The sequence below is a fragment of the Aulostomus chinensis genome, chromosome 15, assembly GCF_037954235.1.
Source record: "Aulostomus chinensis isolate RoL2024-O1b breed Wild chromosome 15, RoL_Achi_v1.0, whole genome shotgun sequence".
Taxonomy (NCBI): domain Eukaryota; kingdom Metazoa; phylum Chordata; class Actinopteri; order Syngnathiformes; family Aulostomidae; genus Aulostomus; species Aulostomus chinensis.
Genome location: NC_141334.1, coordinates 1,015,426 through 1,301,546, shown reverse-complemented (window position 1 = coordinate 1,301,546; position 286,121 = coordinate 1,015,426). Strand labels below are relative to the sequence as shown.

Sequence of the window (286,121 nt, the reverse complement as noted above, 5' to 3'; positions counted from 1 at the left end):
TTTATGGTATGTAGTTCTAACACTGCCCCCCCCAGCACCAAACTGTGTATTACCTGAAATAACTGCTCTTCTATTTTCCTGCCAGCCGTCATGTTCTTTTGGTCTGGTGCTCCAAGTGTTACGTAGGCCCTTTTTCCACTTTATCAGCGCCGCTTGCTTTCACACAGCTCAGGTGTCAAACGCTCTCATATTTAAACTGATATGGAAGCTTTGGCTGTTTCCCACAACCATTTAGATCTTTTCATATTTACAAGATGTAAATTCGTGGCTCGTGTTCATCTCCAGCAGTTGTAGCACAGACAACCAAACGTAACATCTCTTTTAGCATAAATTCAGGTACTGCTCTTTATGGAGGCCATGTTATGCTAATTTCCAAGTTCATACTTTTATTTCAGGTGTTTTCTGAACAACACATCCATTTTCCCATCTGACCACTGGTGCAGCTCCTCTGCTTGTTTGGTTCCTGCCTCTCAATCCTCACCGGAGAAAATCTGCATGCTTTGCTGGGACTTTCCAAGTCTTCATACAGTAGACAATGAGCTAGCTGGGGGCGCTACTCCATGTAGCACAGCAGCGCCTCCAGGAATAGCAGACTGGACTGCAAATGAGGCATATCAGGTAGTTTATGAGCGCTGCATCTGTAGGAGGGACTGAGTACATGAGACGTGGACTCTGTAACTTTGCCTTATGCACCCAAATCATACGACTCACTTAAAGAAATGGAAATTCACCCAAAGAGTAAATATGGCCTCTTTAAATAAGGTCTTTCTTTTAGTACAGGTGAAGCATGCTCTTAATCTGGTTCCTGCTGAAGTAGGGATGTGGCCAGCACTAAAAGGTTTTCCATTTTGCTCACTTGACTGCACTTTCCGCCCTGCTCCTTGAATCAGAAAAATGGGGTCATAGGACTGCGTACCGCCCCGTCATTCCCTTTTAATAAGACCTCTGCATTTGAGTCTGGAGGGCCGTGGTCATACTCATCATCTGTAACCAGCAACAGCAGAAACACCAAGGTCGTACCCTCTGTGCTCCTCTCCCAAACAGAACTGTGATACTAATCAATACAACTTTTGTGTGGTGTTTTGAGCTGCAGTTGGCTGGCCAGTCACCTGAAGTCCCAGCCAGCAGCTTGTAGAGGTCACGCTCGGTGTCGGGCCTCTTTTTTCCTGTGAGAGCGCCTTCTCCACTGGAAGCCTGTCCATCCCTGATGGAAGCCTCCGTGATCGCTGACGGGTTTTCAAAGCCACTCCTCTCCATTTACTTTTTGGTCCAGTATTTGCCTCCATCCACTGTTAAAAGTTTGTAATGAATGCTGCGGACCTCAGGTAGGTCGTGGAGCTCGTGCTAGCACAGACAAGCAACAGGCTACAACGAGCTGAGCAACTTCTTTGCAGCTTGGTGTCGACAGACAGACGCATCCAGTCTCGGAGCTGACAGGGTTTGTTTCCCACAGAGTTCATCCGTGGAAACTGTTTAGAAAAGGGAGGATTTATGGACTTGAGTCCCTAATCTGAATTTATTTAAATGAAACCTTTTATGGATCTTTTAACCACTCTCGTAGGTAAGCGCTGTGTTTATGAAGAGCGCCACAAGCCAAACCGAGCCGGGGATCAGTAGATGATTTGGGTTTCGGCTCTGAGGTTAACCCTTTAACCTACTCCTGCCACATTTCTTTATTTTCCTCGGCTTCCTGTTGATCTGCCCCCTCTTCTCCTTCCCTGTGAAATTCTTTCATCCTCATAAGCATTATCGCAGCAAGCTTTATACTGAGGATACCAATAACATTTTTCCCAGAGCAGGGCATTACACACTAATGTGCTCATTCTCCCTGGCCAAAATTACTTCACTCTCACTCTTGATAGACCCCTGAGTCCACAGAGAAATTATTTGACTGCTATTGTCAGAGGGAATTAGAGGAATGAAAAAGGCTTCTTTTTTATGTAGGGTAGAAAAAGGGGTGCTCAGTGCCTGACGGACACCAGCTGAATGAGTGTTATTTACAGCACAGCGAGCTGCTGCGCTAATGATGAGCGCAATAAAACAACAGAGGTACTGACGACGATCAGGAGGCGGCGGACGGCCACCTGCTACATTACAGCTGCTGGTCTGTGCGCCGCAGCACCCGTCTCCGGGGGAGTGGACTTTCTTCTGTTCCCGTCTTTGTTGGAACCCTTCTGAGTGCGTTCTCCGGTGCTGACGGCTTCAAGGACTCGGGATTGAAAGCCATTCCTCACCAGAGTGATGAAAAATGTGACGAATGTGGAAAAATGTGACGGATGCTTTCAGATCAAGCGGTTAGGCACTAGCCACTGGAGGGCTCCAGTAGGGCTCCTCCCAGTTCCCATTCACAGCACCAGGAGTGGTCCAGTGACATCAGCTGGCTGGCCGTCTGGTGTGAGCGTCACAGTTTTTCAAACATGGTGGTTACCAACAGCCTGTCCTCCAGCAATGTGAGGTCACACACCAGCACAGACCCACCTTGACATGTGTTTTCATCCAAGAAGTATAAATGGCAACCTAGGATGGCGTCCCCAGCACATGACAACAAGCTATCAGAACTTTCTAGTCAGTATTTAAGTGAATAGAACCTCAAATCTGAGGTGAGCCCTAGCAGCAAGCCACACCTCCTGCTCCTGGCTCGGCAGCTGAGGTCATCGCTGCCGTGGTTGTCCTGCAGCGCTCAGTGTTTCTCTGAACAAACGGATCCTTGCTACAAGCTCACTCACTGACTGCTGTGACCTGGAGTCATGACGTCAGTGGTAAGCAAAGGATTTCATTGGTCAACTCTGCAGCTCGTCAGGCAGAAATCGGTGGACGTGAATGAAGTTCGGATCTCATCTAACCTGAAATCAAGCTTCACCTCAACTACCAGAAAAAACTCCTCCGGCTCCATGTTGGGATTGTTGAGCTTTCATTCAAATTTATTGTTGGTTTTGAAAGAATTTTCAGGATGTATGTCAGTTTTTCAGTTGCTCAATCATAGATGGTTGATTCCTGGTGTCCTCCTTCCATACGCAGCTCATATCAAATGGTGTCAGTCTGGTTTGCTGTCTTCACTTGGGTTTCATTCATAATTGGAGCTCAGTCAGAATATTCCTGATTCCATGAAGCTTTTCTGATGCAATTCTTCCCAACACACGTGAATGGAAACATGGCTGGCAGTCACCTCTGGACCTGTTGCCGTCCGTCTCACCATCTCGGCGCTCACTGCGGGATCATCCCACCGGCTGTCCGCTGGAGTCTCCACAGCCCGTCTGGACATGAAGCCGATGCAGCGGCCGACTGAAGTGCAACAGGAAATTGAGTCAATGGAGCTTAAACATGTCCTCCCTCCATGTCGTGTACTGATGACCAGGAAACCAGATTTTTGAATTCTTGTAGCTTGATAAGCAATGAAATTAACTGAAGAATCGTTCTGTAGGTGTAGAGAAGCGTGGTGCGTCCTCGCCGCTGTCAATCACGCTCCTGCCGAGGATTCACGCTGAAATGCCTCACAAGGTTTTAATACATCTGAAAGATCATCAAATGTGGAGTCTCACTGAGGTTCGTGATCAGATCAGCTGCAGCTCACATCAAAACTTGGTTGCTTACGCTTGTCAAAGAACTTTGTTTTTGTGATCTGCTACCAGGCGTTTGGTAGTTGTCTCTTCCTGAGCCGAAACAACAAAACCCCATGGTGAGGGCTGCTAGTCGCCCCCTCTTATCCACCCACACGTCCCCCCACAGTGAGAGAGAACACAAGGATAAACACGGTAATGCAACACATGAGGAAAACAAAAAAAAACGACCACCATTAAATCCACATCAGGCCTCCATCCTTTTAGAGCCGCTCTTTTGATGACTTTGATGTCTGTGGCCCCCACATTACCAATCTCTGCTATAATTCAACAGCAAATCATTCCCAACGCCGCCTTGCTAATGGGAAGAAGGGATGTTGTGGCAGAGCCGTCAACACACACACACACACACGCACACACACACACACACACACACACACCACCTCCTGCTCCTCCTCCTCAGCACCACTGTGCTTCAACGGCTGTAAGGAGGTCATTTTAGCAGACACACAGGCCGACTGCTCTACCCAGCAGCGTCCAGCTGCAGCGACGCCCACGTGCTCCACGCTCGGTTCTCACACTGAAGCAAAAATGTCATGAAAAAAAATCAAGCGTGCTCACTGACGAGTGACAAATGAAATCATTCTCATATGACAAAATTACAGGAATTAAGTTTGACCAGAAATGGCCAGGAGATTCCAGGTCAACATCCTCCCAACGGAACCAGGGACTGAGACTGGAGAACCCGCAGTGGCTCCTCCCCTGATGATTCTTCATAGAAACCAGAGGCCTATGAAAACACTTGAAGTGACCATGTGAGAGTTTTGAACCCTGGGTCTGCTTCAGGAGCTCTGGATGTGTTTGGGCCTTTTCTCCAGAAATGCTCCGGCGCCGTGCACGATGCCTGATGCTGGTGGGGCGGTGTGTTCCGCCTGACCCGCGGCACAAACACAGCCGGTTCTGTTGAGCTTCTGTCATGCAAACATATCCAATAACGTCTGTGTTTCTCAAGCTGTGTACACACACCATCGATAGCCAATGAAAACGCAGGAGCCTGAGGATGGCGGCGCATGTAGCAACAGCTTCTCGCTGTCGGGCCTCCATGTTTGAGTACGAAGGTGTAAACCAGGGGTCCCCCAACTGTTTTCTGTGAGGGCCACATAACTTTCCCCTTCTCTGGTGGGGGTCAGTTTGTAACAGAAAAAGTGTTACAATCATGAGGTGCCTCAACGTCAAAATGTACTGTTGTCCAGAAAACCACACCACCTAATAACCCTCTCTGGATTCGGGTCTAGGGTTTTTTCTGGGGTTGCCAGATAGGAGCACAGACTGCAGGAGGGTGGACTAGGATGTCACGTTCTATGGGTGTAAGAAATAGAGACTCACTGACTGAGTTCACACCAAACGTGAATGTGAATTTTCGCATCGCTTTATTCACGAATATAAACACATTGATCCAGCGATCAAATGTTTCAAATTCACACCAATAAAGTGACGCGTTGCGTTTGGTGAACATTCGGGCTGCAACTAACGACTCTTTTAACAGTCGACTAGTCACCGACTATTGAAACGATTACTTGACTCATCGGATAATTATTAATTTTTTCTTAAATTTAGCATGAAGTTGATTTAATTATGTGGCAAAGGATAATAAACAAGAAAGATGGTTCAATGAAAAATACATCTTTTATTGAGTTCATTAATTTAAAACACGTTTGTCAGGCAGTCTCAAACGCCAGAGCTCTCTTTTATAGTGAAAACACTCTTCTAAAATGTCCAATGTGTCCTAAAAACCATCCTGCTTGAATGTCACTTGAGTCTCACCGAGGAGAGTCACACTGCGCTTCGTTCAGCTGCCCGACGGGCTTCTTTAAATGTTCCTGCATCACCGCCATGACACCAAGGTCTGCTTAGCAACCTTTGCTAGTAGTCTTTTTATTCGCCGTATCGCGGCTAAAATGCTCCCAAACTTTAGAAGTTTTGGTGCGCGTACTTGATGTTGACGCCGCCATTTCTGTATGTTACCGCTCAGAGACAGAGACGCTCTGCGCATGAGCGACTCTGGCAGAGATGATAATCAAGAGAGACGCCTCACTGTGTTGGAGAAACGCGCGTGGCGACAAGAGTCGACGATGGAATTCATTGTCTATTATTGATTTTTGTTGACAACGTCGACTAATCGTTGCAGCCCCAGTGAACACACCTTCATAGTTAATAATGAAAATAGTTCATAGCTCGTTATCAGTTTTTTATCAAATACAAATACGCATGGAAAAAAAATCTAAATGCGTTTCTGGTATTGTTCAGGGGGCCGGGCCAAATGTGGAGGCGGGCCGTATCCGGCCCACGGGCCGTAGTTTGGGGACCACTGGTGTAAACTCTTGTGCCCACAAGTGACTTCATGAGACTTTGCAGCCGTCACTCAGCTTGGCAGTAAAACTGAAGTGATGCCCACTTGTTAAATCTATCATTCATAAAAACACCTGCTGAGGCGCGTCGGGTGGTGGCGGCGCGTCAGGTGGTGGCGGCGCGTCTCTCGGTCTCCTCAGCACCTGGCTGGATGTGGAAGTTGTCTGGTGTCTCAAACACTTCAGAGATGATATTTTCGGATGTCAGCGCAGGTAAATATGACATTTTCAAAGAGGACACAAGGTGCTTAAAACAGGAAGTCGTCATCACCGCTGCTTGTGTCCTCCCTCTCCACCTGCCTCCTAACAGGAACTTCCTCCATATAATTACGTCATCACATTACCGCCCTCACGAGGCTCAGCGACAACATTCTTGTCCGTTTGCGGGGGGGGTCCTTCTGACGGAGCTTCCAACCTCTGTGTTTGAGCTGTGTAACTTAATGATGAAGTCTGCATGCTTCCTCCAGCCCTGCTTGACAGCCAGAACAAATGCCGGCGTGGCCAGCATCTCCTCTAATACATCTGATTCCCGACTATTGTGACCCTAAGTGATGGAGAGCACTGTGAGGCCGGCTGACACTAACAATGTTAACAGCAAAAGAATGCAGCCTGTGTTGCTGCGGCGCTCGCTGCCTGCTCTTACTTCACAGGGTAAGAAAACATAAACCATTAGGGTTTTCCTCTCACAGTGGAGTGAGACCCAGTGCCGGGGGTTCTAAGTTGTTTATAGGCAGCAGCTTACCCAATAACGGAGTTCTCCTCCTGCCTTTTCTTCCCCAGCGCTGCGTCTTCTTGCACACAAGCAGCATATTTAGTGACCCCGTTGCTCTCTGTTGACTCTCTGCTTTACATTTCTTCCCCATTAAGGCACAAGGGAGTTTTTCCACGAGTCACTCTGGGCTATTTTAAGTGGCATCCAGTAACTCTGAGAGATGCAAAGTGGCCCAGAATATCTCATTCAAGCTGCAAGCGCTCTTTGTTTGCTGAAATTGCACTTGAGTGGAAGTGAAATTGCTGGTTTAAAATGTGATGAAAAGAAAAAGTAATTCATCATTTCCAAAACAGATTTAGAAGCTTATGAATTATGAATGACTAAATCATTCCTGTCTGTTAGTCAGACATTCCAAACATGTATTTAGACGATACTTTATGTACTGAAAGCCTCCATATTTGAGGATTTTTTTGGCAAATTTAAGAATACACAGTTATTGAACTCCTCTTTCTGTTGACATTTTAGAGTAAAACCACCATCCACCGTATCAAATTGTGAGCACTCCAAGAACAATAATCATCAAAAGTTTCCACTCCAACGGACCCCCAATATTTTTGTTCCCCATAATTCATACTAGAACAGTATCAGGCATCCTTCATGCCTCCGTGGCGCTGATGGCCGTTGACGTGATGTCGCAGGAACACCAAGAGGGATTTTCCTCACATTCGGCTCAAATATGCACTGGGACTTGAGGGTGAACTGATCTCCTGCCTCTGAACCTTACCAGCCACTTACAAGGGTTTCAGTCTTCTTCAGTTATGAAAACTTGTGTGACATCAACAAACAGGTTTGATCCGGCGTTCAACTGCGTAGCAACTGCTCCTCGCCTCTTATCACAGCGTCACGGGTTCAGATTCGACAGAGACCGAAGTCTGAAGACAGAGAAACAGAAGAAACCTGGAATGGAAAATATGTTTCCCTTCCAGCCATTATTGGACTTCAAGATAAATGAGAAAATAAAGCAGGGAAACATTTAAAGAGAAAAACAAAAGTTTCTAATTCAATGAAGAGCACAGCAGCAGCATCCAGTAGAAACTGAATTTTGCTCCAAAAGAGTCGGTCATCATGTCGCACATCTGAGAAAACTCTTCAGAAACCTGCATGCGTGTGGAGTTTTTCCTCCTGTGTCACTAATGACTCTGTGCTGGAGTTTGCGGGCTGTTGTTGTGTTGATCTGATCCACACAACCGTGCAAATCTTCTCTCATCCCGTGGCCATGTGGCGTTCTTTAACTGGCCAGCTTCAGCAGCAATGATTTCTGTTAGCCGGCGTGTCCTGCAGCTTCCTGCAGCCCGTCGCCATTTGTTCCGGCCAGAAACGCTGATTCATAAGGCTCATCAGTAAAGCAGGCCCGGTGACTCAGCGTGAGGAAAACACATTCTGTCTGTCACATTTGAAATTCAATGAGCTCTTTGAAACATCGCACAATCTCCCCACAAAGGAAGCGTAGATGTGCGTTCAGACAGTTTGGGCAGTCTTGCTTTTAATTTTTCCACTGCCATGTTTTTAATGAGCTCTTGACACTGATGATCCCAAACATCTGCTGGTCCCGCAAAGTTCACGATGGGATGAAACCAATTAGACAGCACCACCCCTGAGCTGGAGTTTGTTTGGCTTGCCAGCATGTGGGAGCCTCATCAGCTGCAGCTTCGGCTGCCAGTCGAATTCCCAGCGGATCTTTTTCGCTCCGCCCTCGTCCGCGCATCGGCCTGTACACTGTTTGGAATGATCAAGGTTGTCTTTACACGCACGCTTGATAAATTAAAAACATACCGCACACCAGGAGTGTTTGGAAAGTGTTCCAGATCACCTGAAGGCCTTCGTTTGCATTTTAAAATTTGCTCCAGGCAGACTTCTTTGGGGCTAAAGAGCCTTCAACACATTTTAGTTGCTTTCTTCAAGTCTATGAAATACATGATTTTCTGAACGGTGCAGTCGCTAAGAACAACTTCCACCCTCCGGGAAGACTACTCTCCTAAAACACCTCTGTTCTCTCAGGGAGGACATAAAACAGACGGAAAACTTTCATGTGGCAGTTGTAGGATTCAGTACTTTCACTGTCTAAGGAGCAGCAGGGACATTCTGTCGGACCACAACGATTGTTGTGACGTCAGCTGAGCACGCTAGCCGGTTCACGCTAGCAGGACAACACATGGCTTCTGTCTGCAGCGTGAACAGCTGTAATCAGCATTCACTCTGGGGTCCAGAGATCCAGCACCAGACTCCAGTATTTATCGGCAGGCTCAGCACTGATCAGAACACGTAACGCAGGTGAACGTTTCAGGTTAGCGCCATACAGCGAGTGGCTCCACCACCCACAAATCCAACCCGTCTGCCCTCAAGGCAGCGCTCGATCCCTGGAGCAACACATGAAGTAGTCACCAGAGCAACAGGACCAGGCGGGTCTGTGGCCCCTCGTGAAGTCAACAGCAGACAGACAAGCTAGCTAACACACAGCTATACCTGCAGGAAGGTTAGCGGTAGCAACTACAGCAGTAAAATCCTGTCATGACTCATCGGAAAAAGGCCAAACATGACGGTTGACATCCTCTCCTCCATCGTCCTTGTCCTCACACATTCCCTCCTCACCTTCCTACCGCAACGCATTTCATTAAAGTGTAGTCTTGTCTTCCTCCTTATCAACAGACTTTATTTTTTCCCCAGACATTTTAATAACCTCAACAGGTTCTTCAGTTCATTCCATCACAATCAGAGCGGCGCGGGAGGTCTATAATCAAGCTGCACTGTCAGGCTTCATATCAGTGCCGTCCTCCCGCTTCAACAAGGAAAATGTCACTTTTAATATCTCCCCTGGTCGTTGTCAGGGCAGGGAGGCTAACGTGGCTAATGGAGGACAAAAGGGGATGCGAAGAGCACGAACGCCAAAATCGTTTGCGTGTTTTTGTGTGTTCGTACTTGTACACTTCCTCCTGTTTTTGTGTCATTTATTGTGTCATTATGTTTGAGTTTCTACATCAGTTTTTGTTGTTGCCGTGCCAAACTCCTCTCCTTAAATATAAAGCACAAGTTTGTTTGTCAAGGCAGCTGACTGCATAACAATGACAGCATGAGCAAAACGCCAGCACATGTTACTCATTATACTTTTAATCGCTTCTAACAACCGTGTACTCCGGCGCATCGCCACGGTTTCATGTCATGCTGTGTTGACATAAAAGAGTCTCAAACAACATCTCAGTCGAGCTCGGCGCGTGTGAAACTGAATTATGAATGGCAGTGTCATCCATGTGTGTTTAATGCACTGCCACCGAGCTAATGTATCAAAGCATCTGCAGTGCTCCTAAATCACACACACGCACGCACACACACACACAGCACGCGTGCACAGAGACGCACACTTGAGCTGGTGTGTCAGACAGTGATACCATCGCTTCTTTTATCTTCATGGCTTTTTTACTCATTTGTTTCCCCTCCCGTGTGTTTGTCATGTATTTGTCTTGTCATCCAGATGCTCCCACCACCACCCCTATACCCACCACAGCCACCACCACCACCACCACCACCATCACCATCTCCTACCACGAAGCCAATCAAGGTACAGTATCACCTGCACGCTCCTGCTTTGAGTTTGAGTCGGTTCAGACTTGCAAGTTGAAATAAATAATGATTGAAATGGGGCTTTGGTTGGTGTGTAGTCTCCAGCTATAGATCTGTATATATATATATATATATATATATATATATATATATATAGATAGATAGATGATAGATGGATAGATGATAGATAGATGATAGATAGATAGATGATGGATAGATGGATAGATAGATAGATGATAGATAGATGATAGATAGATAGATAGATAGATAGATAGATGGATAGATAGATAGATGATAGATAGATAGATAGATAGATAGATAGATAGATAGATGATAGATAGATGATAGATGGATAGATGATGGATAGATGGATAGATAGATAGATGATAGATAGATAGATGATAGATAGATGGATAGATAGATAGATAGATGGATAGATAGATAGATAGATGATAGATAGATAGATGGATGCATAGATAGATGGATAGATAGATACATAGATAGATGATAGATAGATAGATAGATAGATGATAGATAGATAGATGGATGCATAGATAGATGGATGCATAGATAGATAGATAGATGATAGATAGATAGATGATAGATAGATGGATAGATAGATAGATAGATGGATGCATAGATAGATGGATAGATAGATAGATGATAGATAGATAGATGGATGCATAGATAGATGGATGCATAGATAGATAGATAGATGATAGATAGATAGATATATAGATAGATAGATGATAGATAGATAGATAGATGATAGATAGATGGATAGATGATAGATAGATGGATAGATGATAGATAGATAGATGATAGATAGATAGATGATAGATAGATAGATAGATGATAGATAGATGGATAGATGATAGATAGATAGATGATAGATAGATGGATAGATAGATAGATAGATGATGGATAGAGAGATAGATAGATAGATGATAGATAGATCGATAGATAGATAGATGATAGATAGATAGATGATAGATAGATCGATAGATAGATAGATGATAGATAGATAGATCGATCGATGGATAGATAGATAGATAGATAGATAGATGGATAGATAGATAGATAGATAGATGGATAGATAGATGCATAGATAGATAGATAGATGCATGGATGGATAGATAGATGCATAGATAGATAGATAGATGATAGATAGATGATAGATGCATAGATAGATAGATAGATGCATACATAGATAGATAGATAGATGATAGATAGATGATAGATAGATAGATAGATAGATAGATGATAGATAGATAGATAGATAGATAGATAGATAGATAGATAGATAGATAGATAGATAGATAGATAGATAGATCGATCGATCGATGGATAGATAGATAGATAGATAGATAGATAGATAGATAGATGGATAGATAGATAGATAGATAGATGGATAGATAGATAGATAGATGCATAGATAGATGCATAGATAGATAGATAGATGGATAGATAGATGCATGGATGGATAGATAGATGCATAGATAGATAGATAGATGATAGATAGATGATAGATGCATAGATAGATAGATAGATGCATACATAGATAGATAGATAGATGCATAGATAGATGATAGATAGATAGATAGATAGATAGATGATAGATAGATAGATAGATAGATAGATAGATAGATAGATAGATAGATCGATGGATAGATAGATAGATAGATAGATGCATAGATAGATAGATAGATGATAGATAGATAGATAGATGCATGGATGGATTGATAGATGCATAGATAGATGGATAGATGATAGATAGATGATAGATAGATAGATAGATGCATAGATAGATGGATAGATGATAGATAGATGATAGATAGATGCATACATAGATAGATGATAGATAGATAGATGATAGATAGATGCATGGATGGATAGATAGATGATAGATAGATGCATAGATAGATAGATAGATAGATGCATAGATAGATAGATAGATAGATGCATAGATAGATAGATAGATAGATGCATAGATAGATAGATAGACAGATGTCAGGCCTCTGTTAGTTAGCATAGCATAGCACAGCATAGCACAGCAAATGGTCGAGAGTGGGAAGTGTTAGCAAGGCTGCTACAGCACGTATTTCAACACATGAGGTCACGATTTCTAGCAGGATGTCATTTCAGGATGGAGCTGAAAGTACCAGCTGCTGTGGCGAGTGTCTGAATATGTTCCTCACAGTACATTGATAACTCAACAGGAGCGGGTGTCATGTTCTGACGTGATTGACAGGAGGTATATCTGCACTGATGCTGTGTCACCGCTCTCGTGGTAGCGGCTCCAGAAACCTCTCATTCCTCCTCATTCTCACACTGCGCCAAAAACACAGAACACTGAGCGTGTTGTCACCTGTTACTCTGTCTTCCAATCACAGTTGAGTCGGGGCGGGGCACACGCTACTGAGACAAACTGTCATGTACGTCATGGTTCACTTCCGTCCATGCTGCCGCTCATCCGAGGCTCCTCCTCCTCCCCTGATCTTTGTATGAAGTTGCCAGGAAGTTAAAGAGCTCAGAATAAATCGGCTTTAAAGTATCAAGTATTTGTACTGCAGTACCTCACACCTCTCGCCTGACGCTACGCTCGTGTTGCGTGGTTGTCGGAGTAGCAGGTGACTTATCATGTGCTCTGTGTGGTTTCCACACCTCACAGATCTGGAGTCAGTTTTCCATGAGAGATAAAACATGAGAGTGTGTATCTGCAGCCACGGTGAGAGAAAATTTAAAAAAGCTAAAGCAAACAAATTGACCGCACGGCTAGAAATGATGCAGCCGGGGTAATTGATTCACTGTGATAATTGTTCTGTAACATTCATCCACACAAGAATTGCCTTTTATATGAAGCTCATCTCTCATTCATAAAGCCAATTATAGATCGCAATCCAGGTGGTTGTGGGTAGAGGTGTGGGTGAACAATCACCCAACACCAGCACTTGAAAATTGGGCCCTTTTGGAATAAGCAAATTTGATCTCGTTCTTTCAGAAATCAAACTGGAGGCTATTGTGGCTATCAATCTCTAAAGGCTGCAGATAGAAAATATCACTTTTTGCCTCAACTTCAAAATCAGCCTGAGCTGAATGCAATCAAAGCCTCCCTGACAGATCGCTCAATTGGAACAAATCTCACGAGGCTGGCAGGAATCACAGGCATTGTGCTTGATTATGCCATCTGATTGGATTAAAAGAAATACCTTCTACCCAGGCTGACTGACGGCTCCTGAGCCGCGGATCAGAGTGATTGATTCACCCCAGGATCTCTGCCGATCGGCAACATTACCACACTTATTTCTAATGTCCCTTCATGGGATAAGACACTAAGAGGGAGTCAGGCTACAGGTAAATATGATCTCTCCTCAAAAAAAAACCAACTCACACAAAATGTCCTTTTCGAAAGTTAAAAATCAGCCAGAGAAAGTTTCATCTCAAATACTGAAGATGGGGAAAGTTGACTGGATGAATTCTTCATTCCATAAAAGTAAAAAGCAAATAAACAGGTAAAAAAAAAGAAAGAAAAAGAAGATTCAGCGCAGGGCACAATAAAAATTCAACAATAAGCCTTTCCAGCAGCAAAGAAAGATTTTAAAGACGCCAAATAAATACTAGCTGTTCCTAACGAGCAGGCGGTCATACGTGTTCCCCCTCATTCATATGTTCTCCTTTCACGTTCCTTCATGGAGAGGCAAACATCCACTGGTCTCCTCCACATGCAGTCAGATGACACTTTTAATGTGAGAGGAGAAGGCATGCATGAGAGAAGCTCCGTCTCATACCCCCCCATACTCAGATCTAAACTAGCACTTCTCTGTGCTGAACACTCACCGTGTCCCACTTGTGCCTCTTTTTTATGGGTTCAACTCTTGAATATTCACTTTTTTCATTAAATGACTCGATGTTGTTGCAGCCTGTTGATGAACAAAATAGAGTTCATGAATACACAAATAAATACGAAACATAACCCAGTCTGAATCAGTAAACCGCGTGGCTCCTCGCGCCCGGGTGCTGATGTCACAGTAACACTGAGTGTGACCAGTGGCAGTCTTAGACACAAAATGATGAATCAGCTCATTTTCCCTCATTCGTCTGTTGGGTTTTGAATGTGATGTTCATGTTCTCAGCCCCCCGGCCGCTGCACAGCGCCTTGGTGCGTTCAGCCTGATTTTTGAGATATTTAGTGAGCGATGTGGAGCGTCACGACCTGCAGCATGCAGAGTGGCACAGTGGCACCCGCTCGCCGCCCGTTCACCCCAACCCTGGACCAGAGAGTGACCGGCTGGTGTCCTCCACATCAGAGCGCGTTCGCGAAGCCAACAGCTAGAACTCTGGCCCGGCGGTGCAGGTGCTGAGGGTGTGGGGGGGTGATGGCCATCCCCTGTGAGCAGGGCTTGGGTTGAGACGTGTGGTCCCCACCTGACAAAACAAACCCCGCGTCTGCACTGCCAATATTTCCAGGTTGAAACAAGCCACTTACAGTTTCTGCCAGATGTCCTCTCTTTGCTCCCGGCTACCAGGGGCATTCTATTATTGCTGTGTATATAGATTGAAGGCAGCGGGCTCATATGGCCCTAATACGTTCTGCCAGTTGATTTCATTTACTCACAGTGTGCCTCTCAGATCAGAGACTGCCAAATGAATCTATCAGAGTGGTATTGAGGGTTTTTTTCATCAATTTCCCATTAGAGGGACAGAATAGAGCACTTTAGAAAATCTATTAGAGCCTCAACACTTGGCTCTTTAAGTGCTTTGCAGGGTGTAGAATCATGGGGAAATGGCAAAATTGCTATTTTCAGATATCTGTCCTCTTGCCCCCGCAATTAGGATGCGTCCGTGATGTCCATCTACAGTTGCATACCTTTCTTTACCGTTCTCCACAGGAAACAGCTCTTGCTCATTCTGCAGTTTGCTCCCCTGTGTGTTTTGGCGCCTATATTCTGTTCTTTTTTTTCTTTTTTGGGGGGTTATTTTTGCCAGCGTGAAAGAAAAATATCCATGAGAAGCAACAGCTTGTGTTGTCTTCAGGATATGACCAATCCCAGACCTTTACTCAAACACCGGCTAACCCTGACCCTAACGGGCACAATTTCGACGGGTCACCAGTGGATCCTGATGCCTTGGCGGCGGCGGTGACATCATTGTCTCTGGAACACCTTCAGGGAATTTCTTCCAATGTGGCACAAACTTACGTTAGCAGATCAAAGCTGATCTCCATTCAAAGAACCCGCTTTTTCAAAGTTGTTTCATCTTGTGGACGAACGTGATAAATCGTCAAAGAGTTACTGCTCTACTTGAAGTACATGCCTTTGCAATGCAGTGCGGAGTACAGTCCTGCACCTGCCAGTGTCAGTGAATATTCATCATGACGTGTAGAGTACTCTAGTAGTAGAGTGTAGAGGACTCAGCTGTGATGGACTGTGAGTGTGCAGGCTTTAAATTGCCCCCCAGGAGAGAACTGGACAGACGTCTTTGTCTGGATTCATCGTTCATCCTCCCACCTCTTCTCCTCTCGTTACCTCACCTTTCTCTCCCTCATCAACACAATCTGACAAATCCTTCCCCTAATTTAATTCTCTGCTGAGTGAACAATGGCTCTTAATCCCTGAATGAAGAAAATAGATAATAAATATGCACCCGATGCAAATAAAACAATCAGGCGGCGGGTTGGAATTGCCTTTAATTAATGGAAGCCCATCAAGGGTGCTGGTGATTTAACCCTCGCCATCGACAGGACAACAAAACACACCGCAGAAACTAATATGCTCGGCATTTGTCAGGCTCTTAAATTACATAAACACCATCTGGTGGAGTGACTTGCCTCCACCCCCACCCCCCAGCCCCCCAGTAACTAATGTACGCTGTGTGCCAGATAATGTCTGCTATTGCTCCCACTTCCCTCAGTTCAAGTCCTCGTCCATTTTAAAATCGGAACCTTCCAGCTATAACTAATTTGATTAAGGTCTATTGCAATGGCATAACATACCAACGTGTGGCGTGAAGTCCCAAGAGTGCGTCGCTGATATTACAGCGCCGCGCCGCGTCATTGAAAACGCTTGTCTGGAGCCCAACACATCTTCTTAATGTGGAATGATATTGTCTTCTGGAGGTGTTTCTGCTTCCCACGGTGACCAGAAGGAGATGAGAGTCGTAAAGCGGGTCCAGGATGTAATCAGCTAGAAACACAATGTCGGGCCGTCGCCTCCAGCTAAGACGGCGCTCACTCGTTCCTCTCAGTTGCCTCACTCCCTCCTCACTGCAACTCTTGGGCTGCGCACGGGTCTTGAAGCACTTTAAGATGTGTTCAAACTAGACCTGTCAGTCGATTAAAATAATTAATCAGATTAATCGCATGGTTGTCCATAGTTAACTCACGATTAATCACATATTTTTTATCTGCTCTGAATCTACCTTTAACTGATATTTTTCATTTGTTTTAATTAACCATATCAATATGGGAGTAGGCAAATAGTTACTTTCTGCTAATGCAGCATGTTTATTAGTGTTGGAGCAACATACTGTCCAGGAGTACAAACAAAACAAAAGATCCATCCATCCCTCCATCATCCATCCCTCCCTCCATGTTCCCCCTCTTCTCCTGTTGAGGGTGGTGGGGGTGGAGCCTATCCCAGCAGCCTTCCCCCTGGACAGGTCACCAGTCCATGGCAGGGCCAACACATAGAGACAGACAACCATTGGCTCTCCCAGCCACGCCTACGGTCAATTTAGAGTCTGGATTAACCTGGTCCCTCTTGATGTCTTTGGACTGTGGAGGAAGCTGGAGTACCAGAGAGAACCCAGCAGGAACAGGGAGAACATGGAGACTCACCCAGAAAGACCCCGGCTGCCTCCGAATTGCCAAGTACCAACCTACGTCCTCCTGCTACGTCTAACCGCTACAGCCTACTCCTACAACCTAAACACGGCGGCACCATTCGGACACCCTAGAAGATTGGTGGTGAAGCACGACCTCTGCTGGCAGAGCACAGATACTGCAATCAGGTAGACAGCACCAACGAAAGCCCCCACCTGCTGGCCTGACTGTGGTACTGCACTCCAGTCTGAGCGCACCTTTCATTCATTCTCTCTTATTAAGCACATTGACGCACCTGTAAAGGTGTGTTCACATGCGTTGCGTTTGGTGTGAACGCACCTTTAGTCATCAACGACTATAAATGTTGGTGTTCCATCAGAATGGGAGACTGTCGGTGACGCAAACTTGGCTTGCAGGTCCACAAGTTTTTGGAGGACGAAGAAGAAGTCCGCGGTGCATTGTGGGCCATAGGTTGCTCCGTAGGATGCACCTGAACCGACCTACAATGTGGGCGTGTTTAGGCTGGAATTTAGGTAGCGAAGTAGGTTGCTACTCACGCCAGTTGTGGTTTGGGACAGCCTACGACCTGCTCTGAGACCTGCCATCAGACCTGCTTTGCTATTCGGACGCAGCCCCCGTGCTCCAGCTGGGGCTCCACCCACAACCTTCTTGCTGGAGGCCACAGTGCTGACCGCTGCTCCACCGGGCCGCCCCCAAAAAAAGATGCAAAGGGTATAAAAATTAATAAATTATAAACTCAAGCCCAACAAATATAATAGTAATAATTACTAGTACTAACTGAAGTACTTGAACTATTAAGCCATTAAAACAAAAGGATGACCCTGATGCACTGCATCAAACTGTGATGCACGAATAAATTAAATAAAAACAATTAACACTGACACCTATAGTTCAAACTGTGCCGTGCTTGAATCAAGTGCTTTCTCGTCCTGTCTGACTTTTTTATTACTTTGGTAATAATTTGCAGTCAAAGGCCGATGTCGATGAATGATAAATGTCGGGGTACAGTGACTCCCTCATAGCGTCCCACTGGATTTACTGTTTTCCACCAAAATTCAGCCGTTACGCGAGGAAAACTACTGTTCGAGAGAAATAGACACCAGCTCCTCCATCAGGAGCTCAGTGGGTGGCGCCACAAACTCTGGCAAATGTATGAAATCACTAAAACCAAGATGACTCAGAGCGAGAGGAAAAAAAACATCCAACAAAAAAGTAATCCAGCAGCCAGCGGGGACGCCCAGCAGCCTGTTGGCATTTTCAGTTCCTCGGGGTTCCACCTAATGCATTTCTGCCAATATAATTGTGATTGGCGTGCAGTTATCGCTGCGCGTTGAGCTGGATGTCATGTCACAGCCGGCCACCAAAGGGCTCATGGGACGCATGGTGACTCGTCATGAAGCTGATGTGGATGTCTGCGAGGACACAGCACATGCCTGGAGTGGCGAGATGGTGGATGAGGAGAAGGCTCTCAGAAATGGACGGCCAATCACTCAGCAGCAGACATATTGAACGGTCCCACGTGGCTGCCACCCGCCGGCTAATGAGTGCTCGCAGGCCGTGTTCTGTTGACGGACACTTATCAGCACCGGGACGTCATTTTACACTGTGATGTCAATAAAACACTATTTCTGTCTTGCCGTGGCGGCAGAGATGTAACAAAATGAGACCATCATCTTCTTAAAAAGCCTCCTCGGACAAATCCCACAAAGAAAATCCCCATTTCCTCTCAACAAATGGCTTCTGGCAATCTTCGTTCTTGTCTCCAGACTTTTGAAATGTCATCAGACCCAATTAATCTTTTCCATGTCAGTCAAACGTTGAATTAATTGTTTCACGTGTGTGTGTTCGCTTACTTAAAATTATGCCTAAGTTTTTGAAATTGGCTTCATTGTTTTGGAGGGTGGGCGAGACGGGCCAGTTGGTAATTAGAGCCTCCCTGGAGCGACAAATCAGCTTTGGCGTTTGCCTCCATTAGTGCCTGATGTAACACCGTCGTCCTCCCTCATCCAACGAATGCTCACGGATGAACATGCAGATGTTTTTATTGAAGCTTTTTAATGCTGAAAGTCCAACAAGCCGACATCAATAGCAGCCAGAAGGTAAATTGTTGTCTTGACTTAGTGTTGAAGTGCTTGTGTAGTTTTTAGCTGCTGTGCGGCTCAGTTGTAGCCCACAGAGACGAGACTTCAAACTAAGGGCCTGTCAAGTCGTCAAACAGCGTCTGAAACTGTCTTTTCTGCAGCGAGACCAAGTCGGGGGCCATGTCCAATTTTTGTAACATTTTGAAATGTGCGGTCTGACAATCACACCCAGTTTGTGCAGCAGCTGGTCAGGTGTCGGCAGGCTGGTTTCCACTTTCTTCACGTCCACCAGTGAGGTCATGTTGAGGAGGTCGGTGCTGCTTCTCTCCTTTTTCACCAGGAAGAAAACCAGAATTACAGCAACGGCATGTCAGGTGGTGATGAGTTCAGTGACCAATCAGTCCTACGCCAATTTTTAAAATTCTGTTTTGTCATTGAGGAATACATTTATTATCTGTCACTTTTCGAGAGGAGCAGAGACGCCTTCCCTCTCCCCCGCGAGCAGCGGCGCATCCACAGAGTCGTCTCAACACTGATGGCTGCGGCTGCTAAATTTTACTTGAGCTGCTGCCGTGCATGATGGGAAAGTTTTTCGAAGCTATGTTCCGACAGCTGCAGCATTATTTCCTCTCGGTCGTTTGTCTTTTCTCCAGCCCGGCAGCCTACAGCTCCTGATAAAAGTCCGCTTCATATCTCCTCGACCAGTAGCCGCCGTCCCCTCTGAGTGGAGCGTCCAGCATCAGCAGTGGAATTGTGACAAATGTGCGTGCGTGCGTGTGCGTGCGTGCGTGTGTGTGTGCGTGCGTGTGTGTGCTTATGTTTATCTCTGCACTGCCTTTGGTTGCCTTTGATTTCCCTTAAGCCTTGTGTCTTTTGTCATGTTCTGGTGTTCTTAATGCTTGCTTATGGGTGTCATTTGTTTTCTCCCCCTGTCCCCCCCCCCACCCCACCCCCTCCTCCCTGCCTCCTCCCCGTTTCTCCTTTATTTGCATGCTGTTTCTCCTGTTGCACACCTCCCTCCACAACTCCTTGTGTGCTCAGACACTGCGCCCAGCACTGAACCTGCAGCTCATGGTTGGTATCTCTATATTTCCTCTTGATGTCTTTTTATTTGACTTGTGTGTCCTGCATCTGCTGCATGCTGTTGATCATTGTGCTGGCAGCCTGTCAATCACTGAGTTCACTGATGATTCTCTCCATCCTACAACCTACCCAGTGACTGATTCTATTCTTATAACTGTGTCACAAAGGCGTTTATTCCACTCATACGCGCCCTGATGTCCTCGCTACATTTACATGCACACTCATCTCCCGCTATTATTCCAATAATTGCAATATTCCGATTTGAGGAAGGCCGTGTAACAGCATGTAGGAGCTCTGGAGACACGCCTGTTCGTGACTGGATCAAAAACATGTGCTAGCTTAGTCGCTGTAGTCTCTTTGACAAGCCCAGCTAGCCAGAATTTGTGCGGTCGCACATCAACAGAATATTAATTTTCCTGAGCCGTATGAGGAGCTCAGTCGGAATTTTGCCACTTTCAGAATAAGGACAAAAACCTGGAATAATAGTGGAGTATAGAGCGCATATAAACATGGTGGCTGAGAGTTTCCCTTCCCTGCTCTGGAACTGCACTTGTTAAATAGTTGCACTAACTAACCAATTACGGTTTTTCCCTGAAGGAGCCACGGAGGAATAAAATCCTCTTTGAGGCCCAGACTGATTATATCGCCAGCGTGAGATGATGTTTTCTGGAGGCAAAATTAGGCCTCATTTACTATTTTCATTAATTTGAATGAAGATGATGCACGTTGTTATTTTGTGTCTTATAATTTGTGAAAACAAATTCAGTTTATGGTCACAGGGTTCCTCCTGAGCCTCTGCTTAGTTTTGTTCGAAATCAAACCTGAGTTCACTCACCGGACACGTGGGTCGAATTGGGGGGATTGTGGGGGAAACGAGCGACGCCAGCCCTGAGATTGTGGTGTTCATGGAAGAATATGCATCATGTTAGGTGTCACAAAGGTAAGCAAGAAAAATGAATCTAATTATCACTAATCAGGAGACCAATAGTGACCCTCCACAGTGGCAAATGACCACTTTGGCTGTCAGACAAAGATCGATGGACTTGTAGTTTGCGTTTCTTCTGACTGACTGGGAGATTGTTGAGGGATGAGAACATCTCAGATGTCTGACGAAAGCAGAAGAGCGAGCGCACGTGACACTGGCGGCTCTGCTGAGATTCTAGAATATCGAGATTGTTGCATTTGTCCCTGAGTTGCAGGTTGAATCCTTTGCTCAGTGACAATGTTGCTCATCACTGATCTGAGAGGAAGTCCAGCACGCTCACAACCATATATGGGCTGATCTGCAGCATCACAGCGTTCAAATAAAATGCAGGAATAATTCAGTACAGTTGTTTCGACTCAGTTTTAGCTCAGAAGAAGAAGAGCTTCCAGGTTTAATATCAGCAGGTCACCATCGTCTTGTTTTAGCACATCAATAATGCAGGAAACGGAATTAAAAACTGGCTTCATGATAATGTGTTCATCTTGACAACTTCCATGTTGTGTGGACATGTTTCCTACTTTATGCACGGATTAATTTAATGTATGATGTAATCAACATAAGTTGGCATGTTTAATCTATCACGCTGATCCTGTTTGGGCGTGCGGCGGGCGGTTGAAGTGGCTGCTAACATGGCGTCGACGGCGTCTGTCAGACACACTTGCCTGCAGCCGTAATGAGGCTTCCTCCCTCTAAATGAGGTTGGCAGGCGGCTCATATTGGCCCGGCCACAGATGACTTCTCCTCTCTCTGGGAGATGTGTTTTTAACATTTATGTGTTTTGGAACATTTGTGCCAGATGTTTCGTCTCTATAAACTTGAGAAGTTTTGCCTCAATGATGCATCATGAGTGTGACATTTATGCTTGTATGTGACATTGTGGATTCACTCACTGCACAGAGAATATTTATGTTCCCGCCTCTTCAGAGCGGACGCGCAGGGGAAGCTGTGATAAATGTGATCGTCACATTTGAAATTAAAAAAGCACACACCATTTCCTGCTGTCACCACGTGGCGTTGCAACTAATCTGACCTTTAAAGGTACTGGACGCTCTCTTGGCCCAGGCTCCGCCCCTCCGCCCTGTTCGGTGAAAATCAAAACTGTAATTTTTTGTGTAATGCAGCTGACAAACGGCATCAAATATACGAGCCCCTTGGTGGCTGGACAAACTGACCAGGAAACCCATTAAAACACACGCAGAGAAAGAACTACAAATCTAAACAAGCGGTTGTCACGCTGAAGGCGTCCAGAAGCAGTTAAACCCAGTTTAAGTAAATCCTGCAAACATGCAATGAACAGATTTCCATTTGGGGTTGAAGAAGAAACAACTTTTAATAGGTTTTACTGTCTGCCGACCTATTTTCTGCTCCTGACAACTGGCCGAGCAGATCCACTCGCACCCGCCAGCCTCTCCTGTAGGTTGTCTGTGTGTTTCTGTGCGCTGAATAATTCAGGGAGCAGTACGTCTACTTGGACCGCTCACTTAGAGCTGCAAGAGCGCCTTATGAAATGAATGTAAATAATTAACAGTTTGTGTGTCAGCAGGGCAACCACCCAAAATCCTGACATGCCTCAGATGCTAATTAAAGCCTCGTTCCCTCGGCCGGCGTGTCACACCGAGTCAGAGACTGATCGAGAAGCATCGCTGCTGACCGCCTTGCTCCCCGTATCCTCACAAATTTTGTTGCCATGGTGATGCCCACTTGTCGTGATTAAAAGAAAGAGGGAGCTGACACACTACAGAGCTAGAAGGCTCTTCCCGAGATTGTCCATTTCCTTCTAAAATAGGCCAGGTAGAGGGGAAGAGGTGTGGAGGGCAGAATAGAACAAATTAAACATTCAGCAGAGAAGAGAGGAGGCCCAGAGATGAGCTGCCAGTGGTCTGCAGGAGTGGGTGTCGGACTGAGAGGAGCTGGAATAATCAGACAAAGGGATTGATTTTATTATGCCGGCGGATAATAAACACAACTGCACTTGGGACTCCGGGCATCTGTGGAGGTACAAAGACCTGCAGAATTAAAGGTGGAACAGTAGTTGCATAACAGTGGTAGTGAGCAGCTCTGACTGGAGCTGAGTGGAGTCGTGACGATCGACTCCAGCGAGCGAAACCTGCCCTGTTGCTAACAGAACCGACTAACAACCGACGGCTAAACGGTCCAAAAACGTGTCAAGGTCTTCATCAGCTGGAGTCCACGCCTCCTTTATCAGCCGTACGATCGACACGTTAAAAGAAGCTAAGATGACCCTGATGCTTCCCTCAGATGAGGACATTCCAAGTGTTCCCAGCAGCAAAAGTAGAGCATCAGGATATAAAGAAAGTAAACGTGATCCAAAGGTACACATAATAGGAAACACAAAACTAAAACTGTCCATAAACAAGGAAGTCCTAAAGCAGGGGTAGGGAGCCATGTGCCATGGAGAGGTTCTCCTTCCAACCCAACACTTGAACAGGTGATTCCACTGATTAACACACCTTCAGCCACAGAAGAGTGTTAATCAGTGGAATCACCTGTTCAAGTGTTGGGTTGGAAGGAGAACCTCTCCATGGCACATGGCTCCCTACCCCTGTCCTAAAGTATCAGTTACATCAACAAAACGCCTGACAGGTTGGTTGTTGTATGCAATGGGATATTTGACGTGAAACAACCGACCCAGACAGAGGAAAAGAGAAACTGGAGCTTCCAATATCAGGAGCTTTATTTTATGACCAACTGCTGTGTATTTTGTGTTTAAATGCAGCCCCTGTCGAGCTAGAAAGGAGACAAGAGCAGGTTATGGCTACTCAGGCAGGCGACTCAGAGGCCTTCGGTGTCTCCGGTTCAAATAAATCAGGAAATCGACCGGTGAATCATAACTCAAGTTAGACACGGTGAGGAAATGTCCTCTGACTGGACCTCAGTGAAGGAGAATTGGAGACGCGAGTCACAGCCAGCTGGTCCAGAGGCTGCAGACCGTGGTTCTCAAGCCTATGTATTATTTAGTTGTTAATTGGGCCGCGGTGACGTCATAGCTGGCCCCTGAGGCAGCAGTCAAACTGCAACTCTGAAACTTAGCGCATTAGCAGTTTCTCAAGAGCTCGTAAAAATGTTTCTGCAAGAATTGAAGAGGCCTGTTTTCGTCCCTTTTGATTGGATATTTGTGGCTGTGCACGGACGCCACTCATGCCAAGGTAAATCACCGGACTCGTTTCCATCAGAAGTGGTCCACAGCTTGAATGCAGCCTTTTCATGTTCAAGCAGCCTTCGCTCCATCCCCTCACTCATAATGAAAGGGCATGCAGGGGGAGATGTCAGCTGCTTTAGCTATCGGCTGCACTGACTAATTTCCTATTCGTAGAGGTGAGCGCATCTGGAAAGGACACACCTGTCAACAGGGCTGTCAGTGCGCGGCGGAAAGTCGTGGGATAATTGAGCCGCACTCAGAGATCTAATAGTGGAGCAGAACGCGCCAGCATAATGGCCAGTTTGCTCACAGCGGGACTGCGGCAGGTGGAGCACAGGACTTTTCCTTTTCATCCAAGGACCAAGCCGCCGCATTTAGATGTCATTAGAGAGACAAAGCATTCATTACATGACAAGCACACAATGTGGTCAATTAGCTCCAGGTATTGACACGCAGCCAATGTTCCTCAGACGCTTATTCCTGCGTGGGGCCGCCGACGCCGGACAACATCCACTGTCAGAGGAGAACTTTGATGCGTCATCCATCTGGAAGACACTTTGAACATTCAGAGTTGTTGCTGTCGTTGGAGGGCCCGACACTCACAACCCTCAGGACCGCACAGGCGATGCCCCCACAGCGTGACATCATCATCCGTGTTGCTGACAGCTGCTGCTTTGGTCCGGTGATGAATCGCGTTGGGAACTAAAGGTCTCCAGAAATGTAGCCTGCCGTATGTGATGCAGTCGTTTCCAGTAGAACCGATGTTTTCAGATTGAAGAACACTCGTGTTCCTGTTATGAATCCAGCTAAATTTTGGAGTTACGTTCCTCCATGAACGAGCCACCGGGAGACGAAACATAGAGCTCTCGCTGGCGGTTCCTTGTGCACTTTGTGTGTGTTTTTTAGAGTTGGACTTTTCAATGGAGTATTAGGTGCCCGTTATTGTGTGACATTAAGCGCCACAACTCTTTCATTGATAGATCTGCAGATTGTTTTTCATTTGATGGCTTCATAGTTCTCTCTATAGAACAGGGAGACGGGGCCAGGCGGTTCCTCTGATGTCATCCTGAAGCATGTTGCTCCGTCTGGCCAGCCGAGCTACAAACGCAGCTGATTCTCACTTTTGTAACAAAACTGCCGAGTTACGGTGCAAACTGGATCTGCTGCCGTGACTTCAGCAGGGTTCTGTTGTGCGTGCAAGGCGATGAGGCTCATGACGTTCCAGCGGGATGCTGACGATCCCTGGAACGTCATGAGCCTTCCTCTTAACCTGGTCACAGGGGCCGTGTGGTTGAAGCCTGTTGGAACAATTTCTTCTTTTTCTTTTTTTTTCTTAAATTTCATCAAAACATGCAGAGGACCTGAACAGACCGGTACTGATATTTCCGAAGAAAAGAAGCCGTTTCAGACGGAGAGAAGTCAGACGACCGTTTTGGAACGTACCATCAGTGCCTCGGTGGATTCCTCCATTTAAGATGAGGCGTGTTTGTGTGTGAAATCCTGCCTCTGGGGTTTCCTTCAAATGAGCCACATATGCCACATTAATTAGTTTCTGAGTACGGCAGGTGACAAACAGCCCCCCCCCCCTTCCGTCTGAAGCTTTGTCTGACTATCAGATGATGGACTCTCCTCGTAGACGGCGAGGTGTACATTCAGCAGCTCTCATCGCTCCCTACAGATGGAAGGTGATGTGGCTGCGTTCTTCTCACCAGAACATGGAGCTTCTGTTCTGAGGTGAATTTTAAAAGGTATTAATTCTATGTTAGGACTTTTATATAGTTCTGTTTTTACTACATAACATACTTGCCCTGTAAACCTTTATGGGTTTTTTTTCAATCGTTTCCATGTCATGTGACTTCGGGATTCAAAATCTCAACCAGCTGCTTCGACTGCAAACACCAGACGCGCCTCTGCTTTTCTGCCTCTTGTGTTTCCTCCAAATTCATTGTTCTCTCTTTCATCTACTGCAGAAATTCTGCGTTCTTTATGTTCTGTGGCTTTCCAGTCATGTGACGTCGGGACTCTAACTCACTGCCAGCTATTCATGCTGGAGTGGAAAAATAAGACACACTTGAAAAATGCTACACAAATACTGATGATTTGTCGGATTGTGTCACTGAGCGTTAGCGTTGGGTGAACATCCAAAAACACCATTTTGTTCAAAAAGATTCCAACAATCATGTTGGTGATCGCGGTTGGAATTTCCTTTTTCATGCTGAACTGTTTGCTCTTGGCCACAAGATGCACACAAATCAGTGCGACCATTTCACATCAAGCAAGACTGTCAATCATCCCCATCTGTTGCGCGTCGCTGCTACCTGCTGAAATGAGACACCTGCACCATCAGAGCTGCCTCGCGCCAACTGCTGCCGCATTCTCACAAGTGCTGCTCAACTCGGCGCCCGTCTGGTTTGATGTATGAATGATGAGAAGAATCGTTAAAAATAATAGTATGTCTCATTTTACAGTGTAACTTCATCGCTGAAGTAGTTTCTCCTGATTCTGAAGGCTAATCGTCTTTTGTGAGGAGAAGTCGGTGTGTAATGCTCCAATATCCTTTATTATCATGGAGCGTGTCTGTAGTCTAGGATGGCGTGGAGCAGGTGAATCAGGAACCTCATTTACACTTGAGATTATCACTAAAGCAGCATCTGTGTATCAGACACAGGCGGCAGTAAAGGCGCACAAATGCGCTGGAGTCAGAATGAGATCAGGGAAAGCGGAGCACATCTGGAGACATCATGTGACATCAGCCAGGTGGGAATCACATCTGTTCTGGCTGACCCGCTGTCATCAAAGGGAACAATCATTAACCCGACACGGTGAGACGTTAGCAGCTATCTCAAGCTGTCTGTCAGGAAGCTAACAGGGTTAGCCACGCGGCCTTTTTGTTGAAGTTGTTTTCTTGTCGTCTCGTGCAAAGACGGGATCAACCGTACGTTTAGTCTTTGTCCAAGTCGCCATCGTGGCTTAATTACTGCGGCAGCATTTTTATTCATTTTCTTACAATTCAGTCAGAAGAATCTGAGCTGGAATCACCAGGCTGCGTGATCTCAGTGGCTCACTCCTCGACCTCTGACCCCCACACTCAGGCTCACGCGCTGACGTTTCCTCCCTAGACTGCCGGGCTGATTTCAGGGGTGGACCTGGTGGGATGAACCGTGAAGTGTTCATGTAAACAGCGTGACTTTGACCGGAGCCTCTGCTACAGTCTGTTCGCTGCATGTATTTAAATGAAGCCATTGTCTCGGGCTTCTTTTCCAGGATTAGCCCCTCATTTCCTTGGCAGCGTTCCTTCACCCAGGGCTGCGTCTGCTGTGTACACAGATCTACGCAAAGCCCCTAATGTCATTTCACTGACACTTTTCTGTCTCATCACGCCAGAATACACACTCGCTGCGATGTCGTTTTTATCAATATGCCAAGAACTGGACTTGACTTTGGGCGTTTGTTTTCATCAGCGCCTTCCTTCTCTCTTTGACCTTGATGAGATTTTGTCTCTGGATCACTGAAACATGCAGCATGTACAGGAAATTAAGCCATAGTTGCAGCTCCATTAGGCCAGTTAATTGAACATTGTCCCGGTGTTCATAATCAGGGAAGAAGCAGTGTATTCACAGTAGTATGACGGCCTCGGGAACGCTAGCTGGTTGCAATCAGACCTTCTTCAGGTTCTCTTTTCCCTCCGTCACGTAACAACCCCATATGGGCCATTTGAAAACACCCAGCTTCTGCTGCAAGTTCAGACCGGCCACGGCGACGGCCGACCAGTGGCAGGCTTCTCAGTCTTGTTTGTTTTTAATTTCCCGTCTTTGTCTTTACTTCATTTACTCAAAGTCTCTCTTTAGCCGATTTGATATTTAGTTGGATGTATTTGCGGCACACAGCCGGACTGCTGAACTGACGCGGTGCTGACGGGAGCGTCACATTCAGCTCTTGCGGCAGTCCAGCGTGACGTTCTCGTTTGGTCACCGTGTCGATCACTGAAATAACACAATTTATTCAAGGTACAAGCTAGCTGCCAACAAACAGACAAAATTAGCCTCTTGCACCAGGCTAATTGGTGGATTAGCAGCGTGGAATATTCAATTATAGACATTAAGGTGAGATGGCATTAAGTTTGTCTCCTCATCCGTCCAGAAGTGGGTTGTTTCGGCTGTAGTTGCTGTGCACTGATGGACTTCCTGCTGGGAACACCGGGCCAGTTCTCATCCTGGAGGGGTTCAAACACACAACCCAGCTGGCTTTGACAGGTCCAGTTTTAGTCCAGCTGATGTGATGACAGGTGAAGTCCAGGTTTTTCAGACAAACATACAATAAATCTGCTGTTTCCGCCTTCAAGTGAATGTACTGGAACGTGAAGACTGCCAGTCACTTGTCTGACCTCAACTCACAGAGCTCAGGGTATCACCAGATGTTTGATGTTCGCTTAAAATAATAATAAAAAAAAAAATCATGAACACGCACAAACGAGCCGGGCGTCTTGTCACCTTTCACCACCTCAATCATAAATCCTGAGGAGTTTTTCCACCGCTGTTGAAATGACCGCAGCAGGATGTAGCTCAGTGATGGCGGGGTGGGAGGGGAGAGACAGAGAGTGTGTTTTGGGGTGGGGGTGATAATCACGCATGAGAGAGGAAAAGGTAGTCTAGTGGATGGAGAGAAGCTCCATTGGGTTTCTTTTTTTCCAAACACTGTCCCCATTAACAGGACTGATGTGCATCTCCGCAACGAGCCCCAAACTCATTTGGCCTTGGGAGCCATGGAGAGTCCTCGACGTGTTGGAATAAGTCACTCCTGAGACCACTAAAAGCCATTATTAGAAGGTGTTTATCGAGCTCGCCATGGCCTAGATACAGTGTAATATCCTGAGAACAGTTATAGCCCATAATTATATTACGTTTTGGATGAAGACTGGCCCTGATTAGATAAATGATGAATGGCTCCATTAGAGGAAAAAAAGGTGTGAGGTTCCTTAGCAGATCATGTACTCTTGGCTTTTTATTGAAGGATTTTGAACATTTGCTTTTCCTCCTATGAATACAATGTTTGGTACCAAAAATGGAATCATACAGACACACAGCAAATGTTAGTATTAAAGCTGGAAAGCCACAAAATAACCACGATATGAGTTTATATAATTTGTTGTTTTATCCAATGAATTCGAGAGGAAATATCATCTGGATGTTTAGAGCCCAGAAATCTGGTAATAAACAATAAATGTGCTTGCCAAGCATCTCCGTTCAGTCCAGTGTTTGCCTGGAGTTTGCTCCAAAATCCTCAGGCTTGTAAAACCAAGCTAACAGGCTACAAGTGAGCTAACAGGCTATCTCTGCAGCTCTCCATGTGGATATTCCACCATGAAGGCCTCTAAACCAGACAGAGCCAGCCTGTCACCTGGTTAGACCATTGATCTGCAGGAAGACCAGGAACACCATGAACAGGGAAAGTGTGCGATGTGTGCGCATGCACTGTGTCGTATTGAAAAAGGGCCAAGTTTTTGTGTCTCACTTGCACCCCCTCAACTTTATGGAAGTGGCCTCCTCTGGTTCCTCTGGTTGACACTAATTCCAGAGCGGTGCTTTCGCTATTTCTTGCGCAACCGAGCATTTCAAGCCCAGTGACCAGGCTGAGGTGAGCGACGAACGTCCCTGATGTCATTGTCAGAGTCCTAATGTTATGAAACTGTTTTTAAGGATTTGATCTTCTTCTTTATTTGACCTCGTAGCCGTTTTCTCTCCGTGTTTTAATAGCACTGTCTTTTCAAATGGAAACAGTTTCTGAGGATTTGAAGAAGACTCGTGTCCCGAGTCATTCTGTATGTAAGCAGTGTCACGCGCTACCTGAGCAGGCGAAGGTTTAACTGACATTTTTAAATAGGTTCAATGAATAGGTTCAATGGGACTTTAATTACATTCACTCTTTAACCGAGAGTGTTGTGGGCAATGGAAGTGGATCTTGACAAGGCAATGTGCTCTTATGACACCCACCCACGTCGAGCTGCTGAATGTCTGATTGCCCCTCTATCTGCAGGCACCATGGGCACGCCGGCAAAATCGCTAATGCTTAATTAGCAGATTAGAAGATCCAATTAGAAGATCTCCTCTCTCTCAAATCAAGCCTCTGTCAACATGTCCTATGAAAATGAGATACCCTGCCTTCCCACATTCAACGTTGGTTTCTCTTCTTGCCAAAATGACCACTTTTGATTGACTGTTGCAGGCTTTGTTTAGCCCCGTGGACACCTTTGTCTGAAGCTCATTCCAGATTAATCAAGTACATTTGAACAGGACACTGAGCTGTGAGTCTGCAGTGAGATAAGTCTGCCACGCACCACTTAGTCCAGTTTAGGGAATGTGAATGCAAGCCTGTCATCGGACGTTTATTTCAGAGACGACAAAAGAGCCCTCTGAGCTAGCTAGCTAGGAGCAGTCTGACTAGCTCGTCCCAGACAGGCTAGCTTGTCGCAGCTCTGGAAATCATAAGAAACTGCATGTCTGTTCTTATTATGTGATTATTTCGGCGAATTGTTTGAAAGTTAAGAACAATAACATAAACTAGCTTCCCTCACAGAGTGAGATTTCCCCTCGTTGCTTTGCAGGAATCTGGAGCCTCAATGACAACATGGCGCCGTGGCGGGGAGCAACAGTGAGGTTACCCTCTGATATCGTGGCCGAGAACTCTTCCAGATTTAAAGAACTGGTTAGAACCCTCACAACGGGATGATTTGTTGCATTGATCTGCAGTGCTTTATCGACCTGGTGTTGCCATTATTACCGACATTACAACAGCACAGTTATCCCTGGAGCGTCGTGTTTCCTCAGACGCTTCGCCGGCGGTTCGATCCTGAGCCGGCGGCGGTCAGTGGCTTTATTTTGCTGAACAACGGCAGCGTGTTCCTGGAAGAAGACTTGATGAGAGAACTGAACCAAATGTGCCATAAAACAGTTAGCGATGGAAAAGAGAGAGCTTAGACGAATGCGTGTTGATTGACAGTATGATTGGCGGGGGGGGGGCAGCGGTAGAACTTGAAGGAAACGATCCTTCAAGCTTCAGTCGCCATGCTAATGGCCACCTGGCTCTTTCACATAGAAATGGCAGCAGCCATTAATGGCAAAGCCTTGTGTCCTCTTTGCCTCTTCTTTTGCTCTTAACCCAGCTGGATGGAGGGATCTCTCCATCTTGAAGAGGAACGACATGCAAGAAAAAAGGAAATAACCAAATTGCCTTGAATATGCAGTCCTTTGATTGCTAAAACAATGACCCGTGCAATTTGACGTTTGACTCAGTGTGTGAGATAATAACACAAATGTACTGTATTTCATTTTGTGACAGTAATTGCTCATAAGTGATACTCGCTGATATGACAGGAAAATTGCTTTATGTGGTATCACTGAAGCTGAGTGCTTCCATGAAGTGACAGCGCATGCTTCGCAGCTGCCATCCCCACCGTGAAGTGGGTTTTTAAACAGCACTTTTTGGTGTGATTAAGGCAAATGTTTTTCCAAAACCTCTCAGGGTTGCGTTGAGATGACGTATAGGCGAGTTCACCTCATCCTGCTCCTCAAAGAGCTTCAGAGGAACAACGTCAGTAAAATCAGGAGACGGGAAAACATAATCAAGCATTCCGAGTGCGGACAGAAACAAGAATAAATGGAATATTTTGAAGTGAGACTGAAGAATTTGTCCTTAGACGTCAAACTGATCGACCAGTAAAGTTGAGAGCTCTCGGAGTCACCAGAGCTCCTGACGGAGTTACTGTTCCACAGTATTTGCTCTCATGTGTATATACATACATACACGCACGCACACACACACACACATATATATACTGTTTATATATACATATATACTATATATATACTATATACTATATATATACTATATATATACATATATACTGTATATATACTATATATACATATATACTGTATATATATAGTATATATATACTATATATATATATACACAGTGTATATGTATATATATTAAAAGTACATGACTTCTCAGTGAAGTACAGAGGGTCGTAAAATGAGTCGATGACATCATATCTATTAATTAGATGCCACCTGTAATAAAAAGGAGATTAGAGCTTCTGGATTAATTAAATTCAGTCTCAAGCTTTATTTCAAATCCAGCGCAGCAAATGAATGAAACGTTTGCTAGTTATTGCAGACGGAATGAACAAAGTGGGTCAGAGGAGTTTGGGAATCACTCCAGTGAGAGGAAGTTCACCTGTAACCCCCCGCGGATTAGCTTTGATATTCATATATTCATATTTTGATATTCTTGTTTGTGAAGCCCCAATCAGGTGTAGGACATTAAGAAAATGCCAAGCACCGGCCCAGTGGAGGCTTGATCTTGATATTTTGGCCAATCCGTGTTCTTGTTTTTGCCAGATGTGACCATATTTGGTGGTGACGGCGCAGAGCCATGGATGTGTGTCGTTACACTTCTGTCATGAATTCTGAGTCACCACAGTTTCCAGAAGAGCTGAAACTAGTGATCAAGACCGTAAACTCACCAGGAAGTTGTTTAGCAAGGTCATAAATCAGTAAAGTCAGACTTCTGTACTGTTGGATTTCCTCCTGGAACCAGTGGTGTTGCCCCCTGCTGGTGTTTGGAAGGAATGTGTCCATGTCTCTTATTGGTTTTCTTTGTGATGATATAAAATCTCCTGTCACTAACGTGGCACCTTGCTGCTGTAGATGTTGAGGTCAAATGTCTTTCCATTGGACTGACCACACACACACACACACACACACACACACACTCACGCATTCGGATGCGTCCTCACCCTCCCTCCCTCCCCAAAGCCCACATTAACATTGTAATGGGAGAGTGTGTTAAAGCACAGCTTTAGCGGCTGGCAGGAGCGATGGGATGTCAGAGGGATTGCTGCTCACTTTAATTGAATCTGCCCGGCACCAAGAAAGAAAATCTGAAGTCAGAATAACCTATTAGATCTATCAGGTGAGCGTTTTGTTGAGTTTGACAGGCAGCAATGCCCCCCCTCACCACCACCGCCCCACACACACACACACACACACATACACACACACACACACACACACACACACACACACCACCCCCACCCCGTCCCTGTGGGTTGGGTAACACAGGTGGGCGACAGCTGATATCATCCCTGATGTTTCTCTGTCTGTTTCCGTGATTCTTTAATAAATTGTGGCCTCAGATCTCTGGAGCGTGGGGGGGTCTGCTTGGAAGCTCCAGCTAATAGATGGTGGGGGTTGATGGTGGGGGCTGATGGTGGGGGTTGATGGTGGGGGCTGATGGTGGGGGCTGATGGTGGGGGCTGATGGTGGGGGCTGATGGTGGGGGCTGACGGCTGAGACTCGGCGGTTGTTGAGTGTCCTGATGACATCACTGTAAAGCCCTGGCGACCGATGTCAGGGAGTTACTTGCTCTGCACCTGCTGCTTTTAAGAAGTCTTTGGGCTTTCAATGTGTCATGTGACGGATGGGGGAGGGGCATAACGATCTCAAAAAGTGTTTTCATGGGTCGCAAAATAAGACATCAAGTGTTTGAATTTTTTCTCGAGAGAGAGATGGACACCCAGGGCTTGTGGGCCTTTAACACAGCAGGTGAAGTTCAAATGTGGTGGCAGGCTGCTGTCACGTTCCGTTATTAACTTCTGGGTCACATGGGAAACCTACCTGAACCAGGTGAGCCGCTCCGTATCTCTCAATCCGCCTCTCTCTCTCTCTCGCCGTCCTGTAGCGCCGTCTGCACCATTGATGAACAAATTAGCTTTTCCTTTGTGCCGTGAAAGACCAATCACGTCCACAAACGGACATTAACTTTGGGTTGTCATGGATCCCTACACTTGATCAATAACTTTCACATAGAATTAAAGACCAGCGCTTCGGCTGCTTGTCGTCTTTTTTGTTTCTTTTCCTTCTGCTGTGGATGAAAGCCGCCCCTCCTCCCTCAAAGGAGCACAGTAACTCGTTCATGCTTTTTGTGCACATTGTTGTGTAAAAGTGTCTTGTATAGATTTTGTCTGCAGTCTGCATTCAGCTGATGTGAGACGCGCGTCTCCATCCAGGAAGGTCAGAAACAGCGGGACTTCCTGTTGTCCCTCCCAGGTTAAACAGCCGTCTGGATCCGAGTGAGTGGTTGTCAACAACCCTCACAGCGGGAGACGGAAGTTTTGCTCTGGTATTTGGATTGGAATCTTCAGTTTGAACATTGGTAAAAATTAAAAAGCAAACCAAAACAGATTAATAAGTCAAATGAAAACACAAAATAAATTTCTGAGAGCAAGAATTTACACGTCAGAACCAAACGAGAGAGGCGCGGCATCATGACCCGGTTCACCGATTCACTGAGTAAACCAGGCGCTCCTGCTTCCTCCGACTTCAGTCCAACGGTGACCGGAGAGAAATAATGGCCAGTCTGTGTTTCTGCTCCTTTCAGACTCTCGAGCTGGGGAGGGAGCGCCCAGAACGGTGGACCACGCCGTCATCGGAGGAGTGGTCGCTGTGGTGGTCTTCGCCATGCTCTGTCTACTCATTGTCTTGGGACGCTACTTTGCAAGACACAAAGGTGAGAAATCCTCCATAACCAGGATTTCAGCTCTTACGCTTTTACCAGGCTGTCTGTCCACATGTGTTGGCCCTGCCATGGACTGGTGACCCGTCCAGGGGGAAGGCTGCTGGGATAGGCTCCACCCCCACCACCCTGAACAGGAGAAGAGGGAGAACATGGAGGGATGGAATTGTTTGTCGTATTTTCTTGACATGATTTAAGACAGTACCAGACGCAGAGCGTCCCTGTCTCCCTTTGTTTCTTTTGTAACTTGTTCTGTTGTTCTGGTGTTCCCGGTTACCAGTGGTGAGTAAAATGACATTCTTCCTGCAGTCTGATGAATATCAGGAAGTGTCTTGTATGCTGCCCTCATAACGGACATAATTATAATCTATAACGAATTTCACACTTTAAAGTTTCGCACACAGGATGAGAGGAAATTGGATACAGAACTTTAAATGAGGCAATTTAAAGGTGCAGAAACGTTTTCTTGTTATCTGCTGAGGGCGGACGCCTGTCAGCTCTCAGTTGCTGGAGACGAGGAGTCAGGATGCGATGCGTGTGTTGGCTCCCGGAAGGGGGGGGGGGGCTGTAGGTGGCTCAGGTTGGTGATTCCTCCGGTGGCCTGTCACCGTAAACCCCCACAACTCTCACCCTCTCGGCCCCTAAACTCTGGCTTTGCTTGTGTCACGACCGTCTGTCAGTAACGGCTTGTAGCCGACTATGAAGTTCAGCCCTCCCTCCCTCTGCCGACGCTCTCCATCTTTGGCACCACAGAGGAATTGAGGTCGCGGTTTTCCTAAACTAGCCCACTGCCTGCTCATTGATTCCTGATGATGGACGTCTTGAATGGCGTCACCCAGCTTCCCCCTCGGTCGCCAACCATGAAAACATTCAAACCAGTAGTTTGTCATTTGAATTTGTTTTCCAAACCGAATCTAAAGTTTTGTCTCGAGCCACAAACCCAGTGGCACCTGAGGGGTTTGACGCAAGCCTCCAAGGTTCATGACCATCCCGTCAGGTTCGCTCGTTACGAAAGTGGTCCTCATAGCAGGGACGGACCATAACATCTCCACGGCAACGGGACATGAATCCACCTGCCAGCATGAACGCCAACATTATGCTAACAAGATTCAGAGTAAATCAGGATGTTACTTGGTACACAGGACTTATCTGACACCCAGCAGCCAATCAGATGCGAGTATTAAACTTAAGCGACGCTAAGACTTGTTGACGCCCAGATACAGTTGACCTGCCGTCAGGTCACCGAGTCCTGTGAGACCAGAACATTCATGAAAGAACAAACTGTCATAAAACTCTGAAATGAGGACAATGAATGCCGAGGCTGCTGCGCTGAGAGGAATAAAGAGAGAGAGACGGACAAAATTGGATTCTACCTGAATGAATCGCCCGCCGTCGTTCTGGAGCTGCGGCGCCAGTGGCGGCCGCGTTTCTGTCGACTCAAGCAGCATTTGTGCTTTTATTTTTGAGGCAGGTCCCTTCCTCACACCATGTGGAGTATTGCCTTCATTATCAGCCTCTGCTTGGAAATTAGGTTTGAAGTGGCTCGCGAGTTCCTTTTTTTTTTCCTTCCCGGAACTTGACAAGGTTAATTTGAAGGTGTGAGGCGTGCTCTTCTCCACGCTCAAGATCATTTCAAAACCCTGATTTCTGTGTGCCAATCTTGAATGGAGAAGAGGGGAAATGATGTGTAATCTGAATATTGCAGTCGGCCGGTGGGTTTGTGTAAAAGGCCACATGGTGAAAGATTTACATAATTAGGTGCTGCGGGATGTAGGAGCACATTTTAATCTTTTGTGTCATCGAGGCAGCAGGCTATTATCCAGTCGGTGACACTATCCTTCATGGCCTCCTCCTCCTCCTCCTCCTCCGCAGGTACCTACTTCACTCATGAAGCCAAAGGAGCAGACGACGCAGCGGACGCAGATACAGCCATCATCAACGCAGAGGGTGGCCACACCAACTCAGACGAAAAGAAAGAGTACTACATCTAATCCAAACAGGCCCCTCACCCGAGTGTCCTCTTTGGGACATTGAGCTGTTTTTGGGGCCGGGGGAGAGCGGGAGGGGGGACAGAGGAGGTGACGATGGTTCGGGATCGCGTCTAGTGAGGAGAGATGGAGGCTTACAGAAAGGCCCGTTGTTTAGTCTAGTCTGCAGATGTAGGTGGAATGTTTTGTGTGTAAAAAAAACAAAAAATAAAACAAAAAAAGGACAAAAGTGTGTGTGGGGGTGGGGTTGGGGTGGGGGGTTGGTTCTCTAAGGAGGGGATGGGTTTGGGGGGTTGCCAGATGTTGCCAGAAATCACTGTAGAGAGCTTCACCATTCAGCACCTCCCTAACTCCTGGTACCAATTTGAGTTTCTTCAAACATTTGCAGAAAATTCTGTGCCTTGTTCAGATTTGTTTGGTTTTTTTTATCCCTCGGTCGGATTTCTGTTGATCCTCATTTGCATCACCTCGCCGTTCCCTCGCTCATCCGCCGCGCTCATCAGTGTGCTGGTGGCTTTCGTTTGAGGGTCAAATTATGAGAGCCCCCTTCTTCATTCCCCTAAACGTGTCTGCACTGAGGCGCAGCTGAGCTCCTCCCAGGATGCTGGATTCGTCTCGAGCCGTCACTCCCCTCTGTTCCAAAAAATGCATGGGACGCTTTACATATCACCTTACGAAGGTATCTGCCCCCCCGCCACCGCCGCCCTCCCACCTCAGCAACATGACAGTGAAAAAGAAAGCAGCAAAGAATAACATCCTCGTGTTTAATGGGCCGTTTCAGTTTTTAAAGGAGGACGCCAACCTGTGGGGAAGGTTTGTGTCCATCCTCCCTGGAATCAGGCAGGAAGGTACATGCCCTCCTCCGCTCTGGCTGGCTGCTCGTTAGCTTAGCACAATGAGTGGTAGCGGGTGGGAAGTGTTAGCACACCTCTGTCAAAAGTCACAAGGGTTACGCATCATAGAAACTAGGGAATAACAATTCAACAATCAGACATGTGGCCGGAGCGTTCCTGGCAAAACCAGCACCCGAGAAGACCCTTTGGCCAACAGAATATTTGTCGACTCCAAGAGTTGGAGGAGGGCTACTGGTCCATTACTGGTCAGACAGGGGAATGCTGAGCGCTGGTCTCAGCCCCCTGCAGCCGCACGGGGGGGGGGGGTCTCCATCGATGAGGCCAGACAGCAAAAGTTTACCCACAAGTTCTCGTTCTCCTTTAAACATTTGTCTGGCAGCTGGAACCTGCCGGTCCGTCAGTGGTTCTCGCTGTGCTGCCGCTCCATTCTTGTCATTTTCCTGCTCAGTTTTATTTTCCTTCGATTTGGTTGAATGGAGGCCCAGTTTCCTTCTTGGCTTTTATTAAGTTGCATCTGTCATAACTTCCATCTGCTGCTTTTTTTTCTTTCCAATGGGAAAATTGTTCTAAAGCAGTTGTTTTCTTCCGGTTCTCAGTCAACAGGCTGTTAGAAGATGTTTGGTGTTCATGTCAGCCTATAGATGTTGGTGTACTGTACATAACTGAAAACAGAAGCCGTCGTAACCAAACCTGACACACACGTAACGTTTGTAGAAATGCTTGCTGCACACGGCGAAGGTCGCCACTTACCACATTCACGCCAGCGACTCTGGAAATCAGGCCGACGGCGAACACCTGTATTATACACGAATCCTGCCTCGGAAACGGTTTTCCAGCTTGTTGGAGCTGCAGTGGAGAGCCTCTGTGGGTGGTGTCCTGGTTGTGGATGTTGTCCACCCGTGTTGGAGGACACACGTCTTCAACCCGCTCAGAGACGGGCCGCTCCTTTCACCGCCATCACTCCTCCATCCGTGTTTACCACGTACACGCTTGACTGCTGGTATTTTTTGCGTGTGTGTGAGTGCTCCGGCCCCTCGGCGTCTCAGCCCAGTTTTCCGTCTCACCTGCTGAAACCTATGTGAAGTCGGTGATGCGTCACTCATCCGGGGTTTGGCGTTGGTGCGCCGGCTTCCTCTGTGCAGCGGCGGTCCGTCGATGGCTTTGTTGTCCTGTTGTGTGCAGTTTGCTGAGTGAGTCTTCATGTCACGCTGATCCAATATTTAACACCACAATTTATGATCAATGCAATTTTTAATGAAACATTTTCCTGCAATTTATTAAATGGCAGCATTCGATGGAAAATAAACAAAATGGCGTCTTGCGTGGCGGCGTCACACTTCTCCTCCAAGTCCAGTGAAAATCAGCCCCCGAGTTCATAGCGTTGCAAAATTAATCAAATAATTGCAAGTATGTCAATCTGCAGTCGTCAAATAGCAGGAAGTGACAGTATTGTGAAAGTCAGTCGAGGATCCAAATACTACTTCACAACTGAGGTTGTGATACTGCAGAGACGTTCTGCTGACTCATCAAATTCTGCAGACTCAGCAAAATTTCTCAGTTTGACTCGTGAAAATCCCACCAACTGCATCTTTATGAGTTTTTGTCCCCTGAATATTAAAATGATGACGGAAAAATTAAAATTCTCTCCAATATCACAAATCATATCAGCCAATAACACAGCCGATAACCCAGCGTATCACGTGACCTGCTCGGGTCAGCGCAGCAGGAACGCGTCTCTTCCTGACCTGAGCAGTGATGAGTCTGTTATTAACTTTGTTATGAACTTTGTCATTGATCGCCGATATTCCGTGTGAAAGCAGACGAAGTTTAATTCACACATTTTATTGCAGAGCACAATCACAACTTCAGATGTTGCTTGTTTTTCTGTCAAAGCGTAAATCTCCCACGTGTCACTTCACTATAGATATGCAGTATTTCAGTGTGTGTATCGTGTGCACTGTTGTCACGTTTACTTTATTCATGTAGCACAATGTGCAACAGCAGCATGAGCCCCCCCCCCCCATAAGCTTTTTAACATGGGAACAAATCTAAAAAGCCCCTCCAGAGAAGATCGATAGAGAAAACTACAGTATGGAAAAGCGGGGTCATTGACGGATTGATAAAACACATAAAGATGGTCTTGGGACTCAGACGCTCTTCTAGGTGGAGAGATAAGATATTGGCCTCATGATCTCCTGCCACACACACACACACACACACACACACACACACACACACAGGGAGGGGTGACAAAGGAAGAGAGGCAAAGGTGTTGTTCACACAGGAGAGAGACAGGAAGTGAGGCTCAATCTTCTGGAAGATGAAGATCAAGATCTAAAACATTATTGAATGGCGCTGACAGCCAGGCGAGGGGAAGGGTTGGGGGGGTCGTGGGGGGGGGGGGCAGTGGATGATAGTCCAGCACAGAAAAGTCTGATAGAAACCAGAGAACAAGATAGTGAGGAGGGAGAGAGAGAGATGCCCGTGTGCTGGGGGGAAAGCAGTGTTGGAGGGATGAAGTTGGCAGACATGTTGGAATCTTCCAGGACAGAAATCAGTCGCGTCATCGACGCTCTGAGCCTCCGATCCGGGGCAGAGCCACAAAGTCCAGCAGCTAGATAATTCAAAGCAGAACCTCCAAACAGCGCTGGAGGTCCAGCTGAATCCTTGACATGTCAACTGCAGCAGAGTTTTGAGCTCCAAGCGTCTCGTCTGGGTCTGACAGCGCGTCCTCACGCGTCCATCAACACGGCTCATTCCTGAATAGGCCAGAGGTCTTAGAAACACTCAGCAGGTCAGAGGTCAAGAAGGCTGTTTGTGTAGTTGTTATTGGCATGGCACATTTTATTCTCTGTGTGTTTTTGTGTCCAAACATTTTAACTTGTTATTTTCATGATAAAAATTGATCATTTTTACAGGAAACGCAATTTTGAAAACACCTTCTTTTTTCCTCCAGTGGTCAAAAAACAACAACACTGCAACAAAAAAACTGATTTGCCACTGGAAGCAACAGCTGCATTTCGAGAGAAGCCACAGTCGTCGCAGAGAGCAAAACACAGCAGATACAGAATTTTCTGCGTTTAAAACCTCTAATTTGGATTTGAGTCTTTGGCTGGTTCTTAATGGTGGACAGTTTAAATCGTTTAGATATGTTTCTCCATCAGAAATATCGATGAGACTCCGTACTCCCATCCAACCATGAATCCCTGAACCCTCGTTTGAGATCGAATGAATTCTTTGGGACGCGCCGGTGTCGCTCGCTGTGTGGACAAATCCAAGATCCAGAACTTTACTGAGATGTTAAGTCGTTAATTTGTAAATGTGCAGCTTAGATTGCAACGCATTAATAATGTGATAGCTTTAATATATCATAGTCATGCATGAATACAACGTTCAGTCTTCCCACTGTTGAAATGGTGGGTTTGGTGATTGTGGAGTTCACCGCTCGATGACGGGCCGGAGCTGCGGGCTTTTGCTCAGCCGTCACTTCGTTCACGAGGCTGCAGGAGGACAAAGATCCAACTCACTCTGAGAGTTTCTTCTTCCGTTGAGAGTTCAGTTCGAGGGTCTGCACTCACGAAGGAATCACCACCCAGTTAACACTGTATGCTGATGACACTGTTTTGTGTTTGTTAGGGGGCCGGGTGGGGGTGGGCAGGGGTTCTGATTAGGTTTAGATGTTTTATGGTTCTGGTGTCTGATGATGAAAACAAACCAAGATTAGCTAAGTTGTTCTTGTTGCTTTCTGAACCACCGAGCGGATGTCACCTCACCTGTTCGACTGAGATTGTGTGACTTGTATGTGACAGTGAGCTCGACTTCGCTTGAGTGACATGGCAGCTTCCATTTGATCAGACTTCAACGTATATGTACTTGCCAATAAAGGAATAGAACTGAATATTGTCTTCTCCCTGAAGGTCAATGAATTATTATTTTGTTGGTGATTTTTGTTGGGGGTTTTTGTTGTTGTTGTTGTTTTGTTTTGTTTTTGTTTTTTTACTGGAACAAAATTGTGAGTTGTAACTCTCCCAAAGTCCAAAAATGACTAAAAACTTGAAACGAAAAAGGTATCAAATATAATTCCAGTTGGTTCAAATTTCAGAGGAAGGAGAGGAATCATCAGTCAACAGCAGGATGTGTGTCTTATGTTGTCTTCATGCCAGTGAACACCACCCTGACTGTGGTCCAGCATTGTCACTGTTTTTGGTTCGTTTCTGGAGTCTAACGCCCGGTCTCAGGTTCATGCATTGCTGACCGACGTGACTGCTTCTCAGGTAGAATGCAACGTTTCGGCCCCACCTTTAAATAACATGAACGCAAGTACAATGCATCCCCATCCGATCAAGTGCAACACATTATTTTGAACCCAAGAGGCAAAATGGAGATATTTTGCATATATGTTGTACATGTTTATTGTGTTTTTCTTAATATCTGGTGCACTGTAAAAGATGTGTTGAGTACTGCTTTGTGTTGACATAGGTCATAAAGTGTACAAGGATCAGAAACTTGTTGTGGCTGTACTGCTGTCACTTTCAACGCACCGCCGCCTTTGGAAGCTTGATTGATTCCCAAAAAAGTTTTGTTTCACCAGTCATTGTTTTTAGATCGATTCTTTTTGTCTCTCTGCTGTTCTTGGGAAATGTTAATGTGTATCAATGGAGAAAAGGAGATCCACATTCCCATACACATTTTGTATTGGTTCATAAATAGACATTTTTACAAAAACAATAAAGAGTTCTTGTCTTAATAAAAAAGAAGAGATATCAATGTCCAAAATAAACAGTGTCGGAATGGTTTTGTTTTTTTTGGTTAGTTTGTTCATGAGCAGACGGTAGCGCAGCACTGACAGCATCGCTCTGACTTCCTGTTAATTGTCAGTGTTTAATCCCTGTTGAAGTCCAACAGTTGCAGACCCAGAGAGAAATATTCCCGTTTGAATCATAAAGAATTGTTTTTTTTCACACACAAATCCCTCCCAACCGTCAGGGGTGAACATTGCTGAGGCAGTAAATACAGACGCTCATGAACGCCGTCACTGTCTTTGGAGGAATGGACATTTCGCTTTAATAGGCTGAAGAATTTTATCTCTCCACACGCAACCTTTTGTTTTCCCATTCAATTCCAATCCTCAATTAATGCTTCAGGATTTACATACTTATTGTTTGCCTCTCAGGTTACGTGAGTGTAACCATCAGGTGAGTCACATCAACTTCCTGGACTATTCATTATCGCCGTGGTGGTTTGGGGGGGGGGGGGGGGGGGGTTGTCCGACTCAGTGAAGGGAAGGAATTCATTGGCGGTGACGAACAGCTGTCATTTCATCGTCATAGGCGACCGCTGAAGGGAAACGTTCTCTTTTGCATTGCAGCATAAATTAGGAGAGCAGCGGTGCCACAGAAGGCTCCTGTGGACAGATTTGCTCTTACCACACACAGGCAGACTGCTCTCAGCCCTCAGTGTAGTCTTGCAGGCAGGAAGCCAAGCCTGGTGGGTGTTTGTCATTTGTGGCTCTCGACATGTATCGTTTGGTCTTTGTGAGCCTGGATGATTGACAGTTACAGGAGGGAGGAGTTGCTCCTCAGAAGCTTTGCTCCCTGTCTGTAAGACCTAATTGAGGGCGAAACAATCCCGTGTGCATAGGAAGACTTGATGAATGAGGCCTGGTATCTGATCTAGCACCACCAACAGGTCTTTGTTGGAACTACAGGCCATGTGCTGGTTGGTGTAGTCCTGCCTCAGCAGACCCTGGGCCTGGATCAGCCTCTCACCTTCACCCAACGGCCAGTCCGCCATGTTGCCTCAGGACCAGACTGACCTCTGGGGATAGAATCAGCCCAGGAGGACCTGCACAGCGGCCTTGGAGTGACCTCTGACCTTCTGAACACAAGTGAATATCACCGCCTCTTTTCTGTGTTCACTAATATTTGCACCTGATTGGACGTCTGAACTGAACAGGTCTTGTTTGGCTTCTCCTCCTCAGGTCGCTGCTCGACCCGCCGTCACCTCCCTGGCGTCGTGGCGTCATGGCCGAGGCAGCAGTCGCCGCCTCTGATAATGAGAGTAGAACAGTGTTGGCAGTCGGGCTGCGACCCAGAACCGTAATGATTTTCCTTCCTTCTTGATTTGGGGCAGAGTTGCTCTTCAACATCATGTTCACCACCTCTGCTCAATAATCGTTAGACTCCCTCCTCCTGCAGCAGTGAGGCGGCGGCTAATTAGCCAGTAGTCAGGACTTGACGAACTATCTGAGGCTTGAAATATTCAAAATACACCGAGCCCAAAAATCCATCTGTCCCACCCCTCCTGGATGTGGGCCCTGTGCTGTGAAGCGTCTTGACCTCGTTCACGTGTTCACACGCGTTCATTAACCGATGGAAACGAGGGCGTCAGCTTGAGTCGGCGCTCTCCCGCCTCAGGAGGCGCCGATGTGAGGGAGCGACGATCAAAATAGTAATAATAGTCAGAAGCTGTTTGCACTGCACCTTCCTGTCAAAAATTGCAGTTCAAAGTGATCAAAACAAAGAGAAACAGAAACAGAATGTTAAAATAAAACATCGAAAACAGAAATTCATGTCTCATAACCCAACCGTCTGCTCCGTGTTCACCTCGCAGCTCAGACATCAGCAGAACAACGCAAACCCAACATCCAATCTGGCTTTTTTTAAAAGTTTGTTTCAATGTTTTAAAAGCGTTGTTTCCTGTTCGTCCTCGTCCACGTTCCTCGACGCCATGCTGACTTCCTCTGGTTCGGAGAGACTGAGACGTGCAGGCGGGCGCGGAGCAGCGATGAAACGAGGCAGCAGGGTTCTGAAGTTCTCCCCCTCCAGTGTTCGCTCAGCCGCCAGCAGCCTCAGCTCGTCGTCTGTGAAAACCGACGTGGGTCTGATTCTCGCGATTGAACTTTGCTAAAATCACGGAGCATAAAATCATGAAAAGTCGAGGTGTTGCGAGCTTTTTTGCATGTCTGGCGTGAGCACTGGCCCAGATATCGTGAAATCTTTATCTAATGCATAAAACAGCATGGACACGCCGAGTGAAATAAGTGCTAATTAATAGCAAATATAGGTTAACATCCCTGAGGAACGCCATCAAGCTGAGTAAAAACCACTTTCCTATTCTGAAAATCAATCAGTGCTTCCCAGCCTGATGAGTGCAGTGAACCTTCTTAACTGATATCTTAAATAAATGGAGGTATTGATTACAGCAGAGCAGCCAGAGCCCATGTGAGCTGAGCTTTCCGTCGCAGGGAAAATACATTTTCAAATTGCTCAAATGTAACGTTCACTTCCAGGCTCCACACCTGTAATATTCAGTATTCAGTTGATGTTTGGAGTGGAGGAAGATATTATCTTTTTAATTACATTTTCACCTCAGGCTCTTCTCATTGCACAAGTGCTGTACATAATGAGCCAACATCTTAAATAAGTAAAGGTGATACTGCTATTGATTAGAAAGAGAGACCTGAGGCGAGCTATCAGTCATAGAAAATGAACTTCTGAGTTCATGTTTAATGTGCACGCCAGTTGGGCTCATAACTCAATATCCTCAATAACTTTCATAGATAGGAATCTGTTCAATACGCAGTAACTGACCCCATTACAGCTAATGGCTGCACTTAAAGCTGCAGTAGCCTCACCCGCCGCACGCGTTTGTTTACAGGTGAAAGGTCGCGACGCACACTTGTCATCGTCTTGGGTTTAGACCTGCAAGCGGGAAAGTTGGAAGCTGACAGGATTCTGACATGAACAACACATTAATATCCATTACATGCACACGGACTAATTATTATTTGAACACCATGCGTGTTGGCAGTCATGTATGATTCCCAGATTAGGTCTTTAGCAGTCACCCAGAGGCCATTAGAGGCCGTGACGAGGCTGTGCAAAGCAAACCTTCACAGGCCGATATGATCTGAGCAGCTCAGCCAGGAGTGATTATGAATGATTTATTGATTGTGAGATTGTGAGGAGCAGACTGGAACAGCAACCCTCCAGGCCACTCAGCAAATGAGGTCACCTATAAGGACATGTGACACTGAAGATGCTTGTCGTCAGTCCGCAATCAGCCCCGGCCCCTGAGAGTGTCATTAGCATGTGGCTAATTAGGGATTATCTCTGTGTGGTGGGTCAACAGTGGGTCAAGAGAAGTGACATCACACATACTCTCATGGGTTTATACACGTAATTTCTTTTTGATTTTGCCCACGAACTCCCCTCTGATCAACTATGTTTTCAGCAGAAAGAAGCTGTTTTTTTGTATGAAATGACTGATTAAGCTTTTAAGTTCCGCACAATTATTAGCGCTTAATCCAAACGTCTAGCGGCAGGCGGTCAGGTAGCGTTTGTAGTTTCACTACGCCGTGACACCAGGAGTTTCTAGCGAGACGTTGAGACGTTTGCATCCGTGTTTCTGGCTACAAAACCGGGTCTCCTAAGGGCAACATCAGACCTTCCCGTCATCGCTACGTGATCTTTCCCAAAGTCAGCGAACTGCTGTTTTGACCGTGTCCCCTTCACGCCTGCGGCTTCATCACATTTGTGTGGTCACCTGTCAGTGTGACTATGAGGTATCTCGTCCCGGAGACTGAGAAGACGCGAGCAGCGAGGAGTTTGCTTCTTCTTCTTCCGTGGAGGCCTTCTGGAAGGGGGAAGAGTCAAGTCAGCCGCTCTGGTTAAGAGGGCGTATTTGTGGCTCTTGAGGTTGGACACGCGTGTGATGTCAGGATCAGACCTGGAGCATCTCAGCCTCAGGTCAAACGCAACCTGGACTCCAAGAGAGAGTTTAGCACGCTGGAGGGCTCGCGGCTCGGGCACGGGAGGACGCCCTCTGACCTTCGCCGCAGTTAACGGGTCATACACATTAGCACAAACTCCCACACAACAGTAACTCTTCCTCTGAGGGAGGAAAATCCACTGCATTCTGGTAGTTGGAGGCTTTCTTCTTTTTCAGTAGGAGGGTGCACTTGAGGGCCTCCCTCTCTCTGTCTGTCTGTCTGTCTGTCTCTCTTTGTCTCTTTCTCTCTCTCTGTCTCTCTCTCTCTCTCTGAAATAGTTTTATGAAATCTTTCCAGTGGTGACAAACTACTATGATACCTCATTTATATTAAAAGGCTGGATGTAACTTGTTAGACCTGTAAAAGATTAATGACTGCCCTGATTGTGAACCTCATGTGATGCAGACGTCTGATTCATTATATTTTGTAATAACTGAAGCAATGATTTCCCTTCACCTAAAGCGCGTCAGCGTTCATCTCCACTCGTCTGCTGTTGCTCTTCCTCCCGCAGGCTGCAGACGCCTTCGATGCAGTTTTATCATCTTTCTCTTCCATCCTGTCAATAAAACCTTGATTGTGTGTTAATTTTTTTAAAACAACGCTAAAGAAGTGCAGACAAACTGTGCGATGCACTCGTGCAGTCATGCGAGTCCGGAGTCCCGGAGCAGACTTAGTCTTCTTAGTCTTAGACTTGGTGGTTTTAGTCTCAGTCTTAGACTTGGTGGTTTTAGTCTCAGTCTTAGTAGTCGAAACGGGTTTCCACTAGTTTTGAGTTAGACCTCGTTGTCACACATTAATTGATTCATGGGAAGATGTCATGCTGTTCCCTCTCCGGCCCTCCAGGCTCTGCAGGTGCGACCGGTTTATTCTCATCTCGCTGCATTTAAATTTTAAAGTCTGAACATATCGAGTAACCAAATATGGAAGAACCCGATACCGAGCAAATCATTCTGTCTTTCTTCCAACTGTTTCACTGAAAAAACAACAGAGACGATGATTTGGACTTTCTTTTTTTCTTCCACAATGTTATCTGGGAGAAATGCAAATTGGCTCCACTTCCCCCACTCTCCTTCTGCGCCGACTCCAGACCAGCTCTGAAACCGGTGTTAGAGCGCCTTCCTGTGGCCGGGAAGCGCACCACACCTCAGAGGCAGCAGCTTCACACACAACAAACTGTATTTAAAGGGACACGGTGACAAAAATATATAATAAAAGTGGTGAGAGACGGATTGAGGGAGTGCTGGAGTGAACGACTGAGCCTCGAGTTTCCTCTTTCAGACAAATGTTTCTCTGACAAAAGAAGGATATTGATGATGGCGCGTATTCAACACTGAATGTTTCTTTGTGTTTATTCTTTCCCAGATTGATTGATGGCTTTAACCAATCAACAACCAAAAAAAGCAGAACCTGCTGAGATAATTACCCACCCAGCAAAGGTGTGTAATTTGAGTTGAACATCATTAATTGGTGTCACTGAATGCAAAGATTTCCATTAGCTTGTGTGTAATTACCCACCCTGAAAGATCTCGCCACTTTTATTGACGTTTAGCACAATACATGAGAACCCTGAATATCAACCTGATAGCTCTTATTAGCCATGTCCTCTAAACCAAGGTGAATTAATCAAAGCAGACTTGATTTATACACCCCGCCCCTTCCTCTCCTCTTCCGCCTCGCTCGCCCTCTCTTTCTTGCGCTCTCTCTCACTGCTGGGGATTCATTTGTCTTGCTGATTAATGATGAGAACCATATCCTCCACAACACCAGTGAATTAAAAGAGATTGGGGACAGAGAGAAAGAACATCAAGGTCCATTCATCCCAATCAAATTTCACAGCAGCCACAATTCATCCTCTGCTTTATTTGTATTGTCTTCTCAGTGAACACAAAGGCAGCGAGTCATTCACTTCCTGCTGCACGGCGCCTGCTGGCAGTCTGGGGGCTGCAGCTGGCAACTTTCCAGCCTTCAGCGTGCAACCGCTGCTTCGCTGCTATGAAAGCAACATGTCTGTTTCAGCTGCTAATTACTCAGCAGCTGCGGCTCCGGTGGCTCCGCCGGACGCTGTTGCTTTGTGTTTAGACGCAATTTTAGAGAGACGCTGCAAAAAAAACCAAGACCCTTCAGCGTGCAGCAAGCAAGCCCCCCCCCCCCCCCCCCCACACACACACACACACACACACACAGTGTTGCTGTGTTGGAAAAACAGAACGATAGAGATTTACATTCAAATGTTCATGGACAACATGAGACACGACCACATGGGAGAGAAGGAGGCGTGTCCTCTGTTTCCACTGCAGTTTTGTCTGATACTCTTTTGTAGTCAGCAGTTTCTGGAACCAGGAAACTTCTAAAGTGGGAAAACTGTCGCTGAGTCTCTATGTGACAAAACCTCAGCAAGTTCAGCAAACTGCTGCTACAACGACCGCTTCTCCTCTCCACGACTTCATTGCTTTGACTCTCATCACATTTTTGGGTTGCCTGATTCATATTTTAGCCTGCCACTCAATTGAGGCCCTGCTTTTTTCAATTGTGCCGACAGCGTTTGGCCTACGACGTCCCGAGCGACGTCCGAGGGAAACGGAGAGAGAATCTGATGAATGTTTTAAACTCGCCTGCAGTTTCAGTCTATCTTGCAGAGCCTTCAGTCACTGAAGGTCATCTGGGATCAGAAGCCGACAGGTGACGCGGCGCATCAGGTGGGTAGTGAGGTTGTAACCCGCTGATCATTAATCTGAGTAGAGAACCGCAGTAATTAGGAAACCCAGTGTGTGAAAAGTATAAAATCAGCAGCAAACAAACTCAGAGAGCCTCACAGAAAACATCCATCCACAAGAAGAAGCTGAATATCGGATGGTTGGGCTCCAGCAGCACGAGCAGCAGCTGGATGAGGAGTCGTCGTGAAGCGGATTGTGACTGGCTGGTGTAGCGGTGGGAAAACCGTTCTGACGTGGAAACGATGTTTATGGATCCTGGAGCCGGCAAACACAACGGTTGAACCGAACAGAACCAGAGGAAAAAACGCTGATTGAACTGTTGATTCAGGCAAATCGTTTTTCTTCCTCCGTGCTGGTGAGCGATGCCAACCTCTGCAGCTCCTGAGGTTCACAGATTAAATCTACAGTCACAGAGGAAGAGGAGGAGCAGAGAGAGACGGCGCACAGCGAATCAAACCCTCCCCTCATGAAGGCTCTTCTATGTACTCACAGAGGCATGGCTGCGGGTTCCACACTTGCCAGATTCCTCGTGTTTATAAGAGATGCAGTCTGGAACACCGTGTGACATCATCCAGCTGTCATGCTTCCCGCCCCCAGCGTGACATCAAAGGAGCATGGCTGCCGTGTGATTGTGGTCTATCAGGTGTTAACGGAGGTCTCAGCTGGAGTCAAGCGGCACCTCGGTGCCACGGATCCACTCACCGATCAGTGCTTGATGTCAACACCAGCACAAGATGGCCGAGTCTGCATCCGAGGCATCTTGACTCTGTCTTCCTGCAGCGGAAGGAACTCCAGCGAGAACCTGCACCTATGATTTATTCATAGATGAGTTTAATATCGAGGAAGTCCCGGTGCTGCAGACGGATTTGAAGCAACGAGGAAACTGAATATGTGCCACATTTCCCTCCATCAAAAAACTCCAGCTTTTTAAAATCAATATTTGGATGTTTCCTTCATTCCGGCTCATAATGCGCTTCTCATTTGCATCTCATTCCCCGAGCCGCGTTTTCCAGCTCTAAGGCAGTAAGCAGCCCTTGAACTCAGCAGCTCCTGCTTTTACAGGACGGCGTGTTTGTGGGGAAACACTGTCCTTGTAACTTTCAGCCACTTTCCTTTAATGCCATCCATTTTGTCCTCCTCTTGCTACTCTTGCACGCCAACCCTTTCATTTCTCCAATGTTGATTTCACCTCTTCCACCCTCCTTTTCGTTTCAGTGAAAGCAATGTGTGAGATGTCAAGAAGGAATAAAGAAACATCTTCTATTAACAGCCGCAACTGAGAGGGCAGCCTTCACAGTCGCGGCCCGAGGAAGTTATTTTTAGTGTGAAGGGCATTTCAGCGGAACCTCCTGTTAACCCGAGCCATCGACAGCAGCCAACAGCAGATCCTCCTCTCGCTCAGAGAGACTGCAGTCGGCCTGCTCTGATGTTGTCACATGAATCTCTGTTTAATCAACTTCAACTATCAAAAAAGCTTTGTCATGATCAAAAATCAGAAATTGACTGAAATTACATTTCAGTTCCAACCATGGGAACCAAAGGGTCCATTTCTGTCTCTTCACTTCTTCTAGATAGTATTTTCTTTTTCTCTTCACCCCAAAACTTCATCTCCAGCAAACCAAAACAAACGTATTTTAGCATTAGGATGATAACACCACAACTCGTCAACTGAGACTCCGCCTCCTTGAACGAACCAATAATGGCGTTCCAGCTCCCAGATACGTGACCGCGCTCACAGCTCCAATCACACAGACGGATTATTCAAAGAATTTTACCAAATACTGTCAGAAACATAACCTGGAACCAGGTTTCACAGATCCACCGGAGCTCCATCTCTCTTCCAACCGCCGCCTGCATCGCCCCCCCACCCTCCCTTTCTTATCCCATCCAGTCTACCATCCAGTCCCCCATCAAGCTGGCTTGCTCTCCCTGCCTCCCCTCCCATGAACCAGTCTGCCATCCAGTCCCCCATCAAGCTGGCTTGCTCTCCCTGCCTCCCCTCCCATGAACCAGTCTACCATCCAGTCCCCCATCAAGCTGGCTTGCTCTCCCTGCCTCCCCTCCCATGAACCAGTCTACCATCCAGTCCCCCATCAAGCTGGCTTGCTCTCCCTGCCTCCCCTCCCATGAACCAGTCTACCATCCAGTCCCCCATCAAGCTGGCTTGCTCTCCCTGCCTCCCCTCCCATGAACCAGTCTACCATCCAGTCCCCCATCAAGCTGGCTTGCTCTCCCTGCCTCCCCTCCCATGAACCAGTCTACCATCCAGTCCCCCATCAAGCTGGCTTGCTCTCCCTGCCTCCCCTCCCATGAACCAGTCTACCATCCAGTCCCCCATCAAGCTGGCTTGCTCTCCCTGCCTCCCCTTCCAGAAGCTTCCTTCTTCAACTGTTATTAACATTTCCATGTTTCCTCCATTCTGTGTTATAAACTGTTTTCTTCTCTGTACCAACATCTCCTGCACGTCTGTCCCTCCTGGTGAGGGATCCTCCTCCCCTCCTCACCCTGAGGTTTCTCCCATTTTTCCCTGTTAAAGGTTTTCTATGGAGTTTCTCCTCAGTCGATGTGAGGCTCTGAGGGCAGAGGATGTTGTTATGATGCCATGAAGCCTGGAGACAAACTGGTGGGGAAAACGGGCTACAAAGAAAACTGCCTCGCCTTAGTTGATAGACTAGAGAGAGACCAGGCCGACCTGCCTCCACACCCCCGAGAGTCCAAGCCGGCCCTGAGTCACTCGCCTCACACTGGGTCGGCTCGCCGCCGAGACAGAAGTAAATGTGTTGCTTCTACAGTGGGGGTGTCCTGTACTGCACTGATCTCATTACATTCACCGAAAACATCAGAGCCCCAGGCAGAGGTGAGCGGAGATAAAGTTGCTACCAGCTGACCAGAAGCCCGCCAACTGAGTGGCTGGAGGCAGATAAGGGTCTGGCCGCAGCGGGGCGACAGCTCGAGCCCCGGCAAGCAGCAGTAAGCAGAGGAAGCCATTAAAGTAGAATAAAGCAGATCTGAGCCAATTGTTGCTTGGCTTCGTTCCATTGTGCCATTGTAGGAATGCAGCTTTATCTTGTCTTCATGGCCTGCTGACTTCCTGCCAATTTGTCCTTTCTCCTCACTCCCACCAATCAATGCTCGCGTGGACGGTGGACGGTGCGTTTCTTTATGATGAGGAGCACAGACCTCACCAGCGGTGGAGGAGGAGGAGACATCTTGATACAAGTAAACCGGTTCACTCCGGGTTGGAAACCCCTGGCCTGGTGAGACATCCTCTGTTCGGCCCCTCTGTGTGCGCACTCGTCACCTGCTGATGTCACTCCTCTCACTCTCCCGGTGTTATTTTGTGCTTCATCTTTTTTTCCTCTCTCCATGTTTCCTTCATCACAAGTGGGAGGATCACCCCCCACCCCACCCCGACCAGCGCAGCACCGCAACTCAAACCCCCATCCAGCCTCCCACCCCCAGACACAGGAATCAAACCAGCGGCCTCCTGTGTTGGCAGCCCCTGACACCACACAAGAGTTAGCCCGTTGCCTGAGCTAGAATAGTTTTAACCTTTGTGACCTCTGACCTCTAGATTCCTCTATGGCGGGTGCGAGGGAGGGATTCCCATGAAGGTCTTTACATGCGTGTCTATTTTATTCATCCTCCTGCTGAGCTGCTAGGATCACACTAACAGCTCCCACACCCTCTGGGTCAGAGGTCAGAGGTTCTCCTGCTCCTACAACCCATAACAGAGATTAGAGGCGAGCTGGTGATGCAGGCTGGTAGCTGGACCGCAAAACTTGGTGTAATCATGCCTACGGCACACTTGGTCATGTGACTCAGATCAGAATACCACACGTCTTCATCTGATGATGCCTCACTCTGTCTTTAACCTTAGTAGTTGGTTGTTGCCGTCCATGTTTGTTTGTGGCGCCGTCAGACTTGCTGCTGAGACTGTGTCCCACATCTCAGACATTTCTTCACCATCAAGCGAATCATAGCTGCAACTACACAAATGAAATATCTGAAACAGCCTTGACCTCCCAGGAGCCACGGCGTCAAGGCTAATTCCTCTTCCTGTCTCCCGAACGTCCATCAACAATGAGATTTTACTCCACGTAGCCGCAGCGACAGAACGCCAGTTCATCACAACGGCAGCGTTGTAGCAGCTGAGTCGCTCATCATCAGGTGTTTGGTGTCTGCATCAAACTACAGCCGCAAACACCAATGATGTCACTGCACTCAGAGTTCGGCACTACAACAGCAGGGTGTCAGGGTTGGCGTCCCTCAACACACGGACACACGCAACCATACGCCACCGCCTGCAGCGTGTGCTATTTTGCCAAATGCAGCTTTGCAGATAATAAGATGGCGAGCAGACATGTTGTCAATATTTTTGCCCTGGCTCAGAGCGCGCCCGCCGCCCGCTTACTGCTCGATGTGTTAACTGATTTTTTTTCCTTTTTGAATCCACAGGAGCTCTGCCCTGGTTTGCCGATTGCAGGAGGGCAAGTAGAGGCAAGTCCAGGGGGACGAGAGAGGGCCTCACTAATGCGAAGCAGTTCATTAAAATCAGACACAAAGCATCTATCAGGGGGAGGATGCTGCTAATCAGAGCCGGTGCTTCGTCCAGCGGCATGTAGACGGTGCACTTCTCAAGTGTGATCTTGTCTGGGGAGCCGCGGCGCTGGTTGATGCTAAGGAGGCCATGCAGATGATTTGTTCTCCTCAAGGATGCTCTTGGTCTGCCATCTGATTAACATACACGGCATTATTCATGTCATGAATATACAAGTGGGCACAGAACAAATAAATACTGACATGCATCCAGGAGCTGATAAATATCAAATGGAGCACACATGGCTTCAGATTTTACCATTTCATAATTAGAGCATTCACGCTGCGAGGTCTCGTCTCAGGTTACAGAGCAGCCATCCGACCAAAACATCTCCACAACAGCACACTTCAGTCAGGTGTTGTGAGTACTGGTTCTGGTTCTGGTTCAGTCATTGGAAGGCTGAGGTGTGAATGTGACGATGATCCTGATTCGGGATCATTGAGTTTATTGGAGCGGCAGCCAAGCTGGCCTGATGTTGCTAGAACCCTGAATGCAGAACTTTCTGTTCTGGGTCATTTATGAGTAGGAAAACTAGTAAAATACCCCTGAAAGTACTGCATCGCTTCACAGTATGCAGTTCACATCTTTATCCAAGGACACATTCTACATGATGTAATATTCTGTCCCTTTAGTCTCACTTGGAGGTGTCTGGAGCCCACCTGGGGAGGCTGCTGGCTCCTGACCCCAGAGACCTGCCTGGGTGCTGAGACCAGCAGCCACCAACTGCTAGTTAGCTTAGCACAATGACTGGTAGTGGATGGGAAGTGTTAGCATGAATATAGGTTGAGGTGTTGGTGTGTCGCTCTTCCTCTGGAGGTGCTGCATGGTATCACTCCGCCAGGTCGGCCAGGAAAGTTCAATCTATGTGTCTCATTTTCAAATGACAGTTCTCATCATTTTAAACTCTTATTTCAGAATGAATATCATGAAGAATTCTTCTTATAGAGTAACTTAAACATTTCCCATTCGATAAGCTAGTTGGCAGGTATAAGTTCATTGTTTGTGTTGCCTAGCAACAGTCATTTCTGGTTGCGGTGCTACTTGTTTTAGCGTTGCAATATCATCCATCAAATGGAGAAATAGGACGCCATCCATCCATCCATCCATCCATCCATCATCCCTCCATCCATCATCCCTCCATCCATCCCTCCATCCCTCCATGTTCCTCCTCTTCTCCTGTTCAGGGTGGTGGGGGTGGAGCCTATCCCAGCAGCCTTCCCCCTGGACAGGTCACCAGTCCATGGCAGGGCCAACACATAGAGACAGACAACCATTGGCTCTCCCAGCCACGCCTACGGTCAATTTAGAGTCTGGATTAACCTGGTCCCTCTTGATGTCTTTGGACTGTGGAGGAAGCTGGAGTACCAGAGAGAACCCAGCAGGAACAGGGAGAACATGGAGACTCACACAGAAAGACCCCGTGCTGCAGCCGGGGCTCCACCCACAACCTTCTTGCTGGGGGGCCACCGTGAGGACCACTGCTGCACCGGGCTGCTGAAATCAAACTCTATCATCATTTTTACTGTTAACAAATAAATGAGATTTCTAGAACTGTCGTATAAACACAAGCTCCCTCCAGAGGGACAGCTGTTGGACTGCGCATCAGCACGGCTGTGATTGATTATCTGTGATTATCTGCGATTATCTGAGCCGCAGCCGTGATACTGGAGCTCCGTCTCAGCGCCCACGGCACGTCCAGAGGAGTGAAGGGTATCTGCCTTCTTCTCTGGGTCCTTGGAGGATTCAAAAATAAGTTGCTGTTTTCCTTTAATGCTGTTATTTTTTCTGATCTTAGATCTTTTTAATCATCGCTTGAGATTCTTCCATTTTTATTCACGGTTGACTCACGTATCCACACGCTGGCAGCTGACAAGTGGCGCTCCAGTTGGTGCTGATCAAATGAAATTCCTGCATATCAACTCCGAGCGAACGTTCATTAGACGCCATCCCTTCGTGTACATTCAGCCCAGGTTTCTGCGAATGTAATTAGCTTTGCAGGTATGAGGTCACAAACCAAACACCAGGTCAAACAGAACTCTGAAAATCTGTACCACCTCTGATCCATGAGCACCGGTCAAGTTCCTGACTCCTGGACGTGTCACACACGAGGACTTTATTGCTGGCTGGAAAGTTCACCTCAGGAAACAACAGTGGCGGGAAGTTTTGAAGAGAAGTTTTTTAGCAGGTCTTCAACCGCCTCTTGACCACGGGGTGTTGCTGCAGCACAGCGACAAGCACCAGTTCACGAGACAACCTGGAAAATGAAACCACAACAAATCCAAGAACGTCACATCCCAACATGGCGGAAAATGCTGGAAGTCAAAGTGGAGGCGCGTTTTGACCCCGAATCATCAGACGCCTGCGCCTGAGGCTGACCAGTCCACTGAGGTCCAGAGGTTCCGTGTCCAGGGTTCCCTCGAGTGGAATCCTCCAGTGACACAGAGCTTGTACGTGAACACACACGCTCACAACGCAGCAACACAACATTGTGAACACGAGCACGTGGTTTCTTCTCCCCTTTTCATGAAGAGAACACCGGGGGGTTCCACATTCTTGTGGGACAAATCGAAACAAACCCCAATTTTCTGCCGGAGGACTGGGATGGCCTGCTTCAGCCCTCGTAAGGACCCTCACATTCTGTGTTGCCTGGTTCACAAAAGCAGTGACATCAAATTTGCTGGCACATTCCAGCTTCCTCAGCCTGCCCACTCCGGATGCTGCGGTCCATAATGACAGGCGTCAGATGATGTGACATGTTCGTTATGTGTTGCACTTCACTCCCAAATTATCCGCAGTGGGAAGAAAAGACTCCATTCTGGACCTCGAGGGGAGAAAATGTACCCTTTGATATTTGCTGTAATGAGAGAAGTGGAGTCAGCGTTTCATTGAGGCGAAAACAGGTCCAAAGCAGAGGAGTGTGAAAACAAGATTCTAGGACAGCAGAAAAGTTTCATCCCAAACCTGCTCCAACTCCAGAGGAAGGAAGGTAAAACTCGCCCGCTCTTGTGTGCGCATCATAGAGGTTATTAGCCCAAAGTCTGGGGTTGTTGCCTTTGAATCATTAAGTTAAGGGTGAGTGTTTGAAGCTCCTTGATATAATGATCATTGGCAACTCTAAGAGTTCAAAGTAAATTGGCAAGGGTAGAAAAGGCTTTTCTGCCACTGAACAAAATAGAGAAATCAGCCAGCTATGTTTAATAGAATATTCATCAGTGCTCAACCAGTCTTTCAAATGGGTTATCTAAGATAATGGCTGCACGGGTTCATTACCTCCTTGTCAAATTAAATTTCTCTTTCTCCTCTGGGCAGATTGGATAGTGATTAGACATCTAATCAAAAGAAGCCTCCAACTTTCCCTGGGTAAAACTGTGAAAGGGCCACAATGACAGCGGAATTATTATTCCGTGGATCTTTTGTTGTTGGCTGAACTGTTCTCGTGGCGAGTGGACATTGATGTGGTAGCTCACTGGCCGTCTTTGTGCGACTTGTGTACCTCCCTGAATAAGTGTCTTTTGTGAGATTGGAGATGATTCACTTGGTCGTTAATGAAAGTAAATCTGCGCGACGGAGGCTCACACCTCCTCTCAGCTGGACTGACGCAAGCCTGAGTGGAAAATGGCTGCAGTTTGTGGCTGAAACTACAAAACCAGGAGCAGAAAACATTTATCGATGAGCAAAAACTGTATTTTGCCTTTCAAGTACTCATTGATGGGAGCCTTGAGCTCATACAGACAAATCACAAAGTTTCCCCCCACATTTATACTTTGTCACCCCAGAACGTAGAAGGAACCAGCCACGTATATTTAGCTTGACGCTAATGGAGACTGACAGCTCACGGCAGCTAAACTGTCCAGAAAGGTCAGTTCACGATCTCACCAGGTCGTCTGTAAAATCCAGGTCTGCTTAATCCAGACGGGTGACTTTGATTGGAGATGAAAACCAGCCAACTATTACACTTGAATCTAGCCTTTAGCTTGGCACAGTGCATGGTAGTGGGTGGGAAGTGCTAGCACACCTCTGTCAGGCGTCATTCTTCTTTCAGGTGTATTTATTTTGTTGAAAATATATCTTTTTAAAGAGCAGCAGAAACTAATGAAAAACTAATTAGAAAAATAACAGTAAGGAAAGTTTTTCATTACCTGTCAAGTTCAAATTCGAGCAAAAAGAAAAGCCGCCTTGTTTTTGGCCAAATTGTGGCCTTCAGTGACAAAGAACAAAGCCATGTGCTAAAACGCGGGATCCAAGTCCCTCCAAAAAGCATTTTTACCACTGTGTGAGGAAGAATTACATCAGGCTGTGCCTCTCAGGATGTGCAGCATCTACAAAAAGACAGCTTCAAAGAGATGGAGGTGCCACCTGTGTGATGAGGAGGGAACTTTAATCATCAAAGTGCAGCGGGTGGAGCATGTTGTGTCCAGAAGGCAATTTGCATTTAATATGTTAGTTGTTTGATACGAAAGCTGGGGATATTTTTAGCGGCCAAATCTCAAACCTGCAAGAGTTGACGAGCCTCGGCCGTTTTACTCGATACTGGACAACCTTGAGATCTTCTGGTGCCGTCCATGACTTCAGCTCTCATTCATAAAATGTGGAAATCATCAAAATGCTCAGTTTGTTTTTAAAAACAAGGACAGGTCACGTGACACGGAGGGCTCGACGGCAAATTCCCGTTCAAATATTGATTTTAAAAAGAGTAAAATATCCCATTTGTCCGGTTCAGTTTGAATGTCTGGTTGTGATTTGGAGCAGCATCTGAAAGTGTCGTATCAGCAGTAGATTAATATTTCTAATAGTTTTACTTGGTGGACTCAGAGTACAAATACACTGAGGACCGATGAATTCGTGACAGGCAAGGAAATATTTAAGGTTTTCCATAATCTCTCTCTTCACTTTCATGTCGTGATTAACTTTCTTGCGACAGTTCTCTGTCGGTTCTCCAGAACGTTCTTTGCTGGACCAACTTGTCAGATGTCCATGGTCTTCCTCCTTGTTCCGTATCAAACATGTTTAGTTCTTCACAGCACTTTTCTGAGTACCTTCCATCCGGTCTGATTAGGGAACCGGGATCTTTCCTGCCTCGTTGAGTTTCTTGCAATCCTGGCTGCGTTCCCACATCTCAGTCATGGCCTGGATGAGAACATTGTTTTCTAGTACCAATTGTACTGACAGCAGTTGTACACTCAGCCTTCACTGTGTCTACCTGAGCGATAAAATGTGTCCCAGACAACAGGAATTTTGATTTTTTGAAGCTTTTGATTTGACAGTTTTTGTTGACGCGGTCCGAAGGGTTTTAATTGCAGGCCTTTCTTTTTTTTTGCAAGCTATAAAATCCTCCTTCCTGTCAGCTGCAGAAATATTTCAGTAAATATAAAATCAAATATTTCTTCTTTTAAAAATATTCAGATTTTTGTTTTTGTTTTGTTTTTTACAATAGAAGTGAACTGAGAAATGCAACAATTCCATTTTAGAATTTTCATCTCTTTGACCCACGTTAACGTCAATGTCATGACGCAAATCTGCGAATTCGCTGACTGAGTCAGACGACGTTGGACTCGCTGAGCGTTTCTTCCTCTGCACCAGAGAGAGCACCAGAGCTGGCGGGTTTGGTGAGCGTACGGACGTCCGAGCTGGTGGCACATTTCAGGGTTATTTAGCGTCCTGAGGCCTGCTGGCGCTGCTGTCAGCGCGTAGCTGCAATGGCTGCCACAGCTCGTCCCAGATAGCATCGCTACATGCCAGCGAGCCAGCTAGCATGGTCACCCAGCTTTGTCCCAGTTCACAGCCACAGCAGCTCTGGTAGGATCAGATTGTAGTTTTTATCCAGATAAAAGACTACAAATTAAAGGTTTTAACTCCAACTGTCTTGGCCATTTTATTGTGGTAGTTAAGGATTGAGGGTCAAGGGTCACTGTTACCTCACCTGTGTGTCATCTCGTTTCCATTTTCCTTAAGGACTCTTTGAAATGCCCTGAAGGAATATTTAACCACGAATCAATGAAACTACTGAAAAGCTGTGCAACAAAAATGTTCTTAAGGTGAAATGTAAGGAAATAAAAAAGTATAATCCGTCGTCTCCAAAGGGCAGCACGATGCAGAGCAACATGAACTCTCACACTTTGAATCTCTTCTGTCTTTGCTTGTGTGGTTCGGATCATCGTGACATCAGCAGCGATAAACTCCCAGATTCATGTCTTTCCTGTCGAGTTACTCTAGGTGTTCGACTATTGTTTGATATGGTCTGAAAAACATAGAATAAAACACGTACAAGCTAACGCTCTGCTGACCTCCATCCTACAGAAATAAACAATGAGCTTCCCCGCTGAGAGAAGGTGCTTCTGGGAAAATGTGAATAAATTATAACCCCAGCTGGCAAGGGCTCCCTGCACTGAACCAGGACGCAATTGTTGAAAGTAAATAGATGCTCAAAACCTTTTAACTTGAGGGGCTTCGAGCTGATTGAGGCCTCTTGTGGCAATTTAAGAGCGGTGGTGGAGCAAAGGGGTTCATTTCACATCTTCAGGGGTCTCTGGTAGGAATATAAACATGATAATGAAAATTGATCAGACAGAAAATTGGCGAAGGCTTCAACCTGAGAGAATAGAAGGGAGAGAGTGGATTAAGGAAAAGACGAGGACGGGGGAAAAAGAGCTATTCTCCAAATATTAACGGTAATATTAACACGGTCCCGTCACACGGACAGGCACGACCGCCCTGCTGGTGTGAGAAGTGCAGTGGACCACCAGGACATCCACAGCAAAGACAGAAAGACAAACACACGTGCAAGTTTGAGATGAACAAACGTTGGTCACAGTTTGTCCAGCAGCTTGGAGTCTGGTTCCAAGAGTGAGGCTTGGTCACGCGTGTTTGGAAGAACATCATTAGTCATTCATCTGCACTGTCCTGCTGCTGCAGAACCACACGCACATGTTCTGTTCACGCAATTAAAAACACAATTAATCTATCTTGTTCTCATGTGAGTGATCAGAGTTGTGGTGGCAGGTCGGGGGTCAGGCCGCCGTCGTGTGGAGGGGACCTTCTTCTCTTCTACCACATTCATACAGGAACAAACGCTGCAGCCACAGAAGCAAACCCCCGCAGCAGAGTTGACACACTCTTAATTAGACGGTTGTGTAAGCCTGCTCAGTCAAGGAAAGGAGCAAAGTGCCCTGAACCTTATAGAGGATAAAAGACAGAAAGGTGTGTGTTTGACGATGGTCATAATCTTTACAATCTATAATCTCATATAATAAGAATATTCCTGAAGCCTCATACATGAGCTTGTAATATTACAACTCTGACTCACTAATCCCCTCTGCTGCCTGCACAGTAATATTCCTACAGTGCGATGATCAACTGTTACACTGCCTCGTCAAGCTGAGGCTCCTTGTTTGTGCTTGGAGCTCTGGCGACACCATGTGGCGGGAGGTGGTAGCAGAGTGGAATATACAAATATATCTGTATATCTACATACATAGATAGATGGAATATTCAGGCAACAATTGAAAATGTGAAGAACATGCGCACACACACACACACACACGTAGTTCTGTTTCTAGTTATGAATTTTTAACTAAATTTCAGTTCCCAGTTCTCTTATTTATGATTTTTTTCACTTTGTTTCCTCTCTTTTATTATTAGATTTTGTTTGTTCTTGGTTTACTTGATTGTTGAGATGGAGTTCAGTTCGTGCAGATCACACCTGAACCGACTTTTTTTTTTTCTTGGTCAAATAAAACAAGGATTATGATAAACAGATGAAGCCGAGAGGAAGAGTTGCCGTCTCTGATGACGCTGATGGTGACGTCAGGGATGGAGTGACACGCTAGTGTTCCCTCCTCCGTCCCTTTTGATTGATTAAAAAGCAGAAAACTTGAAAAGTTTTGAGATTTTGAAGGGAATTTGGTGCCAAGCCTCCTCCCAGATGAGCACGAGGCGCGTCCGTGGTTGTTCAGTCAACACGTTTGTTTACCTGTCAAACGTCATTTATTGTTTTTTGTTTGTTTGTTTTCTGCCACAAAGTCTACTTTTAATATCTTGGGCGGTGTTTTGGTCTCCAGTTGTAGCGGCACCTCCAGCACCATGACCAGATCCGCCAGCTGACCAATCAGAAATCACAACAAACCTGCTGTCATGAGAAGCTACGCGCCCATTGGACGCGTCTTTTATGACGTGAAGAGCAACTCTAAGCTGATTGGTCGCTCGACTGTGTTTTAGTTTGGAGCACCGCCTTCCTCCGTCGTTGTGGACCGCAGCTAGCAGGTACAGTGTGATCCAGAAGTACTTCTACTGCATTTATCTGAGTAGTGTTACTGCTTCCCTCGTTGTTTGTGCTACTGAACCTCATTAGTATCGTAATCATGAGCGTGTTTGTCTCCTCGAAGCTGATTAAATACCGTTAAAAATATAATTTAGCATGAGAGCAATGCGAGGTTTACGCTTCACGCGTGTTAGTGGACGATATTCAGAAATCAATAAAGTTATTAAGGTTGAAAAAAACTACATAAAATGCAACGTAACAAGGAAAATAATCCCCAGCCAGTGTCCTTATCGGTGAACGGCTCAGCGCCCTGCTGCGGCCGCAGGCTCCAGACTTTTATCAATCAGGATTTACTGATTCGTTTTTTTTTTTTAATGATATCACGTGAAGGGATTCTTTGATAGCTGGTAATTGTAGTTCCCATGATGTCATGTCACTAGGTGGTCACATGTAGGGAAACAGGAAGTTCTGCCGAGTCTGTCTCAGTCCAGCAAAGTAAAGAACATCGTAATAATAACAATAATGGTTCTTGATAATTGTGATTATCGCGTCCCAAAGGTTTCATCCAGGAGCCGACAGGAAGTGGCGAGTTATCTCACTGTACCATGTTCTTCTTCTGGCCCCGGCAGACGCAGCCATGGATCTGGTGCTGAACGTCGCCAACCACTACGTCCTCACGCCGTATGTGTACCCGGCGTGGTGGCCCGAGGAGGCGGCGCTGAGGCAGATCATCAGCCTGCTGGTGCTGACGAACCTGGGGGCGGCCGTCCTTTACCTGGGCCTGGGAGCCATCAGCTACGTCTTCATCTTTGACCACAATCTAATGAAACACCCGCATTTCCTAGAGGTAATGGTTTAGGCTGAAACTGGAAAGTAGGCGGACCACTCAGATGTGGTCAGAGCTCCTTCTGAACTTGGTGACACTGAGAGTTTACCGTGGCGAGGAGGCGGCCATTTAAACTGATTTGTTATATTTAACACTAATTTGTCTTTTTTTTCCCGCTAAGAACCAGGTTCAACGGGAGATCAGGTACGCCATGACCTCACTGCCGTGGATCAGCATCCCCACCGTGGCTTTATTCTTCGCCGAAGTCCGAGGATACAGTAAACTGTACGACAGCGTCCACGAATCTGCGCTGGGTGCGTTGACGAACATCCTCACAGTCGGTGTCTAGTTTGCTTGTGTATTTGTCGTCAGGTGGGACACACAGAGTGGTTGGTGGTGACCAGCGTGTGCTTGCAGGTTGGCCCGGGCTCCTCCTGAGTATGGTGTCCTTCTTGTTCTTCACCGACATGTGTATCTACTGGATTCATCGCTTCTTACACCACAGGCTCATCTACAAGGTGAGAAGGCAACTGGCTTGGCTCCGGCTCCTAAATCTGAATTTTTGAATGTTCAGAAATCCATCCAGGATCTGGAAAGTTCTGCGCTCTCCCTCTGAAGGAGACCATTAAATCTGAACCCTGTGACTGGTCTGTGGTTACAGAAAAAAAGAGTGTGGTAGCTTGCTAGCACCGATGTGCTAAGGTTAGCAGTACCCGCTAGCAAGAGTTCAAATGGCATTGATTGACAGGAAATGACATCTGTGTGTCTTGCTGGCGTGAAGATTTAGGCTCAGTCGCTTTCCTGTGCTTTTGATCCTCAGTGTGTCAGTCGCCATGTTTCTGTAACCTCAAGTGTTTCTCACACATTATGAGTTCTGACTCAAATTCCTGATGAACCACCGTAGTGACATCATGATTGACCTCTGAACCCTCTCACCGTAGCTGTTCCACAAACCGCACCATTTGTGGAAGATCCCCACGCCCTTCGCCAGCCACGCTTTTCACCCGGTGGACGGCTTCATGCAGGGACTCCCCTACCACATCTACCCCTTCCTCTTCCCCCTCCACAAAGTTCTCTACTTGGCCCTCTACATTTTCGTCAACATCTGGACCATCTCCATCCACGATGGCGACTACCGCGTCCCCGGCATCATGACGGGGGTCATCAACTGCTCAGCTCACCACACCGACCACCACCTCTTCTTTGACTACAACTACGGCCAATACTTCACTCTGTGGGACCGCCTGGGGGGCTCCTACAAGCACCCGTCAGCTCTCATGGGGAAGGGACCTCACGATGTGATCCGGAAACTTCAAGCAGAGGGGAAGTTGGGAGACGACGGAGTGAAGGTTGGAGGGCAAGTGAACGGACACTCATGCAAGGAGGAGTAAGCGTAGCTCACCAGCTCCTGCTGATGAATCAGTAAAACAGCAAATGTGCTCACCTGTTGAGAGGAATTCTGGCTCCTGGAAAGAAGCCGTTGGAGGCTTAAAATGATGGAGGATCTTACCTGGCGGTGCGATCACTTTGGGATCACTAATTTCTGACCAATTCTCAAAGAGAAGGAGTTGTTAGCGCTTGCTAACTGATAACAATCAAAAGGCGTGGAGCTCCATGTCAAGATCCTTCCTGCCAGTTAACGTATCTCATACCTGGACTTCAGTTTCAGAGGATGAATGAAACCTGTCTTTAACCATTAAGAGCCCCCCCCGCCCCCCCCAGCCTTCATACTGGACACGCCCACATTTGATCGGTGGGATTGACGCTGTCATTACGAAGACATTGCTGATACTTTGCTCACGAGAACATTCCTTGCCACTGTAATCCAGAAGAACGCTGGAGTTTCCCAAAATTTCACCATAAATTGTTGACAGCTCGTCTCGCCGCCTGGTTGAAGTGATTGATCATCGTGAGCGTGAGAATGAAACCAGATGAGGGCGTTTTTGTAGATGTTAACATGAATAAACACTTGTTTGGTTCTGTATTCTCCAGAACAAGGTTGTACCTTTTTATTGCCGAGTCTTCTTCAAGCCACAGTCGACAGCTTTAAGAAGTGTGTGTTGACTTCAGGCAGCAGATGAACACGAGATTCAAGTTCCTCTTCAATATTTTTCACTGTTTGAGGAAGATAATCTGAGATTTTGAGAATAAAGTTGCTGTTATAAATAGTAATTTAGGGGATACCTCATTGTTGTATGTAGAAAAATCATAGTTTTATCAGAAAAAATATTTGCAAGAAAAAGTGATATTTCAGGAAAAAGTGCTGATTTTATTAACCAGGGAAATTGTAGTATTCTAAGGATAAAACTGTAATATTGCAAGAACAACAGTAATGAAGGAAAAAATCCGAATATTACTGAGAGACGAAGCCTTCCTTTCAAAGCTGTACTACTTCGTTCTTGTAATACTACGACATTATTCAAGTAAAAGAGGACTGGATTTAGATTTTTAAAAGCTCTGCTTTTCCTCCTTGGTGTGGCCTCCGACCTGCCGGCCTCAACAACTGGCAGCTTCTGATGCTTCACGTGTAAAATTACACCCAAGGAAAAAACAGAGGAACTAAAAGAGCAGCAGTCGAGGATACAAAGGTGGAGGGAGCGGGGGGGGGGGGGGGGGCTACTGGCTCAGTCTACACAGGCTTGTTTGGTGTGGTGCTGGCTGGCGGTGGACTAGACGGGCCCGGGTCCTGGTTGTCAGCAGAACAAGAGCGGCATCCAGAGGAAGGATCTCATGGCCGCCCCCGCCGCCAGGCCCGCCAGCAGGCCCAGCACCAAGTGCTCGGCTACGTCATCAAAAGGGTCCCTCTGAACAACCACCTGGTGGGTGCCTGAGGGGAGAAGAGCGACACACCTGACTGGTGCTCCCTGGATGCCCTGAGCCCCTGAGGATGGAGGCCCACACCCGAGTCCCACTCTCGGACCTTGACCCCGGATTAGTTCAGTCTCATAAATGTCCCCAGTGGCCCCAATTTCTCCTTCAAATGTGAAACTGTCCTCAGATTTATCCTGGTTTTCATCGGCTCTTGAGCCGTTTTGCTCGGTTTAGCATCATATTTTCTGAAAGTTTGGCTACGATTTGCGATTTTCTAGAACAGAAACTCCCAATCGCCTCTTGAGGTACAAAGTGTTATTACGGGACAGATGGAGGCTATCTGGTTAGCATGCTAGCTTCAGTAGACGCCTGCAGTTTGATTAATGGCCGAATGTGATACATCAAAATCATTGCTTCAAAGAAACGTACTTTAATACACTAAATATACTGATAGTAGCTGTCTCAGAGGAGTCCCTTTGTTTCAGTTCATCTTACATAATGTAGTTAACACTCCCAGTAAAGTTATGCTTGACGTTTTCATATCTGCCTGCGTTTTCACGTCAAAAGTTCAAAGTTTTTTAGTTTCAAAATAAAATTTTAAAATAAAAATACAGAATCCACCTCTGAAATGGACAAGTTATGAATAATAATAATAATAATAATAATAATAATAATAATAATAATAGATCCATTGTCCTCCGCTTATTCCTACACATTAAGGGTCGCGGGGGTGGAGCCTATCCCAGCGTCTACGGGCGAGAGGCAGCCTTCTCCCTGGACAGGTCGCCAGTCCATGGCAGGGCCAACACATAAAGACAGACAACCATTGGCTCTCCCAGCCACGCCTACGGTCAATTTAGAGTCTGGATTAACCTGGTCCCTCTTGATGTCTTTGGACTGTGGAGGAAGCTGGAGTACCAGAGAGAACCCAGCAGGAACAGTGAGAACATGGAGACTCACCCAGAAAGACCCCGTGCTCCAGCTTCCTCCCACAGTCAAGTGAGAGAAGAAGTGTCGGGTTGTTTGCAGCATCACTATGGTAACAGGCTGTACCTGGTCCTGCTCCAGGTGTGATGTAGACGGTATGGTAGCTGTTGAGGGGGACCGCCTGATAGGAGTCATCGTAGGGGTCATAGGTGAACACCTGCAGGAGGCGGAGACACAACCGTGAGCACCAGCGTGGGAGTGAGAGCGAGCAGGCGGCTCAGAGAAGCTCAGTCACTCACCGGGTTTCTTCTGGTCTCCAGCAGAGTCAGTTTCCAGGCTCTGCAAATCACGTGACAGGGAAAGAGTTGTTAGTGGGTGGGGCGGACCAGAGTGAAGAGGAAGAGGAATACCTACATTGACTCGTCCTCACTGTTGGCACACAAGTTGAGCGTTGAACCGTCGTGGAGCTGGACCACGACCAGGTTCTCCCTGGGGTTGCTCTCTGGTGGAGTCACACCTGCAGTCACAGGGAAGCAGTGTTTTTGGTGGTTTTTACCGGAATAATAAACGGAAAGGCTTCAGACAAAGAGAAAATTCCCCAGGCTTCATGTTTAGCGCCGTTAGCTTGAAGGACAAAGCCTGAGTCTCACATTTACCCCACATATTGAACGATGTGATGGTCATACCAGCTGTAGTATGACTGACTCTACCTGCACACTCCAGGCCGGACCGGACATCGATGCAGGTCCTCTTCAGGCAGGTGCGGTGCTCCAGCTCTCTCCTGCTGTCGCTCTTGTAGAAGCAGAGACTTCCGTCTATCCAGAGGTCGCACCAGTTTAACTTCCAGCGTCTCAGGACAGAAGCTGCAGGAGACACAAGCTGCTGGTCAGCGTTCTGTCTCCGTGACCATGAGAGCGGATCAACAGCCGTAACTGTGTGAGAACCTGAACTTCCAGTTCTCCCATTAAGACGAGCTACTGGGAAATGAAAGGTAGCCTGGTTCCAGCCGCTCAGTCTCAAGCTTCAGGTCTCTAGAAAGTCACTCAAGGCCCGGAAAGACTCGTCCAGAGTGTGTGACCTGGCTGGAACTCAGCCAATCAGTGTCCAAGTCGACCAATGGCAGCAAAGTTAATGGATAGAGCTGATGCTGCTGTTGATGCTGGCTCGACAACCACGCCGCCATTGTGTCCTCGGAGCGTTTCCTCAAGGGGGAGATGCTTCAGTGCCCCCCCCCCAACCAGAGTTTAATATGAAATAAATATCAAAAAACTCCGAGAGGTTTGAATTCTCACGGTTGTTTCTCCACCTGTGAAGGAGGACGTGACTCTGCTCACCTCTGTCCTCACACAAGGAACTACAGCAGCTGGAGTGTTGCTTCTGAGGCAACCAGGTTTGTGGTTGATGTGGTGAGTTGAGGAGATGAGAAGCTGCATTTTTAATCAACGCACACACACACACACACACACACACACACACACACTCCTAAATGTTTCTCTGCTGTTGTGAGTGTTGCTAGAATGATGTTTTACAGGAGCGCGACCTCCCAGTAAGCCACTTACCGACACAGCCAGGGACAATTAATGAGATTATTAGAGACAAAGGTCAGAGTTTCATAACCGCTTCAGTCTTCGGGTTCTAGAAAACCATCACTGGGTCCTCCAGGACCAGGACGATGGAGACGTAGTCAAAACCGTTCCATTTGGATCTTATGAAAGTAGAGGAATCCTGTACACAGACATCCTGAAGGCAGAGAAAGAGAAACGCGTGGTCCAAACGTCGACTTCGCGTGGAAAAGAAGTCCCTATTCTTTGTCATGATCAAGTTATTTCTGCTGCCTCAGGAATGGAGCATAAAAGCTGAATATCATTTTCTACATTGGTTTGCGTTGCATGAAATCTGTATTTTCATGTCAGAGAAAAGCAGAGTCTTTGGTTTGAGTCTGAGTAACTGGCTGTGTTTCCGATGTATTGTTCCTGCTGTTGCACAGTGAGTCGCGACCACCTCAGAGTTGTGTGAGCAAGTTTAAAGCAAAGCCAGAGACAACAGACGCGCCTCAGCAGCTGAGTTTTCATTCAGCCACGAAGGGTTAATTCATTAGTCACCAAAATGTTGCCTCTGTGTTTAGGAATTCCAGTGATGGCGTCTGAGAATAACTCCCCCCCGCACTCACTCTGCCTCCACAGCCAGCCGGACCTCAGGAGCGCCATCCTTCTCCGCTCTCCTTCAATTTGAATCCAGCTGAGAGAAAATCAGAGCTTCAGACGCAGCAGCTTCTTTGACCTGCTCTCCTTCTTGTTTCTGCCCCTCACAGTGAAGAGGTGCTGGATTATTCTGGCACTGGCCTGGTCTGAGGCTGACTCACCAGATAATTCTGGATTAGAGGAGCTCCGCCCCTGTATCCCGTTCTTCTCTCTGGACTCTCTTCACCCTGATCGACAAACACTGTGTCATCCCATAATTATTTATATGATTGAATCCTCTCATTTCCTGTTAGTGTACTAAACACTTTTGATCGTTAGCGAGGCAAACTAATATGCTTTAACAAACTAATGCAAACACTTAAGTAACAGCAGGGGATTAACCTGGACGCCACAGTTCCCAGGTCAGTTATGAGTCCTCCGGGATGCTTGCGGCTGTGACGCACTGATGACATCATCTTCCAGAGGGGTCGCGTTTGCTTGGTTTTGTCTTTTAGTTGTTCTTCAGCACAGCAGTACATGGAAAAACAGAAAATCCTGCTTTCAGCAGAGGAGTCATGCTTTGACACACACACACACACACACACACACACACTCACACACGAGGAGACAGACAGTGGTGCTGACCACGACTGCCATCTGGTGGCAGTAACTGATAAAAGTAAACTGTTGAGGAAAATGTGAAGACAAATGGATGCAAACATGACAGTTGGAGAAGCTGTTGAGTTCCACGTGGAGCTCGAGATTGGTTCTAATAATCTGTTGGAGGCAGAACAGAACCCGTGATGGATGTCGAAGATGGCGTTTACAAATGTGGTCGAAGAGACACATCGGAACCCTGACGAAGTGACCGTGTTTCTAGTCGTGTTTTTTGTGGTCGTGGTTCATTTTTGGTCCTGTTTTTTTGGCCCCTCCTGCACATTTCCTCCACATCGGTGTTTACTTCCAAATCTCTGTCCACGTATTTTTCTTCTTCTTTCATGAAATAATAACGAGATTATCCTTTAAAGACGATAATCTCGTTATTATCGTCAGGATGATTTAATCCCTGGACACTTTTTTTCTCTCTTCCTGGAGAGTCGTTCCTGAAGGCTGCAGGCTTCCGTATGTGCTGCACTATTTACATTCAAAAGTGAGCGCTGCTGATGTTTGAGAGCATTTTGAGAGGAGACGTTTAAAGAACGTCACTTCCGCTGAGGTGGGCGTCGCTTATGCTGTCATTTACTAGCCGAAGAATAACAAAAACAAACGGAGCAGCGAGCAGGTTCCGGGACGGTGAGTTCTAATGTCACTTTTTCAGCAGGACAACACGGAGTGTGCTGTTATTTCATCATGTGACGTCAGCAGCGTGGGTCCAGCGTCTTATCACCTTTAGGAAGGTAAAGTTAGCCAGCGCCGCGCGACCCCGCTACTAACGTCACACTTGTTACGGTGTGATAGGAAAATAACAGCTTGGGGTGAACGTCACGTTCACGTCGTCCCCTGCTCGTCGTCCGGACGCGTAACCGTGGTCATTCGTCCGCCCGCCGCACGACCAGGCCTCGGTCCCTCAGCCCCCCGAGCCTGCTCGCTCCTGGCTGGAGGAATGTGTGGCAGAACCCCGTTGAAGAACCAGTTAGTTTAGCGATTCCTTGAGTCTCATACGCGCATCTAAGAGCGGCAGTACGACTGCTGGAGGGTTTTCAACTCCGCTTGAATCGCCCTTGAATTCGGCATCAAAACATGAGAGTTATCAGGACGCCATTTGTTTTCTCTGTATAAAAGTGTTTGTGGCACCTCTCTAGTCAGACCGCGGAGGGCAGTAGAGAGCAGTTTTACATTGAGGGATAAACTTTTTAATAAAACTGGCGAGGTGCAATTTTAGATTTTTTTCCCTATGAAAACGCCATTTTGTTAGAAACATTAGCTCTAACAGGTCACGTGGTAAAGGTTTGTAAAGGACGTAAATGGATGAATAGGTGTTCAGGTCTGCAGGATGTTCATCTGGCTGTTGTCAGCCCAGCTGTCACTACCACTCTTTTGTCACCTTTGTAATGGAGCTGCTTGTCACCTGGAGGAAGGACATACACACCTCCTTCGTAGTTTTCTTCTGTTTAAGCACCATCAGCGCAAAAAAAAAAGTTCTCTCTTAAAAGTTACACAAGCAGCCGAAACAACAAAAACTGATCTCTTTGTCAACACGTACTTTAAATATTTTAAAGCAATACTTCACCTAAAAAGTGTATTTTGCCTCTCAAGTATACACGGAGGGGAGTCTTAAAGGAACACGCCAACTTTTGGGGAAAGACACTCATTGCCCGTCCTGTTTCGAGCCAGACGAGCAAACGGAGACCCAGACCTCCACCAGACTGCTGGCTGCTAGTTAGCTTAGCTGCTATAAACACTAGTGGTGGTGCGCAGGAGCCCACATGTCAACAGTCCATCACACTTTAATCAGAAGTGCCGATTGCACATAAAAATGCTTCGATGGAAACACAACTCTTGACGCGACGCACTGAGATCTGCTGCCTGACGCCTCAACTCCCTTCCGTTGGTCTGCAAAGAAGATTTGGATCTTGTGTTTGCTAAACTGTCGTCACACTGCATGGCCACAGAACCACACCAACCACGAACCAGCCACCGGTGCTCATCAGTTATTTATGAGCCCTGCGGTCGCTGGCTTATTTCTACTGAACAAAGCTGTTCATCAGATCCATTTAGGAGGCAATACCTTTTGCACCGCCACCTGCTGGTCACTTTGGTTCACAACGATGCTGATATGTTTTGTTGTGGCGATAAACAATGATTTCTTTTCTCATTAAATGCTTTTGAGCCATTTCTCTAGATTTGGGTCACGACGTGTCATCAAGGTAAAATGGCGGTTCCTGAGGCGAGGCCAGGAGAGCCGTGCAATTAATGACTCGAGCAGAAGTAAAAGTGTCAAGTTGAAACTGCTCAGGAGGGAGAAACCTCACGAAATGATGATGACATCAATCTGAATCTTCTTCAACTTGTTTTTTTGGGAGGGTCTCATCAAAGTTCTCATCAACATTTTTCTCTCAGCAGGAGTGGAAACATGTGATCTGACGTGTGGTTGAAAACAGACTTTCCTTTGGTCTCTGCTACATCAGAGGTAAGAATCAGAGGATCTGTGACATGAGAAACCGTCTCAGACAGAAACATCAGACAGAGTCCGGAGGCAGCGCTCACTCGTTTTGGCTGCTGAGGTGGGCTCGTTCAAGATGATCGGACTCCGCTTGTCTGAAACTGATAGGACTGATCGGGCTGGAGAGTCTGGGAGTCCAGGTCACCGGGGTGTTGTGTGAGGACTGACGAGGTTACATATCCTGATATCAATGACGTTACTGCACTGCTTCAAAAACCGTCTTTGTATACTCACTGAACAAGCATTCAATCAGCAGCTGCAGTTTTCAGTCTGGCTTGGCCTCATAGCAGCAGTTGCCTTGTGTGCTGATCATAAACAACTCGGGGCTTGATTTTCTCATCCAAAACGTGTATTTTGCTTTTCAAGTACTCACAAACAGGTGTTTCGTTCATGGGTATCCCTCCTGCGGTTCGTCTTTGTGACTCTGGGATGCAGAGCCTTGTGTAGTTAGTTGGCTCTTTAATGCACGAGGCAAGAAACCTCTCAAGACACGTCTTTGGGAGGAATCCTTGGGAGGAGTATCGCTGTCAGAGTCACTCACAAATATGAATATTATATAAATATAGTGTTTGCAGTCTGTAGTAGCTGATGTGAGGAAGCGTGGAGCTCATCTGTGGGGGTGTTGAAGTCCTGTCCGTGGTGGGCCCAGCTTCACGCCATGGCGTCAGCAGTACACCTGCTCTCGCCTCTCACATTTCCTTCCCCGTCTGGTTACTGTCTGATGTTGACGGCTTATTTTTAGACCTTTTCTACTGAGGGCAGACTGAAGAAAAGTAAAAGGTTCACCCTGGTTGACAGCCGTCATTTTGGGTTTGCCCGGAGCCGCCGCGTCACATCCTCCGCATTCGGACGCGTACCGGCTTCTTTGGTGTTTTTTCTCTGAACCTGTTTTCTATCCAGCTGTTTGTTCAGCTGTCAGAGGCTCCAGCAGGCTTTGAATGTTCACCTGTGCTTGCCTTGTTCATTTAAATTGTCAATGAGTAAACAGCAGCAAGCTAAAAAGCTAAGATTAAAACTGATAGTTGTTTGCATCTTTTGTCTCCTTCTTTGATGCCTGCGGTGGGCCAGCACGATGGACTCGTCCTCTGATAAAGACGAGGTGCGCACCTTCTTCCATGTTCTCAGCGAGAAGTACAACCCTGAGAATTTCCCTTATGGCCAAGGTGTGGGAGTCGTGGTTCTGCCCACTCCGCCTGGATCCCCAGCTAAAGGTGAGCATGGAAGTCAGGACCACACAGTCCAGATTCAAAGATGTGATTAAGTGAATTGATCTTTACTGGATTTTCTGACCCTGACAAAATCCAAGAGGGGAGTCTTTGAAATTCAGAACTAACTTTGAAGCACTGCTTTCCTGTTAGGAGACCGCCTGTTCTTGCCCAGCACGCTGGTTCTGAATTACTGTGAAATCAATAAAGCGGGTTGCCAGTCAGACATTGCAGCGTCCTGCTCCCATGTGATAGAGCTGGACCTGTCCTACAACCAGCTGAACGACTGGCGAGAGGTGAGAGAGGTCTACATAGACTCGATGCTGACCAGTCCCATCTCAAAGGGAGGAGTTTTATGTTTATTTACCAGCAGAACCATTAACTACTTTTTGTTTATTGGGTTTGCCAGATCTGCACCATTGTTTCAAACATCCCCCATCTGGAGATCCTCAATCTGAGTACGAACCCTCTGATGGGCATGAAGCTGGAGCCCTGCATGGCGGAGGTTTTCTCCAGAATCCGACGGCTCGTGCTCATTAATACACAAGTCAGCTGGGACACCGTGAACACTCTCACTCGAAACACGCCAGAGTAAGTGACGAAAGGTGGCGAGGAGGTTTGCGCCTGCCCACCATGGTGGTGTTTAACCACATACAAGCAGCTACAGTCCGTTCTGTTAATTTGGTTCCACTGTGTTTCTAAAACTTTCCCATCACCCAGGTTGGGCGAGCTATTCCTGTGCCTGAACGACTTCAACACTGTGTCAGAGTCCCCGACCTCCTGCCCGTCGCTGCGCCTGCTGCACATTACAGATAACCGTCTGCAGGAATGGGCAGAAGTCAGGAAGTTTGGGCTAATGTACCCCAGTCTTAGCACTCTGGTTCTGGCTAATAACTGTGTGGACTGTGTCGGCGACACTCAAGAAACACTGCAGCACCTCTTCCCCAACCTGCGCAGTATCAACCTCAACAACTCAGGTCTGAGAGGAGTCATTAAAGGCTGTCCACATTTCCATGTGTCTTTGTTCAGTATGCAGTGTAGGATGCAAGCAAATATTCTCTGAGGCCCAAAATTGGTTGCTCTTCCTCTGAGAATCTTGCTACAACACATGGAGTTCTGCAAGGATCTGTTCTTGGACTTCTGTTGTTGAACCTTTACTTTCTGCCGTCACCTGATATCATCGAAACTTTCACGTTCTCCTCTCACTCATGTGAAGATGACGAACAGAAGACTGCGGAGCACTTTCGAGTTCAACCTTCTTCCGTCTTTTTCACAGATTCTCTGGGTTGCGTGCTGATTGAACGCCTGTGTTTTCATTGTTGTTGATGCTCGTGTTGTTTTTACTCTGGTTTCTTCATATTTCACCCTTGATGTTTTTTGCTCTGTTGTCTGTGTAACATCAAGTTACTGTGTGCATGAATGTGTGCTATTCATAGGATTTTGCCTTGTCTAAAACTCTGATGTCCTGTTATTCAGGGCTTAGTAAGTGGGAGGACATCGAAAGGCTGAATTTCTTTCCCAAGCTGCAAGAACTGAAAGCGATGGGGATTCCTCTCCTGCAGCCTTACACCACCCACGAGAGGCGCAGCCTACTTTTAGCTCAGTGAGTCTGGATGTACGCATGTAAAATCTGAATTGACATCCCTTTCTTGTTGTCATTTCTCAATGAATATGGATGGTGTTTAACTGCTGGTCTGCCTGCAGGCTGCCATCGGTTGTGGTGCTGAATGGGAGTAACGTGTCTGCTGGAGAGAGAGAGGACGCTGAGAGGTTCTTCATCAGGTACTACCAGGACTGGCCGGAGCAGGACCTTCCTGAGAGGTACTGAAATATACATGCACACACACATTTCTCATTTACCACCTAGTTTTACTCTCTTGGATATTATTGCTATTAGAATGAGCAGAGTGTGTCAGAGTAGCTGGCACAGAGCTCAGTTTAGAGCACTTACAACCAGCACTGAGCTGCTCATGAAGGAGAATCTCCTCTGAAATGGAATCTGCTCCAAATGGAAATGAGAATTATTAAAAACATCAATTAGCGTGTGGTGTTTGTAATCTGCAGACCAAAGCTCCAGGTCAGATGTGGGACCAAAGCATCTCAAGAGACAGCAGTGATTCAGCATAAATAGAATCAGTGCCCCAAATTAATTTTCTGCTAACATTCTGACACGGTGAACCATTTCTTCCCCCCCGGTAGTGTTGTTGATGTTCCCAGTCATGCTTACGATGCAGCTAATGCTAATGTAACCCGTGTTGTATAAACACTGCCGTGTGGGAGGGGGCCACGCTGGCAAGGAGGCTAAAACCTATGAGTGCTAGCATGAGGCGCTCGCGAGGTTTTACTGCACACCGGCTCAGAAGCTGCATTTATGAAGCCCCAGCACGTGCCTCCACCTGTCAGACTGAAACAACAACAACCTGCTCTTTGTCGTGGGTTCATTTCCAGTATGTCATATTCCCTGGAAGGCCGTTCTAAGGGACTGATGCTAGGCCAGATTTGCCCAAAGTCTTTATCGACTGCTTTCCACTTAACCCCAGCAGAATGTTTGGGAGGGATTTTTGAAGGAAGGTGTCCCTGACTGGGGGAAACTAACCTTTGGGAGACAATGCCACCAGTCTCTCGCTGCTCAATGAGTCCTTTGTGCTGGGAATTCTCTGATTGGAAAACTGATACAAAAGGTAGCACATTGATTTGTTTTCTGATGTCACTGGAGCTGACTCAGCACTCTTGGCAAATTTCTATTTTGCAGGTGAAGCTCCAAGGTGTACTTGGTTGATATTCAGCCTGTATCATGAGCACCATCACGCCCAGCCTTGCTAACCCCAGAGATCGGAGCCAGCTGGGGGGGGTCACAGCCTCTCAGGTGAACGAATCTCACCTGGCCTGACTCTGAGTAACAATAAACAGCCCCAAACCATAAATCAGGCCGATAAGAGTCTGGTATCCCTTTACATTTTTAAGCTTTCATTTGGTCGGTGAAAGATGTGCTGACAACTGTGGAGTCGGTTAGGTGTTCAGCAGTGCTGAGTGCTGTTGGTCACAGTAACAAAGAGACGTGTGGCTGTAGCGGAGAGATTATCTAAGATTCACATGTCAACCAGAACAGCTGCGCTGAATTAGCCGATTCTAACCAGGCTTCTGTTGCCTGTTCTGTGTTTGGTTTTCCTTCGCTCTGTCTGAGTGCGACGGAGTTCAAATACCATTTAGAACACAGCTGCACGTACTTGACTTCCCTACAATAAATCTGCTTACAAATATGACAGAATGTGACGATCACCTACTTTCTTGTCTGAAACATTCTTTTGTGGTGTGTTTGAGGAGGTGCTCTCCAGCCGCCGATACGAGGGCTTAACTCCGGTTCAGACGACTGCGAGGGGAGATGTTCGATGATTCTCGATAATGTGACGTGGTCGTTGAAGTTTCCGTCCATTGCTGTTCAACCATTATTGAAGAATGTTGGCCTTTTATCACCTGCTTTCGCTCTATTATGCAAAGCTTACCACCTTAAATGAAGCCTTTTAGCGAAATGGGCTCTCTTAGAATGGCACTTTGTACACTGTGGGCTTAGAAGAGAATTCTCAGGGGAGGCCACAAGTTCTGGCCAGCAACTCCGGGCCAGGGGATTGGCTTTGTGGGGTTTCGGGCTGGGTAGGTAAATTGCTTTGATTGGCCCAGCTGTTACAGTACCTTTGAAAGGACGGCTTTCCTCCTGGATTTTATTTAATCGTTCCTGGGTCCTTATCTTGAGCACACATTCCCCCGAGGTACCTGAGGGCTTTCTCACGGAAAGCAAGAGGCAGAGAATTCTGTTTCTCTGCTTCTTAACCACATACCAGGTGCATTTACAGGCACCTGCTGTCCTTTGCAAAATTAGTTCAATTAAAAAAAACCAACTTGAGTGGAACTTCAAGGAAAAGTTACATTTGTCCAAATAATTTTGACTAAGTTGGAGAACTTTCATGTCAAACAAAGGTGATGTTGATGGTGTGTTGTTGTTGTTGTTGGGATGCTTAGAGTTGACGGACATGTATTTTATTTCTCTACCAGAAAAGCTGAAGAATGTGTGGTTCCAAAATGAAGCTCATGTGGAGCCGGATAAATGCAGCTCTGAATTTCACTTTGATGCTGTGACATTAACTTAAAAGGACAAATCTCATGAAACCTTTTGTGCAGAAGAGTACAAAAGCAATTGCTGTTCCACATTATTCAAGCCTGTTTGAGTTAAATTGATGATAATTGAATTATCATCTAAAAATAGGAGTGATGCGGTCCAGGAGTGTAAACACTCATGACGTGAACTTGTTTTTTATTCAGCAACAGAGGATGTCTCGCTCCCGCTCTTTTTTCCCACCTCAGAAGAACCAGGCTCTCCAAGGAACCGCCATGACGACCAGAGCTTAGACGCTCTGCTCGGCTGCAGACACCGCGCTGAGTCAGCTTTGTTCCATTTGTTCCTGTTAGTTATTTACCAGTGACTGTTGTCAGCCACACTGTACGAAGGTGTAAGACTACAGCTGGCAAAGGGCAGCCCTCCCTCTCTCTCTCTCATACACACACACACACACACACACACATTTAGGCTGAACACTAATATAATAATTATAATATAATAATGGTAATTTAACGTTTTCCAAGGAAGTGTCATGTGAACGACCAGACTTTCAGGCTTGCGGCGTCACCTGGTTTCAAACTCACGAGCCATCGCATATCCGACTGCTGCAGTCACCAGTGGGCTGAGCAGCGGTGGATTACGGTACGAGGCCTCTGGTGGTTCTGGTGTAGCGCGTTTGAACCATGGACCGAGACTCTGCGACATGTTTTCAGCAGTTTGTCTTTCAGTCCTGGGTGTTGGGTTCAGAGGTTCAGTCTGAGGTTCTGGTTTCATGGATTCGCTGCTGAGAACTTCACCTCATACACACACTGGGTATGAGGATCTGGATCCAGACTGCCGATTCCTGGAGTCTCAGCTCCCCACCCTCTTACCTCATCTGTTGCTAAGATTAGCAGCAGCAGTGACCTCACAGCGTTGTGACACAAAAATATTACAAGACCAACCCCTGAGAGCATTTCCTGCTTTGGTCGTATTCTTTGATTCCACAAGACTTTGGCAGGTTGGCAGTGAACGTTTGCTTGCACTCACTGCAGGAAAAATCCCACACACTTTTCGTGATTAACTGTAAAGCAGCAAATAGCGAATCTCCTCAGTGGCCCGACCTGAGCTGTGCTTTTTCACAGGTACCACATCCTCGTATCCAAGTATGGGCAACTGGCGCCACTGGCCGAGGTGGACCTTCGCCCCCGCTGCACTATGGTGAACGTTCGCTGGGGCGAGAGGGTGGAAGCAGTCAGCCTTCGCCTGGAACAGACGGTGGGTGACCTGAAGAAACTCCTAAAAGAGCTTCTGCAGTTGCCCACCAATGGGATCAGGCTCTTCTACATCAACCAGGAAATGTGTTCAGTTCTGGGACCTGAGGAGCTGAAGTGCGGCTGCCGGGCCCTCCATTCCTACAGCATTCGAGACGGAGATGAGATACTGGTAGTGCTCAAGGTCAAAAGCCGCTGCAGCTCCTCAGATCTTTGAGTCAGTTTTTTAAAATGATGGGACTTAAGGAATCGACACGTACGGGACACTCGACCTGTGGGCCATGACCTGCAAGGAAAGGGATCAGGTTAGGTGCAATGCCAAATGTGCAGTAGGAAGAGGCGGAGAACCGAGGTGTGACAACTGGCTTTAGGGACATGCAATGTCACGTCTGGCATGGAGAGGCACCTGGGGGGGCAACAGCTACTACATAGAGTTTGTACTAATACGCGGGTCGACCCATTGCCCACAGGGGGAGCGGTTTGGGGTTTTTCACAAAAATACAGCGAGTGCAGGCAGATCAAAAAAATCAGAAAAGCACCTGCACAATTCAAATCTAAAAAAGAAACAATTTGTAACAATTTTTCTGTTCATTAAGGTTCTTCCTGCACTTGTGGGCGGGGCCAAAGAGCGCCGTGCTTGACAGCTCGCAGGATCAGCTGCACAGAGAGCGATCAAAGTCGTCCTGCAGATTGTAATTCCCAGTTCCCAGTTACACCTACAAAATGTAATGCAGTATAATTCACATGTAACTGGCAAACTGTGGGCGGGGGGAGCCGGGGGGAGCCGGGGGGAGCCGGGGGGAGCCGGGGGGAGCCGGGGGCGCGGTGTCCAGACATGTACAGCCTTTGTTCTAGTGGCAAAAAAGGGAATCAATCGTGAGTCCTCTTATATTTACAGGTGCTTCTGGAGATGCCACTGGTTCCTGACATTTGGATTATTTTAATGAACAAAGTCCATACATAAATGTGAAGCACACATTTGGCGATTTGCAGGGTGGATTTGGGCGATTAATTAAGACATATTTTTCCAAATGGGGAGGTTTGGCTCATCACGGGTCGAGCTGGTGCAAATTTAATAAAAAAAAACATGACCCTCGCATCACGAACAGTTCGGTTCGCCTCCAGACACAGCAATGGGTCTGCAACCAAACTCCACAAGAAGGGAAGAACTTCTTCTTCCTCTTCTTCAGTTGGGGTCCCTACCGGCAGGTCCCAGTGCCCCGGCTTCCTGAGTCCCAGGCTGAGGTGTCACCAGGTGATTCTGCTGTGTTTCTGGACAACTTCAATCCACATGTTGGGATTGATGGTGACAACTTATCTTTGACTCTCCAAAAGAGAGGAGCAGAGCTGCCAGCTGATCACCACTTGTTGGTGATGGGACCAGGTGGTGGAGAAATCTGCCTGGTGACCCTGCACAGGTAGAACAAGCAGGAATGGGGATCGAACACTGGAGGCCTCTTTTTTGCACATAGAAAACTGATCAGGCGTCTCCTGGAACTGCAGACTTGTACTGGAGGGGTAGAGGAGCAGAGACTCTGCTGGTTGCTGGGGCTCAAATCCAGGTTTGGCAGGTCCGACTGGTACGAGGCCCCAGGATAGACCCAGGACATGCTGGAAGGATCATATAGCTCCTGGGAACGCCTCAGGGTCCCCCGGTGCATCGCTGGGGGGACGTCTGGATAAAATCTCGGCCTGCTGCCACCAAGACCTGGTCCTGGATAAGCTGCAGAAACCGGATGGGTTGGTCACCGGAGACTAAGCTTTGACTCGAGGCTTATCCTTCAGATAAAAAGGTGTGATGTTTCACTGCCTTGAATGTCGAGGTGTCTGCCATACTGAACAAAGGTATACAGTCGTGTATTAGTACATGGGGGTTCCAGCGTCAGAGGTAGTGGATCTTACTTTTATCCATCACACATCATTGTGAGTGACGTTGCTGCTCGAGCTGAGACCAGTTTATGTCTAATTCATTCACATTTTGATGCAAATCCATCAACTTCAAATAGTTAAAAACATAAAGCACCTGCTGGTGGTGCCGGTGACGGACGCATCGGACCTGTTGGATCTTTGAAGAATCCTGTCGTTGATTGGTGTTTATTTCAGTCATGAGAACTCCTCAATCAAGTGGAAGACGAGAATGACTTTTCTGCAGACACCTTTGCTGTGTGAAAACCACCGTAAAACAACCTGCTCCATAAAAACCAGCAGAATGGAAAAATAATAAGCTCCGTTATGTGGCAGGGACTGCCGCGAGCCAGCTGCTTATTGGTGTGTCAGCAGTGCGTAAATGTGACTGGTGCAGGTGAACTAAATGAATTTACATGATCATGACAAGCTCAGAGAGGTTCTATCCACCTGATTTAACCACAGAAGGTTTGGCTGAATGGTCCCCTGAAGGAACACGAGTCTTGTGAAATATCCTGGGTTAACCCTTGAGCTAAAATTACAAGGCTGCTGCCCAGTCGAGAGGACCCTGGCAGAAAGCCGAGACGAGCCTGAGGTGAGTTCGGGTCTCGGGCAGAGAAAAGGGGCGTTGATGCTCGAGTTACTGCGGTCCTCTAGCCGTCCAGCCGGACATGGAGCAGCTCTGTCCCCCTGCAGTCGAAGAAAACCTGAAGCCCAGTCTGGGTGGTAACTGCACACCAGCTGCTGTGTCACGGACACTTCCGCTGCATTTAGGTGAGAATGGGTTCACTCAACATCCTCTGTGCCCCTCACCCACCCGTCCACCTCAGTCTACTCTTTACATCTGCCTCTCAAACCTGACACTTCCAGTGTCTGCGGTTTCACAGGTCGCGGGGTTGGGAACTTCCCCATTACCCTTAAATTGACTGTTGGGAAGAACTTTGTGCAGGGTGTCTGTCTCCTCTGGCCTGACAGCTGCCGCTAAAGGAAGCTACGCTGGGTCCTGTGGTTCACGCTCACCGCCTCCACTCAGGAGTCGATGTGATCGGTGCTGTGTTTGTTTGCCTGTTAGCTGCATTATGAAAAAAAAAAGCTCCTGGGCTTGGAAGTGGGGTGGGGCTTCTGCCACTCTTCTTCTTCCGGCACTTTCACAGGCACAGACATAAACAGTGATGTGAGGTCATGGTTTTTTTGAGTCTTTAGCCAGGTGAGTCTGTGACAGATTCACCCCCCGCTCCTCTCAGGCTCCGCCCTCTCATGGTCACCTCTCCTTTCAAAAAGCTCTGATGGAACTCAAAAGTTTTACAAAGGGAGTCCAGAAAGGCTGAGGTCACACTTGTTGCCGTGACCTCTTACGTGCAGTCAGTGTTGGCTTTGTGGAAATCACAAAGGGAAGAGTTACAACCTCTGAACCAACCACCCGCGGATATGCAACTTGGAAACTTCACGCAGTAAGAAACGTGTCTGAAGTCAGGAAATCTTAACTGGGGGCTCCATGGACAGACAGCTAGCCACAAATGTGGGCTTGCTCTATGCACTCACCAGAAGCTGGATCATACGGTTCCGTGTAGTTATGCACAAAAGCCAACACACCTTGGATGGTTCTTTTCCCGCGAGTCTGTATTGCAACTGTACTCAAAATGGTGCTTAAAGGCAAATGTGATTTATTCAGAAGATTTTTGTTTTCCTATCAGCGAGGTCATAAATGTCTTCAAGACACTGGAGGGGTGTGAGACTCGCATGCGAAGGAGTCTCTGTGTTTGTTGGGTGAAGTTTATGTGTCGTTATTTATACTGGTCGCTGGGGGGTGGGGGTGGGGGGGTCAGCATGGGCTGACTCAGTGAGCTCATCAGTGATTTGGCTGAATTCAATTTTTCACCCAACGTTGCTACGTTTCATGACCACACAGCCATTTATGTTGTTGCTAGGTGACTTGTCAGTGTTGCCAAAAATGAAGCCCTCCATGGAGAATGTGGCTCTGAGTCTGGAACCTCAGTGTTGAGACCTTCAGAGACAGAAAACCCTTCACACCTGAGGTCCTGTGCACACCTGCTCTTCACATCCATCCTGAGTGTGCACGCATCCTGAGATCCGGTCACTGAACCACATTCGGAGGCGGTCTGGACCTCGTGTGGCCAGATTGTTTCAGCAGTGTGAACACATTTGCGTCCTGGGCCGCACAGAAGAACCGCCCCCTCTGCCAGGTCTTTGTTACCACAAATACCACGGCGATGGCGTGGTGTCCTCTGCTCAACCTCACTTTTTTGTCAGATGTATCCATCAGTAAATACTGCTTTCAAACACACGCTAGGTTTACTGTGGTTTTTGGTTGTGAAACGTATGAAGGTGTGTTGAGGTTCCGTTGCAGCAGCCCTCTGGCGGGTGGAGCAGATACGGAGACCTCTGGGGAATTCCTCCTGTCCGGGGCCGCTGGTGGTGCATGAATGTGTGAGGGGATCCTTACCTGGGGGGTTGTGGGGCGGGTGTGAATCAGGTGTTGGTTTTCTTTCTCCAAATGTGTGTTGATGCGTCATTTCAGGGAAACGGTGTCATTCATTGATATTTGTAATTTTGACCGTTTGAAGCATCATCCAGCTATCTGTGCCCCCCCACACTTGCCCTCCATCAAACCAAATATTATTTACAGATGTAAAAGTCTAATATAACATAATAGTTTCCTTGCGCTGTTTGAGAAGATGTTTAAATTGTATCACGTAAGCTTTCTGTAGTATCCTGGAATTTCTCAGTGGTAAAGTCTTGTTTTCCATTCCCACTCTTTGACTGTACAATGGTGCTTATTTTAATGAAATAAACTGCAGTTGTTCCACCTGACTGCACTGCTGCGTCTTTGTTGGACGAGGACGAGGTGACGGACCCCCGTGCTACGGACCGCCAACGCGGTCCGCCATGCTGCAAAGAGTTCTTCCCATATGTGCCAGGCAGTGTTGTGTTTCTGGGGCATCCCCTGCACCCCCCCCCCCCCCTCTCTAATCCTATATGGATGTCTATGCCACCCAGCACCACCATCACCAGGAGGGACCCCCCTGTCAGGGACTGGGAACTCAGATCACAAAGGTGCTCTTTCTCTTCTTCTTTTCTTGTAATTGCCGTATAAACTAGCGGCTCCTGCACGCTGGTGTTGCTAGCAGCTCAAGGACCTCCAGGCGTCTTCAAGGTGGTCCTCAGCAAAACCAATGATCGTTTCATTCCTCGTCTGAAGGCCTGTGAAAGCGTTTGATTCTGATCAGAATCCCTGATGTGACCTTGAATGTGGGATGTTGATCATTAACAGCATCGTTTGTTTTGCCTGTTTGAAACATTTTGCTCCTGTTGTGTTTTGTTGTTGTTGGTGTCCTCGTCATCTCCTCTCAGCCACTCACTAATTTAATGTTAATTTCCAGGTAAATTCTCGTCGAGGAACTCGCGCCTCATGTTTTTAAAGAAGATCGTTTGCCGGGGGAAAGGAGGATTAGATAACTGGCGACTAAATTATCATAAAATTGGCGCAATTAACTACAAGAGCACAACAATATATCTGTTATTATTCATTAATTGATGTGGTTTGTCAAATTCTTTGTGAGTCAATGCTGGTTTAAAGACTAAATATGTTCTAGATGTCTCCCAATATTAGAAGAAGCCATCACTGGAGGCACTGAGCTGCTCAAGCTCCATCCCATCTCTGCTCAGGAACGGGGAAACCTACTCCTCTTCTTTTTCTTCTTCTTCTTCTTCACCTCATTATCATTGTAATTATTATTATTATCACTATTATTATCGTTATAATCGTCACTGAGATACACTCGCAATGCCGTTTCACTGGACTTTGGATTATCTGCAGTTTCTGATGCGACCCCTGATCCGTCTTTCTAAGGAGGTCCAGCCGGCGTTGTTGAGCTCGGTCGCTGATGTGAAGGTGCACAGACGGACGGGGCTGCGTCATCCTGCCGGCACCTCGCCCCTGGTTGCATAAACAAGGCCCGGCTGTATCCTGATCTGCCTCATTGCATTATGAAGTGTGGTTAAGGGCAGGAGGGGTGAACAGGGCCTTTTGTGCTCTGAGGTGAAAGAGTCATTGGGTTAAGGAGGCTTGGGTTACTGGAGGGAGGTTCGCCATTGTGAATGGGCAGGAAGGAGAGGAGGGCAGGTCTGAGCCAACCGCCGGGCGCAGGGGTTGAATTAGAGTGGCCCGCTCCACGGATTGGGTGACTCAAGAACAGAGCACCCCAGGTATCCAGTCCAGGACCTTTTTGTGAAGGTCAAGCTTGATGGATTCTCCAGAACTTGGGATGCTGGACACTTTGGGTTCCCACACGGTGGCCTTATGCTGCATAGGAAGCGATGTCATTTCTGTCTTCAGAGAGCAGCTTTAGCGACTGCATCATGAAGCATCAAAAAACTCTTGAGACATTTTGACCTCATCAAGTTGCAAACATTTGCGTCTTCAGAGGAGCCTGTGTGTGGCCAGCTGACAAGTCAAAATGAAGTTGCTTCTGTTTCCACCGGCTCACTGAAGCTGCTGCGTCACGATCGTCGATTCTCTCCGTCCCTCTTTGTGCGACGCTGTCTTTCACAGGTTGCTTAAGAATATGTGCCCCATTTCCACAGAAGCCTTGGGCCGTATAAAGAAGGTTCCACAGAGAGCCTCGCTGGTGCTTAATGGAAGCCCGGGGCCTGCCCTCAGTCCTGGAGCCTTTCACACATCTTGACCCCCCCCTCTCCAGTTACTTCTACTGTCCTCCTACAACAAAGCCCCAACTGACTGCCCTCGCCTTCCCAGACCCTATCAGCGTGGATCCACCTGAGATTTCCCCTCGCTATCTTTCCAGCATCTATGGAAATGACTTCTCTTGTATAACCTTGTAAATGAGGCTGTTCCTAATTAAAAAAAAGGCGGCACAGAGTTTCCAAAGTGACTCATGTTAATGCGGTAACTCTACCTACCGGCCGGCTTGAAAAGCAGGGTTTCACACTGTGTGTTTGTTTCTGCTTTTTGTGCATCCCTACCCCAGAGTGAGGGTGTGCTAGTTTTTGGTGGGTTTTCGCTGAGGTCACCGCAGATACAGCAAGCGGAGCCTAACTCACCTGCTCGGCAGAGAGATGATGAATCAAGGGGGAACTAAACTGGAAGGGCACTCACGTGTGGCCATTTGTGGTTATTTGGACAGCAAATATTTCAATAACGGCCAAAGTGAAGAGTAAACGTTGAGTAAGACACGTTCAATCTTATCGTTCCCCCTGCAGCTCAGATTCTAGACTTCTCAGCATCACACACATCTCTGACCTCCCCCATTCCCTCACTCCTTCTCTTCCTCAGGTTCCAGTGCCGTCCCTCCCCCTCAGCTTCCTCCACCTCACCCCTTCACCTGATCTCAGATTAAGTTGAACACTATCCTGGTAAAGTTTGCGTGGGCTTTATCAGACAGCGCAGCTCCACCAGGGGCTTTTCAGTCTCATTAAAAATCCCACACTGATGCAAAGGGCTTGGACTGCAGTTTGGAATTGGGTAACTCTTCTACTTTGACATCCCTCCTCTTCACCTCTTTCCTCCCTCCTCCTCCTCCACCAGCACCACCAGTCTGTGGATGCTCCTCTGCTGGATGGGACTCTCCTGTGTCAGGTGCTTGATGTCTAGCTTTTGAAGGCAGGTGAGTTCATCCTTTCCTCCTCAGCGCCGTGAATCTTTTAATGGCACAACTTTTGATCAAAGTGAACCTCCCTGTTTTGATTCAAGTCAAATGATGATTATGAATCCCCATGGCAACATCGGATTTGATTTGTTTGTGGTTAAAAGTCGTAATGTCACTGGAGGTCCATGTATGACACCTTAACACAAGTTTGTGCTTTGATTGATTTTCATTTGATTTATTTTAAAAAAATGGGGGAGATTTGTACAAATGTCCAGTATTTGACCCAAACAACAACAAAAGTAGTTTGCTTTTTTGTTGTGTTTTGTGAAACAGAAATGTGTTCTTTCTCCCCTTCATTAATTTAGGAAATTTAAGGGTCTTTGAACCCCCTGATCTCATACGTCAGGTCTTGAGAAAATAGAAACTGTTGGTAAAATTGTTTTAGCACAGCTCAAATCAGACTTCAGCCTCCGTCTGAGTACTGATGGGACTCACTGTTGCATGCAAAATCCTCTGCCACTTGTGCTTCAGTGAGAGAGCACGTGAACAGAGGTAATTGGTCGGATAAGATGAGAGGAAATCTTTCACTGGCGTTGGATGATGAGAGGTCGATGACAACGGCAGAGGCGTCTCTCAGCAGTGCCCACTCACCCCGGCACACCTGAGGGGAATTTGAAATACTGTGATATCAGAGATTTGAGATTAAGATCTCACCTGGCACCTCGCACCACTCAGGTAGAACACACTTACACGTGAACAGGATGTCTCTATGAATGATTAGCTTTGGAACATTAACCTCTAAAAAAAGACCACAAAAAGGTGCCTGGATTTCTCCAACTGGAAGTCCTGTCTTGATGATGTTGGGTGACATCACCAGCCTCATATCAGCTCTCTCTCTCTCCCTCTCTTGCTCTCAGTGCTGATTTGAACAAATACCTCTTCACTGGATGTTGGGTCTCTCTAGATGAAGCTGTTTTTGTCCAGCAACATTAAATTGTTGTTGTGATTTTGAACTTTAAAAAAGTACGTTTTTTAAAAAGTTTCACTTCAAACTTTTTCTGAGCTTTCAGTGGCGCAGCGGTCATGAGATGATGTCATATCCTTCAGGTACTTGTCACAGTAACGTATAATTAAACAACGTGTTTTACAGTGCTAACGTCTGTTTTTTGTGAAGCAGCCATAATCTGTAGTTTTAGTAATTAAATTGTAATTAGCGCTGCTGGTAGCGATGAACCGGCATCATTTTCCAACCACTCTGCAGCTCCACTCGCCTCACTTTTGATTTGTCAACTTTTGGTTGGTTCTGGTCCGAAGCGCTGACCACAGACCGACTCTCCCTGCTCAGCCAATGACAAGCAAACATGCAGAATTCTGAAGTTGTCAGTGATGAATTCAGTCAACGTGTGGTCAGAACCTCGTTCTAATCCTGCTCTAACATGGCGACTATAAAATCTGTCAACCTGGCTCAACGCTCTTCTTTGCCAGTGGGATGTTTGCCAAGCCAGGCACTGAACAGCCCCAAAGAGCCACTCCAATGACCCCGGCAATTCAAGCCACTCACTTAAAGCCATTAGCGTCCCAGTGTTTACGCTCCTCTCCCTTCAGCCAACAAGGCATGGATCGCTCCCAAACAGGAGTGGTAATGAGGTCTTCAGCAGACTTGCGGCTTGAGACTCAGCGCAGTTGGAGTGGAGTGGGCCGGCCTGGTCAACTGTAGGGAACCGAGGCACAGAGAGGCCCAATGGTGGCTGCTCTCCTGGGACGGCAAGGCTAATGTGATCCTGACACATTGTTCAGGCATGCATAATGGAGCCCTTTCAGGGGTCCTCGGGGGAGACCTGGGAGCCCAATCTTAAAGAAGTAACGTGACGTTGGGTTGATGGTGCTCCCTCCTCTCCGCTTTTGTGTAATTTATGGGAAGTTGTCCTATGACTCATGCCTGCCTACATTTCCGTTAGCTTGAAGGAAGACAGATAAAGTTACAATCATTCAATACGGTCTCTCTCCCTGTGCTTTTTAGAATGGCGAGGCCGGGCTGTCGAGTCATTCTGCTTTACCTCTTCAGCACCTTTGCACACACTGGAGGTATGAGACACACAGGTACACCCTGATACCCAGAACATGCCAGTAATAAACCTCCACAACCGTTCTGTCCTCTGTTAACAGGCTCTTAAACATTATCCTTCGTTTAGGTAGTACTCAGGACATCCTGTATCCTTATGGACCAGCCCACAGGGATCTGGAGACCCCCAAAATGGATGATGGGAGTTCTCCTGAAATTACTTTGCTTATCCCCTTCATTTTCTTCAATATCCCCTACCGCACCATCTATGTAAGCCTCTTCAATTCTTATTTCAACATGGACACGTGGACCCACCCTGCTGTGTGATTCTAAATCTCAACCTCTCTCTTCTCAGGTCAACAACAACGGTGTGATTTCCTTCAACGTTCAGGTTAGCCAGTTCACACCAGAGGCTTTCCCCCTCAGTGACAGTAGATCATTTATTGCCCCACTTTGGGCAGATGTCCACAACGGTATCCGGGGGGATGTGTACTACAGAGAGTCCACCGAACCAGAAATACTGGACAGAGCAACGCAGGATGTTCGGAAGTATTTTAAAAACCTCCCCAACTTCACGGCTACCTGGACCTTCATTGCGACATGGCACCAAGTCACCTTCTATGGAGGAAGCCAGACGACGCCGGTAAAGCCCAAACACTGCTGAAGCGCTTGATTACATATTCCCAGGAAACTGCATTAAAGTTATAAAACTAAATATTAATAGAGCTCTCTACCTTTTGACCTGCTAATAACTGAAGCCTTGATTGGTGGCGACTGATTGGGTATAATGGAATACAATCTTGACTCTCAAAATATCAGACTTCTTTCTGTGGCTTGAGAATTTATCACTGTCAATAAGAGCTGCTGTTCAATTTTTTTTTAAAGAACAATAACAATATGATTTTTTTTAATCTGTTTGTCTACAGCTGAGACATTTATTGGATGAATTCTTCATTACTTTGTTTGTTATATTTTATGTTTGTCTGTTTCTTTCTTTGTAAAACCATTTCAATCTTCTTGCTTGCTTGAAAGGTGAACACATTCCAAACTGTACTGATCTCCGATGGCGAGGCGTCCTTCAGTATGTACAACTATGGAGAAATATTATGGAGCACAGGTACAGCTAGTGGTGGCGATCCTCTGACAGGACTGGGCGGGACTACAGCTCAGGTACCCCCGTAATGGCACAACACCATTCTTGAACAGCAAATGCATGAAAAGCATTTCACCTCCCACCTTCCCACTTTTCAGTCAGGTTTTAATGGTGGAGACATCGGCCACTTCTTCAACTTGCCGGGATCCCGGTCAAATGATGTGGTGAACATTGAGCAGACAACCAATGTAAATATTCCTGGGCGCTGGTTCTTCCGTGTAGACACTGAACTTATAGATCCTGCTAATGGCTGCAGCTACAATGGCAAGTTCAAACGCCTCATAACAGAAAATGTTCACAAATGCACATGATTATATATATATATATAAAAAAAACACTTTAATCCACCAATAAAATGGAATGAAATGAATGAAATCCCAGTTTGCTAAACTGTGCTTGCAATAACTTGTCTGTCCTTCATCTTCCTCAGGGCGTTATTACAGACGAGGGGAAATCTTCTGGCTGTCAGACCAGTGTTCACATCGATGCCGCTGCCTTGACATCGACAATGAGGTGCAGTGCCAAGAGGCTCCATGCGGCCAGTTAGAGACCTGTGAGCAGCAGGAGGGGGCCTTTTATTGCCAGCCCACCCGCACCAGTACTTGTGTGGTTTTTGGCGACCCTCATTACCACACCTTCGATGGCTTCCTCTATCACTTCCAGGGAACTTGCTCTTACCTGCTGGCTCGGCCCTGCTGGGAGGTGGCAGGTCTGCCCTTCTTTAGTGTAGAGGCCAAAAATGAGAACCGTGGGGTTGCCTCTGTTTCCTGGCTTAGGGATGTAACGGTGGAGGTGTACGGTCACCGGGTCATGCTACCCAAAGGCAATCTGGGAGCAGTCCTGGTAAGAATCTGAACCTGTTTGTATTGTCTTTTTGATTTTAGGAGAGGGTTCAGGTTGCATGGCTGAAATAACACTTTGCATGTGAAGTCTTTCTTTGACCACATTGGATGGAAGCTGAATCTTGACAGGCTACAAGTAATGGGCTTACCAAATGAGACGCAGCCGATCCCCTGTGCTTTGAGGAGATACGGGTTGGCTTGGTTCACCGTTGATTAAATCATCAGTGGCAGCTCCTGAAGTTATTAGCATAGATGCTGCTATAGCATCAATTAGATCAGAGTAGAAGACTTTTGCCTTTGAAGGAAGAGCAAAGACGGTTTTCTTCCATGGAAAAGCTGTTTTAGCTCTTTCATCAGCTGGCTTCAGCTTGTATTTGTGTATAATAATCAGATTGTTGACGTTTGCACATGCCATAAGGTCATCTATTCACCTGCAGAGTATTTCTGGAAAGTTCCTGCATCTTCCCAACAGTTTATATCAAGAACCTCCTAGATAATCCTGTGTTACAAACCATCTGCTGTGTCAGGTTGAATTAGGCCTGCCTCTTGGCTGCATCTGGTTTTCTCATACTATCCTAACACAAACTGACAATCTAGGATGCATGTTTTCAGAATTCATGGTACATCATGAACTATTTCTATCGTCATCCATTCTTCTGTTTCCCCTCCAGGTGGATGGCTTGCTGAAGACTTTACCGGTCCACCTTAAACATGGTGCAATCAGAGGGTACCAATCTGGGGTTGCTATCGCATTAGAAACAGACTTTGGACTCTTGGTGACCTATGATGGCCAACATTATGCCTCAATCTCCCTACCTAGCTCCTACTTCAACAACACCTGTGGCCTTTGTGGTAATTACAATGATGATCCAGCTGATGACCCTGTTCTTCCCGATGGCACCCTTGCAGAAAGCGTGGTGGAGTTAGGGGGCAGCTGGCGAGCAGAGGACCCCGACTGGAGATGTACAGACGGCTGCAGCCAGAACTGCAGTGTGTGTGACCCTCTGACAGAGGCCTTTTACTTTCGCTCAGATTACTGTGGGCTCATCAACAAAACCGATGGACCTTTTAGAGACTGCAGAGCTGTGGTAGACCCTACAGCCTTTGTGTACAGCTGTGTGTATGACATGTGTAGCAACAGGGATAATATTACCACACTCTGCCAGGCTATCCAGGCCTATGCTCTGGCCTGTCAGGCCCTCGGTGTCACAATACGACCCTGGAGATCTCGCACCTTTTGTGGTGAGTTTATTTGATTCAGTTGACGTGGGTCTTGCAGCATTCAATCGTGTTTTCACATGAGCTGATCTCCTCTCTCATATTTGCATTCAGCTTTGACTTGTCCAGAGTTCAGCTATTACCAAGTGTGCACCAGTGCCTGTCCAGCCTCCTGCTCGGACCTCACCGCTCCCCTGTACTGTGCTCATCCTTGCACTGAAGGCTGTCAGTGCGACCAAGGCTACGTTCTCAGTGGCAGCCGTTGCGTACAGCGTGATGATTGTGGCTGTGAGCATAATGGACTTTACTACCCACTTAATGACACTTTTTGGGTTGGACCGAGTGGTGAGGAAGGTGAATGTGCCCTCCGCTGCACCTGTGGCGCTGCAGGGGAAATTTCCTGCTTCAACGAGTCCTGTAAGGAGGGTGAAGTGTGTGGAGCGGAGGTGGGCTTGTTGGGTTGCTACCCTCGGAGGGAGGGAGTGTGTTCAATCACCCAGAACTCTGTGACCTCCTCGTTTGACAGCACCTTCCTGCTGTTCCCAGATGACAGCTCCTACTACCTGCTGAAGCTTTGTGGTCCTGTGCCAGTTAATGGTTCAATGGTGGAGGTGAAAATAGGCAGACGGCTGGTGAACAAAGGCCCAGCCTGGAAAAGACCTGTGGTAGTTACAGTGGCTAACGTGGAGGCTCAGATGGGAGGGATGGATTTTGATATAGTGAAGGTTTGTACGAGATAAGTGAGAGCAAAATGCATTGTAAAGTTTAAGATGCTGAATACTTGATAGTGGCACTCTTTTGTGTTACAGGTGAATGGTGAACCAGTGGCACTTCCATATGTACACCCGCAGGAGACAATGATGATCTACAGAGCTCCAGCTAACGCCACTGTGGTGGAGTCCCGCGGTCTGCTTCGTGTCCACTACACGCGCCAGGGATTCCTCAACATCTCCCTCTCCACCATCTTCTACAATGTCACTTGTGGGCTTTGTGGTGTCTTCAATAGCAATGCCACGGACGACCTTCGCCTCCCAAATGGACGCCTGGCAGAAACCACGGAACAGTTCACAGAGGGATGGCAGTCCATTGCAGATGACCTCACCTGTAACGGTGATTGTGATGACTTGTACCGAATGTGCACGGACTTGCGTGTCTACCAGAGTCCATGGATGTGTGGTAACATCAATGATCCGGGAAATAGTTCCTTCCTGGCATGTCATGCTGTGGTCAACCCATCACCCTTCTTCAGGAACTGCTTGTATAACATGTGTGTAAAGGAAGGGAACCGGTCCGCACTGTGCTCGTCACTGCACGCCTACGCCACCGCCTGTCAGGATGCTCAAGTTGGCCTCGCGTCCTGGAGGAGTGCCACCAACTGCCGTAAGTGTACAGCTGTGCTCAGCCTGAAGATATCTTCTTTTCAAGTTGTTTTGTCAATTTCATCTCCATCTTTCTGTTGATGGGACGTGCAGTTTTTAAGTCCATCCACTCTTGGCCCATTCCGATGAGATCTGTGTTGGGTCTGAAGGGACCTGCTCCCAGTGCAGTCCTATAATAGACACTATTGTACAAGTCGGTATGAGGAAAAGTTAACTTCTTGAAGCACCCTTTGAACCGTCAGCCATTCTGCTGGTGCCACCAGACTTTTTAATAATCCTTTTCTTAGTTTTATAACACAGCCCTTGTCATTAACCCTGTGTGCTGCCTGTGGTCATTGATAGCAGCCAACATTGGAGGGCTCTGTTTCAACATTGATAACTTTCTCACTACCTCAGTTGATTTTAACTGCAACAAAATGACCGCAGCTGCTGTCAGGGTGCAAGCTGAACCTATTTTAAGGCCACCAATGGTGCAGTAGAGGTGGTTATTGATACCAGGAAAGCAGCCTTGCTGATGGATGGATGTTTTTCTGTATCTGTCTTCTGCCTCAGCTCTTCCCTGTCCTGAGAACAGCCATTTTGACGAGTGCACTAGCGCCTGCCCTCTGACCTGCTCCAACTTGTATGAACCAGAAGAGCCGTGTCCTCTGCCATGCCAGGAGGGTTGTCGGTGTGAAGATGGCTATGCGCTGCGGGACGGCCTGTGTGTGGCACGCAGTGATTGTGGATGTATGAGCCATGGCCGCCAGCTGGCCACAAATCAGACTTTCTGGACTGACTGGGAGTGCCAGGAGCGCTGCTATTGCAATGGCTCTGACAACAGCGTGTACTGTCAGCTCGCGCCCTGCCACCCTGAGGAGTACTGCCAGGAGAATGACGGCCTGTACTTCTGCCAGCCACGCACTGAGGCCCTGTGTGTAACTGCTGGTTATGGACATTTTCTGCCATTTGGTGGTGTTCCATTTGAGTTGCAGAGCTCTTGTAGTCTTAATATGGCCACAACTGACTGTGAAAGAGAGAGCAGAGACCATGCAACCCTCAATGGGACCCTTCCTCTGTTTAAATTGTCAGCTCGTAATGAAGAGAGGGACACAGGCCAGGCCATTTGGGTGAGGGGCTTTGTTCTGGAGGTGTACGAGTACGAGATTGAGGTTTCTCGGAGCTACAAAAACACTGTCACGGTGAGTGAATCAGCAGGGGCGACAGTAAATGAAACAAGTGTGGTTTAGTTTATAGGCTTATTTGTCAGAGACCATTCGAACAAACATAAAACAATTACATGACAAATGCTACAGCAGCAATACAACATTTAAGACCATTAACATAGTTATACGCAGTATATCATACAAACCATAGCCAAGAGCCACAGTTAAACATGGTCTGAATATTTTCATCTTCAATTAATATCATGATTATTTTCACACCTAATTGTTGAAATGTCTGGTCTTAAAAATGCCATGAAAATTGGAAATTTAAAACATGTTTATCACAATTTCCCAGAGCCCAAAGTGACGTTGTCAAATGGCTTCTTAACAGCCCAAAAGAATCATTATTTTCTGCAATAAATGAGCATAAAAGCAGCAAATCATGATATTTAAGAGTCTGAATGCAGTAAATGTTTGAGGAGACTGAAAAGATCAATTATCAGAATAGCCGGCAATTAATTCTCTATATATCATTATATATATATCGCAATATATATTTTCGTGGCTCATATGAGGAATTTTATACCTTTAAACAAATTTTTTGCTGGTGCTGAGAAGGTCAAAGTTGTTGTTTTTGAGAGAAGATTTCATTTCTATCAAGCCGATAGAATAACAGGGCCGAGAATGAATTCCTCTTTGATTGGCTTAAGATGGATCTGATTTCAATAGGCATCTTTTATCAGGCTTGATTCGGCTCAGACAAAACCTGACCCTGAGTGGCATTTGGATGGGGTTCAGAAACGGGCTGAAAGATCTGAGGAGGAACAGAAATTACACACACTCAGACGCATGACATGATGGGACACACACTTTGGTTGACCAGGTGTCTTGCTTGATGAGAGACGGCTCTGTGTTTTCATCTCTGGTCTTGCATTCTGCATTTTTATTGGCTTGAGTTTTCAAAAGTCACTACAGGACAAAACTGTTCTTAAATCTGCCTTTTATCCAATGTTGGTGTGCTGTGAAGAGAACAATCTCTTTTTAGCTTCGAGCCAAATATGCATGGCCGGCTCTTTCTGCAGTCTGGAGTCACATCGAAGTGTTGGAGGAGCTCAGGAAAGACAAAATACACTTTTTTCTTGTTTAGTCTAATGTTGGAATACTGACGTCCATGTAAACATTGAACATATGTCTTCTCTCCTCAATTACACTAAATGAGCACTAATGTCATCCAGTCATCACCTGGGTTGTCACAGACCTTGAAAACATTTAGACACTGGATACGGTAAGAATCTGTGTGTTGGATGAACGAGGACTAAAACGACCCTCGCGTCTTCATCCAGGTGAACAAGGAGCGTTTGTTCCTCCCTCTGAAGCTCGGTCCTGGAAAGATCAACATCTTCACCCTGGGCATGCAGCTCATCCTGGAGACAGACTTTGGTCTGAAGGTGGCCTTTGACTGGAACACTCTCCTCCTGCTGACCTTACCACGTGACCTCTACAACACATCCTGCGGCCTCTGCCAGGGCATGACCTCTTCCCTGGCCGCCCTCACCACCACTGACTGGGGCATGGCCTGGGCCGAGAGGGATGCCTTCTGCCAGGTGGGTTGCGGAGACTCCTGTCCACGCTGCGGCCTGGGAGAGAAGAGCGTGCTGAACGACGACTCTCACATGGTGGCTGATGACGATGAGGCGAGCAACATCAACGCGGGCATACGTTTCCACATCGGAGATGGACTGTATGTCTTTGTAGAGCCTGAGGCTGTGAGGCTGTGTGGGCTGATCGTGGATCGCGGAGGTGTGTTTGCACGCTGCCACAGCAAGGTGGCGCCAGCTTTCTTCTATCAAAGCTGCCTGCAGGACACCTGTTTGGACCAGGGAGCTCAGGACACCATCTGTAACTGGCTGCAGGTCTACGCCAGCACCTGTCAGACCCAGGGAGTGCCTCTCACTGGGTGGAGGAGTGAAACACCGTGTGGTGAGTATGAGTCGGTTCATCTTCACTCACCTCGTTCAGTGGCGTTATAGACTCACTCAAAGACTCAGGACAGCCGCCCAGGCCATGCTGCTAAAGGTGGTTGGAAACAATCAGAGTTGGACAAACCCTGCGCTGCAGCAACTGTCGAACGTCTTAGGGGCCTCATTTCAAAGGGGGGAGGGAACACGTTGCAGTTGTTAATGTTTGTTGTGTTTGCAGCGAAACATTTATCACACATGTTTTGTTAGGTTGGAGGTTTTCAGCTGGCTGGGCTACCGTCTTCAGTTCCCTCCATTGCACCATTTCACAACAGAGGCATTGACTTGACTGTGTATTGAAAGTCATCACTTCTACACAAACAGTTTGGTACTGGTACCACCTCTCGTGCTGGCTCAACGGCGGCATGTTTGACTCCACCCCAGTTCCTTCCCACAAAGACAGTGAGGTGTAAAAGCGCAGTAACTGTCGCACTTGCAAGGCGGCTCCCTCCAGCTGCCTTGTGAACACTCAGTCAATATTGATTAAAGCAAATTACAGTTCCCAGGATGTTGAACTTTCATAGAAAACCCACAGAAGCTCTAAAAAGTAGCTCTAGAAAAAACTGTTCACAACTTTTTACCTCAGGAGAATTAAATCCTTATTAACAGCGGCGAATTGTGTCAGTACAATCCATAGCTAATATCTTTACCAACCTGCCTGCCCCCAGTCCAGAGTTGTCCACCTAACAGCCATTACTCCAGTTGCGTGTCGGTCTGCCCGCCCCAGTGCGCCCCCGCCCGTGGCCAGAGGGACTGCAGCCAGGACTGCGTGGAGAGCTGCCAGTGCGACCAGGGCTACGTACTCAACGGCAAGAGCTGCATTCTGCCTCAGAACTGTGGCTGCTACACTGATGGCAAGTACTATGAGGTCAGTCCGAAATCAGCATTACAAGAAATGAATTCACTGAAGCCAAAGCTGACTCTCTACAGCAGGTTCTCAATGGCCACTGCTGTCATTTAAATTACCGTCTGATTTGAGCTAAACAATGAACCCCACACAAACAGAACACCGTGAACCAGGGGGGTCGTAGTCTGTTCTTTGGTGTGTGGCTGGAAGCGTCTTGCATGGATAGAAGTAGCAGTTTTGGCAGAGTTTCAACAGTATTATATAATATTTTGACAGAAATCTCTGTTTCAGCCCAAACAGTTGTTTTGGAACAGCGACTGTACCAAACGCTGCCAGTGCATTGGACGGAACCTGATCCAGTGCGACCCAAGGCGCTGTAAGACAGATGAAGAGTGCACCCTACGGTACGGGGTGAGGGGTTGCTTTGCACGGCGCTTCCAGCACTGCGTGGCGTCCGGTGGTGGCGTATTCAGGACCTTTGATGGGGCATCACTGCGGCTGCCAGCTTCCTGCTCCTTCGTTTTGTCCACGAACTGCCACAAGCTGCCAGACCTCTCCTTCCAGCTGATCGCTAACTTTGACAAATGGAGTACGCCCAACCTCACCACCATCTCTCACGTCTACCTCTACATCAACGAGGAGAATATTCTCATCTCTGGCAGCACCGTCAAGGTGATCAAACCTACTCCGACCTGTACCGTACCACGGACTGTACAGCATAGTCCACCTAGGTTGAGTTAGAGAGCCCAGTCCCGTTCTGACGACCAGACCAAGGCCATCCACACCAAGGCAGACCTGCAGAAACCTCAGTGATGACTACAGAATTGCGCAAGGGTGTTTTATTGCCTCTGAAGATTTAATTCATCCAAACGCTGCATACATCTCCCTTTGATATAGTAGTATAGTAGAGTGCTGCGAGGACGACATAGCTTTGTAGGCTGAACCAGAAGTTAGAACTGCCGCTGGATCCCTGGATCCCTGGAACAAAAGCCAACATGATTTTTAAATTGGACTTTCAACATTTCAACATATTTTGAATTCACCTCAAGAAAAATCCGCTTCATGGCAAACAAAAGTTGATGAAATTCATTTGATTTGGATCTGGTCCCGATTTGACTATGATGGTTTTTGAACAATAAGTGCAAGTTTTAGAAGTACAAAGCTCATGTTTGCCTCTGAGCAAACTGCACTGCGGATACAACTTTAACGTCACGGCAACTAAGCTTCACGAGTGTTTTGTTTTTGGTGAGATGATGTCTGGAGGGTCATGTGGCCACTTGTAAGCAACCATATAACACTCATGAATTATGCTGCTGTGAATCTCAGTCCTTATTACAGGCATTTTAATTGTAAACTTATTTGCGGGTTTGCAAGGTGACTACCTACTACTACTATGATGTGAAGCAAAATCATTAAAAACTAACTTTGAGATGAGGGGCATGAATATTTAACAAAGCTAACTTATTTCTGGGTTTAGGGCTCAGTCCTGCCATGTCATCAACGACTTCTTTATCAAACTCCATCAAAAAAGAGAAAGGAACTCATTGATCCAGTTTAAAACTTCATTTTCTTTCCAAAATACTTGCAATCGTTTTTCCAGGCTAATTTACCAATTACCTGGGCACTAACGGGTAGAGGCCCTCCACTCCTGGCTTTGAACTGTATCATTCCACTGAAATTGCTCTCTCAAGGTAGTGAATGACCTGCACATTGCCTCTAACTGTGGCGCGCAATGACTCCTAAATCCTGCTCAGTCTCCCTGCCATTGACCACAATCATCCTCCAAATGCTTTGAGAAGAAGCAATTATTGTTGGCATCAGTCATAAAGTGGAGAGGTTTCAGGTTATATTGACCTGAACAGCGAGGAAAAACAGCATCATCTCAGGTAGTTCAAATCAGGTGGCACCAAGATCTACGGTCCTGCTCCAGGTGATCCAGCTGGCTAATGTTCTAGCTCCAGCAGAGCGATTCTGTTGTTGAAGCTCAGCTCAAAAACAAGGTTGTTTGGGTTCATTGTGATGCAGGTGTGCTCTGAGCGCTGTCCAGTTTCATGAATGTCTCTTCTTATCTTGCATGGCTGACGATCACCGTCTCTTCACAGGTGAACGGTACACCAGTATCAGTGCCGTTCGTAACCGGGCTGATGACGCGTCTGTCCACATCCGAGGGTTTCATCGTCATCGACACGCCCCAGGACATCCAGGTTCGATACAACCGCTTCAACACCCTGAGCATCACCATGGGTCAGCGGCTACAGCACAAGGTGTGTGGCCTTTGTGGTAATTTCAACGGAGACCCCAGTGACGACTACATAACCTCCAGAGGCAAGCCGGCCGTCAGCGCCCTGGAGCTGGCCCAGAGCTGGAAGACCAACGGTATGCAGAACAGGTGGGTTGAGCTTGGTACTGACATTCTCTCACCATGCGGCACTTTGAAAACAGTAATTTCATCTGACAGTGGGATGTTTACTCTTGCGCAGTTGTGATGAGACCCAGTATGTGGCTCTGGCCCAGTCCTGTGACAACACGGCAGTGTTGGCACTTCAGGGTGAAGACACGTGTCAGAAGCTGACCCAGCTGAAGGGGTTCTTCCAGCCCTGTCACGGTCTGCTGGACCCCGGGCCTTTTTACCAGTCCTGCTACCTGGATGGCTGCTATAATCACCGCAAGGCTCAGGTCTGTGGTTCTCTGGCCGCCTACGCTGAGGCCTGCCGCTCCATGGGCACCCTCACCACCAAGTGGATCACCCAAGAGAACTGCTGTAAGGGCACCGTGCAGCACCACCCATGTGGCATGTACCAGCGTTACGAACGCAACCCTAAGCTTAGTTTGACCTCATCAAAGATTCTGCCTTCCTCTGCTTACTCCACACCACACAGGGGGTGAAGCCTTGTGTGTGACAGCTAACCTTGTGTGTGGACATGTCTTTAGCAGAATGGATCTACGACCCTTGTGCCGGAGAGATCTGCACCAACTTCACCTGTGAGCTGGAGAACGGAGGCGACCTGTGCGGCTGCCCGGAGTTACCCACCAACGCAGGGAGTGAGTGGCTCGTCTAGCACTGAGGAGACACGTAGGGATGTCAAGAGCTCGTGTGATAGTGATGCTGCTAACTTCTGTTAATGATTCTTGGGAGCTCGGCCGCTGGGTCATCATGTTCTGCCTGGCAACTAAGTTAGAAGTACAATTTCACAGCTTTTTCTTCTTTGTTTCCATGATGAAAATTTATTGGCGTGGTGTATCTTGATCTTGTCCTTTAAAAATACGACATTTAGATACAACTGTTGCCTGATTGTATCATCTCAGCGGCTAACGTTAATAGCCTGTCACTGGAGGAAGAATCCATTGAACCTTCAGCCCAGTCGGACAGGAGGCAGTGCCCTCCGGTGGAGTCAAGTTTAATGGCAGCTCACACACATCGAAGTCAGAAGAACAGACATTCTTCAACATAATGCTGCCTTCGACCGACTCATGGGGGACATTTTGTTTTGTCGTAAAGGAAGGAAGGATTGATTGATTATACTATACTTATAATTCCCATAATGCTTTGTTTTAAATCAAAAAGCTGAAAATTGCAAATTACAAATGAGTTGTTTATGTAAAACGAATCAAATTCAAGCATGTCTTCAAATAGTTGATTAGCAGTTAAATATCCTGTTGAACAGGATCAACCATGTTGATGCAAACTCTCGTTGCTGTGTGTCAGGTGATGATGACGTCCTCCAGGCGGAGGTGACCTGTAAGCACGCTCAGATGCAGGTTTCCATCTCCAAGTGTAAACTCTTCCAGCTGGGCTTTGAGCGCGAGGACGTCAGGATCAACGACGAGCACTGTGCCGGCATCGAGGGCGAGGACTTCATCTCCTTCCACATCAACAACACCAAGGGACACTGCGGCTCCATCGTACAGGTCCGGCCTGCTGATTCCAGTCGCTCTTGTCTCCCTTGCACAAAGATGTTTTCCCGTCTGCCATTTCTTCTTTGTGACAGCAGTAAGAGCCAGCCACATGTTGGCGTTTGAGCTAGTTAGCCACCAACAAGGACGCTACCGGGAGAGTTCTAATGGCTCTTATCTCCAATCAGGGTGTTTGTGGGTCACTGTTCATCCGTCTGGATGAAGCTGACCTGGATTATACCAGACGATGTCTGTATAATCCAGTCCAACAGTTCTGCTGTAGTTAGCCATCAGTCCCCATTAGCTTCAAGCTACCTACTGTATACGTGGCCGGCTCTTTCTGCACTCTGGAGTCACAAAGAAGGGATGTTTGTGAGCCGGAGACATCTGTTTGAAAGGACTTGAAATTCACACTTTTTGGGTGAAGTATCTGTTTGACGATGAAGATTCTCCCTGAATTTCCCAGATATAGAAATATAAACATTGAAAGTAAATGTATCGTCTTGGCTCCTTTGTCTCCTGGTGGGGAATCCATCGAATGTCTCTCCAACAGTCTAACGGGACACACATTATGTACAAGAACACCGTATGGATCGAGAGTGTCAACAACACTGGAAACATCATCACCAGAGACAAAACCATCAACGTGGAGTTCTCCTGCGCCTACGAGCTGGACCTGAAGATTTCGCTGGAGACGGTCCTCAAACCAATGCTCAGGTCACACAACGTTCTTTAGTGACCCTCGGATATTACAGCTAGACACAAACAATCATCATCCTGCTTTCCCTCCGCTGTAGTGTGATCAACCTCACGCTTCCGACCCAGGAGGGGAACTTCATCACCAAGATGGCTCTGTATAAGAACTCCTCGTACCGCCATCCGTACCGGGAGGGGGAGGTGGTGCTCAGCACGCGGGACATTCTCTTTGTCGGCGTCTTTGTGGAGGGGGCAGATGAGAACCAGCTCATCCTCATCGTGAACATGTGCTGGGCCACGCCGTCCCGCTACAGCAGCGACCGACTCCGCTACATCATCATCGAGAGAGGGTAGGCCAGCGGACTCTCGGTCAAACGTGTACATACGGTGTTCTGCAGTGTCTTGTGAATCCTGTACTCGCACTGTTGTGTTTCTCAACAATTCCAATCCAGAGAGATACCTGTTAAACATGTTACGTTTGGAGTAGGAATAGGAAGTGAAGGTGGCGGCAGGTGGTGAGCCACGTGCGCAGCAGTCCTCACCAGGACGCCTTCCAAAAAACACGCACTGTCCCTTTAATGACTTGCTCTGCGTAGGTGTCCCAACATTAAGGACAACACCATCGGCATGGCCGAGAACGGCGTGTCGCTCACCTGTCGCTTTCACGTCACCGTCTTCAAGTTCATCGGGGACTACGATGAAGTCCACCTCCATTGTGACGTTTCGCTGTGCGACTCAGAGATGAACGCCTGTAAAGTGGTGAGGTCATCGACTTCAGTCGCTGTAAATCAAAGCAGTGATGAGACTCGTCCCCTGGACTCATGCCTGCGTTCTGTCTGTCCAGAACTGTCCACACAAGAGGAGGATGTACGCAGAGGAGAGTCGGCAGAAGGAGCACATTCTGTCCGTGGGGCCCATTCGAAGACGAGGTAAACATCACGACCCCCCCCCCCCCCCCCCCCCACCACCACCACCATTAACTCCTTGCACCAGACAGCCTTACATGGAGCACCTCAGAAATACTGATGAAGCTCTCATCACTTCCAAACAAATTTTAGCATTAAAAGAAGCTTGATAAGTTTGCTCTTAACTAAATGAAGAAGAAGTCGATCGCTTGACAATTGAATGGAAAGAAGAAGAGCGGCTACGGAGAGAATCGTGAGTAAAGAATGAGCTCATCAGTAAAAAGGTTCTAAACTGATTCACAAGAACAACATGACAGCCTGAATAAGCCGGTCCTCAGCGGGGAACCGCCAGCCTCAGTAAAGCCTCGCCACGATCTTCCCTCAGAGTCCGACTGGTGCGAGGAGGGAAACGGCGGCTGTGAGCAGATCTGCACCAGTCTGGGAACTGGTCCCATCTGCAGCTGCGTGACTGGGATGCTGCAACGAGACGGGAAAACCTGCCGGAGTAAGAACACACGCACGCACACACACACACACACACACACACACACACACACACACGGTATATTTATCAGCAGTGACTCTGTGTCATGTGGAGGAACTGTGGACTCAGAGTTTCAGAGTCGAGCCACGTTCCTCCAGGTGAGTCTGGTCCAGGTCATGTTGGCTTGATCAAATCATGAACTTGCATGAAATTTAAAAAAATATTAAAAATCATGTCAAGTATTCACATTTTCAAAAGTGCTCAAAAATCATGTCGCAATTGACTCACCAGATTCAACACGAAGTGTGGTTTTTTTTTCAAAAGTTCTTCAATTTCTTTATTCAATAAAGATTTGTTATGAAGAGTTAAGATCAAGCAAATGAACGTCTTTGACCTGACAGTCAAACTACAACGTTCACAGTTTGGGTTCTCGTTTTTAAATCAAAGTCAATGATAATTAAAAAGAAAAGGAAACCGCAGAACTCTTTTTACTGTGCGAGCTGGTCAATCTGGCAGGAACACGGACGTCAGTCCAGCATAGGAGGTTAAAACGCTGCTCAAAAATAGAAAGGAACACTTTGAAAACTCATCAGATTTCAATGGGGAGAAAAAAATCATGCTGCACGTCTACACTGGTGCGGACTGGTAATGTGTAGGGGACAATAGGACGCCGCATCGTGCTGAAAATGAAAATTATCCGCCTACAGAGGAAAAATCAAATTGAAACAATGATGCGTCAGTTTCACCCATTTTGCTGACATTTCATTGCATTGGGGGTTCGGCCCCCGTGTGCTCGCATGCATGCCTGCCAACATGGGGTCCTGCTCCTAATGAGACGCGGATGGTGACCTGGGGTGTCTCCTCCCTGAGGGTCTTAAGCTCTTGAGGCAGTGCTGGGAGACACAGCAGCCCCTCTGGCAATGGCACACACTGATGTGCCATCCTGGGGGGGCTGGACTGCCCGTGCAGCCTCCGTAGGATCCAGGCGTCGCCTCCTGCTCCCACCAGTGACCCCCGCCAAATGAATGACAATCAGTCCGAAAAGAAGTGGAGAGAAAAAAAAACGTCTGTGGCCTCTACCTGTAAAACCGTTCCTGTTTGGGGGGCCAAAGCAGCTGAAACTGATCAACAACCGATCAGCGCCCCCGGGTGTGACTGGCTCGATGCTGCGCTCCCATCAAAAGCCTTCCTTTCATTATTTTGGGCAGTGTGTTTGACACAAAACCAACGGAACACCAGCTGACTTCCACCACGTCGACCGTGTTTGTTCAACGCAGCAAACCTGCATCTCATGTTGTTCCTTCTCTTCTCAGCTGTGAGCTCCAGTGGTCGTTTGGTTCCTCTGCTGAGCGTCTGTGCCGGGTTCTCCACGCTCCTGCTCCTCCTCTCCTAACACACACAGACACACACACACACACACACACACACACACACACACACACACACACACACACACACACTCACACACACACAGAAAATACTTGATGACATCATCACCATTCATTAACCGGTGGATTAACTGGTCAAAAACGTCTTGACAGATGAAACTGCACCTCCACTATTTGGACTCCAGACATTATTGATGAGGCTCAAAGATCAATAAACCGGCAAACCTGTGAATCAGTTTGATTACGTAGCAACGATTCTCCTTATTGGCTGTTCACATCCTGGTCCTGTCCTTCTTATCAACTAAATGTTGGTTTGCTGTTGGGAGAAAAATGGATGCTGTTTGTCTCTTTGCCACTAGATGGCGCCAGAGAGACAATCCAGCATAACCACGTTTGATGGCGGAGCCAAATCTCTTCCCGTATTGAGAGCTGAACTGATCAAGGGCCCCTGTTATGCTACCACAGTCAGAATGACAACAATAAGAAGGAGGATAAATGTTATCTGTGTCGTGGTTTTCAAAGCAGAGTCCCAGGATGCTTCAGAATAAAGGACAAAATACATTAAAACACCAAAGACCAAGTGTAGACGGACTCAAAGTTACAAACAAATTTGAAAAACTAAACACACCAGAGTTGACATGTAAGAAGAATTTAGCACAAATATGATTTAAGCTACTGAACAAAAAAACTTTTGCTATACTGATTTAATAGAAGGCTGCGATTCAAACAACCTTTCTTCCACTTGCAGGTGGATCCAGAGGTTCTGATAGCAGATTTCTGTCCCCTTTAGGTCCCATCCTAGAAGTTCTAGTGCAGACAAAATGGAGCCTTGATCCTAAAACACTTCCAACAGGAAACAGCGTGAGGAGATAAAAGCTGTTCTCCGCATCTCTAGAATTTCAGATCAGTCTTATTTTTTCTCTTTCTAAGGAGATAAAACACCGTTGAGCAAACTTGGTGACAGAAACTGCTGTCCAACAAGCCGCGAAGACTCTGATGTCACGTGACACCAGTCGGAGAGTTTGATGAGATGTTGCGATGACTGCGACTTGTCACCGGAAAGCTTCAAGTTTCACTTCATGCAAATCATTTGTAGATCAGTCACAGGCGTAGGATCAAGGCCTCCTTCAGAAAGGAGCTCAGAGTCACACACGTGCTTCCATGGAGACGTTTCATCTGCGTCAGGCGCACCTTTGTTGGGCCTTCAAATGTCAGGCGAGGTCAGGGCGTGGAAGTCCGACTCTCTGGGGAGGAACTACAGGATGATTTGCACGTTGAGACGTGGCTGAGATCCAAGCACAGCGTGACCTAGAACATCTCCAGGCGGAACCTTTCATCTGCTTGTCCGCCTTTCATGGCGTTTAACTCCGATCAGACTCCATCTTGGTCCTGTTCACGTGATCCACAGAGGACTTGATTATCAGCCATGATCTCATAACCATCCAAGATCGACTCGTATCTTCCCAGCAATGCCATCTGTACTACACTACCCACAATCCTGTGGTTAGTCTGCTTTGGTTTAGCGCCAAAAACAAAATGTTTTGGTTTGGGAACGTCTGCGGCTGCGGTCTGAACACACACCTTTCTGCTCCTCGCTGTGACAAAGGGGGGGTCTTGCATGTTGGTATTGGACGAAGAACAAACTCTTGAACTTGGGCGTGGAGGTGGAGTTTATGAACGAAGTATTAATGTGTGAGGAGAACCTCGTTCGTTTATGTTGAACTGGATTTGAGTCCTAGTTTAGCGGCTGTGAGATCTCCAACCAGTCGTGCCATTAAAATACTGGATACCAGTCACTCCCGTCAGCGGTAGCGCTTCCACACCAGTGCAGTTGATTCCAACACTCCTGACATGAACACTGACCGTTATCTCAGAGCGGCGCCGACCGCCAGGTTAATTAACCTCCGACTGTGACTGCACCTCCCACGTCAACCTTCAGGGTTCCTGCTGAAGTCAGTTTTGGCGTTTTCTGGCCTTTGATGTACAAATGTACAGTCCTGGTCGTTTGGGTGGTTTTGTTTTCTAAAATATCTGTTTTTTATGTATTAAAACCTGTTGGATGCTTCGAGGGCAGCAGAGCCTGAACTTTAATAAATAAAGAAGTTCTCAAAGTCGTTGTGAGTCACGTTTATTTGAGGCGACGCCATGATCAGGCCCAGCCAGAGCCACCTTCCTTTCTTGCGTGTTGGCTTGTGTTAGGCGCAGCACGTATTTGTACGAACTCTGACGTGGGTAACAAATTTGGGCCTGTTGTTTGAGCAACGGACGGGAAGTCTCCTTTGCTGTCTCCCAGCAACGCAGTTCAAGTGAATTAATCCGCCTCCCTGCTGCCACACCTCGCTGTGTTACAGTTACAAATGACAGGAAATGATGAGTGAGTGGGCTGTGCCTTGGGTTGGCGTGTACAGGTACACCAGTGACATATGACTGCGTGTTCCACGACACAGCAGCAAACAGGACACATGTCAAATCTACCGCAGCCTCACGTGTTCAAGGTTTGCTGTTGTCACGTTGGTCACGTCTGAACTTTTTTTTTTTTTTTTAAATCTTCAGAAATTATTTTAATATGTTTTCATTTAAAAATCCAACACAAACATCAGGAATTGATGTCATCAACTGCAATTAGCAGAAATTAAAACTTTGGAAACAAATCCAACTCATCAATCCCAAAACTCCAGGTCCTCCACCGAGAGCAGCGAGCAAATGGGTTTTGACAAACGAGACAATTGAATCTAATTTCAGGTATCGGTGTGATATAAACAGTTGTTTAGTTCAATTTCACGGTGAGAATAAATATTATTTACAAGATGAAGGAATCTCTGAGCTACAAGGGAACTTCGGGCTGCTTGGGGTTAAAATCGTGCATCTTTTTGGAACCGTTAGGGTGAGGAGGATCCTAGAATCCTAGGCGGAACGCTCGCAGGCTGCTGTGGAACCCATCAGACTTTGTTGCCGTTCCAACTTGCTGGGTTGTTGCTGTTTTTTTTGTTCAGTAGAATTTAAAAGCTACGTTTGTGTTTCTTCATGGTCAAAATGTCGTTCCGGCCCCTCCTGTGGCCCCTCCCCCTCACTGACAATGAATCACTTCCTTGTGAACTTTCCTCCCTCTCAAGTCATGACAGGTGTGTGAACTTTTACTGACAATCACGCGGTGGTTATTTTTAACTCTGTGACATCAGGGCTGGAGGTTTCTATGATTTTCACTGGTGCAAAGAGGTCGTCCAGAGACGGAACGAAAAAACTCTGAGGAGAAGACGAGCAGAGGCGCAGCAGCTGAGCACGAAGGCTACGCCTCCTTAATTCATTTGCATGTGAACCTCACTGAACGACACAATGGTGGACAGAATGACAACATGTTCAAACTCAAGCAAATCTGCCCCTTGTGCTTTTTTTAAACCTGTTATGTATTTATGGTTACATAATATTGTAGGTGTGTGTGTGTGTGTGTGTGTGTGCCCCAGACTTAAGTAAATGTTTGGTCAGCTTTCACACGTCCTATCACAACCTTTATAGTAACAAGTTTATTTTGATCTTTATCTATTTGTTCTGCCAATTGACCGACTGGAAAGAAGCCAGCAGGCGATAAGCAGGTGAGTCTGTGCTCTGCTCCTCTGGGCTGCAGGCAGCCCGCCGTGCCCCCCACCACCAGCCAACTCACCTTCAGCCCAGGACTCAAGAACCCACACTGATAAGGCGTCTGTTCCGCCCCTGCTGAGAGTGCATGGAAGCCAGACTCTGCTTCTGTATATGTTTCAGCTCAGAGGGGGCGGGCCTACATTTTTCAGTCAGTTAATCCAAGATTCAAGCCGCTTGAATTGTCCCTGCAGGTCGGTTCAGTTTCAGTTCAGCAGTCACACACACGACCACAGGAGACCAGAGCAAAGCAGCGGACACACAGGACCGTGCCGCACCACCGCAGCCACCAGAATTCAGTAGATGAATACATCATAAATAGATAAATGTTTGGCTCCACCGTCAGCAGCATCAGAGGCCTGGTGGCTGAAGCAGCTGCTGGGGATGTTTCAGTGTACGAAGCAAACTGAACTGAAGCGAAGACCCTAAAATCCCAATTCAAACCCATCTGGTTGTGTGCCGAGAATCTCAAGCTAACGTTAGCCTATGAAGGAACCCAACCAGGGTCACATGACTTCAAGGTCACCACCACTGAGCTTTAGGCTTCTTGTGTTCCCCCTGATGACCTTTAATGACCTTTAATGACCTCTGTAGGCTCCTCTAGACTCTTGTTAGCAACCCAGGTTTTTAATACTCCACCACTCCAACATCCACCAGTCTGGTGTTACTGGTGGATCTGATGTAGAACTGAACCTCCACCATCCACCAGTCTGGTGTTTACTGGTGGATCTGATGTAGACCTGAACCTCCGACATCCACCGGTCTGGTGTTTACTGGTGGATCTGATGTAGAACTGAACCTCCACCATCCACCAGTCTGGTGTTACTGGTGGATCTGATGTAGAACTGAACCTCCACCATTCACCAGTCTGGTGTTTACTGGGGGATCTGATGTAGACCTGAACCTCCACCATCCAGCGGTCTGGTGTTTACTTGTGGATCTGATGTAGAACTGAACCTCCACCATCCACCGGTCTGGTGTTTACTGGTGGATCTGATGTAGAACTGAACCTCCACCATCCACCAGTCTGGTGTTACTGGTGGATCTGATGTAGAACTGAACCTCCACCATCCACCAGTCTGGTGTTACTAGTGGGGAACTGAACCAGCTTGTGTTGAGCAGAGACATTATTTGACACATTTAGCCAAAACAACAAACACTGACCTTGAAACTGGGAGGTCAGAGGCTCAACCAGTCTACTTTATCTCCAGGTTCCAGGCGTCGCTCCTGTGCTGCTCCATCCAACACAGCAGGAGCAGCCGAGGGGCAAGAACATGCATGAGTGTGAAAACAGCAGGCAGACGAGCCTGGCAGGAACACCCAGGAAACAGGTAAATGTTTCTGTAAAATGTCCATCGTGAAGGAGTTTCTGTAGATGATGGTATCTTTAATTAAACCCCATAATTATCAGCCGCGTGCTCAGGAAATGAGGGACTCACTGTCACATTCCAGCGTGTCACTGCCGGTTCAACAGGATCGACATTCCATCGCATTCCAGGCTGAACACACCTGGAGAACCCGTTCAGTAGCGCCACGTGAGGGTTCATACTTCCTTCAGTCTTGCACCTTCCATCTCTGTTTATTATTTCAGGCATTCATATTTAATGCAGCAGCTAATTAATCTGCAGACATGATGTTTAAAATGGGCCTTCTTATCAACTGTTTAGTCTTTATTCAGACTCTCTGCTGATGATGTTTCCCTTCTGCTTGCAAAGAGGATGAGATTCCACAGCCAGACTCCAGATCAGCAAGCAGCATTTGCTACTCCAGACGCAGGAAGAGAGTCTACACGTGCAAGTCTTCTGCGTCACGCCCCAAACCTGGAACCTCATCAAGGAACTCCTTGAGGCTTGGACACATCCAAGCGCGCAAATTAGATCGAGTAAACAAAGAAAAACACACCGACATTTGAATTTTATTGTTCTAATTACATTTGATTTTAGAAGTACAACCCTTCATAGTTTAAAACTACACAACATTTCAGATCAGAGGAACACGCCATCTTATGAACACACATGTTCACCATCATCCTAGACATGCAGAAAGAGACCTCTGGCCTCATGACCCCTGGCCTCATGACCCCTGGCCTCATGTCCCCTGGCCTCATGAAACTTTTCATTTATTGCGGTCCAAGTGCAGCTCTACATGTGTGGATCACTGGTGTAAACTACAGACCCACACATAAAACAATCCTCTATGCTCACTCTGCCCCCCCCCCCCCCCCCCCACACACACACACACAAAGTTTGAGGTCCCAATATCCTCAAACCGACACCTTCGTCAGAGCGAGGTCGATCCCTTCCTTCACGCACGACGACATCACCGAACTCCTCCACCCTCAGGTGTAGCTGGCGACCTGGGCATGCGGAATACCTCCAGCAGTGCTCACGCTTAAGTGGTACTTCTCACAAAAATGTATTTTGCCTTTCAAGCACTCGCAAATGGGTTTCTAAAAAAAATCTTTTTACTCCTGCGTACTTTGATTCTACCCTGCAAACAGGCCCCAGTGGGGCCCAAGCAGGCTTTTTGCAGGCACTGTTGGCTAGGGCCAGCCCAGACCAAACCCTAACAGGTCCAGTGCAGGTTTGCCCACATGGAACCCAAAGGTCTTGGCTCTCTGTGGGCTACCTGAAACCAGCCCACCATACTGCTTTGCCCACAGAAAGCCCATGCTGGCCCAGTGCGGGCTTGCCCACATGGGGCCCAAAGGACTTTTGCACCTGTGGGCCCACGCTTATTTTTTGTTGGCAGCCCATGTCTTTTCCCTCACTTTTTTTGGAGGGAATTTCAGAAAAGGCGCAGGGAAAAGACATCGGCTGGGCTCCTGATTTTCTGGTAATATTCATAGATTTATTGTCATTAATTTTATTAGTTCAATAGGGTGAGTGGGTCACTGGAAATTCCAAGACATTTCTCAGTTATATTCTCTCTAAACCATGAATTTTAACTTTTAAATTTGAACTGTTTTTCGCAGGATGTTAGCTAAGTTGGTACTGCAAGCTAGCTTTCCTTTCTCTGTAGCTACAAGCTATCAAACATTGCACCTCTTGTGTGCTACAGTGAGCAAGGAGCAGGTTGGTTCAAATGAGAGCCCTGGCTGTGCTAGCTGGGTATGCTAGCTGGGTATGCTAGCTGGATATGCTAGCTGGGTATGCTAGCTGGGTATGCTAGCAGCTGTGCTGCCACTCATTTGTTACATTATGTTGATGTAATATTGGAATATTTAGAATGTGTGTGAAAAAGGTTTTTATAATATCTGATGTTCTCAAGTTCTGTCCCTCAAAATTGTGAACAATTCCTTTTTTCAATGTAGCCTGATCGTAATTTTGTATCCACTTAGTCCAGTTTTTCCCAGTTCCTCCATTATATCTAGAGTCCCAGTTTCATGCCTCCTCAACATGAGCCGTCAGCTGTGTGTGGTGCGTTATGTAAGTCTGGACTTTGTGCTGAGGTTTTAATGTTGGGTCACGACCAAACAATGGAGGGCTGATGGTTTACAAGGCTGCTATTGAGCGCCTTATCAGGCCTGGAGCTCTCTTCTGTGCCGTGTTGTAAGTCCGGGCCACGATCCAAAGATCAAACTCAAGGTCAGGAAGTCTCAGCATCCTGAGGTTTTGGGAAGCGATATGAAGCTGATGAGGGCTTTGATATTCTGTCTTTTTCAATGTTCGTTGTGTGTCTGTTCACTTTGGGTTCGTAGACCAACACACAAATGTGTCATTGCTGCAAATGAACGTGAATGAAGTCATTGGATGCCATGAATGAATGAAGCATCACTTCCATGTCAACCCATCTAACTTTGACTTGTCTGTTTCTGGTGGGATGATGATTGTGTTCATGTTCAGCCACTTGTTGGCAGCTGCTATGTTTAATATTTTACTCTCAGGCCCACAGTCTGCAACTGTTACAGACCCACATAACCAGACAGGACAGCCTGGCCAACTTCTCTTCTGATTTCTTCTTCTGCCAGTTTATTTCAGCAGCTCACAGCTGCAGGAAATAGCTGATCTAGTTTCATCCGAATCCCCAATGAAGCCTTAGAGATAAATAACATTTCCTACAGCACCTGAAGGCAGCACCGGCTCTCTCCGGGTGGGAGGGGACGTTCTCAGCACGCAGTGAAAAGTCCGACACACGCGTCCTCGCCACGGCGTCCGGGCTGTAGTGAGGAGGCTGCGGGACCGAGAGAATTGTCTTCACCCTCCACCGTCCTCATCTCCACTCTCAGCCGTCCTCCTCGGGGATTAGTCTGTCCCGACCTCTCCATCGCTGCCATGCCCTCTCTGCGACACTCCTACACGGTGACGGTAGCAGAGGAACCGGCAGCTTTGCCTGCAGACAAATCGGACCTGCGGCGCAAGGGTCCGGCTCTGTCCCGGTCCGTGCTGGTGTCCACGTTCATGGGGCTGATCATCAATCACGCCAAGGTAGGCTCGGCCTCACTGGCCCTGGTTCTGACACGGTTTTAAAGTTCTTATACAGATTTTAAACTAGAATCTGATGTATTATTTCCATTTGTTAAATGGCATTTTTGGTTGCATTTTAATGTCACCAGCTGGACAGAAACTAACCGTTTTTATTTGACTCGAGTGCTCTTTTGATCTTAAACATGGAAAAATGTCTCATGACAACGACACGACCATGGAAACAAGAGCAGGAAGGTGTGGGTAGTTGTGGTCAACACTGAGATCATGACACGAGGTCTGCAGGATTTGGTGAAAACTCACATTGTCATTGTGATAAATGGAATCAGCACAAAAACGACTGTTGCAGACAAAGTTACAGTGGCTTTAAACACAGAGAAAACCCACATTTGTAAACCAAAGTGATTCACTAAACCGTATCTTCACTATAAAAAATAGAAATAACAAGAAATCATTTACCAAATTCATTCAGGAATTAAAGCCATTCATGCAACATGTGCTCTACGCAGTAAGGGCTTGTATTTTTGTGGTGATACGATGCACAGCCACCAGCCGCCGACACCGCAGCCTTTAAGAGAGAGTGAAAATGGATCCTTGCTGGAAACCAAAAGTGGTGCTTCAACAGCTGAGTTGAGACGGAAGCAAATGAGTCACTCGTTAAAGGAGGAAAGTAAAATCAAACTTCTCCCTGATTCACTTTTCTACATCAGATTCAAGTTCTGTGAACAGAAGGGTCAAATGTGACCTCTGGGGTTAAGGCCAGGTGAGACCTGTGAGGTCACACGGGCAGGAACTGGAGGCAGGAGGGTTAAACCGCAGCGACAATTCAAGTGTGACAGGAGTTGCGTAACACGAGGGAGTGCTGCTGACAAGGAATGTGTCCCTCATCTTCTGCACAGGACATTTAGTTAATGTGGAGGGACGCCTGCAGCCTGCGCAGTCCGAGGTCACGGGGACACGTGGAGTCCCTGTGAATACCCTCGGGATCAGGATCTCCATATCCAAGTGTAAAAACTACAACTTTAACTTTTCTGCAGACGTTTAGGTTCCTTAGATGACGACGATGATTGACAGGCTTTTGTCTAACAGCCGTTTAAAGGCGCTACATGTAAAAATGCCAGCAAGTTTTGTGCCTCTTACTCCAAACCACTAGGGGGCAGCAACACCCGCGAGTTTGGTGTTCACCCTGATCATACATGTGGACACTTCTGTTGCTTTTGAAGATGGGATTTCAGTGTAATTATTAAGTGAAGGCCAGTTTGTATCAACGGATGTTCACATGTAGCTTTGCAAGGTTAGCCGCAGGCTAACTTCCATCCTCAGACCCTTGGCAGGCTGACGTCAACAGCACAAACGTGTACAGCGTCTCAACGAGGCCGACGTGTGGGTAGAATGTGGGCGTGTCTTCAGTCATCAGTCAGGTTAGCTTGTAAACAGGACCAATAATAAAAGCTTATATAAGAAACTCATGCAAACACCTTTTCAAAACAAAAGTTGTGAGCATTCATGTAAATGTAGCCGCTGAGTCACTGTTGCTCTAGTGCACGTTTACGCTGTGTGATGTCAGGGGCGTGTGAGCCACAGCCTTGATTGATGACATCATTGATGCACTCAGAGAAATAGAGGTCAGGTCAACCTTGAGTGGAGGAGCGTCAGTTAGTAGCTGCGTGTCGCCTGTGTCCTCGGAAAAGGCTGCAATGTTCTCCGTCCTCGGTTCCATCAGAACAACACTCATGTAAAATAAATCAGATCCACTTGTGAGGTGTTGCAGTGGTGGCGCCTGTCCCAGCCCTGCTGTCAGGTAGGCGAGATTTGTTTGTACTATTTCCAAGGGAGTGGCGAGCTGGCGCCTCGTGTGCTGGCGTGTTCCTCGCTCAGTCACATGTTACCGCAGCTGTGACCAGGCATGCATGGCTGGTCGAGAACATCATGATCTCTGGCTCGTCCTGCCCTGCTGAAGTCAGGCCAACAGGTTCCTGTTGAGAGCACAGCCATTACCTGAACGCATCACTTCCTCTGGTTTTTGGAACCGGCAGCTTAAATCACCTGCAGGGCGTGGTCATTACTCACAGCAGCGGCGCAGCAGGCCGGCGCCGCGACCATATGGTCACCTTCAAACACTGCAGAGAGGAAACGAAGATACAGGAAGTGGAGCAATGAATGACATTTTAGCTGCCAGGCTCACGGCTTTCCATCCTCCACTGAGCTGCGGGAACGCTCTTCCACACGCTAAATAACTGCTAACAAAAGGTCACGGTCACGGAGCACGTTAGCACAACGACATCGACGCACCAGCGCAGACATCAGCTGCTTCAGACAACGTCTCCGGACCGCGCAGAAAAAAAACCAGGATCAGTAATTCTCAATAACACGACGAAAACAAAAGAGAACAATAATTAAACATAATTAAAAAAAAACTAATTTTAGAATTCCTAGAAACAGATGATGATTTTAAATAGGAAACTAATAATTCTGCATTATACAGTAGAAATACTCCCAAATGGTGGAATGACAATCATCAATCAATAATTTACATGAAGTTGTTTGTGTGTACAAACACGCCCTCAGTGTGTTGCCACGGTGATGTCCCTCCCAGGCAGAGCTCCTCGGAGGTCAGCAGCCGTTGATCAATAACCGTGATGACGTCATCCTGGTCGTTATGTAACGCCGTAACTGTTCCCTTGTTCAGGAAGAGCTGCTGGCCCAGAGGTCAATAGGTCATCAATAGGTCACCTGTTAACCTCGTCATCGCTGCACCAAAGAGACAATAAGACACCGTTCAGAAAGCAATCACCAATCCCTCAACACCCCAGCGGTGGGAGTTTCTGTCCTCAGGGCTCAACTAAAGGGCAACAGATCAACTTGAGTTGAGTCGTGGCTTTGTTTGTCGCTCCTGGACGCCGTCGTCTGTCCAGGAGCGACAAATGGAGTCACTGAGAATTGATGGATTGATCGATAATGAAAATATTCATTAGTTGAAACCCTGAACCTGAAGTTTGAGGATTTTTAAGAGGGTATGGATGGGGGGGTCGGGGGGTGGAGGTAGTTAAAATTCCTTCCTGTGAGTAAAAGCGCTGCTGTCTGAGTGGAAAACCAACAGCTGATCCATGGAATCAGCGGCGCCACGGAAGCGCGACAGCATGGCTCGTCATGACTGTGGACCCTTCCTCTGGGGCCCTGTCACATGCTTGTGTGATGTCACTGCGGCGGGTGGCGTCACCCGGGCAGGAAGCGGCCAGGACACGCTATGACATATGATCAAATCATGAGGAACAGGCGCCGCTGCCCTCAGACAACGTGACGGTCCGCTGGAATGTCAACAAATGACGTCCGCATAGAGACAGAGAGGACGGCGGCTGGAGGCCTGCTTACCGCCCCATGTATCAGCACGGCAGGGTTCAGTGGCGGCTAGAACTCACCGCCGATCAGTCAATGTATGTGGTGATGTGACGCGTTCATGTTGCAGTACTTCACATAAGTTAATTTTTTAATAATAGATATAGCTAATAATGACCACACCTCATCTTTACTTCCTGGTTTGTCTTTTAAACCGACGTGCAGCCAAACGTCGTCACTCACACCTTCTGCTCTGCAGGTGTAGCGACACCTAGAGGAGCGGAGGAGTTACACGCGCCGCCAGGGCCCAGACGTGGAGCCCAGCTGGTCCTGCATTGATATTGGTTTAGATGCTGGATATCGTTTTCCTCAAGTCGTGTCAATGAATGAATGATTAATGGGCTTTTCAAAATGTTCTGAAATATACAGGAAAACGTTACTCCGAAGATGTTTCTCATAACGTACAACATTTCAATGTCATGTTTTGTACAATTAACATTACTTAATAGAGGTTATCAGTCAAATTATTATAGATAAAACATGTTATTTTGTATGGAATATCATTTCATCAAATTCGGTGATGTTGGTAAAGCCAGAACACTTCAGGTGATTCAAATCTTCACGTTTGCCTCATAACCGTTGTGGTTTGCTGCTGAACAACAAAACCTGTGTTTGTCTTGTTCAAGTCCAATTCTGCGTTTTAACGTTTGGGCTCAGACGTGAAGGGAGTGTAACCTGCTGTCTCTGTCCTGCAGCAGAAGCGGAGCCCTCAGGGTTTGGTGGGACTGAAGAACCTGGGGAACACGGTAGGTTCCTCTGCTTCTCCTGCGTTTGGGCCGGTCCGGTTCCTCTCTCCGGTATTTCCTGCAACTCTCTGCTGTCTCTGACATCCAGTGTTTCATGAACTCCATCCTCCAATGTCTGAGCAACACGGCGGAGCTGAGGGATTACTGCCTCGCCAGCGTCCATCACACCGACCTCAACAACAACTGCAGGACCGAGACGGCGCTGACCGACGGTAGGCGGAGCCTCAGCAGCTGATCACGGCCCATCAGTGTTGAGTCACTGTATGACTCAGCTGGAGGTCATGATTGGTCGCTGCACAACTTTCTGCGCCCATCAAACTCGAATCAAATTTAATGACTTCATAATTCAGACGGACCTCAGCGCTGCGGTGCAAAATACGATGCCGTCATTTGATTTTTAAAGTCATGAAAGTTGATGGACGTTCTCGTTGAAAACGTTCTAAAAGCTGCAGATGCAGAGGGACTCTTGTTGAAGATGTTCCAGTAAAGTTCTGATGCTTTTGAAAAATTAAAAATCCAGAAGTTGAAGTCTTGTTCAAGTTTGTTTCTGCCAGGTCTCGACTGATTTAGCCAGGTTTTGTTAGGCTTGTCACATTTTCCTGAGCAGGAACCATGAACTATGAACAGGCCGTTGACATTTTAAAGCCATTAAATAAATATAAATTTGCAATAATTTTTGTCATGGTGTGGTAGGTTAGGATTTATTGTGCCAGTTCTTTAGTAAACTTCATCTTCTTCTCCTTTGTCGTGATTCTGGTCTCCGTTGTTCCTTCTGTCTCAGAGTTTGTCAAACTGACTCAGGGTCTGTGGACGTCCGTCAACAATGACATCATCAGTCCGTCAGATCTCAGGAACCAGATCCAGAAATATGCTCCAAAATTTGCAGGATGCAAGTAAGTCTTTTCTCAACGCTGAGCTCTGCCCGCAAAGCTCCGCCCACACAGTCTGACTCCTCCCACCCAACTGGAATGAAACAGCCTGCTTGACATCTGCTCTTCTCTCAAACTTCGCCAGTCTATAGATGTCATGTATGACACGTTATTGGACACTGACCACTGGCTTCATCCCGTGTGTCTCCGCAGTCAGCAGGACGCGCAGGAGTTCTTACGCTTCTTACTGGACGGCCTCCATAACGAGGTCAACAGGGCGATGCTCCACCCCACAGCGTCCAACCAGGACTTTGACCACCTCTCGTAAGTATGCGGTGCCAAAAAGACTCTCATCAGAGGGGGCAGCCCCAAGTGTTACGATATAGTGAGCAGTACCATGTAGTAGTATGTAGCAATGTGTAGTGTCGTGTAGTATTGTGCAGTAGTGTGTCGCACCATATTGTTTGGTGTATTATCATGCAGTAGTGTGTAGTGCTGTGTAGTAGTGCATTGTAGAATGTAGTCATGTGTGATATCATGAAGTGAAGTAGCATGTATTGGTGTGTAGTATCGTGTATTATTGTGTAATACTGCATAGTTTTGCGCAGTTGTGTGTAGTACTGTATAGTATTGTGTAGTATCGTGCAGTAGTGAGTAGTCTTGTGTCGTCTCCTGTAGTATCCTCTAGTCTCCTGTAGTATCCTCTAGTCTCCTGTAGTATCCTCTAGTCTCCTGTAGTATCCTCTAGTCTCCTGTAGTATCCTCTAGTCTCCTCTAGTCTCCTGTAGTATCCTCTAGTCTCCTGTAGTATCCTCTAGTCTCCTGTAGTATCCTCTAGTATCCTCTAGTCTCCTGTAGTATCCTCTAGTCTCCTGTAGTCTCCTCTAGTCTCCTCTAGTCTCCTGTAGTATCCTCTAGTCTCCTGTAGTATCCTCTAGTCTCCTGTAGTCTTGTGTAGTGACAGTGGTGCTCTGAAGCCTCCGTCTGTCAGTCAGAGGTTCAGATTCAGGAGAAGCTTTGATTCTGGTCTTCCCTGACAGGGACGACGAGAAGGGCAGACGCATGTGGAGTCTGTACCTGGAGAGAGAGAACAGCAGAGTGGTGGGTACGTGGGCTCGCAGCGCAGTTACCATGGACACATTAACAACCTTTTTATTGGCGGTGGATGGATGGTGACTCGCCACGTGTGCTTCTGTCTGTAGATCTGTTCGTCGGACAGCTGAGGAGCTCCCTGACCTGCACCGTCTGTGGATTCCGCTCCACCATGTTTGATCCGTTCTGGGATCTGTCGATCCCGATCGCACAGGTCAGACCAGCGTGGAAGGTGTTTCTCACCTGGACTTTCTCACATCTTTAGTGTTTACATTGGCGGTGAAGGAGATTAGCTTCTGGAAAAGGAAACGTGAATCTCATGTTCATTATACGACAGAACCTGATTGGTCAGCTAGAACTTGTCAACATGTACAAATCAGCGTGACAGCAAACGGCGCTGTGAATGAGGAGGAACAAGCAGGACTCAAGCAGGTGGTTTGTGATACAACGGTGGGAAAAAACTTCCACTTCCTGTCTTCTGTCCAAATACAGAAGCAAGACTTTCCTCTTTGAGCAGGAGCGGGTTTGGATCACCACGCCATGTGACAACCCCCCAGAAACACTCGAGACGCTCAGCAACTTTCTTGTTGCTAAGTCGTTGCTAAGGCTTGACCTTCTAGCACAGATGTAGTCGATTGCTAACTGTTTTCCAGCTATTAGCGATGTGTTTCCATGGAAACGGGGATAACACTGTATTGCCACACAATTAGAGGATATTGTTTTGTTTGTTTTTTTGTGTCATCATCACATTCTACTGCTGCTCAGCTGGTGTAACGTCACATGGTGCTCCAGTAAGGTTCCTCCTCACAATCGCCAAGTGAGAACGGAACATTGTTGCGTCCTGGCTGGCCTGTTCCATTCTGCCTGTTGAGTTATCGGCTATTTGCCACATCAGAGATCAGGGAGGTTCTTAAGAGTTCTGTATCTCCACAGAAGAGCGCCGGCGAGGTGACGCTCAAAGACTGCCTGAGAGTCCTAACGAAGGAGGATGTGTTGGACGGAGTCGAGCGGCCGGTGAGAAGTTTACCAGTCCTTTTGTAACGATGATCTCTGTGCAGCAGCAGCAACTCACGGCTGCGTCTCTTTCAGACTTGTAACAGATGCAAAGCCAGAAGAAAATGCACCAAAAGATTCAGCATTCAGAAGTTCCCTCAAGTTCTTGTGCTTCGTATCCTTGTTCCCCCGCGTGTGACATCACATGCGCCTTCATGAAGGCAACTTAGGTGAATTTGTGAAAAGTGTCCCTCACAGTGAGAAACAGAACCACACCCTGCTCAGCTTGTCTGACCAAGACCTCGTATGAGTCCTCCTCCTGTTTTTTGTTTTGTTTTGTTTTGGAGGGGGGGGGGGGGGGGGTACCCATTTTTGTGGTAAAAAAAATTAGTTTATAAGAATCCGTGCCTGACGGTCACAGTGATGCTGTGCTCCAGCGTTGCGTCCTTGACTCTGTGTTCCTCTCAGACCTGAAGCGTTTCTCTGACTCGAATATCCGAGCCAGCAAACTGTCCACGTACGTCAAGTTCCCCCTCAAAGAGCTGGACCTGCGGGAGTTCGCCTCAGAGAGCAGCGGTATGTATTTGCCGAGGACGACTGTCCAAGGTCAGCTGCATGTGATGACCCCGGTTTTGACGGACGGCCTTGTCTCCCCTGCAGAGCGAGCTGTGTATAACCTGTACGCAGTGTCCAACCACTGGGGAAACACCCTGGGAGGTCACTACACAGCCTACTGCAAGAACCCAGTGCTGGGCGAGTGGTACAACTACAACGACGCCAGGTATCAGCTCCTCACCTGTCAGCTTATCAGCCTGGATGTGTGGCTGAGCTGGGCAGTGACGGCTCAGTGGTTCCTGAGATAACGTCCTCCTTTCATTAAGGAACCTTCTTGTGGTTCCCTCTGTGCAGGGTGAGTCCGATGTCCTCCAGCCAGGTCCGCAGCAGCAACGCCTATATCCTCTTCTATGAGCTCGCCACCTCCGCTCACAGCAAGAGTCAGACCTGCTGACTGTAGCTCTGCTGGAAGAGAGCTCCACCCTGTGGGCACATCCAGTCATTACAGACTGGAAATGGAGCACATAGACCCAACGCTGTCTCGCCATTCTGGGGGGAGAAGGTGGCGGTGAAGGCTTGTTTGAGCCTTAAGGCTTTCAGCTGGAGCTGTGAAGTGAGAGGCAGACGGAGGGTAAGAGGACTCATCCTGATGCAGCGCTGCGCTCAGAAAGTGATTTTTCCGGTTCATTTTGGCTGCAAAATCCTTCCCTGACTTTTTGAGGCACTTTTAAACTTAGACTCTTAAATCCACAGAGACTTCAAAGCCTTCCAAACGCTGGCGGCAAGTTTAATTTATTCTCGTCAAGATGACGGGTGTACATGCCTGTGTGTGCCGTGAGTGAACCGAGCCTTACGTTTTCCTGTTTGAACAAAAGAAATCCACTTCTGGAGAGGAGACTCCGTGTCAAGTTGTGTTTTTGTACAGTATTTATAGGAGGCACAGTGAATGTAGCAGAGCCTGCAGCACCAAAGCAACCACAACAACATGTCTGCCAGGAAATATGACGCCGAGCCCCCATCGGAGTCAGTTTGAGGTCTATAAATCATTAAAATTCCATGTTAATTGTCATTATTTTCAACATCCTGTCAGAGGCGATTCAGGCAGCCCTCAGCAATAATAAGCGTTTTGTGCAACTACTTGGAGCCCGGATGTGTTTGGAGGAGAACGCTCGTAACGCAGAACTTGTCGGTGGTTTTGGGGTTTTGATAGGAAATCATCTTCACCAATAAATGTCCATAACTTTTCTACGCCTTCGTTGCCGTTTTTATGTCCACGCGTTCTGTGTTAACACTTCTGAGGCACAATTCACTCCAATCAAGGAGCAGTGTGGTTTCAATCAACATTTATTTTTACATCATAAAGATGTTTGTCACTTGGTCCAAACCAATCCGCTGTAGACACACCAGCAGTTGAGCGTGTCAAATTAATCATATTTGGCGACTAGTCAGGTTTTTTCATTTTACATAACTGCGGTAGTTTCTGTAAAATGTCTATAAATGTGATTCAGGTAGCTGATAGAAATGTTACGAATAAAATGTTTGTGTGTTCAAGTGTAGACAATATTTGCTTTTGTAAATTCTGAAACCGGACTGGGCTGATATTTGAGGATTCGAGCGATACAGTGTGTTTTGTACAGTAGGGAACAATAACGTTCCGCAAGACAAATTTGAGTTTTTTACACTGAAAGACTCTTAATATTCATAGCAACTGATTTCATTGGTCCTTCACACGTCACAACTAATTTAGTATTGAGAAAGAATGTTGTGCGTTGGAGGCAGTTGGTGGGAGCACAGAGGCCAGCGAGTGTGCGCTGCCTGGTGTGAACCTCCAGCCCCACTGAGCAGATTACGGTCAGACTGGATTTATGTCAGAAACCTCTTTGACCCACATAAACAAGACCACCTCACCTCCTGCTGCAGCCACTAGAGGGCGCTTCAGTTGTGTGTACACCCAGAGTCTGTTGTTGTTTGGGTTATGACACACAGAAGATACGTTGCTGCTTGGTTCTACGTGAAACTGCTTGCTGCAGTTTTAAAACGTGTCAAAACTGCAGGTCCGTCCTGTCCCCTCCTTTTATTCTAGAACAAAACCTGGAGGAGGGGAAATCTCCAACCTTATTCTGCCCCACCACGGCCATGGCTCTGGGGTTGAGAACGTCAGGACTGAGATATCTGGAGGCTGTACAGACATTCATGGTTCTCAGAGGAACCCCACTGAGCTGCTGACTCCCTGACATTCCCTCCAGCTCCAAAGATATTTTTGTCTTTGACTGAACGAAGCAGTGTTTCATGTTTAAACAGAATAAAACAGAACGACCCAAATTAAAGTTTTCTTTTAGAGGTCAAAATCCCTTGCAAGAACCCTGAGCGGTGAATGTTCCCATCCCTGTGTTTGTGTTCATCTTTTAATAACGGAGCCAACCTCAGGAGGAGGAGGCTATAACAACATCTGCTTGATTTAACTCAGTTACAGCAACACTTTTGTGAAACAGCCAGCTGAACATGGCGGAAACCTGCGAGCGAACGGAGTCGGCTGCAGCGGGATGAGCGTGAACGTGCTCTTCTTTCATTCGGAGGCTTTCGTGAGCTCTTGGTTGCAGTCGTAAAATGGAGAAACAGCTCAGAACTGCCAGGAAGCACTTGTGTCATAAAAGAAGTGGACTTTGCTCTGACGAGCTCCTGTGAGCCAGCACGTCTCAGAAATGAGTAGAAAGAGCAACTTTACTTTTGAACAAGAACAGAACCAGAAGTTCGTAGTAAGAAAATACTATGATCAAACAAAGAGGCTTGAAAATACTTCCTGTAAATCATCGTTTTATTATATTATTGATGTGTGAGTGGCAAATCAGCTGTGTGGGTGCTTCGTTTCACTTCAGTTGGACACAAAGGCCTCAGGTCTGGGTGTAAATGTCTGGGTCTCTGTTACCTTCCAGATCTTCTTCGTTTTTGATTGCTACACAGAATGTTTTCCCTGACTTCTTATGTTATCATCGATCAGGTAACACTTTCACTTCACGCAGCAGTAAGAACACCTTCGACACGGCCTGGCCTCATGTGAAAGCACAACTCCACTGCTGTTTACACGATCCCCAGGTCCAGCATATTTGATCAAATTCAATTAAAAGAAGAATCAAACAGTTCTGGAAAGTCAAATTTATTCCAATACACAATTATTTCCATCTTATCTAATATGAAGAATAATTAAAACAGGGATCCATTTAGAAACCCTTAATTACCTGTTATAAAGCTGAAATAGCAAACAGTGAATTCACTTCTTCGTCTTCTTCTTGGCCCACGCCATCATCCTCGAAGACGTGCAGTGTTTGATTCTAGTGTGGGTCTTTCAGACGAGAACTCTGGACTACATCTCCCTCCCTCCCTCTCTGGAGGTCACGTTTGAATCTGTCTCCAGATTTCATGACATTGTCCACGATACTGAGAAGAACCTCTCAGATCCTCCCAGTGTACTTCAGCACACCAAAGATGCCGCCACCTGAAACGAGAGACATGATTCTGATGTGTCACTTCTCTGCATTTCGTCTGACTTTTATTACAGACAGAGTTTCCCTCTAATTACACGTTTTGACGGCACCATAGTTGCAAGCAGGCAGCTCACACAGCTGGTTGGCGGCAGCAGGAGCAGCTGGGGAAGTCAGATGAACCGACCACTGGCACTCGTCAGCAGAGGCTCAGAGCTGCGAGGCCTTATGGCACCCAGCGTTACTATGGTAACGGATGATAAGCTAGTGTGTTGTTGAGGAAGTGTTTGACCTCACCGATAGCAGCTACGCCAGAAATGGAGCCGATGGTGATGCCAGCAATTTCACCAGGTGAGAAAGCCTCCTGTTCTCCTCCCCCCACATCCCCCGTGGTAGCAGTTGAAGGACTGGCAGGTGGAGCAGGTGACGAAGTGGCAGGTGGAGCAGGTGAAGGACTGGCAGGTGGAGCAGGTGAAGGACTGGCAGGTGGAGCAGGTGACGAAGTGGCAGGTGGAGCATGTGAAGGACTGGCTGGTGGAGCAGGTGACGAAGTGGCAGGTGGAGCAGGTGACGAAGTGGCAGGTGGAGCATGTGAAGGACTGGCTGGTGGAGCAGGTGACGAAGTGGCAGGAGGAGCAGGTGACGAAGTGGCAGGTGGAGCAGGTGACGAAGTGGCAGGAGGAGCAGGTGACGAAGTGGCAGGAGGAGCAGGTGACGTAGCGGCAATCATTGTCGCCTGCCACAAAACTGCATTTTAATGGAAGAAAATAGTTGTATGAGGCAAGTTGGTAATTTAGTGTAAGGAGACGGTGGCAGATGAGAAACTAAAGCTCACCCCTCAAACTTCACCGGAGTCACAACCCTAAATCTGCTCTGGTGCTTTTGCTCTGACCAGCATGCCCTCATTTTTTTTCAAATACCATTGATTCATCACTCCAGTTTGAAAGGTCCGCAAATTATTTGCGCAATAAAAGAACCGAGAGTTTCCCACAGGTGTTCATAAAATGCCATTCAATGAGTCAAGCAAGTCGTCAGGAGGGGTCTGAACGTGCTCAACTCTATTTAAGATAGAATCAGCGGTGTTCCCCTCCTTCTCTACTGCCAGTGAGCAAGTGCTTGTTCTTCCACAAACTGAGGTCCAATCAGAACACCTCCTTTCCTCATCGATGTGTCTGATGGCCATGATCCCATAAAGCATGAAGCCCAGAATGTTCTATACACGTAAACTCGAGAACATTGAAAACTGGATGCTTCGCCACCGAGGTGCTGTGGGCAGTGCTTCACAGCCTCACTGGCGCATTTCTATGTTTGCTAAATTGCATAATGAATTAAATATTCAATATTCCGTCAGACCCCTCGATGGGATTAGGAACATTTACAGCTGCAGACTTGAACAATCAATAAGTTACAATTCAACTCACAGAATCTAAAAAGAAGAAGAGGAAAAAAGGTGTTTTTGGTTAGTTTGGTTTATTTACCTGTGCCAAGCAGGCAAAGAGTCCCCAGAGGAAGATTCACTTTCATTGTCCCAGAGTTTGGTGGCGGATCTTGAAATGATGGTCTTTGGATGGAGAGCTGGACAAACACAGACGCACCAGCGACTCTGGTTTGATTAACGGAACTGAACCAAGGAACGTGGAGAAAAAAAGAAAAAGACTTGACTTCTCTTTGTGACGCGAGATCTTATCAAACGTTCCATCTGCACTCCAGTCAGCGCCACCGCAGCCATGAAAGAACTGAAGTGTGTGTATGTGTGTGTGTATACATATATATGTATATATATATGTATAAATATACACATATATATACATATATATGTATATATATGTGTATATATACATATATATGTATGTATATATACATATATATACATATATATATGTGTATATATATATATATACACATATATATAAATAGATAAAAACAACAGATCTTTCATGCTCGTGTGAGTCAAGAGGAATCTACCTGCATCAGAACAGGCGCATTGTTTTAAACTGGTTATTGCTGCCACATGAGAGTCTACCAGATCCAAGAAGGAGGGCTTCTGCTGCGCTCACCTGAGATGCAGTCGGCAACATCTGCTCTTCGCTCAAGGCCACCCACACCTGCGTCTGTGACTCTTTTATATCCCATCATCACCTGCAACCCTCCCATCCGGATCCGTGCGTGCGTTTATCCAGTGTTGCGTCACCGCAGCCCAACTGGCAGCAGGATATTGATTTTGTAGGTTTAGTCGCTCCTGCAACAGAGCTGGACGAAGGGTTTATGGCCTCCTCAAGGCTGCATCTTCGCAGCAGGAAAAGTTCTAAGTTTCTCTTTCATTTACACAAAAGAACTCTTGTTCACCAACGTGACCTTGAAATGTACATCATCAGGAATGGAGTTTCCACAGGGTTCTATGATCGACTGTCATTTTTCTGAATGTTTTGTTGAATTTTCTGAAGGTTTTCTTGTTGCATCTTTGTACTTGTTTCTGATTCATGAAGTAACTCATCCAGAGTTTTACTTTTCGTTAAATCTGACACATCATCACGAATCTGACCTGCAATTTTATCATTTTAATAAGAACAAATAAGTTTTTCTTGTCTTTTCTTTTTTAGATCATTTGTGTTCTATTTTACTCTCTTTGTTTGTTAGGTTTTGCAGAACTGAAAGCTTTGAATATTTTGTATTGTTGTTCGGGGGTCAGGCTTCAGGCTTCCTTGGAAAAAACGCATTTATTGGAGTTGCTAAGAGTCCATGGAAGCAAAAGTTTAACAGCCAGAGAGCTGCTGTCTCCTCTTTGTCTTCGGTTTTATGGAGTGTGTCCACACCTCTAATCTGCAGGAGTTTATCAGACTGTAAACCATTGATAGTTCTTACGGGTGAGCCACCCTGGATTCCGCCCCATAAGTGCTCCAAACTTCCTGCTGACATAAAACGAAACTTAGCTTTCATCGCAGTCACGATGAGAAAAAACACGTGTTCTACGATTATGATGGTATTAGTACACAGTCAAGGTTCTAGAGCTTGTCAGCAAGACAGCCGTGGATCTTTGTGATGCTGTATGAACCTGCGTAGAAAAACTGAACTTCAACTTAGGTCTTTGTCTCAGCACCGCTGAACCGCCTCCATCTTTTCTGTCTCTGCTCAATCTTGCACTGACATTCGCGGTTCCGAGTGCATCGATCCGACGTCTGGCTATGAAACGCAGTCGTACATCCCATCTGATACCATCCTGACTCAAACTTCATTCAATCAAGTCAAGAGGAGCTGACATTAAAGAAAGACCTCTTTCGTGTTGGTACATATTTTTGACGACTTGTCAGCTTTAATGTCATTCTGACTCCTTGAAGATGTCTGCTAAACTGAGCTCAGATCTGGTAAACGAGAGGAGCCAGAGGTCAGGAAGGTTGTTGAGCGAAGGGCCGAACTGAAGCCGACTCGTTCCCCACTCCGTCTGCACCTGTGTGGTAAATGGTGCCTTTAACAGATGTTTAACGGCGTCAGGCGCTTCCAGTCACGAATCTTAACTGGTTCACCGAAGACTTGATCTCCCCTCTCTCTCTCTGTCTGTCCCTCCTTCCTCATCTGTCTCTTTATTTTATTCTACCCTTCCCCTTCTCTCTAAGCAAATAACGGATTAATTTTAATCCATTACAGAAGGATAACGTTAAAAAACATGAACACACTTTTGACCTTTGACCTCACGCATGACTAAATTTTTAAATGGAGAGCTCTTGTGACCAGCAGAGGGTGGTAAAACGCCTGGGATGTGTCTCACTTCTGCCAGTGATTAAAAGATTTCCCCTATAAAGCGGATCAATTCTTTAGTTGACAAATTTTAAATCTATTTGAATTGATGCATTAAACATCAGAGGTTTTCCAGGTGTGAGGAGGAACTTCCCTGGGGGGCAAAAGTCCAGCTAAATAGTGGGTTCTGTCTACTGGGTTCCACTGCAGCTCTTCTTCTTTCCAGTCAAACTGGGATTAGTTAGGGATCCTGCAGATCTGATGACCTCACAAACAATCATGAGCTGTGATTTACATTCTTAGAAATACATTTTATATGTTCACCTTGTCTTTTGGCCTGTTCTACTTATAATTCTTATTTATTTTATTCTTATATATGAGGGCAAATGGACCCTTAGTGGTCCACTTTGGGCATCGCTGGTCCAAGAGGAGACTGATCATCAACCCTCCTGTGTATATGCTTGTCACCACCAAAATGCCATATACAGTGGAGGACTACGACTACTACTACTACTACGACTACTACTACCACCACTGAAGATGATGGCGATAATAATACCAATACCAATAACAACAACAACAACAACAACAACAATAATATGGCGGCCCAGTGGAGCAGTGGTCCTCCCTGTGGCCCCCATCAAGAAGGTTGTGGGTGGAGCCCCGGCTGCAGCACGGGGTCTTTCTGGGTGAGTCTCCATGTTCTCCCTGTTCCTGCTGGGTTCTCTCTGGTACTCCAGCTTCCTCCACAGTCCAAAGACATCAAGAGGGGACCAGGTTAATCCAGACTCTAAATTGACCGTAGGTACGAGTGTGAATGGTCGTTTGTCTTTGCATGTTGGCCCTGTGATGGACTGGCGACCAGTCCAGGGTGAACCCCGCCTCTCGCCTGTTGACGCTGGGATAGGCTCCACCCCCCACGACCCTTAATGTGTAGGAATAAGCTGAAGACAATGGATGGATAGTAACAATAATAATAATAATAAATCACATTATATGCAGAATATGTAGGTCCTTTACCTAGACAAAATTGTCCTTTAGTAAAAGTAAATGTCTCCAGTCTAAATTCTACATAAGGTAAATTATAGAAGTATTTGATATGGAGCATACTTCAGTATCAAAAGTAGTTGTGTGTATTCCTTTGCTCAGGTCAAGTTCAAGTCATGGGCTGCTCTGACTGTGTGTCCCCGAGCTCGTCTTCATCAGATTCTGTTGCATGTAATTTAACAACTGGGCTAATCTCAGCATATTAACTTGTATATGTTGATTTATGTGCTCTATCCTTAAAACAATAAACTTAATTAATCAATACATCTTCTCTACAAAATCTTTCCTCTAAATCTAACAAGTACGGATGTTCTGTTGTTGTTCATTTGTTGTGGTCATTGTTAAAGACAAACACCTAAGATGTCCCCTTGAACATAAATACTCTGGTAGGGTACGGATACGTTGATATTGTACTGAAGTACAAGACTTGAGTAAAATTACTAAATTGCTTTCCACCCCTGGATTTCAGCAAATTACTTAGGATTGGATGACTACAAGTGTGTAATTAATCTGATTATTTTTCGGATCGCCCTTTAGAGACCTTTTACCCCTCCTGTGTGAATTCCCTCACCGGAAGCGGACGAGTTTTATTTTGTCAGCTGCCACCGGAAGTCCCTAACGGTTTCTGTGTCGTTAGCGTGATAGTGGTGGTGCTGCTGCTGAGCCTCCTCAGCAGAGTGAGCTAGGTGGATGTCGGACTCTTCCCGGTGAAATACACCGACCTCCGGCCGCATGAAACATGCCTCAGCGCCGCGTTTGAACCGGCGGGACTGTCGGAGAGGCGAGAGTCCGGTCTCCAGGCGGGTTTAGAGGCAAACAAGATCAGGATGTTGCAAGTATTAGCTTGTGGCGCCGTAGTTTTCCCCGGGTTGTTCCTCGCCTTCAGGAGAATCCTGCCGTGTGTGTTCAAACACTGGAGCGATGCCGACGTGGTGCTGGTCAGCGAGAGGTAAACTGGTTATTTTATCCCGCTTCACCTCACCAAATATCATCCCAGCGCTGTTGCAGCATTTTAGCTTAACTAGCGGGTGCAGCTAGCTCCAGTTCTGCTCATTCGGTTAGCTTATTTTATTTTATTTTACTCTTGACGCTGATTCGCACAGGGACTCACGAGTATTTGTCAGCATTTAGAGAAAAGAAATCAACTTTGTTCTTTTAATTCATGATGATTGTGTGCAAATGTAATCATTTCTAAAGGCTACGTCCGTGAAGTAATGAAATCTGTTAAAGTCCTGAGTTCAAATTCAAGCTTCGTCTCCCAGACGTGTCATCAGCGGTGTTGCGGGGTTTGTGTGCAGGACCTCTGAGTGTGTGTGTGTGTGTGTGTGTATATGTGTGTGTGTGTGTGTGGGGGGGGGGGGGGGGGGAACAGGACCGTCCAGCAAGTAGTCTGGGCCCTTGCTTGACATCATCCGAGCTCTGCATCCAGTAGGGGGGTTATTCACTGCTCCAGATGGGAAGTTCTAGCTTTATGGAGGTGAACAACCCCAAGCTTGATCTATCAACATAATTCAGCCGCTTTAACTTTGCCTCCCGGGGATTCTATGTTGCACAGTTATTGTGTTGTGTGGGTCAGTGTGGCTTGCTCACATGTGCACAACTCTGGTCAAAGCTCATTTGTACTCTGTCACACTTGCTAATCCTCCTCTCAGCTCTGGCTGGGGCTGACTGCTGAGCTAGCTATGCGCTGGAAAACACTGAGCCCCTTCTCCTGAATTAGGCTTCCCTCCACTAATTTACTAATGCTCATCTCACGGAAAATGTTGTTCTTACAAGCGTCCAGGCCTCTGGGGATGTCACACTGCTCACTTTCCTCCATGAGACAAGCCTTTTAGTATCTCCTCTGCTGCACATCCCCAAAGTGCGTCCCCTTTTCCAAAGGTTCACCAAACGTCTCATGAAAATATCCACGTAACATCGGTGTATCATCGGTATCGGCAGATATAAGTTACATAATAAAATGTATTCGTATTGGTCTGATACGGATAGATTCCTGTCACTAAATTCCTCCTGATATATTCATACAATCTGGTTCTTAACGCTGGTGAGGTTGGGAAAGATCTCGGTGCTCAGTTCTGCTCAGGTGTCTTCCTAAGCTACAATAATTAGGATTTATGGCCTTTTCCAAATGGTTTAGACATGAATAAAAATGTTGCGTTTTCTACGTGTACACGCTGTTGTTTCTGTACATGCGGTGAATATCACGTAAACATGTTCTCACAGATGATACTGGCTTTGGTGAACAACTGCTATCAGTTGTAAAATGACAGCTGTTGGTCAAAAACTCTGCTCCTGAGAATCCCTAAGGCCAGCAGAGTTGTTGACGTGGCTAAATGAAATGAACATTCCACTAATAATCCTGTTGATGTGCAGCCACGCAAGTTGTGTTGACCGTTTTGACTGTGTTTGGGGAAGTTGGGCCAGTTGAACTGCTCGTTAGGTAGCACGAAGCTAATGCAGTTACGCATCTGGCTGTGTGCTGCGAGGTCTGAAACTGCACTTAAACTCCAACATGTCGTGTAAATATGCAGTAAACATTTGCAAAAAAAAAAAAACCTGACTGATGTTAGCATGTCTCACACGTCGTCATCAGAAAAATGCCAAATTCAGATGATCCTACCAGACAAGGCTGTTAACATGACTCATAGCGTGTTGGAATGTTGTCATTGTGATGATAGCAGTGGAATCCTAGCGCTCATGTCATCTCGGTGTCTGACAGTCCTGATGACATCGTCAAGTTTTACTCCTGTTTCGTGGATTGAGTGCCTCTTATCTTGACGATGTTGAGGTCAGGTGATCGTGGGTCATCACAAGAGTTCTGGTTGATGCCCCGCCAGGTCGTAGTATCAGGTATTAATGAAGTTTAAATACTTTGCTGAGCTGAAGTAGAGTTTCCAGCACACTGTTGGCTATTTTAGCTTTTGAAATTCATTAAAGGGTATAAAAACAACCTTTTTCTTTTTATTTTTGAGTACTTTTAAGAGCTGGTACTTATTTACTTGTACTTGAATAAATCGCTTGAATCAGAACTGGTACTTTTTCCAGAGTCTTTCTGTGTATAAGTATCTGTATGTGGGTACTTCTGCCACCTCTCTTCAATGGGACGTTGGATCAGGAATCCAGGAAAGCTTTAATAGTGGAGTAACAGGATTTGGGAAATATTGGAGGGCTGTGATTGAGGGATCAGACGTGGGGATGATGGAGCCGATGGAAGGAGGAGTTACAGCTGCACCTCAGAGATGGAGGCCGTCGGATGACCCTGTCGAAAAGGGAAAAAGTGGCTTGCACACAAAGCCAGAGCAACAAGAACTTTATTGGACAACGTTTCCATCAACGGATCTTTATTGGGTCAAAGTTTTTCGTCCCACCAGTGCAGAAGCAGAAGATGGTGATATTTTTTACTCCCCAAGGATTTAAACTGAGAATCGATCAGTGAAACGTTGAATGGAACGATCGGAGTCGTTGGCATTACTTTGATGAAGTTGGTTGGTTTTGTCGCTCTAGAGCGCCGCTCGGGTTACGACCGGGGGAGAAAGACTTCTTGCTTGCTGTGAAATGCACTTTACTCCATTTGCAGCCCCCCCCCCCCCATGTCACTTTTCCTTTGGCTCCGCTGCAGCACCAATGCAACTTCAGATTACGTAGCTCCTGACTGTCAAACGCTGTGTGTGTGACAGAACATGAAAGAGCAAGCAGCCCTTGGGTAACAAAACAGTCGCAGGAAGACTGAGGAGCCGAGGTTGTTCTCTGGATGGACACAGCAGGAAAGAAAAGACAACATTGCCGAACAAGGCAGCAAGACATTCTTCCCCTCCACACTCTCCTCACGCCGTCAACCTTTCAGCAGCACAGAGAGGGGGGTACTGGCGGACACACAATGAACGGGTTGTGTAAAATCTGGGTCTTGTGACCGAGTATGCAACCATACAACCCTAGAAGGCAGTGAGGCGTGGGGGTAAATGTGTGTGTTCAGAGGTGGGGGGGGACAGGCCAGTCAGTCTTTCCCAGGCCAGGCCTGTGGTTGTATTGTTGCCGGTGGCCTTGGTTCCCTTGTCGATGACGATGTCATGGCTGCATTCCCGTGGAGACTGGTGTGAGGTGACAGCAGGTTCAAGCTGGATGGCACTCAAACGCACTCCTTGTTACTCAGTCTTGCCATTCGCTGCACACTAACTGGACCACAGAGGGAGAAGGCAGTCTTTGTAGTGAAACTGGCTGATATTTATGAGTACGACTCGGCCTGGGTGGCGTGGTCGATAATGGTATCACAGTACAGGTTTGTTTTTTGTAGATAGACAGTAAGTACAGAATCCAGGCCTGGGACAGAATCGAGCAGATACATTTGCATGATCACATCATGGAGTGACGCCATGTTGGATCATTAGACCTCTAGGAGGACCAGACATAGCAGCGCATCGTTACCCTGCCACTCTGGGTCCATTCACTGTTGCAGCCACGCCAGACTGGACCTTGCACTCGGGCCCCGTGTGGTCAGGCCCAGACCAGACCAGACCGAACAGTTTTATAAGTGTTGAATGCTTTTGAATCGTTCCTAAACACGGTGTTGTGTTAAACGTGCGAGCGTCTATTATGGCTGTAGTGAGTGTCGGCGTATAAATGATGTTTTCTGATTTCAAAGCTGCTTTCTGTCAGCGTTGCCAAGTTGGAGCTCAGCCAGGGTGAGAGCTTGTCTGACCAGGCCCGGGCTTCCGTCATTTCAACTAATTGGTGATATAATTGAACAATAAAAAAATCTGCATCTCTGGGACTGCGACTCCGTTCAACACTCTACATTTTCAGGTCACGTTTGAGGGGAAACCGCAAAGCTGAGAAATTCTTAGAAAAGTCTTAGATTTGCCTCACAATTCTCTGAATTTAAGGGGTTGGGTTACGATCAACTGAGAAACATCTTTCTTGGTTAATAACTATTGAGTTGTTTGACTTCTCCTCATGAGTTTGTGTGTGGAAACAGAGATTTCAGAGAAGTTTGAAAATCTCTTATAAGCATAAAAGTCACGACGCTCTGCGGTAAATGAACCCCCACGTGTGTGTAAGTTCTCAAGGTTCCTGACATGTGAGTCAACTTGTAAGGTCCATGAATGCTCCTCGTGTTCTGGTGCCTTCTGCCACCTCACGCAGTAACACTTCAAATAGAGATGTAGCAGGTTCTCCTGTGTCACAGGTCTGTTTATAGACGAGGGAAGTGGAGGCCAGGCGCTGCTAATCTGACGCTACGCTGAACTTGCAGCTCCAACTGCTCGACTCGCTCACCTGAAGCCACACTTTTAGAACTTGACCTACAGTCGGTTCTTGTCTCGCTCACCGAGCTGTCAGTCACACAAATGGGTCAACAAAACAAAGTGCATGGGGTTACAGAGTCTGTCTTTTATTTTGTATCTTGACACCAGTTAGCTTAGGAGTTGTCAAAGAGAGGTTCAGGGCCCACTGGGGGTCCTTGGTGGTCTTCCAGGGGGTCCGCAGCAAAATGAGAAATTATTTGTTTTAATGGATTCTGAAAGCCTTTTTGATGCCTTTAATGCTGTCATAACTAACTTATAAAAATAGTTTCTTGGTCTTTGGAAAAAGAAGTCCAACTTTTATCCACAGATATTTTAAATTTCCTTCAGGTCATTTTCAGCTGATTTATTGTGTTTCTGAGTGGAACAACAGGGATTAGCAGATTAACGAAAAACGTTATTAAACAGCAAACAACAAAAACTTTTACTCTATAAAATCCTTTAAAAACAAAAATGATTAAGGATGAAAAAGATAATGCTGATTAATCGTCGTAAGTTTAATTGCGAGTGAGCACATGATGTAGTAACTTATTTGTAAATTGAAAAAGTTGAAGTCAGACAGTTGGAGAAACCCTCAAAAGGAATGACAGAAGAGTTTGGTGCTGGACCTGCCCAACGTGTGTCAAGTGTCATGAAATAACTTTAGTTATGATTCTATTAAAAAAAAGAACTCGACAAAAAAGTTCCCCAAGAACCTGAATTGGGAAAGAAAAAAAACAAAATTGTATTTCAAAAATTTTTAGATTTTTTTTTCTGAGCTGAAAACAAAGTTCAAATCGGGGTCTGTCAATCGTTGTGTTTCTACCTGTTTAACTTTGGATGTTTAATCTGTTCAGTTGTTGACTCCCACAAAAATGATACTTTGTTGTGAACGTAGTGACCTCAAGAATCTCCTCCTCTCCTGGAATTAAGAAACCTCCTGATAGAGAAACTTCACCTTAACCCTCTCTCACTGTGTGTGTCTGTGTGTGTGTTCGTCTTCCTCAGATTGGTGTCCTCCATCCATGCTGTCATGGCAACCACGGCAGGAGTCATCATCGTGTCATCATGCCGAGACAACGTCATTAACGACAGGTTAGACCTCATGTCAGTTGTCACCTTCACCTGACTACCAGTCGCCCTCCCAGTCCCCCCACTCAAACACGAGTACGGGGTAACGGCGTGGTTACTGGGGTCATGATGAGGAGGCTGGTCCTCTGTGGGGCCACGGCTGCTTCCCTCTCAGCCAGAGGCTACAGTTGAAGACGGAAAGCCTCGATCAGCCAGAGCAATGAAAGCTTCATGAGTTAAAGTCGATGCGTGTAATTTATCAAACCACCGGCTCCACAAACATAAAATGAAGGCAGTCGATCTTTTCAAGTGCTTTGTCTGCAGCACCCAAGTTATGAAGCAGCCTGAACAAAAGCTGTCACTGTAGTTTGGTTTGTTTGCCACTTTGCCAAAAATGTGGCAGCAGAGTGAGAATAAGGAGGGTCTTGGTCTGGTCTTTACAGTCGTTATTTTAATAGTGATTTATTTGTTTACTCAGACCAAAAGGGAGGAAAGTGGCCAGTGTATTGTTTCAAACATTGGTATTTTACAGTCGATGTCCAGCTGCCTCCATTCAGCTGCTAATTTAAGTACATAATTCAGTTGAAAGCCAGTCGTTCTACCTAGAAAGTGAGAATTTATCTGTTATGTAACGATTTTCCACCAAACCTCTTGGTAGTTGTTGTCACTCAGTTCCAGCTGCCTCGGTGAATGAGCTTAAGCAGCCTGTCAGCACAAGAACTGAACAGCGCCAGGCTGATTGTCAGTGATGGCACCGGCGTGTCGCAGCCTGGTCCTGCAGGGCGGATCTGTCTAGCGCAAAACTGGACATCCTCATGTGGACCGTGATGGAATTGGATACTAAGTCTACTTTTTAATGTGTCCTTTTTGACAACAGTCGAACTTTATCCGAGGCCACGCCACACACAACTTACTTTACTAGCTGTTTCCAGATCTGCCACCTGGCAGCAAGTTAGCGTTAGCATAGCATTAGCCTGCCCATGCAGTTTAGGAAAGTGTGCCTAGTAATCCTCCTGAGTCAGCGGCCAGACCTGGGCAGTCCCAGTTCCAGGCTGCTAATCCCCCCTGCCCCTCCCCTTCACCCACAGGGTTTAATTCCTCTGCAGCGCTGCTCAGTTCTGCTGTCCTGTGACGTGCACGAGGCCCGGAGCTTAGTGGACGCACACTCTGGAGTCAGACCCATGAATGCGCTAATGCTGCATCACAATCTGTCACCTCATTTATCCTTCGTTGCCTCACTTGCTAAAGGTTTGCAAGGTTTTGGGTCCCCGATACCGAGGAGGCAGGAGGCTCCAGCTGAAAGTTCAAGCATGTGACGTCGGGGGCGTCGCTCTCGACTCTCCGTGCCAGCCAGTGAATACTTACCTTTCACCGCTGAGAGCGCTGCCTTCAGCTGCTCCTTAGAAAGTCAGAAATCTAGCTTCAAATTGCATTTAAGATGGTCTAAAAGTTTTCTTATATTTATTTGTTGTAGTAAATTTACCATAGTAATACACACATTAATATACGGTGCCGTGCCGTGCCATGTTGGTACTGTTTCCAGTACCTGCAGCATCTTTGGTACCTGCGGCACCGTCACATATTCAGAACTTTGGCATCAACTTGCATTGACGTGTCGGTCTGTACTGCATACCATATAAAAGATTTAATAACAATGAGACCTGGGCTCCGCGTCACACGCCAATACTTTTATGGCACCAACTAAAATGCTTCAATACAATCAAAGAAGCCTCATCATTCAGTACCAAAATTTAATAACTCGAGTAAATCTTCAAGTTGAGGTTCTCTTTTCCGTGATGTGAAACTGCTTTGCGTGTAAAAATGCCAACATGCTGAAGTGTCAAACTAAACGTTGGAAACGGAAGTAAGACTGTCATGTTCATGTACGTTTTGAGTGTGTCGAAATTCCAGGGAGCTTAAAGTAAAACCAAAGATTTGCATCTAATATTCATGAAAAAAGGATGTTTCTGAAAAAGTTCAGTGATTTAACTGCTTACCCTTCAAAGGCTTTTCCTGGTCACGTAGACTGGAATCTTATCAGCGACATGAGTTGTCCGTGTCTGGTCGTTGTAAACAATTCAGTTTCTCATTTCCCTCGAACATAACAAACGCATGTACACCAGAGAGCTGCTGAATGCGGCGCTCATTCCACCCCCGGCTGTCGTCGTGCCTTCCTCTTAATCTCCATTTGGTGACCTTAAGAGCTACAGACCCCAGTTAGAGGTCAGAGGTCAGTGGATCAGCTTTGCCTTGCAGCTTTATTGCATTCTGTCCACATAATTAACCGTCTCAGTAATCAGTGGTCATTAGACCACTGCAGCCGCCCAACTGTTTACCGTGGTGTACTGGCGTAAGCCTGGAAGAGGTCATGTGGGTTAAATGGGTGTGTTTGTGCATGGAGTCGAACTGCAACGACAGGTCATGCTGTTTAGCCACAGCCGCGTCGCACAACGCAGCCAAGCAATGCTGTTAACTCCTCACTGACTGAACACGACAGACACAATCAGAACCTCGTCACGTGTGGTTTACATGATGATGCACGCGGAGGTGGCTGAGCTGGTCGGATCCATGGGCCCACTGAAGAACCGAGCTTGGACCAGCGCCGATCAGCAGCCTGGTCTTTGACCGGTAAAATGTATCAACTGTTCCCAGGATCCATGAATATTTATTAAACTTGCATTTTGTGTTCTTCTCCTCAGGCACTGGCTGGCCACCCACTTTGTCATCTGGTACGGCGTGCCCTACATGACGTATGACATCTTCGCCATGTACCTCAGCCACTACTACCGCTTCCGGGTCAAAGGGCACGAGGAGTATAAGCAGCATTCCCTGAGAACCGTCAACTCCTTTGTGCGGCGGGAGTTCCTGCTGGTGCTGCATCACATCGCCCTGCTGACCATCCTGCTGCCTGTCACGCTGGTGAGGGGGGCGGCGGTGGAGCTCATTGATCCCTTCGGGGTCTTCTGGGTGACACTTGTTTTAAGGTTGTGCACAAGTCATGTTTCCCTGATGGAGGGGGGATCAATTCCTCGCCGTGGGGAATCTGTTTTTAGAACTCATCTTAAAAGGAAGCAGGGAGCAGCGTTTCATCTGATGGAGCTTAGCTGTCAATCAATATGTTGACATGAAGACAATAATCAATCAAATGATGTCGCTGCTTTTTATGCTGCTCTCTCTTCTCACAAATGCTCTCATGTCACTCATAGACCACAGTAATGAGGAATATGAACCAGAACCAGAACCTAAAATCTAAACTGTCAGAACAGACTAAGAAGTTCTCAAGCTTATGCAGTCCTACTGCAGTCATACTTGATGTATAGGGGAGTGGAAATGGTACAGTCCAACACACATCAAAGGAATTTCAGGCCTCAAGGACAGCAAATAAAAGAGAACAGCTTGTGATTATTAATTAGTTTCTTTGAAAAAAACAGCAAATGATTCCGTGTTGTTTGTCTTCCTACAATTGTCCGAGTTGTGGGGACGCACTCGCAGTAAGAATGGACAGGAAGGGAGGATGAAAGAGGAATGTTGTTTTCTGCTGATACGGAGGTTCTCAGCTGAGGTCAATGTACAGAAGAGAATCAAAGCTCAGATACTTGAGTAGATTAATTTACAGTCCGGAGTCGGGACGTGAGAGCAAACAAGGAACAAAAGAGGCCTTGAGGAAGGACTGACATCACGGGGTTCAGGAGACCTTTGAACTGTTGCACCTGAGGTCACGGTCACTGTTGTGGTTCAAATCCTGATTTATTCTCTGACTAATTACAACTTTGGTGATTTCATGTCGGTCATGAAGAGGAGCCTCTACACGCCGTGTAGCTTTTGTTTGGTAGGTCCTTGACCCTAACCTGCCGACTCATTGTCTCTTTTACTTTCACCGCCTCCCTCAAAAAACCAACTCAGAACGACCATGGGAACACAAAACTTGGTGATCTGTCTGTCTGACGACCAAACGACCTGCTGCTCAGATCAGAACGACAGCATCTTGAGTCATAATTTAGCCTGTCAACAAACCTGAAAAGACTCGCCTGCCCGCAAACACCCAGTTAGCGTTTGAAGTCAGTATTTCTTTTACAGTTTGATTTCTTACTAAAGGTATTGACTTGATCCCAGCAGAGTTATTCATGAGACGTGTTCTTATCCTGCAGTTTACAGAACCTCCAGTGTCCCAGATTAGCTGGCCAGGTGCGCTGTTACCTGTGTGTTACCTGTGTGTTTGTTTGCAGTAGCAGTCGGTGTGCGGGATCACGTTACCCTCCATTATTCAGCTGCAGCTGCAGCCACTCTGCCGGGCTCTCCACTCCCTCCATCCCTTTCTCCTATTTCTCTTTCACTCTTCTGCAACTCTATCCCACGCTGGCCAACATAGGAGCACGTTAACAGTTAAACTACACTTTCGTGTCAGAAAGTTTTACAGCTCTGCATCCTGATATCCGTCTCTGATAAAGAGCCTTCAGTTGGTGATGGCTGTCAGGATGTCGAGCTTTTTAACATGAAAATGTTGTTTTTTATCACTTCCAGCACCTTCAACACAAGCAGAAATTTCCGGATACATTTGAAGTTATCTTGACTTTCACAGAGGAGGTGGTGGTGGGGGTTTGTATTTTTTACCCATGCAAAAATCTGACAGGCTGATTTTCATGAAACCTGTTGGGGGGGGGGGGGGGGGCGTCTGAGGAAGAGCTGCTTCAAATATGGAGCAGATCCAGACCGAACTGACCAACTCCCCAGACGGCAGCCGGTCGGTCACAGAGACTCTCGTGCTGAACGTGCAGACCTGATACTGCAATACTTGGGTGTAGTTAGGCACATTTCACCGAAACATGGATAAACAGCCCCCTAAAAAGGGAGTCTGAAGAAGAAGGCAGTTGAAAACTCTGTGAATGGGCGGAAACTTCGGAGCAGAACCGAAAAATTGACACCAACCCAAATCTGAGTCTGGGCTTCCCCAGGTTGTTTCTGCCTGCGTCTCTCGGTTCGTTGGTCTTCAGCGCCCAAACTACCTGGTGGTCAATCACAGAAGTCACACTGAGTTGTGCAGGATTTCGATGGTCAGTAACGCCCAGCCAGTTGTGAACGACGTCAGCAGCCCCGCATATTTCTGAACCGTGAAAACACGACGAAATTATGTCTCGTGGCTCATAAACTTCATCGTCATGTCTTACGTCACAATACCTGGATTGAAGGTACTAACCTGCAGTCATAACATGCGCACAACGATTTCAGCGGCGTTCAATGTTTTTTTGAGAGGTTTTAAGTTTATATTTTCAGGTAGCTGGTGTGCAGCCATCGTGAGAGGCGAGGCTGGAACCAGCTCTCCAGGTTTGTTAGCTGTGGCGTTAAGTTCCCGTCTGTGGTCTCCGCCTTTCATGGGCAGATGGCAAAGCCACATCAGGAGCTGCTCATGCGTTATTCATCGTCAGCACACAGCGAGCTACGCTACCGGATAGTGCATGCCTTTTGTCCAGAGTCTCTTTATCCATCTCCACTGACTCACCTATTCTAGGATGGATCCTCTAACCACACAGCAACTGTGCTGCTGGTCAATATTTGAAAGCTTCATTCATTACTTATGTACAGGACATCACTCCCCCGTCTGCTGCCCTCACATCTTTTAGCTTTTAGTTTCATTAGTGCAGAATACTGGCGTTTTTGGTTGTGAGATTGTAAAAGTTTGATAAACAGTCACACAAACTGAGTCTGGCTGAATTTAAGTAGGTTTGAAACAAGCTCAGTGTGTCTTTGTGAGCATGTCAGTCGCTCTTGAAGGACTTCCCAGTTTTTATTGAGGTTTATTGCAGTTCAAGTCCAGTCTTTAATCTAAAAGGGAAAGCGCAAAACAGCCAGAAACAGTTTGATTTTCTAAAACCTGTCAAACAAAGTGATCGTGTCTTAAAAAACAGGGCCTATAATTTCCAGTGTTTCTGCAACAATAGAAACCTTTGACCTTTGACCCCACAGGCGTCCAAACTTTATTAATGACTTAGAAGCTGTTTTTACACAGACTTCATTACTACACCCTCCGAAGCATCATTTGAATAATGTTTCACCTCAGGAAGTCGTAAATTGAATCATAATAGCTTTAAAAAAGCCATAAACTAAAGAAAGTGGACCAATAAATATTTTCAAAGAGGCGAGGAGGTCCGTTACCTCCACGCCGCTCTCGGTCGCCACCTGAAGCTCGTAGCCACACGATGCAGCTTGGATTTATGCTGGCAGACATGAACAAAAAAACCATAATGTTTGGCATAAATGTCCACTGGGACTCAAGGATGGCCTGAAACATTTGGTGGTCAAAGGTCAAGGTCACACCGCGGAGGCGTACAGCTGTTATTACAAGTTGTGTAGCTCGGGTAATGTTAGCCTTCTGGCTAGCTCAATAATGACACCTGGTTATCAACACTCATGCTGAGAGAAATCAGTTGAGCTCTTGAGCTTCAGCTCACTTCCGTCCAGTAACGTGGCTGATGAGGCTGTTCACCTCAGAAATAATGCAGGTTTCTTTTTTCAGAGGCCGACCATGTGACCTGTTAGTTGTGGTTATGTGAATGTTTTTTACTGGGAAGTGGGACCTTTCCCCTAATGAACCAACTGTTATTGTACTGACGGACACCTCGACTTTCTGAGTGTGGGATATGAAAATATAACCTTTGAAGGCACATCCCGATCCAAGCCCGCTCGTGCCGGTGAGAGCAGTCCGTGGAGGCTCTCCCCCCAGATGTTGTCCTCGAGTGTCAGCTGTGTTATTTTCCATGCGTGTGTTTGCTTGCTCACTCTGTGTGTGCTCTGTTTGTCTGTTCCACAGTTCTTCAGAAGGGACCAGGGAGATTTCTTCATCGGCTGCTTGTTTCTAACAGAGCTCAGCACACCCTTTGTGTCCCTGGGGAAGATTCTGATCCAGGTGAGGCAGCTTGTACTCATTCAGAACCAGGAAGTCTTCACTGAGCCCCCCCAAAGCCAAAAGTTGAAGATTGTATCGCTCACATATGAAATCATCATGATGGTGGCGGGAATATCCCTGGCTGCCATCAGGCAGTCGTGCGCCAAATCCCTATCTCCTCTAAACAGCGATTGTCTAATCAAAGGCAACGGTAACCAGGCACTGCCCACCTGTCAAGCCTGAGGATTTTCCACACGCTGAAGGTGCCGACGTGGCGCTCCAGTGAGACTGAAACCAGCCACGTGAAGAGTTTGGAGGGCCGTGTTTTTGTTCGCCCCTCCTAAGACACAAGAGCAGTAGAATTAGCAACTGTTAAACTCTGCTCAAACATACGCTAACAACCAAGGCTTCGCTCACCGATGGCAATATTGAAGTCTATATTTTGGAATATTATGTCACATGCTGAATTTCGGCGACTGATTTGCTGTGAAACTGCAGATTAAGTGTTTGAGAGGGACACCACCCCCTCGAATGACTCTTCTCATCATCAGAATTTGATCCGATAACATTCGTGAAGGCTAGAAGAGCAGAACGATTAAATGTCAACTCTGAGTATTGGGAGATGCCTGATGGTTTTTTGAGATCGGGGAAAGAAAATTTTATCAAGACTTCCGTACTTAGAACCTGAGCAAGCATATATTAATACAGATTATATATCTTACCTAACGTACTGCAGTGGTGAGAATGCTTGGATGCCAAGGAGCAGAGCACGAATATCCCTTTTTCACTCAGAAAGGAGCTTGTCACCGTACTATTAATAATTAAGGTCCATGACTCACGAGAAATGATGGAAAATACTAAACAAACCGTCTCTTGCTCACTCTGCTGTGGGGCTCTGAGGCATCCGACTCTTACAAACAGCACAGTCAGCCTGCACCTCCTGTAAAAGCAGAATTCCCAGAATAGAAGAGCTTCACCGTGGACTCGCCGTTCGCAGGTCTTTGCTGACATCTGGTGTCAGCAGAGGAGCGGAGCCGAGCGCCGCCGCCGCCGTCAGTCTAAATCCTTGTGGCTTCTGTTGTGTAGAACAGGAGTTCCTCACTTGCTTTTTTTTTTTAAGCCAGCATCCACTGCTTTTTAAGCCATCACCCTCTAAAGTGTGTGGGATTCATGTCCACACAATAATAACTAGGATTGCCTTTTATTTATTGTTTAGTTTTGAAAGTGAAATCAAAACTGCTGGTTCTGCCAGCATTCACTCAGGAGTCATGGGAACAAACATCCTCGTGAGCTCAGGACAGCTATTTGTGAGTACTTGGAAGGCTTTTTGTGGAAAGTTTCCCTCTGAACTCATCGGGACGGTTTCCTGTGGTGCACAAGTCAAACGCCACCAACCTCCAGAGACCTGATGAAGCCTCGTCAGACGGTTTGGCGTGTCAGGAAATCCTGCGTCAGAGAAGCGGCAAACGTGTCGGCTGCTGCTGGGATTCTCAACACCTCACGTGATTAGCGCTCGCTGTGACAGGGACCTTATTCATGGAAAAGTAGCCAGAACATGCTATAAACATGGTGTGCTGTCTTATGGGAGTGTTGCTGTCTATGTGAGCGTTGCCATGGTGATTTAACTGGCAGTCTTGCCTCTTCCCCCGCCTCCCTCTTGTCTCCCCCACCAGCTCAGCCTCCAGGACTGCTGGCTGCACAAGGCCAACGGCGGTATGGTGCTACTCACCTTCTTCATGTGCCGCATCGCCCTCTTCCCCTACATGTACTGGGTGTATGGCCGCCACTACGGCATCCCACTCTACAGCGTGCCCTTCCACCTTCCGCTGTCCGCCAACCTGGGCAACTCGTGTATCCTGGCGCCGCAGGTCTACTGGTTCGTCTTGCTTTGCCGAAAGGGCTTCCGTCTGTACCAGCGTAGCCGTGGGGCCGGCTCGCCTGCCACGGCTGCTGGCACTGACACCGCTAAGGATGATTGATATCCGGTCACACACTCGGCTACTAACACGACTACTTCCGCAAAGTCACTTGACTTGTCACATTTCAAACCCCACCATCGTACTGTAGTACACCAGGACTGCCTGCACTCCTCGGCATTCTCCGCACAGTTTAACTCCTCGGTTACAAATCTGCTGCCTGACTGGAGCTTTCCAACAATTCAACTTTAAGTTTGGTGATTTTATCGCGTTCAGCTCTCGCCTGGATCTTATTGAAGTGCTACACTGCGTCTGAGGAAGGTAAAACATGAAGTGAAGCATCAGAAGCCAGGAGGAGCGTCTGAGGACAGACGGTCGTATCTGTTACTCTGACTGTGTTTACAGACTCTGCTGATTGGGAAGGTCTGCTACCGTGAGTATGAGTGGCTGTTACAAAAGGTTATATTTATTTATATTGCGTTGCTGGAAGAGTGATGGGCCTCCGCTCCAGTTCATCCACCTGTCATACAGACTTGAAGGGTTACAAACAGTGGAAGGTGGGATGCAAGGTCAAGCAGTCTTAGCAGGAGGAAGCGTGAGGAACACGTGACCTCGCTCACATGCTTAAGCACCATTTGTTCAGCAGAAATCCCACATATGAAACTGTAACATTCAGTTAAGACACTGGTCCACTTTATGTAGTGGCTCTGCTTTGAGAGAGCGCTAGTTTTAGCCTCCAGTCCCCAGAGTCAATGCTGCATCCACGTTCCACAGGAAAGATGGGAAATATTAGTTTCCCACTTGGAAACACTTAACACACGATTGAACCTCTCACAAAACTTCAGTTTAACCTCCAATGTCTTGAGTTGAGTGTAATTTTTTTTTTTTAATCAGTTAAGTTGCTTTCATGATTGTCGTGGAATATTCGGCAGGAGAAATATCGACATCGAAGCTTGGAGGCTCGCGGGTCTCCAGGGTTCTCAGCAAAAAACGCTTGTGAGAATCTGAGCAGCATCGCTCATCTGACGTGAGCGTTCACTGTCCAGTTGTCCTTGAGGTTTGGAAAGACTTTTTTGTGTGCTAATTTTAAGGTTATGTCTTGATTGTTCTATTGTAGCGCTTTTTGATAGAAATCAAGTGAATTTGAATGAGAAAGTTGAGGAGCAAATTAGCAGAAACATTAGGCATCGACAACAAAAGATACAACGTTAAAAACTTTGGTCATAATTATATTTTATGAATATGAGTCACTAATGGACCCGAGCGAGTTGGCAAACAGCAAATGACAACAGTTACCAGGTAGATTCAAAACATGAGCATTGAATATTTACAATGTCTGATTATCTGTTGGAACCTGCAAAAATAAAATTCCACTGGAAGATTTGAGTAAAAAAAAACCTTGAAAATTAGCAACAAAAAACTAAATAATTTACATATTTGACTCTTGACTGATAAAAATTACAGATTGGTAAAAAACAAAAATGACTTTTACCAGAGGGTTAGAAAAAAGATTTTAATGCACAAAAATAAATGAATTATTAAATTTGTGGTCCAGATCAGCGATGCTGGATCAGATTTCTTGTATTTAAATGTTTGGGGGGGGGGGGGGCGAGTGTGGAGCGATACGGCGAGCAGGCGTCGTGTGGATGGGGGAAGTCTTCCTGACGTAGAATGAGTGATACCTGCTTACCTTCACCACCTGTGTGCACCTGTGTGTCGGGTGGTGCGTCTCCGCGCAGGTGCTGTATATACTTCACCTTTTTCGGGATTGACGGCCGACTTTAGTGTCATCAGAGCTAGTTTATATCTAAACCCTTATCCCGACTTTACTTGACCTGAGAGGACCATTTATATGTTTTCTGTTGGATTCACAGTTGCAGAGTTTCTATCAGAGACATTTTATGATTGAAAATATCATATTTCACTTTGGATACGATAAAATAGAAGCTGTTATTTTTTTAAGCGCACTGAAGGGTTAGTTTTCTCACAGGTTGGATAACTCATATAAGCTTTATAGTGAACTAACTGATGAATGCATTACTGGGCTTTTTTACTGTCCTGCAAATGTAATCTATGCAAAAGAGGCAGCGGTGCATTTACTCGCCACTGATGTCCATCAGCTGATTGGAGTCTCACTGTGTTAGTTTGTTCACATACTGGATTTTGGGACCTGATGTTTCTCTCACTACACTTTTCTCTCACTGGGACTCGCATCATAATTCCTGGTGTTGTTTCATTCCAGTGGCATAGGAAGTTCTTTGCTTTCAGTTTTACCTCACGAGTTGGCGTTTTTTCCCAGTTAATTCAGGTTGTATCAAGTGTATTAATCATTATCGTGGTTTGACCTTCTGGCTTGTAGATGCGTTTGCAACTTGGCCTGTTCGGACAAGAATTGACAGGACAGTTGCTTTTTCAAAATGTCACCAACGCTACTTGTTCTCGTCACGCCGGGGACGCACAGGAAGCTGGCGATAGAAATGCAGCTCCTCATTGTCGACCATTTTGAAGTTCCCCCAGTTGACGCCGAGGAACCCGACCCCAGAAACATGAATCCCCTTTCTGGTGAGAAATGTAGAATACCTTCAAGAAAATGCTCAGTTGGTAACAAAATGTAGTGGACACGCGTCCAACCGGGCAGGAAGTGACGCCGATGCGGTCAGGCCTCGCAGCTGTGGGGTCGCTTGTACAGCAGTGTTACAGAATCTGTGTAAAAGTGTTAAACTGCTTGTTGCTGCCGAGAATCCTGGTTCCTGTGTGTCTCCAGTGTCAACGTGAACACAGCGCTCAGATTCAAGCTAACTCAGAAAGTCTTACTCTTTGTTGTTGTTGAAAGGCTGCCAATGGCATTTTTGCGCCTTCAGCTTCAGATCCCAATGTCTCCACACGTTACTTTGTCAGTCATAATTATCCATCCAGAACACGTCACGGGTTTCATCCACTTTGTTTTGGAAGTTCAAGTTTAAAAAATAAAAAGTCAGACTCTGCTGGTGTGCAGTGGCAGTTTTTGGAGATCTCGTCTGGAGGAGCTGACGTGGTGCTTTTACACTGTGAAAAATAAAAACAAAATCTGAGTCATGATGATTAGTGAGTTTTCAAATTAAACTTTCTGGTATCGAGACAGACTGCCGTTGCATTGTGGGTTTTGTAGTGTTGCTGTTTCCTGATGGGAGCTTCTGGTCTAGGGGGAGCGGAAGTGCCAGGAGGTGATGAGTCGTCTTGCTTGTGGACGGACGAACTGCCTGACCAGCAGTCCGAGGAAGAGACGGAGCTGCTGAATGGTGCGTTTGTTTGTGCGTCTCTTGGCTGCAGACCAGCCGAGTCCAGGGCGCGTCAGCCCATCGCTGAGCAGTCGGTTGTTACTGGAAACATCCCAGACCAGTTGTTTGGCCGTCAGTCAGCTCCAGCTCTCCTCTGCTCTCCTGCGCTTCCTCAGCCATCAACACAGATGTCAAGCTCAATCAGAAAAACCCGAATCTGATGAATTCTAAGGATATTTTAACAGTTTGTCAGAAGTCTCTTTATTGGCTGAAGCTGAATAACGGCTGCAGGTTATTTCTTTACGTCGAACATCGTCGTTTAGCTGACGAGGTCTTCAGAAGGTGCTGCGTCACCAGAGCAGAGTGAGCTCCCTCCTCTCGCAGTTGTTGGGATTATCTGCTTTTCCACCCTGCACTTTACAGCTAGTCCTGGTTGGGATTATTGGCCCGAGCCACACACTCACTTTCCTGTTGATACTATGCACGGCGTTGATGTCGTCTGTTGCTTGAGGTACTTTCCTCAGCTCTTCACCACCACGAGCTCGTCCTCCAGTGAATACACGCGCATTTAGAGAGCTGCGTTGACTGGATGGCTTCATCAAACTTGGCACTAAAATACTTTACGGCATTTTATTCTGTTTGAAACATTCAGAGCAAGATTTACACCAGAATGACACCGAACTGGAGTCGTTGTCATGAACCCGACACGCCCTGAAATGTGAATCAGGATTTTTCTCTCTAAAATTGCGTTCAAACCGAAGTGGATTAGTAGGCGGGATTATGTTTCATATCCAGTCAACGCGCGCTGGCGGCCCTGTGGGGACGTTGTTGGACTGCAGGAGAAAGGCGTTGGGTGGGCGAATGAAGCTGAGGTTTCGCTGCGGGCTCAAATGTGTCTGGGAAACATTACCGTTTGACTTACACTTAAATATACTTAAACTGTAATTGTGCAAGAGCGGAAGTCTTCCTCCTCTTTTTTCCTGGAAGCCTCATGGATTCTCTCCTCAAGGGGCCAGTAAATATGAATGATCCCAGGACCAAACTTAACCGGGTGATGCAAATTTAAAAAGAAGTAATCCAGGGATCGAAGTCCTGCAAGTACAGCGACGTGAACGCTCAATGGATGTTGTGTGCGAATACAACTTTATGACCTGAGGTCACGATTCCCCGCACGTTTTTTTTTTCAGAGACACGTGCTGTTGAGCTCGAACCTGTGACTGACCAACCACATGCACCCTTGTAAGGCGTCACAGGTGCGCCTGCAAAGAAGCCAAAGCAGAAGTGGCCAAGTAAATTATGACCCTGCTGCATCGTCCTGTGGTAGAACCCAAAGAAGTTCCACTCACACGAATGTGCTCTTGTGTTTCTGGGCATCAATCTTGAGTTCCCCACCATTTTTCCTTTTTCGAATCACAACTGGCCGTTTGCGTGTCCGTCTCCCTGCTTCTTCTTTTTTGGCGGCGTGCTGGAGTGCCAGAGTAACGGGGGCTGACAGCACCGAAGAGCAATGAGAGATTATCAGCTATCAGCTTCTTTTGCTTTACGTTCCGTGAGTAATTGTGCTTGAGACTGAAACCGAGATTGTTCAGAAGGTGTGAGTGTTGGGAGAGTGAATCGGAATGATTCAGTCTTCAGTCAGGCACATTCGGACTGACGGAAGACTGAATCATTCCCCGTTGGTCCTTTCGGATTGATCGCAGCAGCAACTCCAAATCCCTTGCTTCTTTCCATCTTGTCCTGCTGGTAATCCAGACAGCGTTCTTGGATTCCTCGTGGTAGCTTGTCGTAGTTTGACACACATTTTGCGTTTAGACTTCATTGCCCCTCCTGCAGTTTGGATGTTGCCACTTGATATTTCAGCTCTAGCCGATAGAGCTGTACCTGCAACACATCGTTCCGATCAAATTGGATGATTGGCAGGTGGAATAAAACCGGTGGAACTACTTTAAGTCACTCTGAGGTCGCGCCACTGACCCGACTGGTTTTAGGTTCCTCCACAGCCAAATAAGGGACGACGCGTCCCTGTGTTGCATGACGTCAGTGTTACTACTGCATCTTATCATGTTGCATTTAAACCACACCTGAACCTGAGAACTCCCCCTTAAGAAAGTGAAGTATTTGAGCAGCACCTACTGAGCAGGTAGACTCGTAGCTCAGGAAGTCTTAAGCTTGTCCTCAGGGTTTGATGGATGCATCTGAAGAGGTTTGTTGTGAGAGTGAACAGTGACGTTTCTCCGTTGAAGGGTTGGCAAACCAAAGACTGTCAGGCACTTTAGTTGATCACAGTAACCGTAGCGATATGAAGAAAACCCATCTGGTTTTCTGTATTTTTACTTTGTCTTAATAAGTACGCGACCCGCCAGCCACCCTCCAGTCTTGTCCTCTCGTTGGTCTCTGACTGACGGGTCTTCTATGACGAGACTCGCCGTGTCCTTGATTCTTCACCAACGCTCCCCACTTCTACCTGAATCTGCTTCATTGGCTTTGACATTTTGCTCTATAAATTTCACCGACTGGTTTCAGAGCCACGTCGACATCGTTGCTGACTGAAAAAGGACCTGATTCAGATCAGATAGACCAACCTGTGGAAGGGGAACGTGGACACCAAAACTGCACCAACACCGCTGGATGGTGGCGTGAAGTCTCATCAGCCGAACCGTGTCTAAACCAAGGGCACCACATGATCCCGACTGGGACCACCTCTGTAGGTTCAAGGTCCATTCTGGCTCGGTTCAAAAGTCTGGACCAAACAGGGTTAGGATGGGAACTCGCGTGTTGGTAGGGTCGACGAGGGCGTCTGGTAACGCTTTTGCTCCACATGTTCCAATCTTGGTCTGGACAGCCGCCGCTTGATGCTAAAAGCGTTCAGGTGAAAGACGCAGACAGAAGAGACTCCAAAGATCGAGGGTTGGACTTTGTTTGTGCTGCTTGCTTCATTTGAGCCAGCAAGCATCTTTGGACAAAAGAACCGCCTAAAACGCTGCTTGTCTTCCATCTCATGTTCTCTTTCATCTAAAAATATTCGACCCTTGACTCTCTCCATTCCGTCTGAGGGGAGTTGACGCTTGTGTTTTGAGGTGCTGGAAATAGCACAAAGTCAGCGATCAGGGAACATCAGCGGCTAATTTTGGTGTCTGTGTTTTCATCAATAAAAAGCGAGCTGATGATTTTGGTTCCTGTCGTACTGCACCCACAGTTCCATCAGTAGAGGCACGTTTATGGCTGGTTTCACCGTGGAGGTGACATGAGTGATGGACTGTGCGCGCGCGCGCGTGTGTGTGGGGGGGTTTCAGGGTCTCTTCTCGGCAGTTTTCTGTATAATTTTGCTGCTTTGTTACATTCAGGTTTGGTCCGTGTCGGTGTGATATCACGAGTGTGTCTTAGTGGAAGGAAACAGAACATCTGGCTGCCCTGATGTTCCCGCCGTGCTCTTGAAGCCTGACCTACGGGGAGCACGGAACTCTGCCACGTTGACGTCGGCCCTCAACACCTTCATTCTGATCAACACACTCAAAGTAAAGGCCAAGCGTATCGTGTTCGTCTAACCCTGCTGGTCCTTCCTCTGCTTATCCTTGAAAACTTCTCTATCTGCAACCTACTGTTAGTTCTCGATTTGTTTGTTTGGGTCCATAAACTGGCAGGAAACGGTGAAGTAGGTCGGTGCCTGTACCCCAAAGCCCGGTGACACCCTTAAATCTTTTGTTCATGTCCCAAAAATATCCCGATTGTAAAAATGCAGGCTCTGGATCAGTGAGTCCGAGCGCTAATCTGACGCCAAAGAACTCGTTGGCCCTGGAACTGGATCCCGATGCTTCCCAGGTAGCTGAAGTTCTCTCTGACTAATGTTGTCCTAGGAATCAGTTCCTTTTCTCTGCTGTGAGACCGGATCCTTGCTGCACAGGAAGTCGTGCTGTACTTCCTGTGGCGACTGCAGTTGGCAGATTTAAGAATTAATGGATACGTAACAGTAGCCAGAGTCTACGTTGTAAAATCCAACCAATGAAACGTGGGCATGAACCGGCAGTCTGGGACTCGTCACACCTAAACCACGCCCCCCGTCGCTTCTGAGGACCCTGATGACCTTGCATGATGGTTCCTTGCATGATTTTAACGCGGCGGTGATCAGCACCAATGGCGGCGGTCTCAGTGGATGAAGCAGAACAAAGTGTTGAGGCTTCGTTCTCCAGATCCATCGGTTCCAGAGCGGCGACAGGAGTCAGATCTTGAATCTCCTACATGCCGGCAACATGGCGGACCGCAGATTCGTGCCTCTGTACTCAGAGTTATGACAGTTGTGGGCGGCTGGATGGATTATAGACTAAATCAAATGATCGATCATAAAAATAATCAGCTGATGAATTGATATCGATGATAATTGTTTGTTGCAGCCCTGATTTGTCAGCATTCATCTTGAGCCAGGTTATACAGCAGTGATGACATCACATCCATACAGGGTTGAAGCTGTGTGCACCACGCGTCTGTTTATTATCGCTCTCGTATCAGAGCAGTACTCGCTCAAGTTCAGGGATCGGGAGGGAAGAATGGAATCGGAACATCTTGATTCACTGAACTGAACGTGAGCATTTTGACGTTTTCTCAGCGTCGTTGCGGCTCTGACCTGAAGAATCCTGGTCCTGTTTTGGGTCGACTGACGGCGTCTAAAGCAATACGAGCTCCGCTGGACTGGAGGGGGGGGGGGGTGTCATGATATGATCACTACTGACTTGAACAATGTAGCGTCAATGTTGTGTCGTTGGTTTCTCCTGATATGATGTGAGCGGTCTGTTGAAACGCACAACAGTGACATCGTAGCGGTCCGAGGTTGGACGCCGCCGGGGCTGATTTGGATCTGCGGACCAGATTTGGTCTCAGGTGCCTTGTGAAAAATCTCTTTGTACAAGAACTCTGAAAGAGCTCCGTCGGCAGGCAGTGTTTACAGGTTGTGGCTGTATTTATCATATTTGTCATCGTCTCCTCAAGCAGACGAAACCCCATCATATCATCCGCCATTCCACGAGTCGAGCCACCGCTAAGCATCTCCTGCTCCAATGACACAAAGTCCTGGTGAAATTCTGAGCTCGAGTTTTTAGTCTTTTTTATTATTTGTTTTTCCAACTCGGTGAATGGATTGACGTGAAGGCGTCGAGGGAGCTGATATCATAGTTGAGTTTGTGTGCTGTGCTTCTGTTGTTGTTTAGATCTCGTCATCACCTGTTTAGTGCATTTACATGTTGCTTGTTTTCTTTGGAGATCTGGATTTTGACCTGCTGTCACTCACGGTCCCCACGGGGGTCCGTACAGAAAATGCAGCACCTCCACAACCTTTAACACTTCCTGCCCCGCATTATTTTTGATAGCATTCTAGTTTTTCATACATATACGGTATATCTCAAACTTGATGCATTTGTCCTTTTTTTGTAGCTATTTTGGAGGATTTCCTACCTGAAAAGAAACTGGACTGTTATGATTTAAGAAGATGAAAACTACTGATGTAAGTGGAAGTGTGTACTGTAGCTGCGACTTGTGAATTCAGAGCACCCCTTTAAGATTCAATAAACTTGATTTGATAGGCTGTTTTGAAGACGTCTCACTTTCATTCTTCTTGTCTTGTTATTTGAGTGTTTGAAACTTTTAATATTGACAAACTCTATATTTTAGTAGTTCATTTTGTGAAAGACCTTTTTTTTCTATAAATATAAAGATCATTTCAATAAAACCAAAGAAGGAAGCGACTGAAGCTGGTGGCTTCTTGTTGCTCACCCTGGAAGACTTCTGTTGAAAACGAGGCCTCGCTTGTCTCTACTGACGGCGAAGTAACAAGATGATATTAACAAAAATAAAACCTCTAATTGCGTCCTGCTTTTCCAACTCGGGTCCACCTCAAGCACTTGCGTCTAGAGCAGAGAAAGGCCTCCGCTGCAGCGCAGATTTGTTTAACTCTGCTCTGTTTGAAAGGGGCCTTAAGGAAAGAGGAAGAATGTCCGGTCGTAGGGGCGTGACGTCCACGGCGGCCATGACAGAAGTCCTGAGACGGTCTGCAGCACCGCGTCTTGTAACTGAGAGACTCCTGTGGTTGCCGGTAAGGATTAAACCCGTGAAAACAGGTGGGAGCGCAGGAGAGGAGCGGGCTTGAAGCTCCTCCCCCTCACCAGCGTCTCTGTGTGAATGTGGAGCTTTGAGAGGTCACAACCCCGGACGTGATGGGAAGGCCACCGCCATCGCCATCTCTGGATTTCCTCTTTGGTCTGTTCATCTTGCAGAGTCACGGTGCTTCTGGTGGTTTTGGTTGTAATGTGACATCATGTCCACGTGGAGGCGCTGTTGGCTCAAACAGGGGGAGTGGGTCACTTTAAAAGCTCCACAGGACAAACATGCATTTCTGGCGAGTCCATGAACTTTTGGACAGTTTTATTAAGAAGCCAATGGTTTATCTTCAGAGCAACAGTTTTTCACTTCTGACTCTTCAATTTCTCCCAACTTTCGCTCCGTGCAGGGATCCTGGATGCGCTTCTCCTTCGTCTTATTCTAACACGCATTCACAAAAAGTATTTGCAAGAAAAAACAGATTTGTGAACGACGTCCAGCGCACAGGTGGAGACACGAGAGGAAAGGAGTTCCTGTTTTGATGAAGAGGACGTGGCCTTCATGTGCTTGAGAGACGCTAGTGGTTCTTCAAAGTAAAGTGTATGTTAAAAAAACATCTTAAGAAAATCAAACCCTATGTATGTGTGAAGGTACGTGTATACTCCATGTTCAGGTGCGTATGGGAACGTGATGTCTGAGTAACCACTTTTTGTTTGTTAGTTGTTTTATTTGTGAGTGCACGAAAGAAGAAAGACAAAAACAGCAAATAACATGAACACTGACAGGAGACCATCGCCTCCTCCCCAGAGGCGGCGAGGCCCCTCCCCACCTCACACACGCTCCACCCCCTTTATGTCCCAAAATACATAGGCGAACCTGTTGCTCTCACACGCTGGTGACATCACAGCGAGCTTCAGCAGCAGGCGTAGGAAGCCTCACAGTTGTTGCACCACCAACCAGGAAGATGGAACCAAATCATCTGCCTCTTCAACTGGGTCCCTCGGAGCGGCGTGTTTGATCTGCTGCTGCGCCGTCGGAGTAACCTGACCCCCCCCCCACCCCCTCTGCAGGATCTTCTCCCAAGATGATATTGTGTATGAGTTTTCCACAGCTTATAAATAACGACTGATCTCGCTTTAACCAGATGATGATGAGAGTGTGAGAGGAGACGCGCGGCGAGAGACGGCCTCCACGCTGCTCTGCGGGGCTTTAACCAGCTGATCTTCAGGTCTGCTCAGCCTCTTTGACTCCGAGGGAATATCGACATGGATCACCACAGACATCCTGGAGAAGGACGCAGTTAATCCACCCGTCAGAACAAGAACATCAGTAAAACTTTGAAACTCAAAGGCTGACCGACCAATCAGAGGGGAGTGGGTCGTTGCCTGAAGAGCCATGAATGAAGGCACCAAGGAGAAGATGGTGAGCGAGGCGCTGGCTCAGTTCGAGGCCACCCTCCAAGCCGCCGTCAGGGAGGTCCATGTAGACGTCAGCGCTTTCAAGCAGAGAGTGGAGCTGCGGATGGAGGAGATGTGCAACTCCAACGAGCCCCTGGCCGAGGCGGTGACCAGGCTGCAAGAGGAGAACCGGCAGCTCAGGGTCAAGCTGGAGGCCCTCAGCCGCCTGGTGGAGGGTCTCGCCGGGGCCACGATCGAGAGGAACTCTGCTGAGGTGAAGCACGAGCTGGAGGGTCTAGAGAACGGACACACACAGATACAGTCCAAGGTCCAGGAGGACCAGATGGGTCTGGCTGCCCCTGGAAGATCAGAGTTGAGTTTGTCCACGTATGCTGAGTCAAGTACGGGCACCTTGGCGCTCCCTCCCTGGAGGGCAAAGAGACATAATGAAACCAATGTGAGTATTTTAAACAATCACAAACATCACCACTCGCCCGAAGTTCAATAGAGGCTCAAAAGTAAACTTACCGATACAAACTTGATTTTTAGGGCGAATATTAAAATAAGGAAGAGAGGAAATGAAATACAGGAGCGATAAATTAGCAGAAATATGGATGTCCGTATTGCTGTTCCTGAGCCGAGATGCTCCACATCAGATTGTCAACTCAAGATGAGTCCCATTTTGCCTGTGGAGTAACAGCATGGAACGCTGCAAAGAAAGCAATAGCCTCTTAGCTCACTGGTAGCCTGTTAGCATTTTTGCTAGCACACTGTCCACTGGTTATCCTAAATATGTTGCAAAATTAGAATTTTAAAATAAACAGAGAAGGAGCTTCGCGGAAACATAGGGGACCACAGAGGCGTCAGCGAAAAGCTCCAGACGGGCGTGAACGAGGCTTCAGGGCTGATGGTTTCATCAGGGGAGTCTGAGTTTGGGCTCGCACGGAAGATCAGTTCAACTGTTAGCTCGGACCTCCTCATCCTCTCTTCATCGATGAAGCAGTCCCTCTGCCTCTTGGAGGACAGATGCAGCTGCGTTTTATTTTTTTTTAAGCTGTCTCAAACGCGTTCGCCATTTTCAGACATCGGCATACTTACGTCACAATTAAGCATTTATGAATTTCATGAATTGAATGTGTCCTTTCTAAGTAATTAAACATTATTTAAACAACTAATTTACATCGAAAACTGATAGAAAACCTCAGCCAGTCTCCACAACGGATGGAGGAGCAGCAAACAGACGACGTAGCAGCAGGCGCAAGCTAGCAGCATCCATCCATTTTCCATACTGCTTCTTCGTTAAGGGTGGGGGGGGGGGTGGAGCCTATCCCAGCTGACAGTGAGTGACAGGCGGGGTTCACCCTGGACGGGTCACCAGTCCATCACAGGGCCATCAGGAGCAATCAGGGGATCAGTAGCTTGCTCAAGGACACTTGGACATGGTCACCGGGGGAAGTGAGGATGGAACCAGCGACCCCTCGGTTGTTAGACAGCCACTGTACCTCTGAGCCACGCCGCCCTGGCGTAAGCTAGCAGACGCAAATTCTCCAAATAGTTAGAGAACACACCCCCCCCCCCCCATCTCGAAAACCACCCTGTCCTCTCTGAGGTAGTTGGTTTACCTGTGGCTTAGCAAGCCTTCACTAAAGTTCAACCACGCTCATGTCAGGCGTTCAAACAATCCAGAACTGCGCTGAACACAATCCGGCTAAATGTCACTGCAGATCCCTGAATTGTCCTGACTGGAACGTGCTCACACATTCCTGAAGACAGACCCGTGTGTAACCTGACAGCGCTCCACGTGTGGTCACCTTTGGAAATATCCAGCATGCATTTGAACGGATGTGAGGATGTAAGAACAGGAGAACCGATGTAATCCCTGATGTTGTCTTTATTCTCAGTCACGGAGCATCACAGCGTCATCGTCCCTGAGAACGCTGCTCATCAGGGGTTCGTTAGATTGGTTTGGGCGTCTTGATTCATTTTGATTGCTTCAAACTACAAACTCCAAGTGAAATATTCAGTTTATTTGTTGGATTACTTACATAATGTATCAAAAACAATCAACAGCAACATAATATTTCTCATGATGACAACCATAATGAGCTAACACCCTGGCGCTATGCCCCCCGGCCCCCCGCCCCCTCAACTCTGCTTGTGACCCACGTTTGTAGCAGCAGGTCCTCCAAAGGTCAGGTGTATTTTTGGGTCCAAGCTTCAGGATCTCTGGAGACTCTCTGAATGTTCTGTAGCCACTTTCTCAGCGTTCCCTTCCACTAGAACGCACTTGGTGGAGAACAGACGGCAGGAACCCTCGCTAACGCCTCCTAATCAGAGTCTGATCGCGGAACCCTCGGAGATCTACTGGGCCGTTAACGACACCACATCCTACGGGCCTCGTTTTGTGTTGCATTCTGATGACGTCATCTCCACTGTGGAGACAGATGTAAAAATAAAACTCGTCCTCTCATCGCTGAGGAATCCTGCTTCCAGGCCGGTCCAACTCTCATATCTCCTCATGGAAAGTTGAATTGCGTTCATGTCCTGGTCAATAATACTCGCAGTTCCAACACTGACACGGACAACCAGCTGTCCCTCTGAGACAAACCCCCCCTCCAGCATTGCAGTCCACTGAAGTCAGCTGGTCTCTGCCCAGCTGCACACCCCCGACCCGGGCCACCCAGGTGGGACCCCTCCGTTCCTCGCTACTGTGTGGCGGTAGGTTACTATCCTACGTTTGACCCCAGTGTGTGACCCTGAAGCTTCTTTGTGTGTTACCATTGTAAAATTCAAATCTGACATAAATACCCATCAAAAACCTTTGACCTTTGACCTTTGACTGCCAAAATCTTTCCAGTTCATCTTTTAGTGCCGGTGGACAGTTGTACCAAATCTGAAGCGATTCCCTGCAGGCATGACAGAGTTCCTCTGCTGCTCTATCCCTTAAGGGTCACGGGGGCCGGGGGGTGGAGCCTATCTCAGCTGACAACGGGTGAGAGGTGGGGTTCACCCTGGACGGGTCACCAGTCCATCACAGGACCATCAGGAGCAATTAGGGGTTCAGTGTCTTGCTTAAGGACACTTGGACAAAACCTCAGGATGACATCAGCGCTGTTTCACGCGATCAAGTTGACGTGGTGAATGTTGGTGTGTCGGCGCACCGAGCAGCTATCTGCAGTTGTGGCCTGCTCCAGCAGGAGCCCAGAAATGTCTCTCCTGGATTTGCTCTGGTCTCCGCTGATTCCTGAGGAGTTGCTGTCCTCGGTCCGGCAGCTAAAATCCGCTACGGTCAACGTCCCTCATGGTCATGTGATCTGTGGGCCAGAGCAGCTGATGGGTTTTATTCGCCGAGGTGTTCACAGTCACGATCGTTCCGCTAAGGTAGAGAAACATTCTGGACTTTTTTAGTTTTTTGTGAGCTTCATGGAGGTGAAGCTAACCAGGGGTCAGGTGGGGGGGTGCCCGTGTCAGACTGTGATATCCTGCAGCAGCGACCAGCGAGTCAACAGATCACCGTGGCGATAATCTCCCACCTGACCAGGAGTTGACGGATGGGCTTCAGTGGCTCTGCTGCATCGTCTCTGGAGAGCGACATCCTCGGGGCGGCGGGGCAAACTCAGGCCGCGCAGGGAGGTGATATTCTTAGAGGCTGGGGGAGCTGCTCAGTTTGACTCCCTGATTTCCAAAGCATCCATTTGGGTCTATATTGGGATGTAAGAAGAACGGAACGGAAACTCTTGCAAAGGCTTGATTGCTCAACCTAAAATAGCCTCTCAGTGGGTTTGTTGGCCTCAGCTGTCGTGAAAGGGGAAGCTTTCAGCTGTTAACAGCTAAATATCACACATGGAGAGAAGCTGGCAAACACCCCCAGATAGACAGATAAAGGCTGACATTAAATTTAGCTCCGAGCGTGCAGCAGCTCCAGAGGCAGACGTCTAATAATCACTTGTTATGAGAAAATAAACAGTGCGGTGAATGATGTTGCTACGGAAAATATCAGCTCCACAACTGACGTGCCTTCCTGTGCTAGCAACCAGCAGCGAGCTGCTGCTGCTGCTGCTGCTGCTGCTGCTCCGTCTTCCTGTCTTTCAAAATTAATTGTGCTTATAATCTAAATGTAAAAAAAACAATCGAATTTGAGATCTATTAGTGCAAAATGCACCTTCAAGAAGATCGAAGGTTCTCAGCCTCTCCCGCCTACTTGTGGGTTGGTCACACAAGAAGATCCCAAACTATTTGGGCTCATTTGTTTCATTCTAATAATCTATTTGAGGTGTATTAATGAAGGCAACTGCTGATTGATTGATTGTTCTGTGTGATTGAGGGGGACTGAATCAGTAAATCACTCATGAACCCTCTGATGATGCTGGAAGCCCGAATGTCACGGTTAGCAGTGCTAAGCTAACGTAAGCAGCTGCAGCAGGGTCACATGACTTCAAGTCACCACCACTGAGCTTCAGGCTTTGACGTGACAAGTTTTGACGTTCGTGAGCAGCATCCACAGGTGCAGGTCTGACTGATGGGTTTTGTATTTTGTCCCTTAACGCCATCGCTGCGGCTGTTAAGGACTTCGCTGACATTACAAGCATATTAATGCACTTTTTTGGGCTGTATTTTCTCATCTGGTCATGACTGGAATAACCAGATTACTGTCCTGTGGCAGGGCAGGCGTCGTTCCCCCCTGCGTGCGGGCGCGCCCGGCTGTGTAATGTGACCTGGCAGCGCTGAACACGATGGAACTGTTGTGAAAAGTGATTGTGAGTGAGGAGCAGCAGAGACAAGGAGCCTCCAGGAGCTTCCTCTGATTCACTGCTGCCTCCAACATCACGATGCTGATTGGTAGGAAGCAAGAATTCCAGCTTCGTCCTCTCACAAGAGGACAAGCAAACAACTTCTGAAGTTCTGGTTTTCTGACTAGAGTTTGGGTCTGATCAGTCTCAGTGTGAGGCGGTGGAGCTCTCAAGGTTAGTGGCGTGTTCGTGAATAAAGATGAACCGTCCCTTCCTAAAGGTGACATTCTCTGTGAGCGACTGTGGCCTTGTTAGCAGTGGTTGACTGTCGTGTTCCTCTACTGATCAGGGCGCTGATGTCAAGGCAGAGGCACCGACGGCCCAAGAGAACAGCAGTGACCAGCAGCAAGGTGAGCCGCCTCGGCCCGGAGCCAGGTCACCTCACAGGACCGCCTCAACCTGAGTTACGTTTGGTTTTGTCTCTTCAGGAAACGCCTCAGCCGGCTGTGATGGAGGCCAGACCCACCTGCCCCTCACAGCCAGCGCCAAACCAGGCTCAGAGTCCTCTCCATCCAGCGCACTTCAGTCCTCCACGAGAACCCCCAAAGTGCCAGGTCAGCTCAGAGAGATCATCGCACACCATTACTTCTGTGTCATGTGACCTTTAGCATTTCAAGTTTGGGGGACTCGACCAATTCCATGAATCAGTCTTGTTGTCTCACAGCTCCGGAAGAGTCGGGCGTTCTCTCCAGACCTCACCTGCCCCTCACTGCCATGACGAAGCTCAGCTGTGAAGCTCCAGCCGTTCCTCCGGCTCCTGCATCAGCAGCCAAAGCAGCTACAGAAACTCCAGTAAAACCAGTCGAGTCTGCTGCTCAGTGTGGGGGTGAGTGGAAACTTGACTGAGTAATCCAGCGTTTCCTCATTGACTCGATGGAGGTGAGACAGTCGGCTCTGTCAGAGGAACCGCACTCCAAACGCATCACACCGTCTTTAGACCACGCTGATTTGAACCACTTTCATTTAATCATTTTCAGAGGTTGATGAACCCCAGCCTCATCTTCCCGTCACTGCCATGACCACCAGACCCGGTCCTGAGGGTCTGCTGGCCGCCAAACCCACTCAGTCTCCAGCGTCTGTGCATAGAACAGCTGGTCATTCTGCAGCCGAGGCACCAGCAGGAGATGCTTTCAGAAGAGGTCTGAGCGGCACTTAAATGTTATGGTCCTGTTTTATGTTGTCAGTCAGCTTCCATTCCATTCCAAGGTTTTTAAAGGACGTTTTTGACTCCATCTATTGAGCAGAACTTGAATGGATTCTAAACACTCACTTTAATATCAATAATCAGATGTACGTAGCCCAGTGATGTCATCAGCCTGACTCATGTAGCGTCCTGCTGGAGCGTCGAGATGCTAACCACTCATGCATGCGTGCTTCATGGTTGTGAGAATGATCTCAAAATATCCAGTTTCTTCACTCCCGTAAAGTCGCACTCATTCCCGCTGAAAGCTCCTGTTTTCTCTTCTATGTCGGTTAAACTTCAGTTGAAGCTCCATTTCATTGCAAGCTTGGTTTTAAAACATCCACTCATCTCTGGAATTATTGTACGACTCCATGGTCACTTGAGCAGGATCGTCTGGGGTGAAGGATCTTGTCTCCCAGGATCGGCCCGGCTCTGACTCCCAGGCGCTGGCCCATCTTCCTCTCTCAGTGCTGAGCAGAAGCAGCGCAGACACCGATCACACCTCCCCCGCGGCGCCAAACCCTTCACTTCCAGAGTCCCCGACGATAAAACGAGACGATTATCCCTTCAGACGTGGTGAGTTCAGGGCGACACCACTGGCCATCTCTTCATTTTACTTGTTAATGGTTCACTTAAACTTCATTTCTCCATGATTAGACGTCCCTGAGCCCAAGCCTCACCTGCCTCTCGCCGCCGTGACCAAACCAAACACGGAGTCTTCGTCATCGGCTACACCGGCAAGTCCTGCAGCCTCACAGGAATCGACGGTCAAACCTGGGGAATATCCCTTTAAGAGGGGTGAGTTCAGCTGTTTGTCAGTTAAAGCTCATTTTTCCATGCGTTATTTTACAAGTCTTCCTTTTTATTGGTGATGAATTATTTCCTAAAAAGCGTGTTACTTGTCCCATTTCCTCGTTTCAGTTCCAATTCTCAAGACCCCCAGTCCCAGTCTGAAGAGAAGTGTGAGCTTCCCTCAATCTGCAGGTGCAGGACGACACCGAACCTGAACCGGCAACGCCAACTTTGCATGTCATGAACCGTTTTTCTGCTCGTTAATACAACAAAACAAGCATAAGTAAAGATGCATGGCGCTTCTGCAGCCGTGCTAGCAGCTAAGTGAGGGCGCTCTCAAGTCGTCCTCTCTACTCAATCCGACTTTCTCTTCTTTCCACAGAAAAGTTGCTTCCCTCCAAATCAATCATCAAATCTGGTTTCTCGCCTAATTTGGACAAGTAAGTTGAGCGTGACTCCTGTTCGACTGCATCGTGTTCATGTCCTGAGGCCAGCGCCGGCAGCAGGGCTCAAGTCTGGTCTGAAACTAAGTCGGTTCTTACTTGCTAATCAAGGCCCAACAAGGACCAGGCCTAGTTAAGACCCGCCGGTGCGACCCACCGCTCGGCTGTGTGGGTGAAAGTGCTGGTGGATGTCGCAGCTTCAGCGTCTTGATCTCGTTTTCCTCTTCAGGAGTTCCAACAAAGCGAAGGTGGTTGAGTTCAAGCAGGATGTGATGAAATCTCACACACTTCCACGCGCCAACGGAGCTCAGGCCAAGCGAGCTCTCTTTGAGAGGATGAACTCGGAGCCCACCAAGTACGTGTGAGGGAGACTTTCTGATTCGACCCGATCCGTCACCCGGGTCCCAGACATGAGTGACATCTTACGCTGAGTTTCATTTGTCTTACTCAGGCCAAAGGATTCCAAACCTAAACTAAAGCGCTCACAGAGTTTTGGAGTTTCCAGTGCCAGCGGCATCAAACAGATCCTGCTGGAGTGGTGCCGCTCCAAAACCATCGGCTATCAGGTAAGACCGGCGCGGGTCTGCGTTACTGTCGGTGGCTGCTGAGCTGGTGACCGGCCAACGTGTCTCAGGGTTTCTGACTCCATGACAGCTTCATTTAGAGTGCAAATAGATACACGCATGCTACCTCCTCTCCTGGTTCTCCGCCGTGAGCGAAGGAGACGTGTGTAGGTCACATGGCCTCACTGATTAAGTCCAAGCCAAGCTGCACTGGAACACCGAGCCTTGGACCGAGCACCAGCAGAAACACGACTTATTACTGCCTATGATTTTGCTCATCAACCCTGAGGTCTTGATCCTTTTCCTCCCAGAACATAGACATCCAGAACTTCTCGTCCTGCTGGAGCGACGGCATGGCCTTCTGTGCTCTGGTCCACTCCTTCTTCCCCCTGGAGTTCGACTACAACGCGCTGGATCCTGCCAACCGCAAACGCAACCTGGAGCTGGCCTTCACCACGGCCGAGTGAGTGGCTGAGGGGAGGAAATCTTCACTCTCAGGTTTTCGCCACTCTGGCGATAGATTTGAGGGCTGTGACATGTCGGCGTAACTCATGCCAGCAAACGTGAGTTCAGTCGAGAGGTGTTGACGCCGCGACCATCAGACTTTCATACACGGTGGCTTCCTTTAGAAGTAATCACCGACATTCCAGTCCACGGAACGGCCACAGTAAAACCCCTGCTTTTATACTTCACGTATACTTATTTACTACTATCATCATAATTTACTTCACATATACTTGTTTACGACTATCATTATAATTTACTTCCCGTATACTTGTTTACTACTGTCATTATAATTTACTTCACGTATACTTGTTTACTACTATCATTATAATTTACTTCACGTATACTTGTTGACTACTATCATTATAATTTACTTCACATATACTTGTTGACTACTATCATTATAATTTACTTCAACTATACTTGTTTACTACTCTCATTATAATTTACTTCAAGTATACTTGTTTACTATCATTATAATTTACTTCACGTATACTTGTTTACTACGATCATTATAATTTACTTCCCGTATACTTGTTTACTACTCTCATTATAATTTACTTCAAGTATACTTGTTTACTATCATTATAATTTACTTCACGTATACTTGTTTACTACTATCATTATAATTTACTTCACGTATACTTGTTTACTATCATTATAATTTACTTCACGTATACTTGTTGACTACTATCATTATAATTTACTTCACATATACTTGTTTACTACTATCATTATAATTTACTTCACGTATACTTGTTTACTACTATCATTATAATTTACTTCACGTATACTTGTTTACTACTATCATTATAATTTACTTCACGTATACTTGTTTACTACTATCATTATAATTTACTTCACGTATACTTGTTTACTACTATCATTATAATTTACTTCACGTATACTTGTTTACTACTATCATTATAATTTACTTCACGTATACTTGTTTACTACTATCATTATAATTTACTTCACGTATACTTGTTTACTACTATCATTATAATTTACTTCACGTATACTTGTTTACTACTATCATTATAATTTACTTCAAGTATACTTGTTTACTACTATCATTATAATTTACTTCACGTATACTTGTTTACTACTATCATTATAATTTACTTCACGTATACTTGTTTACTACTATCATTATAATTTACTTCACGTATACTTGTTTACTACTATCATTATAATTTACTTCACGTATACTTGTTTACTACGATCATTATAATTTACTTCACATATACTTGTTTACTACTATCATCATAATTTACTTCACGTATACTTGTTTACTACTATCATTATAATTTACTTCACGTATACTTGTTTACTACTATCATTATAATTTACTTCACGTATACTTGTTTACTACTATCATTATAATTTACTTCACGTATACTTGTTTACTACTATCATTATAATTTACTTCACATATACTTGTTTACTATCATTATAATTTACTTCACGTATACTTGTTTACTACTATCATCATAATTTACTTCACATATACTTGTTTACTATCATTATAATTTACTTCACGTATACTTGTTTACTACTATCATTATAATGTACTTCACGTATACTTGTTTACTACTCTCATTATAATTTACTTCCCGTATACTTGTTTACTACTATCATTATAATTTACTTCACGTATACTTGTTGACTACTATCATTATAATTTACTTCACATATACTTGTTGACGACTATCATTATAATTTACTTCAACTATACTTGTTTACTACTCTCATTATAATTTACTTCAAGTATACTTGTTTACTATCATTATAATTTACTTCACGTATACTTGTTTACTACTATCATTATAATTTACTTCACGTATACTTGTTTACTATCATTATAATTTACTTCACGTATACTTGTTTACTACTATCATTATAATTTACTTCACGTATACTTGTTTACTATCATTATAATTTACTTCATGTATACTTGTTTACTACTATCATTATAATTTACTTCAAGTATACTTGTTTACTATCATTATAATTTACTTCACGTATACTTGTTTACTACTATCATTATAATTTACTTCACGTATACTTGTTTACTATCATTATAATTTACTTCACGTATACTTGTTGACTACTATCATTATAATTTACTTCACATATACTTGTTTACTACTATCATTATAATTTACTTCACGTATACTTGTTTACTACTATCATTATAATTTACTTCACGTATACTTGTTTACTACTATCATTATAATTTACTTCACGTATACTTGTTTACTACTATCATTATAATTTACTTCACGTATACTTGTTTACTACTATCATTATAATTTACTTCACGTATACTTGTTTACTACTATCATTATAATTTACTTCACGTATACTTGTTTACTACTATCATTATAATTTACTTCACGTATACTTGTTTACTACTATCATTATAATTTACTTCACGTATACTTGTTTACTACTATCATTATAATTTACTTCAAGTATACTTGTTTACTACTATCATTATAATTTACTTCACGTATACTTGTTTACTACTATCATTATAATTTACTTCACGTATACTTGTTTACTACTATCATTATAATTTACTTCACGTATACTTGTTTACTACTATCATTATAATTTACTTCACGTATACTTGTTTACTACGATCATTATAATTTACTTCACATATACTTGTTTACTACTATCATCATAATTTACTTCACGTATACTTGTTTACTACTATCATTATAATTTACTTCACGTATACTTGTTTACTACTATCATTATAATTTACTTCACGTATACTTGTTTACTACTATCATTATAATTTACTTCACGTATACTTGTTTACTACTATCATTATAATTTACTTCACATATACTTGTTTACTATCATTATAATTTACTTCACGTATACTTGTTTACTACTATCATCATAATTTACTTCACGTATACTTGTTTACTATCATTATAATTTACTTCACATATACTTGTTTACTACTATCATTATAATTTACTTCACGTATACTTGTTTACTACTATCATTATAATTTACTTCACATATACTTGTTTACTATCATTATAATTTACTTCACGTATACTTGTTTACTACTATCATCATAATTTACTTCACGTATACTTGTTTACTATCATTATAATTTACTTCACATATACTTGTTGACTACTATCATTATAATTTACTTCACGTATACTTGTTTACTACTATCATTATAATTTACTTCACGTATACTTGTTTACTACTATCATCATAATTTACTTCACGTATACTTGTTTACTACTATCATTATAATGTACTTCACGTATACTTGTTTACTACTATCATTATATTTTACTTCACGTATACTTGTTTACTTCTATCATTATAATTTACTTCACGTATACTTGTTTACTACTATCATTATAATTTACTTCACATATACTTGTTTACTACTATCATGATAATTTACTTCACGTATACTTGTTTACTACTATCATTATAATTTACTTCACGTATACTTGTTTACTACTATCATTATAATTTACTTCAAGTATACTTGTTTACTATCATTATAATTTACTTCACGTATACTTGTTTACTACTATCATTATAATTTACTTCACGTATACTTGTTTACTACTATCATTATAATTTACTTCACGTATACTTGTTTACTACTATCATTATAATTTACTTCAAGTATACTTGTTTACTATCATTATAGTTTACTTCACATATACTTGTTTACTACTATCATTATAATTTACTTCACGTATACTTGTTTACTACTCTCATTATAATTTACTTCCCGTATACTTGTTTACTACTATCATTATAATTTACTTCACGTATACTTGTTGACTACTATCATTATAATTTACTTCACGTATACTTGTTTACTACTCTCATTATAATTTACTTCAAGTATACTTGTTTACTATCATTATAATTTACTTCACGTATACTTGTTTACTACTATCATTATAATTTACTTCACGTATACTTGTTTACTATCATTATAATTTACTTCACGTATACTTGTTTACTACTATCATTATAATTTACTTCACGTATACTTGTTTACTACTCTCATTATAATTTACTTCAAGTATACTTGTTTACTATCATTATAATTTACTTCATGTATACTTGTTTACTACTATCATTATAATTTACTTCAAGTATACTTGTTTACTATCATTATAATTTACTTCACGTATACTTGTTTACTACTATCATTATAATTTACTTCACGTATACTTGTTTACTATCATTATAATTTACTTCACGTATACTTGTTTACTACTATCATTATAATTTACTTCACGTATACTTGTTTACTACTATCATTATAATTTACTTCACGTATACTTGTTTACTACTATCATTATAATTTACTTCACGTATACTTGTTTACTACTCTCATTATAATTTACTTCACGTATACTTGTTTACTACGATCATTATAATTTACTTCACATATACTTGTTTACTACTATCATCATAATTTACTTCACGTATACTTGTTTACTACTATCATTATAATTTACTTCACGTATACTTGTTTACTACTATCATTATAATTTACTTCACGTATACTTGTTTACTACTATCATTATAATTTACTTCACGTATACTTGTTTACTACTATCATTATAATTTACTTCACATATACTTGTTTACTATCATTATAATTTACTTCACGTATACTTGTTTACTACTATCATCATAATTTACTTCACGTATACTTGTTTACTATCATTATAATTTACTTCACGTATACTTGTTTACTACTATCATTATAATGTACTTCACGTATACTTGTTTACTACTATCATTATATTTTACTTCACGTATACTTGTTTACTTCTATCATTATAATTTACTTCACGTATACTTGTTTACTACTATCATTATAATTTACTTCACATATACTTGTTTACTACTATCATTATAATTTACTTCACGTATACTTGTTTACTACTATCATTATAATTTACTTCACGTATACTTGTTTACTACTATCATTATAATTTACTTCACGTATACTTGTTTACTACTATCATTATAATTTACTTCACGTATACTTGTTTACTACTATCATTATAATTTACTTCAAGTATACTTGTTTACTATCATTATAGTTTACTTCACATATACTTGTTTACTACTATCATTATAATTTACTTCACGTATACTTGTTTACTACTCTCATTATAATTTACTTCCCGTATACTTGTTTACTACTATCATTATAATTTACTTCACGTATACTTGTTGACTACTATCATTATAATTTACTTCACGTATACTTGTTGACTACTATCATTATAATTTACTTCACGTATACTTGTTTACTACTCTCATTATAATTTACTTCAAGTATACTTGTTTACTATCATTATAATTTACTTCACGTATACTTGTTTACTACTATCATTATAATTTACTTCACGTATACTTGTTTACTATCATTATAATTTACTTCACGTATACTTGTTTACTACTATCATTATAATTTACTTCACGTATACTTGTTTACTACTCTCATTATAATTTACTTCAAGTATACTTGTTTACTATCATTATAATTTACTTCATGTATACTTGTTTACTACTATCATTATAATTTACTTCAAGTATACTTGTTTACTATCATTATAATTTACTTCACGTATACTTGTTTACTACTATCATTATAATTTACTTCACGTATACTTGTTTACTATCATTATAATTTACTTCACGTATACTTGTTGACTACTATCATTATAATTTACTTCACATATACTTGTTTACTACTATCATTATAATTTACTTCACGTATACTTGTTTACTACTATCATTATAATTTACTTCACGTATACTTGTTTACTACTATCATTATAATTTACTTCACGTATACTTGTTTACTACTATCATTATAATTTACTTCACGTATACTTGTTTACTACTATCATTATAATTTACTTCACGTATACTTGTTTACTATCATTATAATTTACTTCACGTATACTTGTTTACTACTATCATTATAATTTACTTCACGTATACTTGTTTACTATCATTATAATTTACTTCATGTATACTTGTTTACTACTATCATTATAATTTACTTCAAGTATACTTGTTTACTATCATTATAATTTACTTCACGTATACTTGTTGACTACTATCATTATAATTTACTTCACGTATACTTGTTTACTATCATTATAATTTACTTCACGTATACTTGTTGACTACTATCATTATAATTTACTTCACATATACTTGTTTACTACTATCATTATAATTTACTTCACGTATACTTGTTTACTACTATCATTATAATTTACTTCACGTATACTTGTTTACTACTATCATTATAATTTACTTCACGTATACTTGTTTACTACTATCATTATAATTTACTTCACGTATACTTGTTTACTACTATCATTATAATTTACTTCACGTATACTTGTTTACTACTATCATTATAATTTACTTCACGTATACTTGTTTACTACTATCATTATAATTTACTTCTCGTATACTTGTTTACTACTATCATTATAATTTACTTCACGTATACTTGTTTACTACTATCATTATAATTTACTTCACGTATACTTGTTTACTACTATCATTATAATTTACTTCACGTATACTTGTTTACTACTATCATTATAATTTACTTCACGTATACTTGTTTACTACTATCATTATAATTTACTTCACGTATACTTGTTTACTATCATTATAATTTACTTCACGTATACTTGTTTACTACTATCATTATAATTTACTTCACGTATACTTGTTTACTACTATCATTATAATTTACTTCACGTATACTTGTTTACTACTATCATTATAATTTACTTCACGTATACTTGTTTACTACTATCATTATAATTTACTTCACGTATACTTATATATCTTTCCAAAGTTATAACAGGCCGAGGAGTTTGACATGTTAACGCTTCATAGATGTACTGTGAGTCCGAGGGGTGTGAGATTGATACTGAGCTACTGTGGTGTCAAGATGATTGCTGACCCCCCCATCCCCCCCCAGGGACCAGGCTGACTGCCTCCGTCTGATCGAGGTGGAGGACATGTTGGAGATGGGGGACAAGCCGGATCCCATGTGTGTGTTTACATACGTCCAGTCGCTCTACAACCACTTGAAGAAGTTTGAGTAACTCTGTATCAGAGTAGATGTGAAGGGCTTGTTCAGACCCACCCCCCGTCACTGCAGTTAAGTAACACTGTGTAAGCTAATTCTCCAGGTCATGTGACGCTTGGTGTTCTGCAGGTAGACTGTCAGTGTCCATGTTGATCAGGGCCCTGATGCGTGTGTTTCCTCTGTGATGTGTGGACTCTGATGTGTGTGTTTCTTCTGTCATGTGTGGACTCTGATGTGTGTGTTTCCGCTGTGATGTGTGGACTCTGATGTGTGTGTTTCTTCTGTCATGTGTGGACTCTGATGTGTGTGTTTCCGCTGTGATGTGTGGACTCTGATGTGTGTGTTTCCTCTGTCATGTGTGGACTCTGATGTGGGGGCAGCCGTGACGATCAGACACCCGCGGTCCTCCAGGCCCCTGGAGGTCCGTCTTTGAGCAAAATAAAGACATTTTCTATCATTTTTTAAATTTTAGATGTGAATATTTGTCATCGTCGTGAGAAAAATGACGCTTTCCCTGCAGACGTGTTCCAAATGTGTGATTCTGAAGGATTAAACGTGTTATTTGTTTGAGAGGCACATTTATGGAAGGTTGCTGCTCTGATTGTGTGGGAGCTCCTGCGGCGTTCTCGCCCGCTAACGCTCACTGAGACACGAAGACTCCAGCTGTCAAACCTCTGACGCCGATGAGGGCGGGCCTCGCCTCCTCCGTGTTTTCACTGCGGCTGCAACGGTCAACTGACCGACGGAAAACTAACCACCCGCCATTTTGACAGCCGACTGATTGTGTCTGTCTTTTTCAGTTAAAAACACCAAACATTTCCTGGTAAATATCAGAATTTGCTTCTTTTTTGTCATTTATAAGAAAAAAATGACGAGTATTTTGGTAACCAAGTGTTTGACTCGCAGTTCTGCTGCACTTATTTTTCATGGAATGTAGAAAATATCAAGTACATTAAATGATGAAAATAAAAAAGAAAAGAGAAAATATAAAAGATATTTTAATCGACGTAACCCTGAGTTGAAACACTTGAGGTGTGAATTTGTCTTCACTGGTGTTTCTGTGGTTTTTACACAAGAACGATAAAGAACAGAAGAGCAAGAAGTAGTTACAAATACCTGGAGAGGTATTTTATGTTCAAAGACATACTTAAATGAGCTGATGCAGTTTTATGACTGCAGCACGTAGGACAGGAGGGGTGGACACTCATTGCCATCAGCTCACACTGACATCTGCTGGTGAAATGGGTGTAGTGCAAGTATTGCGTGAACACTGTGTTGGTTGAATGCAGAGGTTCTTCTCCCCACACCCCAGCCTAATGTTAATGGTTAGCTCAGCATATTTAGCCCCTTCAACCGATAGCCATCTGAAGGTGGGTATTAGTCATACTAAGAACTAAATATCTTTATACTTAATAAACTTTGTGTTGTTTGAACAAGTATGTCCCGTCATATGTTAGAATGATATTCTTCTGAAAGAATTTCAAGCTCAGAGAATGATGATGGCTCATAAGTGGGCCCAGGCCCAGGGGTTGAGAAACACACAGCGATGCATCATATTGTAACAGAGAAAATAATAAACAAGAGGGGACGTTTGTGTCAAAGAGGATCTTGAATCAGGAGATTTGAGGTTTTTGTTTTCAGGATAAAGAAACATGAATAATCTTAATCTCAACCTGCAGAGATTAGGATTTACCAGCCTCCACCTGAAACGGCTGCTGCTGTTGTCAGCATGAGAGCGGTTCTGCTGACACGCCAAGGTCTCGACGTCCTCCATCGTCTGATGTCCATTAGAGACCATCGACCTCACACTCTCTCTCTCTCTTTACTGGGCTAATCTGATGGAGAGAGAGAGGCGACGCTCCGCTGCTTTTATCCTGGATGTTGGTCAACTCAACTTCAAGCTCTGAGCTGCAGGTTTCTCAGCCACCAGGGATCCATGAGATGCAACAATCCCACATCCATGCAGAATTCTAAGTTACAGTAACAGACCTGCTCACCCAGCAGAAGCTGATCGCAGCCATGGTTTTTACATGAACATGAAAAACATGGAACCAGAAGATTGAAAAATGTGCTTTTGTGCAGGCCTGTCAAGTTTTTCTTGTTTTGTTTTCGGCTCTGGATTTTCTGATAAAAATGACTTTCATTAAAAAAGAAAAAAGGAAGGAATTAACGAAAAATTCCAGGAAAATTCAGTATTAAAATATCATTACTTACCAGAATATTATTAAAAATATCAACAAAAATTATCTCAAAAAACATGGGAAATGAGTGCTTTATCAAGAAAACAAGAAAGAAAATGAGATGTAAATAGAAACAGAAAATATATAAACATACATAAATGTATGTATATATCTTTGTATATATATATATATATATATATATATATATACACACACACAAAATATTTTTTCTTAAACAGAAACTTAAGTCCATCACACATAATTACCACATTGTTTCTTTTACAGATGTGAAACAAAGAAGTCTCGAGAAGCGATATGTTTTTAAGAATACCAATTAAATAATTGAATTTGGAATTTAATATTTCCCAAAAAAAGTAAAGTAAGGGATTACAGTTACATGCTCCACGAATTAAAGAGGACAGCGATGTAGTAGAGGACACGTGTTTCGTATTTCCCATGTTTTTGGAGGGGCCTGAACTCAACTCTTCCCATTGACCAGCATCCCTTCCGGTAGATGAGGTCAACTTTTCCCTAGATCCGCCATTTCAGTCCCGGAGTTTCTTGTTGCACATTAGTTTGGAATATTTGGGCAATTCAACGTCCAAGCAGTTCATTGTCGGGTTTTTGTTGCGCTGTGGATCCACAGACAACTTAACCACCTTGAAAATCCCCGCGGAAATCGTGAAAGTCGTGGTTTTACTCCGTTTTATGCAGGAGCAGCGTTGCTGAAACAAAGTTTTTGTATGAGTTGCGGGTAGGGAGAGGCGAAGGGGAAAGGCCTCAAGCCTCGGGCAGGATTTTACAGCCATGGCAGGTAATTTTGATGCCGAAGACCGTGCTAGCTGGTACTGGGGGAGGCTGAGCCGCCAGGAAGCCGTTTCTCTCTTACAGGGGCAGAGGCATGGCGTTTTCCTGGTGAGAGACTCCATCACCAGCCCTGGCGACTACGTGCTGTCCGTGTCAGAGAACTCCAAAGTATCCCATTACATAATCAACAGCATCAGCAACAACCGGCAGTCTGGAGCAGGTAACGTTGAATTGTTTGTCAGCTGGTTTGATCCACATGCTCGCACTGTAGCCAGTGTACGGTACGTGTTACCAGATAGACCGCGGCGAGCCAGGCGTTACGCCCCACTGTTGTCTCCCAGCGAAACCTCCATTGTGGATTGTCCAAATTATCACATAAGCGATATATATGTAATTGAACGTACTAAATCACAAAAGTCGAAGTTTTGTCTGTGTTTTGGGTTCGCACTTTCATCATCGGCGTGTTCACAACACACAGTTTCTCGCTTACTTCACGAAAAAAACGAACTTTTTGTTGGCTCTCGTCCTCCGCTGCGGACTGTGCAGTGTTAGCACTGCTGCTAGCTACGGCGAGCTGAACGGAGGAGAAGGGATAAAAGTGCGCGTTTCTGCATTGGGCGATGACCGAATATATAAGACATAATTATGTTATTAACCACATGATTCGGCGATGAAAAGGCGAATAAAGCAAAGCAGAGTTGGTGCTAAAGTGAGTTTTTTTTAAACGGAATTTGGTGGAACTCCTAGTTTAGCTAGCTAGCCCGCCTTTAGCTAACCAGTGAGTTAATTTGTTCCATCACATTACTCGAAATCATTCATTTATTTTTTCCTATGTGAAGTTTAGGCGGTGTTTAGTCGTTGGTGCGGCATCGGGACGGTCGTCCGGCGGCTCCGTGAGCGGGGTGCTGGGGGCTGAACGGGACTGGGCAGGCTCGGCTGTCACTGCTGGAGGATGACTGGCCGGATTGGCGTCTGAGGAATGTCTGATCCAGCCCTGTTGCGCTCCCTCAGCCCTGCTCCTGGTCCACCACTGCGCTCCTACATGGCTCTTGTACAGTCTCCTGCCTGCCTGTGGTTCCTTCATCAAGAAGAACTTGTGATTTGTAGTGGCGTTGCTGTGTCCTAATAATCCGATTTAGCCAGAGAAAGCATGAAGAACTGTCCAGGAAACAGTGATAATGTTTTCTTTGAACAGACAACAAAGCGATGTGTTGCACCAGATCGTTTTCTTTCTCTCCATTTGAACGAGTTAAACTACAATTGTTCTGACTGGCACTGATATGATCACATCTCTTTATCAGCATATTTCACCCTCTGCTGTTCTTCTGTTCCTCAGTGGCGCGTCCAGGCGTTCTCTCTCTCCAGTCGCTGTCAATCACAACTATAAATTCAAATGTAACATTGAAAGGAGAAGCTAATGTGACATTCATGGATTCAACTCAATCGACATTCTTTCATTTCTTGTCCGTACTTGTAGTGCTCTGCAGCCGGTCCCTGTTGCCATAGCAACCCATCATGGCATGTGCTGAGAAAAAAAACCAGGAAGGCAGCGGTCAGAAAGAGGCAGTCCACTTGAAAACGGGAGACATAAGTTTGCGAAGCGGAAAAGAACAAGGAAAATCCCGTTGGCGGCGGAAGAATTGATGCGCTATAAAGAGGGACTTTTTCTTTCTTTCAATCGTTCAGCGGTCGTAATTTACCAGCCGCGTGTCTGCATCATCACACCTAAAACGTCAGCGTGGTATACAAGTTAACCATGACGGATAAACATCGGCTAAGTACCTCACAAATCTTCCTAGCAGAAGTGCTCCGTGGCGCGGCGCCATGTCCTTAAAGTTCCCAGTTCAGAGCTTTGGGCTGTGAATCCCAGGGATGCGTATCAGCAGGTATGGAAACTGCCATGAAAGCACCTGACAAATGGGATTTGGTCATGTGACGTTTGGTCCACTTACAAATGTCATTGGATCAAATCACAGTTTAATGTTTTGGTTGATGTAATACCTAACACGACCCAAGTCTCAAGGACGAGAGCCAAGCATCCATCATCCGTCTCCGTCACCTCTGTGACAAAAGAAATACGAGGCTTAACGTCGAAAGACAAATGAAACGCTTCTTTGCGGCCCGTCAGACCAGAGCTGCTACGTTGGCTGCTGTCAGGGTCTGATTTGTTTGTCGATTGTTCCAGTTTTACTTTTACCTCCAACAAACTCAAGTCATCTCTCCACCTCCAGGTTTGGTTCCCCCTCTGTTTCGTATCGGGGATCAGGAGTTCGAGGCGCTGCCGGCCCTGCTGGAGTTTTATAAGATCCACTACCTGGACACCACCACCCTCATCGAGCCCATCAGTAAAGCCATGCACGCAGGATTCATCAGCTCGTCTGCTGGCGTCCCCCAGCAGCTCGAGGAGCCCGAGTTCGTCCGGGCTTTGTTTGACTTCGCCGGCAATGATGAGGAGGACCTTCCCTTCCGGAAGGGGGACATCCTGCGCGTGTTGGAGAAGCCCGAGGAGCAGTGGTGGAACGCTGCTAACCAGGATGGCCGAGCCGGAATGATCCCTGTTCCCTATGTGGAGAAGTACCGGCCTGCTTCGCCCACGGGTGCCAGCGTGGGTGCCCCTGCAGGGGGGGCAGGACAGGGGGGGCCTGTTGGAGGCCCAGTGGGCAGCACAGATGGGACAGGGGTCCCTCAGGCCAACCCTCTGGGGGACCCGGGCCAGTACGCTCAGCCTGTGGTCAACACCCAGCTCCCCAACCTACAGAACGGGCCGGTCTATGCCCGCGCCATTCAGAAGAGGGTGCCCAACGCCTATGACAAGACGGCGCTGGCTCTGGAGGTAGAGTCCATTCATCTTCTCCAGGGCTGTTCACTGCTCATCTGTCAGTTTTGTGTTTGAGCCTCAGCTGAGCTGCCTAGTTCACCCTGACAGTTAATGGCTTACTCATGCATGTGAGCAGACACACAACGTGCCTTTACAAATGTGAGCTGACAGCGCACACCAAGACACACACACACTGGAGACGGCTCCATAGAAGACCAGCACAGAGCCTGTATCGTGGCAACAGTCTGTACATTGTGGCCCTCTGGAGTACTGGGACCGTCTCATTGTACTTCATTACCACTGGAGTCCAGCGAACAAGGCAGCTTGTTCTCTGAACACATAACCAAACAGTATTTGCTCAAACTAGTCTACAGATGCAGTTATCCAGGCAACAGAGGCGATGGCTGCTGCAAACATTTACTCCTGCCAGCAAACTTTAGAGGTCGTCTGCTCCAGATTTGGCTCTGGAATCCAGAGTTGAACGCAGTGGTATTTATTTGGTGCTGTCATGGTTATTTGTTATTCCGTAAAGACAAAAGTCATATTTTATTGAACAAATTTCATATTGTTTTATAACTGAAGCCTTCTGTTTGTAAAATGATGAGTTACAACAAAGTTCACCCAACACTGAAAGCCTAGTCAGTGTCCGTCCACCCCCGTCCCCCCCACCAACCTGCCGGAGGGTCGGGGAGTTCTTTAGTCCACCGACTCTGCTGGAGGCTGACAAGTGAAGGTGCTGTGAGCGGAGAAAGTTTTAAAAGTTACACAAAGCAAACTTGGTAAAATAACTCCATGTTACTCATCTGAAGTCATCCAAGTGTCCCGAAGCCTCAACAAATCAACTTCTTATAAGCACAGGTGCCATGTTTGTAGTCTCACTTGCATCATGGCTGGGGGCTCCAGGCTCCAGTTGGACTACAAACATGGCGGTTTCCAAAACAACAAGGCATGTCAAGACTTCAGGGAACCTGGATGAGTTCAGATGAGACGACTGCGACCCCTCCAGCAGTGTTTTGGGGACTAAAAAACTTCACCCAACTTCCCATGGTTGCGTCAATCAGGTCTGACATCTTCCTCCTTCGTCCCGGCTCAACGTGGTGTTTATTCATCGTTGTTAAGAGTGCAGTAAAATGACGACGGGTCGGTCAGTCAGTCAGGGACTGAGCCGCTTTTGACTGACTTGCATGAACTGATTCTGACTGTGTGTTCATGCTCTTCCTGCTGTGTGTTGGTTGACAGGTGGGCGACATGGTCAAAGTGACCAAGATCAACGTCAACGGCCAGTGGGAGGGCGAGTGTAAGGGCAAGCGAGGGCACTTCCCCTTCACCCATGTGCGACTGTTGGAGCAACACCATCCTGATGAAGAGAGCTGAGGAACACACACTCTCCTGTCCCCTCGCCAGTGTCTCGCACATCCCTTCTCCTTCGGCCATGTTGTCACGCTCGGAATGAAGCACACACTTAATGAACCTACGAGCTGAACCGCTCAGTCGCTCCTGACTCTGCCGGAGCCAGACTAGTTGGATCTTAAAATCCTGATGGACGCCAGTCGAACCCTGAGTTTACACGGAGGTCGGACTGGTATCGGTTCGCTTCTATTAAAGTCGGCATTACTCACAGCCATGTCACGGTTCTCTAAAACCTGCAACAAAAACTGTTATGAGTTCTGGAGGACGGAACAGAATTACTGGTTGAATATTTATTGATTTGACATTTTCAAGGCTCGTGAGAAGACCAGCTAGCGTAGCTCCATGACAGGATGCAGAGGTTCGCCTCGCTGAAATGAATACGTCAGTGATGCCACAGCAGTTAACTCCTCTGTGTACCGTGGTCATTGCAAAGCTATAGAGTTGAGACATTCTTCTGGGGCTCTTTTCACCCTCTGAAGGGTTTATTCCAGTGAGTTCTGGTGCGTTTACCTGGTGGTTGGTTCCACAGCAGTTTACTGGTTCGTCTTCTTTAATGCCTCAGTGATGATGAAATGGGATCAACCTCAAAGTGTGTGTGTGTGTGTGTGTGTGTGTGTGTGTGTGTGTGTGTGTGTGTGTGTGTTACACTGCTGCAAGGTTGTTCGCGTCGTTCTGTAGCTCACTTGTCCGTCGTCTTCGTCATCTTTCCTTCTTCATTTGTGTCACAAACGTGTCCAAATGGCGTTTCCCCTGAGATTGGTCGTCTATGCATTTGCTCTCTGTCCCGCTTTAACACCGCAGCCAGTGGCGACAAAAGCTTTCGTTTAACCGCAGAACTCAGAGCGACATCAAGTTGGTGGCGTTCCAATGGAAGAAGCAGAACAAAGTAAGAAAACGTTCTCAGGACCAGATACAGATGTTGTAGCAAACGTGTACGGACAGAAGACACACGGTAATTAATGTGACACAATGAAGACTTGCGTGCTAATAACAGGATATAATCAGTGTTCGCACTGTCAGGGTGTCGAGCAGCCATTTTGGATCGTTTCTAGCATTGTGTTAGCATATTTTCCTCTAACCCTTGGATTTAAACCTAAAATCGATCAACGTGTAATTCTTGTTAACCTTTGTTCACCACAGAGCTGGTTTTTGAATCAATGATCCAGAATTTAATGTAAAAATCCTATTGGCTGTCGGTGGAGGAACCACGGAGACGCCAACTTCCCGTTGGGTTAATTCTCTGCAACACCCATTAACACCATGAAGCACTGCATGACCGGTGCAGCCGGTCACTGGCAGTGCGATGATGAGACGTGAACAACTCAGACCAAGAGGAAACAAGATCTTGTTTTTGTACCAAACTCCAGATGTGAAAGCAGCTCAAAGGTTGAGGACCAACAAGCACCAGAGGCCGATGACTCTTCACCATCAAACAACTCCAGCTGTGTCACCAAGTCCACGACCGGATATCAGAGAGTCCTAGTTTACACACCTCCAGACCAGTATTGAGGTCTGCACCAGACCCGCCCCGCCCCTCCTGTTGCATCTATCCAACCCCTGTTCAGTCTTACAGAAGGGAAGAACCAGAACCCTCCTCAGAACCCCAGTTTGACTGCGAACTAACGAGTGAGCGAGCAAAGACTTCTGACTGGAGGGGCGTCCCCTATGACCCCGGCGCCGACCCCAGGGCCTCACACCCCTCACTACAGACCAAGTCCAAGTATTTTTTTGTGGCAAAAGTGGAAAATGTAATGATAGACTTGACGATTTATCTCTCTCTCTCTCTCTCTCTCTCTCTCTCTCTCTCTAGATATAAAGATATATCTATAGAGAGAGAGAGAGAGAGAGAGAGAGATAGGCATATCTTTATATCTCAATAGAGATATATCTATCTATATATATAGACATATCTCTATTGAGATATAAAGATATATCTATATATGTATATAGATAGATAGATATCATATATATATGATATCTCTATATATATATAGATGTGTATACCGTCAAGTCCGTGTGTATGTATACATATATGTGTATGTATGTAGACAAACACACAACCCTTACATGCTAAATACTGTAAACATTTCTCCTTTAATCTGATTGTTGTCAGACTGTACACGTTATTATTTTATGTTCCTTTTTTTGAACGCCAACCCCACTGAGGATTTCTTCAAATGCAGCAGAGGAAAAAAGAAGTATTTGAGGAAAAACTGTATTTTTGTCTTCCTGCGGGGTCGCTGTCACTCACTAGACCGACACAACCTGCCCTCGCCCCGATGACGTCATGTTTCTCTGCTCAACTGGTGAGCTGGTCGTTAACTCACCTGATGGTGTCTCGTACCTGCAGGATGCTGTGATTGACAGTCGCTGTGGTTGTGTGGTGTCGTCTGTGTTTCCTCATTTGTCCACATGCTGTGATGGCACACCAACGGCTCCAGTGACGCGCCGCCCTGAGCCTGATGCCAGTGCTCTAGGATCGGGGGTGCTTCATGTTCTGGACCCCCATTTGAAGTGGTCTTACACAAGGGGACCCTCATATTTAGGGATCTTAATGGCTGATGCTGCCCCCCCACCACACACACACACTTCTCAAGCATTGAAATGCAAGAATTGATCAGCATCATTGATCTGACCCTCATATTAGTTCAAATCAATGATAAATGTAATAAGTGTTTTAAAATATTTTTATCCCATTTTCTGTATTTTCCTTTTTGCTAATGAGTTCTGTTGCCAATTCATTAGTAATTTATATGAGTTCATGTAATATATTTGTATTTTTTCTTGAAAGTTGTGCCAATAAGTCTCTTTGTTCTTGTTGCCTATTCTTTGATTACTGGGGAAAAATTCACAGGAAAATGACGATTCGCCAAAAAACGTTTCAGAAAAGTAGGAATAATTCTTTCTCTCTAAATAACTAAAGTGTATTTCTACTTCTTAAATGATGTACCCAGAGGTCACATCAGGGGTTGGGACCCTTGTGGACCCGCTGGCTCCTCCTGCAGACCAGCAGAGGCTCGAATCCTGGAAACGAGTTCGCCTTGGGAACATCCGGGTCCTTCGTCTCTGCATCTACAGCTCTTTGGTTCAATGCTTGACTTTGCCCTTCCACACCCACGAGAGTTTGAAAATTGGCGGTGGCGGGCTGAGAAGCCGGAGTTTGACGGGGATCTGAAACATCAGGGTCCAGGGTGAACGTCCCGCTGGCTGGAGGAGGCACCGCGGGGAAGCTCGCTTCCTGCCGGACGACCGGGACGCTCATGCCGGCGTCTGGAGGCGTCCTCCAGGGGTTCTGAAACACAATTCAGTGGAAAGTTGAGCGGAGGAGCAGCTTCAGCGCGTGCCCAGCTCAAGCTTGTCGTGTTTCTGAGGGTCGGTGGCGGAGCCGTGAGGGCAGCGCGCCCCGCGGCTCCCCGCGACCCGCGCTGGACGCTCAGCCCTGAGCCTCTGCTCGCTGAAGTTGTTTTTCTTTTTGGTGGATCACAACATTCAGACACGGCTTCCATCGCAGCGATCACTTCCTCCTCTCGGAAATCCTTCTTGCTCCACTTGGCTTCACACACTTAAGCTGGTGTTTGTAATAAAGAATGTACGGTGAGAAGATGACACACAACACACGACAGCAGCACAGTGTCTTTAATAAAGTTGAGTGGTCAAGCGACGAAGAAGATGAGGCTGAATCCAAAACGCGGAGGCGCATTTTTCCATCTGAGTGCAGCGAGCGAGAGGAGAAGTCAGGCAGCGAGACGAACGGAACACAAGCTGGCCCTCCTGAGGATGGGGGACAGGTGAGTCACAGCTGCAGCCCGAAGATAACGAGACAAGACCAGCTGGGGGCTGCAGACACCTCCTCCTCTTGAGTGCTCGGAGAAAAGACGGGTTTCAGGTGAAATATTAGAATTCAGTATTGGGTTAAAACTCTGACAAATGTCAGTGATTTGTATGTACATGGTAGTAAGTGCACATAACAAAAGAGTAATACCCCCCCCCCCCCCATGATATTGGCTGTATAAGTCAGCATCTACCCCTCATACTCTATAAATATCTGCACCCCTACGTTCTCCTGGATATCTGCTCCACTGTAATGGCTCTGCTGTGTTGCATCATTGATTTGGAGTTGGCATGTATCGACATTTCAGAATAAGAGTCCCACAAAATAGGCTTTCATTTCCAGGTGATGTTCAATAACAGTGGACTGTACTGAAGCAGAAATGCATAGTTTTGGATTGAGGTGTGTGTGTGTGATTTTATTTAAATTCAGCTATAAAGGAAAGGAAGGATCACTAACTCATATTTTCAACTAGAGCCTAGAGTATTTAAAAACTGCACACGACTCGTACTTTATTTAATGTTGATTCAATATGCAGACTTGATCACCGTGACTCAGTGTAAGTTCAGTATTTCCACATTAAAGTCACATTTTGGTAGGCATATACTTCACACCCCAGTAGAGAGGGACTGTGTTACAAACTGTAAAATATCAAAATGAAAGCTGACTTGTGTGTTCACACTGGGCCGAATCGAACAGTGACAATAATGGATCAGATGGCAGTTATTAATTGCGACGCTACCCACGGTAAAGCAAGAGGGAACTGGAGTCAGTTTGATTTTGACTGATTTTAAGAAGGAATTTCGGACATCAGGATACAGCATGAGGGTGTAGGCGTAGATACGTGGGGTTCCCGGATGAAGAGGCGACGCCATCTTTACGCCAGTGTTGCCGGTGGGTCTTCGGTTCAGCGGAGCGACGGTGCTGTTGCTGATCCACCACCAGGAATCGCCGAGCAGTCGATAATCCTCCCTTTCCACCGGGACGCTACGAACGGCCCCAGTACCCGAGGACCATGGCGGATAGAGAAAACTCTGTATACCAGGCGAAACTCGCCGAGCAAGCGGAGAGATATGACGGTAGGTTTCCCCGGTAGGTCGCGATCAATGCCGTGAATGTCTGGCCCCTCTTCCCCCTCCAGCCTCCCTGCGCAGGGGGCTTGGAGACGCAGGTAAGGCAGTTCACATGGATTTGTTGGGTGAGCGGAGACAAAATGGCGGAGATTTCTTCGCCCTAATGGAACCTTTAGCGCTTGAATTGGCTGTTTTCTTCTCGGAGGGTGTCGGCAGTGTGCTCACCAGGACATGCCGGGAACGGGTGTGCGGCTCGGGTTTAGATAGCGGTGCGGGTTGAGCTAGTTCTGCGTGTTAGGTTAGCTGGTAGTTTATGTTGCTAACTAGCTAGCTAGCCTTTCTTCTGCCCCGACACGCGTCACGCCGGACTCCATTCAAAAATACAGCGGTACAGCAAACGTCCACACCCCGTCAAACACGGCTTGCGCCTCCCCAGACAGTGTAGCACACGCTGAGGAAAGTCAGATCCTCACCAGTGTTCCCATAATAACGGTTCAGCTGCACCCAGCAACGTCATGTGTCTCAATGTGAGGGGAGCAAACCGATCCACGGGCCGGGCGAGGTGGTTGTAGTTTAATCAAAACCGACCAAAAAGACTTATTGATATGTCGAGTGTGTCAACATTTATATTGATGTCTATCTGCAGCCCCATGCTAGGTGGCTAATTGATTGACAGATGTAGCGCCAGTGATGTGATACTGGATGGGACAGTTATGACCAAGTGTGTGTGTATGTGTATATGTGTATATGTATGTGTGTGTATATAAAATAAATATATGTATATAAAATGTTACAATTTTACAAGAATCGCCACTCATTGTCACATTTTATTTGAATTTTTGTGTGATTTTTTTTTTTTTAATTTTCATTCCTGACTGAGTCACATTGAAGATTTTTAAATTGTGAACAAAAAAAATTGCAACATGCACAAATGTGATCCTTTACTGAAAGAAATTAAGATGGAGGTCGTTTTTGAAGCCGAATTGATGGTAGAAGAATGCAGCGAGACCTCCATTCCCCCCTTTGGAGGCTGAGTTTTCACTGCTTCTTTCTACAGTGAAATTCGTGGTAATAAAAAGACAGCCAGAGTCCAGGTGAAGTCATAAATCTTAGTTTTAGATTTCAGCTCCTAACGCTTTTATACCTTAACCAGTTAAAAATGAGGATGCGAGTCAGTTTACTAAATTAGTGAGTTTCAACTCTTCAAAGTTGATTTATAACTGTGTGTTGGGTCAGTGCAGACCCCTCGCAGTAGGCTAGTCATGTGACCTAAGCTGTAGGTCAGTATTGTTGGTGGCGGGCGTTTCTATGCTGCTGTGTTGAGTTTCTTCGTGTACTGAAAACAACGGCAGCTTGAATGCAGCAAATAGTTGTGATTTTGAGTCGATCATTGCTTAACAACAGTGGACCAAGTAGCAGACGCAGGGCTCGGATCAGAGGAGAGGGTGTGGAATCGAGGCCTTCGTGAGGAGCAGTTACCTTCCCACGATGTCGGCGACTGGGACACATACACGCGTGTCGAACTCAATGTAGTATTCGTGCTTAATAAGTAACTGCAACTTGAAGAGTTCCTCCCCAGGTGTTGAAATGGGATATTGACTGAGGAGACGTCTTTGAATGCCGGATGTCATCGAGCTCGATTCAGAGCCTGCATCTTCTGGTGTTTGGCTTTGTCACCTAAAATATTGGGAGTTGATCAACTTTGAGACACGTGCGGGGGGGGGGGGGGGGTCATCTCACTATAATTCTTCATGTTTGTAAAGCCACACCCTCTTCTCCAGTTGCTCTCAACACTGTGTTGCCTCTCCTGTTTCACTCTGAAATTCTAAACCAGACAGAAGCTGAAAATTCTTGAAATGCTGTTTCATGTGGACTCTGAGGCTGCCGGACCCCCAGCTGCTTACAACAGCAGGTCTCTTATTGACCGCCGTGACACAGCGAGGCACATTACGTCCCCTAATACCTCTGACACAAACTCAATAGGCTGCTGGGGGAGCGGCGGAGGGCTGCAGCACTGCAGGTGTGATAAGAGTCTGAGAACGACGCCAGCAGCAGCAGCAGGCTGAAGCCAAGTGAGATGAGTGGCCGGCCGGCCGGACCCATTTAGCCTCAGTACCTCTCCTTCGTCTCCCACACATGCTGAGTCAAAAATAACAAATTCCTGCCAAGTCATTCATACTGGAGGATATAAATAGGCATCGATCAGCTGGTGACCAGAATCAGACGGCTTCAGCTTAATCATCCATCCGCCCTCACATCACTGGGACTAACTTGATGGTTGTGACCCCCATGATGGTTGGGGTCTTTGCGCTAATGGCAAACGTTTGTGTCCACCGTGCTGGAACAGTGATTTAAATCGGTGCAGTGTTAAGAAAAGAGGTTGAAGAGGTCATTGAGTTTTTGAGAGCAGACTCCTGGGCCCAAGAGTAAAGTGATGGAAGCAGCAGAGCCCCTCCTGCCTTCTAACCATCCTGTATCAGGTTTCGCCAGCGGGCTGCACGGAGCCCTGCTATTGGCTTCCTCTGAGAACCCTTACAGCCTCTCAGTCCTGGCTAGCAGGCTAGCAAGGCTGCTGAGTCTCCTCTGCTGGGTTACAACCACTGTGGAAGACTGTAATAGCTTTTTGTCACACTTAGTTGCTCCAGAACCAGATTTAAATGGACAGGACAGCCTTTAAATTATAATTTGAGTTAATTAGTGCAGAAGGTTTGTTCTTCAACCAGTTAACTTACTGAAGGGACAGGTTCTGTCAGAAGAGACACACCCAAGCTTGATTTCTGCAAATATCACGGTTCCACAACCGTCGCAGTAATGTGAAGAAAGACGGAAAGATGATTCAGCAAACCGCAGGACGCCCTGGTTTGTTTTCATGGAATTTTGGTATTGAAGAACCTAAAAAAAGAGTGACCACATTTTACTAAAGAACTTAAGTTTGAATGTAGCGGATATTTATTATGTGTAAGAAAATAGAAGGAAGGACAGACATTGCTTTTACCCTGCGTCGCGGTGCCAGGGAAGCTTGGCTGAACGTCTTCATGCCGTGTGATGAGGCTTAAATCTTCATAACCACATCCATCCCAGCATCGCCATCAGGAACTCGTTCCTGCAAAATGAGGGCCGAACCAGGTGATGATGAGATTGTGCTATAATCTCATTTAATCAAATACGCATAAGTGTGTGTGTGTGTGTGTGTGTGTGTATATGTTTATATGTCTATACACACACATCTATATATAGATAGATGGATATCTTTTATCTAGAGATAGCAAGAATTTTCCTGACGTGTTTTGACCGCCTGACATGTCCTGGTGGATCCTGGTGGATTCTGTCATCCGTCTGTCTTGGATCAGTTTTCACTTCAGATGAGTCTCTTCGCTGGTGAGAGGACCAGTTGGTCAATGCAGTCGTTTGAGTGAAAACCAGTCCTCCTGAGTATTGAGACAGAACAAGAAATACTGGTTTTGTAGTTCGAGGAAAGAAAACTCTGAGACATATTTGTCTCCATGTCCTGACCCATATACACGCGTGACCTGGATTTATTCAGCATCACCAGGATGTGTTGCTCTTCAGGTTGTTGCTATTCTCATGAGCAGGAGAACTTGAGAGGACTTTGTTTGTTTCCTGGTGTGTCTCAGAAATGGTGGAGTCGATGAAGACGGTGGCCAGTATGGACGTGGAGCTGACGGTGGAGGAGAGGAACCTGCTGTCAGTGGCGTACAAGAACGTGATCGGAGCCAGGAGAGCTTCCTGGAGGATAATCAGCAGCCTGGAACAGAAGGAGGAGAACAAGGGCGGCGAAGACAAACTAAAGATGATCAGAGAATACAGGAAGACGGTCAGACACTCCTCCTCGCCATCACTCGTGTTTGTCACAGACGTGTGTTTTAACATCAGGATCGCTGATGAGTGTTGACTGATTTTCATGTTTAATGGAACAAACTCAACCCGCATCAGTGCTTGTGATAGGACGAGGCTTCTCTTGGCATCTTTAGACGAGCGGTAGCTGCTGTGAGCCGTGTGGCCTCGGGGCTGACCAGCCATTGGTGCATTAGACTGTAGTATTTTTGGAGGTGTGGCTATGAGCAGCCTGACTGACCTGCACACTCTACGTCAGCCGCACTTACTAGGAAGTAGATAGACCCAGGGAGGAGCAGAGTCCTGACGAGAAACGCTGCTCCTTCCTCCTCTCCTTCAGGGGCTCATCTCAGCTGTTTGTGTTCCTGGCTGAACCTCTAAGATCTCCTTTTCAACCTCAGGGAGGAGACGGTGGTCGGGTGTCAGGGACCCGTCACGCCCCCGGCCCCTTTGCTGTGGTCTGAATCAGAGGATGAGTTGGTGCCGTGGTGCTTTGTCATCAGTCCCGTCAGGGTCCACGTGGTCCGGTTACATTTGTGAACGGCACGTGCTAGCAGGCGTCATCACATGACATGAACAGCAGCAGCAGCAGTGATGTCACAAATGCCGTAGCTTTAGTTGTGACACATCGTGGAGTTGTGCAGTTGATTGACATTTAATTGAAATGTGAACATTTTTTCTAATTGTTTCGGTGCTGCAGAGATGAATTGACCACCATCAACAATCCAGTCCCAGCATCTGAAGACACATCCTGGTTGATTCAGATTCCTACGAAATCCCCCTGAAACATTGAAGACTTTCAATGAAAATGAGAGCTCAGAATGACCCCACCACCCCACCCACCCACCCCAGAAGGAGTCATGTATGAGCAGTGTTTGCCTTGACGTGACCCTGGACCTGGACCTGGACCTGGACCTGAGACCAGCTCCACTCGGCAGCCTCCTCAGAGGCTGAGTGTGACACTGCGTCTCACGTTCTCCTCCAAACAGGCATCCATTCACACTCGCAGGCTGTCAGCCACCCTGAAGGGTGCAGTTTGATGTCCAGCCTCAGCTGAGTTGAAGGGGGTCAAAGTAATGACCTTCAGCTCTCGGTGGCGGCTGGAGTGCAGCACCTGCACGTGGCGTCACTGCGGCGTTTCTTCTGTGTGTTTGTGGTGCAGGTTGAGAAAGAGCTGAAATCGATCTGCACCGACATCCTGGACGTACTGGACAAGCACCTCATCTTAGCCGCAACCTCGGGAGAATCCAAGGTTTTCTATTACAAAATGTAAGTATGCAGATGTGGTTTAAGTACAGAAACGTGTTAACAAACTAACCACACCCATCAACTTCTTAACTCAAGTGTGATGGGCTCAGTGTCAAAGTTGTGCTGTGGTGATCAGATAAGTTGTCCAAATGGTTCAGAAGGGGAGCGACAGGTGCCTTCGGTTTCTACCAGCAGCTGTGGTGATCGTGTGGTGATGTCACCAGATGGAGAAGTGCAATATGTAGCAGGACTGCTGTTTTTTTCCAGCCCTGTAGGAAGAACCAGACATTTGTGTTTTGTAGCTAAATGAGGATGTGACACATCTGCCTTTCATCTCAGTTAAAACCTGCTGCTTTGATCGTTGGCTGATGTGCTGGGAGTGGAGAGAAACTCCCCCGCGTCACTTCACCTCCTGCTGTTAACCCTAGAAAGCACTTTGTCCTGAAAGTGCTGTCTTAATAAAGTTACTGTTATGATGAACATCTCTTCAGTGAACGCCGTTCGTGTGGAAGTGTGCTCACGAATGTGTGTTGTATTCTGGAGTTGTAAAAGTCCCTTTTGTCCCGACCTGAGCTGAAGGGAAGCTCGGCCCGGACAAAGCCAAGATGGAGGCTGGTCGTCGCTGCATTCGTGAACAATTCTCATCCACCCACTGTGCTGTTCTGTCTGCTCAGGAAGGGAGATTACCACAGGTACCTGGCAGAGTTCGCCACAGGCAACGACAGGAAGGAGGCAGCAGAGAACAGTTTGGTAGCGTACAAAGCTGCAAGCGACATCGCCATGATAGAACTCCCTCCAACGCACCCCATTCGCCTGGGACTGGCCCTCAACTTCTCCGTTTTCTATTATGAAATCCTCAACTCACCAGACCGCGCTTGCAGGTAGGTGACGCCGCTGTGGGAACGTTTGCCGCTTTATCAAACCGGTGTCAGCCCAGTTCTGCCGAAGCTCAAAGAATTGAACAAAAATGGAGAGTTTCAATTTCAAAGAAAAAATAAGTTTCGTGAATCTGACAGCTCGGAACCGGTTCCGAAGTTGTTCCCGTTCCGAAGTTGTTCCCATTCCGACGACGTTTCTCCGTCCCCACGGGGCGGCGTTTACTGTTTGACGGTTGACGTCTGTGTCGTGTCTCCTCGTCGCCGACAGGTTGGCAAAGGAAGCGTTCGACAGTGCCATTGCAGAACTGGACACGCTGAGCGAGGAGAGCTATAAGGATTCAACACTTATCATGCAGTTGCTACGTGACAACTTGACACTATGGACCTCAGATGTGCAGGGAGAAGGTGAGTGGGGACCATTTCCTGTCTCAAGCTGCGTCATGCTAACGTTGGCATTTTAAAACACACAACTGCTGCTGCGTTGAGCCTCGTGTTGACGCCATGACGACGTGTTCAACCCCCTCCGACCGTAGCCGACCGATTCAGCTCCAAAACTCCAGCACTCAGATGTGTGGCGGCAGCAGGAGTAAAACCTCATTGGTTCATTCATGACGAATTTGTCCCTGATTGGTCACGCACCATCACATCACATGACCCTTGCCCTGGAAAGAGAGAGTCAGCTGTTCATGCGCTACAGCTCAGATATGTGGTGTATAAGGAGCATCACCTGCCAGCGTGTTCCCTGCTGCCCTTCGTCAGACCAGTGGCGGCGTCTCCGTTCCCAGCAGCCTTCACTGAGCGCATGGAAAACAAGAGTGCTAAGCTGTTGTGTTTGTGGGTTTACCCCTTCTGTTCACTCCTGAATAAAAAAAAAAAAGTAGCTTGTTAACAGGTCCTGATGACTTGGAAGCTAATCAGCTTCCTGGTTGGTTGTAGCACGCCCTCTGCTGGTTGAGGAGGAAAACTGCTCCTGATCAGATGAGCGAAAGGTCTCAGTCGGTTGTTGCAAATTAAACTTTACACTCACATTCAAAACGGCGTTCCAGCTTTGAAATGAGAGTCCAGGTTGGTGGGAATGCAGATTCCTGATCAGCCGCTGCCACACGTTGGCGTGGAAGGCTCTGGTGTCTGGTGATGGCGTTGTAGCGTGGCTTCAACGTGGGTGTTGGCGTTACTGGAGTCTCACTGACGCGTTCCTGGTTCTTCCTGCTGTCTTTACTCAGGGACAGCCGCTCCTCCTCCACCCACCTCTACGCTCTGAGCCGTGTTGTTCCTCTCTTCATTCATCAGGCGCCGTCCTCCCACGCTCCTCTAACTCATCGTCTCTCCCTTGTTCCTCTGTAGATTCTTAAGGACAGACTGCTTCATTCACTCTCCCTCCATTCTAAACCTAGAATTTGTAAGTCATTCTTGTCTTGGCCTGTTGTACCTTCAGCCCCCGTCTCACAACTGACACCCCCACCCCCCACTAACGTCCACCGTCCGGCCTGCTTGAATGTTTGGTGTTGAGATCAAAGACACTCCCCCTGAGAGATCACAGAGCAGCTTTCAGCCCTCTGAAGGCGTGTTCCTCTCACCTGTTCTCCACATGTCGATCCACAGTGGAACGTGAGTGCTGTGTGTTGCACGTCTGCAAAGCCAGTGACACCACAGATGAGAGCCAAAGTAGTGACCTAGCAGCTCCGCTAGTTAGCAGCTCCGCTAGTTAGCAGCTCCGCTAGTTAGCAGCTCCGCTAGTTAGCAGCTCCGCTAGTTAGCAGCTCCGCTAGCTGCTATGATGGCAGCAGATTTTGGTTTTTCACAGTAAATTTGTTTCTCCACACACGTTTCCAGATGTGTTCCCTTGTGGAAACTGATATTTTACAGATGACTATAATGCAGTGGTACTTTAGATGGGGTAGTTGTGCCGTTTGACCAGCAGAGGGTGGAGTGAGGTGGCGTCTGTGGGAGAGTTGGTGACTCATTCGTGAACCACAGACGTGGAACTGGTGTGCACCTCCACAGCTGTTCAACACAAGAACCCAAGCAGACGCGCCTGGTTGGTGACAGGAACCTTCACATCTGCAGCTCAGAGGCTGCTAGCTAGCTAGTGTGGCGACGGGAGAGACTTGGAGAATGAGAATCGTGCGCTGGTGTTACGCCCACGACACGGTTCTGGTTCTGGTTCTAGAAAAAAAATGAATGTGACTGATTCATTTCAAACATTTCACTCATCACAGTTCCGGTTTGTTGTGGTTCACCTCTCTGCTGGTGACGTTAGGAATGAGCTTCTCGTCCTTGTGGAAGCGGTCCAGGAGGGTCGGTACCACTTTGGCTCACTAGTAAACACCTGCGATGAGAACAGAACCACTCGCTACCCCGTGAGTCTCGTGGATCCTATGACACGTATGTGCTGCTCGAGTGTGAAGTAACAGCATGCAGGACCGGCACCTCCACCGCTGCTGTGGCTCCGCCCCCTCTCGCTTCCTCACATCACAGTTAGCCACGTTGCTAATGAACACGTTAGCATTGCTGTTTCAATCGTGATGGATTCTCAGGCCTTTGTTACTTGTGCCTCTTTATTCTTCATTACATGGATGGCTGTGCTGTATCCATGGCAACCGCTCCAAGCAACCAGTTGTACACATTCACCCCCCTGTAAATGACCATGGTTTGTTTGTCGGGGGGGGGGGATGTCATTGGAAGACAAAATCAAAGTAAATGTTTGTCATCTTTCTGCAATTCCCTCCTTGTTGGTACAAGTTGGGATCATAAATATTCTGTAAATGTTAACATTTTTCAAAATGATCTGTTCAGGATGTCACTTTAGTGCAGCGCTGTCCCTTCAAAACAAAAGCTCCATTCCCATCATGCCCCTCAGTGACCTTCGACCACGACCGTCTCCTGGCGCTCAGGTCTCGGCGGGCGTTTGGATCGAGTGTCCTGCGTTGGCGAGTCTCGCTGGGGGGTGGGGGACGCCTGTCACTTGAGTTTTGTTATTGTTTCCAGGATTTGTTGTTCCGTGGTGACAGGAAGGCGTGACGCTCAGAGGAGCATGGCGCTGATCATCATGAGTGGCGAAGCTTTGACTCGTCTCTTTGTGTCTTCCTCAGGTGAAGAACAGAAACAACAAGAAGCAGCACTGCAAGATGTGGAGGGCGAGGCCCAGTGAGACTGAACAACACACGACCAGCCCCCTCCCTCCCCCAGCACTAGCTCCTGTCCCCCGCCGCCGCTTCTCTCCTGGGTCTCTACTGCAGCCCACTCTTTCTCTACCTTCTCCTCCATTTCTACCATCTCTCACCCTCCTCCTTGTATGCACGTCAGCCCCCCCGTCCCCACGGAGACTGCTCGGGTCTCTGATTCAACTCCCCGCAGGTTTTACCTCCTCTTTTGCGAGCCTCTACCCTTTACAGTCCACGTCCTCTTTTACGGTTTTAATTTTTCTTTTTCTTTGCTGTTTCATCTGTTGCCAAGTACGCTTGCTTGTATCTGTGACACACATAAGCAAGACTTATTTAAAGGTAGTCGTCTCTTTCCTGCCTATGTGTGTTTCTGAACGTTTTTCTGTCCACGCCTGTTTGTCAGCTTCGAGCCAGTTTGCAGGTTGAGGAAGTAAATCGGTGATGGAAGTGTAAAAGGGAAAGTGTGGTAGGAAGAACTAAGTGCCCTCATGATTCCAAACCTCCAATGCATCAGTAGATCTTTTCTTTTAAAACGACAAACAGCGGAATGTCCCCGTCTCTGAGCATCACTCTGACCTCCTCTCTGGTCTGCTCGGACCAAGGGGGAGGCTGCTTCTGCTAGGTAATGGCTTCATAGCGCGGGGGGGGGGGGGATGCTCAACACTCTGATTGTAATGTAATGCAGTTTTTGCATTGGCACTATAAAAAAAAAAATGTGGGAAATGGAGGCCTGCTGTATCTCTCTCTCTCTCCTGACTCTTTCAGGTTTCCTCGTCTCGACTTTCTCTTTCCTCTCGTCCCTCTGGTTAGTATGTGTAACGTGAATCTGATTTGTACTACTGGATATTCTCACCGGAGCCACAAGTACCATCTGTATTCTTACTGAAACACAGCATGGAATTAACATTAAACTTCAAACTGAAAAAAATGTCAAATTAACATGTGGTGGTGTCTCCTTGTGAGGGTGCTTTGGTGTTACTGCAGTTTGACCCCTAGGGGGCAGCACTGGCAAGCAGAAAACAAATGACAGGTGAAATACTGCATCTTGAGAATGAGTATTTCCTACAGTTTGAGAGCAGAGTACTGCGCTCCCACACTTCCCAGTCACAGATGTCCCTCCTACCTGAGGAACCCAGTTTGTTTGCTTCATAGAACAGGAGGCAGAAACACTGCCAGTCACAGGGGAGAGATTCTGTTGGCCCACTTTAAAAATTGACACCATCTGGGGACATCTAGTGGTAGCACAGGAGAATGCAGCTTCCATCAGAATAATGCATCACATTTGAATACACAACTTTTCAAATCCTATCAAGACGACAGTGTTGACAAGCTGCCAGAAGACGGTTGGTCAGCAGATATTCAGCCCACGCATTCTTGTCAGTCATGATTCCAGGCGAGGCAAGGCAGTTTTCTTTGTAGCCTGTTTTCCCCACCAGTTTGTCTCCAGGCTTCATGGCATCATAACAACATCCTCTGCCCTCAGAGCCTCACATCGACTGAGGAGAAACTCCATAGAAAACCTTTAACAGGGAAAAATGGGAGAAACCTCAGGGTGAGGAGGGGAGGAGGATCCCTCACCAGGAGGGACAGACGTGCAGGAGATGTTGGTACAGACAAGAAAAGAGTTTATAACACAGAATGGAGGAAACATGGAAATGTTAATAACAGTTGAAGAAGGAAGCTTCTGGAAGGGGAGGCAGGGAGAGCAAGCCAGCTTGATGGGGGACTGGATGGTAGACTGGTTCATGGGAGGGGAGGCAGGGAGAGCAAGCCAGCTTGATGGGGGACTGGATGGCAGACTGGTTCATGGGAGGGGAGGCAGGGAGAGCAAGCCAGCTTGATGGGGGACTGGATGGCAGACTGGTTCATGGGAGGGGAGGCAGGGAGAGCAAGCCAGCTTGATGGGGGACTGGATGGCAGACTGGTTCATGGGAGGGGAGGCAGGGAGAGCAAGCCAGCTTGATGGGGGACTGGATGGTAGACTGGTTCATGGGAGGGGAGGCAGGGAGAGCAAGCCAGCTTGATGGGGGACTGGATGGTAGACTGGTTCATGGGAGGGGAGGCAGGGAGAGCAAGCCAGCTTGATGGAGGACTGGATGGTAGACTGGTTCATGGGAGGGGAGGCAGGGAGAGCAAGCCAGCTTGATGGGGGACTGGATGGTAGACTGGTTCATGGGAGGGGAGGCAGGGAGAGCAAGCCAGCTTGATGGGGGACTGGATGGCAGACTGGTTCATGGGAGGGGAGGCAGGGAGAGCAAGCCAGCTTGATGGGGGACTGGATGGCAGACTGGTTCATGGGAGGGGAGGCAGGGAGAGCAAGCCAGCTTGATGGGGGACTGGATGGTAGACTGGTTCATGGGAGGGGAGGCAGGGAGAGCAAGCCAGCTTGATGGGGGACTGGATGGTAGACTGGTTCATGGGAGGGGAGGCAGGGAGAGCAAGCCAGCTTGATGGGGGACTGGATGGTAGACTGGTTCATGGGAGGGGAGGCAGGGAGAGCAAGCCAGCTTGATGGGGGACTGGATGGTAGACTGGTTCATGGGAGGGGAGGCAGGGAGAGCAAGCCAGCTTGATGGGGGACTGGATGGTAGACTGGTTCATGGAAGGGGAGGCAGGGAGAGCAAGCCAGCTTGATGGGGGACTGGATGGTAGACTGGTTCATGGAAGGGGAGGCAGGGAGAGCAAGCCAGCTTGATGGGGGACTGGATGGTAGACTGGTTCATGGAAGGGGAGGCAGGGAGAGCAAGCCAGCTTGATGGGGGACTGGATGGTAGACTGGTTCATGGAAGGGGAGCGCAGGCCGGTGTAACAGTAGGGAATAAAAGGGGGGGGGGGGTGATGCAGGCGGCGGTTGGAGCTCTGGTGGATCTGTGGAAACACAGAGAGACTGCGAGACACCAAGGCCAAACTACAAAGTGCAACAAGTAGTGGTAATGAGAGGAAGGGAGGAGAGGAGGGGAGGAGGAGAGAGGGGGAGAGGAGAGGAGGGGAGGGGAGGGGAGGGCTCCATGTAACCTGATGTGTCCCCCAGCAGTCTCAGCCTGTAGCAGCATAGCTATCAATGGTTCAGAGCTACCTGAACCAGTCCTAACTGAAGGCTCTGTCATAGAGGAAGGTCTTAAGCCTGGACTTAAACGTAGTTAAAGTGTCTGCCTCTCTGACCCATGGAGAGATGCTGGTTCCACAGTAGAGGAGCCGGTACCTGAAGGCTCTACCTCCCAGTCTGGTTTAGAGATACTGGGAGTCACTAACAGACCTGCATTCTGGGAGCGGAGTGCTCTGGTGGGACAGGAGGGACTAATGAGCTCTTTCAGAGAGGATGGAGCTTCATCATTGAGAGCCTGATGAGTCAGCAGAAGGACTTTGAAGTGGATTCTAGATCCTACAGGAAGGAGAGAAGCTAAAGTGGGAGAGATGTGTTCTCTCTTCTTAACTCCTGTCAAAACCCTCGCTGCAGCGTTCTGGACCAGCTGGAGACTCTTTAGGGAGTATTTAGGACATCCTGACAGGAGAGAGTTGCAGTGGTCCAGCCTAGAAGTGATAAATGCATGCACCAGTTTCTCAGCATCACTCTGGGAAAGGATGTTCCTAATCTTAGTGATACTGCAGGTGGAAGAAGGCGGTCCTGGTCACATGCTTTATGTGGGAGCTGAAGGAAAGGTCCTGGTCAAAAATGACTCCAAGGTTCCTTGCAGTTGTCCTCAGGGTCAGGGTGATGCCATCTAGAGTAGAGATCTGGTTAGAGAGGTGTCCCTGAGGGGTTCAGGTCCAAACATGATGACCTCAGTTTGATCTGAATTGAGCATTAAGAAGTTAGAAGACATCCAGGATTTCATGTCTTTCAGGCAGTCTTGCAGATTAGTAAACTGGCTTGTGTCGTCTGGCTCCATCGACAAGTAGAGTTGTGTGTCGTCCTCATAACAGTGGAAGTTGATTGAGTGCTTCTGGATTATGTCACCTAATGGGAGCATGTAAAGAGTGAAGACAATCGGTCCTAAAACTGAACCCTGTGGTCCACCATATGTGACTCTGCTGTACTCTGAATGGTCATTATTAACATTAACAAACTGAAACCTGTCAGATAAGTAGGACTTAAATCATTTTAGGGCAGTTCCTTTAATCCCAGTTTCATGGTCTAGTCTCTGTAGCAGGATGCTGTGGTCGATGGTGTCAAATGCAGCACTGAGGTCCAAAAGGACAGAGACGAAACCTCTGTCTGAAGCTATAAGAAGATCATTAGAGACTCTGACCAGTGCTGGTTCAGTGCTATGGTGTCCCTGAATCCAGACTGGAAGGCTTCAAAGAGCTCGTTGCTGTGCAGATGTTCATGTAGCTGCTCCAGGACAACCTTCTCAAGGATCTTGGAGATGTAGGGAGGTTGGATATCGGCCTATAGTTGGCTAACACATCTGGGTCAAGAGAAGGTTTTTAAGTAAAGGGTTGATGACAGCCACCTTAAAGGCCTGTGGCTCATAACCTGTGACTAAGGAAAGATTAATTTGATTTAATATAGAAGTGTTGACTAGAGGGAAGGCATCCTTCAGGAGGCTTGTCGGGATGGGATACAGCAGACAAGTGGCTGACTTGGAGGAAGTGACTGCAGAAGTTAATTCTGACAGGTCGATGGGGAGAAGCTGTCCAAGTGAGCACCAAGTCTGGGAGGTGCTTCTATGGGGACTGTAGTCTGTCCTCCATTACTGGCAGAGGTTTCTTCACGTCTGCTGCTGAAATCTGCAGCAATGTGTGGCACTCACCTGACGACCAAAATATTCTGTTTCTGAGTTGCTGGAACCTCAAAATCCCAAGGCGAGGCTCTTCTTCCTGCTCGTTCCAACAGGACCAGAATGACGTCATGACAGTCCCCAGATGGACTCATGAAACATTTAATTATTTCAGGAAGGAATGGCTGTTCACCCCCTAGAAAACTTATGAATTAATGACTGAAATATAATTTCTTTACATGAAAAATAAGTCACTCAGTAAAGGACATTATTAATAAAAACAGATTTAGAAAAACCTGTTTTTCCTGGTGTGCGTCTCGTCAATTCATTAAAAAAAGGCCAAAAGGTCCTTTTTTCAGCATCTTTTTCATGAACTGTGTCTCTGAAGCGGCGGGTAAAGGACTGACATCATTTTACCTTCAAGGGTTGGGGTCAAAGGTCTCATTAATTCATTAAACGTTTGAAAACATTTGAAAATGTTAAAACAGGATAAATGTTGCGGAGCAGGAACGCAGGGAGGGGTTTCTGCGTGTCGCTCATTCAGGACAGAACGTCGTTACGCTCCCGCACCGAAGGCCTCAGTTAATTAGACTACAAACATGGCGGATTTCTGGGTCATGTGACCCTGAAGCAATGACGTCTGTGCACGTCAGGGTTGCAGCAGCTCTTGGACTTCTACTGCGTGGTTCCCCGGTGGCGTTCATCACGGCGTCCAATAACGACAGTAAAATGCAGCTTGAAATCAGTTTTTGTCTTTTTTTACTTAAAAAAGGTGAAAATAAAGATCTACAATTGAAACCAAAATAAGACGCCATGTTACACTTCAGCTCAGAGACCGATGAGAGGGCGAGGGGTCATGACCTGAAATATCTCGCCTGGGTTCTTGGCGTCCAGCCACAGCGCGAGTGAGCGAATGAGAACTTATGAGGGAGGGGTGGGTGACGTCATCGCTGGCTGGTGTCGCCGAAGAGGAAGAAGACGCAGGCGTCTCTGTTCCTGTTGCAGGTTCCCCGCCTGAGGAGACGAGGACGTTCAAGGCCGGATCCACAGTGTTGAGGGGGAGGGGCGCGAGTCGGCCGACCCACCGGCGTCATCGGCTCCAGCTGGACCGGAAATACACTTCACTAACACACACAGGACGTCATGATGGCGTCAGCGTTCGACCTGGCCCCTCACACACACACACACACACACACACACACACACACACACACACACACAAAGATCTATCCAGAAAGAACTCGACATGTAGAACCAGGAGACAGACAGCTTCTATTTCTCTCCTTCATACAGAAAAATAGATCAAATCATGACAAAAAAAATATTGTTTTCTAATTGCAGATTCATCAAGCAACCTTCTGCACAGTGTGGGCGTGGTTTAAGGGTTGGGGGAGGAGCTAGTTAACATTCTTAATTCGACAGGTATCAGAGTAGTTGGCGAGTTGATGCCTGCTCACATTTAGTGTAGACTTTTTTATTTTTAACTGTCCTCCACGTCTCCCGCCGTCTTTTTAAATTATTGCGATGAATAAAATCTTAAAAAAAAGAAGTCTGTCCACTACCGTATGTACATCGTTTAAAAAGCAAGCATGTTACACAGTATGTACACCCGCCCTCCCCGCATATACATATTTACTCATTTCACAGTTTCCTATGTTTGCTCATATATTCAATAGATTTCGTTATTACGGATACAAATATTTTCATCACGTGGTCATGGCGCCGGGCTGCGGCGCCCCCAGTTGATATCTGGTGAGATCTCCTGAGCGCCGCTCGTGTACCAAACTCTGCTTGAAACAATCTTGATTGTGGTTCACGTTTGCCAATTGACAGCGATACAAAAAGAAGAGAGCACAGTTTCATCTTTACAGTTTTCTGGTCTTTTGTCATTTCTCGTGATATTATTCGTCTCCGCCGCTGCGTCGCTCCGGCGGCCTCCCAGGAAGAAGAAAGATTGTTCTGCCTCTGATGTCCTCACAAGTCCTGACCTCTATCAGCGGTAGTGTTTGTCGTTCGCTCCTCCTTGCCCGCCGGCCGTGTGTTCGTCCTGCTTCCTTGTGATTTGGCGGGCGTTGCTGTCTGTTTTATTTGAACTGTCGTGACTGGAATAAGGCACTTGAGAGGTTTTTGGTTTTCACGGGAGCTCGGAGGAGACCAGGGCGAGGCCGGAGCTCTGGCGGAGGGGCGGCCCAGTGTGGACGGCCTTGGGACAGTCGGGGGTCAGCACTCGTCCGTTCTCCCCGACGCTGCCGGTGATGGAGAGGCGGGCCTTGTTCCTCATGGCTTCTGTAAATGTCAGCTGAGGGCACAAATAAAGACAGGCGTTTGTGTTGGGATCCACGCCGACGGCGGCGCTGCAGATTGGAGTTTTGAGATTTCAGCAAATTCATGAGTTGGATTGGAGTTTTTAAGATGCTGGCGGTCGATGCTTTTCTGTCAACACATAATCCATGACGTCGTCCACAAATCCAACGAACACAAAGTATTGAGCATTTACGTGTAATGACTGCAGTGTGGGCGTGGCCCTGGAGGCCGCCAACCCACCAATGATCTGTATCGCCGTTTTCATCGTTGCCAATAATCCGGCTGAGAACAAACCAGCAGGACACGCGAGCCGGACCCTCTGAACGCCACGTTATCAAACTGAGTTGCAACTTTTTCCAACTCGTGTTTCTACCTTAAAGGAAGGTTTTATTTTTCCTGAACGTGGGGAGGCGTCCGACGCCAGCAGCTGTCTCGTAATTTTCCGCTTCTGTCCGACTCAGCTTCCTCCAGCACAACCACTGCAGCAGAAACAGGAACTCTAGAGAACTTTTTGCTTCTATTTGTGCCGTCATTTGATTTCACATTTGTCCAAACAAGTTTATGCTAGTTAGTTCTTTGCTAGGCTACATGAGCTCCTACAACTCACAGCTTTGGTTGGCTTGGATTACATTTGGAGGATTCTGTTCTTGATGTTCAGGTTGCTTCGTTAGCATCTTCCCTCCAATCTCCAAACTCCAATCTGCTGAAGTGACAGAACTCGCTAACAAACCTTCAGCTGCACATTGAAAAACACAAGACTGCAGCAACCACAGACCCATAAAACAGCTTTGATAGCCATCCAGGACAGAGATAAACCAGCACCGGACTGCACGCCGCTCCGCTAGCAACAGAATTCTTCCACAGTGAGTGATCGCTACAGGCAGCAGGAAGCTGACTCAGCAACAGTCAAGCTAATGAGGAGTTGAAGTGCTGATGAGGGACACACCGGACAGAGAGAGACATCTGAGGGTCTGCTGGTCAGCGAGTCGGGGAACATCAGGAGAGGAAGCCTCTTAGCCACTCAGCAGTTCCCACAGAGACTAAAGCAGCCAGCATCACAGCTACCTGGGAGGTCTGGGCGGGGTCAGACTTACAACCTTGCCGCACTACAACATTCAAGTGTGTGTGTGTGTGTGTGTGTGTGTGTGTGTGTGTGTGTGTGTGTGTGCGTGTGCGTGTGCGTGTGCGTGCGTGCGTGCGCGCGCAGCCCCTCACTGGTATCCAGACTGGAGCCTCAGGGCATCAGGTGAGACATCAAATAAACTCACAAGCGAAGACAGCAACTTAGTCGTTGGTCCTCGTTTATCACGTTTCCTGCCTGTTCATCCGCTCCACGTCCAGTGAGCTCCACATGAGGATCTCACCACCTCCACGCCCACATCTCATCCCCAGCATCGTCCAAACGTGTCAAAAAACCCCTTTCACGTAAATTTGGCTTAAAAAAGCAGATACAGTGATGAAATCCCTGCATGTGACATGCAGTTTTAACAGTGTGGAATTCTTTGGAATTCCAAATGGGAATCTTCTGACCAATGACCAATAGATTTGGGATTTTTCTAGGACAAGTGTCAGACTGTGTGGTTGCTTGATAAAAGAGGGCCAACGTCTGCAGCCACACAAGCTGCGAAGCAGTGGAGGCGCCGCAACGGAGACGTTTGACTCCAAGTCTCCCTGCCAGGAAAGTCTCTCTCTTAACCACCAAGTTTCTTTGCCAAAGACAACCAGAGATTAGAGCTTCAGATTAAATGTCAGCGTTTAACCGCCTGCCTGAAGCTGATAGAGGTTCCTTCTTTAAACTCGTATCATTTAAATATTTTCTTGCCTAAACTTAACCAAGGAGCTCTGCCTCCTTCAATTCGATGGAACCAAGTAACTGTTAACTAAAACCAATGCAGCACTGAAGGACTTTTTGCTGAAATGCAGCAAAGGTTTGGTTGCCTAACCTTAACCAGCTAGTTTTGTTTTCTTCATTTTTGTCTCCTTAACCAGGAGTGGTGTTGCTTCACGTGACCCAGCTGCTCGACCACGGAGGGCTGACGCCTGCTGTGCCCCCGCTCATTTTTTTGCCATCGTAAGAAGTACTTTTATTCTAAAACCTAATCAAAGAGTTAAGTTAATCTAAGCTCAACCACCCAACAACAGCAAGCAGACAATAAAATCCAAACGACATTGAAAACCTAGAGTTTTACGCTGAACAATCCACCAGCAGGACGTGAACCCGCCTTCCTGAGTGAAAACCGAGCGCTAATCCCTCCGTCAGGTGAGACCTTCTTTGAGCCAAACGTCGTCCTTGCGCACGTCATGTCTGAAGACGACTCATCGCTTCCTGCTACATTGAGAAACAGCTTGAACGCAGACCAGGATGTCACATGACCACATAGTGAGTGAGTAGACAGATAAACTATGAAGCGCTTTGCCACGGTCACCACAGTCACGCAGCATGGTGAAGCGAGCACGGACATGTGATCGGGTTCACTTACAGCCTCTGCAGAGGGAGTTAGTGGGGGAGGGGGCAAAGGCCGCGGTGGACCCATCTACGAAAACCCCAACTACATCTTATCAGCTTCCTCATTGCTGCCATACCCACTGAAACCCTCGCTAAACTCGGCTAAGCTGTGGATGCCAGGCCTGGGATTCTGGCTAGGCTCGGGGCTATGGTGGGGGCTGTCTGTCTGGCAGGGGTAACAGTGTTGGTAATGGGGGTGTTGGGGCTGGGGTTGGGACTGGGCCTCCACCTTCATTCTCTTGGCCTCGTTGCGGGACTTGTAGCAGAACTCGATGAGGGCCACCAGCATGGCCAGACCCAGGCCCCCGACCAGGATGTAGAAGACCCCCGCCACGTTGCTCAGGCTGAGGGCCTGGGAGGACTTGTCCTGTAGCCAGCAGGGAGAGGAACATTAGCACAGCGCTGGTTTGGTTTCAGTTACTCAACATTTATGCACAAAATATTAAATTCACACACGCGCACGCACGCACGCACGCACGCACGCACACACACTCTTACACTCTATTATCTGAGCGCTCAGGTGCACCGCTGTATGTTGCCATACTAGCATAAAACCCCAACAAGTTGACTTCTGACTTCGCCCTCCCAACAAGTAGGAAACAGAAACTCCACCGCATCAAGACAGAACTGTGTGTCTCTCAGTTACCACTCGTGCTACTGAAACATGCAGATAGTTTTTGCTGTGAAAACATCAGGCAGCAAAGGCGCCGTTCAGTCGCCACGGATGCTTTGTGTCTTCCATCAGTTCACTTGGAAGTCCGCTCGGTGCCGATGGCGCCTCATGGTCAGTGGTGAAACTTTTACTTTTGCCGCAGACTGACAACTTAGCGTTAGCAAAAGCAAGCTAACAGGCCACAAGTGTACTAAATAACGGAGTAATAGTAGTACGTAATATCAAAATGTGGAAAAAAGTATTTTTGCTCAGATACTTTTATCGTGTATTTCTAAATGTTTTTATAACCTGTCCTGTTTCCTGAGAATTCAGTACTTTGTAGTTTAACAGATATTTCTCAGGTATTTTCCTTCCGCCATCTAAGTTTGTGATGCAATAACTCGAAATGACTAAAAGGTACAGTAATACTAAAATGGCACTAGGGAGAAAATACTACCAGCGAGTGGCCAGGATGTGGTACTACAACTCAATGGGTTTACCATTGCATGAATACATTCACTTTTTAATTTTTGCACTGTACTACGTCGATTTTTTTTTTAACAGAATTACATGATGAAATTATCTCTGGCAACACTCGCATTGCTAACGAGTACGGAGCGAGTTGTTTAAGCTGAGCACGCCAGCTGGTGGCGCTGGTTCCCGATGAGCGCCCAAGTGTTGTTGTCTGAGTTTATCTCCAGTCAAAGTCTCTGTGTGGTCATACGTCTGAATGAAGACAACCTGGAGAGTTTGGGAACGGATGTTTCTGGACAGTTTAGTGGTTACTAGCCGCCAGTCCCCGTTAGCTTCAAGCTGAATACACGTGGCTGGCTCCACGTGAGGGAAAAACATCACAACATCCACCTGTGAGAAGCTGAGAGGTCAAACTTATTTTTTGCGTTTATATGAAAAAATGTGAAAGTGTTTGTTGACATCAAGTCATCTGGAGCTGAGAACAGTTGGTGCCAGAAAAACTGTCTGCATGTCTGCACTGATAACACCAGCGGTAAATGCAGTTAAAATGATGAACTGGCCCTTTAAGTCTCCTCAGCTGACTGATTGAATGTCTTAAGCCTCTCAAACTAAATACCTTAACACAAGCAACTGCCTATCATGCTTAGTCTCATTTGCAGGTGACTGATGTGGAAGTACATTTATTAACAGGTGTGGCAGCTCTTTCCATGCTCCAGTGCATCAACAGTGTGCATGAGTCTGGCTAAAGCTGAGGCAAACACTCCGACTGACATCTAGTGTGATATAAAGCAACGTATGAACATGCCCCGGCGCCACTGTGGGTGACAACCCATGTCAGTGTGATCCTGCATCTGCAGTAGCAACACCTAGCTGAGCTGCTGTACGACCGTTAGCGCTGCGCCATGCCTTGTTTCTGTCATGCTGTTTCCCTCCGGCTACGCCTCAAGTCTCTGCCTGCCTTTCTGTCGCTGGTGTGAAGTGTCGGCCAGCCTGCTGCACTAACAACAGCGCTGGCAGCGTGATAAAAGTGTGCATGAGGAGAGGAGGGGGAGGCTCCCAGGCTGGTGGAGACTGACCTTACTTCCAGAGTCCTTGGGTCCACACTCCCCTTTATCGTACCACCATTTGTTTTTCAGTTTGTCTAAGACTCCTGCTTCACTCAGTTTCAATACGGCAAGGTTTACAGGCGTTCTTCAAATCAGGGGGGTGGGGAAGGGTGGGTGGGGAAAATAACATAAATAACATCATAGGACATGTTATTTTATGTTATTCAATCAGAAGAAGCCCAATAAGAGCAGCTCTCACAAAGTGACGAAGCCAGGAAGGGGCCCCACTTCAACTATATGTCTCTTTGCTCATTGGTTAAGACTGTCAAGTTTATCGGGGGTGGGGGTGGGGGGTATTAGAGGGGGAGGGGGGGCGGAGCTAACAGACATATACATGGGCCCCTGCTGGCTGCATCGCTTTTCTGGAACGGGCGCATACTGCCGGGACCTTTCTTAGAACAAGGACAGAGGCTCGTACTGTCAATACAAGACTATTGGCTCACAAATGTACTTTCTGCTTACTAGTACACACCCAATACAGGGTACTTATACCATGTAATATTTCAAAGGTGCTAATGACCTTTCTGATCTATCACTACTCAAGCAGTACGGCGAATATTTTTGCTTCAACAGTACTCGCTCTCATCTCTGCAGATCAGACTCGGTGAATCTCCCGGATGGGACTCGACCCGGCAGATGCTCCTGTTGCCAACAAAACACATTTGTCTTTTACCCGCATCAAGGTCACATGGGCATAGGCTAACCTTCTCGCCACCGCCTCCGCTGCCACACTCTCCTTTGTCGTACCACCACTTGTTTTTCAATTTGTCCAACAGGCCTTGCTCATTGAGTTTTAACACGGCCAGGTTAACTGCACTTCTTGAAAACGATAAGACATATTTGGTGAAAGGGGTGAGTATATGCTTTCCAATTTTAGAGGGAAGGAAAAGAGAGAGGGGGAGGGAAGGGAGGAGTAGCAGTAAGAGAGGGATAAGGGTGGAAAAGTGCGTTAAACTGTTAGGTCCCGTCCCAGGATCCAAACGCACACCAAGCACCAGGCTCTCCTCTGGATGTGCTGACAAAAATCTCATATTCAAGCCTCCACAAGCTCATTATTAGCAGGGATGAGACCTGATCCTGGATCAGTTACCTACAAAACCACATCCACTGCATCCATCTGGCCTTCAAACTTTAATTTTCTTTTGGGGCGGGGGGTGATTATATTTTGGTTATCAGATCTGCTTTGAGTCTTATTCTGAAAAAATGTGACCGTAAGTGGAACGATTGGTAGTGTCTTAGCAGCTATGCTAACGAAGCTAGTGCCACCTGAATATTTACCTAGAACATTTTCAGACAAACGTTCAGCGTACATGTTTTTAAGCTGATAAATTCCTAGCAAGCTAGCAGTGACTAGCGTGCCTGTGTTCCCACCCCCAGTGAAATACTGACAGTCTGATATCCTTTTGGGTCTCAAATTGTGAAAACTATGTTCAAAATTGTGGAGTTAAATTGTTAGCATTTGTGTTTGTGCTGACAAACTGGGCTTGAAAGAACAGGACTACTTTTTTAAATTTCCATGATACTGTAAGGACCCGTTGTATCAAAAGCTAATTAACAAATGTGAGGAACGTCAGGGGTCCGGTTGCCAACGCTGTCTTTGTCGGCGCTACAGGCGTCCGTCTGTGTGCCGGGGACCGAAGACGACGTCCTCATTCAATTTAGTGACATTTTGATTAAATTCTTATCATGTGTGCCTGCAGATGTGTCACTGCTCCGGTTCCAGTGCAGCGTTACGTTATTTTTCAAGCCTAACATGGACAATAAGGATTTCCTAATTGAGCAATTAATTTTGTGTTAATTTTCCCAGAAGCATTTAAATAATTGCTGTTGGCAATCAGCACAGTCAGTCCCAAAATATCCAGCAGCTCTTTTAGAAACCTCCAAATAATGTGGGTCTGTTTTCCACGTGTGCACAGTGAATGTAAGACAGCCGATTCAAAGCTCACAGGATTTATGAGCATTAAGCTGTTCTGGAAAATCAGGATTGACTTGCACAAAAGGTCTCTGAAAAGCTGCTTGAAAGAAGAGCGTCGTGATTTCACGCCTTCTTTTCAAAGCTGCTGCAGAGATGTTTGGCGGAGATTTGCCTCTTCAGTGTGCGTTTGGATCCTTTTTCATTCATATGCATCATTGTGAACATGAAATAAAATTAAAGAAACACTCATGGAAACACAAAGCAGCACAACTCATATTTCAGTTGGAGCCGATGAAGGTGTTTGAGGAGCCGTGTGAATAGAAGCCCTGACCAACGCCGTCGCCTGCTCCTGCCGGCGTGTCTCCTCGCTGATGTCCGGACGAGACACTGGCAGAAGACGACGAGCCCCAAACAGCCCGACGGAGGCTTGGAGGGGGACTGCATCGTCTGTCAGCGACTCTGACCGGCTGAGAACCGGCACCAGGTTAAGCTCTAGTTCCGGCTCGGCAGGGCTGGAGGAAGAACCTGGTACGAAAATAAACCCTCACAGCCTCGCGCGCCACTGACCTGCAGGTCTACCAGCAGCAGGTGGAGGGCGCTGCTGCACCAGGTGTTGCTACAGCAGGTAGTGCTGCGAAATAACTGAGGATTTTCAATACAATGTTGAGGTATATGTACTTTATATGTGTATTTATACTTCAGGAGACTTTGTACTGTTACTCCAGTAATTCTTCTGAACGCCTAAGTTCCTCTGAAAAGAAAGATTTAGCATAAACAACAAGACAAAACCTGACTTAAGAATCGGAAGCTGGGAAGTGGAACGCACACAGACACACACACCACTGTATGGGTGGTTGGAGGATCAAAGCAGTGGGGTACACAAGTTTTACGTAGAATGTGTACTTTTACTTTTGAGACTTCAGTAATTATCAGGGCAGCAGGTTTCGTCTGCAGTCACGCAGTCACTTTAGTCGTCCGCAGGCTGAACTGCTGAGGGTCGGACCGCTGCCGTCAAACCCCTGACGCTCTAGAGGGATTCTGGACCACATGACCTGATGACATCATCGTTGATAGAAACTGAGAACAAGCAGCATCCTGTAGTAAACTCCGCCCGGACCGTTTCTGCGGCTGGTTTCAGTGCACTCAGTAATCACTGTGCGGAGTCTCGTCTCCCTGCTATACTTGAGTATTAAACGACTTGAACACATGAATAAATGAGAGCGCGACCGATCTGTACTCTACATGATCAGCACACACACACACACACACACACACACACACACACACACACACACACCTGTGCAGTTTTGCTGTGGGTCTATTCATTTATTCCCCTCAGCGAGACCTTGCCGGCGGGCTGTGATCGATGAGCGTGCAGATTGAAAGTGCAAGTCTCCACACTGACACTGCTCACTAGCAGCTCCGTAAATCCTGCTGTGTGCAGGAGGCAGCGACAGTCTGGCAGGGCTGAGCATTCAAATGGCTCCCAAAACACTCTTTCAGTCAGTCGCAAACAAAGAGCCAGTCAGCTGTGAAGAGGGCTGAGGTAGCATTAGCTGAACATGTCAAACTAATTACATCTGCATATAAAAACGCAGATTCAAGCTAATTAATATGCATTTTCTAAATTAGTCATTTCCAGATGAACATGCCATTCCAGCAAATTCTCAGAAAACAGCAAGCGCATGCACAGATTTACCTGCTGTGGAGATCTGTGGATACAAAAGTGAATGAGAACCACCCCTGCACCGTCATGACCAAGCTCACATGCAACAAACAAGGATGTAAAAGAGACGTCTGCCTGAAACAACCACAGAAAAGGCCCCGCCCACCCGCACCAAGCAGTCAGTGGAGACAGATAGAAAAGGCGGCACACCAGGGAAGGTGGAATACCATAACAACACGTAGAACATATTGTTACACTATTCCACCCACCTTAACTGTGAACCCTTGGGCGTGGCTACTCCGTAGCCTTTGGAGTCCAAGTTGCCTCCCACTTTCATTGTGTCGCAGGGTTTGCGCTGCTCTGTGTACTCATTCATAGTGGACTCCAGCAGGAAGGCGTATTTCCCTTTGGACTTGCGGACCCGTGCCACGCCCTCGGCTGTGGTCTTGGTGAAGACGGTGGGCTCGGCGGACTTCATGTAGCCCCACATCTTCTCATAGACGGCGATCTTTGACCGCTGTGAGGGTTTCAAGGTCGAAGTGAAGAAAATATAGAGAACATGAGCATCATTTTGAGAGGCTGGTTTGATTTAAGCCCAAGCGTTCAGAAAAGATGCAGCTGTTTCTCCATTAACGTGGTACTTTTACCACACATGTATAGTTTGCCTTACAAGTACTCACAAAAAGCTGTCATCATCTCAGGAAAACCTTTGCTTAAGCATCACCTGACAGAACAAACCAGCAGGGGGCGGAATAAGAAGACGTGGATGTTTTCGTTTGTTAGCAGTCAGTCTCCATCAGCTTCAAGCTAAATATGCGTGGCTGGCTCTTTCTACATCCTGGAGTCATGAAGAAGTGACGCAGGAGGGAAAAACATCAAGACTCCGATAGTTAGTACTTGAAAGGCAAAATACACATTTTGGGTGAAGTATTGCTGTAAGAACCTCTACAACTTACCAGGGACAGTGGAACAGCTAGAAAATCAAAGAAGGCACAGTTCTCGTCTGGTTCAGTGCCTCATTTCACAGTTGCAGGCATCGACTGCTAGCCAGAATCTGGCCTTGAAGTAAGAGACACTACGGCTGCTGGATCTTTGTCCGGCCTCTAGCTGAGGATCTCCAACTATGTGAGTGTCGGGACTCTCGTCCATCATTATTTGTTAAAAAAAACCTTCCTCAAGGCAGCGGTTCAGTTCCTCCTAAAGCTCTTAAACCTGTTCCTAAGTCACAGGCCTGGCAGGGATGCTGAACTTCCCTATCCTTTTTTACTGCACGCGACCAGGAGATAACGCCAACTCACCCTGAAGAACTCTTTGGTGGAACCAGAGTCCAAAGTACCGTAAGCGATGTCCGTTTGCTTGGCCAGATCTTCTGCGCTCTCAATGGGGGAGACCATCCTCTCGACGGTGAGGAAGGCAGCCAAGTTCGCCGTGTAGGATGAGATGATGATGAGCGTGAAGAACCACCACACTCCCCCTACAATCCGCCCGGACAGAGATCTTTGGAGAGGGTGAAGGTGGAGGAAAATAGGAAGAATATAGCAGGAACAGTTTGGAGGATGCACCGAAAAAAAGGGGAAAAGTGAAACAAAGGCAGCAAGGAGGGAATAAAGGAGGTAGAATCAAAGGAAAGGAGGAGGGAGAGGGAGAGAAACAGTCAGCGTCTGAAAATACAGTCGATAAAGGTTGAATGAAGAATGCAAACATGGAGAGCCGCTCAGTGGAAGGAACTGTCGCTCAAGTCTGTTTGTGATGGTGAGCATGAACTTTTCAGCTTTAAATGAACACTTCAAGCTCTTATTTGGTTCAAAACACCAGATGTACAGCCGTCCCCTCTGTTCTGAGACCTCCAGAAACCAGCTGAGCGCGAGTTAGCTTAGCTCAGTGAATGGTAGTGGATGGTAAATGTTAGCATGCCTCTGTTGAGAGACAACCAGTAGTTCAGGTCCAGGATGCTGGTGTGTCCAGCACTGATCCCCCCATCCCCTCTGACAAAGTCGGCCATGATCAGTCGCTCTTTTGGTGGTCAAAACTTCAACATGACATTAAATCACTGTAGCAGATCAGAAGAAGCTCCAACGATGTATCAGATCCAAACTTACAGTGTCCCATAATTTGGAATTATTTCATGTTTGCATACATTTATCTCAGAAAGGTCATGTACAAGAATGCATTTGATGGCTTTTGACAGGATTTGGCTAACAGTTTCCATTTAGTACCGTTCACTGTGCTAAGCTAAATAAGTGCTTAGCTAACGGCTGGTGGCTGTGGGTCTCAGCTCCCGACGGCAGCAGGGAGGAGAGGAGAGTCTCTCTGCTCCCGTCTGGCTCTGAGGATGATGGTGACTAAGTGTATGTGTTCCTTTATAAAGATATCGTCTTATGTCACCCCGCCAGTTTTCTCCAGTAAACCCACCAACAAACACTCTCGTTCTCTCTGCGTGAGGAACTCAAGTTTTTCCTCAAGTGGAATTTTACTCTCAACAACAAACATGGAACCACAGGAGTCTCCCGGAGGACCTTCGCTCCTCTCGGTGGTTTGAGTCCTTCAATTACACACAGCTGCTTCAGTCAGGTGCTGATAGCATCTTCCCTGAGTGTTACAGGAGCTACACGTAGCCCAACTAGTGCTAGCGGCTCGCTAGGCTAATGCATCCACTATCATGCCAGCTGAGGTCACCAAGGGCCTTTCATCGGTAGATCGACGTCCACAAATTTACAGTGTCGATGAGTTTGAGACAGTGAGGTTTTGCAGGTTCCTGTTGTCCATGGATAAAAACATGACCAGTAGTAGTAGTAGTAGTAGTAGTAGTAGTAGTTGTAGTAGTAGTGGTAGTAGTAGTAGTACTGGTGGAGTTGCTGGTGTCCTCGTCATGACTGTACACTTCAACAACCAATATTACTGTGACTAAAGATCGTGTCCATGAATCCATATTTCAGACACAGAAACAAGCCCTCTGACAAACTGGCCACATTTTCAATAAAACTGAGCAGCCATGTTCCAGACCCAGCTGGACTTGGTGCATGATGCCTCCACCAGCAGTGCCCATAAGCCACCACAAGGTGGAGCTCTGACAACGCCCAGGCTGGCCAGGGTTGTATTTACTGCTCATTAGTGGAGAGACCGCCTCATAAATTCACCCACACCTGCTTGTGTTGACCAGCTTTGATAATAAAAGGTGGGCTACCCCCCCCCCCCCCCCCCATTAGCTGATTACTGGGATAACAGAGCTGCAGGTCCCCGGGACGCCATAACGCCGGCACTGTTCTTTTCTTGTTTGTGCGCTCGGGGGAGACAGATAGCTCGGTGCTCAGGAGCAGCGGAAGGTCGTGAGGAGAATCTTAAAGCATAAATGCTGCATTGAGGAGAACAAACAAGATCTCCCCTCGGTACAAATCAAACAGCAGAGGATACAAAACCCCCAGGCCTGCTTGTCAGATGGAGAGAGACGGAGCCGGGCAGGAGAGAGGCTGCAGTCTCTTCTTGGCTGATATTTCCACTGTGTCTTATTGCCATTTGGACATTTTCCATTGTTCCCCCTCAATACCTTCTCTTTCTAGTATCCTTCCAGCTCCACTCCACACACAGCAGCCAAAAAAACAAAAAGACCTAACAACTTTGATTACGGCTGTTGTTAAAATCAGACCAACCAAAGAATCACCGTGGAAACATCTGTTTTCTGGGTCTGTACGGCTTCAAGTGCCCGTGGCGGCGGAGGCCACTTCCACTGGAGAGGCGCCGCAGCAGAGCAGGTCTCCTCTGCACGCTCTTCGCCCCTGAACCACACTTACTTGACATATTAGCCCTGGATTTGAATACAAATGACTTCCCTCTCGCTCCCCTTCTTCAGAGAATTGAACTGTAGAATAATGGCTGGAGGGGATGTGGGGTGGGGGTGGGAGTGACTCAAGCCCTCTCCCCGCTCTTCCTATCTCCCTGTCCAACCTGCCACAGTCCTGTCAGTCAGTCAGCCGTCCATCCTCCTCAGTGTGGCCAGGCGAGGATTGTGGGGACACAATTAGGAGCGTCTGTGCTGTGTTGGCTGGCCTGGCTCATACCAGTGGTTGGGGGGGGGCTCTTCACCTTGAATTAGTGATGGCAAAGCAAAACTGCCACTTGTGGACGATGATGCTCGCTGCCACGGCTCGTATTCTAGGTTCCTGTGCTCTCGTGGCTCTCGTAGAAAATGAACCTGACCATCGCGAGCCGCTGTCACCTTGGTTCCTCACTGTGCTTTGACACAAGACCCCTGCAACTTATTAATAACTTAATTATGACCAAGTAAAAACTGAACACGTCACGCCACAGAGTAAAGCCTCTATTCACGGTTGGGAAACCTCGTATTTGCATTAATTCTGTCTTCCTCTTCACTTGTTTGAGGACAATGTCGCCAACGGCGGGAAAGACACATAAATTTGCAGTCAATCAGACTGATCCAGGACCAGTTCACAAGGGCCCCCCTTCCAGACGGACTGGTGCTCAACAGCACTGGTTTGCTTGCCTGCTAATCCAGTTTTACCTCAAAAAACTTTGAGGTGGATCTGTATACTTAGAACAGTCGCTGCCAGTGATCCAGCAGGATTTGTAAGTACGATGAATTTTAAACGGAATCAGGAAAGTGAAAAGCTGTTGAAAAATTGAGGAATTTTTCACTGCAGTTCGATGTTGTTGAGTGCAATCGTGTCCGAGTTCCCTCAAGAGGTGAGAAACGAGCAAAAGAGGCGATGGAAAGTGTTAGGAGAAATAAAGTGGAAGCAAAAGAGCTTCAGCGCTGGCAGGCCAGCGACCCTGAACACCAAGAAATGTAAAAAGAAGAAAAGAATAATTTTAGCAATTAGTCAGCACCTTTTCCCCACTGCATCACTTGCTTGAGTCAAATTAATTTGTATTAAATGGGATAAAATGGCTGACGTGGTCTGCATGTTGCCAGGTGGCATTTCTGCACTCATCCAGCCGTAAATGTAATTAAAGCATATTTTTAAGTCGGGGCCACATCAGACCTTCCTAAGATGATTCCTTTTTTTCAAATTCGACGGATTTCCCTCAACAGCATTCCCGGGATTTTGCATGAATGGGAAAGGTACGGAAAACCCAATGCCATACACCCTCCAGCCTACTCAGGAACGGAGAAGATGTTAGAGGTCAGAGGTCAAGGTCATTCTCACGCCACATGAGGATGTTTCAGCAACACCTCGGGGAACAAGCTCTTCCAGTCAGACTGGTCATCTTAAAATATGTCAATCTGTTACTTTTCAAAGACACTGCAGGACTGAAGGGAGAAATGACAAACGCGCACATCAGGAATGTTTCTATTTGATGCAGCCAGAAAACTACAACCTTCGTGCTGTAATGAAGGCTTTCTAATCCGGACTGAATGAAAGTTCAAGAAGAAAAGGCCTCAAAAAGGAATCTCTGCGCAAAGGTCATGTTGCATCAGTGGCCACAAACCATGTGACACCGAAACTGGAGGTCCGCATGTCTGCCTCTTTCCTCTCTTATTTCCTTTGATGTGAAATAAAAGAGGGTTTGAGGGGTTTCGGCAGGATTCAAGGAATATTTCTGAGACGGAAAGGAAAAGAGGAGGAGAAAGGAAAGTAGGGCAGAGAAGAAAACACAGCAACACGAAGGTGGAAGTGTTGACGTGAGCGATGCGGGGATCTCCGACGTCGAGCCGGTACGAATGAGGAGGTCCCGGTGTGTTCCTGGGGTGGCACCTGGAGCCGGACCACACCCAGCTGCCACTCCACATCCCTCTCTGGATGTGCTTCCTTTGTCTGTCCTCCCTCAGCTGCAGACGCCATGTAAATCTGGGCATTACTCTACATTTTCACATCAAAGCACTTTCAAATAACAGAAGGGTTGATGCTTTTAAATGGGTCTTTGCTATAAATAAGTACTACATCCTTCATGGCAGCTGGAGAGGTTGATGAATGCTTCCTAATTAGCACTTCGCTACCGTGATATCAAAGCAGGAAACACTAAATTGGCTCTTGACTTTGAAGCTATACATCGATGCAATCACAGCCTCTAGAAACCCTTCAAATCTGTAAGAATATTGTGACAAATGAGCCGAGCGTGACGTCGTTCTGCTGACAGAAGCAGAAAGCAACGCAGCAGAGCAGCTGGGCAGCGTGTTACAAAGCTAATTAGCATCAGATTCATGAATAATGGGATATCTACTGATCAACGGACCACTCGAGAGTCATTAAGGATGTAGAAATGCTGCTTTTGTTGGCCTAAATTGACAAGTCGCATCAAAAGTTGTGCTTCATTGGTGGCATTCAGGAAATTTGCCTTCAGTATGAACATATTCAGCTCATTGGGACTCATCCCATTCTGGTTAGCTCGCTGGCGGTAGCCAACAGTGTGCCGTGTTAGCCAAAGATAAGCTATAAACAATCTATGTGAGTGTCTGAGAGAGTAAGGAAGAGCGGTGACCAAGTGCTCATGTACCAAGTCCTGATACTAGCACGTATATCCATTTATATGATAATAAAACTGCTGCATCTCACTACAAGCAGCACGATCGAGTATCTGGTATTTAAGGACTCTTAACAATTTGAATTGGAGGCGAAAAGAAATGGAGCTAATGTAGCATAAATGTTCCCGCGGAGGTCACGTGTCAGAAACGTCTCTATAGTCTTGTTCAGATTGAGGAACGCAGACGGAGTTCCTTCTTTATTAGATTCAACTTTCTGACCTGTGACATCCAGCCGTCTCAGGAGGAAACAGCAGAAAACCTCATTCATCTGGGATTTGTAGTCAATTAAAAAGACTATCATGTCGCCATTTTATTTAAGCTCCCCTCTTTCCCCATTTCCACGGAGACATTACCATTGGAGACCGGGATATTAATCACTGAATTAATTATTACGGGCTGCCTTGAAGGAGCAGAAGGGGGTATTAACCCTTATTAAGAGAGAGACAGGGAACAGAATCCTGCTGGGCTATTTCTACCGCCATGAAATCTATCAAAAAAAAAAAAAAGCGGGGAACATGAATAATGGGAGAAATACATTTAATTCAAGAAGGGAACAAACCCTAGAAATAGAGAGTAGATTTATTAGATACAAAGTTTAGATGTCGAGATGTCAGGAGGCTGGACTGTGAGTTCAACTGTTAAACCCTCTGGTCACATCTCATGATTTCATCCCAGTTTGATATCAATACGCAAAAATAAACAGCAGCACCATGACCGACAGGTAGCGTGAATGTTAGCTAGGCTAGCCACTGGTGCTACGTTCCTAGTTCCCGTTGTAGCAGCTCTCACAATGAACCTTTCAACGTCCTCCGCTAACGTTCTGCAGGACAAAATAATGCATCCTCCCTAGCTAGCGGTGTCAAACGGAGCTCTAGGAAAGGTTCTCTGCAGTTCTACACCAACTAACCTGCTGGATGAGTCGGCTGCAGCTCCATCCAGGCAGCTATGAGAGCAGTGACGCATCAGCCGCACACGCTGTAGGATACGAGGGCACGTGGAGGCGGAACGGGACTGGGGGGGCGCTAACCCCCCGACCTTTAAATAATCCACTATGATAAAGAGTAAGATGGTGGATTCTGACAGCCGTCACCACCAGTCCACCAGTTCTCCCCCAGTCTTCCTCCAGTCCACCACCAGTTCACCAGTCCCCACCGGTCCTCCACCAGTTCACCAGTCCCCACCTGTCCTCCACCACTTCACCAGTCTCCACCAGTTCACCAGTCTCCACCAGTCCCCCACCAGTCCTCCTTCAACTCCACAGTTCACCAGTCTCCACCAGTCCTCCACTAGTTCACCAGTCTCCACCAGTTTACCACCAGTTCACCAGTCCCCCACCAGTTCACCAGTCTCCACCAGTCCTCCTCCAGTCTCCACCAGTCCCCCACCAGTTCACCAGTCTCCACCAGTCCCCCACCAGTTCACCAGTCTCCACCAGTTCACCAGTCTCCACCAGTCCTCCTCCAGTCTCCACCAGTCCCCCACCAGTTCACCAGTCTCCACCAGTCCTCCTCCAGTCTCCACCAGTCCCCCACCAGTTCACCAGTCTCCACCAGTCCTCCTCCAGTCTCCACCAGTCCCCCACCAGTTCACCAGTCTCCACCAGTCCTCCTCCAGTCTCCACCAGTCCCCCACCAGTTCACCAGTCTCCACCAGTCCTCCTCCAGTCTCCACCAGTCCTCCTCCAGTCTCCACCAGTCCTCCTCCAGTCTCCACCAGGGGAACACTGTGTTTAACTTCTGTTTTGAGGGGGACATCAGCTGCTGCTCGCTGCTGTGACATCACACCGCTGCAACATGTTTACTATTTTGCCTATCGCTCTGCTTGGTTGTGTGAACCAAGACGCTGGGTTTCGTCAACAGCTGCTAGCGTGCGTCCGCCCAGTAGCTAGCGGGCTAACGCTGCGACGTCCATGTCTTAGCTGTGTTAACCCTAAACAAACGTACGTACGTGGGACATTACCTGGCAGGCAGCGAGGCAGCTGGAGGCTGCTGTCTCTTCTGTTATTGGACCGCTACACCTCCACCCTCCCCCCACAAAACAATGATGTCACTGACATCAGCAAATTGTTCACTAAGGACGCCACAGCCACGGGTGCCTTCATCCACCATTCCAGGACGAAACCTCAACCCAGCTCCTCCAGAACGCGCTCAGGTTGATCTCATCATAACCAACAGACAGCTTATACGCCACAGCGTCCCTCCGTCGCCACCCCGCCGCCACCCCGCCGCCATCTAACCTCTCCTGCAGGAAGGAATTTGCATTTGAACTGGAGTGGCGGCGCTGATGGATCAGGAGAGGCCCGGTGGGATTAACGCAAACAGGTGGAATCAGGCGGAGGCAACAAACAAGACTGAGAGGGTGGAAATGTTTGATTCTGATGCCGACACCGAGGTTCTTATCTGCAGTGCACAGGCGGCGGCGTGGGGGTCGGCGGTGGTTATGGTGGGGGTGGGTGGTGCGGACAAAGCAGGGAGCTCCTTATATGAGAGCACTTAATCACAGTCAGCACTACTAAAGCCTGGTCTATAGGTTGCTTACGTGAGGCCGGGCTCTAATTGAACTGGATCCTCCATCTTGTGAGTTTCTCCTCTGGTGTGAGGGGGTGGGGTGGGGTGGGTGGGGGGGGGGCTGTAAGATACAGATGGGTTTGATCCTCCTTTCATTTCCTAAAATCTTACCAACTCTATTAGAAGATCCATAAGAGCTTAAAGCAGATAAAAGACTTAAAGTAACTTTAGACACCATTTGATCGCAGAAAAACCAGAGAACCTGCTGGAGCTTTAAAGGCAGCGAAGAAAAGCTTCACAGGAAATACACGAAGTGACAGGCGTTCCCTATAGAACAGGTATCACCATGACAACAAGCCAGCGTGTGATGATGGACAGGAAGCCTGACAGAAAAGCCCTCGTAGGTTGGCGAAGAACACAGCCAGACATTCATCCACCAAAACACACCAGAGACACCAGCCTGCCTGTCCCAAAGGGACTGTTCCACTGAGAGGCCCACCATCCACGTATTTATTCACATAGCTGGTGTGAGCCTCTGTGCACATGCGCTACCATGCAGTGCTGTCATGGCTGTCAGTGCTATTGCCTGGTGTAAACGCCAATCAAAAACTGGGACACGCCCCTCCCTCGCCACTGCATACATGTGACAACTAATACCTCGGATTTTTTTCTGCAACAGGATACACTTTTCTTGCGGTTTCCTTAATACTTTTTACAGCTGTCATTTCTGTTGGTAACTATTTTGCAATAGTATAATATAATTAAATATATAATATATAATATATAATTATCAAAATAGTATTTGTAATAGATTAGTCACTAAATACTACTGTGATCAACACTGATGTAACTGGAGCTCAGATAAACAGACACTCAGAGGACTGGTTCCTTCAGGAGAGACAAGGCACGCACACACACACACACACACACACACACACACACACACACACACGGTGCGTGATGCTACTGTGCACACACAACATGAGCAACATACACAAACGAGGCACAACTCAAACACAGAAACTGCACATCTAAGCGGACCGCACAGCTCGTCTGATTCTCGTCGTCTGAACGCTGTCTTGGAGGACGGTCTTTTTAACCAAAGCCTGTGCTGCTCAGTGGGATTGAGCTTTAAACGATGTCGGGATTTAGCAGGCTGAAAGTCGCAGGAACGAGTTGCATCGTGGGAACTTAACTGCTAATTGTTTGGATGATTTCTGAGGGCACGCTGCTGATTGTAGCTGGTTTGACTGTACGATTGCTGCTCTCCAGAGCCTGAATGATCACCAGGGCTCGATTTGACCAAACTCAATGCTAAAAGCATCTCTGTGGTAGCTCAAGGCTAAATCGTAGTGTTAGCCAGGTTCTGTTGAGCTGGTATCGTTGTGTTATGTCTGAGTAAACTGACACTGTTGATGCTACAACGGTGTCGTGTTGTGATCCGTCCAAATACAACGTTTGGCTACGTAACAAGTTCTGGTTTACTCTGTTCCGTGTATTGTAAAGCAGACTGTACTTCTACGAGCAGTTTGCTACCACAGAAACCCGTCTACTCTCCTGAGGAGCGTGGCGGCGGCGCGTCTTACCTGGGGGAGATGTCGCAGCCCTGTTGCATGAAGGCGCCCAAAGAGAACCAGAGCGAGTTGAAGATACCAAACTCATTGGGGGGCTGGTCGCTTGGCGGACCGTCGGTGCCCTCCTCGGGCTCCTCGGTGTGCCACTCGTACGGGCTGAAGCGGCTGACCAGGAAGAGCACCACGCTCACGCCGATATAGGCGAACACGATGCACATCCAGATCTCGTAGGCCAGCGGGTCCAGGAAGGAGAACACCCCCGGTTTGGACTTTTGGGGCTTCTTGATCATGATGGAAATGCCCAGCGACATGAAGGGCTTGGAAAAGTCGATCACCTCTTCCCGGACCAAGGTGATAGTCAAAGGGGCCACAGCGATTTCCGCTTTCTGTTGGAAGAAGAAGAGGTGGTTAGCAACCTGAGCGCCAAACCCAGATACACCAGCGGTGGATCACCTCTGCGTCAAAGAGTCAACATCCCAGATACGACTCGCCGAGGCCGACCGCCAGCCAGCAGGCGGGAAACAAAGCGACGTTTACTCCTTTTCTTTCCTCTGCTGCTCACGTCATCAGAATTTGATGCCTTGCAGAGCAAATCGCACAGCGATCAGGTTTAGTCAGCGGCGGGATGCATCTCCGAGTGATCGAGTTAAGACACAGGGAAAGAACATAAATTGAAAAAGAAATTCTCAACCTTGTCTAATGCAGAGAGGCTTAGCTGAACCTCTGGGAGATTCAGCAGGAGGGATGAAATAATGTGTCAGAGAAATATGCTTACAGCACAGGAAGGCCAGAATGGGCAGCCACCTCGGCGGACTGCAGCTGGAAACGCATGCCGCCTTGCTGAAAATCCACAAACCAGATTACAGCGCCCATCTCTCCTGACCTCGTCCGCCGCGCTCGGGAGCAAAGGGCTTAATATCAGCAAGAATTTGAAGTTTCATTAGGACCATCTGACACTGAAGGAGGGAGGAGCGGAGAGAACGGCGACGAGGCAAAGAAAATGAAAGAGATTTAAGTTCTTTCATCCTCAGCAAAATGCACTAAGTTGACAGCCTGGGAGCGTTTAGTCGGCGCTGAAATACCCGGCGGGTTAAAGGAGGCAGAGCTTTTGTGGTGGCGTGGAGCTTTTCAGGGAGGAAGAGACGCTGTGAGTCAGGGAGGTGCTGACAGCCTCCATGTCCTCAGACGTTCCCAGTCACCCGCCGCAGACAAGGCTTTACACACCGGCACTCACACACACACGCACACACACGCACACTCGCACATCCACTAACCAACACCCCTGACGTGTGCACACACACAGACTCCATCTCCAACTGTGTGGACTGAAAAATTAAAAACTCTACTTCCTGTTTCTTGCACAATCAAATTGTATTCGGGCTGTAAAACATCAAAAACAACAAAAACATTTTACTCGGTGAAAAATCTTAAGAAAAGCAAATGTACGCATGAGACCATCCATCACTGATGGAGGATTTAATCATGAGCCTCTTCACGCGGAGTCGAACCAAACCAGCGAGAACAGAACAAACTCATCCATGAGGCCTTGTTGCTTTGCTTCTTCTCCTATCTGGGATTCTAAAAAAAAAAAAAAAAAAATGGTATTTTTAAATTCGCAACTCCTTCAAACTGAAGTTTCCCAAATACTGCTGAGCAGCGCTCCTCCTGCTGAATGTTCTTCTCCGGTGTGCTTTTTCAAATCTCCTGACTGCGAATGCACAATGCTGATACCGAACAAATCTACTAAACATTCGCTGCGGCCAGATCGTCCTGCCGCCGCCGCGCGTTCAGGCCACTTCTGCTCTGTCACTACGAGTCGAGGCGATCGATCCAGAAGCTCATTAGCATGGTTGCCTGAAGAGACAGAACAAGTGCTGACAGAAGTTAGTGGCGTCCTAATGGCAGCGCAAAGCCAGCAGCTTCATTTGCGGAGGATGAGCTCACTTTAATGAGACGTCTTATCTGTAAAGGTTGATTTAAGGGAGCCGATGAGAGTCCAGAGCCAACGTGAATCTCTCCCTCGCTGCCTTCCAACGCCATCAGGCTCAGATTATTTGTACCTTGAATTACAGAACTCATTTGTGCTCCCAGAAACACAAAAGTGAATCAATCTGCTCATTTTCTTGTTCTGAGCAAAACACTTCTGACAAGGAACGTGAACGGTAGCATGACATGAGCTTCATAGCCCAAACGCCAAACATCCCCCCAGAATTTAAATCAAACTTTTAAGAGGTTCATTGAGGGAGAGATGGATTCACGTCTTTGAGTTAACAGATTCAATATTAGCCGTCTTCCTTCGTGAAAGCAGACGGTTGGACTTTGAAACACGCTATGAAGCAAAAGCTGTGGAACCAAGAAAGCAGGAGACATTTTTGTCTGGTTCAGTTTGGACCAAAAACCCACTAGTTTAGTTCAGGAGAGGATCGTGGTTCTGGTTAAACTGGGAACCGTGAACCCAACAGTTAGCTCCCGCCACTGGTGCTGCATTCACTTCCCACACAAACAAACATCATCAAAACCTGACAGACAAAGATCAAGATCTGCAGGGACGGGGTCTCGTCTGAGGAATCGTCCCCTCTGCTCACTCCAAAATTAACGCAGGTCAGAGGTTCATGAAGGTCTCATCAGGATCGCACCTCCATCTCAACTGACCCCAAATCAGGCTTTACTTCAGCGGTCAAAGCTCCTTCTGCCTGTGAGATAACGGCACACACCTCTGGTTCCTGACTTTGATTGTCAGGTTCTGAAACACTCCAGTCATGTGACACACCTGCTCACACCCACGCTGGTCTGCACCTGGCCCCCCAGACCGCCACCGCCAAGAACCGAGGTCACATCCAAATGACCATATGACTCATTTCCTCCTGCAGCCTCATTACAGCTCTGCGGTCTGAGGTCCTTCTCTTTCCATAAAAGGCAAAATGTGCGTGAAACCCTTTACAGAAACACGGCTGATCTCACTGTTGGGCACCGTGACCTCACCGCTCGCACGACGACGCTCTGCCATCTCATCTGCCGTCGCTTCACAATAAAAGCCTTTTCACGGGACATTATTCCTGCAGTACCTTGGAACTTGTGCTTTTAATTTGGAAACTGTACAGGAAGTTTGACTGACAGTTGACACTGACAAAGAAGTGAAAAGTTCTGATGAAGAGACCATGTGACTATTCGTCCTGATTGATCCGCTACTTCAATTCCAACTTTTATTTTGCTATTTTTTTTAGTTTATTTCCATAGACAGATTTAGAGTGACATAAATGAAGTCCCGGTTTGAGGGCGGTATTGTGAGCGTCTCGGGGTCATTGTTCCGTTTATTGTTTCTTGCCTTTACGGGTGAATCTCAGGATTACAGAGCAGGAGAAGAAGCGCCGCAGCGATGCATTGTTGCTCTCTTTTGTCTCTAAACACCATTGTGAATCTTCCTGACAGCATTAAATCAAAGTTTGAATGAGACGAGTCGGCTCAGATGAAACGCTCATGTCTCTGCAGACCTCAGCGCCTCTGGGAGCAGGAGATGAGCCTCGTCTCACCCTCATCGTCATCATCGTCATCATCCAAAGACCAAGCACTGCAGTTCTTACCCCGTACACCAGCTCCCCGACCATGCCGTTCCAGATCTTTGTCTCTGGGTCTCTGGCGCCGTACTTTCCATCCGGGACGATGGAGATCTTGTACTTGATGCCGATGTGTTTGGCGATCTCGGAGGCGAGGTCCACGCAGTAGCCCTCGTACTGGTCGTTACCCTCGTACATCTCCCAGTTCTTCTTGAGCATCACATAGGGGCCCTCCTACAGAACCGGTGAACCAGACCGGTGTCAGACAGACACACACAGACACAATGGCTCGATGACTCAACAACACACAACAGAATGGAACAGGAACACCGACCCTACCTTTTCACCACTAGAGGCGCTAGAGAGCATGGTGTTGACCCCACGGACGACCTTCTGTTTCATTTCAGTCACTTTGTTAAGTACAATTTCTTTCACTCTTAACGACAACTTCTAATTGGCCATGATGTCATCGGTAACATTTTGAAGCAACACTCAGCCAACAATCTCATGAAGGTGAAGCCAGCAAGAGTGAAACCACCTCACTGCCCTGGGAGCAGTGCAGCCCAGCAACTGAAAGGTTTCTAGCATCTGCAAGGACTCTTCATATCCATTCAACTCCATCGCCCCATCAAGGCTGCAGCTTTAACACCGGCTGTGTGTGTGTGTGTGTGTGTGTGTGTGGGGGGGGGGGCTGTTTCTGCTGTGATACGATAAGAAAAGGACGATGTGCAATCACGATGACGGCCTCATTTTCGTGGAGGCGAGCTAAACGTCCTCCAGTGTGGATGTTTGAACCACGGAGTCTCACGGAGAGGGCAGGAAAGTGTGACTAAGCAGAAAGAGGCGAAGCTGAGAGGAAGTGAGAAATGAGCTGCAGTCACATTGAATGACTTCATAGTAAAAACAAACCAGACTCGACTCGAACACTTAAAGTAATCGGGCTGCAACATCCGTCGCCGCTGTGACCAGCAGCAGGTTATGGATCACTGGATTTGCTGTTCTAAATGTTACCTCGTCTGCTTTCAGCGCTCATATTTCCAAACAAATTGCTTTTGTCATGGAAGGCAGCCTGTTACATATTGAGAACAAGGAGCAATTTATTTGTGAGATGTGTTTGCTTGACATTGCCCCCGGCAACAGCGAGGTAAACCAGAGACTCCTCAGCAGGGAGAGACGGAGCGCTGGGCCGAGCCTGTGGCACTACAGAAGGTTGCTGCATTGCAACACAATGGCGGCACAATGCAGCAGTTTCAGGTCAGTCGTAGAAATGGAGGATTAATGGAAGCTGGTGTCGCTGTGGTCAGTTCCATCAAGAGCTGAGCTCCCAGCAGAAACCCCCTCTGTGGCTGACGTGCAGCAAGCTGCACTAACACGCGCTGGCTGAAGGGAAAAGCTGGTGCGTTTGTATGTAGAAATGATTGACAGGGACTCAAATTATCTGAACTGTTCACAAACTGTATTTCAGTGCACTGGAATCACTTCATGGAAACGATCCGTGGTTAGATTCTTCCGTGGCCGACGGTTCCTTACATTACAGAAGTGCTGCTGCACAAACATGGCAGCCGTCGCAGAGAAATCTTGACATTTTGAAAGCTTCCCTTGCTGAACGTGGGGGATGAGAGCTGGTTTTAAACTGATGTAGAGTTTGGCGCCCGACAGTTTGGCGCCCGACAGTTTGGCGCCCGACAGTTTGGCGCCCGACAGTTTGGCGCCCGACAGTTTACGCCGCTAACGAGTGCTCACTCTCAGTGAACCGAGTAAACACGTGAACATGAGTTACGAACGCGTCGCCGCCAGTCATGCTCGTCAGACTCCGATCTCATCCAAATAGGCGCAAAGGCCTCATTACAGAACCTGAGATCCTTGTTAAATCCCTGGCAGATCAATGCTTCCTGTTGCTTAGGCAGTCAGAGAAAATCGCCGCTGACAACAGGCTCCTGAAATTAGATTTACTGTTGGAGAAAAAGCTGAAACGGCGTTCTGAGGGCGCCTAACTGCTGTACTCTGACTCATTTGCGACAGAAACAACAGCTTTCCAAGTAGAGCTGCTCAATTAATTGGAATTTAGTCAAAAACTGCCAACTGCAATTTTTTTAAAACTGCTGCCACATTTAATGCCCCATGAAGCGTTCCAGGAGAGCACCTGGCGGTTTCTTTGGTCCACGCAGCCTCAGACGGTTTTATGTAAATCATCGTCATGTTTAATTCTTCTCTTTTATCTAAAACCCCCAACAGCTAAAAAGATAAAGTTCCTGATGTCCTTTTAATGAATCTGGAGAGTTTCAGGTGGATTTATGCAGACAGGTTCCACCTTCGTCAGCAGGTAGCCTCCTGGGTCTATGGCAGCTGCAGGGTGGAGGAGGCGGCGGAGGTGAGGGTGCAGTCAGGGTTCCTGGCACGAGACGGAGGTCTTCACAGCAGAGGCCAGCACGGCTGACAGGCTGGTCAATAATCGTGACCACGCCGCTTCACTCTACGCCTAATGAGACTAATTACACACGCCACTAAAAGCCTGCACACATGCTCGCTCACACACACACACACACACACGCACACACACACACCAACGGGCTTGAATCCATACACCAGGGTGCAAACGCACTGTTTGGTTTTATTGAACCCGCCTGTTTGTTGTGGAGGGTGAACAATCTGTCTAACATCAGTCTGTGGCTTTAAGAGCTCATAAACATCAGATGCTGGTTGACGAGGAACGGCGCCAGCGTGTCATCGCTGACAAAACTTTTCACGTTAAAACTACATCTTTCAATTTGACTAAAACTCGGAGGGTCTCAGCGAGCTCGCAGCTGGCGCCATGGTGGAGGAGATGCTGCATCCAAGGTGCCTTTCATTCCTTGTGTATATAAAAGCTGTTTTTTTAGGGTTAGAAGTCAAGTTGAGTCAGTTTTATTTGAATAAACCCAAATCCAAACACAAACTACAAGTAACAATCCAATTTATAGGAAACTTTCAGATGAGCGAGTTGTACATTGAAAATGTTGCACTTGATCCTTTTGGCGCATGAACATTTTTACGCTGCAAACTCACATTAATGCTTTTCAGGAAGTCATCAGGAGCCTCCTGAGCCGCCATTTTTATTTGAACTGGTTTGACACGGAGCAGCTTATTTACAGCGTGTGAAGCCACAATACCCCTCGACTCCCTGACAGAAGGACAACTCAGCCTCGCTCAGGGTTCCAGACACTGGCGGCGACCAGCAGTAACACAATTCAAGCAGGATAAAAGTTTTGATATGTTTGTGTTCGAAAAGATGCTGCTGGCGTCGACACAGAGCCGCACAAAGAGTGAATCCATCTGGTTTGTTGGTACCAATTAAAGAAACCCATTTAGCAGCACCGGTCTCTCATAAATGTGACGAGTGTCAACCGTTCACGAGCTGCGTGTTTATGAGGTACAATTATGAGTGTAATTGACACAATAAAAGGCCACCTGTTTCACTCGGTTGTGGGCAGGTGTCAGAAAGCGTCACAAAGGAAGAATGTACAGACTGAGGTGCTGCCGATTCACACAAACATCGCATGTGAAGCTGCATGAGGGGAGCTAGAAGGTAGAATAGAAAACACCAGCGACGGCATCGTAGCGCGGCAGTGAACCTGCAGCAGAGGGGGGCATCGTCCTGCGCAGCACCCGCCCTCGCACAGCCAATCACACAACAGCTCTGAAGTGTTTGTGTTGGCGCTGCATTCAAGCTAACGCAGCTCAGGTGGTGTAACGGCAGCGAGCTGGTGGTCAAACCTCCTGAGATTAATATGGACGTCAGGAACTTGTCAACTTCAGATGTGAAGCCAAGTTACAACTGTATTTCCCTTTGCTAATCAGCTTAGCCTGCAAAACAGCAAGAAATCTGGGATGTGATTAGCCTAGCTTACCACCATGGCTAAAACCAGGAAGGGTGTGGCCCGTGTTCCCCCACCCGTGTTTTCTCCACCCTGAGGGACTGAGGCAGCCAGGATGCAACGTTACACTAATACACTTCATGACCTCAACAAATACTTCACAAACAAGGTGGACCAACAAAAGCAGCAGTGAAGGGCAGCCATCACGATGGAGGGGAAATGTGATGCTGGATAGGAGCGTGATGGAAGTGAGCCGGGATGTTAATGAGACCGCCAGTCGGTGCGAGCGGGGGTTAACAGCGGGGCCCCTCTGTGCGTGATGGAGCAGAGACAGAGTGGCTGGAACTACAGCACATATTCACATCCTGGTAGCTTCTCAGTGTGTAGCCCCATGAAAAATTACAGATTGAAGATGGGATTCAAGCTGACCACGCAAGCATGGGCATGACAACGTATGATTCACACAGACAGGGAGCCGGCGAGTGCACACGAGGAGCTGAGGACCCTTCTGGTCTGAATGAGTGTCCGTCCACAAATCCTTAAAAACGTCTTTTTCCCTCCATTTGCATTTCATTTTCCTCTCGAGGGGCTCCATTACAGCTCTGAGTGGCTCCATTTCTCGTTCAGTTTGTCCATTAACAAAGTTGCAGTGCCTCTCTCTCTCTCGCCGCTCGCTCGCCCAGTGTCTTTAGGGCTTCATTTGGGCTCGGCTGCTGTCTCCGTCACTCTGCCATTAAGGGGCTTTCATATCCGTCCGACTGGGGTTCAGTTTCTTAAAATGGGGTTCCTCATCAGGGGCTGTAAAGAGGGGAGGATTGTGCTGAGCTGTGACTCTCCAAACCACCGCCTCCACTCCGCCACTACACTCGACATCTGACTCTTAGGTCCCGTCGGCCATACCAGAGCCGCCGTGACACTGTCACAGCCAGAGACTCACATGTCTACGCAAGCCTCTAACGTGACTCAGCTCTTTTATCAACTCCCATCTTCAAATGAATGGCAGCAGGTTGTAGTTTGACTTCAGGGATGTTACCAGTGCATGAATGGTGTTCAGATACATGCAGAGGTGGCGGACGCACACGTTTGAACGGACGAACCTTCTTCACTTGAATAAAATGAGCCCTTTGAAGGCGATTTCTAAGCACTGTTTTGTGCAAAGCTTGAAGCCTCAGATAGGATAACATCACGTGCTGTAGGAAACAACACGAAGTAGATATACTTAGAATAATGAGTATGTAGGGGTCCTTACCAACGAAGCATTAATATTCCAGCTGATCAGCTTTATCAGCAGAAAACATCGCTCCGATGGGTGATGTTTTCAGGCTTGCTTGAGTCTTCCTCATTCATGAAGCCGAAACAAGAACTAGAACTTTCCTCAATGTGTCCTCATTAAAGACAAAAGCTTCATGTCTGCACACGATGTGAGAATCACAAGAACTCCCCACACAGCTCACGGCAGCATTGGAGACCGGCTATCGGTCAAATCAGCCATCAAATATCAGCATATTGATTATCTGATGTCACACGTCCCGTGTACAGAGACCTGACACCTGCCCGAGGACGATAACAAACCCTGGGGGCGTCGCTTCTTCCCACCTGTGTGTGTGAGACGTTCAATTGCTATTTAAGAGTGATAGAATACAGTCTCCTTCTTTAACAATGTGCCGTAAGCGAGTATGTTGTTGCTGAACTCTGGGTGGTGGCAGCACACGGCGGAGGGGCCTTGGAGGGTCCTGAACGAATGTGGAGACGTTTCCGGCTACACGGAAGTGGACATTGGCGCTGAAATTATTGTGTCATCATATCCTGTCCACGCTCTGGTTCATGTTGGTGGATAATTGATTCTTCAAAGTTAGTTTTTATGTGAAGGATTTCTCCTTGTCAGAAAATTCAATGTCACTGCAAAACGGAGATAAGCTGTCTCTGAACGCTGGAACTGAAACAGAACTGCTGTGTTTCATAGCTGCAGAAGCATCAGACTATGGGAATTCTTCCCAAATGTGTGGTGGGAACATAAATCCAGCTACAAACAGGAAGGATGATACAGCGTTCCCTGTTTTTCTGAGGCAATGGAAGGCGAAACTGCTGCTGACCCGAGTTAAGTAACTACAGTCCACCTGAACGTCCATGTGGGGGCTGTGGATGTCGTCCTGTGACTCTGTGGTTCCTGTGTTCCATGTCTGCAGTCCATGATGAAGTCTCCTGCCACTGCACATCACTGAAAGTGTGTGTGTGTGTGTGTGTGTGTGTGTGTGTGTGTGTGTGTGTGTGTGTGTGTGTGTTGGCAGGCGCACGGCGGTCTCTTACCATAATGGTCGTAACTACGACAGTGCGGTTCTCCATGCCAGACGTGTCATTTGGAAGCAGCGGGGAGTCCTGGATCAGCACCAGTTTGTCTGCATCGTTCCAGTAGCCAATCTGCAGGGAAAATAAAAACACTGATTCCACTGCAGTGTGTGTGTGTGTGTGTGTGTGTGTGTGTGTGTGTGTGTCTCCTACAGAACACCGTGCGCTTCATTCTACTGGCAGAACTCCACTCTTCTTACTCATATCATCAGGATTGTGCCCTAAACACGCAGCGCGGCGTCTACAGCGAGGCTCTCGTCGCCAGTGACAGCACTGACCACCAGACCGCCATCAGCAGCAGCAAGATGGAGAAAGAATGTGGGAACGAAGATTGGCGAGAGGCCGATGGGTGGATCCTGTCTAGCAGTCCAACATCCTGATAAATGTCAAACATCAGAAGTTTGGCCATCGTCACGCCGGAAGCAGCACCGCCGGCCCTTCTCCTGACTTCAGTGCCTGTTTTCTCATTACATCAAGTGTCTGACGGCGTCCGAAAGCGTCATGGCGGTTGAGCTGCTGCGAGCGCCCGTTAGAAGCTTCTTCCTCCTCCGATCACAGCAAACCTCAGACAACTTAGTCAAGCTCGACAAGTTCTTCTTCCTCTTCTGCTTCAAGGTGCAAAACAACTTAATTGGAGCTTTCGAATGAATCGTCAGCCAGAACGGTCGGGGGCAGACGGGCAGGCGAGATCTGGCTTTACATCACAATCAGCCTGTGCGGCGTGAACTGATATGAAAGGACACAGGTGAGCTTTACTCAGGCAGCTGCCACGCCCACCCGATCTCAGAGAAGCAGCAGAACTTGGACGGCGGATCCTGACATTCGCCGAGCCACGGCGTGAGCCACGTTGATTGTTTCTTCAGGGTCAAGCTGACTGACCAGACCTGACAGACTTGATGTGCTGTGGTCAAATATCAGCATTTTCTGTCTGGAAAGATACAAGAAACCAGATCCTGGCAGAGTCTTCATCAAGAACACGGAGTCACACGGATGTTGGGATCCTCCGGCGGACAGGAGGCTCTGACAGCAGCAGTCAGCACCCCAGCAAGGGTGGCCGCTGGTTCCTGAGGGAACAAAGAGCTGTGATTGGCTGCCACCTGCGGTGAGGCAGGGCATCAGGATGATTGAAGAGCACGCCAGAGAGATGCTGTGACCCAAACCCAGTCACACGGCGTGTCCTCACAGGACCCCCGCTGTAAGACTGCCAAAGCAGCATTTGATCGATGGGAACTCCTCCCCTTCCTCCCGCTCCTCCCCTCCACCTTGATTGCGCTCTATTTCATCCCATCCTCCTGCCATCACTCTCACAAATGCTCTCTCTCTCCCTCGCTCTCTCTTTTTCTCATTTTCCCTGAAACTTCATCTTCCCTCCCTAAAGACATCCATCGTCTCCTAACAGAGGGAGAAACGCTGGCGGGACCCGAGGGTCTCTTACTTATGATAATAGAAGAGGTCGCACTCTTCCAGCACGTTCATTCACAGGACAGAAGAGTGTGTGTGTGCACGTGTGTGCGCGCGCGCGTGTGTGCGTGAGTGTGTGTGAGTGTGTGTGTATATGCGCATGTGTGCATATGCGCGCGCGTGTGCGTGCTCGCGTGTGTGTGCGTGTGCATTAGTGTGTGCGTGAGTGTGTGTGTGTGCGTTAGTGTGTGTGTGTCTTATGCTGTGGAAAGAATATGGTGAGTGTGACTCATGTTTATCTAAAGCAGGAATGAAGGCGGTGTGGTGTGGTGCTTTACCCGTCTGGGTCCATTATTCTTCAGCTCAAACACGTCCATAGTGTAGTTGACCCTGCGGCCATAGTGGTCAAACTGGACATTACCTGTTAATCCCTGCAGTCGGACCTGACACACACACACACACACACACACACACACACACACACACACACACACACACACACACATTACTGCTACGCTCCATCACCTCTGCATGGTAAAAGGCAGGTGCTGCATTGGTTGTAATACTTTGAGTAACTCTTCTGACTCCATATTGAAGGACGCTGCAGGGAGACGCGCTGTAGAGCCGCTAGAGTGGAAAAGTCTGCTTCACCTGTTTGAGAGTGCGTTCCATGTCAATGCCCTGGTTCCAGGGGGCAGCCGGGTTAGCCAGACAGTCGCCAGCATTCCCCCTTCTGGAAATGTCCACCTTCTGCCTGCGCAGGTTCCTGAAGGCCTCGGCCATCACCATCACGCCGTCGTATGTCAGAGCGGAGGTGTACTGGGAGATAGTAGGAGACTGTAAGTGGGCACAGTTGGGTTATGTGCAGTTTCTTCAGCTAGGAACAACTTTCATGAAAACACTGCAGTAGGAATCATGGTACAAGTCATGTGATTTCATGAGTTACAGGTAATCTTGCTGTTGGGTCTGGGCGGATGCAAGTGCTGAGGGACGCACTGGGAACACTTACGGGGCTAATTTGCCGCTGATTTAGGTGGGGAGGAAAAAAAGCTCAGCAATATGTGTCTGTCAGATTTATTTTTATTAGCTTAACAATCAGAGGAAGGCTGCCTGGGAGAGCACACAGACTTTCTGCAGGGCCACGCAGCACGCCATGGCGGCCTCGCTGCTGCTGCACACAGGCAGCAGCTCTCTGCTCATTATTCTCTGGGAGTCCAAAGGAAGAGAAGTGAAGAACTGATTCCCCACAGCCTCCAATTTTCCCTAATCTGTCTTTGCCTCTGATTATTTGCATCTACAAAGATCCCTTTCTCCCTCATGAGCCATACATTTCCCTAAAACTCACCTCTGGTGCTGCAGACACTAATTGAGTGAATGACAAAAGGCATCAAGATGGAGAGTAAGAAGGGGAAGGAAGGGGAGACGGCGAGCGGTTTGTCCAGCTGGACAGTCTGGCATCAATTATCCCAGCTAGCAGGAGCTCATTAACTTTGCCTCCGGTCAGGGGTGAAGGCTATTCATTAGCCCACTGCTCACCGAGACATGAGGCTCAAACTGAAACAGGAGCTTCAGAGCAGCGAAAAAACATACACGGGGATGTGATGATGACCAGGTACGGCGAGGGACGGTGCTGGAGGACGGCTGGCGACCGTTACTACAGACAACAGTCCACATGTGCTAGCCTACACTGCTGCTGCTGCTGTTCCGGCTGTCAATCAGGGGATCAAACGGTGACTCCAGACTCCACTCAGTCTTAGCCTTGATCCATGTGGTCTGATCGCACGTGAAGAGCCTAGAAAAGCACGGCAATGGCGGACGCAAACTCTCCAACGATGACAAGAAAGGGTTAAACAGTAGCCAATGATTTATAGCTTCTTACACCACAAGAGAAAAGGTTCCTAAAATTTGGTCAGTTACCACGTCATGAACAACGACAACATTAAATGTCCCACCAAGCAGCTGCTCGATAGTCTAGCCGCAAAAAAGGAAACCCTGCGACCCCTCGATGTGTCTGTAGGTAACATAACAAGCCGCAGCACCACCAGATAAGAAATAGATCCGACACCAACACTCACAGTGTCATGTGATATCACCCTGTGGTGTAAACTTTTAATTTGAATCGCCGCCATCCATCAGACACGCTAACTCGCTTTGACTCACACCATTCACAGTCCACTGCATCGGGGTTTCTAAAAATCTTGGACACAGATTAGCTGGAGGCAGGAGGTTTGCTGACTGCCGTGGCGTGCTGCATTCCTGCCCCGCTGCCATTTGCAATCTGTGCAACCGAAATAAAGGAAGTGGGTCAGTCTGTCACAATGCTGGATGACAGCAGTGGACGGAGCTGAGCGAGCGGCCCGCTGACGATGATGATGTTGTATGAACATGCTGGTGAGGGTCTGTTTTGTGTGGGCGGAGGTAGTTCTGTCTGGACTGGTGCTGCCGTCATGCTGCTGCGTATCCAGGCGCCTCTGGTCTCACTTATGATCTGTCTTTGCTGCTTCAGGTGTGTTTTACCAACTGTTATACCCCCCCCCCCCTATTTAGCTTAGCCAAATGGCTGGTAGTGGGTGGGAAGTGTTAGCATCAGCTAGCTCAGGTCCAGGCTAGTTAGCTTAACCCAATGGCTGGTAGTGGGTGGGAAGTGTTAGCATCAGCTAGCTCAGGTCCAGGCTAGTTAGCTTAGCCAAATGGCTGGTAGTGGGTGGGAAGTGTTAGCATCAGCTAGCTCAGGTCCAGGCTAGTTAGCTTAGCCGAATGGCTGGTAGTGGCTGGGAAGTGTTAGCATCAGCCAGCTCAGATCCAGGCTAGTTAGCTTAACCCAATGGCTGGTAGTGGGTGGGAAGTGTTAGCATCAACTAGCTCAGGTCCAGGCTAGTTAGCTTAGCCCAATGTCTGGCAGTGGGTGGGAAGTGTTAGCATCAGCTAGCTCAGGTCCAGGATGCTGGTGTGTCCAGCAGGACCCAAGTTGACCCAAGTTTCAATGGAGCTTTGGAGGTGCTGCGTCAAATCACTGCGCCCAGTCAGGAAAGTAGTTCCGGCTACGTGTCTGATTCTACCACTCCGTCTCCTCATGTTAAACTGGTATTCATCACCACGGTTACACACAACCCTCCTGATATTAAAGCAGAATGCAGCTTCACAGCTGTTCTGGTAAACAGACACTGAAGGCTCGTAGCAGCTGCCTCAAGTGCTTCTGACACATGACCCTGAACGCCACCTTGAGCAAAATATCTGTAGATATTTGAGGTACTGTTGCATTCCTTTCAAACAGGGGCCTGTGGCTCCTTGAGAGGGACCATGGAGGTCCAGAGGTCCCTGACTCACATGGCTGCACCCTCTTTCAAACACAACTTTTCAGTTCACTGGGTTTTTAATCTTGAAATCATGGATAAAGTTTTTTTTAAGGTACTAAATTTGTAAAATGTTCCACCAAATCACATTTAACAAACACTGTTGCATTGTTGATGGTATCTGAAGGTGATGTACCTTGGGTGGAGCATCAGAACCCGGGTACTCCCTCTGGTCCAGCTTGTTCCAGCGCTGCATCAGCTTGATGACCATGGGGTTGCTGAAGTCAACCAGCTGGAAGCCCGTCACGTTGGCGCCGCCATGCATGAAGCGTTCCAGATTGATGTCTTTAAAACCCTAAAGGGGCAACAAGCAGACAGGCTGGTCACGGTCTGGCAGGAGGAGAGGAACCAATGAACTGACATGGAACTATAGATCTTTGTTTGGTTTAAATTTAAAACACGTACGTTTCCTGACCCAAGGTTATATTCTGTTCAACTGAATCCCTTCATGTTCCTGGCGTGCTCCTTTTTCGATGATGCCGTGTACTAATCTGATCCTGATCCTCCAGATTCCAGAATCACAATCCCATCAGCTTTGCAGCACCAACTTCCAGGTTTTCCTCCAACAACCGAGCGTTGAAGCCAGTTTGGTTCTTTTCTCCCTTCTCTTTTCTAAGCGCGACTGACTGCCAGCCGATGTCCTCACCAGAAACATCCCTACATGCTACAACGTTCTGTGGATACTTTGTGGACACAGTTGAAGATGCGCTGATACTAAAAAGAAAATGTGCTTTTGTGTTCATAAATACGTCTGAAAGCAAGTAATACTACAAGACACAATAGATGGAAGCTTCACTTGCAGTGCCTGATGCAGTATAAACAACAAGGGCGCAGTGCTGGAGGTGACGAGCAGAAATACAAACGAGAGGCGTGTTTTTTTCCTCACCAGGTTGGCCATGATGTAATGGTAGCCTTTGACATGCTTCCCAACGCTGACAATCTGTGAAGAGGTGGAACAGAGCTCGCCGTTAACTCAGCTGGATCCGGCGTATCGGATGTTAATTCCTCTAAATGATGCATGTGACAGGCGAGTGTGAGGCTTTGATCTGAGGAAGAACGGACGTCTAAACAAATGAACAGGCCGCCATGTCACAGTCGCATCCAGGAAGTAAATAATTCAAACTCTCAAAGACATGACAACGCACACACACGCACGCACACGCACACACACACGCACACGCACACGGAGCTGTGTCTTGGTGATAGAACTGATTTTGAAGGCTGACATCGGGGAAATCCCACAACCCGTTAATAAAGCCAAGGGTTGAGCTGAGAAAATAAGATTTAGATCTCTGGAGAGCTGGGACTGATAATTATTCCCCGGTCGCTTCAAAGCTGACAAGATCAGAGTGCCAGGTGATGGGAAAGTTGCAGTTTATCGCATTAATATCCAATAAATACATCCAAAATATTAAAATGAATCCTGACACCGAGTCGCAGCAGCGAGTGTCAGCACGCTGCGATGCTGGGAAGAACATTTGCTGGTATTTCATGATTCTGTTCAGGAATATTTCTTTGCAAGGAAGTACTTCAATCAGCGGTGGATGGTAATCAAGTAGTAATACTTTATTCGTAGTGTACTTCATCAGTAGTGTAATTACTACATGTCCTAGCTTGACGGAGTTCATCTCACATTGGGAAGAATTCCTATTTCCTGACCTGCAGACGTCGACGGGGTGTTGAAATCTTGGAATAGATTTTTTTTTTTCCCTTCTGGAAAGTTCTTTTGTTCCACGGTCCTGGAGAAGGTGGAATGTTCTACCATTCTAACGGCGTTCAGCCAGTAACGTGTGTTTGGTATCGCACAACCTTGATGTAGTTCACAAGTGTCGTCACCGCAGCAGGACAGCGACGCCCCTCAGATCCTGACCCCCAACTACAGCCTTGAAGCTCCGCTGCATCGCCTCTTCTGATCAATGACGGCGTTCGGTTCAAGGCCTCATCAAACAACTTCAGGTTTCTCAACTTTAGGTTTCTTATCGTTTCCCGTGGCAACAAGGATTGACGCATGGAGAAACCACTGCTCCCAGACTAACCACTGCATGGACTGGGGTTTCCACCAGCCTCTGCTGATACTCTACATATGTGCATGTATGTGTACATGACACGGAGACACGGTGTCAGCCAATGAAGCCGTGTTGAAATCCTGAGGCTGGGCAGGACGAGCAGGCGGACGTCAGAGCGACGCTGGAACTCCGATGACTGCTTTACTGCTACATCTAAATGAGTCCGAGTGTCTGCTGGTGAGATGCTCTGTTCACAGGGAGGACACACACACACACACACACACACACATACACACAAATACGAACACACACACACACACACACACAAATACGAACACACAAACACACGCAGACACACACAAATACGAACACACAAACATACGCAGACACACAAATACGAACACACAAACACACACAGACACACAAATACGAACACACAAACACACACACACAAATACGAACACACACAGACACACAAATACGAACACACAAACACAAAGACACACAAATACGAACACACAAACACAAATACGAACACGCAAACACACACACATACACGCAGACACACAAATACGAACACACGCACACACACGCACACACACACACATGCGCAGACACACACACACACACGCGTGCACATCTGCAAAATAAATCGTTGGAAGGATGACAGATGTCAGACTGGAGATTTCTTGAATAATTGAACAATTAGAGACACCAGCTGCCCCGGGGGGAGACGGGATGAAGAGGAGCAGGAGGAGGAAGATGATATTCCGAGTGTGTTCCTGCCAGCAAACACCGTTGAGATCAGAACAGACTGCTTCCAGGTTCACAAGCGGCTAATTAGCACTTTAAAAAAAGGCAAAACAAACATTGAGGAACTGTGTAAAATATTCTTCCGTTCCTGCAAAAAACAAAACTGTCATAGCGTTTAAGCAAATGGGAAGTAAACAAAACATGTGACTTGATGTTTCTACGATCAGAGTTTCAGACTGCCAACCTTCCTCACGCTTACCAACTCAAGACTCAGTTCTTCGTCTCACAAATCCTCCAGAACCGATGTTTGTCCAGCTGGGCCTCACTCATGAGACGCTCTCAAGGACAAGTTCGTCCCCCCACACTAACTCCCCTCCACCTACTGATACCTGTCAGACTGGGCTGAGGGTTCGTAAATCCTGATGTCACTCCTTCACCTTCAGCTCCAGACACTGACTGAGGTGCAACGCCACGCTTGACTTCAGTGACATCACAGCTGACTGGACTGACCGCGGGAACTGAACTGTATTCAAAAGGAAAACTGCAATTCCAAACAGCCGGGCACAATGGACGCTAGGAAATACTTTGTAATTAGCAGTAGTTTCTCCTTAAAACAGTTTGGCGGATATTTAAGGAGCCATCGTGGAGACTGAAGGTTCTGGTTTGCAGCGGGAACCATCTGGAGCAGACCTTTAACACTCCTAAGGAGCTGCAGCATCAAACCAACATCCCGCCAGCAACCGGAGCGCGTGATGACATCACCTGTTCCAGCATGTTCTGCAGCCTCTCGGCCTCCAGGTCGATGACAAACTTCTTCTCCTGCCGCCGGTCCAGGTCTTCCAGCAGGCGGCGGTAGCTGGCGTCGTTGAAGTTCTCCACACAGATGGCGCTGACCTGCCAGTTGTTTTGTCCCGCCTTCTCCATGATGGCCTGCAGGATGGCGTATCCTGACACGGGTAGACACATCAGACCAGGAGGTTAAGAAACAGCTGAGCGGCTCTGAGTTACTTGATCGTCGCGCTGAAACAACCAGACAGGAGCTCAGCGGTCCACCCTGGATCTGAAGACAGTCTGCATCGCATCATGTATCACAGCAGAATATTCCAGAATATATGAATATTCCAGAAATGAACATCAAAACTGCAGCCAATTCAGCACCAGCTTACCAGAGTTTTATTGACATGGCTGGTTGCTTTCATTTTTGAACATAAATATCAATTTATAGATAATATTCATTGAAAAGGGACAATATGCAGCTCAAACAGCGATGTCACCATGTAACACGCTGTGTCAGATTATAGCTGCAGGCTAATTAGCATCTGTAATCCCTCTGTATTTACTCAGTAATTAATCTGCAACACAATTAGAGACTAATTATGGTGAGTAAATGTGCTTAGATTCTAAAAATATATGACTAAAACCAATATTGACTTCCAGAAGCTGACCAGAACACCAAACATTTGAATGTACTTCTTCTGTGGGTGGTTTCACTGCAGTACTCGCATGCCAGTGGGTATTTCTATGAGCACCACAGTAATAAAACTCCTCAGGATTTCTAGAATAAACATCCTAAAAAACATCCGTCGTCATCTTGTGACGAACACCTGACTTGGATGTCCATGAAAGGTTCTCTCGCCGGACTGTAAGATTATTTTCTTGTCGTTGTTGGTGATGACGCGTGCTGGTGAAATACCGCCGATGCTCGCGTTAAGTGGTGAAACTTTGATGATACTTCCTGGTTCTGATACTGGCTGCTCGCACTGACGCAACGTCACATGACATCCCTGCCAAGACTGAGAGAAACTCCTCGAAAGCTTTCATCGTCCTCCAACCAGACCCCGGCGTTTGGTCCAGTCAGGGAAACGTGAGCCGGGTGTGATGGTGTACTCTGGGGTGGGGGTGCTGTCAGGGTTGTGTACGAAGAGTGTCAGGGAGGAAGTGAGGGAGCTGTGAGGGCGTCTGTTCTCCAGCAGGAACAGATGTCCCTCTTAAACGGCCCCTCCTGGTGGCCATCACAATCTGGCAACCCGTCTCCCTTTGCTACCAATTAGTGGATTAACCTGTGCTCTGCAGACCCGGCCCCGCCCCTCCTCAGTCCCGGCCTCAGCCCCGCTGGAAGGAAGTCACTGCCAAAGGAAGTTGAGGTGCAGCAGAAAGAAAATGCAAATGCAACACTGAATTGTTTTGAGGAATTATCACTTCCTGTGTCCACTAGGTGGCGCTAGAGAAGACCCACATACTGACATCACACGTGATCTATGGAGACGTTTCGACCACATGGAGTCCAGGTTCTTGTCCAATGGCAAGTTTTTAAATATGGCTGCCTTGCTACAGCAACGACGTCTGACATTAAGTCGTCACAGTAACCAATCAGGAAGCTCCTCAGGTGGTAAAAGAATCAATGTCATTTTCTGGTGCCACCAGGTGGCGCTGTGACTCATCTGAACCAACATACACTGACTTCCTCCAAAGCCACGTTGAACAGGACCTGCTCAGTGGTCCTGGACCTTCATCGGTCCCGCTGTCCTGGGAGCACAGACAGACCGACATGGTCCCAGACAAACACACAAGAAACGGTAGAGAGAGGGAGGGGGAGAGAGAGGCCGAGCTCACGGCACCCGCCGATGCCGACCCCCTGAGGTCACTGAAGCTCATTTTTGACCGGATCGTCAGGAGCAGCCGTGTTAGAACAGATCTCTGGTTCTGTGTTGTGACGTTGCTACGACGCTGCTCATATCTGTTGGTCTGGAGTCGGTTGGTCTCTGTCAGGACAAACGCGTCCGGCAGGAGGATGAAATGTTTGACTCAATCACCAACAGCATGACGGGAACGGAGGATGAGGACGCAGCAGACGCACACAAGTCCTGCACCTGTGGTCAGGGCCTGGCGAAGCCTGGCGAAGCCTGGCGAAGCCTGGCGAAGCCTGGCGAAGCCTTCCTCAGCGTAGCTTCAATGGTTTTGATTGAAAATACAAAAAAAAAAAAAACACTCACACACAACAACAAACAAAACGCCGTTTTTGTAAAACCAGGAGCCAGGGAAGTTCACATTGTTCCAACCACAGTCCACGGCCGGAGGAAGTTGCTTGTGCCGAAATGTAAAACAATATGGCGCCCGTTTATGTCCCATTGTGCACCAAACTGTGCAGGGACAGGAAGCTGCAGCGGCGGTGGCAGCCAAAGCAAGCAAAGCGTGCAAAGGGCCAGCTGATTACCAGCTGATAAACGTGTAGCCTGGAGGCGTGATCCGGAGCAGCAGCCAGCAGGAATTAGCGTCAAACACACAGCCAGCGGCGAGCGGCACGCTGAGCCGAGCTGGACGCTAGATGGAGGCAGCTGCAGCGCGCGGAGGGAAGAGTGAGCGCACATCTGCACGGGCCTTTGCTCGCCGTCCCTTCTTAACCCTGCAGTGGGTGTGACGTCCACTGTCAGAGTGTGTGCGTGCTGAGCCTCCATCTTTGCTTCATTGAGTCAGACCTCTGCTTTCCCCGCATCCTCTCCTCTCGTCTGAGGCGCTCAGACGCTCGGCGCCGCTGCTACCAGTTCAGCTGCTGCTCATTTCCTCCCGTCGCCTTGTTTCCTCTTACCATCTCTTTGTTTTGGGACTCTTTTGAGTTGGTTCCTTCTCTTATCTACCTTCTCCTCCTTTTCTCTTTCTTGTCCACGCATGTGTGTGTGTGTGTGTGTGTGTGTGTGTGTGTGTGCGCATGGGAGTTCAAGGGAAGACAAAACACACACAAACACACATGTCCCTTGTATCCCTGTTGCTTTGATGCAGGCATTCAGACGGGCATCCATTGAGCTCAGCCATGCCTCGGTTGATTACACACCTGCGTGCGTGCGTGCGTGCGCGCGTGCGTGCGTGCGTGTAAAAGGCCGAATGCCTTATGAGAAGCAGGACTTGGTCTGGTGGTGCTTGAGACATATTTGAGGAATTCAAACATGACTCAAGGAAACCCCTTTTACTCACAAGTACCAGCTTGGGGGGGGGGGGGGCACCTCCTCACAATACCGCCATATTTCACTTCTACGACAAATATCAATTTCTGATGCCACAAGACAAATCAACATCACACAATTAATTACAAATTTTCAGCAAAATCTGCAGACGAAGGCGCAGCGCTGCTAAAACACTTGCCTGCTGTGTTGAAAGCAGAAAAATTTCGTTCTGGTGTGCTGCAGATTTCAGCACCGTGGACAGAGTCGCTCGCTGCCTCCACCAGGAACAGCAAGGTTAGGTCTTTACAGGACAGCGTGACAGCCAAGTGAAGCTGACCTTTGACCTTTCCATGCAATCTGTCGCCATTCCAGAACTGTAGTGTTTCACATTTATAAAGATGAGTTCCAACCGCCTCCAGGACAGCTGGTGCCGGAGGAGACGGCGACCAGGTCGACACATTCACCACACTCGTCACCACAGGCGGTGAAACGGATGAAGAGACGCACCAAAAACACCACCTCCTGGGCGGAGCTAATTACTGAGGTGAAACAACTGTGGTGTTTTGATGTCAGGATGGTGAAAAGGCCCGGATGAGGAGGCCAGTCAGGTTGGGGGAGGTTCGGTTCCATCCGACTCTGGACTCTGAGTTGATCACGAGTCAGTCTTTACCTCTCGTCATGGACCACCACGGTGGTTACGGGCTGTTCGGTCAGTCAAAGCTTATCAATGAGATCCCATTGATTTGTTGCTGTTTGCCGACCTGGGGTGAGAACCTGCGGGTGGAACAGGTCAGACTAATGTCTAGAACCTCTGCTGTGCTTTTGGAGAACTCTTGATCAGATATGAGAGGGTTTTGTTAAGAAGAGCGGAGACGCTTTTTACCCGCTCAAGCGTGAACGACCTGAGATAAGAGAAAAGGGAATGAGATGTTCTGATGGGACGGCGTCCCGACTCCGTTCGCGCTCTGCAGCTCCTGCACTGCCAATCTGCTCAAACATTCACCGCCGTCCCTGCAGCAGCAGACAGAAGCAATGAAACCCCCCGACTTCCTTCTGGAAAATGAAAGCGAGATGTGGCGATGTGATGCGAGCAGCAGCCCATATTCATTCTGTCTAGTAATGGAAACGTGGAACAGGGTGGTGGGAGGTGGCGTGCAAACCTATTGACTCTGGGAGGGTTTATGGTTTTGTGGCAGTAAAAATGAAGAGTGGGAGAAACAGTGGAGCAAAAAGACAATTGTGAGTCTGTAGTCTGGCGGGGAGGCGAGCGCACCCACGGGGACAGACGGGGACGGAGGCAGCACTGAAACAGTTATTACTTGCTGCCCTCAGACACGCTGGACGAGAAACATGGCGTGATTGTCAGACCTGACACAGGTGAGAGCTGTGACTCACCAGCACCTGGGATTCATCACCTGTCCTGATTAGACTGCAACATTTAGAATGTTTAGGTTTCTTTGTCTCTGAATAGTTTAGGGGAGCTGTTACAACCTGTTAGACATCCTTACACGTTCGGTGTTTGGCGCTCCAGAGGAGGAAACTCACCTCGATCGGTGTCGTACAGAAAGACAAACTTGTTCCAGTCGTAGTGGTCGAGCAGCGACAGCAGCGCCCCCCGGATGGACGGCCGGAGCTGCAGGGTGAACTGGCTCTCGCCCTCGGTGGGGAAGCTGGGCGTGATGAGGGAGATGTGCAGAGCGCTGCAGAAGGACGTCAACGTGTGGACCGATCGCTTATCGTAGAGGCCGAAGATGGCGAAGACACCACGGGAGTACTGGGAGCAAACTGGGGAGCACAAGGAAACAATGCGTGATCAGTGAGGCGGGCCGATATCAACCGACCTACATACGTCTGTCATGGAGGAGGGAATTCACACGGTTATTCGTACTGCAGACTTCAAACGACCACATGATGTCAAGCATTTGTCAACACGGAGAAACGCGACTGAGACACGGAACCCAGTAAATACAGTGAAGACAGAGTATTCGTAATGGAATAGTGCAGTATTTATCCACAGGTGTATTCAGACGCATTCATTGAGAGTTCTGCAGAATACTGCCACAGATATGTGTTGAGGTTCTTGCCAACAGTGTCAGTCACCATCCTTCACAAATGCACCTGAACTGACAACAAGGAAGAAGAAGAAAAAAACCACCAACAAAAACGAATTCTCGCCGTTTTGAATGACGGCAGATTTCTGGGAGGAATCACCGGAGCTGCCGGTGCTTGGTTTTGTGGACTGGAGACAAACTAACAAACCGTTATCGCTCTGATTAACCTTTAAATCCTTTCAAGAGCGTCGCTAAATGCAGTAAACAGAGATCAAAACCCAACGCATCCATTTCTTCTGATGCTCTCATCTCAAAGGCAACAACAGAACCGCTTCCTGGCGCTCTGAATCATCCCCCGCTGTTGGTTTCCCGAGGACGTTTCCCCCCATTAAGAAAACACATCACATTCAAGCTGCGCTTCTTTATAACATCAAAACAGCACAAACCTGCGTCTATTGTCAGACTGTCTTTCTCTTATTGGTCAGACTTTGAATTAAAGGAAAGTTTGCGTGCTGTACACACAAACACACAGCGAGCTTAAGGGGAGCTCCTCATTACAGCGAGATGTGGCTGTCGACGAGAGACGCACTATAATTGCTGGCTTTTTACACAAACACAGACCAACGGGACAAAGGAGGATAATGAGCGTCCTCTGCCAGCTCCCGAGGAGAATCACGGTGAGCGCCGGCTGAAGGAAGAGCTCAAGATGTTCCTGCTGTTAGGAAAAAAAAGAGGGTGGGGAAGTAAACAAGAGGGCCGCTTTATTGACAAACTCATTGTTTCCATGCAGGAGCCGGTTCTGATCCGCCGCCGGCTTCTTCCCTCAGAGACACGAACAAGGCGGAGGAAGACTGAGAGCAAAGCTGCAACTGTCGCAGTTAAGGAACTGCGGCGTGGCGACGGAGAGCAGTGCTGGTCGTCGCACCACACCTCCTCTTGTCTCTGCGTCAGGACTCCTTCAGATAAATGCTGTAAGTCCACGACTCCCAGGATCTGTCGCTGAGCAGGAAAACCACTCATCTTGTGATGAAGTAAAAATGAAAACCACTGTATTCAGGCTGCAGCAGCAGAAACGTGTGATCTCATGTCACATGACCTAAAGGATCGGAATGAAGTGGACCAGAGGTCAGTCACTCTTGATGTGGTGAAGCAGATCTCGCCCAATCCAAAATGGCCGACCAACAGACGTCAACAGCAGTCCCGTTAGCTCCATGCAGCAGGAGTTGAGAGAGAAAAAAACTTCTTGAATATCAAAACATTTGTGTTTTTATTGATTTTTTTAATTCATCAATAAACAAAAGCAAAAACGTTTTTTTTTGCAACAAAACAAATGAAATCAAACATTGAGCAACATTCCTGTCTGCCATGGAGTTGTGTTCCCAGTGAGTGTGTGAGTGGGACCCTATCACGTCACTCCGTGTTCTTCTACGGAGGTCAATATGCCTTTGCCATATTTTGAGGAAGTATCTGTCTGACACTGGAGGGAGGACACACCGGTGGAACATGGATGTGTAGGACTGCTGTTGTTGTTTGCAGCCACAGAGCCAAATCTCTCCCGGACGGTCGCAGGGACGCTGCTGCTCCTGCGTTCCACCACAGCAAATCAAGTTTCTGCTGACTCGGTTCTGTCTGAAACATTTTAATCTCCGTCTGTCCAGCGAGCACAGGGAGTCACAGCGACTGCTACCTGAAGACCACAGCGATTAACACCTACTGAGGGGGAGGGAGGGGAAGGGAGGGAGGGAGGGTGTGTGTGTGTGTGTGTGTGTGTGTGTCCATATTGAGGGATGGAGGCCCTCAGGAGCAGTTGAATCCACTCAACCAAGAAAGGAGTCCAGAGGTTGGAAAATCCACACAACCCACTGATGTCCCCTCGAGGGCCAGGGTGACCCACACACACACACACACACACACGCACACACAGAACATGTTGTTAAAACACACCCGCCTGTGTGTATAGAACCTGACAGTGGTGCTCAGACTCTGTCTCCCCCTGCTGAGTTGGTCTCTAATTGCTGCCAGTGTTCATCTCTCATTCATATCTGAAGTTAACACACAACAAAATCACCACACAACAAAAACACAATTACCGAGCCCAGCAGCTGCTCCCATGAGCTCCACCACACGGAGACATCCTGTCGCTGACATTCAGGACGTATGTCTGATTAAATGCTTGTCGAATGACTCAATAGTTTTCGTGTAAAGGTCACATTTGCGTTGAGGCCTGGAGAACCTGTGGAGCCTCATAAAGCAAAACGTAACAAGACGCCATGTCAGCTGATCTGGTTAAACTCCACTCAGTAAAACAAGCATTCTAAAAGTTGAATCATGAATTAAAACTTAGTACAAACTTCTTCATTACTTTTGAGCTGATTATTGCAATTAATTTTTTTATTCCCTACTGTTACACCGGCCTGCGCTCCCCTCCCATGAACCAGTCTACCATCCAGTCCCCCATCAAGCTGGCTTGCTCTCCCTGCCTCCCCTTCCATGAACCAGTCTACCATCCAGTCCCCCATCAAGCTGGCTTGCTCTCCCTGCCTCCCCTCCCATGAACCAGTCTACCATCCAGTCCCCCATCAAGCTGGCTTGCTCTCCCTGCCTCCCCTCCCATGAACCAGTCTACCATCCAGTCCCCCATCAAGCTGGCTTGCTCTCCCTGCCTCCCCTCCCATGAACCAGTCTACCATCCAGTCCCCCATCAAGCTGGCTTGCTCTCCCTGCCTCCCCTCCCATGAACCAGTCTGCCATCCAGTCCCCCATCAAGCTGGCTTGCTCTCCCTGCCTCCCCTCCCATGAACCAGTCTACCATCCAGTCCCCCATCAAGCTGGCTTGCTCTCCCTGCCTCCCCTACCAGAAGCTTCCTTCTTCAACTGTTACTAACATTTCCATGTTTCCTCCATTCTGTGTTATAAACTGTTTTCTTGTCTGTAACAACATCTCCTGCACGTCTGTCCCTCCTGGTGAGGGATCCTCCTCCCCTCCTCACCCTGAGGTTTCTCCCATTTTTCCCTGTTAAAGGTTTTCTATGGAGTTTCTCCTCAGTCGATGTGAGGCTCTGAGGGCAGAGGATGTTGTTATGATGCCATGAAGCCTGGAGACAAACTGGTGGGGAAAACAGGCTACAAAGAAAACTGCCTTGCCTCGCCTTAATTTACAGTAAAACTTGAGATGAAGGCGATGGTCGTTCAGACTCAGACGCTGGATGTGGTAGAGTATCAACATCCCATCAGACTGAAACAGGGAAAAGACACTTTATCTTTGTCCTCCTGATGCACTGAGACCTGCTCGGATTCAAAGACAGACTTGATCATAGTGGACGAGGTGGCGACTGCTGGTCAGTCTGTGGCACGGACCAACTGCACACGGCGATGAAGCTGGTCACGATAATATTGGTAGCAATTAATCCAAAGTACACAATGACATCACAAACATGCTGGAAGACAAAAGACTGAGCATCTCGACATCGATAAACTCCAGTTCTGCACCAGCAGCTGCAACGGGATAATTTCTGACGGAAGACTGCAATATAATTTTATGGAAACACATTTTCATGTACAATTCACGCGCAGTTATTCAGAGGAGAATGAACATTTAAGCCAGAAAGGCTGGGGGAATGCATGGTTTCTCCACAGCTGCAGGGAAATAATGCTAAAGATCAGGCCAATGTGGTCAAACGCACAGCAACACAGACTTCCTCCACGTGGAGTATCACTGGACTCAAGCTGAGCTGCAGGAGGAAGCCAGCTGGGCAGGTTTAGAGGGACACAACAACTTTTTGGGAAATAATGAGACACACTAGAAGATAGACACCCTTCTCCAGGGAGCTGAGACACAGGCTAGTTAGCTTAGCGCAATGGCTGGTAGTGGGTGGGAAGTGTTAGCATCAGCTAGCTCAGGTCCAGGCTAGTTAGCTTAGCCCAATGGCTGGTAGTGGGTGGGAAGTGTTAGCATCAGCTAGTTCAGGTCTAGGCTAGTTAGCTTAGCCCAATGGCTGGTAGTGGGTGGGAAGTGTTAGCATCAGCTAGCTCAGGTCCAGGCTAGTTAGCTTAGCCCAATGGCTGGTAGTGGGTGGGAAGTGTTAGCATCAGCTAGCTCAGGTCCAGGCTAGTTAGCTTAGCCCAATGGCTGGTAGTGGGTGGGAAGTGTTAGCATCAGCTAGCTCAGGTCCAGGTTAGTTAGCTTAGCCCAATGGCTGGTAGTGGGTGTAAAGTGTTAGCATCAGCTAGCTCAGGTCCAGGATGCTGGTGTGTCCAGCAGGAATCCTCCTCCTCCTCATCATCAGTAGCAGCAGTCGCTCTTCTAGTCCTCAACAAACCTTTGGTTCTGTTGACCCAAGTTCCAGTGGAGCTTTGGAGGTGCTGCGTCAAATCACTGCACGAGTCCAAAATCACATCTCCTCATTTCCACTCGTTATTTCATTAAAAATGTTATACACAACCAACAAACTCCATTATATAAAGATAGAGGCTGTTTAGGAGAAAGAGTAGTTGATTACTTTCGATGGAAGTATGCAAATGGTTGGTCCACTACCAGCCAGTGAGCTGAGCTAGTTAGCGTGGGTTGTGCAGTACAGAGAAGAGAAGGATCTGCTTGTTGTGTAGCTCTGGACTTTAAGAGACCACCTTGAAACAAAGAGGAGGAGGATCAGATCAGCTCGCACTGCAGCTTCTAAATTCTCAATGTGAGGTGTCTGAAACGAGACCTGAAGAACGGTGTGCGGAAGCAAAGCATCACCAGTGCTAATTGCTAATTGGACTTGAAACAACACGCCCACAGAGCTACAGAGGAATGAGAAACAGAGAGAGACTCCTGCTTTGTATTTGAATGTAAGAGTTGGTGCTTCTAGTTCAGTTCATGAGGATTTAGTTGGCGAAACTCCAGAAACATCACAGTTGCTATCAAGCTAAGTTGTGAAATCCTTGAAATGCGGCCCCTCTGATGTTCAGTCCAACTCGGAGCATGAAAAGTTTCCTTCAAGGTCACATTTCCACACTCACGATGAGCAGGATGAGGAGAAGCTCTGGCGCAAACGACGGCGCCGTCGCCACATTCACACATGCTTGAGCTACAGTCGCTGCCAAGTGGCACATCATGAGAGTTATCCATTTCATTAAAACAGAAAGCCTCGGCGCTGGAGAAGCAATCAATCAAAACCATACATAGCTGGCAGCTCGCTCCCCCACTGCTCACCAGAGGCTTTGTTCCGCGTTTTACCCCCAAGATTTATCCAGAGGAGGGGAGGTTCTGTTGTCAGCACGTGGGACACATTTCTACAGCCCAACACAGGATCTTCCGACTGATGCAGCACACATCCAACATGAAGGAGTTCATGTGTGAGCTACAGTGGCGATGAGCCGATGGTCGATTCCTCATTTCTTCAGTTCATGATTGATGGAGTTAACGTTGGAGACTCGACTCCCTCTGGCCAAAATAACCGACCAATAAACAGGCTTTCCGTGAGAAAAGCAGGGAAAACCGATGGAAAACGTCACACACTTAACATGGTATCATGTGACCTGACGCTCCGTCAGAGCTGCACCTGTGACTGGAGGCCTGGGGAGGGAGAGGAGGGGTCCAGGAGGCTGAGACTAGAGAGCCAGCAGTGGCCGCAGAACTCTCTGGACATCTGAGCCGAAGGTCGAACATCGCCGGGCTGAAACAAACTCCCTGCTGGGATGGAACTCACGAGGAGGATTTTGTCCTCAAAGTAATGAAAACGAGAGCAGACGAGTCACATGATGGCAGGAAGTTGAGAATCTCCCTCTAATCGTTGTTACATTCCAGCGAGAGTAAATAATGGACCCACGGGAGAGAACACACGCCGTCACGCATCTGCAGCTGAATCTACATGTGCTCTGTGATAGTACTTGACATGATACTGCAGTACCAGTACTTGATACGTGCTCACCATTTGTTAAGAGATAATGTTGCTTATCCCTAAAACTGTGACAACACCCTTAGTACAGAGCTTATCAAACTTAGTAAGTTGCTTCTGCTTTAGAACTGCAAAACAGTTTGTTAAAAGTTGATAAGTGCACATTTAAGTGTTAATGATTGTGTAACTAAAGCTAATCCACCTCAACAAAGCAAAAACAATGAAGCTTCAATTTCAATATTTTCTAATCTAACAAATAAACTTGTTAATGTGTCGTCCCTTGTAACATGTAACAAGCATGTTATGAGATTTATAAAGGTGTAATTACCTCTTCGTACTAAAAGGCTTCATTCACCGTAAACGCTGCTCTCGCCTCAGGTCTGGTGGACACAAGTCTCCTCTTGTTTTGACATGTTCCTTTATTATACTTCTCAATGTTCTCACTTTAATTCTGACTGCAGCAGAATGTCGTTAACGCTTCTCTGTCTCATTACTAATCTTATTAACGATCGTCTTATGAGGGCTAACAGGACTTTAATACCTGTGAGTCCTCACTCGGACGGTCACAGTCCCCGGCTGAGACAGCAGCGCCACTGACTGATGTTTGTCGTGTGTAAAAAGCTCAGAAATGACAAAAAAGGGAACTGAATTCTAGAAAATGTGAAATGTCAGAGGAAGTCAGTCTGAGAAGTGACATCAGACAGAGACTATCGAGAGAGAGAGAGGAGACAAGAGAGGCCAACAGCAGCAATCCATCAGAGTCAAGCTGTATCAAAGCGTTTGCTCCGTATGACCCAGCGCTGATGTGACAGCCAGTGAGTGGGCGGCCACTGGTGACAGGTCGGCTTCCTGGACTGGTCCATTTAGTCCCATACCAGCAGTGACCCTGAAACCGCATCCGCTGGCCTCACACTCCACTGCACAAGCAGGTCAGAGCACACAAACACACACACACACACACACACACACACTTACTGCAGCGGATCAATGGGCCAGACGTTCTGTGTGTGACACACTAACAGAGCAGCCGATGCTCTGCTGTCATTCTGCATCACGCTCCGGCAAAAGCAGCTATCGCACTTGTAGAAAAACAGGAGGATCATGTGACTGAGGGGGATCTCCTGGATCATCAAGAACTGAACTCACCAACATGACCTTCTCCAACCTCCTCGTATTGACCAGTGAAACTGCTGAGGTCCAGTGACCCCCCGGTGTCAGGACCCACCCCCTTACAGGGCGGTCCGATGGCGACTGCCCCCGACCTCGGCACCGTCAATATATGGACATGAGCTGCACAGAGCAAACCTGAGTTATGAGGCGCTCGTTTCACCGCAAAAACAGAGTCGACACGCTGAACCCAAACTTCCAGAGTCAAATCAGGAAGCACAGAGGGAGCACGAGGACCAGAGGAGTCCCGATACCTTCAGACTTATCAGTCCGGACAAATTAACACTGAGAAGAAGAAGAAATGGATGAAACAGGAAGAGGGGAGTTGTTTCAGAAAGTCCTAGCTGTGCTCTGAACGGTCCAGCGTCCCCGCTGGCAGAGATTGAGATGTTCTGAGGCTCGCTGGGACTCCTGTTGCACTTTAATCATGACAATGACGTAAATACACTCAGATACTCACTGCGTACAAGTCATGCATCGTAACATTTTTTTCTAAGAACAAAGAAGAAACCACCTTTAAAATGCTCATTTTCTTGAGGGGCTTTGGTGTCATCGCCCCCAAACAGCAGCCAGTGAGCCAACAGCACCTCATCTCCTCAGCACCTATGATCCATCCCTCGCTCCCTCCACCTCCGTGTACGGATTTATTTTGTCATTTGATTACAGTCACAAGATTTCCTGCCTTCATGTGGTTGTAATTCCTACGACCACTTGATGGCATGCATGTAGGCTGACTCCTGTATTCCTGGTTATCAGCTCACTCTTCCCGGGAAGAAAGGCTGAGATTCCGGATAATTCTTCCAATATTTCTGACGCTCCTAAATCTTCCTTCAGAAAACACAATGCTTCGTAAAGAGGTGACAAATATTTGTCAATACAAACATGTGGACACTGAAGTTTACGGCAAAGCAGAATAACCGCTGTTTGTTGGTGACTCCTCCTGATGGACTGGCGGTTGGTAAACATTAGCAGCAGTGACACAGCGTGCGAGGGCTCGAGCGCTGCTGTTAGCAAACACGAGGGAACACGAGAAGCTCTTTGTTCTTCTGCTGCTGGAAAACTCAGGAGTGTTGAAGTCACTGTGAGTTAAACCCTCACCGAGGCTGCAAGTTCACGGCGCTCCCTGCTCCTGCCGCTTCATTGTCTTCTCAGCTTCATCTGCTGGCTGAATCCTGCTAAAGGCCATTCATGGCGCCATTTTCTGTCATCATCGCCTCTTCAAGCACCTCATCAACTCACAAGGAAGTCGATGACATGAGTGGAGGTCTTTTATGGAGCCCCACACAAAGAACGACAATGAAGCCCCTTTTGTGTCTGTAACAGTTCCAATGAGGTAAAAATCAATGTGACCCTCTCGTCTGAGTCATCGCCATGAAAAGAAAACATCACTTTGCTCGCCGGCAGTACACAGCGCTCGCCAGGCAGGCGGCCATGTTGAACCAGAGAGCGGCAGCAAGCCATCGCTCAATTCCCTCTTTAGATTCAACGCCCGTATTGACCACAGTCCCACACAATAGAGCACTCCCAGACTCACATTTCATGCCTTGAATGTTCTGGTTGTGTCAGCCGGACCACCAACGTGTGCCCAAGACAGACGGCCGCCTCTGCTACCAAGAAGCGCTCCACGTAACACGTATGTGACAGAGCGCCACCATTTTGGAGGTCATGGGGTTTGAGGTGCCTGCTGCATTTGTGTCTTCTCCTGATTTAGGGTTCCATTGCCTTCATTCCACCTATGAGCTCTTGGTGGACGGGCGTGTCTGACGTCTCTCTGATCTCTAGCAGGTGCAGAGGACGAGAGGTTCTTGGTTCAATCAGAACTGAACCTGGAGTTTGGGTTCCCTTTAAAAACACAGCATCTGCAACAAATTCATTTCCTGTTTCCTGCAAAAACACGCAGACGAACGCCGACAGGCTTCATTCCCTGCAGCAGAGAGGCGAGAGGATGCAAATGACCACATAATAAATGACACAACTCTGAATGATACACACGCCTCACGTCTGCGTTCAGCCTTAAACACGACACCTGCAGCTGCCAGCTCTCATCTCTGGTGTGTGTGTGTGTGTGTGTGTGTGTGTGTGTGTGTGTGTGTGTGTGTGTGTGTCAGCTTGAATAAAGCAACCATGTTCTTGTGTGCATTCAAGTGCATGTTGCATGCATGTATGCATTTGTGCGCATGACTTTTCCTTCGGCATCACACACACACAAAGAGAGAGAGAGAGAGAGAGAGAGAGAGAGAGAGAGAGAGAGAGAGCGCCAGTGGACATTACTGAAACACATTTCTACATAATGCATGAAAGACCACAACACACACACACACACACACACACACACACTGCAGTCTCTGTCTGCTTGAGTTTGTCTCCCATCATGCCCTGGGTTACAGTAGAGAGGGAGGGGAGATGAAGCTCCTTACACCCTCCTCCTCCTCCTCCTCCCACCAGCCTGTCATCAAACAAGGCAGCCTTAGGTTGAATATGGGGAGACGTGGAGGCACCACAACCTCTGAACACAGCACACGTCAGAGAGTGTGTGTGTGTGTGTGTGTGTGTGTGTGTGTGTGTGTGTGTGTGTGTGTGTGTGTTAAAATGATGTGGCGGTACCACAGAAACTATGCAGCCGTAAAACAACTACGATCCTTTCAGAGACATATTTACAGGATCAGCGACATCATGTGGTGCGGCGCCGTGGTGGCTGAGGCGCTGACGGGACGTGACATCACAATCTTTGACGACTTGTTTAAAGACAACTTAAATACTTGAGAGCGTTGTTTTATCGTCCTAAACACGTAACCTAACATGTGACAAGACGGCGGAAAACCATCCGTCAATACTACAATACTACAGTACTACAGTACTACTGCTGATGTCATTTCTGCTTCAGGACAATCAGCTGTGCTCCGCTCGATCCGCTCAAGTGTCTGATCCAATTTCAGCTCCGCAGGCGAGGAGTCATGGGAAGGCAGAAGGTTTCAGAGTGACTCCAGCTGTCAGTACAGAATTAGGAGGTTTGTTCAAATACCGTCTATGAGGTCGAGTCTCACCACGTTGACCCGACCGATGGTTTCCTGTCTGTGTACAAGTACACGCTACTGCTACACATTTGCACCACATTCAGGGTTAAAAACCTCACGATTCCAAGTTCTACTGCAATGAGGACATTGCAAATGTAGTGTGGATAGATATATATAATATTTAGTCATTTCAGCTGGTTTTTGATTTGGTGGATAAATTATGTTTTATGACAAGACTTGACATCTATTGAAGTTAAGACCTGTCGAGCAGGTGTCGCTTTTCCTGGCTGGGAGTCACAGCTGCAGTTCGTCCATCAAACATCATGACAAGAGAAGTCTCTACATCTTCACCTCATCTTGCTTTTAGAACCCACGTTTTAAACTCTCCAGGAAGACAAACCTCCTAAACGATGGTCCGACGCCGCCTGAATCTGAATCCTATGAACAGACAGAGACAGAAGTATATTTATGTGCATCTGTGTGAATCTATTCCACATTACAAGCCTGCAGTAAAAGAACCCCACCAAGCCAACGGCCTCATGGCCATCAGATCCACAACTATCGGGCCGAGATATTGGCGAAATGTTAGCATATGTTGGTGACGCGCATAAAATCACACAATCAGAAAGTGAGCTGCAGCTCTACAATTACACTAAGTGCAGGCTGCCGCCGGAGGCCGTGGACGCTGCTGGGGGGAGAAGCTTATGACAGGTGGGTGAAATACAGCTGATCGTAAGTCAGCCAGGCAGCAGCTTCCAGCACCGTGGCTGGGCTCTGGCCCGCCGTAGCAACGGCTCCACCTTGATTATCACAGGGAGGTAGAGCACACGCTAGGTCTCTGAGCCCAAAAACATGAAAACACAATAAATATGAGAGCTAATAATGTAGCAGGGATCCTCAGAGGGAACGCCGAGACGCACAAAATGCTCCAAAATGAATATTTTAAGTGCTGGCACCAAGGGACGAGTGAACTAAACTCCTTGTAAATCCTTTACCACTTAGTATCCATAAAACATGAGCTAACCAGAGTAGAGCGTGTGTGTGTGCGTGTGTGTGTATGTGTGTGTTGGGGGGGGGGTTATTGGGAGATAATGGATAACAGCCAATCACACTGGCCAGACTCCACAGCCTGCCAAGACTTCTCCTGCTTGGGTAGAAGAGATTCTGATGCTGAAACCCAAAGGGCCTCTGGTTCCATCCTCACTTCAAGGTGTCTCAGTGAGATACAGAACCCTTAATTGTTCCCACCCTGGGCACAGGGAACACACAGGCCAGTGCTGGTTCCAGGGAACAGGGAAGGTTGTGTCAGGTGAGCATCCGCCGCAACAACCTATGACTGATGAGCAATGATCCGCTGCAACGACTTCTAACAGGAGAGTTAATGAAATATTTGAATTGACAAATTTGTTCTTACACATCAGAGGACTTCTAGCCCTATATTTAGGCTTACAGACAGGAAGAAAAGCCTGATGGCTAATTGTGTACCTCCTGTAACTGTCAATCATTCTGGCCACAAAGACTTACATTCAGAGGTCCACAATAGATGTCCAGGCCAAAGACTTACTAATAGGCCCCAGGCTTTGTTAAATGCCTGTACGACTAAATTGAGGGCTAAAAAAGTCACATCATGTGTAAGAACAAATTTGCCCCTAAAATAAATGAGGCCCATTATTCTCTCCAAATTAATTGCTGTTGATTTGGGAAATCAGATAACAAAATCTATTTAAATTCTTTCTCCTGTAGCTCCTCCCCCCGAGGGGAGTCGTGATTTATAGGTTTCATTAGTTTTCCTCTTTCTCAAAGCCTGAAAGGAGCTCACAGAACAAAAGACGAGTCTTTTCCTTCACAAACTGACATCCTCGTATATTTAGACAGATATTAGAAGGAGCTCAGCACAACACACACACACACACACACACACACGCACGCACACACATCCACATGTGAGCATGTCAGGCAGGAAACAGGTAAGCTGCAGGACGGCCCCCCGGCGGCCGCCAGCACCGCGGCTGCTGCCTTGCATCTGTAGGGCTGATTCAGAGCAGCTAGCAGACACTCCTCCGCTCCACAGGTGTCGTCCTCAAAATAGTTCTTCCAGGACACACGTCACCAGCGCCGCTCGCTAACCTGACACTGCAGAGCCAAAGGTGAACTGATGAGTGTGCACGTATGAGAGCGCAGCATCAGTCAGCAGCCCTGCAGGAGGATGCGTCGCTGCAATGCAGCATCAGTCGTGTCACACGTGGACAGCAGAAATGTTGGCGCACATGCTGACGAAGGTGAACAAGGTCACAGGCAGACACCAGGTGTTGAGTGTGTGTGTGTGTGTGTGTGTGCGCGCGCGCGCGCATCCATGAACACGTGTGTTAGTGCAGCGGGGACAGTACCAGTACCACTACTGATGGAACTTCTGTTTCTGGTTGATCTCCCGCAGTCGCCTCCACCAAAGAGGATGCAAAAACTATGAGGCAGGTACTGGTTCTCCAGTTACTGGTTCTAGAGTTACTGGTTCTAGAGTTACTGGTTCTAGAGTTACTGGTTCTACAGGTACTGGTTCTACAGGTACTGGTTCTCCAGTTACTGGTTCTAGAGTTACTGGTTCTAGAGTTACTGGTTCTAGAGTTACTGGTTCTACAGGTACTGGTTCTCCAGTTACTGGTTCTAGAGTTACTGGTTCTAGAGTTACTGGTTCTACAGGTACTGGTTCTCCAGTTACTGGTTCTAGAGTTACTGGTTCTAGAGTTACTGGTTCTACAGGTACTGGTTCTCCAGTTACTGGTTCTACAATTACTGGTTCTACAGGTACTGGTTCTACAGTTACTGGTTCTACAGTCACTGGTTCTACAGTCACTGGTTCTACAGGCACTGGTTCCTTTGACGGTCAGAGCTGCCTGCAGTGGGAGCCTCAGTTTGGACGCAAGCATGTTTGGCAAACTGAAAGTCTTCATACTCGCGTCTGATGTTTGCTGGACTTTTATTGACACATTGGAAGCCGTGGAGCAGAACGTGATGCTGCTGGTTCCACTGCCGGCTGGTCCTCTGTTCCTGTTTCAGCTGTGATTCTGTGGGTAAATTGTGTTGAAGGTCACGTGACGCCTGTGAATGACTCCTTTCACTGTTGTTATTATTATCAGTAATTAATCAGCTTACCTACCTGGGAGGAGCCTTACATGATCCATTTGGTTGGATCATTTTCAATATTAGGTAATAAAAGATGCATTATTCTATCACGTTTTATAAGTTCAACATTGCATGTAAGGTTTTCAGTTCATAACAAAAAAGTGTCCTTGTCCAGACTCTGTGACCATAAATCCAAGGGTGAATTTATATTTTAGCTTCTTTCTTTTGACACACTGGTCAGTCAGGGAGCAGAGTCTGGGCCTCAGGGAAGAGCTGCACCGAGAGGCCTCCTCCTAGGCAGCTCAGTCAGGTGGCTGCTGGTCCAATGTCAGCCCCTGGGGCCCACCTCGGAGCTGCACCGTGAGGCCCTGACTACCTACCAACGTAGGAATATTATCACTAAGAGTCTGTTTAAGGTCATAGAAGCGCACACATGAGCACAAACACACGTGCACACATGCACTGAGTCATCATGGGATATGGCGTTCAAAAAAGAGGAAGCCCACTGGTTGGACAAACACTCCGCCTCACTGATTTTTGAGACGGCGTGTCCAACCCACACACACACACACAGACACACACAGACACACACACACACACACACACACACACACACACACACTAGCAGTGCTGGGAGATTCTTGGTCTGAGGACAACAGTTCTTTTTTGGCTGATGCTGTCAGATCGACTCAACCTCACAGATGCATAGAGCTCAGCGGAATCACACACACACACACACACACGTACAGACACACACACACACACACACACACACACACACAGGGCCTTCCTCAAGCTCGGGAGCAATGAGGTAAACATTGGGGGAAAAGGAAACAGGCGAGCGAGCAGATGTGTATTCATTTCATGCGTGTATTTGGGGTGAGGGGAGGTAAATCACAGCCATGAGTCAGGAGACGGAGAGACGCGAGGACAAAAGGGTTCAGGACACGGCGAGCGGGCAGTGATATCACAGTCGCCGCAGCACACCAGAGTCACTCGGGCCACCCCTCCTCCCAGCGTGAGTCAAGCGTTCCCCTAACCCCTCCAATGACATCACTGTTTCATTCATGGTACTAATATGGTGTTAATCTACCCAGGTGGCTCTGCTCATAAGGAACTGGAAGGTAGGATGATGAATGAAGTCCGGCCCAGCCTGCAGCATCACAGCTTCCGCCATGTTGGCTCAGAGAGACAAACCTCGCGGAGGAGAGAAGGAGAGACCATAGCATGGCTTCTTCACCCGCACACTGGATCCCTCATCAATGCTTTGCTGCACGAAATCTGGAAAATGAAATTTACGTTCATGACTTCACTCCTGTTTGATATTCATGCTGAGGGGCCCAGAGTTATTTCAGTTTGACGCTCCGTCCTGTCCTAATTCCATCCATGACAGAGTTCTGTCTTACATTAAGTGCGATGAGATCATTTTTTTCTTGCTAGAAATGAAATGAATACACTGATATGACCTGGGTCGCTGCACTGACGAATGTTCCACTGCTTGGTTCCGTAGTTTTGAAGGATACTCACATTTGTAGTTTTGAAAACACACTTGCAGGAGGGAGAAGCATCTCAGTGAGCTGGAGGCTCCTACGACTGAGAACCTGAGAGGTGAAATACGGCTGAAGCATCACGTGTGTCCTCTCGTTCTACTTCTCTAAGAAGGAACAAAGTTGAATTAACACGAGTCTCACAAACCACATGAGAACGTGAAAAAAAGTGGAGGAGCGAAATGGTCAGAACAACAAAAACAGAATGAGTATCAAAGCATCGAAGACGCAGCAGCATGTGCTGGAGACGATCTCACGCCTGAGCGGCAACGAAGCTCCTCAAAGGTCTGAGTTGTTCCACTGCTGCTGTCGTGGAACCGATCTGGTGTGTGTGTGTGTGTGTGTGTGTGTGAGTGTGTGTGTGTATGTGAGCGAACAAAGAAACAAAACTGTGTGTTCCGTCACTAAAGAATCACTCCCATTCCAGAGAACGTGGTGGAGTTCTACCGCTGCTGACATGTTCTGTCCTGCCGCTACCTTGTTCTACCCACCACAGAGAGATCAGTCCTATTTTTAGAAAGCGCTGAAAGCAGCTCAGACAAGCAGAAAATATCAAAAAGCACACAATATATTTGCAGAGCTACCAAGCAAAGCCATGGCGGGGGGGGGGGGGGCAGTTATTTACAACTTAAAGTGAGCGTCAACTTGTCGGGGATGCCAGGAGAAGCTCCCGCCTCTCCTCCGCCTCCTTACCAAGAGGAGGGAAAGCAGCTCCATGTGAGCTCCTGGTGTTTCAGGGATCAACATGCCTGTGAAGGGCATTTAAGGGCTCTTGTAGCAACACGCAATAAGATGAGAAAACAATGGACTCTCCTAACAAGGTCGCCGTCCCAGCGAGGGCAGGGAGACTGAACCAGGATGCAATTCTATCTCGCCAATATGCTATTTTTGTATCAGCTGAGGTCAAACAAACTGACGGCGTTTGAAATCCAGCCGATCTCTCCAAAGGGAAACAGGCCCCCTGCTCCACAAGACGTGACCAAAAAACAATGAATACACACAAAAAGGCAGAAATATCTGAGTGTGTTACGATCTGATTCACGAGGGAGAAAGAAACACACCAGCAAGCAGACTGGAAACAGTGACCAGCTCAGAAAGACACGGATTTAGTAATGAGATGCTTTCACCCTTGGGTGGTGAACGCAGAAGGTCACGGGTGGATGAGAAATACGCCGACCAGCAACGACCTTCAGGCTCACCAACATTGTGCAAAGACAGGCACGCGCGCGCGCACACACACGCACACACACACACGCACACGCACACGCTTTTATAAATGCCAGTGTGCATGGAAGAGATAGAGAGCTTAAACATAAAGAGAAGCAGAAAATAGCAGAAAATAGAAAAAAAGAAAGACGGAAAGAAAGGAGTTCCAGACAAAGTTAAACATTTACTTTCCACTGGAACGTTCCCATCGCTGAGATAGCCGGCACCTCTGGGTGATGCAGGCCCGGCAGCAGCCGTGACTGGGAACCAGAACAAGGCTGGAGTCCTCCTCTTATCTGGGATTAGAGGAACTGGTGCCAGTTGTTGAGGCCAGGCCTTGGATGATGCAACATTACAAAACATCAAAGCCATCTAATCAGTATGTGATGTCATCATAACGGCAATCCTGTTCGTCAGCTTTGATAGGAGCCGCTGTGATCGTGACAGACACACAGACAGACGTCCTGGGCTGTCATCTCCGTCCCTTCAGAGCTCTGGGGCTTTCGTCCCTGTAATCTTCAAAGGTATTCAACATCCTGTCATCTCAGTATTTGGTTCTGACTCTCATCTCAGTGCATCCTGCAAAATCCTGTCTGTCATCCAAGTCAAGAACTGTGACAGTTCTGCCCCTTCAGACCCCCGGACCCCCGACCCTCTGAGACACTCAGCCCCTCTCATGGATTTATATCAGTCACCACACGTCACATCAGGGCAGGTGTAGCAAGGAGGACAGGTAAGAAGAATTCACTGACCAAAGCAGAAATGTTCCTCTGGAGTTTGACAAACTGCTCACACGCAGACAAGCGGACCGTTGGTTTCTTACAAAGATGACATCATCTAAGATGTTTGCTTTTTATAATTTAATGAATATTCAAACTTTCAAAACTCACGATACCTCCCATCTGGGCTGTACTGAAAATGAGACAGCATCATTTCAGAGATGTCTGACTTTGAAACAAATGCCAGCGTTTGTCTGGGTGGAACCTGACAGGTTAAAGGATGAGACGGAGGCCAGAGCCAGCGAGAGCCAGAGCGGCAGGGACGGAGGCAGAGATGAAGGACGGAAGCTCGGGGAGCATGTCTCCGTTTAAACGCCGCCACAACTTGCTACCAGATGGGAGGGTTAATGAGCAGAGAGTCATGCCTGAACACGACACCTCAGTGTCGGGTACTACCAACAGGAAGCACTGAGAGACCAAACAGGGACCGTGTGTGTGTGTGTGTGTGTGCGCGTGTGTGGGCTCTACAGTGTGTGATGAGGGATTGAAGTCTGAAGCTAGAACCTGCGTCACTGGCAAACACCATCTGGGTGCTCAGAGGAGCGTGGACACCCAATTTCCTACATACACAAGCACACCTCCTCCAGGGGGGTTGTTGAGGGAGAGGAGAATTTCTGCATCTTCCTGCAGCTTCTAGGACTTAAGGAGGCGACCCGTCAGGCCTCACACTGGCGAGTGTTAAATTCAACACTATGCATTATTAAAACTCCGACCATGAATAATCCAAAGTCTGTGTCACATTTATACGCCTCATGACACAACATGAATTATTTTCTGTTAAAAAAAACAAAACACTGCATAACCAAACAGTAACCTTGAAAGTGACGCCGGCCAGAGTTGAGACTCGTCTGAATAAATGTTTGAGCAAGAAGCTGCGAGCACTTGCAGGCTGACAGGATCACCTGGAACGGCCCACTCTCCCACCTCCAGGGGACGCGAGCTGTATCCTCCACTGGCTTCACCTGCAGCTCCCCTCCAGACGCAGGAGGTTTTCATTCACTGCTCGTAGTCACACCAACAAAAAGTAACTGTGAGCCAGGAGCAAGAGGCCAGGACATTGGCAGCAGTGGTTCTGGATGTTGTAGGCAGACATCAGGCCATTTGGGATGGAGCTGAGATGGGAAATATCTCAGCTCCAACATCACCAGCTGTTTCGCCTAAATTGTGGAATGTTTGGTGCTGTACAAAGTGAGCTGTGAAGCATCCCTCCATCATCCATCCATCCATCCCTCCATCATCCATCCATCCATCCCTCCATCATCCATCCATCCATCCCTCCATCATCCATCCATCCATCCCTCCATCATCCATCCATCCATCATCCATCCATCATTCATCCATCCATCCCTCCATCATCCATCCATCCAGCATCCATCCATCCCTCCATCATCCATCCATCCAGCATCTATCCATCACCCATCCATCCAGCATCCATCCATCCATCCCTCCATCATCCATCCATCCATCATCCATCCATCCATCCCTCCATCATCCATCCATCCATCATCCATCCATCATTCATCCATCCATCCCTCCATCATCCATCCATCCCTCCATCATCCATCCATCCATCACCCATCCATCCAGCATCCATCCATCCATCCCTCCATCATCCATCCATCCATCCCTCCATCATCCATCCATCCAGCATCCATCCATCCATCCATCATCCATCCATCCATCCATCCCTCCATCATCCATCCATCCAGCATCCATCCATCACCCATCCATCCAGCATCCCTCCATCCATCCCTCCATCCATCATCCATCCATCCCTCCATCATCCATCCATCACCCATCCATCCAGCATCCATCCATCCATCCCTCCATCATCCATCCATCCAGCATCCATCCATCACCCATCCATCCATCCATCATCCATCCATCCAGCATCCATCCATCCAGCATCCATCCATCATCCAGCATCCATCCATCCATCCATCATCCATCCATCATCCATCCATCCCTCCATCATCCATCCATCCAGCATCCATCCATCATCCATCCATCCAGCATCCATCCATCATCCAGCATCCATTCATCCAGCATCCATCCATCATCCATCCATCCAGCATCCATCCATCCATCCCTCCATCCATCATTTCTCCATCCAGCATCCATCCATCCATCCATCCAGCATCCCTCCATCATTCATCCATCCATCCCTCCATCATCCATCCATCCAGCATCCATCCATCATTCATCCATCCATCCCTCCATCATCCATCCATCCCTCCATCATCCATCCATCCATCATCCATCCATCACCCATCCATCCAGCATCCATCCATCCATCCCTCCATCATCCATCCATCCATCCCTCCATCATCCATCCATCCAGCATCCATCCATCCATCCATCATCCATCCATCCATCCATCCCTCCATCATCCATCCATCCAGCATCCATCCATCACCCATCCATCCAGCATCCATCCATCCATCCCTCCATCATCCATCCATCCAGCATCCATCCATCACCCATCCATCCAGCATCCATCCATCATCCATCCATCCAGCATCCATCCATCCAGCATCCATCCATCATCCAGCATCCATCCATCCATCCATCATCCATCCAGCATCCATCCATCCATCATCCATCCATCCCTCCATCCATCCCTCCATCATCCATCCATCCAGCATCCATCCATCATCCAGCATCCATTCATCCAGCATCCATCCATCATCCATCCATCCAGCATCCATCCATCATCCAGCATCCATTCATCCAGCATCCATCCATCATCCAGCCATCCAGCATCCATCCATCCATCCCTCCATCCATCATTTCTCCATCCAGCATCCATCCATCCATCCCTCCATCATCCCTCCATCCAGCATCCATCCATCCAGCATCCCTCCATCATTCATCCATCCATCCCTCCATCATCCATCCATCCATCCCTCCATCATCCATCCATCCAGCATCCATCCATCCAGCATCCCTCCATCCATCTTGTGGGGCCGTTGTTCAATTCTTTGCCAAGGTAACATTGGAAGGGATGAAGTTATTTTCACGGCCACAAACTGGTGAGTCTTACAGAACACTGGGAACCAGTGGAGGCGGAGCCAGCCTTCCTCACAAGGATCCACTGTCTGAATGCCGCCAGTCGAGTCCCAGCAGCTCGTCTCTGCTCTGAGGCTGAGGAGACCAGAGGAGGCGGTGGGGGTCAACGTCGGTCTCTCTCTCCCCGGCTGCTCCAGTACAGCTCAGTAAAGTACTGTAGCGTGAATTTGTTCAGCCCCTGTGTTTAATTGCTTTCCTCTTCCAGGAAGCCTCCCTGCTGGCCCAGACTGACGAGACTCAAACACTGAGCTGTCCTCTGGGACGCTGTTCAGCACAAAAATGTACCTGCAGCAGGATGACCCTTAACCGAAGGCTTACCAGTAACTACACATGACCCACACCACAACCCAGCTAGAGGTCCAGGGTTGTAGAGACGGACGGATACACGTGCAGGACCCTGGCAGGAGAGCAAAGAACTTCAAGGTCGTGTGAAACTAACAAAGAAAAACTACACTGAAAGATCACGAGCTGGAAAACACAATCAGACTGAAGAGAACAAAACTGCAACAAGCGATTGATGGAACAGACAAATCATCACACAGCAGGAGACGTGTGGAGCACGAGGGTGGGCTGCCAGCCAGCCAGCTGACCACGGCAGGGAAGGTTGTTCACTCGCCGCTCCGTCCCGCCAAGTGTTGGAGCATCAAGAGTGGGAAGCTGGTTTTACTTCAGTTTTCACTCCATTAATGACAGAATGACACCTGAATCCCTATAAATTCCCTTTTTATGTGTTTGGGACGAAAGTCAGCAACATTCAGCACCAGAAAGAAGTGATGGCGGATCTCTCGAGTGGGGAGGGAACGGATCTCATCACAGCTCCTCTGCTCCTGATTTGTTTGGATATCAGAGTCAAGTGTGTGACTTTTGGAAAACTGGTATTTTATTTGAGGTGACTGGAGTGAACCCATCCGTCATTTGTGTTTCATACGTTGGAGTGAATGACCCAAGTGACCTTTGGCAGGCAGAGAAACACGCAGTGTGGTTACATCACGCCAGACAACGCCGACTGGTGTTCGTCCAACTAAAACTGGACTTTGAGAGGATCGACCCTCTGGAATGACCTAATTCATCAACGTGTGCACGACAATAACTCCTGGAGGTGTAAGGCCAACAGATGCCAGCACACTGGAAGGTAGCAGAGGGGTTAAACGCCACTCTTGTCCTGAACGCCACCACCTGCCTCTCCAGCGCGCCTTCCCTCCGTCACGCTCCGAGCAGCTCTAGAAGATGAATCTTTATTGGTGCGAGCGGTGGAGGACAGCTGGACCTCTTCGCTTCTGTATAAATCTCCATCGGAGTCCGACAGCGGCAACTCTGACCTCATTACAGCCAGTAACAAGAGTTATCAACACTGTTGGCGCTCAGGATTTATCTTCTCCTTCCCCTCTTACTCACTCGCTCCTTTGGCCACAGGAAGCAACCCAGAATGCATTGAGGCGTATCAGGTTTCTGCATCAGACAAGGTGAAACGAAGGCTGCTATGATTTTTTTTAATTGACAGGCCGTTGACTATGTAACAAAGTGAGGAAGTACCAAGCAATAAGCAAGTCCAACTCTCCTGCTGATTACTCAGTGAGTGAGCAGGTGAGAACACCTGGGCGTTGATGCAGGCTGTGCTTGCTTTCTTATTTTCTTCAAACTCTTCAACTGTTTCACCCTCCTTTTGTTTGCTGTTGTGTGTTTGCTAATTTTGCTCTCCTCCCATTTTCCTGACTTCCAGCGCAGTCATTTCCTCCAGGGACCAAGCTACCTTACAGTCCCACATGGGGGGCCGGGGGGGGCTGGGTCCAACATGGAGCTCTTTGGTTTCTATGCAGTAACTAGACAAACTCTATTCCCTGGTGGTAACCTATCCACATTAATGAGAGGCCCTGTGTGTGTGTGTGTGTGTGTGTGTGTGTGTGTGTGTGTGTGTGTGTTTACATTTTACATCAGGCTGGGCTCAAACCACAGAAGAAGAAAAATCCCCTGAGCTCAGCTCCGTCTCTCCTGTCTTTTCTGTCGTCTTCAGTCCCATCAATCACACACACACGTCTAGTTTGAGCATCTAGCGTGGAGACGCGCCATCATGGTGGACTGTGTTCGACTCTGCTCAGTCACATTTGATGGACATGAACATACAACTTGGCATTTATGACGATCTTTTGTCTCACCAGTTGTGCGGCTCCTGGTGGGGCAACAGTGGCCGGTTGGTTGGCTGAAATGTAAAAATGGAGTTTTCTCTGGATGTTGCGAGACGTACGTGAGTCAAAGCGCTGGTCCAGCTTCCACCCCGCGTTACTAAGTCTCTCTAAGCTCCGTCTATTGAAGGAAACACTAAATACAGTGACGGACAGGTAGAATGAACTGATGCAATGCGTGCGTGTCACCATCAGTCAGGCTTCACTCTCGCACGTAAACAGGAAAATGAAACAATCACTATCATCGAACAGCCATGCAGGCATTCAGACCCTGCTTCAAAAGCAAATGATCACAAGTTCTTTAAAGCCATAGGAGAGCAGCAGGACATGCAGACCAACAAACTCTCCTCTCAGTGCATCCAGATGTTGAAGTAATAAAGCAAAACAGACGCAGACCGGCATCTTGCGTGATGCAGGTTTGAGGAACTCTGGATGTTCTTCACCAGGAGGAGCATCATCTGGCCTGGCTGCCTCATTAACCCACTCTCAGACACCCACAGAGGCAGGAAATAACCCTGTGAGGGGGCAGGACGCATGGTGGGCAAAAGGGAAAAAAGGAGAATGAAAACGAGGGAGTCACTACAGGTTATAAACTCCAGTTTATCATCTAAATCTGCCATAGTGGCTTCCTATTTCAGTTCAACACTAAATAGAGCACACACTCATGCACCAGGGATTTACAGGAAGTGATGCATGCAGGTACAGGATGTGATAAAGAAGACGGGAAATTGGTTCCAGCTGACAGCGCGACACCACCAGACCTCTCAGTGGTTCGTTGAGCGCCACAGACGACGCACGCTGCTCCGTGTTGCGGCTCGTCCACAGTCAGCGATCTTGACTGTGACTGAAGATTAGACACGTTAGATTAGAAGTTATCGTTCACAAGCCACCTGTCAGAGTCGTGTTCAAGTCTAGCCTGTCAACCTTTAGTGAGTCACATGACTGTGCTTTGACTAAGAGGAGCTCGAGTTCTTTCTCCTCTGCGTGGTTTTGGGGTCTTCGTCGTTCTAACTAGCAGGAGCCTCTGAACAGGCTAGCAGCAGACATGACGGTAACAGCAGCACATCCCAGATGTGAGGAACCCATACGGCGCCAGGACTGGGCGAGCAACTGGATAATGATGGATTATACTGGATGATCATTTTGAGAGTTCGTGAAGAGACATTTTGTCGTTGATCTTCGGTCCCAGTCCAGATATTCTGGATCCACCAAGACGTCATGGAGGGGAAAACATTTCTTCGTGGATTCTGACACCCAAAGATGAGTAGTTGATCAAAAATGAGATATTTTGGTGAGGATTCACTTCACTTTGTCGTTGTGCCGAACATCGTTTGCCATGTCAGAGTCACATTGAAAACCAGCAAGTCAAAAACAACAGAGCGAGAATGATTTAACCTTCTTCATGAGTTCAGGAGCATCGTTTGGCTCCGCCTTTTTTAAAAATGTAAACTCCCGGCGTCATGACATTATGTCTCACCTTGTTTCACTTGTCAGCTGACCGCCGTGTCACAGTGTCACCTGGGCCCCTCACATCTACATGTCAGCTGTGTCAAGTGAAAAGATGTTGAAATCTTCACTCTTCAACAGTCCACTCTTTCTTTTTATCTGCATTCATTTGCATTTGGCATCGCTGATAATCTGACAAGTCAAACATTCCTTTCATTTCTCCCACACTTCTCCCACCAACCTCCCCCTCATCCCCTCGCTCTTTCTCCTCCGTCTCCTCCTTTGTTTCCCTTCCAGAATCAAACACCTCATCCAGCGGTGTCCCAGCCTCCTCTCTGGGCCATTAATGTGCACCATCATGCAGTCTGTTCCCACAAGATCAGGCAAGTCAGCGGATTTACTGGGAGACGAGCAGAGGGGGTTTAAGATCCCCAGCAGGGACTCAAGGACAATTCATTATCACCGCCAGGGTGCGATGGGGTGGGAGTGTGTGTGTGCGTGTGTGTGTGTCTGTGTGTACGGGGGTTGTTGAGGTTGTCTATAGGACCATCATTTAATAATATGAGTTTTGATTTTGTGACTGAGCTGAAGTGAGAAGCTGGGAAATGTCAAGGGCATCGCAGGAAAAAGCTGCACGCCTGTTTTCTCTCCAAATCCACTGCAAGCTGTTCCAGAAAATCAGCCTGACGTCAGTGAATGTGCATCTGTGTGAAAGAGGAGGGCAAAATGGCCTTCCTAAACATTAGAGTGAGTGTGTGTGTGTGTGTGTGTGTGTGTGTGAGAGAGAGAGAGAGGAGGGCAAAATGGCCTTCCTAAACATTAGAGTGAGTGTGTGTGTGTGTGTGTGTGTGTGTGTGTGTGTGTGTGTGCGTGTGCGCGTGCGTGTGTGTGTGTGCGCGTGCGTGTGTGTGTGTGTGACTGGAACCAATAACCCACCTACAGTGATTGCACCATCGTTGCAGGGTCAAACTCACTGGTGCTCATCGGCTCCCGATGCCGACATGTCACCTGGTGGGCGAACTCATTTCGAACCCTTTAGCCGTCGTGGTGCTACAGCAGAGTCGTACTTGCATGTTGCTCTCACACAAACACACAGTCAACACAACTGTCACCTGCTTCGACACCACAACTGGAGCAGGAACACTGCCCTCTCACACAGTCTTACAGCTGCTCACCGCTGCATGTTGGCGCACACCAATCAGCTGCAACTGCAGTGCACAGTCAGGCACAAGTCAAACCCATAGCCCTACATAGGCTTCTCGGACCCAAAAAGTAAGACTCCTGAAACCAAATCTGCCTCTTCTTAATCCCAAATAATCCACAATCACTTTGATTTAGAATTAAAATTAAACTAACACTTCTGGTTCGACGTAACTGTGAAGAAGTTCAACTGAATTCAGTTACAAACTACAAAATATTTGGAGAGTAATGTGCATACTTCACAGTGTGTATTTGAATACCGTAAATTGAATCAAGTATCTGTACTTCATGAGAGTATTTGTTTGGAAGCGTGTGACTTCCACAACACTAACTTTCTGAGAATAATCCTGCACTTGACTCCATGTGAACCATGAAGCTCTGAAGTCTTAAATGTGACCGTCACCCGCCTCCACATCCACTCATTTACTTCTACACACACACCTGGTGCAGTCCTGTAGCTTCACAAGGAGCTCATTCATCCCATTCAACATCTTAACGCTGCCATGTCAAGACACATGCAACCCACCTCTGAGGTCTAAGCTCTGAGTTGCTACTACTAGTCACCAGGTTACCAGCTCTCCAACTAGTACTTTGAGTGTGAACCAGTTAATCTTCAGTTAGGATTCTTACTTTTACTCAACTGCAGCTGTTAGCGTGAGCTGCATCGCCATCTTCAACCCATTACTGGTCTGATTGTGTAGAGAGTCATTAAGCTACTATACATAGGCAGCAAAAAACCTAACTTCTCCCAATCAGCTCACCCCCCCCCCCCCTCCCCCAGCAACCAGTGAGGCTTATCTGCAGGGCAATAAAAGTGCAATAATTGGCCAATCAAGTTGCAATCAGGGGCTTTTCTCTGGTTGCCTGCTGGAGAGTTGCTGAGGCCATCCAACAACTGCTATGTCAAGATAACACATGGACACACACACACACACACACACACACACACCCACACACACACACAAAGAGCCAGCGCTTGCAGAGAACTGATAACTAGTAATGATCTGCTCTAACAATAGTATCATCATTAGGTGGAGCAGTAGTAGCACAGGGTGAAAGGTCAGTGTGTGTGTGGCCTCATTTAACTACACTCATGGGGTCTATAAATGTTGTCTTACAAAAAAAAAAAAGAACATTCCAAGTGTCAGTGTGGGAACCTAACAACTGGGAGTGCTGGCCACAGTGTGTGCCTGCTGAGCAGCAGTAAAGATGGGAGTGTGTGTCAGCTGATTACCGAGGTCTGGATTTACCTCACACAGAAAACGGTGAACCATGATGGCGCTGCAGTCGCTGAACAAAAATAAAAATAACCCCGGAAACCATCGTTTTAACACTGTTGGCTCAGCAAGGACAGAAGCGTCCCAGTGGGACCCTCAGTTCCACTCTCGGATGGTGATTTGACTCTCCGATTCAACACAGATAATCTGCTCATGAGCCGGGGAGATTTCAGCATCCTGATTGGACCCTAAATCTGCCGGTGCGATTTAGAGGTGAGACGATGGGGATTTTTCACACCAGTCCAGTGGACACTCAAACCGGACCCACCAGGCAACACCAGACATTTAAAACTACAGTCCGTGTCACACCAGTTCAACAAGGGAAGAGGAGGCTCGAGGAAGAAGGCTCAGACCGTAAGCTAGCCCTGAGCCTCCGCTCATTCACACACTGCCGCCAACTCTTTATGCACAAGCCTGAGCAAGTTTCCACAAAAGGCAGTCAGAACGTCCCCTGAAGTTACTTGCTGTCATGGCAGCGAGACTCAGCAGACCAGAGTGGCGAGCAAATGCTAGTCACTGCAACCACACAGACTTGGGTAGCCAGTGAGCTAATGCTAACACTGCAGATACACAGACTTGGGTAGCCAGTGAGCTAATGCTAACACTGCAGATACACAGACTTGGGTAGCCAGTGAGCTAATGCTAACACTGCAGATACACAGACTTGGGTAGCCAGTGAGCTAATGCTAACACTGCAGATACACAGACTTGGGTAGCCAGTGAGCTAATGCTAACACTGCGTATACACAGACTTGGGTAGCCAGTGAGCTAATGCTAACACTGCAGATACACAGACTTGGGTAGCCAGTGAGCTAATGCTAACACTGCAGATACACAGACTTGGGTAGCCAGTGAGCTAATGCTAACACTGCGTATACACAGACTTGGGTAGCCAGTGAGCTAATGCTAACACTGCAGATACACAGACTTGGGTAGCCAGTGAGCTAATGCTAACACTGCAGCCACTCAGACACGTGAAGCACTTCGGAAAGACTCTTCATCTTCGAGTGTTGTTTCTACTTGTGCTGGAACAACAGTTGTACGCGGTGACTCTATGAGTCATTAACCCAGCTATGAACAACTCAGAGCAGCCATTTTAGCTGAAGCTACACCTCATGAGTCCTGGAAGTCATGTATTAATATAATCAATCCTTTTTTCAAGTGAACTGTTCATGATTTTGCACCCATTAATCATTAGCATTTTACCTGTGAAAACGATTCAACTATAGAGTGAAAGTTTCTGGCACATCTCCTTTTTCAGGTGAGAGGTTAAAGGTGAAGAGGTCAGAGTTTAGAGTCCTTCGGTCCGAGGCCTCCCAGTGCACGTGTTCATTAAGCGCGGTGTTCATTAGCGAGACGTCCGAGTCCTTCTGAGGTTTCTCCATCCAGCACCTCACCTCGAATCCAACGACCATGAAACCAGAGCAGCTAATTGTTTGGACACACCTCCACATCCAGCAAACGCATCGATTGTTTCTTTGTCTTCAGGCGTCCACAGAGGGGCTTGACCTCGTCACAGCTCATCTGGCTGTTAATTCGCTTTTCCGTCACAGCTTCTGATGTTATTTGGAAAGTAATTTATGTTCATAATGCTGAATTATGTCATTATCATTAAGTGAAAGATTATTGTTCCTCTGCGTTGAGTCATCGCTCTATCATTCTTCATTATTCCTCTCCACAATCTCCGCTGTGATGATCGGGGAACTGTTCCATCACGATCAAACACTCAACTGCAGTTCTGACAAGCTGGAATGTACATTTACTAATTAATTCTCAAAAATTACCTGCTTTATCGAACTTATTATGTGTGATGACCGTCAAAACAGCAGCTTATATTTAAGTATATTTTTCTAACAACGTTCACATCGTCGGGAGGGAGCAGCTCCAGGTAGTCAGGTTAGCTGATTCTCGTCTTCTCCTCTCACTTCGATTCTGCTTGTGCTTCTTCTTACTTTACTTCATCTTAGGAAGCTTTTCGACAACCGACCAGATGAATTATTTAGCATCGTGGAAGTTTTGGTTCCCTGAAGTCAAAGTCAATGAGTTTTCTCTAAGTTTGTATGAAATAATGTCTGTGGTTCACACAAGCTTCAGACATTTTAATCATGTTTTGTTCTAACTTTTCATTTTTTCACAAATTACATTTTTGCAAGTACAAAAGAAAGTACAGAGAAAAGGTACTATTAGAATGAAGTTATTAGAACAGGGAAGAGGTACTAGCGCTGCATCAATTGTGGTACAAAAACCCATCGTCCATGCGGATTGCTGAGGAGAAATTAGCGGTACTGAAGTTTTACTAGTGGCTTCCGCCACCTCTCGTTCCAGGGAAGCGAGTGTCGTTCCAGGTGATCCTGCCGTGGATGAACACTCGGATGGTTTTCCAGTCAGTTTGTGCTGGAGTTGTAATTGTGAGGTGAGACTACACAGCCTCCAACTGCACACTTCATCATTCTCCTAGCAGGCTGCACTAATTCATAATCATCTTTGTGTCATCTCGATTAAAATATACACTCAGGGCTCACCCATTAAACCTAGCGCCGCCCCGCGGCTTTCCCCTGGCGCCAGGCCTGCTACGCCCGCGCTGAGTTTTTTTTCCTGATTTAATCGGTCAACTTTCCACATTAAAAAAAACAAAACCATAAAAGATACAGAATATATCATGACATACGGCATTGTGAGTCCCAGAAGCTTTGGTGAACTACTGACACATCAACCTTCAAACCGGCGTATCAGTCAGCTGCTAATATCAACATTGTTCATGCAACATTAGCGCTAATGAAAGCCTAACGGATTGAGGTGAATTGCTTTGCGAGACAGAGTTGCCCAGAATATTTTAAGAGGCCGACAGCGACGGAGGAGCGAGTGGGAGGAGGATAGCAGTCGGTCTGCTCTCAGATTGCAGTGAGTAAGTCCTGTGAATTCACAGATGGGTTTTAACAGGAACACACTCGGGCCAGGGGAGCTGTTCTCACACACAGGAGGATGCTGCTACAGTTCACACACACACACACACACACACACACACACACACACACACACACACACACAGTCATACATTCTATATGCAGGAGCTGCTATCATGTGTATGAAGTGACAGGAAGTAGTTGCAACCCCAAAGCTGATGCACGGGAGTTTGGCTGCAGGTTTGTTTGCTCTGGAGAACCAGAATCCTGCTGCTGCTGCTGGGCTTTGCTCAGAAATCCACAAACACTTTGATTTAAGAGAAAAACTAACTAACGAGAAGATTTACACTTCAGAGCTGCCACGAACAAGCAGGCAAGACCAGGAATGCACCACACGACCTTGAGAGTTCATAAAGTGATGTTTTTGGACCGCTCAGCTGCTGCTAACCAGCAGTCCACATTAGCTTCAAGCTGAGTACACGTGGCCGGCTCTTCCTGTGTTCAGGAGTCACAAAGCAGTCATTAAGGGGGGAAAAACCCTTTTGTGAACTCAAGTACTCAACTATTAGTGAGTATTCGTGTCCCTGCCAGAGATCCCTGTGGATCAACACTGAGGATGAGGCGATGGTTGGTGACTTGACAGATGGAAACACATCCTCCTCGGCTGGGAAAAGGAAAAAGAACGAATGAAGAAAAGAGCGTGAGATCAACAATAAAAGCATGTTCTAATCCTGAGTGAGGGGGTCCATCCATCCCTCCATCCATCCCTCCCTCCATCCTTCCATCCCTCCCTCCATCCATCCATCCCTCCATCCATCCTTCCATCCCTCCCTCCATCCATCCCTCCCTCCATCCATCCATCCCTCCTTCCATCCATCCCTCCATCCATCCCTCCCTCCATCCCTCCATCCATCCCTCCATCCATCCCTGATGGCTCTTTATGCACTTGTTTACTTGTAAGACATCGTTTCTATGAGGCTGTAATGATGCAAAGTGATGCATTAAGATTCCAGAGGGATGCTTGACTTGGGGAGAAATCTCTAAATGATTAACACAGAGTCGCTGGCATGACTTCCTGTCCTAGTTTGGAGAAAATCCATCAGAACATCCTCATATCCAGAAATAGATTTCTAATTGAGTAAGAAGGTGGTGAAGCTGCTCGGCAGCCCGGTTGGTTTCTAAATGTCCGATAACTGCCTCCTCACGACGGGGCTGTGTTTATTAAAACGATTCACCTTTGTGCTGGCGCGTTACCTCCCTCTTCACCGTCCAGCGTGGCCTGCTGACACGCTTGTCACATACTGTATGTTCAATAACATGGGGGGGGCATAAACCTGTGAGCTGTGTAAAAATATCACTGACAGGATGAGGGTTGTGGTGCTCAACATTCGCAGTGGAGCTGCTGTTGATGATTACAAGACGCTATTTTGGAGTCAGACACAGCGCCGGAACTACTTTCCTGGCTGCAGTGATTTGACGCAGCATCTCAAAAGCCTCATCTGACTTTGGTCAACAAAACCCAAAGTTTGTCGGTGACGGGAGGATGTCAGAGAGGACGAGGAGGACTACTTCCAATCGAACCAAGACTCCATTTATTTGTTCTGGAACAGAGGCGGGTCAGGACTGAGGTAGTCAAAGTACTTGCAGGGCAAAATCTCTACCAATGATGGCAAAAGGGACAAATGTATTCGATGAATTTGTCCTGAATTTGTAGGCCGCATTCATAGCAGCTACGCTAACTAGCGGTCAGCTGTCTGGTGGAGGTCTGTACCACCAGAGGGGAGAGGAGGGACGCCGTCTGCTGGTCTCAACAGGATGAACAATAAGTTTATTCCTAAAACGTGGCCTTGTTTTAGGCAGGAAAACTGGCGCTGTCACAATACTAGAATTTCTAACTTTGGCACAAAGTTGGTAAGGTTGCCTCTGTCTTTGTCCTGTCAGGGACTCATCAGGAGGACGCTGTTTTTACAAACCTGGACCATGTGTGACCTTTAGATGTGTAAAAGACCAGAGATCATTAATGACCATTAGATCCTGACTGATCCACAGCCCTTTGGGACATTTAAATAATCAATGAAGTTACACTGCCGTGCCTCCTGCCGCGGCTTCTCTCTTAATGGGGAGACGCCCGTATTTGCCCTGAGTTGGTGCTCTGCAGCTGCAGTGGTCCCTGCGGTGCTGCACGTGTCCTTTAATTAGCAGGGAAAATACTGCACACCAAGGTAGACCTGGTAGCTGTTGGTCAGTGGTGCTAACTCCTTCCTCCTCAGGGGTCACGGGATCCATAGATCAAGGAATCTCTCTGTCGATCGGCTTCAGACGCATTCATCAGATCGAGTTCATTTCTGGGGTGCAGCAGCAGCAGCGGTCAATCACACGCAATGCAAGACAAATACTCAAAGATCCAAGCCAGTATCTGGGAACTGAAGAAAAACTGCCCCCCAAAAACTGTGTGATGTCACACAATACACGACCCCCACCCCAAAAAAACCCATGACATCATTATGATGCTGTTAGGCACTCAGAAGACGCACTGAGCCAGTGGGTCTACATGGTCATGTGTTGCTGGCAGGACGGAATATTGCAATAGCGTATTTTGGGCTGTTCTGATCTCTCTCTCTCTCTCTTCCTCCCTCCCTATCTCTCTCCCTTTCTCAGTCTGTCTCTCTCTCTGTCTCTTTCCTTCTCTCTCTCTCTGTCTCCCTCCATCTCTCTGACTCTCTCTCCCTCCCTCCCTGTCTCTCTCCCTCTCTTTGTCTCTCTCTCTGTCTTTCTCTCATAAATACATTCAACCTTGACGTCGTTAATCAAAGAGCATTTGAAGATGCAACTTCTCTCCCTAGAGTTCTATCTCAACCTGTGTGACCTCCACACACGCACAAACACATAAATGTATGCGCACGCGCGCACACACACACACACACACACACACACACACCTCAGGGGTCCACTTACATAACCACTAGACAGAGGGGGAGGTGGGATGAGGAGGAAGGGGAGGAGACATGAGCATCATGGAGAAACCTCCAATATTCTAGATTCTCCTCAACACAACAATGTTTGTTTGTGTTGTGTTTTGTTTTTTCTCTTTTGGTGAAATGAGACAACAAACAGAAGACAGCAGTGAAACAAGACTGTTATTGATGATATTAGCGTGTGCGTACTGGCATTTTTTGATTCACTCGTAGTAGTAGTAGTAGTAGTAGTAGTAGTAGTAGTAGTAGTAGTAATCGTAGTAGTAATGCACCTCTGTAGCAAAGGAGGAACAAGCGACCCACCTGCGCAGGCAGAGGTCCCGCCCCCTTTCTTCTCTCCTCCTTTCAAACTCAGGGTTCTTAGTTTGGTTGGATCTGTCAGAATCAATGACTGCATCTCCTGGCCGTCTCAGATCAACCCAGAGGTTCTTCGCTCCGGCCCCTCACAGTGGATCGGCTCAAGCAGCTTCCTGGGGTGCTGAGGGATGTTTCACACCTGGGGTTGGTTTGCTCTGGGCCCGTCGTCGCAGAGCAGGAACCAAAGTGCAATGTCTCACTAACCGACTGAACCAAGTAAAGTGAAAGTGAACGATTTACTTTATGTCATCAAATTGAATATCAGATGACTCCTTCAGCTCGTCCCTGTTTGTGTCACGTCAAGCGCAGTGCAGACCCTGACGTTGCAGCCAGACAGGACGCCGGCTCACTGCAACTTGCTGCAAGTCAACTGGAGACATTTCAGCGAAATCTCTCAGAGATACGTCTGACTCATGGTGCAGCGTCACACCTTTGCAGGCTAAATTCTATTACAGCTGAACGTACCAAAAAAAAAATCATCTTTGACTTTGTCAGATAAGATATTTACATTATCCTGCTTACATTTTAGCTCATGGCAGCCTAGCAAATCCTTTCTTGTGAAAATCCCCCATCATCCTCTCATTCTTCTCCTCACCCCTCCATTCTCCACCTTCCTCTCTGCTCCACCACATTAATCTCTCATTAAAGCCCCCCTCCCCCTTTTCTCTCCATCCTTTCTTCCTCCTAACACCAGCCATTACCCGTACAAGTGTGCGTCGCCCAAAGGCCTGCATGATTTCAGCTGCACATCAGAAGAATCCTCAGACAAATGAGGGGCACAGGCCGCCATTTAAGGGGCAGCGCTACAGAGCAGAAGAGCCGCTCTGAATGGAGCCCAGGGAGGGGAGGTAATAGACTCAACTAGGACTAACATGCTGCACAGCTGAATTTTTGGCCTGCAGACACACTCATGATGCACAAATGGGAACGTTTTCACACGAAGGACGGACAAAGAAGGAACATGCGAGCAAACGTAGCCTCCCGCGCTGCACGGGTGCATATAGGAGCGCTCGCTATCTGGATGTGGAGTGAGTCAGAGCGCCACGCTGAATATAAATGACTCAATGCAGATTAAGATGTCACTGTTTCAATGAAGGCGAAGGCAGGGGCAGCGTGTAGGAGGTCAAATTAACCCCTCCCACCCCCACACTCTCTGGAAGCCTTTGTCTGGCGGTGCGGTGAAGAGGTTAGCGTGATACACACAACAAGGCTCAGCTGGATGAATGAGCTGCAGATGAAAAACACACACACACACTCACACACACACACACTCACAGCTGAGAACTCTGCTCTCAGGCAAATTGATTGTTTTTTATTTTGTTTCAGACTTGATTAAAGTACGCCCCAAATCTTTATTCCCGTCATAATGAAGGTGTCGCAGCACTAACATCCAGTCCAATTACATCATTTATTCTAACATCAGTAATTAGGGAGATCTTTCAACACAGCAGCATTATTAAAACAAACAGGGCAACGATCCCCATCCAGCGGCTAGTAAATAAGACGCCAGTTAATCTGCGACACCACGACCACGACACACGGAGGCGAGAGTGAAGCCAACTGACTGGGTGGCGCCACTTCATGGAACACACATTGACTTGGACGTATTTGTGTAATGGCCAGAATTTAGTTCTCACAATGACAGATCAAGGGAAATCATTTCCAGCGTTTCTGAAATGTGATCAATGTTGTTTAGCAGCACGATCTCCAAGGATGTGAAGAGCTTCGTTCGCACATCCCACAAACACGGCTTCTATTAATCTGATCACAACTGGTTCGTTGCTTTTTGTGACAGCGTGAGCTGCAAAAATCACATTGAATCTAATTTTTTCAAATCAGATACCAGCGACTCCCCCACTGCAGACCCTGGCATCTCACAGCAGTTCTACAAATCTGTCCCCAGCAGACAAGGAGTTGCCATTTTGTGTCACAGTCGCTGTCATTAATGCTATTAGCAGTAGTGATGGAAGCATGGAGGACAGCGGTGTTGAACACACTCAGCGCCGGAGAAACAACCTTAGAGCGTCGCTGCTCAAACACAGACTGAGATTAAATGAAGTCATGCAAGTTAACAAGAGCTCAGAGGAGGAATGAAAAACAAGCAATGCACCATCAGAATCATGTTTTAAGGGTCAGTTTTAATCTTAGACGCTGCATAACGTTGCTGAAACTAAAATCTGGTGGGTGGAGTTTCACTACAGGCTCAACCTGCCTTCAAGAAAATGCTTCTTCTTTGAATTTTCTTCAAGGGTTTTTCTCCTTTTGTTCCACTTCAGCTTTGAGAAATGATGGGAGGTGAGAGCTCCTCAGCGAAGGTATTCTTCTTAAGTTCATCAGCAGTACTGTAGAAAAAAAAGATGGGGGTATTCCAAGTTCTGAAGTATTACACTCACATTTCTGCAGTGATGCTAATTGAATTCTGTCCCTCAGAAACACCTGAATGTTCCTGGTGACTTTCAGAGCAAATTCCCAGAGGGAGAACACTGGAGACGCCATCGGAGTTCAAGGACCGGACGCGTCAGTGCGACTGTCCTGATGCTGCAGCAGCAGCAATGGCACCTTGACAGCACGGCGCAGATCCATGCAATGATGGTCGCGTTGGCTCCGTGTTTCATAATAAACCAGGAGGTCTGCTGCTTCGGCACCCTACTTTAGGTCTTTACACACACACATGCACACACTGGCACACGCTGGTCACACTAACAAACACACACAGGTGGACTGAACCTGATCCTAAGTGACCCCTCAGCTGTGCGGCGAGAAGTCTCATCAGTTGTGCGTATAAATTGTAGTTTTCAGTTTGAAACCACAGACCCGTGGATGCCTGGAGAGGAGAGGCTGGATTCAGAGAAGGCAGAGTGTGTGTGACGTCATCACAGCGTTTGTGAATTAAGGAGGAGAAGAAGAAGTCCACTTTGCTTTGATTTCAACAAGACCTTCGACTGGGTTGATAAGGAGCTTGGTCAGTATTCTGGAGGCGGTCGATCCCTGGCGTCGATGGGAAGTTTCATCATGCCATCAAGTCTCCTGGTCAAGCACCTGTTGCCTGAGTTGGGTGGAAGTCTGGCAGAAGGTTGTTTCATCGTTATTAATGAATTAGCTCTTAAATTAAAGCTTCAGACCAGGAACCAGAGGAGATGATCGAGTCATCAGGCAGAGATGTGAGATACTTGGGCAGGTGAGGCCTGGGCCACGTAGCAACACTGAGCTGAGATCTTTGCTTTCTGAGAATGTCATTTTTCAGAAAACGTGAGTTTATAACCTACAGGAGATGAGGAGCGGTGAGGCGGTCGGCAGCTACGTGGCACACGCCCAAACCACCAGCTTACTGTCTCATTAAGAACAGCTAACGAACAGAAACCTCAGTGAGCCGGTCTGAACAATTGTGCAGTGTTTGGTTCAGGAACATTAGCATTAGCTACAGAGGCGGAGGAATTTAAATGTCGTTTTTAATGTGTTACATAAGGAATGCCGGAGCATATTGAACAAATGTATGAATGCAGTTTTATACCTGATATTCTAACACCCCACAAGTCTACTGGCAGAGCCTGATTTCCACTGCTGAAACGAACCAACGTCTTGACCGTTTGTTAATGTGATTATAGTGTGTCACAATTAGCTGATGCATTTATCACAGCGGAAGCTGCTAGCGGTAGAAGAAGCAGCACTAAATTAGCAGCTTTAGCAGTAACTCCACCGTGAATTATAAGAGGACGACACTGTTAATCAAACAAGGGTAGCACGTTTGATTATAGAGTCCACGCCATGATGATCAGTGACAATGGGAACATACAACAACATTTGTCCCCGTCCTCCCACCAATTATCCCCATCAGCCGTCCTGACAGCAGCACGGCCGGCCTCTGAATGGCCTAATCTCTCTTCAAAATTGAGCTCCAGCTCTCATCACGCCGTCCCAAATGTATTCTGTTCCCTTAACCGTCGTATGGTACCACTGCCTATTCATTACCATTATCTCAGGGCCTTCAACGATGGAGTGAAACGGAGGGGCCGAGAGGCAAAAAGGAATAAAGACACTGGAAAATGTAAAAGGAGGGGTGAAAACAAGCGATGCACTTCGATCTCAGATTCCCCCGCTGGCCCTGAGCTATCACAGCCATTGATTGGCTCATGTAATTCTGCTCTGATTTAGCTTGGCCAATCAATGCGCTGCAGACTCACTTCCTGTGACTGCGCAGCCACTAGACAAGAGGTGAAAAGTCCCATATTTGTTTCTGGTCCTGGAAATATACCGTTTACAACTCACCGTGCGTCTTCCGCAGGGCGACTGCTGCTCTCGTCTCACAGCATTTGTCACTCAGAGCAGCCATTTCCTGTCTTGCTTCCTCGTTTCAGTGTCTGTATTGACTGGGCAGACACAAATTGCCCATTGCAAGGATGCTGTAACCTTGCTGGTAAAGTAAAATACAAACAAGCTAAAGGATTATTGATATGAGGAAGTTTGATTCTCTGAGCAGAAAAAAATCTGCTGATTTCAGCTAAATGAACAAAAGTTCTCCACATCTAACAGTGCCTTTTTAAACTAAGTCCACACATCAATATTCATGAGCTCCCTTTCTAGATAATGCTGCAAATCTGCAGACGTGGCCATGTCACCACGCAGCTCGATCGCAGCCCCTCTCACTCCTGCACTCATAACCCACTTTCCTGTTCTCCTGCATGATTCTGTCAGCGGCCACCAGATCAATACGCCTTTTCTACTATAATTTCATCCTAAAGGTCATTACAAAAACATACAATACCCTGGTTTTATTTCTGATGCATTTCAGCTGTAGTTTCAGCTTTTTAGTGGTAGTGAAGGTGCTCGAACCACCAGACAGGAAATATCACAAAGGACCTTTCGAGAAGTTGGCAGCCATCTTGGCACAGGCTAACGGAGTCATCATTAACCAGATCCAGAATCACCACGCAAGGTTACACAGTGCGTCAATGAGAACAGGCAAATGAAGCAAACTTGCTTTGAAAACTTAAGAAATTTGTGGAACGGAAACTCAGAGTTTCTACAGCCGATGACATCTGAACTCCACTCAGAAAACTAGCGGTTTAGAGGTTCTTTACCTGGCGTCTTGCTGACAACCCTGACACGATTTGTGTTTTTCTTCCAGTCTGCATCGTTATGTCCTTACTTGTGTTTTTTACTTTTGTCTGTTTATCATTATTGAATCACAGTAAAACCTTAGTGGGAAGCAGGAGTCATTCGGCAGTGAAACATGACGTCTCCACTGTGACTACTGAACTACACCAGGATCCAGGATATGAAGCAGCAACACGGACATTTTGGACCTGGTGGATGACGAGAGAATCGATCCATCAGGATCGTGTGTGAGCGTGATGAATCCTGCGTTGAGCAACGCAAACTCAGTCTCAGGTCATGACCACTGCATGCACACCATCACCAGTCCAATCTGAAAAAACCCTCTTAGTGTTTGGAGTCTTTGCCCATAAATTCGTTGACCAAACTAGATAGGTTTGTCAGTTACGCTGCTTTAAAGCAGAAAACTGGCTGTTGGGGTGGGGGTGGGGGTGGGGGGTCTTCCTCCATTACATCACCACTGGCACACGCCAACAACACACAAATGATGTTAGTGAGGGTTAATGACGAAACGCTGGAAGTACGAGGTCCCACATGGCTGCCTAACACAAAGTAGCAGGAGTAAATGCTCTGGGACCGTTGAGAATAACACACACACACACACACACACACACACACACACACACACACACACACACACGCACACGCACACACACTTAATTGCCAAACAAACATAACAGCTCTTCATTCTCTGCTTAATTTAGCCATTGATTTTTCTAACACCAGATCCCACCACAGATAGCCATAGACATCAGGCTGAGATGCTTTATGGCTTCTGCACGAACCCCCATCTCCTACACACACACACACACACACACACTCACACACACACACACACACACACACACACACACACACACACACACACACACACCAACTCTGATCCTAGTTCCACCAAATGAAGGATAATGTTTTTTCATCATATTAAATGCAAAAAAGTATTCAGCATAGGCAGGTTCATCACCTCCTTGGTATTATTTCAGTCGTCTGGGTTTATACTGTAGTTTTAGTACAATTACATGATTTTTGTCCACAAAAGAAGTGCTGAGCTCCAAGAACGAGTCAACATTTGTCCAAACAGCCAAGACACACAAGAGGTCGGCTGATCAAGTTGTGAGCAAGCGGACAGCGACTGAAGTATAAAACCCCAGGACATGAAGAATTCTGTTTACATGCAAACTCATAAACCATCACTGAAACTCTGAGTTGCCAGATCATTCAAGTGGCCATGTCAACAGCATTATCTGATCTACTTTATGATAATGTTAATTTGTATACCTTATAAAGGCCTCTGTGAGATTGCGAGAAATCAAATCATCCAGGTTGTTGAGTTCATGTGTTCGGATGAATCTGACTCCGCTTTTCTGCATGGACGCACATGACAAAGGAACTGGGATCTACAGGTCTGACCTGAGTTGTAGGCGACTTGAATTCTGCTCCAATAACAAGCCTCACTCTTCACTCCCATTAAAACCCACAAAAAAGCACAAAGACAACATCAATCCGCGTGATTGGCTTACAGGCGTTGGTGACGGCGAAGCTGTTGGCCGTCTCGATGTTGTCCACGTGAGGCACCAGGTTGAACGGGGCTTCCGAGGCATTCGGGCTGGTGTTGTGCAGGAAGATGGCCAAGCGGAAGGCAGTGTACTCCTGATCAGTGTTTCTGATGAACAGACCGCCTGGACAGAGGGGAGGCAACACAATTCTGATGAGCTCACAGCAAGTGAAGAAGAATCCACGCAGTCGCACCCACGAGCTCTCGCTCTCCTCCTCTAAAGAAGCTGCAGGTAGTCGTGTTCTGGTGGTCAGCCGGCAGGTGGTGGCTCAGGAACAGATGAATCACAGTCATTATAGCAAAGCCATACATCTTAATAAAATATCCATTTGACAGCAATGTAATCATGTTAAAAATCACACACACCTAGTGGCTAGCTAGCATCTAGCAGCTAAGAAAAAGCTAACGGTCGCTAACTTCAAAGTCAACGTCACACAAGACCAAATGGGCAGCATTCAGAGTCTGATGAAGTTGGATTTGCTCCTTCCAGCAACCGGATTCTGACCTCAGAAACCTCTGGCATCACTTCCTAGAGAGTCCGTCACGTATATTTAGCTTGAAGCTAATGGACAGTGACAGCTAACAAATGTGTCTGGCTCCTCTGCATTCCAGAGTCACAAATAAGTCGTGCAGGAGGGAATGAATGTCCAACTCTTGAGAGGCTAATTTCACTATTTGGGTGAATTTCAGCTTTAAAAGCAACTCAAGCTCAAGTCTTCATCTCTGCAAGAGTGGAACCAAAACCATCTGCCGTTTGAACAGACAGGACTAGACAGGACAGTGTGGAGTGATATTTCAGCGTATTGCTGTGACAGAGGTCCAGCTACAGCCAATAACCTGGCAGTGGAGTCCTCATTTGACCAGAGTCCACTCCCATGTGGTCAGAACAGCCGCGCTGACCCATATTCACCCTCCACCAGTAGATAACGACATCGCGGCTGAAACCTTTTATCACGGGATGGAGCAGAAAGTGCAGTTGTGACAACACTGGACTTTAATGGCGTTTGAATGGCATTTGAATCGTGAGGGTCAGAATGTACCTTTAAACCTGGACACGTGAGGAGGTGTGTCCATGTCGAACCCTCCAGTGGAATCGATCGCCGAGTGCAGCCCAGCACAAAAAGCCCTCAACACCCATTTCAACGCCTCTATACACCTCCCTTGAATCAGGATCACCCTCCGTAAACCCTGGGAGTCCACGATACGCACATGTAGTCCACCTTCTTGTACACAGTTGAAACAAAGTTCCCTCCCACAATTGACAAATGAACAGGCCAACATCTGTAATAGAGGTGGCTTCTTGAAAAAGGTTTCACAAACACAGTTTCAAAATCCAAAGACCCCCCTTCTGCTGCTCACACGTGGTACGACCAGGAAGTATATAGAGCTACCAGTTCCTTGAGAACCCCCTTTGGCTCCAGGGCTCAGGTAAGACGGTTCCATGTTACTGCTGTTTTAAGTTTGTTTAGGATTGACTCTGTGTTAATCTGGGCTGACATTTTTAAACTTAGTCTTGTGTCCAATGTCCTTGTTAGTTTTCATGTTGTTTGCTTGAGTTAAATACAGGTCTGACACCAAACCGCTCATCAAGTCACCGTCTAAATGTCTCTGTCTCTCAGAACATTCAACGTGTTCCTGTGGCGACATTCCTGCACAGCCAGGAGGACACGCACTGAGCATGCTCAATAGAGCGAGTCTGAAAACACTGGAATAAGTCGGCCCGCGTGAAACTCTGGTTCTCTCCTCTCAAAGTCATCGAGTTTCCAGGTAAAATTGTTGACGCAGTCATTTTTAATTGTCAGGTTGGAAACGAGTGCTGCACTCCGACTTTGAGTGGGTTCTACTCTTTCTTGAGTAGCCAAACCACCAAACCCTGTCGAGGAAACGGGATGCTGCTACTGTTTTGCATTTTCTTTACTTTTCTTCAGCTGCTACAGTTTTGGTTCTGACCCGTCCTAAAATGCACCTGGTGCCACCTGGAGCTGTTTAAGCTCGTACCGGCCGAGCGCACTCCTGGCCCTCACCATCAATGAGCCACAACAGAGATCATTCAGACCGGTGCCAAGACCACCCCCACCTCGTGGTCTCGGCCCGCTCATTTGGTCCACTCTTGGAACGCGTCCACGTACAGCTGCTGTGCTCACGCCAGCCGAACCGCCTCAGCGCACCCGGATCTCTACACATCTCCAGGTGTACAGCAGAGACGGGGCTTATTTTTCTGCATTGGCAAACTCTCCTTCAGTGTTTTCCTGCAGCGTGGACCTGAGCTGCTGACCTCGGGGGACTGGAGGCCTGAGGAGGTTGTTGTGTTTGATTGACAGAGGACTAACAGCCTCTAGAGGTCCCGGTCAGGAGGGTCACACGACGCCGCGGAAGAATCAAATAATGGACAATATCAATTTGAAAAGCTGTAACCAAAAGTTCATTATGGCTTTACAGGCTGTTTTAGTAGCTGTGGTCAGAGAGGAACCTCCATCATATTAGAGGTGGACACAATTGACTGGACAATAAATGAAATGCAATAAAACACCAATATTGGCCTTTTAAATCACTTTGCCAATATCCTACTGCTGACAAGTCCGTCTTCGTGCTACGGTCCGACTGGGACCGCCAGACTCGCAGACAGGGGTGCGTCCTGTTTAAAGACACTTCTGCTCGGTGTTAATAAAAGAGCAGAAGCAGATCTCATAATCACCAAATATCACTTTGGATTAACTGATCTTTTCTCCCTCACAAGCGCTGAGTCAAGAATCACTCGACTCGACTCTCTTTCTTCTTTCTCTTTCATAGAAAAACCTCAATCATGTATTAAGCTGCACATGATTGTGCAAATGTCAGTGGTATTTTAGGTTGGAAGCAGCTCGTGTCGCATTCAAATCTGACTTGCGGCCATATTTTCGTGGGACACGGAAGAGTAAATGCCCTTTAACGTTAAATGTCAGTGTGTTCCTTTCATGGCTGACCTCTTCAAGGGTAAACCGGCCTCCACATATTTACAGGCGCTGATGATTCCTGACTCGCAAGTCGATGAATTCAACATCTTGAAGGTTTGGCCAACAAATCGGCGGCGACGCCACTGATCTGAAGGCTTCTGGCAGCTTTTGTTTCAGGCCCTTCACTGGAAGTCTGGGAGAGTCTGACTGGAACCGTGGAGGCGGCAGGAGCGCGTTGGCCTCGAATGAAGCGTCAATTCTGTCGCAGTTGAGATGACGGCAGCCATGGACCTAGAGAATGTCGGCCGCAATCACCGACCTCCATGTTGCTTCCTGTCCTTTGTTTACTCCGTTTTTGTGACGTTAAACGAGACACACGAGGAAAAACAGCAACTGCCCTCTGATCTGGATCCTTTCGTGACTTCAGGATCCTTCGGAGTACAAACGTAAACATCCTGTCACAGATTTCACGGATTTGAATTTCAAACTCCTGGTACCTGCAACGGTGTGTTGTGATCACAGTATTGACAATCTTTGTGTAATCTCGTTTGGGTAATTGATATGATTATTTCCCACGCCATTGTTAAATGTGATGGATTGATTTCCTGTTGTGATGTTGCCGTCCATGCTGGGACTCACAGCGGCAGCATCGCAGACAAAACAAACAATACGCAAACTTAACAAAGAAAGAGACCAATAACTGAGGGAGTTGTGGCGAGCTCGTTTCTGGAAGGTGCAGGCGGCTAATAGGTGTGGATTTTCCAGTGGCCGTTACTTGAATCCAACATTTGAAGTCGGTCTGGCGACTAAACAGAGCCCAGTGTGTGTTTTACGCTCTCAGAGGTCAATAAGGAGGCCTGGAGTGGAAATATGGCGGCGCAGCTGTTACACCGGCGTCCACTCGATTAGCAGCGATGCCAAATGATAATGAAACCATCAGAAAACAAGTTGAAGGGTTTCTGAGCACAAAAAGTCTCCCACTCCAGCAAATGCTACACATGATGGCACAGCGAAACCCAGCTCAGGTCCAGGGGGAACGCCGGGCAGCAGATCCCGACCTCTGACCTCCCTGGAGGAGCTGCAGCTTCCACTATCACAATAATATAAGAGCACAAGACGAATCATGTGAACAGCTTGTCATTCTTGATCAGCCCAGCTCATCCTGATGGCCGCTACGAGCCGGGCGCCGTGGAAGTAAAGCTACAAAAAGTCAGCTCAAGCAAATGTTAACACCTCCATCGGGCTGCAGTAATCCACTCCAGCGCGGGGGTCTTTGGGGGGGGGGGGGGGGGGGCATGAATGATTGCTTTTCTGATCATTGATTTTTTAGGGAGGGTGGTGATGATCAACAACTGGAGGTCACAGTTTGCCCTGTTTTTCATTCCCGCCTCTAAATCAAGCAAGTCAGCGTGTGTGATGGTGGAATGGAACCGTGAACCACCAGGGTTCTTGGTCCCTGCTGGACCGGAACTGTGGCGGTGGTGCCAGAGGAAGAGATCAGCCCAGGGCCGAGCAGAGTTTTACTGCAGGTCCGGGGTATGAGTGTTAACAACAGTCAATGCACTGGCAGCCTGCATAGGGAACACGAACACACACACACACACACACACACACACACACACACACACACTTTGCTGCTCTGATGTGCTGCAGTGGCACCGGGAGGCACGCACTCTCGCCCGCAGACTCAAAGCGCTTTAGGTGCGTGAGCCACGCAGCGCCGCGGCTGACGAGGCTCCGGCTGCGCGTCATTAATAAAAACATGAAACCAAACTGAGGAGGCGAAGCTCACGCGCTCCGCTGACCGGCGGGACACCGACCGGACCCGTTCACGTGATTCGCTCGGAACGAGACGCGAATCCCGACACTCACCGATCTGGACGCTGCTGGGGAAAGCTCCCATGACCAGACCCCAAAAGCCCGAGAGTGTGACCAGGAGCCAGTGGCGAGCAGAAATCCTCATTTTGTTCGGTTATAAACTGATGAGAGGCATCGAGCGGCTCTAACACCTCCGGGGCAGCGGCGACATCGCGGGGCGAAGAAAAAACCAGAGGTGAAGAGACGCGGATGCCGTTAGAGATCCATGCCGCTCCGGGTGGCGTTTCTCTCCTCGATCCCCCCGCAGAGACGCTCGCCTGGACCGTCAAACCGCGTCCGTCCGTCCGGCGCCGGAGATTTGCGCACAACACCAGCAGAAGCAGGAGGGGGTGGGTTGGGGGGCGTCCTCCAGCGGCGGCCAGTGCGTCTGGATGCGGCTCAACTCACAGCACAGTAGCAGCACACATGCGCCTTCTAGGGAGGGAGGGGGCGGGCAGGCGGGGGGCGGCCCGCTGGGCTGACACCAGAACTTCCACTGTGGACGTGAGGGACCGGAGTTCTGCTTCCCGCTCTGCCGCCTCGGAGGGTCCTTCTAGGGGCGGAGAGAGCGCGACATTTCAGGGCGGTTTACTGCAGCGCCCGAGCTGTAGAGTGGCTCTCCCCCCGTGGCACCAACCATTCTGTAGTTCTGGGGGAGGCTCCCCCCCCCCCCCCCCCCCCCGACCCTGTTTACCAAAACTGCTTCAGCAGTGATTGAGTGATGGAAACAACCATGGCTGGAGCCACCATCACGTCATCTACTGCTTCTACTACTGATATTACTGCTAGGAATACTAATACCACTACCAGTACTGCAGCAAATACTAATACAACTTATACCACTACTACTTCTACTAATACAACCATTACTACTACCACTACTACAACTAATACCACTTCTACCACTACTACTACCACTACTTCAACTACTACCACAACTACTACCATTGTCATAGTAACTGTCTGCCACCTCCAGCTGGCTCCTGCCGAGGTTGTGGCTTGTGACCAACTCTCGCTCAGGGAGTGATGCCTAAGTCACAAATGGATGCTAACATCCTGCCGCCAAGTTGCTATCTTCCGTCTGCTGAGGCCATTTTGACCTGGACCGGTAAACGCTGCTCCAGCAGGGCGGAGACCTGCTGCAGACCTTCCTCTCTGTTTTCCATGATGGTGTCACACATTCACATGCAGGGATGAAGACAGGACGTCTCTAGCAACAATCTGCAACACTGCACCTTTAGGGGGCGTAATTTGATGCTTGCCAGTTGCCTTGCCGGATTATATTCTGGCGTGTTCTGGGGCTGCAGGCGCCATCCTCCTGCTCCACACCGGAGACATTTAAGTCAAGACGGTTACTCCATCACTCAGACTGAGAGTCCAGGTTGAAAATTGTCCCGTTTCCACAAAAATGAGAAAAATTATTTGGCAGAACTTTGGATTTCCTTCAAAACTTAGAAGTTGTGGTTGTCATCAGAATTTGCAAAAAAGTTCAACTGCCTTGAACGTTTGACTTCTACCAGCTTTTCATTTTCACAATTCAGAAAAGACAAAGCGGGTCGAAAACCGAGAATCAAATATGCCAGCCTGCAATCACCCAAGGAATCTGGTGGGCTGGGCCTTCCCTGCCTGAAGAATTACGACTGCGCCGCACAGGTAACGCCCTCCTATGTTGTTGCAACAGCTCATATGCTGCTAAATGGAAGGAGGTGGAGTCCAACCTATCAGACTCGTTCCCAATACAAGCCGCAATCGTGGATGAGGGTCTAATGGGAAAATGGAAGGACCTGGGGAACCCATGGCTGACCCGCACACTTCAAATCTGGCAAAAGGTGATTGATAGGTGTGACATACGTAGACTGTTGAGGGTATTTGGGTGGTTTGCTTTTGGTTCTGATTTTGCTCACAATAGATACGACCCCAGCTTCAAATCGTGGTTACGCATGGACTCACAACATTTTTATCACTCACGGAAAGAACGTTGTCCTCAGTTTTGAGGTATTGCGCACCAGGCATGGGCTGCAAAGGGATGATTTCCATCCATATCTCCAGTTGCCATCCTACACGAACCAAGATTGCAAATTGACAGGCCTTTTGGCTGTAGCGTCTGATTCTTCCACATTCTGAAAAAAGCGATGTCAACAGGCCATCCAACTCCCTTTCTAGCCGACATGCAGCTATCTCCCGTGCCGCCAGGGGTGACACTCTGCTTGTGAAAGGTAGATGGGAGAGGGAGGCTGGGATGCGATCTCTGAAGAGACATGGAGAGATATTTGGGCCTTTCAGCGGTCAACATCCAGCTCCATGGATTGGAGAGAACATGGCTGGAAGAAGATTATCAGATTCTTTAAGACGCCCCAACAAGAGAAATATAAAGGCGTTCATCTGCCGTGCTGGAGGCCATGTGGGTCGAGAGTGGCCAACCACTACCACATCTTTTGGGACTGTCCCGGGCTGAAGGCATTCTGGGGGGGTGTTCACAATACTCTGTGTTCAGTCTTTAATACTCAATTTCCTCTGGATTTTAAAATCTTGTATTTAGGTCACGCTACCCTGCTGAAGTCTAGACGAGATAAAGTTGTCACAGCTGCTTCTTGTGGCAAGCAGAAA

At 47.1% G+C, this 286,121-nt stretch overlaps 11 protein-coding genes and 2 long non-coding RNA genes across 33 annotated transcripts in view; 9 read left to right on the top strand and 4 right to left on the bottom strand.

The window, feature by feature from the left end:
* cadm1a (cell adhesion molecule 1a) overlaps positions 1-37,225 on the top strand; it is a 330,811-nt gene extending 293,586 nt beyond the window's left edge. For 4 of the 7 annotated variants that reach the window (XM_086225948.1, XM_086225944.1, XM_086225943.1 and 1 more), the window contains 5 exons: positions 1-6; positions 10,204-10,290; positions 20,256-20,288; positions 34,883-35,011; positions 36,890-37,225. The exon at positions 1-6 is cut by the window's left edge and continues 167 nt beyond it. In XM_086225948.1, coding sequence (XP_086082074.1) covers positions 1-6; positions 10,204-10,290; positions 20,256-20,288; positions 34,883-35,011; positions 36,890-37,008 — 374 coding nt within the window. In that variant the 3' untranslated portion in view covers positions 37,009-37,225. The remainder of the gene's footprint in view (positions 7-10,203; positions 10,291-20,255; positions 20,289-34,882; positions 35,012-36,889) is intronic. The other 3 variants (XM_086225946.1, XM_086225945.1, XM_086225947.1) reach the window with 3 other exon arrangements.
* Positions 37,226-62,150: 24,925 nt separating this feature from the next.
* Positions 62,151-65,026, top strand: sc5d (sterol-C5-desaturase). 2 transcript variants are annotated; one of them, XM_086225871.1, is made up of 5 exons: positions 62,151-62,205; positions 62,833-63,050; positions 63,211-63,343; positions 63,447-63,547; positions 63,971-65,026. In XM_086225871.1, the coding sequence occupies exons 2-5, from the start codon at positions 62,841-62,843 to the stop codon at positions 64,418-64,420; spliced, it is 894 nt and encodes a 297-aa protein (XP_086081997.1). In that variant the 5' UTR covers positions 62,151-62,205; positions 62,833-62,840; the 3' UTR covers positions 64,421-65,026. The 2 variants fall into 2 exon arrangements, with proteins under 2 accessions (XP_086081997.1, XP_086081998.1); XM_086225872.1 differs by lacking the exon at positions 62,151-62,205 and adding an exon at positions 62,486-62,610.
* Positions 65,027-65,205: 179 nt separating this feature from the next.
* Positions 65,206-69,109, bottom strand: plekhb1 (pleckstrin homology domain containing B1). Its single transcript, XM_086225874.1, has 6 exons — positions 68,938-69,109; positions 67,478-67,630; positions 67,182-67,284; positions 67,067-67,106; positions 66,894-66,984; positions 65,206-65,856 (listed from the first exon to the last, which is right to left on the bottom strand). Exons 1-6 carry the CDS (start codon positions 68,972-68,974, stop codon positions 65,723-65,725), a joined length of 558 nt encoding a protein of 185 aa, XP_086082000.1. The 5' UTR covers positions 68,975-69,109; the 3' UTR covers positions 65,206-65,722.
* Positions 69,110-69,738: 629 nt separating this feature from the next.
* On the top strand, positions 69,739-83,410 carry LOC147248116 (tubulin-specific chaperone cofactor E-like protein). Of its 3 annotated transcripts, XM_086225870.1 has the most exons (10): positions 69,742-70,240; positions 72,011-72,077; positions 73,179-73,321; positions 73,469-73,611; positions 73,725-73,906; positions 74,036-74,292; positions 74,792-74,918; positions 75,020-75,136; positions 78,554-78,686; positions 82,516-83,410. In XM_086225870.1, exons 3-10 carry the CDS (start codon positions 73,183-73,185, stop codon positions 82,540-82,542), a joined length of 1,125 nt encoding a protein of 374 aa, XP_086081996.1. In that variant the 5' UTR covers positions 69,742-70,240; positions 72,011-72,077; positions 73,179-73,182; the 3' UTR covers positions 82,543-83,410. The 3 variants fall into 3 exon arrangements, with proteins under 3 accessions (XP_086081994.1, XP_086081996.1, XP_086081995.1); XM_086225868.1 differs by having other exon boundaries at positions 69,739-70,240; positions 78,554-83,410; XM_086225869.1 differs by lacking the exon at positions 69,742-70,240 and adding an exon at positions 70,257-70,344 and having other exon boundaries at positions 78,554-83,410.
* Positions 83,411-86,207: 2,797 nt separating this feature from the next.
* Positions 86,208-106,351, top strand: tecta (tectorin alpha). 3 transcript variants are annotated; one of them, XM_086227295.1, is made up of 25 exons: positions 86,208-86,232; positions 87,285-87,321; positions 88,235-88,299; positions 88,407-88,546; positions 88,632-88,919; positions 89,309-89,446; positions 89,528-89,693; positions 89,860-90,272; positions 90,943-91,513; positions 91,604-92,214; positions 92,299-92,869; positions 93,421-94,049; positions 95,357-95,993; positions 96,700-96,899; positions 97,170-97,550; positions 98,981-99,267; positions 99,359-99,639; positions 99,810-99,920; positions 100,585-100,787; positions 101,326-101,489; positions 101,570-101,818; positions 102,065-102,227; positions 102,313-102,397; positions 102,759-102,878; positions 104,171-106,351. In XM_086227295.1, the coding sequence occupies exons 3-25, from the start codon at positions 88,236-88,238 to the stop codon at positions 104,248-104,250; spliced, it is 6,552 nt and encodes a 2,183-aa protein (XP_086083421.1). In that variant the 5' UTR covers positions 86,208-86,232; positions 87,285-87,321; position 88,235; the 3' UTR covers positions 104,251-106,351. The 3 variants fall into 3 exon arrangements, 1 of the variants encoding a protein (XP_086083421.1); XR_015119571.1 differs by lacking the exons at positions 86,208-86,232; positions 87,285-87,321; positions 88,235-88,299; ... (2 more) ...; positions 89,309-89,446; positions 89,528-89,693 and having other exon boundaries at positions 90,170-90,272; positions 104,171-104,885; positions 104,994-106,351; XR_015119572.1 differs by lacking the exons at positions 86,208-86,232; positions 87,285-87,321; positions 88,235-88,299; ... (3 more) ...; positions 89,528-89,693; positions 104,171-106,351 and adding an exon at positions 102,527-102,626 and having other exon boundaries at positions 90,170-90,272; positions 102,759-102,779.
* On the bottom strand, positions 102,454-109,195 carry LOC147248114 (uncharacterized). The gene is made up of 3 exons (XR_015119573.1): positions 109,043-109,195; positions 104,140-104,246; positions 102,454-102,870 (listed from the first exon to the last, which is right to left on the bottom strand). It is a non-coding gene; the product is annotated as an uncharacterized LOC147248114 (long non-coding RNA).
* Positions 109,196-111,956: 2,761 nt separating this feature from the next.
* LOC147248113 (ubiquitin carboxyl-terminal hydrolase 2-like) lies at positions 111,957-121,201 on the top strand. 3 transcript variants are annotated; one of them, XR_015119517.1, is made up of 13 exons: positions 111,958-112,305; positions 116,394-116,444; positions 116,533-116,656; positions 117,226-117,337; positions 117,527-117,637; positions 118,354-118,418; positions 118,516-118,619; positions 119,339-119,419; positions 119,495-119,573; positions 119,867-119,974; positions 120,059-120,179; positions 120,308-120,584; positions 120,707-121,201. XR_015119517.1 is itself a non-coding variant. In XM_086226898.1 (12 exons), exons 1-12 carry the CDS (start codon positions 112,153-112,155, stop codon positions 120,405-120,407), a joined length of 1,206 nt encoding a protein of 401 aa, XP_086083024.1. In that variant the 5' UTR covers positions 111,957-112,152; the 3' UTR covers positions 120,408-121,201. The 3 variants fall into 3 exon arrangements, 2 of the variants coding, with proteins under 2 accessions (XP_086083024.1, XP_086083023.1); XM_086226898.1 differs by having other exon boundaries at positions 111,957-112,305; positions 116,397-116,444; positions 120,308-121,201; XM_086226897.1 differs by having other exon boundaries at positions 120,308-121,201.
* A 2,884-nt stretch (positions 121,202-124,085) lies between these two features.
* LOC147248112 (uncharacterized) lies at positions 124,086-125,586 on the bottom strand. The gene is made up of 3 exons (XR_015109258.1): positions 125,490-125,586; positions 124,911-125,053; positions 124,086-124,179 (listed from the first exon to the last, which is right to left on the bottom strand). It is a non-coding gene; the product is annotated as an uncharacterized LOC147248112 (long non-coding RNA).
* A 3,236-nt stretch (positions 125,587-128,822) lies between these two features.
* On the top strand, positions 128,823-144,949 carry tlcd3a (TLC domain containing 3A). Its single transcript, XM_086226128.1, has 5 exons — positions 128,823-129,160; positions 134,496-134,582; positions 137,258-137,477; positions 141,364-141,459; positions 143,112-144,949. Exons 1-5 carry the CDS (start codon positions 129,039-129,041, stop codon positions 143,415-143,417), a joined length of 831 nt encoding a protein of 276 aa, XP_086082254.1. The 5' UTR covers positions 128,823-129,038; the 3' UTR covers positions 143,418-144,949.
* Positions 144,950-153,323: 8,374 nt separating this feature from the next.
* LOC147248110 (uncharacterized) lies at positions 153,324-170,403 on the top strand. The gene is made up of 13 exons (XM_086226376.1): positions 153,324-154,549; positions 159,172-159,232; positions 159,311-159,436; positions 159,547-159,708; positions 159,860-160,021; positions 160,453-160,641; positions 160,723-160,863; positions 160,987-161,049; positions 161,240-161,297; positions 161,530-161,655; positions 161,752-161,866; positions 162,175-162,326; positions 169,407-170,403. Exons 1-13 carry the CDS (start codon positions 154,091-154,093, stop codon positions 169,531-169,533), a joined length of 1,941 nt encoding a protein of 646 aa, XP_086082502.1. The 5' UTR covers positions 153,324-154,090; the 3' UTR covers positions 169,534-170,403.
* Positions 170,404-172,179: 1,776 nt separating this feature from the next.
* On the top strand, positions 172,180-179,522 carry LOC147248109 (adapter molecule crk-like). The gene is made up of 3 exons (XM_086179191.1): positions 172,180-172,724; positions 174,736-175,337; positions 176,562-179,522. Exons 1-3 carry the CDS (start codon positions 172,505-172,507, stop codon positions 176,694-176,696), a joined length of 957 nt encoding a protein of 318 aa, XP_086035317.1. The 5' UTR covers positions 172,180-172,504; the 3' UTR covers positions 176,697-179,522.
* Positions 179,523-181,418: 1,896 nt separating this feature from the next.
* Positions 181,419-191,710, top strand: LOC147248108 (14-3-3 protein epsilon). Its single transcript, XM_086179192.1, has 6 exons — positions 181,419-181,640; positions 185,270-185,469; positions 186,652-186,758; positions 187,412-187,618; positions 187,884-188,020; positions 190,708-191,710. The coding sequence occupies exons 1-6, from the start codon at positions 181,577-181,579 to the stop codon at positions 190,764-190,766; spliced, it is 774 nt and encodes a 257-aa protein (XP_086035318.1). The 5' UTR covers positions 181,419-181,576; the 3' UTR covers positions 190,767-191,710.
* A 4,535-nt stretch (positions 191,711-196,245) lies between these two features.
* gria4b (glutamate receptor, ionotropic, AMPA 4b) lies at positions 196,246-284,085 on the bottom strand. 8 transcript variants are annotated; one of them, XM_086227079.1, is made up of 16 exons: positions 283,530-284,081; positions 278,690-278,848; positions 239,433-239,672; positions 234,712-234,896; positions 232,077-232,130; positions 231,327-231,485; positions 228,489-228,674; positions 228,176-228,280; positions 226,398-226,508; positions 220,264-220,470; positions 216,695-217,068; positions 207,422-207,620; positions 206,393-206,640; positions 202,513-202,627; positions 200,540-200,677; positions 196,246-197,799 (listed from the first exon to the last, which is right to left on the bottom strand). In XM_086227079.1, the coding sequence occupies exons 1-16, from the start codon at positions 283,618-283,620 to the stop codon at positions 197,635-197,637; spliced, it is 2,736 nt and encodes a 911-aa protein (XP_086083205.1). In that variant the 5' UTR covers positions 283,621-284,081; the 3' UTR covers positions 196,246-197,634. The 8 variants fall into 8 exon arrangements, 7 of the variants coding, with proteins under 7 accessions (XP_086083205.1, XP_086083207.1, XP_086083204.1 ...); XM_086227081.1 differs by having other exon boundaries at positions 228,489-228,656; positions 283,530-284,078; XM_086227078.1 differs by lacking the exon at positions 202,513-202,627 and adding an exon at positions 203,247-203,361 and having other exon boundaries at positions 283,530-284,077.
* Positions 284,086-286,121: the final 2,036 nt, after the last annotated feature.

Bases quoted from the DNA above. Each gene is read 5' to 3' on its own strand.
- plekhb1 (XM_086225874.1), bottom strand. From the start codon at position 68,974: ATGGCGCTCCTGAGGTCCGGCTGGCTGTGGAGGCAGA. The intron at 67,285-67,477 runs GTAGAGTCAGTC...CTGTGACTGCAG, and splicing joins GTCCGGCCTGGAGTGTGCAG to GTGTGACTCCACCAGAGAGC. The intron at 65,857-66,893 runs GTACAGCCTGTT...TTCTCCCCTCAG, and splicing joins CACACCTGGAGCAGGACCAG to GCACCCACCAGGTGGTTGTT.
- tecta (XM_086227295.1), top strand. From the start codon at position 88,236: ATGGCGAGGCCGGGCTGTCGAGTCATTCTGCTTTACCTCTTCAGCACC. The intron at 88,920-89,308 runs GTAAAGCCCAAA...CTTGCTTGAAAG, and splicing joins GAGGAAGCCAGACGACGCCG to GTGAACACATTCCAAACTGT. The intron at 89,447-89,527 runs GTACCCCCGTAA...CCCACTTTTCAG, and splicing joins TGGGCGGGACTACAGCTCAG to TCAGGTTTTAATGGTGGAGA.
- LOC147248109 (XM_086179191.1), top strand. From the start codon at position 172,505: ATGGCAGGTAATTTTGATGCCGAAGACCGTGCTAGCTGGTACTGGGGG. The intron at 172,725-174,735 runs GTAACGTTGAAT...CTCCACCTCCAG, and splicing joins CAACCGGCAGTCTGGAGCAG to GTTTGGTTCCCCCTCTGTTT. The intron at 175,338-176,561 runs GTAGAGTCCATT...GTTGGTTGACAG, and splicing joins AGACGGCGCTGGCTCTGGAG to GTGGGCGACATGGTCAAAGT.
- LOC147248110 (XM_086226376.1), top strand. From the start codon at position 154,091: ATGAATGAAGGCACCAAGGAGAAGATGGTGAGCGAGGCGCTGGCTCAG. The intron at 154,550-159,171 runs GTGAGTATTTTA...TCTACTGATCAG, and splicing joins AGAGACATAATGAAACCAAT to GGCGCTGATGTCAAGGCAGA. The intron at 159,709-159,859 runs GTGAGTGGAAAC...AATCATTTTCAG, and splicing joins GTCTGCTGCTCAGTGTGGGG to AGGTTGATGAACCCCAGCCT.
- LOC147248108 (XM_086179192.1), top strand. From the start codon at position 181,577: ATGGCGGATAGAGAAAACTCTGTATACCAGGCGAAACTCGCCGAGCAA. The intron at 181,641-185,269 runs GTAGGTTTCCCC...GGTGTGTCTCAG, and splicing joins GCAAGCGGAGAGATATGACG to AAATGGTGGAGTCGATGAAG. The intron at 185,470-186,651 runs GTCAGACACTCC...TTTGTGGTGCAG, and splicing joins TCAGAGAATACAGGAAGACG to GTTGAGAAAGAGCTGAAATC.
- LOC147248113 (XM_086226897.1), top strand. From the start codon at position 112,153: ATGCCCTCTCTGCGACACTCCTACACGGTGACGGTAGCAGAGGAACCG. The intron at 112,306-116,393 runs GTAGGCTCGGCC...TCTGTCCTGCAG, and splicing joins TGATCATCAATCACGCCAAG to CAGAAGCGGAGCCCTCAGGG. The intron at 116,657-117,225 runs GTAGGCGGAGCC...CTTCTGTCTCAG, and splicing joins CGAGACGGCGCTGACCGACG to AGTTTGTCAAACTGACTCAG.
- gria4b (XM_086227079.1), bottom strand. From the start codon at position 283,620: ATGAGGATTTCTGCTCGCCACTGGCTCCTGGTCACACTCTCGGGCTTT. The intron at 239,673-278,689 runs GTAAGCCAATCA...TGTGCTCCCCAG, and splicing joins CTTCGCCGTCACCAACGCCT to TTTGCTCCCAGTACTCCCGT. The intron at 234,897-239,432 runs GTGAGTTTCCTC...TACCCGTGTCAG, and splicing joins TCTGTACGACACCGATCGAG to GATACGCCATCCTGCAGGCC.
- tlcd3a (XM_086226128.1), top strand. From the start codon at position 129,039: ATGTTGCAAGTATTAGCTTGTGGCGCCGTAGTTTTCCCCGGGTTGTTC. The intron at 129,161-134,495 runs GTAAACTGGTTA...CGTCTTCCTCAG, and splicing joins GTGGTGCTGGTCAGCGAGAG to ATTGGTGTCCTCCATCCATG. The intron at 137,478-141,363 runs GTGAGGGGGGCG...TCTGTTCCACAG, and splicing joins TCCTGCTGCCTGTCACGCTG to TTCTTCAGAAGGGACCAGGG.
- LOC147248116 (XM_086225868.1), top strand. From the start codon at position 73,183: ATGGACTCGTCCTCTGATAAAGACGAGGTGCGCACCTTCTTCCATGTT. The intron at 73,612-73,724 runs GTGAGAGAGGTC...TGGGTTTGCCAG, and splicing joins AGCTGAACGACTGGCGAGAG to ATCTGCACCATTGTTTCAAA. The intron at 73,907-74,035 runs GTAAGTGACGAA...CCCATCACCCAG, and splicing joins CTCACTCGAAACACGCCAGA to GTTGGGCGAGCTATTCCTGT.
- sc5d (XM_086225871.1), top strand. From the start codon at position 62,841: ATGGATCTGGTGCTGAACGTCGCCAACCACTACGTCCTCACGCCGTAT. The intron at 63,344-63,446 runs GTGCGTTGACGA...GTGTGCTTGCAG, and splicing joins CGTCCACGAATCTGCGCTGG to GTTGGCCCGGGCTCCTCCTG. The intron at 63,548-63,970 runs GTGAGAAGGCAA...CTCTCACCGTAG, and splicing joins ACCACAGGCTCATCTACAAG to CTGTTCCACAAACCGCACCA.